Below are 251,667 nucleotides of genomic sequence, written 5' to 3' on the forward strand. Positions count from 1 at the left end.
ACAAGGCCACACCTCTATGAATATATGTATGCATATGTGTGCATGGATACACGTGTATACATATGTACGTGTACATATACATGCATGTATACATATGTATGTCACTATAAAAAGATAAACATACATACTTTTGTTTAAATCATTAGAAAAATAGATGCATCTTTTTTAAGTTTAAAGCAAAGTGTAAAAGAAATGGGAAGAATTATTCACAGCCCTCCTCCCTAAAGTCAACAGCTGCTACCTCTACCACGGTTTCTTCAAGTCTTTGGCCTTCCTTTTTCATTTTATAATTGAGATCATACTTTACAGTTCCATAGAGCAATTCTTTTAAGAGATCAAAGATTAATTGAATGGGAATTTCCAATTAATACAGCAAAATCCTTGGCTGTAAGACAGCTCAGTGAAAGGTGCTTTATTCTAAGCCTGATGATCTGAGTTCAATCCCAAGGACCCACAAGGTGAAATGAGAGACTCAATTCCTGAAAGTTGTTCTCTGACTTCCACACATGTGCCTTGGCATAAGAGTGTCCACATACACATATGCACACATACATACGTACAAGTAACATAAAAAGATTTGAGGGAAATACAAATAACCAAAAGATTTATGTAACCACTATTTTAAAGATTTATTTACTTTTCAATTATGTGTATGTGTGCATGAGTGGGTATGGACATGTACATGGGAGTGTAGGTGCCTCTCAGAGGCCAGATGAATGAGGTTCATAGAGCTGGACTTACAAGCAATTGTGAGATGCTCGGTGGGACATGCTCTTAACCTCTGAGTCATCTCTTTAGCCCCTACAGATATTATTTTAATATGTTATTTCAAGAGGAAAAGGTAAACAACAAATAAACTGAGAGATAAGTTTATTTTTTATTAAAAGTATTTTATGCATGCCAGGCATTGGTGGTGCACGCCTTTAATCCCAGCACTCAGGAGGCAGAGGCAGGTGGATCTCTGTGAGTTTGAAGCCAGAATGGTCTACAGAGAGAGTTCCAGGATAGCCCCCAAAACAATACAGAGAAACCCTGTCTCTAAAAATCACCAAAAAAAAATTATGCAATAAGGTGTTTTGTCTGAATGTGTCTGTGAACTCTACATGTGCAATGCCCTTGGGAGGGCATCAGGTTCCCAGGACTGGAGTTACAATGGTTGTGAAACTACATGTGGGTGCTGGGAACCAAACCTCGGTCTTGTGGAAGAGCAGGCAGTGGTCTTAATGGCCAGAATCAAGTCTGTGCTTGCCATAAATTCTTTCTGTTTTCATTTGCAACAGAGTGAAGACTGGTGTCCATGATGGACCAAAAGATACTGAATAACACTTCTCTCCTTGGCTTGTACATGGTCAGGCTAGTGCTTGAGCAGTCCATGTTATATGGGGCCATTCTGTGGACGTAAGAAACAGGAAATGAACCATTTTTCCCTAAAGCAGTCTGAGTCCTGTTCCACTTTCCTCTTTTGGCCATTTTAGCTTGCTCCACAGGAACCCTCTGGTCTATGGAACTGGGTAGCAAGCCTGGTTTCGCTTTGGTTCTCAGAAACTTATTTGACAAGCCATAGAGTAAAAGACAGTAATTGAATTGTGGAAGACAGGAAGGGAAGGAAAGAAGAGAGGAGACTTTCTGAGATGGCCATACCCTCGGTCAAGTAAACTCTAACACAGCTAATGTGTGTTCAGAACATGCGGCCCTCATGGGTCCTAAACAGATGCCAGGGGAGGCTCCAGCTATAGAGACCCTGATGGTCAGGAGTCGGCTTTGGGGTTTCCCATATTATATGTTTAAAGACCGGGTCTGTGTTTTGACAACTGAACTTGCTAATAGCCAGCTCCGGGAGTTGCTACTTCCAGCTCTGTTTGTTTTAAATAAGGAGATTCCACCACTATGTGAGGGAGCTGCAGATGACTTCCTCCGGCTGGGAGTGCCTGCTTATTTTTCCTACAGCCTGACCAAGCCTATGTGCAGGCTACACTCAAAGCTCGCGTCTGAGAAGGCATCCCGAGGGACTCCTTGATCTGTGTATTTATGTAGGATGTGTGCCTAAGTGGGTGTCAAGTATCAAAACACATAGGTAACCATGGGCAAGAACTTAAATATACCATCTTATACATTTCATTCCTTATTAAATTATCTGAGGAGCCTTTACTGGAAGCATAGGGAGAGATACGCTATTTACCATAAGACCTGTTAAGATTCCTGAAAGATCCCCCTTCCTCCCTTTCAGTGTGTATATATAAATATGGGAATGCTCGTGCGCGCACGCGCGCAAACACACACACACACACACACACACACACACACACACGAGGGAGAAATACACATATACAAAAAGTTCCTAATTATTCAAATTACCCACACTTCTAGGTAGTGGATATGTTTAGTGATGTCTATTATACCTGTAAAACTACCGAGAACCATACTGATTTTTCTGAGGAATCTCCATACTGATTTCCGATGGAGATTCCTCAGAAAAATGGGAATCAGCCTACCACAAGACCCAGCAATTCCACTCTTAGGCATATATCCAAAAGATGCACATTCATACAACAAGGACATCTGTTCCACTATGTTCATAGCAGCATTATTTGTAATAGCCAGAACTTGGAAGCAACCTAGATGCCCCTCAACTGAAGAGTGGATAGAGAAAATGTGGTACATTTATACAATAGAGTACTATTCAGCAAAAAAAAAAAAAAAAAAAAAAAAAACAATGGAATCCTGAAATTTGCAGGCAAATGGATGGCACTAGAAGAAACCATCCTGAGTGAGGTAACCCAGTCACAAAAGAACAAACATGGTATGTACTCTCTCATATATGGATTTTAGACATAGATCTGGGGAGTGCCAGCCTACAGTCCCACTGTCAGAGAGTCTGGGAAACAGAACCTTCATCCAATGACTGATGGAAGCAAAGGCAGACTCCCACAGCTAAACACTGAGCTGAACTCAAGGAACCCAGTGACAGAGAGGGAGGACTGATGAGCAAAGGGGTTAAGACTGGGCTGGTTTAACCCCCAGAAACAGCTGACCTCACAAAGGTTAGCTCTTGAATCCTACACTGATGGCTGGGAATCCAGCATGGGACTGATCCAGACCCCCTGGATGTGGGTGTCAGTGAGCAGGCCTAGGCAATCTATGGGGCCTTGGGTAGTAGATCAGTATTTATCCCTGGCATACAAATGGACTTTGGGTGCCCATCCCACAATGAGAGATACACTCTCACCCTGGACTCTTGGGGGAGGGTCTAAGTCCTGCCCTGGATAAAATGACAGACTATGGAAACCCTCCCTGGTGAAATGAGGTGGTATGGGGGGGGTGTTGGAGGGAGGGCATGGGAGGAAGTGAGGGAAAGGGAGAGGGACCTGGGATTGACCTGTGAAGCAACCTTGTTTTTAATTTAAATTTAAACTTAAAATTAAAAAAAAACAAGAACAAAAAAAAATGGAGAATGAAATAGGCTTACACTAAAAAGCCCTAGATGTTTGTAGTTTTTAAAGGTCTTTTTAAGTTATTTGTTTTTATTTCATGTGCATTTGTGTTTTGCCTGCATATGTGTCTGTATGAGGGTGTCAGATCTCCTGGAACTGAAGTTACAGACAGTTGCTAGCTGCCATGTAGGTGCTGGGAATTGAACCCTGGTCCTCTGGAAGAACAAGTGTTCTTAACCACTGAGCCATTTCTCCAGCCTATTGTTTATATTTTTAATGAAATGATATCAGCTAAAGACTTATCCAGAACATACCTAAGTGTTAAGAGAAGCTTTTTCTTTGCTAGCCGCTTTGGTTTATCTCCCGCCAGTCGCCTGGGCTCTGCCGCTCCAGCCTGGTTCTAGAGCCGCATCAGTCCCAAATAAACACACAAGAGGCTATATTCATTATGAAGCTGTTGGCCTTGCTTTTTTCTTACTGGCTAGCTCTGACTTAAGTATTTACCCCATAATTGTTAATCTAAGTATGTCTCTTACCGGAGAGGTTTCCGAGCTTCCTACCCCAATGGCGGTTACATCTCGACTCCTGTGTTTTCCTCCTTCCCACAATCCTCCTGGACTCCTAGTCCCTCCTATCTAGATTCCCTATTGGCCAGGCAGTCTTTATTGACAAATAACAGGCAAATAACAGGACTTCCCCAACATCTCCTCTTTTCTGTTTAAACAAAAAGAAAGGTCTTAACTTTAACACAGTCAAATTGTATATAACAGAACAGTTATCAAATAAGAACACAGTTACAACATCTTGTCTATTAACATTTAGTAAGATCTAAAGAAAATATCATCTATCTCATTCTTGTGAGTCCAAAGTCTTATATGTAGCTTATCTTTTATCATAACTAAGGAAAACTATAATTATAACTATCTGTCTTCAACTCCATCAAAGACCACAGAAGGATAATATATAATCACTAGGATTGACAGAGACATCTTACTGCCTGGACAGTCACCTGAAGTTCCTCTGTATTATCGGGGCATCCATCTTCAGCCCATAGGCCACAATGTGTCTGGAACACTTCTCAGCAAAGCAGGAAATTTCAAACTGTCCATCTGCATTGGCAGTCTGACAGTCATTTTTCTTTGTCCTGCAGAACGTCTCCTAGACTCTTCCATGAAGCAGGAACCCTGTAAGACTGAGTTCAGTAGTCACTTTTCTGTGGGTCCTGCATGTCCAGATGATACAACAACAGTCAAACAGTCTAGGCAAGAGCAGTTTCTTGCCCAAATGGCTAATATTGCCATGTTGAAAGCAAACTCCATAACAAGTTTCTTCGATGCCCATCTTCCTCTCAGACGTAATTGGTGCTGCCAGGAGCAGACATTTCTCATTGTCAAGAAAAACCCTAAACCATTTTAAATGCCATGTTCTGAAGGTCTTTGAGAGGTTTGAAGACTGTCTATCTCAAATATATTTCTGTATATCTAGAAAACCTAACTTACCTAACTATAAGTTCTATTGTAAGTAACTATCTATAGTCTGTATTCAATTATGCATTATGTTTTAAAAGATAAGTATAAGCACAATACTTAATCAAGAGGAGAAATATACACATCACAAAATTGACCTTGAATTTGTATCAATAAATGAAAAACAATACCCATACCATAATTCCCCTTTTTACCATTAAAAAATATTGGCTGTGATCATTAGCCAATTATAAACAACCCCATTTAAATGAAAACAAAGATTTATAAACAAGATGGGAATTGGGACGTCGTTCATTCCAAACTGCTTCCTGCTGGAAGGGGGCGCTGTTCATACCATGGGGATCATGACAAAACTCAGAAACCTGTATAAGTCCGTATTTTCGGGGTCTGTAAAACTGCATCATCTTAGCTGTTTCAATTGTTGGAACACCTGGTCCACTGCTTCCGGGGGTCTTGGTTGGTCAAACCACAGAAGACTGGAAGGAATTCTCAGCTTTTCATTTTCTGTAGAAACATAAATAAAAACTCCTTTTCCAAGTAACATATTCTTACACTTAAATTTTGAAGTCAAGGCATTTTCAAAAGATATAAGTTGTATTAATTTAGCAGCATTTATAAGCAAGTGTACTTTAGTAGCAATTCCTTCCTGAGCAAGCAAAAAACTGAAAAACACAATAGCGTACAGTATCCAGACTCTCTGTGTATTTTCCATCTTTACGTGGCTTATTTATTTATCTATTATTACTTTATTTATTTTACTTTTATTTATTTTTCTTTGAGACAGGATTTCTCTTTGGAAATCTGCCTGCCTCTGGAGTAAATCTTACCGGCGTGCACCACCACAACGCCGGCTTTTGTATTTATATACCACTTTGTCATTTCATTTTCTCTCTCAATCTCACGTATATTTTTAAGCACACTGTAAACCTTTAAAGGTTTTGTTCATCTAAGTCTGACTTTACTGTAAATCTTTATGTTTTTCTGGCCATGTGTCTTATCTGTAAAACCGCGGCTGTTTTAAACTGCCGTTTCCAAGATGGCGGGCGTAAGCGTGACTCCAGCTTACCGCCTCAGTCCATGCTGACATCCAGCAAAAGCTGCCACTTTCAGCTGTACGTACACCCCTTTTAATTGTTAGCAGAGTCTCTTAAAACAACCTTGCTGGTTTTTTTTTTTTTTTTTTCTTTTTATGCCGAGTCAGGAAGACTCTGGTAAGCAAGCCACGTGAATCTCGGCTTGTTGATAGCAAAACAGAGCACAACTGAGAAAATGCTGCTACCAAAATTCTGTGCTTCTCTCCGTTCTTCTGTTTCTAAAATTCCTTTAAACCTTTTGTTGTTTTGCGTGGAAATTCAATCCCACTCCTGATCACCATTATGTTAAGAGAAGCTTTCCTTGAGAGGAGCCTTCCCGCCCGCCTGGTTCTAGAGCTGCATCAGTCCCAAATAAACACACAAGAGGCTATATTCATTATGAAGCTGTTGGCCTTGCTTTTTTTCTTACTGGCTAGCTCTGACTTAAGTATTTACCCCATAATTGTTAATCTAAGTATGTCTCTTACCGGAGAGGTTTCCGAGCTTCCTACCCCAATGGCGGTTACATCTCGACTCCTGTGTTTTCCTCCTTCCCACAATCCTCCTGGACTCCTAGTCCCTCCTATCTAGATTCCCTATTGGCCAGGCAGTCTTTATTGACAAATAACAGGCAAATAACAGGACTTCCCCAACACCTAAGCTATTTCAAAACACACCATAAAATAAAACAAATTTGTATGTGTGTATAAAATAATGTAATGAGGAAAAGATAGATGGATGATACACAGACATTTAAAAAGTTGTTCAACAACACTGACCATTAAAGAAATGATAACTAAATACATAGTGAGTTACAACTGCATGCTTATAAAATGGTTAAAATAATAATAAATACTAACTCAAGTACTGATGGGAATACATAGCATCTGAAACTTTCATGCAGCAGAAGTATGCATGTAAAATGGTAAAATTCTGGACAATGGTTGAACTCCTTAAAAAGTTAAAATGTCTGCAAATCACATGAGCCAATAATTCCAGCACTAGGGTATGTATCTTACAGAAATAAAAGCTATGTATACACACGTGTGCATGCTTATAGCAGGTCTAGTCATAACCACCCCAGATATGAAACAGCCTAATGCCCTCCAATAGATAACTGAGTAAAGGAATTCTGTTTGGGGATTTTACAGAATGATGAAGGCATTATGGTCAGTCAGGGTTTTGAGGCAGCACCAGAAGAAAATGCTGGTATTTTAAAATCTACTACTTAATTAAGATTCCAAACAATCTGAGGATTTTGTGTCCCCATTTAGAGGAAAGTATAAAGGCTACCAGGAGGAGAACTGATGCTCACGCTAGCCCTACTGTGTGCTAGAGTTCTGTCTCAGCAAGTAAAAAAATGGAGTAGGTGTGAGAAAAGCAGGAGGATGTAAAGGGAAGCCTTCCTGCCAGCCTGTTTCCAGAGCCACATCAGTCCCAAATAAACACACAGGAGGCTATATTAATCATGAAGCTGTTGGCCTTGCTTGTTTCTTACTGGCTAGCTCTGACTTAAGTATTTATCCCATAATTGTTAATCTAAGTATTTCTCTTACCGGAGAGGTTTCCGGGCTTCCTACCCCATGGCGGTTACATCTTGACTCTGTGTTTCTCCTTCCCAGTGTCCTCCTGGACTCCTAGTCCCACCTATCTTGGTTCCCTATTGGCCAACAGTGCTTTATTGACATATACACGGGACTTCCCCCATCAGGAGGAGAGGGAATTACATTACATGAAGCAAGAGAGAGGCCACATGTGGACTTATTGAGGCTGTGCTCACCAGACTTGACTTCAACCCCAGATGATGGAGGGAGAGAGAGAGAGAAAGAGAGAGACAGAGAGACAGACAGAGACAGACAGACAGAGAGAGAGAGAGAGAGAGAGACAGAGAGACAGAGAGACAGAGAGACAGAGAGAGAGACAGAGAGAAACTCACACTATGTTCACTGGGAGACCCAAACACTTTGACTAATATTTTTAAAAATCAACACTTGAAATTGTTCAGTGTTTTTAAAAACTAGTCTTATGCTGGGAGGGTGTATCCCATGTGTAGATGGATGCCAGAGAAGGCAACCTCTTAGCCAGGTAGGCAGCCATCTACCCCAGGCACCCCTGTGGGGTCTACACACCAGGCTGCTGCTTTTACTTCTATGCTAGCTACCCACTGAGGGACATAGCATGGTCCCTCAGGGTTTACCCTCCTGATTAATTGCCACATGTGGAAACTAGTGGTCACTACCACATCTGTGAAATTTCTTTGGCTGCTCATTTCTCTTCTGGCTGAAACTTTGTTTAATTAGCGGCAAGAAAACCATTAGCTGATTAAATGAGAAGACACAAGTAAGTTTACCAGCAGGTGGCAATAGAGGTAATTGGGTCTCCAAAAACATTAAACTTGAATTATTTTCTAAGACAAATTGCACAGATGGGAACTTTCAAAGCTCAACCACTTCCCAAGGTAAACTCCACTTTGTCTTACTCTCATTATGTGAGATAGTATTTTTAAACCATGATGTTTCAGGCAGAAATAAACTCCACCTGTCCCCAGTTCTATAATGGAGCTGTATTCACAACACTTTAGAGAACGGGTCTCACTAAGGCTACCCAGGGGAGCCTTGACTTCATTCTGTAGTTGAAACTAGCCTTCAACTTGTGATCCTCCTGCCTCAGTGTCCCAAATAGCAGAGATACAAGCCTCAATCACCAAAGCCCAGTTTCAGGTTTTTTTTTTTTAATGTGAAAGTCTTTTATTAAAGGTCTTTCCCAACTTTTTCTTTCTTTCTTTCTTTCTTTCTTTCTTTCTTTCTTTCTTTTTTTTAAACTGAGATGCTTATTGTATTTTGTTCCCTAAAAATAGATACTCTAGAAGTTTGCCATTGTGGTGAAAAATTGGAAATAATAATGAAAGTATATATTAGGTAATGTGGTGAAAAGGAGCACAGCTAGGTGAAATAAACTATGCTTACAATTTAGCCTTTTGGCATCACTTAATGAGTGGAGCCCAAACTCTCATTTTAACAAAGATGAAGCAATTTGAAAACTCAAATGTTGAAGGGACACTGTTTCTAAAGGAATTCATCAAACCTTCATTAATTCTTTTCATTGACGAGAAAAACCATAGATTGCAATGGAAAAATTCAAAGTTTTAATTTTCACATAATAATTTGGAAGTCTGGTGGACAGGACCATTTATTCCAAAGCTCATGTACCAAGGTAAACCAAAGCTACGGTTTACAAAAATCCTCACACTGAAACCTACAATCCGCCCACACTTCTTTCTATTCAGTTATCTCTGGTTGCCTGGTCCTGTCTCCTGGGTGAGATCCAAGTCTGTGGCTGGGAAATGGACTAAATGAGAAAAGTTTTTACCCTGTACCTTTGCAGTTTTGGACATAATTGATATGTGAACTCATTTAAACACGAAGTCAGATAAACGAAAAATAATTTATACCTGAAATTTTTAGAAATATAGAAATGATTCAGTCTTTCAGATCATGAAGTAACAGGGATGAGCAGTTTTTAGTTTTTGAATTAGGTATTTCTAAACTTCTGTTCAGTATTAAGAGAGAGATTTGGGGAAACAAAGGGAATGATGAACCCTAGAAGGGAGGAACCTTGGAAAAATGAGAACAAGTTAGTCATCATGTGATTCAATAATGATTTTTTTATTTGAATTTAAATTTGCTTCCAGATGTATTTCTATTCTGATGAGTAACGCTACTAATGTTATGGTGCTCTGTTTTTACACATATATTTATTCTGCGAGGGAAAGAAAGACACACATGTGTATGTCATAGTGTACATGCGGAGGTCAGAGGTCAACACGTAAGTGTTGGTTCCCTTCTGCCACCATGTGGGTTAGGAGAATAAAATTCAGGTCATCAGACTTGGCAGCAAGTGTCTCTACCTGATGAATCACCTAGCTGCCTTTCTTCATTGTGTGTGTGTGTGTGTGTGTGTGTGTGTGTGTGTGTGTGTGTGTGTGTAGGGACAGAATGGAGGTCACTCTAGAATTGCAAGTTCAAGGCCAACCTCACTTAGGTAAGTAGCAAGACATTATTTCAATTAAATAAAGTAAAATAACATAAAATGAAAGAAAGATGGGAATCCTTGCTCCTATCCCAACAACAAAAGTCACTTGATCGCTGTCAATAGACTATGGGTTTTCTCTAGGTGTTCTTTACCAAGCCGAAGGCCCACTCTATCCCTGCTTTGCCCAGGCTAGCCTTGAACCAACTGTGCAGCCCTGGCAGGCCTTGAACGTGTGATCTTCCCGCCTCCACCCCCCAAGTCCATCTGAGCTCACAAGCCTGTGCCCCAAGTCCCGGATGAATGTTTTATTTTGCATTTAATTCATCAGGGAGGTTTTGGTTTTAATGTTTATTCTCTTTGGTGTTCTCTGAGATTCCTGACTGTAGATTTGCATCTAATACTAATTTAAGGAAACTTCCCAGCTATTACAACTTAAAACAGGCCTTTTTTCTTCTCTCTATGGTATTCCCTTTATAGATGTTTATATCTGCTGCAGTTGTCCCTTGGTTCTTGGATAGTCAAGGCTTATCATTTGTTTGGTTGGGTTGGGGGCTTCTTGCTTTTCAGTTTTCTAAAGTTCTGCTGAGCACCCTCAGGCTGGTTTCCTTCTTCATCCCCATCCCTGTTTCTGAGCCTTCGATAACCACCACTTCATTTTTTTATTCCCACCTTTCAGCTTATGTCACCCATTGATTTGTCAATTTTTTCCTCTAGTGTTTTCCCACTGGAGTCCTCAGTGTGGAAACTGCTGCTGTTTTAAACTCCGGATCTACCGATTCTAACAGCTTTGCCATATCTGCAGGTTCTTCTGGTACTTTCTCTGTCTACTCGAGTTGTGCATGTCCCTTGTTTTTTAGCATGCCTTGTAATGTTTCTGCTGTTGTTGAATGATAGGATGTACTGTGTAAAAGCAACTGCAGTCACAGGCCTTTGGTAATGCGGTGGTACGCTGTGGAAGGGACACATCCCATGCATCTGTGAGGAGCCTCCTTCTTAGGTAAATCTGTGGACTGCCAGAGAGCTTCTCCACACAGCACTCTGCAGAGGGGATGGGAAGGGGGGGTAGAGGGTCTGGAGATCGGTGTCCTTCCGGGTTGATTGAGTTCTGGCATTCTTGGGGATTAGACATTGAACATCAAGTGTTTTCGGAGGGTGGGCCATGGTAAGAACAGAATTTCTAAGTTATTTCAGAATCTTTTTTTTCCCCCAATCCCAAACTTGGCTGTGAGAATTTGATATTGCTTCTGAAGGTGAAATTCACACACCACACACACACACACACACACACACACACACACATGCGTGCATGTGCACACGCACAGTACAAGCGCCTCCTTCCTGCTCATCCTGTCTGGGATCCCCCAAGAGTTTTCAGGGCAAACTAGTCAGTGCCTAGCCTCCAGCAACTCATCCCCACAGCTCAGGTTTTCCAACCCTGGCACCGGTCCCCACGTTCATGGCATTCGTTCTGTTAGATCGAGATTCACCATGTCCACTCAGGGGTGTCTCACGTTTGGAAGGCAGTGGTTATGCCACTATCTCAGTTCTCTGCCAGAGCTGAGAAAAACTGCCCATTTCTCATTGTGATCATTTGAAGTGCATAACATTTTGATATGCATGTGCATAATGAAATGATTATTTCAACCAAGTAAATTAGCTTTCCCTCTCCCTTGGGAGATGAGTTCTAAAATCTACTGATTTGGTTTCTCTTCAGATCGCTGTGATAAAAGCACTTGACAAAAGCAACGTATGGGAGAAAGTGTCCTTTCTGGCTCACAGGTCAAGGGACAGTCCATGGTGGGAAAGGCAGCCGGTGCTTGAATCAGCTCGTCTATACAAGTCTACAATCAGGAAGCAAATCCCTTTCTCTGCTTACATAGCTCAGGATCCCATCCAGGGAGTGGTACCGCCCACAGTGGGTGGAACTTGCCACCTTAATTAGCACAATCAAAATCACCCCCCTTCGGGCAGGGCCAGCTGTTAAATATCCAAGTGAGGTTTAATTCTGTCCAGTGACAATTAACACTAACCGTCACATCTACTCTCAGCAAGCTTTCAGTATAGAATGCAACATCTTAACTGCAGTGGTCATGTAGACTGACTCACACCACTGTAAATTTGTATCCTGACATTCCTCTCCTTTACTTCACCCTCGCTGTCTCTGATAACAGCCACTTAACCTTCTTTGGGATGAAGGAGTAACTTCTAAGCTCCTTCCATTTCAGGCTGAAAACTGCACGTTCCATGCTTGTTTGTTTGTTTTTAAATTAGTTTTTATGTTAGTATTTTTAAAATAAGTTTAAAGTTCATAATTAGTTCATCCTTTCAAAACTTATGTTAGGCAAATCAGAATGGCTCTAAAGTGACAGTTGAGACCCTTTTGGCACCTAAAAGCTAAATGGGCTATTCATAACCGCACAGCAGTCTAGAGGCTGAGCAGAGAGAGAGAGAGAGACTGGCTTTGGAAGTCCTGACTCCCAGCCACATGTGAAGACCACACTATCCATTGTATGGCTAACTAATGGCTAAAACACATAAATGTGCAGGGAGAGGGTCACGTGTGGCTGCCAAACTTGACCTCTTGTGTATGATCAGGATCTGAAAGCCAAGACCTTTTGAACACACATCATCCTGAGAGTACAATCCTCAGAGGCTATGCATCAAGAAGCAAAGGTCCAACAGTCTTTGGTGGTCATCAAAGGATCATATGTTGTTCTTGTAAGGCCTTCTCCAGTGTTTATGGGGGTGCATGTGTAGAGGGCATTCTTGGGTGTATCTCAGCATTAATTTTTTTGTTTTTTGTTTGTTTTTTCAAACAGCTGTGACTGTCCTGGAACTCTCTTTGTAGATCAGGCTGGCCTCCAACTCACAGAGAACTGCCTACCTCTGACTCCTAAGTGCTGGGAGCATTGTTATTGATCTTTCTTTTATTAACCTGGGGTTCAATGATGCAGTTAAGCCAGCAGGAAAGTGAAGAGAGCCCCCAGAGACCCTTCTGTCTCCCTCCCAAGCACTAGTGTTATAAGAATATGCACATGCCCAGCTGTCTGAATGGGTTCTGAGGATGGAACTCAGGTTCTTGTGTTTCTTTGGAAAGCACTTCTTGAACAAAGCTATCTCCCCACCCCCCATACTCTTTCTTTCTCCATTGCAGGAAAAGGGAGGAGTGGAAATAGGGTCTCATTCTGTAGCTCAAGCAGGCTCTAAACTTGTGACAATCCTCCTGCCTCAGCCTCATGAATGATAGGATTATAAGCATATATTATCACACCTAGCCCAACTGATTTTTATAAGTTGTCCACAGTAAAATTTGGCACCCACCTCAACAACCTCCATTCCCTTTCTTCTCTATACCCGGGTGTTGGTTCTATTTGTTCTGGTCTTTTCTACCCAGCTCAGCATTCCTTTTGTCCAAGTTAACATTAACAGTTAACTCAACACAGTCAAAAACCACCTGAAAAAGAAGTCTCAGCTAAGTAATTGTCTTTGTCGGGTTGTCCTGTGGGCTTGTCTGTGAGGATTTATCCTGATGATTATTTGATGTAGGAGGCATCAGCCCACTGTGGGCAGCACCATCCTTGGGCAGGTGATCCTGGGCTGTGTTAAAAAGCTAGCTTAGCATGAGTCAGAGATAGAGAGGAAGCAAGCGAGGGCGGATCATTGAACAACCAGAATTTCCCCATGGTTCCTGCTTCAAGTTCCTGCTTGACTTTCCGCTCTGACTACCCCCAGCGGTGGGCTGTGACCTAGAAGTATAAGCCAAATAAATTCTTTCTCCCCTAGGATGTTTTTGGCCAAAGTATTTTGTCACAGCAACAGAAAAGTAACTAGACATCTTTCTTTGTCCTCCTTGTATCTAAATATTTTCATTCCTACCTCTTTTGTGGTTTTTTCCCCTGTGTTGCTTGCAGTGATAAAGTTTCCCTTTGACTTTCTTCAACTTGGAGCGCTGACATCACCCATTTTGTTCTCATTTCTTTCCTGTTTTAGTAATTCTGTTACATACTATCTTGGACTGGTTGGATTGCAAGTTCTTTAAGAATGGGGCTTGTGTTTGGTAGAGTGCCTAGCATTGCTCCAAGTATACAAATGTGGTTCTGTAAATAGCTTGATCAACATTAAAAACATGTCTGACAAAAACAAAACAAAACAAACAAACAGACAAACAAAAATGTCTGACAAAGCACCTGTGATGGTCACCATCTAGAAACCTCCTAGAAGTCACAGGATATCAGGCATATAACATCCTCAGCCTTGCTAAAGTGCTAAAATATGACATTCTCCTTAAAGTCAAAAGAACCATTTTTCTGTTTCTTTCAGGCTCTATCTTCAGCCTCCTTCACTATTAAGCAGATTAATCTCCTTCCAGTCAGCTCTAGCTTCTTGAACTGTCTGTTGTCTCCAGTCTTCCACCTCTATTAGCCACCATGAAACTGCCTCTAGGCTCTACCCACTCACTTGCCCATAGTCCTTACCCCAAGCCTGAACCAACTCTCTCTTATGCACAGAATGACCGAAACTTTAGAAAAATTAAACGAGGACTATACAACATAACTACTGTGACTCAGTAGTATTAAAATTACATGCTTCATAATTAAATTATAAAATAAATTATAAATTCAAATATAAAATATAAATTAAAAAAGAATTCCTTAAATTCAGATCCTTGTTAATTTATGGGCCTGACATATATTAGAGACCTGATACATCAGGGGAACCAAGGGTTCCAACTCCAGCCTACTCAGAAGACTAGAACACTGTCACTTCTGAAAGCCATACTAGCAGAACTTGCTAACCCTGTCAGACGTTATAAAGATGTAAATAGGACCATTATAGCATTAAAATCATGTCATGTGAGAAGCATTAAGAAAATTTCAGTGTGTGCCTTGTGTGGTGTGTGTGTGTATGTGTGTGTGTGTGTGTGTGTGTGTGTGTGTGTGTGTGTGTGTGTAGGTAGTTAGGGATGGAAGGAGAGGGATAACGAGAATTATAACTGCCTTTTAATAGTTGGAAAATCGGCCACGCAGAAGAGGAGATGGGTTCCACATCGACTGTTAATTAGGAACACTTTGGAAAGTGATCCTGCACTGGGTATGAAATTATACTATGACTTTCTCTTCTGGAGGTTCCAAATTGGTCACCAAGAAACCTTCTGTTTTAAGACATCAGAAAATGCTGTTCCAAGTTTCCCTGATTCCAGAGTTTCCAAGCAGACTCTCAGTCATTCCCAGAGAATGACTCTGGCTTATTGCAAAGGTGCAGAGGAGGTTTGGGATAGTCGGAGCCATGTGCTACATGAGAGAATGGGCTTCTCATTCAAGGTCTCATTGTGGGAAGAGAAAGCACCTGACACAGAGGTAAACAAAGCATTCTACTACTAATAGCTCTCTCATCAGATTATGTAAATTTAGTTGAAGCTTTAGCCAAAATACCTGCTGAAAAGATTAATCACATTGATTATTGCTACAATTTCAATACAGGTTGTTCTCCCTGAAGGTTGATGTGTCTTAAACTTGGTCTCTGTAATGGTTATTTTGAGATGAGTTAGACCTTGAAGAGATAACTAGGTCGTCAGCAAGGCAGCTCTCAGAAAGCATTCAGCTTTATGGGATGTGATCATCTGACAAGAAGGATTGGCCCCATCTCATCTCCGGCTCTGTCTAACTATGTGATCATCCCCTCTGTCACTGTGATGTCTCCTACCAAGAGGATCTCTTCAGGGAAGAATAAGATGGCCCAATCTTAGGCCTTCAGTCTCTCAAAGCTATGCAATAAATAAACTTTTTTCTTTATAAAGCACCCTGCCTCAATTATTTTGTTATAGCAATGGAAAGCAGACTAGTATAATTGCCCACCTCATAATGATTTAAGAGATCAGTGTCTTATAAGAAGAAGTGGCTGAGAGCACTGGCTGTTCTTCCAAAGGACCCAGGTTCAATTATCAGTATGCACATGGCAGCTCACAACTGTAACTTGAGTTCCAGAGGATGTGACACCTCCACACCAACACACATAAAATAAAGTTAGAAAAAAAAAATAGCCAATAGATGCTTAAAAAAAAGAAGGAGGACTTCATCATATGGGTTTTCTACGAAGATCATACTCAATTAGGCACCAGGGAAAAAATGCCCAAAGATGGTAGTGTGGGGGCTGGGGTGGCCTGGGGTACTGCCAAAATTAAAGAGTGGTGTAAAGAGAAGCCTTCCCACCAGCCTGGTTCCAGAGCCACATCAGTCCCAAATAAACACACAGGAGGCTATATTAATTATGAAGCTGTTGGCCTTGATTATTTCTTACTGGCTAGCTCTGACTTAAGTATTTATCCCATAATTGTTAATCTAAATATTTCTCTTACCGGAGAACTTTCCGGGCTTCTTATCCCTATGGCAGTTACATCTTGACTCCCCATGTTTCTCCTACCCAGAGTCCTCCTGGACTCCTATTCCCACCTATCTTGCTTCCCTATTGGCCAACAGTGCTTTATTGACATATACACAGGACTTCCCCAACAGAGTGGAAAATGGAGTAAAGCAGAGTTTTGCCTACTTTGCAGTTTAGCCTGAGGCTTTGGTATGGTGCTGAGAATGTTCTAGGAGCTGAAAGAATTTTTCTTCTTCTTCTTCTTCTTTTTTTTTTTTTTTGCCAACACCCAAACTGGGATGTGAGGACTCATCTATAAACTGAAAATAGTTTATTCTATCATAGCTCAGGCTTCCCAGTCTAGGCCAGACTAGACTCTTAGAGCTCAAGCCTGGGTCTCCTTATCCCTCTCTCCAAAAGTGGAGGCAATAGAGAACATTCTGTACTAGTCTTCTCCTGGAGGTCTCCCTATCATTTTCATAATAGTCCAGCCACCTACTCCCAAGTAAATCTTCCCTGTGTAATTTGATTCCACAATATAATTCCAATACAATTCTATAATTTTTCTATTCAGGAGATTCCTGGAACAATTCTGCAAACCATGTCAGCTAGCCATCTCCTCAATATCTAGAACAGTGTTTCTCAACCTTCCTAATGCTGAGACCCTTTAATGCAGTTCCTCATATTGCAGTGACCCCCAAACATAAAATTATTTTAATTGCTACTTCATAGCTGTAATTTTGTTACTGTTATGAACTGAAATGTAAATATTTGTGTTTTCTGATGGTCTTGGGGCGATCCCTATGAAAGGATCATTCAACCCCCAAAGGGTCATGACCTGCAGGTTGAGAGCCACTGCTCTAGAGAATATCCTAACAGGAAGGCAGGTGGGCACTGCATGCCATCAGGTGACACAGAGGATTAAGATGACCTCAAGTCAAGAAAGGCTTCACAGGGTAAGAAGGAAAAAAATAGCCCAAGTTTTGAAGAAACACCAGGACCTAGTTATCCAGCAAGACAGCAAGAGACTTTTAGGTGGGATAAAGAAGTATCCAAGAGGATGGGAAGCCAATGTGCGGCGGAGCCAGGCTGGATGAGCTTATTGCGGGAGGTAGTGCTTCCATGTGGCACCCTTCTAAACCCTCTATCTCCACACCACATCCCTGCTGTGTCCGTGACTGCGAGTCTCCAGGCAGGAACGGCCATCCCCTTGTTAGGCTAGTAAGTTAGGAGTTGTGTGCTTTGATAAGACGGGGCTGTCAAGCAAGTGACAAAACCTCTCATTATTGTTCTGACCCAATGGAGGAAGGCTGCCTGGATAGGAATAGGATTAACTAATACTTAACCAATTCAGTCGTTGGACCAAAATTAGACTCCATCTCTAGCCCCATGTCTACCACTGTCCATGGTTTTCCCACCTCTATGAGGGGCTGTGAGATTGTGGTTTCTTGAATCTTCTTACATGCAGATGAAAGCGGTCCTGGAGATTCCTGTGCTGTGATGGGTTGTCTCAGCAATCAAGTTTCTTCAGGACCTATATGCAATACAAAACAAACAAACAACAACAACAACAACAAAACCACACACACACACACACACACACACACACACACACACACACACACACACAAGAAAACCAACCAAAAACCAAAACCTGTCTCGAAAGTAAAAATAAATTTAAAAAAGTCTACATAAATGAGGGCATGGACATAGTCCTTTAAATTTCCTAATTTTGGAATTTTAACAACTTTCCCTCAGATTGACAGAGTCTGTGAACTCATCAGTGGATAGTTCCCTGAGTAGTTAGGAGAAAGGCAGTCAGTAATCTGAGTACACACTCAAATCCTCAGTGTTTCTCATGCATACCAATCTTAACTGGCAGCGGGACTTCCAGACAGCATTTAAGGTAAAGAGAGAGAGAGAGAGAGAGAGAGAGAGAGAGAGGGAGGGAGGGAGGGAGGGAGGGAGGGAGGGAGGGAGGGAGGGAGGGAGGGAGGGAGGGAGGGAGGGAGAGGGAGAGGGAGAGGGAGAGGGAGAGGGAGAGGGAGAGGGAGAGGGAGAGGGAGAGAGAGAGGCAGAGGAGGTCTAATTAAAATGACCCTCTGTAGCTGTCCTTCTTATTCCAGTGTATATTGTAATACTAAGGAGTGTTGCATTGGGGCAATCAATAGTCAGATGCAGGGAAGTTCTCTGCCCTTGTCTAAGAGCACATTGGACTTAAGACAAAAGGGCACTGGACTTACAGACAAAAGGCTTCCTTCTCCTTCCTTCCCCCAGGGGAAAAGCGTTAGTCACTGAAGACAACTTTGGGTTCTTAGAAGCCTGGAGCTGGCTCCAGAGAACTGTCATTGAAACACCTCCCTAATTAGCCTTTACCGTTATCTGCCTGTTAGAGACCCACACTTATCTAGGGGGCATGCTCACCCCCAGAGGATACAGAAGCCTCACACACACCAATGTTATGTATATTGTTTTACACTGTATATACAAACTGCTTATAACATTTACTTTATAAAACATGCACAGTAAGAGGCTAAAAACAGCAAATAGTGACACAGAATAATCATAACAACACACCATGATAAAAAGTTATTTGGTTGTGGTCTTTCTTTAAAAAGAAGGCATTGGACCAGTTAGATTTTTACATGAGGCTACTGTATTACTTCAATATGAGCACTATGTTGCCTCTGCAGGCTAGTGGCTAATCAAGAGAGCTACTAGATAACTAGTGCACTAGCAGCATATACATACAGAACATGGTGAGACCTAAATTTCAGGAATTGTTCATTCTGAAGCCTTACATTTTTTTAGTGCAGTAATGTGATATCCTGATTAGGTTTCTATTGCCGTGAGGAACACCATAACTGAAAGTAACTTAGGGAGGGAAGGGTTTATAATTCATCTCACATTTCCAGGCAGCAATTCATCACCGAGGGAAGTCAAGGCAGGAACTAGAGGCAAGAGCCTGGAAGCAGTTACAATGCTCCAGCATATGTCTCCAGTAAATTGGAACAATTTTTCAAATATTATAATATAAAACATGTAACTGGTATACTTTACAATCCCACAGGACAAGCAATAATTGAAAGATCTAACCGAACCTTAAAAGAGATGCTTCATAAACAGCCAGGGAAAACAAAGACACCTAAGCATAGGTTACATAATGCTTTACTAACGTTGAATTTTCTTAATGCTGATGAAAAAGGACAAACTGCAGCTGAAAGACACTGGACTACAGAGAAGACTTCTGAACTGAACCAACCGGTGTATTTTAAGGATGTTATGACCTCAGTCTGGAAACCAGGATATGTGTTACGTTGGGGAAGGGGTTATGCTTTTGTTTCCACAGGAGAAGAAAAGGTTTGGGTTCCATCAAAATTAATTAAAATTCGATCAGAACAGAAAACATCTCAGGAGGAGGAAGATAACAGCCCATCTACAAATTCATATTCCACCATGGGTAAAGTGACCTCCTAAAAGGAAAGAGAAGTGTTTTGTTTTTTGTCTTCACAGGTAAACTCAGCAAAGAATACTGGACATATGGATTCCTGTAGAAGAATGAATAGCTACCCTGAGGACCATCAAACAAACAGTAACTCACTGTGTGATATCAAAGTCTAAATCTCTCTATATTGTTTTTTCATAGTACCCTTTTATCTTTATTTCTTCACATACCTCAGTCCCCATTCATTTAACTGAAGCTGGCTTTGGAGTTGGATTGGCTCTCCTACTCTAAACTCAAGCATATTATTTAAATACGATTCAGAATTTCTGTATTATATCAAAGAGCCATTGATATAAGACAGAAGAAATAAAATGAGGGACTGTTATCTGTGGATTTCTTTTTCTGAACAGTCTAATTTCCTCCAGGTTTTCCATCTTCCCTATTGTCACCTCTTCTGTATGCATACATATAAAAGTTAAAATATTTCTTTGTTAACATTAATGTTTGAGTTTTCCAGAGAACAAGGGATTTCCTGACAGCAATCTTCAACTGCTTCAGAAAGAGAATGAGGATCCACTTCCTTGACTTCACCTGATTCGACTGGAGGCATCTGAACTGCCCCACATCATTGACTCCACCTGGCAAGCACTATCCTGAAACTGGCTTGAAACTACATCACTCGACACAACTCCGGACCAAGAAACTGAAATAGCACATCTTCTACAATCTGGACAGAGCTTCAGATGAGAGCTTCAATCAACACTAGAACCCCAGTCAGGAACTTCAATCAAGCATCTCCTGCCATACAGAGACTGTCTGATCTACGGAGATTTTGTTATACTAACATTTTTCTTCTCACAGGTCCCCATGAGATTATCATCGTCCCATCTCAGCAGGAAGTAGTTTTGAGAATTCCACGCCCCCTCTCCCTACTATTAATATTATAAGATAGTTTACACCTGTTAGTGTTAGTTTTCAATTATTTTAGAGTTGGGATTGGAAGGAGGTGTTCATATTTGGGTGTTTCAGATAAGTTTAGGTTTAGATAGAATAGATGTTTGATACATTTTGTTCATGGACACGTTAGTTGTCCTTTTTTAGACTAAAAGGGGAATTGTAGGAGGAAGTCTGTATGCCGCCATTAAACATGTGACTTACTAGAGGCGCATACAGATGAGGTAATAAAAGGGCAGTTTACCACACCGCTAACCACACCCACTTTAGGCAGGACTAAAGACGTATATGGTCAGATGTAAAGACGTATACATACGTAGGTGGTGAACTACGTCACTAGCCAGGCCCACTTTTGGGCATGGCTAGGGGGGCGTTACGGGGGAAGGCATAAAAGACAGCACACAGGAAGTCTCCGTCTTTTTTCCCCCCCCCGGAGTTCGGCTTCCGGTTCGGCAGCGGGAAAACTACTTGGCTCCTCTGGGTTACTTGTTTAGTATCTTGTGAGTAATTTCTACAATAAATACTTAGTTTTACTTTCAGTAAGTGTCGCTTATCGTTACAACGTCATTTGGAGCTACAGTAGCCAAAGACTTAAAGTCCTTCTCCTTTGGCTTGTCACTTTTTCCGAAAGCGTACTGGTTTGGGTTGCCAGTGGCCTATAAATGCTGGATAACAAGCCACCCCTCTAAAAGGAGCTCTTCCCCTGAGCAGCAAGTGCTGAGTGCGTTTAGAAAGTAAACTCCTTTGTTTCTCTTGTGAATGTGCAACTAAGAACTTATGAAAGGGGCTAGAGAGATAGCTCGAGTTGTGACCATTTTTGGTCCTTGAAAAGGACCAGGGTTTGGTTCCCAGTACCCACATGGTGGCTCACAGCTGTATTTAACGCTAGTTCTAGGGGATCTGACACCTTCTTCTGACAACCTTGGGCACCAGGCACACACATCTGGTGCTCATACACACATGCAGGCAAAACACTTAAACATTCACGTGCGCGCGTGCGCGCACGCGCGCGCGCGCACACACACACACACACACACACACATTTTAATCCAAAAAAAGTTTTTTAAAAAATGTATGAAGGTTGTAGAAAATTATTTTTCTTCTGCTATACCCTCTTTCAACAAAAGTGGCATCGTTTAAAGCAAGTTTTCTTTCAGCTTTGTAGGAGATAGAGTTAACTTGAAGGACCATTCTCTAAAGTAAATGATGATTTATTTAAACAGAAATCCTCTCAACAATGAGGCATCCCTGGAAACCAAAACCAAAGAGACCAACAGGAGGGTAGAGACACATTCTTAGCTCAACTAATATCACTTCTCCCTGAGCAGGAAGATGGGCCAGCCAGCTGGTGCCCCACCCCACCGTCCCTCTTCATCACTCCCTCCCTCCTTCTCTCTCCCCCTCCGCCTTTCTCCATCCTCTCCCCACCCTTCCCTATCAAATACCATTGCATTCATGCCAATTAGTCACATAGAGGTCTTGATTCCATGATTCATGGGTGTACTTCCTCCAACTCCATCAAGTACCTAGGCTGAGAGTTAGAAATGCCAGCTGGAGCCTAACACCACCCGGGGCTTCCACCCTGGACAATTCAGCCTCCAGAGAGTGCCTGGCTTTTGTCTTTTGTCTTTCTAAATGTCTGCCTGATCCCAGCCCTGAAACATCACACTTTTCCCACATTTGAAACTCCTCCTGGCTTCAGTGTTCTTTACACAATTTTTGGATGAAGCTTTTGGTCCAGAGACCTTGAAAAAGAAGAAAACGGCAGATTTATGGGAAAGGGTCCTGGAAAATCTCACACAGACACATCTTCACTGCAGCCCTGTGGACCTGCGGGAGAGAGAGCGCCCCAAGGATCAGCCCTGAATTTGTTCCAGCTCCAGGCTCTCAGCCACTCTCTTCCCTCCATTTGGCCCACGTGTTCATCTTTCCATCTCCCTCCCTCCCTCCCCACCCCCCTCTTTATTCGCCTTTTCCATTCCCTTGTCTCATTTTCTCATCCTTTTTGATTACCCACTCCCTCACACTCATATCCCCTCACGGATCATCTTTCTGTTGGAGCCGGTACCGGTGGCCTCTTTCCAAGAGCAGCAGGTTTGAATCAGCTCCAGTTTGAAATGAAGGCAGGAGGTGGGGGTGGAGTGAGGACATCGGGGAGAGCAGAGATCTGATGCCCAGTGTACTGGGAGCACAGCCCTCCCCCAGCCTCCAGCCCGGGTTCCAGGACACACATATTCTCTCTTCGTATCTCTTCCCTCCCAGGCATGTACATGAAAAATCCCCAAAACTCTCCCACAAACAAACAAACAAAAAAATTTCCCACTCCCCCCAACCAGGCAGCTGGTTCCCATTAGATGTTATAAGTCCTATAAATATTCTTTTTTTTTCTCACTTATCTCTTATTATTTTTCCTTTCCCTTTCTCATGTTCCTGCCTCAGGATCCCCTCCTGAGAGTAGGCCTAAATTAAGAAGGAAGGGATTGCCAAGCTTTGAGTGTAGCATCCTGTCATGCCCCAGGCTTCTGGCAGAGCAGAAGCCAGGAATGATGGATGGTGCTGGGCTTGTCCTGTTTGCAGATCTGCACACCCGAGGCTGAAGTGACCCCCTCACCCCCTTACACACCCGAGGCTGAAGTGACCCCCTCACCCCCCCTACACACCCGAGGCTGAAGTGACCCCCTCACTCCCCCCTACACACCCGAGGCTGAAGTGACCCCCCTTCCCCCGCACACACTCAGGACAGCTACAGCGCTGAGCTTGGTCTGAGTTCCCATTTAAGCCTGCTAGGCCCTCACAAGGCAGAGTTGTGCTGAGCACTGGATGCAGTAGATGTCTTCAGTCTGAGGGTCAGCATGCTAGGGTTCAGATCACAGCCCCTTTGTACCCAGCCAACCTGACCTCAGAAGTTACACAACCTTCCTCGTTGGTAAAATTGTGCTGATAACACCTACCTCAAAGGACCCGTCAGGCAGGTGAAATGACGCAAGTGATGAAAAAACAAAACACTTATCTTAAGGTCTGAAGGTGGCACATGCCCACCCCTCCCCTCACCACTCCTTGTAGGGTTTACCATAGAAGAACCCCGCCCTCCAACTGCAGGGCCTCAGATACCATCTAAGCCCTTAACAGAGCGACCAGGGGTGAACTAAGGCCAGAGTACCCAAGGAATCTACAGTGATTTCTTCTTATTCTTCCCTCTCGCCCACTTTAGGATGCAGACGAGGAAAGAATGAATATAAAATCCCTGAATTAGAACACTGTTTACAATGGTTAGAAGTTCTTATAAACCAGGCAACAAGAAGCTATGTCATTTGAGCCCGTGACCCCAGAGCTAGAGTTCTGAGCATCTCATCCTAAGCCCTGGTGGCTAAGAATGCAGCCACTGCTCAGACAGTTTGGGGCTCCAGGTCTTGCCACTCCTCATCCTAGTGGTGGGACTAGGCGGCTGGCCCCACGAGCTTCCCTGCCTCTCCTCTGAGGACAGCAATAGTGCTGACTTCATAGGATTGTTGCAAAGATTGGCTGAGCTGAGGTGGTTAGCTGATTCTCGAGCAACCCAAACAACCCCGGGCAGAATGAGTGCACAGTACAGTACAAGCACATGCCAGCCACCCTCACGTCTCCATACGGGGACTTGTCCAAAATGACCCATGTACTAACAACAGTCTAGCCACTTCAGGGGCTCGGTACTGACTCACCTGGAAGCAGCGACTGGCCTTCCCATGGGATGAACCTTTAGGAGAAAGTGCACTGAGTGGTTGGGGTGTTCTTCTGGGCTTGAGTAATCCACAAATTGCAATACCATGACCTTGCTGTGTCTAGAGCCTTCCTCTTAAAGTGTAGTCCATGACAAGCAACATCAATGACTATCAAATACAGCCCGTCTCCAGCGAGGGCTATGAGTACTCAACCTGTCTTTTGGGCTGAGGGTTTGTGGGGTCTTTGCTTCCAGAGGCAAGTATAATGCCTAATCCCCAAATACACGCTTCACACAGCTGAACTCCCTGAATTGTGTAGACAAAGACCCATCTCAACTAAGAGCACTTTGTTATGTGATTTTCCCCCCATTATTTGTTTTCCATCTCTTTGTCAGCTTTATGCTACTGTAGAGCCAGCTAGAAGTGGTTCAGTGGTGTCCCCAATGTGTGGCATCAGGCAAGTTTCTTAACCTCTCTGAATTACCATTCATTGCTCTATAAAATGGGGCTAACAGCTTTACAGCCCTGTATATATATCACATCTCTCTCAATAGAGTTTAGCCAAGGCAACTCACTTTTATGACTACTTATTCTCTCATTTTGCCACAATCTCATTTCGCTCCCTTTTAGTCTATACTTAGGGCCGTCAGAAAGCAGCTGGTCACCATCATTGCTGTGTCTAACTACCTTCCAGAGACCTGAAAACAGTTAATAAATCAATCTTCCACCGAAACTGGACTTCAGGATAAATAACAATTTCTTTCATCTTCCTCTCAAGGTCCTCTCTGAGAATCTTGATGCTTTTGGCTCTCTCTGGAGCTTGATGGGATGTAGTGCCCAAACATAAATGTAAAGTTTTTATATATACCAGGGCAGCAAATTTTACCATTTAATGCATCTAATGCATGCTCGACACACACACCCACTAATGTCTGCCTTGTTTGTTTGTTTGTCTTAACTTAATTTTACTGGCTTTTTCATATAATGTTTGATAATGAAAATATGAAATAGTGAAGAAAGGTCAGTGTTTGTAACTTGAAATTTAGTTGGTAAACTTTGGTCCATTTGCCAGGGTAGGAGAATGAAAACAAACTACCAGAAGGGACTCTGGAGAAAATTATAGGGAGAAAAACTTTCAAGGGCTCTTTCTGCCCTGGCACCTTCCTTGCTCAGTTCTAGTCTCTGGTGGTGACAGTGCCATTAATGCTCTGTGAGGCTCCTGCTGAGAGGAGTAGGGGTAGGACAGGAAATCGCCACTCAGAAAATAAATGACCTGTCCCAGAGTCTTTTGTTAATGAGTCTAGGGCATAATAAATCAAGGTGACCCAGTCTCAAGAAACACAAGCCTGTTTAAAAAAAAAGTCTGAAGCCCCGAAGCCCAGAGGTGAAGAGGAGGAGAAGCTCTAGAGAGAAGCTATAGGGACACATTGTAAATCACACCCAGGCAAAGCCAGGGCAGATGTGTTCCAGTTTCAACCCCACTCAAGAGACGGAGAATATATGTCTGGAGTTGTGAATGGAAAAGGCTGTCTACACGAGAGGAGAGACAGAAGATGGGGTTCAATGGACACAGCCTGCCCTAGGGTTTCCAGTGCCTGCAGCCTCTTGCTCCAAGTCCCACCAGTATCCTGTTGTCTCTGCTGGGTCTCTGTCAGCTTGGCCTAAGCCTAGGCAGTGGTGTGTGAATGCTTTATTCTTTGGTAGAGGAAACCGGTCTCCTTGTCGAATAAGGGATCCAGCTGCCCCCAGTGAGAAGATATCAGTGGTTAGAGCAGCTGTGGCTCAATGTTAGCTTATCGTGGGAATTGAAACTTTCCTACCGTTAGATTTGACAAGAGAGTTGGGGAGAACTGACAGGAAAAGTCAGAGCCAATAGGTCCACAGTGAGCTTCCTGTGAGACCCGTTTATGCACAGAGGACTTTACAAGCTAATAACCTATTGACATCAGTGTCACTAGTCCTGTTTTGCAAATGAAGAAACCAAGGGGAGGGAAAAAGAGCGACAGTAAACGTCTCTGGTGCTCCTTGGGGTTTGCAAAGTCACAAACACCATTTCACGTGGGACTGCCTGGTCAGAAGGCGAGACACTCTCTCTTACCATAGAAAAGGAAAAGCTGAAAACCCTTCTCCGGGTCACACGGACAACCTGTGCTTCAGGACATCACAGGGCCACTGCGTGGTACACCAAGCACACCTGTGACTGTTAGGACTGCTGGAGCAGGTCAGGTCAACAGCAGCTCTGCCAAGGCAGACCCCATGTGTCCATTCTTCTCCTTGCCTTTTGCTGTTCCGTGTTGTGGTCCTGCTCTATTCACCAAACCTTTCACACTCAGATAGTGACTTCTAGCGGGGGGCCAGAAACAAGCCCTCCCAAGGACGCGGGCTTTCCAGTGAATTCTGACATTAATCTTTATTGTAAAAGTCATCCATGCATTCCCCTAAGTACTGGTGTCAGTGTTACATGTGAAGAAGGTGGAGAGTAGACTATCTTTGCAAGGAAATGACAGGAAGACCTTAGCACCCTCTTCCTCCTCAGATAATTCCTGCCTCTATGAAGTGAACTGAAGCTTGTTCAGCTTCTAGAACTTTCTACCCTGCTACTGTGCAGTGTACCAGCATCTGTGTTAATGGAGCATTGTGGGTGCAACATCCAAGGAAGTGAATACCGTCCTTTTCATTTACTAGTGGGAAGGACTGGGAAAGTGGAGGCAGAAGGGGAAATGTTCTTTTTCAAGAACACCAGACAGATCCTATGATGTAAGATCAGGAGTCGCTACAGAACCTTTAAAGTCCATACTATAGGTCAGGCTGAGGAGGGAGCTCAGTGGGTAAAGCACTTGCTTCGATAGCATAAGGACCTAAGTTCAGATTCCCAGCACCCATGTTAAAAACAAACAACTAGGCATAGTGGTGCACACTTATAATCACGATGCTTGGAGGCAGAGACAGGATGATCTCAGAGCCTTCCTAGCTAGACAGTCTATCCAATCCATGAGCTCAAGGTTCTGTGAAAGAGTGTCTAAATAAATAAATAAGAAAGAAAGTCAAAAGCAATTAGAGGAAGATGTATCTGCCCCTGACCTTTCACCTTTCATGCTCACACATATGAGCACACACATGTGTCTATACATGCATATACCACACACCAAAAATAAGAAATAAACTGTTCTACGTGATGAGAAAATTCTCAAAAGCACAGATCACATTATGTTCTTTTCCATCATGTATTCTATATGCTATGATCAATGCCTGTACAGTATCTTCCACTCTTTCAACACTAGGATTTGCATACATTCTGTTTTTTTACGTGGGTAAAAGCATCCCACATTTTTATCTACTCCCCCAAGAGTAGGACATGTATTCAGTCTTTTTTTAAATTAGCGGGACTGACATAACTTTTCCCCTAAATTCTTCCCTTTGATCACCCGTAGACCAGTGAATGACATGAGTGGGCAGGTCAGGTGACTCCCACTCTGTGTTATGAACTTGCATTTCCAGAAGACCCAACATGTTCAGAACTATGTATATCAGCAGTTTGTGAGCATTCCTGCCTTCCTTCAATCCTTCCACTCAAACTGTAATAATTTTTATTTTGTTTTAATGATTTAAAAATAGTATAGTTTTCCCACTACTATGAAGTTTTTATATTTCCATTTATTTTATCATCAATCCGGCTGTTTTCTACATGTCGAGTAACCTGTGTTTTCTCCCTTGTAAAAACTTACTCATGCCTCTTAGTCTAGTATTTAATGACTTTCCCAAAATATATGAAAGCTTTTGTATTCTAAATTCTTTTATTTTTGTTTTTTGAGACATTTGACATTTGACTGCATGTTTTCAGGCCTCTCTACTACTGTGTTAATTGCCAGACTAGCTCCAACATTAGCAAAATGTGATTTTTAAAATTTTTGTATGATTTACTTATTTTTCAAGTTTGTGTATGTATGTTTGTGTATCACCTTCATGCCTGGTGCCCTCAGAATACAGAAAAAGGCATCAGATCCCCTAGAACTGGAGTTATAGGTGATTGTGAACCATCATGTGAGTTCTGGGAATAGAACCTGGGTCCTCTGGAAAATGAGTTCTTAACCACTGAGTCATTCACTGAATCAGCACAATGTGAGTTTAACTCAGACAATGAACATTTTACTAGTCCATGCAGGCACTGTACCACCTACAGGTACAAGGCACAGTCAGTGTGTGTCCCTAGAATGGAACACTGTTTGCAAGCCAACAAAATGACCAGCTGATACACACAACACTATAGGTAAATCTGAGAAGATCTCATGGTGAGTAAAAGATGTGAGATTGGAAGGAACATAGATGGTGAGCTTCCCCATCTATGAAATGTTGAGGCAGATCTAAAGAAAAAAAATCTAGATTTATGTGAAATGTCCAGACACGTCCACAGACACAACCACAGAGATAAAGAGAAGCTGAGTGACCAAGCAGGTCTCTGAGAAGTTCAGCACTGAGAAGTGTATCACTCATTGTCATCTACCGAGTACTTTGCCTTGGAACTTGAGCAACAGCTCTCCTGCAGGACAGAATTACAGGCTTAGCAATGGCGGCCAAGCAAGTCTTCGCTACTTGCTGGGGTGGCATTCCTCACAGAGCTGGGGTGCACACAGACCTGAATCTGAAGCCCATGTCACTTGCACCTTGCTCTCTGCTTTCACTACTCCACAGACATGTACCTATTATGGGGGTGGGATTAATTAATGAACTAAGATTGGGAAGGGTGTAAGGTTTGCTGTTCTCTTCTAAAGAATTCATTAAAAAGTCCATCTGCAATGAATTTTGCAACCACCATTTGACAAGGCCCCGGAGCCACAGTCACTGTCATCTGTCACTGTCTTGGCCCCCTGCTCTATGTAAGCAAGCCAGAAGTTGGGATGGTGATGTTCTGTTTAGCTCTGGATGTGTGATAGAGAATTCTCTGGGCCCAAGAGAAATGATAGGATGGCGATTTTTCTAAAGCATCAAGAAAAATTTGAAGGGCCACAGAATTCCCTTCCATAACACAAATCCCTCCCATATCCACAAGTCTGCATTAACTGCTCTCCAATAATAATTTTAAAAAGTGTCATAAAGCACTTAAGAAGATACGACCCCACCAGAAACATGATGTCTTTAACAATTGCACTCTTTCTCTTGGCTTTCTTGAGAGCTGTTCCTTCCTCCTTTGAGCCAAATCTATCTGCCCTTTATGGGAAATTGTGAGTTGGCTTGGGTGAGGCAAAAACACACATTCTTCCCTTGGAAGAACAGACTTGCATTCCTGGGAGTAAAATAAATTAAGCCCAGTTTCTCTGTCCATTAATTTTGTGGAATAAACAACCTTCTCCTGGTCTCCAAGAAGCACAGGAGAACAGCACAAATTTCGTTCAAGACCCAGGAGATTGGGGAGGCAGGGTGGGAGAGGATCACTAGCCCATCTAAGAGAACCCTGTGGTCTGGGAGGACTCAGAGGACTGTGAGGAGGCAAGCTGTACCAGTAGATGTTAGTAAGAAATCCACTAATGTTCCATTGCAGATCCACAGAGGTTTGCTGCACAGGGAAGGGGTGGGTGTCACTGCAGAAGAGCAACCACGCAAAGGAAGCCACACAGACCAGACCAGCACTGGCCCAGAAACTCACATTACCATGAGTCTTACATTATGCCCACACCATTTCTTTAGGGGCCCTGGAGGGGCAGGAAGAGAAAGGTGCTGCCCGGTTTCTGATGGTCTCAGTTAAACTGAACTTTCTGGGCTATGCACTGTCACCTCTCCAACCTGAAGGACAGAAGGATAAAACAGAACACTTTCAGCATTGGACTCGTCTCTCTGAAGCCCTTACGCTCTTGGTTGTCATTTGCTGTTCATTTATTTCATTATCCTCTTCTACTTCACTGCAACAACCTTAATGTTTCTATGAGCTATAGTAGAGCGCCCATTTAAACAGCTTCCCAGAAGCCATTGCACCAAGGAACCCACTTACGGCCAATGAGAATCAGCGGGAACTCTCTGCGTGGGGGTTGTTAAATCATACTGCTCCAGCCCTTGCCCACAGCCTCTCTTAGCAGCCATCTCTAGACTTTGAGAAGAAAAGGCTACGTTAGTCTAGCAAGCAGAAATACAGCAGCATCCCACATCCTAGATGAATCCCAGTAAACATTGCCCTACACTCATGCTGGCTGCTACTGCTGCACTTCGTTTGTTTCTTGGTTTGTTTTTCTCTCCAGTGTTGGGGATTAAACCACAGGCCTCGTGCTAGGCAAACACTATCACTGAGCTGTGTCACCCGACATCTTGTTTAAGCCGCGCCTTGTTTGGCCTTTGCTACACACAGTCAGGCATAGCCCTCAACGGATAACAGCCTGAGTTCAATTCAGCTCACATCCCTGAGGATATGCCAGTACTACACTGGGTTTGGGACACGAAGATGAGAATTATAAACCATTACCTTCAAAAGGGCCACGACTTAGTGCATTAGAAAGGGAATCATAAGCAAGCCATTATCGTATGGCTCATATGGCCTTTTAAAAAGATTTATACTACACTTATGGATTTGGTGTGTGTGTGTATGTGTGTGTGTGTGTGTGTGTGTGTGTGTGTGTGTGTGTGTGTGTATGCAGATAACTTTGGGAGGGATTCTAGGAATCAAACTCAGGTCATCAAGCTTGGCAGTGAGTGCCTTTATCCAGCTCATGTTTTCCTGTGAAGGTTTGCTTAAAGTATATTAGGAACACCAGACATGGTGGTTCCCACCTGGAATCCCAACATTAAAAAGGATTGGTAGTTCAAAGCTGGCCTGGGCTACGTAGTAAGTGAAGTCAATGAATGCTGTAGTGAATCCCTATCTCAAAAAAGCAAAATCAAGGTTGGGAATTTGCTCAGTTGCTAGAGTGTTTGCCTGGCATGCAATCATCAGAACTGCTTGAATCTGGTATGGTCATCCAGGCCTGTAATCTTAATGTTCAAAACATGATCAAATAGGATCAACAATTCAGTGTCATCCTCAACTCCATATGGAGTTCAAGGTCAGTCTAAGATACATAAGACTGTCTTTTTAAAAAATGTATTGGGAGCAAATATTCACTAGGAAGCAAATATAAGGCTTAGATGGAATTTATCTCTCTAAGATTCTCACAACTCACACTAATATGTGTGCCTATATGGGTGGATCCTAACAACTCAATATCCTGTGCTCCCATTATCAATAAAGTCTGCCAAGCTGTGAAAATCACAGTTATGTTACCCCCTCCTAAGTGCCACTTTACACTGGTTTATTTTCTCTGGTGAGGTCCAAAGACCTCTGTGTTTCTTAAGTAAATTTCTCAAGCCTTTGTCAATGTCCAATACACAGGCGAAACCCCAAGAAGTCCATGGAAAAATAAACTCCATCTCAAAGAGCAGCTGTAGCAAAGGACAGTCTGGTCTGAAGCACACCCAGAGGGATGCTGAGGCACAGAGTGGCATTTCACCTTACCGCGGTGCCACCTCTGCCTGGCTTCCTCCTTTCTGGGACTCCTTCCCTCTGTCCGTCTGTCTCTCTCTTCATCATTGCCTCTCCTGGGTACTAACTGGTACTCCTGAATTTTCACCCTCTATCTCCTGGTCCCTTATCCAAAGTGAGTGAGGAATGAGGACTTTGGGTTGGGGGGATGGCTCAGTGGGTACATCATTTGTGTTGCTAGCTAGAGGACCTGAGGGCAGAGCCCAGTGCACCCCCCACATATAACTGCTTATTGCAAATGAAGTTTTACAACTTTCACACATTTGCAGCTAGTCGTGTATTCTTTTCTGTTAAATGTTCTTTATTCTTCCTATGGAGCCGGTAGGTTTTTAATGGATAGTCCATGTTCTTTATTTATTAGGGGAATGAACCATTTGTTATGGTTTGTGACGCACGTTTGGGCTAGAGAGATGAAGCAGTAGTTAAGAGGACTTGCTGCTCTTCCATAAGATCTAACCAACTTCAGTTCCCAGCACCCACATCAGAGGCTCAGCTTACAAGCTCCTATAACTCCAGCTATAGGGGAACTCACACCATTGTCTGGTTTCCATGGGTGCCTGTACTTACACAAACACATACACAGGGGTCCACATACTAATACAACCATATACACATACTTCAAAATAAAAACAGATAAAAAAGAATCATTTCCCACATGTCATATATCCTGCACTCTGTACAGTGGAGAGCTTTACCTTACAAAGATGTTAGTTTCTGTATAACCAAATTTATTCATCTTTTTGCCACTGATTTCTAGGTTCAGTTTCCTGCTCAGAGAAGACTCCTGATAGGACAAGAATTTCTCTGTGCCTTCTTAACCATAGATTATATTGAGTTTCATTCAATACGTTTTTTTATGAGTGGTACATGTTAGGGAATGGGAGGATTAAAAATCAGGGCAAACTGGGCTTCATGGTACAGCCCAATCGTCCCAGCACTCAGGAGGTAGAGGCAGTAGAATCAGAAGAGATTACGAGAGCTTGTCTTGAAAAAGAAAAAAAAAGTCAATGCTGATGATGGAAGCAATAAGAATTCAAATTCAAACACTCTGCACTTTGGGTAATCTTGCTAGACAGGAGCACTTGAATTTTTGTTTTTCCATCTCTCTCATTTGTCTCTAGGGAGCCAATGGCTAATGAGCATGCCCAAAGTATTAGAGAGAACATGAAATGCAAGTGCTACCGTGCTTTCAGGACATGTGTGTGTGAACACTTGCACTCCTCTACTTGGACACACCATGACACCATTGATCTACGTAATGTCACTGCTGTCATTCGTCCTCGTGGGTAATAATTGTGTCACTGGAGTTATAACAAAGCCCATAAGCTTGAAAAGGGGAGTAGGGGAAAATAAAAGATGACCCAACAGAAGGAAAGTTACCAGTTGCGATGTAAATTCCTTGAGTGTGTGGGCTCGAGGGTGAGTGAATGAACCAGCTTAGACATATATAAGAAGGCAGCTTGAGTCACTTGTCTCTCCTGTCCTCCCTCACCCTCAGGTACAGACTTTCTGCTTCACGAAGCCCAGCCCCCTCCTTCAAATGAGACCAAGGTTTCAGAGAGGCAGCTATGACAGGAAGAGCTGCCATCCTGCGTGATTGTGACACTTCTGCTAGGCAGAAAGGGAGGGTCCCAAGATGGCAGTGTCTGGGTGCTCAGAATCATCAGTTCAGAGTCCTCAGATCTGCATGAGAGCAGAAAAGCTGGCTAGCCCAAACTTCTCCAGAGTAGCTTGGCTTTCTTCCAAGAAGCCCTATCACACTAATCTAGTGCTCTGTTCTTTTATTTTTTTCTCTCTTTCTCTTTTTAAAAACATGTTGAGGCAATCATGGAGTAGGAGTTAGAATATTGGGGCAGAGTTAGAAGAGCGGGCTGAAATTGAGGCAGCCTCTCTGTGTCTGTCACGATAAAATGGTAGCGGTGTTCTTTTCCTCTCTGTGTCTGTCACGATAAAATGGTAACGGTGTTCTTTTCTAGCTCCCTTCACAGTCATTCAACATTTCAGGCACTGGTTGCTCATACTGGTGAGAGGTGGGAAGCCTTGCTTGTTTCAAGACAGTCGTATCTATGTCGAATTTGTGTAGAGAAAAGAAGGGGTTCATATGAATGGAAAGACTCAGAAGAGTTTATCAGCAGCCCAAGGAAGGATGGATTTAAACTCACAGAAATTCTACAGTTACATCTCTCTGATAACTTGTTGGGATTCAAGCATTTGAAGCCATTTCTACCTGAAATTGTGGTTATAAGACAAATTATTAAAGCCTGCAACTTGAGGCTTGATCACAAGAAGAGACCACAGCCATGAGAGAAACTCCTGTTATTTGTAGACTGAAAGATAAAGGTGGCTCCCAACAGGAAAGGAATGGGTACCTGATGGGGTTGGAGAGATGGCTCAGCAGTTAAGAGCACTGACTGCCTTCCCAAAGAACTCAGGTTTGATTTCTAGCACCCACATAGCAGCTATAACTGTCTGTAACTCCAGGGGACCCAACACCCATATCAAAACACCAATGCACATAAAATATATTTAAAAAAAAGAATGGGTACTTTGTTAAATACTTTTGAAAGGTGCCAGTAATACAGAAGCGAACAAACAAAATCCCTGTTCACAGGATGGCTACATTTGACTGTGGGAGATAGATGGTAAATAAATAAAATGAATTATAAAATGTCTTACCCTTATAACAAAATGATAAACTGGTTAGGTATAGCAATGGTGATAAGTGTAATAGAACTAAAAACAAAATAGAAGAGGGAGGGGGGAAGGGAGGAAGAGAGAGAGAGAAGCTTTAATTAATAAAGAAGAGTACCAGAGAGCACCTTGGTACTACTGATGAGGCATTTGAGCAGAGCTGATATATAAGCAGAGGGAAATTGTGTTAAGTATCAAGGAGAAAAGCACCTAAGCGAAAGACAACACAAGATCAGAGGAAGGAGTGAGCTGTGTGTGAGGTCCCCAAGGAGACCTCTGTGGCTAGAAACTAGGGGGTGAGGAGGTGTGGTAGGAGATAAGCACACAGAGGTTGGAGGTAGGGAAACTTTCACAAGATGGTGACCGTTGGGTCTCACTCATTACCTATGGTTCCTTCCAGGGCTTCTCACCTCTATCTTACCCTAAACCTCTTCCTCCCAGGGGCTGGGCTTCCAAAAACTTCCCTTCCCCCAGTCTGATCCCTATATAACTCATCCATTTCGGCTGCCCTGGCCTCTTGACCTGGCTGCCTCTCTTGCTCTGCCTCCCCCACGCTCCTCTCACGGGCTGGTTTAGTCTGCTGGCCATGTTTAGCCTGGTTCCTCACTCTGACAGCTTTCTCCCTTGTATCTACAATAAAAATCTTCTCCATGCTTTAGGAGTAGTCATGTCCTCCTCCTTTTGTTTCATTTTTTTCATTCAGGAAGGACTGGGGAATTCATTCTGAGCAGAGGGAGAGGCCTCTGGAAGACCCCAGACCTGCCAGGTTAGTGAGGGCCTGGAAAATGCACGCTAATTTTTATCCTTGTGTTTCTCCAGGAAGGTAATTATTTTCTGCCCAGTGAATAGACTGTATGTCTCCAGTCTTCAACCCATTTCAACCAGAAGCTATGTAGCTCCAAGACAGGATTTGAACAAAGTTGCAAATCTTAGACCACTTGAACAAACCTTTCATCACCCGGGGATCCCAGCTGTAGGTGGGAGTTATTTTGGCTCCTTTCTTCAAGTGGATCATATGCACCTGTGTATGGCTGTTGCCCAAGCATTCAGAAACAACTTCTGTCTGCTCTCTTTCCTCCAAATTCTGCATCTCAGCTTCTCATCAACAAGCCTAAAGAAAGACACCTGCTATGCCCATTTTCTTCCATCTGTGACAAAGTAGGGCAGGCCTTCACAAGTTTCTTCCTTATATAGGAAGTGAGACCCCCTCCCGCCACCCCGTTCCCCACACAGCTAAAAAAAAGAGATCTGTCTAGTACATTTATAGGTTCAGTCTACAGAAACCTCACAAGACTCAAATGCATTAGCAGATCTGCACATAGAAGGAAGTCAGGTACTAGGGGCTGATGTCTTTCACAGGTGTTCTTTCTTCAAGCCTTAGACAATGCAGATGGTTTTGTTGCTGTTTGTATTTTATCATAAAGTCCTTAAACCTGCACACACATACCAAAACTGTAATGTTGTCAGAGACCAGTTCCTTAGGAAATGGTGAAATCACATGCTCATATGAGCATGTGTGTGCGTTCAAAGAATATCAAAGTATATGTAAATATTTGGAGATATATCCATCAAAGTAGTAGGATTATGGGTGATTTTCCTTCTTATCTTTACGAATTATTTTAAAATTTAAGTGTGTTTAAAATGCCTTTATGTAACAATAAGCTGGACATGTCAGAAAGCTTCAGTTAGTCCTCCTTTATAACTACAAGATGGGGTCTCATGTGCCCTTCTAGCAATCTCTTTTTGAAACAGAGCATGTAAGCTGGGTGTTGGTGATTGTGCACCCCTTCAATCCCAGTACTCAGAGTCAGAGGAAGCAGAATCTCTGAGTTCGAGTCCAGCCTGATCTACAGACCAAACTCCAAGAGGGTCAGGGCTACACAGAGAAACCTTGTCTCAAAGAGCCTGATAGATAGATGGATGGGTGATAGATAGACAGACAGACAGACAGACAGACAGATAGATAAAATAGAGTGTTTGTGCTTAGCGAATATACATCCATTAATTCCCTGACCTACTGACCAGTTCCCTTCTGTTAACTACCTGAACATGGATTAGAATGGCTTGTATACAAGAACCAAGAATGGAAGCTATTTCAGAGATGGTCTTGCTTAGCTTCTGGCTCAAAGTCTGGTCCTTTTCATCATACTTCTGGCTGGGGCCCATCTAGCTTTTACTTAGCTCTGTCCTAAGATGGGAAACCCAGAGAGTGGAATCAGCAATTGGTAGATTATGGCTTTTATAAGACAGGCTGCCTCATAGAACGGAAGTAACTGTCTGTCTCCATACTAACTCCCACCTCGGATCCCAGCCCTCAGATCTACGGTGCATCAGGGGTGTGGGAGAGGTTGCTCCACAGGTTAAGAGCATTCCTTCCTCTTCCAGAGGATCCAAGTTCAGTTCTCAGAACCCACATCTGCTGGCTCACAACCAATCTAGTGCCAGTGGCTCTGACACCCTTTCCTGGCCTCTTCGGATATCCACACACATGCCCATACCCATACCCAGACATAGATGTCCACTCATACATTTTTAAAAGTAACCTTGGACCAGTGAGATGGCTCAGTTGGTAAAAGTGCCTACTGCCAAGTCTGACAACATGAATTCAATCATTGGAACCCACATAGCATAAATAAAAAACCACCTGACCCCTGCAACTTGTCCTCTGACCTCAACAAGCATGCATGTTCATGCCTTCCTCCACCCTGCTTAGATAGATAGATGTATGCCAAAAACAAAAAGGATTAAAAAAAAATCCCACTCACCTCACTAGGCATGGTGACACATGCCTGTAATCCCGAGCATTTGGGGCTGAAGGCAGGAACATTAGGAGTCTACAGCTATCCATGACTACATAGCAAGTTGGAGACCAGACTGGGCTACATGAGATCCTGTCTCAAAAAACAAACAAGCAAAAGAACCCCTCAGGTAACAAGAAACAAAAGGCAAGTGAGACAGGCATGGCTTTTACAGAGTGGTTTTCATTTTGCTTTAAGTATCTTTTTAAGTTCTCTTCAGCCTTATTGGTTCTTCCTGCTGTGCCTGAGGATTCTTTGTCTCCTAGGCAGAAAGCATTATGAATTCATTCTCCTCCCTCCTTGGCCACATTTTGTCCCTGGCTTTTAATGACCTCCTATATAGATGGCTTTCCCGCATCTGTTTCCATCACCCTTTCTCCTTCCTTTTTCAGAATTTCTTACCTATCCTCTTTCCCTGTTAAGGTCCCTTTAACATGCCAACCCTCTGAATACGTATTGAAGCCTCACCTTGTATACAAGCCCACATAAAAGGGGTACCTAACTATAGACCAACTTTTCTGGATATTCAAAGTGGCTATTCCGATGATTTTTCTTGTCGTAGAAAAATATATAGATTATGAAACTTACCATTTGAAAATGTGTGACTCGGTGGCATTCTATATGTTCATAACATGATGTCATTGGTCCCTAGTTCCTAGAACTTTTCCATCACCTCAAAAGGAAGCTGTATACCTATTAAGCAGTTTCTTCCCTATCTCTTTTCCCCAAGCTCTTAGCCTCGACTAAGCTGTTCTGTTACTATAGATTATAGATTAGTTATTTCTGGGTATTCCCAGTAAACTGAAATCGTAAGAATGTGGCATGTGGGGCCTGGCTTCTTTCACTCAGTATATGCTTTCCAGGTTGGTCTCTGTTGCCATGTGCATCATTACTTCACTCCTTCCTGTGGACGAATAATATTTTACCATATGGACATAGAGCGTTTTGTTTACTCGCCAGCTGATGGACATGTGGATTGCTTCCATCTTTTGGCTATTGTGAGTGATGCTGCTATGAATACTTGTGTACAAATTTTTGTTTGAACATGAATGCCGCTTTTGAAGTATTAATTTTTCCTCCCAAACACAAGCTTGTTTACTTGTGTCTTGCTGGGGGCAGGGGTGGATCTGCCACCACTTTGCTGCTGTCCTAAGCATGGCTTAGACTGCCCATGGCAAACCTCCATCTGTCTGTTCCTTCCACCTTCTGTTTTTCTGAATTAGTGTGTATGTGTGTGTGTGGGGGGGTGCACGAACACATGCGGGCGTGTGCACGTGGCGGGGGGGTTCTCTCTCACCTTGAATAATTTGGAATTCATATCAACAAGTGAATTTCTTCCCTCTTAATAGAGGTGACTCCCCCCCTCCCCATCTCTTTACATAATAAGCACAGTGAATGTGTCCAATTCAGAAAACCCTTGGGCTTCAGTTCCCAGCTTCCCCTAATAAGGCCTCTTTCCAGCCCAGTTCCAGGAAAGCTGGCTGCGGGAGCCCAAGCCAGGAGAGGCCGCCTCAGGCCTCAGCTCATAAAGCCAAGGTGTGTCTGAGCCCCTCAACCCTGTCAGACTTGGATCTTGAGCCTTCACTCCCTGGCTGCTGTCAAGAGTCCCCTGCTTCCTGCCAGAAAGCCTAGGCTGGAGACAGAGAGGTGTCAGATTTCTGTCTGCAGAAGGACGGGGGGGGGGTTCCCAAGCTCCCCGTGGCTTCCCTGTAGCAACCACCGGCATTATCAGCAGTTGGCATCACAAGCAGAAAGCTGTCTTGGTCCCTTCTTCCTTGCCTCCTGTCAGTTGCAGACAGCGGCAGTCCCTGTCTCTGAGGCGTCTCCTCTTTGCCCTGTCCCCTCCTTTGTACACCTCTGCTTTCCAGTTTGGTCTTCTTTGCTCCCGACCCCTTCCCCCGCCCCACCCCCAACTTCCCAGCCCCCCACCCAGGGCTCTCCTGTTCTCTCACAGCCCCTGCCCCCTCCTTTCATCCTCCAAATCTTTTTCTATGGACTCCCTGTCTCTCTGCCTCTCCTCTGAGCTCCTTTCGGGTCTGTTTCCTTTGACACTGCTCCCAGGCTCGATGCCAAGTTTCAGACCCATTAGTGAGGTGCCTTGCTGACTGAAACCCAAATCAAGACTGATCCGGGTACAATTAGCAGCTGCTCGCACCTCATCTGGAAAGCATTAGGCAGCCCTGGGAGTGGAAGGGGGAGACGGGGGAAATATTGATGCCAAACAGAATAGATCTCCTATTTGGAACATGAAAGAAACCTGACCCTGTAGATATATAACTGACAAGAAGATATGAATAGACAAGGCGGAGAGGAAAGATCTTACCTTGGGTATCCCTCAGTGTCTATGCACTGGACAGTGGTGTCTTTGTTCCTGATTGGAGGGGGTAACTGTCAGGCAAGAAAAGGGGTGTGTTGACTTAAAGTGTGATTCAGGGATCCTTTGCTTTCTTGCAGCACCCCTTGTCTTGGTCCTGCTTCCAGAAATGGCACCGAGTTTAAATTGTGAAGGTTAACTCATCAGGACCGGGGAGAATCTCAGACTCTGCATCTAACCAAGCTGATAGCTTTATCACATTTTGGCACGGAGTCTACCGCAATATAGCTTGCTCAAGTTCTCTGCCAATGCCTTCTTCTAGTATTCTGTTCTTTTCCCTTTTAGCAGCCAGAGTTACAAGTGAGGATGCATGATGTCATGAGTTGTTGATGCCTATCTTCCCAACTCAATTCGAGCTGCTGGGTGGGGGATATGTAAAAAAGTAGATGTGTTCTCTTCTGAATTACCAGTCCTAGTGTTGCACATACTAGGTGTCCAATGAATACTTCAGGTAATGCTCTCCTCCTTTTCTTGGCAATATGGGGAATTGAACCTAGGACCTCAATCTTGCTAGGAAAGTGCTCAACCACTAAGCTATACTTCCAGACTACAAATGCTTTTTTTGTCACATTTCAGTGAATTAGCTCAATCCTCAAAGCTCGTCAAAAGTCACTCTTGGGGCCAGTTTTTGTCAACTCTGATGACCTGAGTTTGAACCCCACCCTACTTGGTAGAAGGAGAAAAAAGATGCCCATAGGTTGTCCTATGACTGTAGGATGCATTCCACCATCCCCCTTACCCACACACACAAAGTAAATAAATATTGAAAGCATTTTAGGGGCTGGAGAGATGGATCAGCAGTTAAGAGTACTGACTACTCTTCCAGAGGACCTAGGTTCAAGTTCCAGCACCTACATGGCCGCTTACAACTGTCTGTAACTTCAAGATCTGACACCCCCACACAGACATGCATGCAGGAACAATGTCAATGCACATAAAATAAAAATAAATACAAAAATAATTTTAAAAATACATTAAAAAATAACTCTTTGATGGACAGTAGTGGTATATGCCTCTAATCCCAGCACTTGGGAGGTAGAGGCAGGAAGATCTCTGTGAGTTCGAGGCCAGTCTGGTCTACAGGGTGAGTTCCAGGACAGCCAGGGCTAAACAGAGAAACCCCATCAAAAAACAAAACAACAACAACAACAAAAATAAAATCACTCTTCTTCCAATGGGCCTCCATAGTCTTAATCTAATGCATGTTGGTGCTATTTGATAATTTCATATTTGGCTAAGCCTCACAACTATATCACGAGGAGAAACTTGAAGTTTAGACTGTCAGGTTTCCTCAGCTTCTGAGATTTTGAGTGTTCTTGATGCCCATCTTCCTTTACAACCTCATTTTCATATATTCGCTCATTCCATTAGGTATTTGGTGTTAGTTGATTGAGAGACCTTAGGACAGCCAAGCATTGTTTAGACCTCAACTATAGTGCTCAAGGGATGGCTGGATTTGGGCTTGGATAAAAACCAAGGTTTCATATGTCCCAGTGGTAACCCTTTAATATCATCTAACATATTCAGGAGATGAGAGGCTGAAATATCATGTGGGTGCAAACTCAAGGGCTATGATACTGTGAGGCTTCCAAAGCAGTTGTAAGTTACAGCACTCCAGAGCGCTCACTCTAAGTGGTGGCTATTACCTCATTCCTTTTTCTCAGCTGAGCAGCATGATCACAGTGCCAGGGGTCCCCCACCACAGGGGAGGGGCTGTTGCTCCCCCAAACTAAGAGGACCATCCCTATTGGAAATGCAGAGAACTAGCTCACAGTATTCTGTCATAGACAGAAGAACTTGGTCTTGTGTGAATTCATCAAATACTTAAACTGTTGGGACTGCCTGCAACCTAGCACATCCTTTGGCAGGCACCCCGGCCCCTCATCATCTTAAACCACATGCATATTTTAAGGGATATTTAATCCATAGACTTTTAATTTACTTGCCCTTAAAGCATCAAAAATATTGTTAGGAAAGTCTCGTTTGATGTCTAAGAAACTTTATGAGCATTATTTGGAAATTTTAAAACCTTGCTTTTAGCAGGGAAAACCCAGGAAGTTGGAATTTTTCCAAGCATTTGTTGCCTTTAACACACACAAAAAAATTTGACAGTTTTTCCAGATCTTACTGTCACGGGGCTTGAGGAGTCTAGAGCCAGTGGCCCAGGACTCTGTCTTTTCTACAAGTTGTAAATAGATGCCTCAATCTAACTGGAGTCTGCGGCCCTTAATATAGAGCAATGAGAATGCCTCATACCTACAGGACCCCAAGTGTATTTCACAACCCACACTCCAGAGGTGGATTTCATGTGCATTCTGTGTGCAAAAGCCTAGCTGGGGCCTCAGTATCTTCTCACATCGATGAGAAATGAATCCAACAGGATTAGAGAAAGTGTTAGAAGTGTGGAAGCACCTACCAAAGAAGATTCTGGTGAATAGTGTGAAGATGGAGCTCTCTGGAACAAACTTGTGATGGTTTGGTTGATCTCAGGGAAGGTCAAGAGGCAGGAATTATGGGCTGTCCTACACTGTCTGTTAAAGCCTTTCCCCAGATTGGGAATTCTGATATACACACAAGTGAAGTCAGGAGATAGGTGAGGTATAAAACCAATGCTACTGCATGCATGCACACACATATGCGTGATACTTATACACAAATGACCATATTCAAACAATAAAGCCAGAGAGTGTGAGCAGTAAGGATCAAAGAGAGCCTGTGGTGCTTCTGGCAAACCAAACTCAGGGTGCAGTTGTTGAGTGAAGTATAACTGCAGATTGCATGTGACAGGAATTTGTATCCATGGCTTCTTAGGCCCAGATAATAAGTTCCCCAATTCCAAACATAGGTGCCTGCAGAGTGAGTTGGACGCTAAGAAGACGGGTGTGGGCAGGTAGCAGCGGCTGGTACTGGGAAGCAGAGGTGTGTGCAGGTCAGGGTTCCCAGGCTAACAGGCCTGCCTCCCATTGTCTCCTCTGCTGTGCCACCTTAGAGCTCAGTCTAAAAGGAACAGAATCATGCCCAGTGAATGAGGCTCCCAGGAGTGATAGTCAGCATACATTCACCATCTGTCAGGCATGGCACAGTCACCGTCTCAGAGCACGATGATGGATTTGCTTTGGGTCCCCACCCTCAAAGAGCACATTCTGCCTCAAGAAATCAAGAAACCATCTTCTTTTTTTTTTTTTTTTTTGCCTGCAGTGAGTGGTAACAATGGAAGGAATGATGAAGAAGGGAAAGGATAGAGTCTTCAGACCTAAGTACCCATGGGGAAAGGCCATATCCAGGTCAGATAGAGGGGACACTTGAAAATAACGGGAAGTTTAAAAGGAGAAAGCAGTTGGGTGGGGATACTGAAGTCAGTTTGGGACTTACCTGCTAAGTCTGGTAAGACATCCCTGTAAGAGGACAAGAGAGTGACCTTTGTAGCAGGGGAAAAAAAATGGCTGTCTAGAAAGTTCATACAGCGGCAGCAAAGGGGAGTAGAGAATGAAGCCTGAGCCCTGAGAACTCTTCCCAAAGGGTCATTTTGAGCCAGCAGCAAAGAAAGTGGGGGCAAGGGGCGCTCTCCTGGCATAAAGAGGCTTCAGTCAAAACAAGCACATTGCTGTCTCACTTATTGTCATGGCAAATGCTTCCAGTGTGAAAGCAGAGTAGTCTGCCTGCCCAAAGTGCTGGCCCAGATGTGCATGCTTCAGCGGGTAGTGGAGAATCCACACATGGAAAACTGTTCAAAAATGCCTGACTCCAGCACTTACGCCCTGTGGTGCACATGGAAGGAATTGAGGAGGCAGACAAAGCTACAGAGTCCACTCACACTGGGAGGGATGGTGTCCTGATGCACTTTGGAAACTGAAGAGAACAGTGGTGGGGAACCCTCGCTGGGGTTAAACACAGGCACCTTGAGCATGGACTTGGCTGTTCGTGATACTCTTAGTTTACTAACCCTGTCATGTTCTTCAGGGAGGGCACGGACTACTGCATCTGGCCATCCATAGGTTTTAGAATACTGAAGGAGCTTGAAGGAGCTAAGACAGGGCGGGGCACGGGACACACACACACACACACACACACACAACTACAATTTTAGTTATCAAGTGGAGGAAGAAAAAAAGAGGAAAGGAAATAGAGGAGAGAAGAAGAAGAGAGGGAAAATCTATAGGTCTATAGAGCTATAAGGGTGTGTAGTACATACTGAACCAAGTGTAGGCTGTTGACCTTTGTGATGTCAGGGATGCAGAATACATCCTGCAGAAGACTACCATGTGTATTAAATTGAGAAGAATGCCCAGTACACCTAATAGGGTATTTACTACCCAGTACACATTCATAAATTACCCTATTCCAAATGTCTTTGGGTAGCATAGGTTGAAATTCACTCATCTTACTTTTGAAGTTCTGGTTACCAACCATCAGACTTAGGCTCTCCCTGGAATGCTGTTGGCATGTTTCCTGCCAGATAAGCTGTTTCTCCTCTGCTGTGGACTTGATACAGTTCCATCTGCAGCATTAATTAAACTCAAGAAGAGGATCCCATCTGTGAATGAAGTATTTTTGCTTTAGCCTACACACACTAATTTTAGCCCATTGAAATACTTTTTTCTTTTGACTTACTTTCTCAATTTTGGCTAAGTCCCAGATAGATAAAGGACCTAGATAAGTTCTGATTAGATGAGGCAATGATATTAACAAAAAGTCTCAGTAGTCTATTGATCCTTAGACTCGTGACCATACTCAGTGTTCTACACACAGTGGCACAGTCCATTCTCTCTGTATGGGATAACTATTCAAATCGCTATCTTCTTGCCCAACGTCCCAAACTAATTATCTATAATACCAGTAGTACCAGACCTGGGAGGCTCCAGAGCCCAAGCTTCTAGCCGGTACTGTACTGTGATAGCTTTGTTCCTTCCATGTAATCAAAGGGCTTTGAAATAGCTTCAGGCTTTGGGAAAGGGGGTTGTCTCTTTTGATAAAGTAGGTTAAGAGGATGTAAGAAGAAAAGGAAAGGAGAATAAGAAAGCTATAATTGAGGGAGATCAAAATATCCCACCCTGGGGCAGAGAGGGGGTGGACTAGAGGGATAACTAACACAAAGGATGATTGCAAAGGCCAGAAAGAAACTATTTTATATGCTAAGTATATATTTTATGTTTTTATAAGCTACCTAAATACATATTCATGCCAAAGAATTTAAATGGAGTTAATACAGAAATGATGTTTCTCCCAGAATCTATAGGATGCCAAATAAAAAGCATAATGCCTGGTGTGGGATATCTCCTTTAGAGTTGTTGGTTGGGTGTCTCAGAGGCCTTAAAAGGTCTCTTAAAAGGGTGTTGCAATTTCTCTTGGTTGCCCACGAGTACTTGATGGTAGACCCTATTATTGAAAACACCCCATGCCTTGCTCACAAAGGCATGGGAAAATCAAGTTGGTAGGAACTAGGAAGTTTCCTCCCTGTTGGTTATATAGCATAGTACTGGAAAGTGCTATGCAGGCTGCTGTGGGAGAAGAGTCATTAACAGTCTTACCTAGCTATGTGCCCTGTGAACCATAACAATAACTGCTGTAGCAAGATGTGCTATAGTGGAATGAGTGTTGTGGAAGTAGCCAACCACTTTCTGATTGAATTTAAAGTCTAGCCTATAGGAGGAAATGCCCGACTGACACTGTAAATCTGGTCAACAGCCCATGATTAGGGCACTTATCGGTCCCAGGAGTTAATCTACTGCTATTATTTTGCTAAATGGACATAGTATCAAACTGTTCTCCAGATTTGTGTCTCTGTACCCATAAATTAGTGCAGTTGTCAGTCCTCATCAGAGAGAAGAGTCTCTGTTCATTATATGCAGTTAATGCAGGAACTCACACTGATTAGTGCAGAGTAAGTGTCTATAGAGTACTCATCCACAAAAAAGACATCTATATATCATCCCATTTCCTAAGGTTCAGGGGCCATCATGGTAAGAGAAAGAGAAAAATTCAAGAGCCAGAGTTCAGGGAGGATCTGACCAAAACAGTGTCTTCTGGACACAACAGGTCCAAGGCACTCATAAACTCACAACAGCCATGACTGCTTGCCTAAGGTCAAGGCAGTAGATCTTCCAGCATGGTGGTGGGAGGAGCTTACAAGCCTTGCCCCCTACCTGAGGTACTGTTAACAGTTAATCAGTTTTCTTTAAGTGTATGGCTCCTGGTAGACCAATCGCATGCCAGTGAATGGCGCCACACCCATGGTGAGTTACAGAGGAAAAACAAAGATGTCATGAAGGTAGAGATTGGAAGTGTACCTTCTCCAGCCTGGGCCACCTACTTACGGCCAGCTGTCAAGCCCCTCCCCTGCTAAGCTTGGTCTAAGGCTGGCTATCTCTGCTACTCAAGGCTCGCACTTCACACAAGGTTTCTGTGCCAGTGTTGTGAGTAGATTTGTAGGCTTTATTTTTTTCTTAAATTTCCATTAATCTGTATATTGTAGTTGCAGTTCCTAGACTAAAATTAATGACCTTTTCATGGGGAAAAGGATAAACTTAGATTTTTCCCTGCACAGTCAAAAGAATCCAGTTCTTGGGGCCGGAGAAATGGCTCAGCGGTTAAGAGCACTACTGCTCTTCTGGAGGACCTGGGTTCAATTCTCAGCACCCATGTGGCAGCTCTCAACTGTCTGTAACTCCAGTTACATGGGATCTGGCACCCTCACACAGACATGCATGCAGGCAAAAGGCCAATGGACAGAAAATAAAATTTAAGATAAAAAAAATTGGGATCCAGTTCTTTAAAGACCCCAGGAAGACAGCAGTTGTGGAAACAGCACTGGTTGATACTGTTAGACCCTTCATAAATGTCTGTTGAGGAGACTTTGAGTAGAAAAGACTGTCCCGGCCTGGGCAAGTGTGTTGCAATGGGTTGTGGTGTGAGGGATGTTTGTGGCAACTGTAAACAGGAACTGTTGTGTCCTTATTAGGAATAATCATTTCTCCAGGCAAAGCAGGGACCTTTTTAAACATGCCCTGCTTGTGAATTCCTTTCTCTGCCGAAGACCTAGCCTGTCTTCTCCAGTCCTCTGAGAAGAACTCATTGAAGCTCAGTTCTATGGTTGTTTTTGAGACTGCTGCTTGCCAGGGCCCAAGAAAAGAAAAAGTCGGAGATTCCATGGATCTGCACCCACCTTGATCCCAGCTGCTCACAAGAGCTGTTTATTCCTCAACACAGAGCCTTGTGTCGCCTTTCTCCCTCTAAGGTGGCCTTAAGAGCTGTCCAACAAGCCTGGCAAACTTTTTGCCAAGGCAGAGCACTGAGCAGAAATTCAGGGCGGGATGGTGGGGGGGAATGGATGCCCAGCAGACTGCACTTGGAGCACGAAGCATTCAGCAGAGAGTGGGGGCCAGGGAAAGAGGAGAGGAGTGTCTCAGGTCTCCCGAAGGATGGGTAGAAGAACCCTCAGACCTCAATGCCCAGGCCCACTTTGATCTGCCTCACCTATAAAGAGCTGATTAAATGCAAACTATGACTCAAATAGAATGTTTTGAAAATCTTGCTTTGCCTCTTCCTATATTAGTCTTATTAAGTACCACAGTAAGACTAGCCAAGTACAGTCATGCTTGCTTAATGATAGGCACCCACCTTGAGAAATACATCGTTAAGTGGTTTCATCACTGTGTCAACATCACAGGGGTGTTCACAGAGTCTAGATGTTATGGCCGACTACACACCTAGGCTGCATGGTGAGGGAGGTGGAAGCTGAGAGTTCCAGTCATGGTGGACATCTGGGATGGGAGAGCATCAAGTAGAGCTTCACAGTGATGAGAGGTTGGGAGTGGGTCACCTCAGTGAGTGAAGAAGAGGTCTAGACAAGGGCCTGGAGGACGGAGAAAACAAGCTAGGCAGAGGGAACCACTTCATACTGTGTTGTTTTGTGATCTTCATAACCACATAGTCAAGCAGGTATCCCTAAAGACTTCCCAAAGCACCATACTGAGGCTCACCGCAGTGGGGACTGAAGCATAAGGTTTCTGTCTCTAGATTTTGTTCCCTTGCCTGGCCCATAGCTCACTATTCCAGTATCCACTCACATATCACCTCAAAGACATTCTCACCTCACTCCTGATGGGGCCAGATGGTGTGGTAGTTTGACTATAATTGGCCCCCATAATCTCACAGGGAGTGGCACTATTAGGAGGTGTGACTTTGTTGGAAAGTGAAGTCTGTCACTGTGGGAGCGGCCTTTGAGGTTTCATATGATCAGGAAACCACCCAGTGTCTCAGTCAACTTCCTGTTGCCTGTAAAGTATGTAGCACCCTCAGCTCCAGCACCAAGTCTGCCTGCACACTGCCATGTTCCCTGTCAAGATAATAATGGACTGAACATCCAAAACTGTAAGCAAGCCACCCAATTAAATATTTTCTTTATTTGATTTGCTGTGGTCATGGTATCTCTTCACAGCAATAGAAAACCTAACGAAGACAGATGGCCTTCTGCTGTGAGTCCATATTTCTTCATGTAATTTTATGTCTCAATTGTTTATCTATATGACTTTCTTACCAGCTAAAGCAAAGGTGACTGTGTCTTACTTATTTCCAGTGATGCGAGTCACAATGGGCTTGGTGAAAGTTTACAGAATGAATTCATACATTCCAAAACAATAGACTGGTCCCAGAGACATATCAATCTAGTTCTCTGTGATGTTTGAACTCATAGTTCCCTTAAGTTTGGTTTTTTTTGTAGGGAAGGGGGAGTGATTATTTATAAAATAAATACAGGAGATTAATGGAAGGGCAGCCAAGAGATGCAGGGAGAGGAGTTTGAGAATGGATGGGACAGACCAAATGGCTAGGAATGACTTGAGAAAAGAGTATAAGAGGCACAATATATCCCAATATGCATTTGTTAGAGTTGATCCTTAATTATAAGCTCCTGGGTGTGGGACAAAACTCTAGCTGCCCTCCAAAGAAATCCTGTCTATATTGCTACATGCCCCAACCCCAGATTGAGTAGAGTCTTCACTCTTTGGTCCCCCAAAACTCAACATGCCCCCCACAGCCTTGTTCATCCCCACTCCCAACAGATGTCCATCCCTCCTCCCTACCCCAGATGAGGGAGGCAGCTTCTTCTTAGTTTCCCAGACTAGGAGAAGCCTGTTTTTAGTTAAAGTTTTGGTCACACACAGATGCCTTTTCCATTACTCTTGTTTTCCTTCTTGAAGTGTAACATTTCTAATTAACTCTCCACAGGGGAACCCGCCCTGCTGAAGGGTGGAGGGGAGCATGTGGTCAGGGAAAGGGGGCAAGGTCCCTGGAGACCTGCCCTGGAGAGCCTGCAAGTAACCCCTGGGCAGGCTGTATGTGACAAGAGCTTCCTCCCTTTGGAGAAGGTGACCCTGTGGCCAGTTGGCCGCACATTTGACAGGTCATGTCTGCCATCTCAGTGACTAAGTCTGTGAAGCAGACTGTCCCCTGATCCCTTTATTGATCCTTTAACTCTAACTGCCTCAAGACACTAAACAACCCTAGTCCATCTGTGGGTGGTGGCAGGTAGGCATGAATGGCTTCAGGGACAATTTTCCTTATCAGCGGCCTTTGAAGCTTCCTGACTCAACCCTTGTCAGGACAGCCAAGCCAGGTTTCAGGCAGAAGGGCTCCTCTTTCTTCACATGTCCCTTTTATTGTCCAGCTTTTTAAATTTTGCTTCAAGTCCTGTGAAGATGGAATTTGTCTTGCTCTTAGGATCGTATGTGAACAGTTTAAAAGCAAAGACTGTTGGCATCCATCCCTCCCAGGTCGCCAGTTTTGAGCATACCTCTCTAGTTATCTGCCAGCAAATTCCTGCAGGATGGAAATGAAAACATACACAGGATTTTGTCTTCTTACCCATCCAGGGAGCTGCCTGTGGGATAGAAAGGGTTTAGCATTAAGGTGCTAAGGGACTGGAGCTAACTCAGTCACCAGTCCATGTACACACACACACACACACACACACACACACACACACACACACACACACACTCCACACTCTTCAGACAGGAAATTCAAACTTGCTCCTTAAGAAAAGACATGGGTCCTGAAGGCTAGTCCAAACTTGTCAAAGCAGCAAGTGCCTAAGTTGTGAATGTCAAGTGTCGCTGTTAAGAGTCCTTGGTGTGATTGTTTTTTAAAACATGGACTATTGTAAAGCAGGCCTTGTACTAGGGAGCCTTGCCAACACTCGAAGGTTTGCAGAGATTGCTGCGAAGCAACCCCAGCCAGCCATGCAAGTGGGCTGGGCTCCATCTCTGCCCATTTGGAGCCCCACTTCAGGACTCCTTGACCCTGGGTTTCATGGCTGGAGAATCATCTGATTGGTTCTGGGAAGGCAAAAGGAATTGAAATAGTCCTCTTCCTACCCTTCCCCACCCACCCCCAGCCCTCTTGCTGCAGGAGGAACAAAAGCTATGGGAAAGGGACTGTGGGGATCCGTAGGAGGTCAAGAGCTCTTTACTTTGAAGGGAAGAACTGGAGATTCCTGTCAGATTGGAGGTCCAGAGCACTCTAAGAAGTAAAGAACACAGGCTATTTATAAACCTATGCAAAACAGGCTCGATTATACCTTGAAACCCCCGTGCCCCGCTCCCAGGCACCTGGGTGTAATTATCAGGGTCCCCTCCATCTAGATCAGCATCTGGCTCTAGCTCCCAGCCAAATTCTCCTCACATGTTCATCCAATTTTGGAGATGGACTTAAAGGAGCCAGATGCTGTGGACCCTGGAAATGCATCCTTTTTTTCCTCTTCCTTATTGTACCTCTTCCTTAAGCTTGACCATCAGCGCCTTACCTATTCCTCTGCATAGTTCATCTTAGTAGCTGATTTAAATCGTGAGACAACAGAAAGGCCTGTAGGGGTGATACTAATGTAATTGGTGATGTTCACTACACAGTCCTTGCATGCAGAGTGTAAGAATGGGAACTTTGAAAAGGAAAGAACATGGTCTTTGAGGACCAAACCTGTTAACACTATTTGTCCCCCTCTCTAACATCCTTGTTGAAACTTCATCCCCAGTGCAATAGTATTGGGGAGAGAAGACAGAATCTGAGATGTGAGTCATCAGGGCTCTGCCCTTGTGAATGAATTCAAACTATTTTTAAACAGGCTTACAGAGTGAGCTTTGTCCTCCTGTTCTTCAAGGCCGTGTTTGCATCACAGAGACAAGTCCTCTCCAACAGGAGACAAACCAAGACACGCATTGGCTCATAACTTCCCAGTCTTGGAAGTGGTGACAAACATGTTATCCAGACTTGTCATCTAGAACAACATAAAATGTACCAAGAGGCCTTCCAAATGGAGTGACAGAACCCACCCAAAGGATAATTAAAAATCTCCCTGGGCTTGAGTAGGAAAAGTGTCTCTGAAATGATGCATTTAAGACAGATGAAAAATGAAAAGGAGCCAGGCTCACAAAGTACAGGACACGGTTCTTTGCAGAGGGGGAAACTAGAATAAACGAAGTCCTATTGGCTGGGATGCTGTATTTTACTTAATAGAGAACATATTTCCTATGTTATATTTTTTCCAAAACAATTTTAGCTATAGAGTATTCCATCGTTCTAGTTTGGTTTCTGTTGCTGTGATAAAACATAGACCAAAAACAACTTGGGGAGGAAAGGCTTTATTTCTTCTTACACTTTACAATCCCGTCAAGGGAAACCAGAGCAAGAACTCAAGGCAGGAACCTGGGAGCAGGAACTGAATCCAAGATCTGGAACTGGCTGGCTCCCCCTGGCTTGCTCAAGGAACTTTCTCATACAACCCAGGCCCATCTGCCTGGGGTGGCAATGTCCATGGTGGGACCAGTCTCTACATCAATTAACAACCAAGAAAGCACCCCACAGATGTGGTGAGGCCAATCTGATGGAGGCAATTTCTCAGTTAAAACTCCCCCTTCCCAAGTGTGTGTCAAGTTGACAAAAAACTAATGAGCACATCCATTCTCTAAACATGATTCACTTTGTAAGCAATATCCTTCAGAAACATTTGTTAACTTTCTGCTTTTATAAATAATGACAGCAGAGTTTTATACATAAATCATGATGTATGTATGTGTGTTTGCTTCATATTACATACACACACACACACACACACACACACACACACACACACACACGCGCGCGCGACTTCCTTCAGGAAAAAATTCCAGGAGTGGAACTACTGTTTTGGATTTCAAACCAAATTGCTGTCCACAAAGATGGGCTATACTACTCTTTTATCAACCAAATAAGAAATCTATTCTAAAAAAGAAAAAGTAACTTTCCGGAGGGTATGGTATCATTCGCTTTTAATTCAAGTACTCAGGAGGCAGAGGTAGTCAGATCTCTGAATTTGAGACCAGCCTGGTCTACAGAAAGAGTTCCAGGAGATCCTGGGCTATACAGAGAAAATCTGTCTCAAAACAACAAAGAAAGAAAAGTCCATTCTAACAGCGGTGATCTTTTGAGCAGCATTTTAAAAATGTGAAGTATTAAACCGATTCATGATGTGGAAAATAACTGATTGCTGGGTGGTGGTAGAGCACACCTTTAATCCCAGCACTCTGGAGGCAGAGGCAAGTGGATCTGTGTGAGTTTGAGGCCAGCCTGGTCTATAGAACAAGTTCCAGGATAGCCAGGCCTCGGCAGAGAAACCCTGTCTTGGGAAAACAAAAAATCTGATGTGGAAAAATGAGAAGAAATAAGGTATGTTAGGAAGAGAAATTACTTCAAAATATGTAGACTCAAATATATGCAAGAGTCAGTACAAAAGTACTTATTAAGCCAGTTTACAGTTTGAGGAAAATTATTTGGGAAAAATTGAGATTATCTTCTTACCTTATATTATATACTAACTTACATTTTAGATGGATGAAAAAGCTAAAACTAACAGGGAAACTATCAAAACAAAACAAACACTACATCCCAAGACAGTGTGTTTCTTTGAATCATACGGAAAAGCAGAAAAAAAGACAAGAAAGAAGATGTAAAGGAAAAGATCTATGCGTTTTTAACTTAGCCAAAAGATTTCTCCATGTATGGGGACTGGAGAGATGGCTCAGCAGTTAAGAGTGTTGACTGCTCTTGCAGAGGACTGGACTTCAGTTCCCAGCCACCCTGTCTGGTGGTTCACAGCTGCCTGTGACTCCAGCGGGGGTGGGGAGCTGGGGGGGTCCAACATCTCTGGCCTTTTGCTCATACACAAACACAAACACAAACACACACACACACACACACGCTTACTCACACAGCTAAGAATAATAAAAAAATAAATATTAGAAAACATTTCTCTATATATAATAAACTGTATGCAATCCAGTCTGATATGGACATACACTATAACATATGCATCAAGGACTATTTCAGAAGTTCTGTAAATGTAAATTCATCTTCTAAGAATAAATGGGTGCCACAAATAAATAGTAACAGATAATCTGTTAAGTTCTTATGAGGCATTCTGGGAAATGCATAATTTTTTTTACCTTTCTTCCTTTTCTTTCTTCCTTTTCTTTCTTCTCTTCTCTTCTTCTTCTTCTTCTTCTTCTTCTTCTTCTTCTTCTTCTTCTTCTTCTTCTTCTTCTTCTTCTTCTTCTTCTTCTCCCTTTCCCTCTCCCTTTCTCTTCAGAAAAATCCTACTAATTTTTACTCTAGTCTTTTTGATTATTACATGATGATCATTCTGTTCTAATTAGTGGAGATTGTTTTTAAAAGAGAAAATGACAACAAATATAGTTTTGCACATCTTAGTTGGCTTTCCTTTGAGAGTCTAGAACTGGATAGCAATTGAGACCAAATGCAGTTCAGAATGTCCCCCTCTACCTTATACACAGGTTACCTATCCGGTCAGAGAAGAGGAAGTAGCAGACAGAAAGCAGAAGTGAGGTACAGACATACGGACATGGATGGCTTGGCTGAGCTTTGTGTTTACCTTTTTCATCTTTGAGTGGCTAGCTGTCTATGACTAGAGCTAAACGGCTGTGATTGGCTGAGACTTTGCTCCCTGTGACAAGGGTAGGTTATAGTGTATGTTCATATCAGGTTGAATTGCATACAGTTCATTATGTATGGAGAAATGTTTTCTGTTATTTACTTTTCTATTATTTTTAGCACTCTCTGTCTCTGTCTCTCTCTCTGTGGCGCGCGCGCGCATGTGTGTGTGTGTGTGTGTGTGTGTGTGTGTGTGTGTGTGTGTGTGTGTATGAGTGAAGGTGCCAGCAAAAGCCCAGAGGTGTTGGACCCTCCCCCCACCCCAGCTGGAGTCACAGGCAGCTGTGAACCACCAGACAAGGTGGCTGGGAACTGAAGTCTGGTCCTCTGCAAGAGCAGTCAACACTCTTAACTGATAAACCATCTCTCCAGTCTCCATGCATGAAGAAATCTTTGGCTAAGTTAAAAATGTGTATGAAAACAGTTTCAGTCTGGTGCAGTCAACCAGAGTTGCCCCAGGGTCATGCAGCTATAGGCAAATTGAGTAGAACAGGGTCTCTGGTACACTTGTCATTTTACTCAGGACTCTTAGTCCCTGTCCTCCTTTTGCATTGCTTCCTCAGACATTAGCTGTCCACTAGACAGCCGTCTGCACATACATGACTGTGGAATGGTGCAGCTCACTCCTGCTCTCCGTCCATCATCTCATCTCCTCCTCACCTGATGAGTGTAGCTTCACAGACCCCAGTCCCCTTGAGACACATGGGGAAGCACCATACAGGAGAATAAGATGATTCAACCCTTGAAGAGAGTCATTTGGGGATCCCACCTATTACATTCTTTCAAAGTAAGGCCAATTAAAGATGTCAGTGGGGACTGGAGCTCATATCTGGCCTGAAATTAAAAACAAAGACACCTACAAACATAGTTGTAAACAAAGGGTCAGGCATTACCCTTGTTCACCACCCATGAGCCTCCTATATCTCAGCCCAGCTATTTACCAGTTGGAAACAGCACTCTCTGTAATCTTTATTTACATGGAGGACCTGGTATGGACTTAATCAGGATTGTACCCTGCAAGCTTAAGCTTAAATTCCACTATTTTTGATGGAAGACCCAAACGTAGAACTTTTGGTAGAAACTTCTCCCTTTCCCTTCTCTTCTTTGGAAAGCTGCAGTCTTGCTTATCCTTGGTTAGTCCTGTCTCTGTCATCTGCCTGATCCATAATAAAACCCTTTCATGTATCCCCCTGGATCCCTAAAACCACCCCAGTAACACCCTCTTACTTTCTCCTCTACTGTCTCAGTCATCTCAGAAGAAGGTACCACAGGAACCAGGGACAGAAAATATTATTAGAGCTTGTATCATAATTCCAGGAACTATCTCCATAAAGCTAAAGCAGAAGATTGATATGTTTATCAAGAAAGATAACACTTGTCAACAAAGAGCCCTTTTCAAGCCCTAGGATAAACAGAGGGTGTCTCTGGATTGGCCTCTGGCTTGGTGCCTGGCCAGGGCGTCTGTCCTGCTCCAGAGAGAATAGCCTGCTGACTTCATCCAGCTTCCAGTCCTTCCCCACAAAGGGTGCAGCTCTCAGTCACAGGCTGCTGCTTCCTCTATGTTTCTTTACTTTAAGGAAATACCCAAGGATGATTAAGAGTGTAGAAGGAAATAATTTCTCAGAAGAGATTTGAAAGGCTAGACATGCACAATACGGTTAAACAATGACTAACACTGGCCCATTTAGTTCCTTGCCTATTCCTTTGGGCCATGGCATTGTTTAGACTAGCTTGAGGGCTAAGGGCAAGGGCTGGCTCATCCCCAAGTGGCCCTCACTTCACTATTTGGGGAAGGAGTTCAAACCCTTCATCTACAGCATGTTTAATTGAAAAGGTCTTGAACAGAATCCTTAACCTAACATAGTCTTTTAGTTTCATTACTGGTTAAACAAAGGTAATATTTCCCACCTCTTAGAACAACAGTTCTCAACTTGTGGGTCACAACCACTTTGGGGGTAACATATCAGATATTTACATTATAATTAGTAACAGTTATATTACAGTTATGAAGTAACAACAAAAATAGTTTTTATGGTCTGGGTGAGGGAGGTCACAACATGAGGAACTGTATTAAAGGGCTGCAGCATTAGGAAGGTTGAAAACCACTGGATTAGAACCAGTTTGATGATTGATGATAAGATATTCAATAAATGCTCTTACCATTTTTTAGAATTAAACATTACTTCCCCATCACTATGTTATCCTGATTCCCCTTTCTGTCCCTCTCTTTTCTGAATAATAAAAAAATATCATGCTGGGCGTTGGTGGCTCACACCTTTAATCCCAGCACGTGAGAGGCAGAGGCAGGCGGATCTCTGTGAGTTCAAGGCCAGGCTGGCCTACAGAGCAAGTTCCAGGACAGCTTCCAAAACAATACAGAGAAACCCTGCCTCGAAAAACAAAAACAAAATCACAATAATAAATGTGTGGGTTTTCAAAGAAAGTACCCAAGGAGAGATAACCAAAAACAATAGTCCTGTAGCTTACCTTTCCCAAAACCTAGTCTCACTGGGCCAAACAAACAGTTTTCTGACATTTTCTTCTTGTTGTCCTACTTTGCTAATCACATGCTTAGATTATTTTTTTCTTCTTTTAGATAAAATAGACACGGCAAAAATAAAACTTCAAAAGTGTAAAGAGAACCATCTGTCAGTGTTGTGAACAGTGTTGTTCAGGTCTCCCAATGCTACCTACATTCTGAAATCTGTGCCCACAGGGTGTTGTGATTAGAGGCTGTGAGGAATACTAGGGAAGGCCGTTCTCAGATGAGGGACTCCCTGGAAGAGCAGCCTTGCTGCAAGAACAGCCCATCTGCTTGGGGACCCATCTTGTAGGCTACCTCATCTGCCATTCTCTTACCATCCTTCTTTACTGGTTTTGATAACAGGGTCAGATAGCATGATTTGGACATGCCTTCTATGCTTCTATCCTATGGAATAGTTTGAGAAGAATCAGTTTCCCCTCCCTCTTCCCAGTTCTTCCCCCCAACCTCCCCCTCCCAGGGGTATCAACCGAACATGACATAACAAGTTACAATAAGACCAGGAACAAACCCCCATAATAAGACTGGATGAAGCAACCCAGTAAAAGGAAAGGGGTCCCAAGAGCAGGCAAAGGAGTCACAGACACCCCCTTCTCCACTGTTAAGAATCCCACAAAAACATCAAGTTGACAACCATAACTATTTGCAAAGGAGCTAGTGAAGGCCCACGCACAGTCTCTGTGAACCTTTTTATAAGCCCTGCTCAGTTGATTCTGTGGACTGTGTCCTCCTGGTGTCCTTGATCCCCTTGACTCCTACCATCTTTCTTCCCCTCCCTCTTCTTCAGGGTTCCCCATGCTCTGCCTAGTGTTTGGCTGTGGGTCTCTGCATCGGTCCCATCAGTTGCTGGATGAATCCTCTCTGATGACTCTAGGTTCCAGTCTGAGTACATCAGAGTACCATTAGGAAACACTTTTTTGTTTGTTTGTTTTTTCTAGTAGTGTTTGGTTCTGTCCTAGGTCTCTGGCCTATCCAGCCTCTGGTTCCTGGCCCTTGAGGCAGTGTCAGGCGTGGGCTCCCTCTCATGGCATGGATCTCAAGTTAGACCAGTCATTGGTTGGCCACGTCCACAAGTTCTATGCTACCATTGCCCCAGTACATCCTGCAGACAGGACAGATTGTAGGTCAAAGGTCTTGTAGGTGGGTTGGTGTCCTAGTCCTCAATTCTTGCTTAAAATTTCAGTAAAACCCAGCAATGAAACCCATGCCAGCTTGGGGTTTTCTTTACTGGGAAATTTTTTATTATTTTTCAATGTCATTGCTTTTACTGGCTTATGCTAGCTTCTGTGTCTTCATGGTTCATTTTTGGTAGATAGTACATGTCCATATATTTTTTTACATTTCTTAGATTTAAGTATGCTGGCATATGCCTCTAACCTCAGCATTTAGAAAGTGGAGGCAGGAGGGTTGTGACTTTGAGTTCAGTCTGAGCTACACAATGAAATCTTATTTCAAAACACAACCAATCAAATGAAACCCTCGAGGGCTAAAGTTCTAATTTAGTACCATAACATTTGCTTAGTGTGCATGGGGGTTCCAGCCTCAGCATTGCAGCAAGTTCATTTCTTATAGGTTTTCTAATTTCCTAGCACACAGTTTTTCATAATTGTACCTGGCAAATCTGTGAATTCTCTAGTATCAATTGCAATGTCTTCATTTTCTTTCTTTCTTTCTTCCTTCCTTCCTTCCTTCCTTCCTTCCTTTCTTTCTTTTTTCATCTTCCCCTCCTTCTTCCTCTTTTTTTATGGTTTTTCAAGGCAATGTTTTTCTGTCTGGCTGTTCTGGAACTCCCTTTGCAAACCAGCCTGACCTTAAACTCAACTCCATCTGCCTGTCTCCTGAGTGCTGGAATTAAAGGCATGTGGTAGGCCTGGCTGCAATGTCTCCATTCACACTTCTGATCCTATTCATCTTGGTCTTGTCTCTGTTTTCTTAGTTATTCTAAAACTTGGTTCACATCTTTACCTTCATAAACACTTTTGGTTCTGTTGATCTTTCATACTTTTTTTCCTATTTTGTTTACTTCTGCTTTTGGTCTTTATGTTTCTTTTCTTCTACTAACTCCAGATTTGTCTTGTTTTTCTTTCTTCTAAATCTTTGAGAAGCATCATTTGGTTCTTTATTTGAAATCTACTTTAGGGAGTTCAGTTGGTAAAGTTCTTGCTAAACATGCAGGAAGCCCTGGGTTCCTTACCTAGCACCGTACAAACGAAGCATCGTAGCTCACACCTATCATCTCTGTCTTCACTTGGAACATAGAAGCAGGAAGACCAGCAGTTCAAAGTCATCTTTGGCTGCATAGTAGGGTTTCAGTTTGAGGACATCCTGAGACACATGAGGTCCTGTTTTAAAACTACAATAGCCTACTTTTTTTTTATTTAAATGTAGTCCCTTGTTACTATAAACTTCCCGCTTGGCTGGGTATGGCAGTCCTTATTTATAATCTCAATATTCTGAAGGCTGAAGCTGAAGGATCACAAACTTGAGGCCAGTCTTGGCTGCATTGTGAGATTCTCTCTAAAAAAAATCTGACATAAAACCAGGCATATCTCCTGTCTGTTGATGATAAACCAGGAAAGTAGATTTTGAAACTGTCTCCATTCTGAACAAAAAAAGTCCACTATATTCATCTCATTTTGCTGTTGTTGTTTTATTTTGTTTTGAGACAGGGTCTTTATATAGTCTCAGATATACTACAGTTCACTGTGTACACCAGGCTGGCCTTTTGGACTAAAGGCATGCACCACCACGCCCAATTTAATCTTATGTTCAATTTCAGGGCAGCCTGGGCTAGGTAGTATGATCCTGACAAAGCAACAAAATGAAGAACTTAATTATTAGTATTTTTTAGTATGTTGTATTTCTGTTTTGATTTGTCTGTAGAAGTTTTATAGATTTACTTTTACTTTCTTTGATGACTAACTCATTCAAAAGTATGTTGTTCAGTCTTCAAGTATTTGCATAATTTCTTGTGTTACTGTGTTGAATTTCTTAATAAAATAAAATTTAATCACTAATAAAATTTTAATTTGTTAGCTATTAATATGTTATTAATTATAAACAAGATTTTAAATGTTAATAAATAATTAATGAAATTTATTAATACAATAAAATTATTGTGCTACTAACTTCCAGTTTTATTGCATTGCAGTTAGAAAAGATACAGGACATGACATCAGCCTTTTAAAAAGATTTGTTGTAAGTTAATTTTTTGGAAGATTTTTAAAATTTTCCTTTATGTATTTGAATGTTTTGTCTGCACAAGCACCACATGTATGCATTGTCTGTGGAGGACAGAAAAGTTTGCCATATCCTCTGGAAATCGAGTTATAGAGTCGTGAGATGCTACATGGGTGCTGGGGACCATACTTGAGTCTCTAGGAAAGCAGCAAGTACTCTTAACCCCTGAGCCACTTCTCCAGCCCTTTGATTTTCACAGTATTTGTCTTATACTTTTATCTTGTCAGAAATAAATGAACTACTCTTAGTCACTTTAGGCGTCTGTTTGATTGGGATATAATTTTCCTTGACACAAACCAGAGATATCTGTGAAGAGGGAACCTTAACTGAATAACTGCCTCCATCAAATCGGCTTCTAGGCAAGTCTGTGGGGGAATTTTCTTGACAAATGGTTGATGTGGGAAGGTTCACACCACTGTGGGAAGTGTCACCCCTGAACAAATGGTCCTGGGTTACACAGGAAAGCAAGCTAGGCAAGCCGTGGAAAGCAAGCCAGTTAAGAGTACTTCTCTGTGGTCTCTGTGCCAGTTCCCTTAATGATGGACTGTCATCTGCAAGCTAAAACAAACCTGTCTCTTTCTAAGTTGTTTGGGGTCAGTTTTTAGTGCAACAGAGGCCAAACTAGGACACCAAACCTTAGCCTGCAGCCATCTGTGCCTTTCCTGGTGAGACAGTCTCTTTTGGGCAGAACAGTCTTCGACAATGTTAAACACTGTTTTCCTTTCAGCCAGCTCATATCGCTGAAGTTTGATTATTTTCCATGACTCTTTTGCCTGTCTACTCTTCTACTGGAATCTCTATTTTTCACAGGCTTTCAATGGTTGTTAGCTTTCTTTCATTTCTGGATATAATCCCTGTAAGCATGTTATGTAAGGCCAGTCTCTGGTCATGAACTCCCTTGGTTTCTTGTGTTGGAAGGATTTTCTTTTTCCTTTATTGCTGAAGCACAGGTTTGGTGAATGCAGCAGTTATTTTGTTTCAGGACTTATAATAAGCCATTTTTTCTTCCCAAGCTATATGATTTCTGTTGAGAAAGATGTCATTAACTGTGAGATATCTCATATGCAACCTGGCACCTTTCTCTTACAGTACATTTTTAAAGATTTATTTATTATATTTTATGCACATAAGTGCCTTTCTTGCCCATATGTAGGTGTACCGTGTACACGTCTGATGCCCGTGGAGGTCACAAGAAGGTAACAGGTCCCCCAGAACTAGACATATAGATGGTAGTGGGCAGACATGTGGGTGCTGTGAACCAAGCCAGGGTCCTCTACAAAAGCGACAAGTGCTCTTACAGCCCCTCTTGCAGATTACAGATTGTTTCTTTGTTGTATACTTTTGATAGTCATGAGCCACTACTCCTGTGGAATTGCTGGCTCTTGACAGACGCTGTATGATGGGAAGTCATCATCCTCAGTTGTGTATCGGGCTTCAGGGATCACTCCAAACCCATGCTCAGACAGACCTGATTAAATGCGGTGGATCCCAAAATAAAACTAATAGACAGGAATGTGAGAAAGAGATTTGTAAGGAGGAGGCAGGTAGACAAGGGTAGTGGGGAGATAGAAGTGGGGTGTGTGTGGTCAGCATCTATTATGTATAATGTGTAAAACTGTCATGTAACCAATTTAATTAATTTTCTAAATTGGGAGAAGAGATTGCCTCAAGTCACAGAAGAGATGCTGAAATGTTTGAACATGGTGATCTTGCTAGACTATAGGAATTTTGGGCATTGGGTTGGGTGAATTTTGTATTATGAGATGGCTTCTTATTTTGCATTATGAGATTGCATTATGAGAACAGAAAATTATGATTTGAATGTGAACTGCTTCCCATAGGATCAATTGTTTGAATACTTGGTTCCAAACTGGTGGTGCTGCGTTGGGAGGTTTTGGGGGCCTAGCTGGAGAAAGCAGGTCACTAGGGGACAGGCCTTAAGGAGTACAACCTGCCCTGCGTCTAGCCTGGGATCTTAGCTTCTCTGTCAGTGTCACGTATTAAGCTGCACCACAGTGGATATCAAGAACCTGCCCACCCCAGCCTTCTGCATCAAGATCAACTACAACTCTAAAACCAACCCTTCCTTTCTTAGCTTGTTTCCTCACAACAATGAGAAAAGCAGTTAACACACACTGCTCTGTTGAGATTTGCTCCAGAACCAGATATTACCACTTTTATATACCTTCATAGTAAGCAGCTTTCCCCTAAAAATGTGTTCTGGGGTGTTGTTGTGTAATATTAACTTTATTTACCATGGTGTGGTCTCCCTATTGCTTGTTGGGCTACAACTAATGACCATGAGTTCAATATATACAAAGTCAGAGAGACCCTCTGCCTTTCTTAACAGGAGTAGGGACACTCTAGGAATGTGGTGCAGTCAGCAGCAGGGCTGGGGTAACACTGTATAGTTATTTTTATATTGGCAATAGAGGTCCCTGTTGAGTGATAAAGCTTCCTAAGAATGCTGATGCTAACTCTGCTACTAACAAAGACATTTATCACTAATGGCCACAGCAATTGCAGTGGGCCTGAAGCATTTGTCCTCTGGCTGGTCTGTGGTGTCAACCCACAAACAGAATAGTAAAGGAAGCACCAGGCACCACATCATCCCCCTCCGTGTCACTCATGCTCAGGCTTGATAGCAACGCATGGTCAGTCAAGCTCTGGGACCCTGAAGTAGTGGAATTATGCAAGTGGAGTGTCAGTGGGAACTCTCCTGTGGTAGTGTGCACTGGAGAATGGGACTGAGGCTGCCATCGAGTGCTCATCTCAGCACTTGGCTGTGTGCACCTCTGGGCAGAGACGGGACTGCAAATGAGACGTCTCCCTCCTGCACATACACAGGGGGCCAGGGTGGAAGCTGGAGTAACAGAGTTGTCCAAAGCTGCCTTAGCATGCCCTTGTGAGTGGACCAGCATGAGGAATCACGGTATTCTCTCCTGCTCTGTCAGTAACAGGCGCCTGTGCGGAAGGGTAGCTGAAGGTCTCTTACTGACAGAACAGGGAGGGACACCAGAGCCAAAGACCACGTGTAGCTGGGACAAATGCACTGCTTTCTTTCTCCTTGAAGATGGCATCTTCTCTCTGATCTTCTCTGTATGGTCACATCCATCTCCTACAGTGTGGGCCCTTCATGAAGCCCTCACAATTGATTAGCATAGAATAGACTGAAATTCACTCTTCATGGTCTCAAGACAGCAGCTCCATTGTCCCACAAGTGCAATGATTCCTGCTGTGAGATCTAACACTTGCCTAATTTTCAAGTGACTTTAAAATTTTTTTATTTATTCCCATTCAATGTGTTTGACTGTCTGTATGTATGTGTATCACATGTATGCCTAATGACCACAGAGTCACAAAAAGACATCAGAATCTCTGGAACTAAGGGACAGGTGGTTGTAAGCTACTATGCGGGTTCTGTGAAATGAACCCAGGTCTTCTGCAAGAGCAGCAAGTGCTCTTAACCACTAAGTTGTTTTTCAGCTTCTGATTCTTAAATTTTAAATTATTATTTTAGGTTGTTATTATATTATTATATATTACTCTACTACTATTATGGGTTGGGTTTTTGGGTTTTTGTTTGTTTGCTTGGTTGGTTTTGGCTTTTTGAGACAGGTTTTCTCTGTGTAACAGTCCTGGCTGTCCTGGAACTTGTTCTGTAGACCAGGTTGACCTTGAACTCACTGAGATTCTCCTGCCTCTGCCTCCTAAGTGCTGGGATTAAAGTTGTGTGCCACTACTTCCTGGCTCAAATTTTCATTTTAATTATTTATTTCTGTTTCTTGGGAGCTTCTGTAGTTTTCTGTTCACTATCTGATGTTCCACAGTTTCATTATAGGTTCATGAGGAGCACCTTTATTCATCCACCATAGAAAGTCCTCAGAACCCCAAATGCTGGACACCCAAATGTGAAGGAGAGTCTCTCAAAACATTACTGAACGACTACGTGTGCTTCCTGAGAGGAGAGCCTTACCCTCTCGCCCCATGTCCAAAGGTTGAGGCTGCCATATGTGTGGCTTTTCTGGCTTTGAAGGAGCCTTCTTCTATGGCTACGTTTCTGACTACTGACCAGAGTTTAGTGCTTGGTACACACACACACACACACACACACACACACACACACACACACACACACACATTTGGTGAATAAATGGATGCTATTGTTACCATGCTTGTTTGGGAGAGAAACTTTGAAGTCCTTGGAATCAAATTAGATAAATCCGATAAACTGATTTATGCTAACATGCTAATGGGAAACCCCTGAGACCCAGGCTCCCAGGACCTGGTGATCTTTTGAACTAGAAACCCAACCCCTCTTATCTCTAAAGACCCAGTAGCCAGCCATTACCCTGGCTGGCTGGGGCCCCTAGCTAACTGGAGAAAACAGAGGGGAGAGGGAAAGAAAACAGAGAGAAAGGGGCAGATAGCTCAGGTGGGCTAGTGATGGCAGCTCAAAAAAGCCAATCAGTGACCCTTGGAGGCATGTGTGTTAGAGGATGGGTCTAAAGTCTTCGCCAATATTTATTCACAGCAGATGTGAATAAATATCCAGAATTGCCTTGATCTCTTTATCTCCTCTCCATCAGGTATAGCAATCTTTACTTATTTGAATAATTAGGTCAAACTAGTATAATCTCATGATATAGTCAATAGGCCTAATTAACTAGGACGAAACCAAGAAACATCTCTTGTCCTGCATACATACAGACTTTATGAGTTCAGCATATCTATGTTAACTGGATGTTCTTGGAGGGGAAATAGAAGGTACACACATGTGTATTTACGTGTACGTGCTTAGCCACATGTGTGTGCATCCACATACACTCTGGATATTGTCTTGCAGGGCACTAAGGAGATACTTTTGCTTTTAGCTAATCTTTCTCTTAGTGAGCCAGGAGGTTATAGGATTCTCCCAAGATGCCTTACAACCTCCTCCACAATCACACACAAGCTTACATGTAGTTTTTACACTCACATTTTGAACCCAAAGTCTTCCAGGTAAAAAGCCAGGGAACTAGGGCTCCAAGGATGTCACCTGTGTGTAGTACCAGCAGAGGAAGGGAACTTCTAATTTCAGCTGGTTTTTTTTCTCTGTGGTTTTCTAGGTTTGATTCCATTGTGGGGCCTGGAGCCAGGAGAGGGGTTAGTGAATGTTTCCTTTCAGTGTCATTTCAGAGGATTCCTGACAGAGCCGAAGAGCTGCCTGTTATCACTGCCTGCATACCTGACTTCATCTGTTCTGGCTCACAGACACACATTCCCCGCTGGATTAATCCTGCCTGCATTCACCCTCAGGATGTGGGCCACTGGGAGGGAGGATGCAGGGGGAGCTGGGGAGAAGAGGAAAATAAGGTGAGAAAAAAAAGAAGAAACACCAGAAGGACTTTAGGAAAATCACAGCAAGCTAATCTGCAAGACGAAGGGAAGTACAGCTTGAGCACATAGAAATGAAAAATAAATCTACAATGAGAAGGACCTAGAATGTGAGGCACATTCCATGTCAAAGGAGAGACTCTGAGATGCTAACACTGTCAGAGGAGGTTAATATTTTTTTATTTTTATAGGCTCATTTGTGGACGGCCTCTCCTGAGAAGGTCCCTTGCTATAACCCACTGGAAAGTGTCGTGGGCCCAGGTCCGCCCCCAGTTTCCTCTAAGACAATCTAGGTCACTGAAGGGATCTTCAGACACAACAGTTTCTAAGGTTTTACACTTTAAAAACCACATGTCCACACGAACCCAGTGGGAAAGCACTGCATTGTCCCTCCAGGGGAAAGACAGGACTACTCTCCTGGACCTCACAAATTGCAGTTCATAGACAGTCTCCATGTGAACTGGTAACATCCCCACCCCCCCCCCCACCCACAGGTTCACCAGCACCTCAGCTCTCAGTCTGCCATCTGAGAGGACAGAGACAGAGCCACATGTGTGAGCATCTTTGAGACAAGGATGGCTTCCATTTCCTGTCTGTGGTCCCTCTGCTTGCCGCTCCTGATACTTCCTAGATGCTCAATTTCAATGATCGAGAAGGGCCAGAAGGCAGGAGAAAAATTCCACAAGCAAGAGCTGTAACTCAATAAAGGAAGCTCAGTGAGTTTGTGGTGAGAGGGGAAAAAGCAGAGGAGTCAGGCAGTGGAGCATGCCTTTAAACCCATAACTTGGGAGGCAGAGGCAGGCACTTAACTTTGAGTTCGAGGTCAGCCTGGTCTACAAAGCAAGTTCCAGGACAGTCAGCACTGTTACACAGAGAAACCCCTTCTCGAGAGAAGAAAGAAAGGAAGAAGGAAGGAAGGAAGGAAAGTGGAGGGGATGACAAATAAAATGCACACTGTCTTCACGGCAAAGATATTTGTCCGGAGTGGTGAGGTCAGCACCCCCCTTTCACACAGGTTCCTGGAGTCTCTACCTGATGACATTGTGACTCTGGGCTTCGGGCAGGGCTGAAGCAGGGGCATCTGCATTTTGTATAGCGCTGCCAATCTATTTCGAGGCAGGTAGGCTGCAGACTGCACGTTTGGAAACAGGCAGGCCTGGAGATCTGGAGGGTGGAGGGTCCAGCGGAGGGAGTCTGTGGAAACAGAAATCTGAGTTGGCTCAGAAAACGTTGGAGTCTTTCCAGGCAGGGGCCCCTGCAAGGTTTCTAAGCAGGGTCGTGACAAGGCTAGAGACGTGATGGAAAGCAACTGTTCTCACTGAAGCTCAGGTCATTTTCTCTTCGCTTCTGCCCCATTAGCTATTACTGCTTCAAGGGCCCTGAACAAGACACATTCCATGAAAGCCCGCAGGTTCTGTAGGATCCAGGGCTCCTGTTCCAAGCAGAAAGCGTGGTTCACAGGCTGCCTCCAGGCTTGCAAGGAGAGGATTAATTAGGTAAAAAGGCAGTTGCACATGTAAGTGGGTGCCCACACCCGGGTCTGGCCTGGTGTTTTGGTGCGCTCATTCAGGCGTACAATGCTCTCTTCAGTTCTAAGCACCCCCTCTTTAACAAGCTACAAAGCAAGTTCCAAGCGAGATGCCCAAGTGTTGTGTTTTACACAGACTAATGATCAACGACCTTCTGTTTTTATGGCATGCTCTGGGCTCACATTGCTAACTAAGGATACTATAGAAAAGAAACACACGTCAGTCAAACATCTGACTGCACAACTAAAAAATATGGTTTGGGTTTTTAAAAGAAAAAGGATGGAGGGTTGCTTTACTGAAATTCTTTCTGGAAATTCCTGCTTTGTGAGTTTTTTTTTTAACCATTAAAAATGCCATATGTTTAATTGTACTAGGACAGGAAAGTTAAAGTTAGCACCCACGATGTGTTTTACTTTTCAAGGACCACTTTATGTCAGAAAACACAATGTAACTTGATGTCTTGTTTAAAGCCATACAATTTGAATCCACATGCCAGGCAACTTCTAGCTCCTCCCAAGCTGGGGATGTAGGGCTCTCAGGTCAGTGAGAGTGTGGCTACATTCTCTGCACACTCAACAGGATGCTGAAGGGCAGCTCCAGGGCTCATGTCAAATGCACTTTACCGAGAAAGAGGTAGGTGATTTCAGAGTGAGGCCAGCTCACCACAGCAGACACAGGCTAGAGTGCAGTTCGTGATGGTGTGTCTGTCTTGTTAGAGATGTCAACTCAACACTTGAAGTGTCTCTCAAAACCTTAAAAACAATGTAATGCTACTCTTGAGACTTCAAATATATTAATGCTTATGGACATTCCCCCAGTGGTTTGTTCTCCATCAGACAATTTCAAACGTGCCTTACTTCTGTCTTGCCTCTGATCCCTCTTTTGGCTGCATGGTCGTATCTGTTTTTTCAACTTTGATGTCTCAAATTTAAACTTATGGAAAATTTGCAAATATAGTACATGGGTTCAGACATATTCTTCATCCCCTTTCATCATCTTTAACAATGAAGTCCAGCAAACAAAACTAAAAAAACAAATATTAGGAGCTAAGGAGAAGGTTCATTGGAAATGTGCTTGGTGCGTGTGAGTATGAGGAATTGAGTTCAGATACCTGACACACACACACAAAAGGCAGGTGTGACAAAACACAACTGTGACCTTAGCATGGTTAGTACAGAGGCAGAGACAGGTGGACTCTTGAGCTCTCTAGCTGTCTGGTCTAGACAATTGGTAAACTATATACCCAGTGAGAGATCTAGCCTTAAAAAATAAGATGAACACCTGATGTCAACTTCTGGCCTGCACATGCATGCACACACATATATGCACAACATATATGTTCATACTCATACAACACATGCACAGATATGACCTATAAATACCCACAAATTACAAGCATTACCCTATGTACCATTAAGTGCAGTTTCAACTTTATTTCTACTTTAAGATTCAATCCATGGTGCTATATTGCAGTCAACCATCGTATTTCCTTGCTCTTTTTAGTCTGTGAAAAGTTTCTACATCCTGATAAATCTCTTTACCGATGCAGCAATCCAAATCAGAACAAATCAAACTGAATTAGGAAAAAGCCCACTTTTAATAGATACAGTGCTCCCAGATGGCCTTCCAGCACCTCACCCCCCAGAGGAGACAGGAAAGGTTTCTTGGGGGGGGTGCAATTTAAATACCCCGTGGGAATGGTCTTGAGCATCTCTGGGGGAGGGTTGATTATTTGGCAGGCTTTCTGAGATGCAGCAGGGTTTGGAGCGAGAATTGGGGAGAAGGCTTGGGAGGAATTTCCACCATCCCAGACTCTTTGGGTATACGGGTGCCAGGGGCTGGGGTGAAGCTTCCACCTTAACAGTCTGTAACAGTTTCTTTCCTTGACTTGGCACATTTGAATACCATTGGTCAACCATTCTGTCAACTCATTCAGTGTTGATTGTATAATGTTTTCTATTAGGGAATATGACTACCATAAAAATGATGTTCCCAGTATGTCACCCTGAAGGTACTTAACACCCGTATGTCCTTTCACTAGTGATGTTTTTTATCACTGATTGTTTGGTTAAGTGGTTTCTGTTGGATTTTAGAACATGAAAGGTGATTAAGAAAAAAAATGTTGTGTGGCTAGGGGTGTCACTTACCAGTACAGCACTCGTCTGCTAGGCATAAGGCTCTGGGTCTATTCCTCAGCCCCATAGATAAAAATAATAAAATCTTGAACCAGTACACTATCTTGTGGAGGGGTGTTAGAGAGACGGTTTGGAAGTTGAAAGTACATACTGTTTCTACAGAGGCCTGGAGTTTCACTCCCAGCAGTCATATTGGGTTACTCTCAACCTCCTGTAACTCCAGTTCTAGGGAATGTAATGCCTTTGACCTCTCCTGGAACCCGCACTCATGTACACCCCTCCCACACCCATACATACAATCAAAGATAAAATTGGAAAATATAAATATTTTTAAATGTCTTGGGGATCTCCCCAAGATGATGCTATGAGACTGTTTAATTATCTTATATCTTGACTGTCCTCAAACATCCACATGAATGTTAGCATTTGTCATTGGATCTTGACCTGAAATTTCTAGATTTTTCTCCCGTGTGTGTGTGTGTGTGTGTGTGTGTGTGTGTGTGTGTGTGTGTGTGTATGTGTGTGTGTGTGTTACTGAAGATGAAACCCAGGGCCTTGTGCATGCTAGGCAAACACTGTAGTCCTTGATCTAAAATTTCATTGCTATGGTATTCTAATAACTGTTTTCTTTTTTCTTCCTTTTTTTTTGTAGTTGTTGTTTGAGTCCTGGAACTCGCTCTGTAGACCAGGCTGGCTTTGAACTCACAAAGATCCTCCTGTCTGTGCCTTCCAAGTGCTGGGATTAAAGGCATGAGCCACCCCACTGCCTGCCTATTTTCTATTTCTCTAACTCCTTCTGCATTTGCTATTTGGCTTTACCTCATTCATTAATTTGATCACTTATTTATATCAGAAGGACTTGTGAATAACTATTGTGTTTTATTTGTTATAACCCTAAGGCATGGGAACGCACACCTTTAGTCCCAGCACCCAGGAGGCAGAAGCAAGCATATCTCTGAGTTTGAGGCCATCCTGGTTTGCAGAGCCAGTTCCAGGGTAGGCAGAGTTACATAGGGAAACTCTGTCTTGGCAGGGGTGGGGAGGTCTAACCCGGGACATTTGATATTTATTTTTTGCTCCATCTTCAGTTCAAGGTTGGCTCCTTTGCCTTTTCAGTCCTCTACATTCTTTTTGAGCACTTGCATTTTGACAACACGAAATACTCCTAGGTCACTGTGCAGCAAACACTTGAGAATCTGTCATTCTTTCTACTGCAATACAGATGTGTAGAAACCAAGATTTGGATTCAGCATGTTCTCATCTCTACTAAAATCTCATCTCATTCATTTGCTCTCAGAAGATTTGTGTGAACGTTAGGCATAACCTTGGTTCACATATATCAGTGCTGTAGGTATACACATGCACACACATGTAGGTATATTCTTTGGTAGCAGGAGGATAAATCACAAAAAAAATCTTTTAGCATTTATTCAATACCTCTTATTTACTGAATACTTTGCTGGATGTTTTGTGTGTCTATTTTTACGCTATGAATTCCCAGTGATACCCCAGAGTCTAGTACAACATCAGAATTTAACTCCTTTGTCTAACCCTACCACACACAAAAACACCCACATGAGAAATGGATTTATTAACTACAGCCTAATATTTGTGTACACTTATTACTTTGTGTTCCAGTATCCTTGAGATACTTTTCTAACATGGTTCGGATTAGTTCTTTTTCCTCACACCTCTTTTATGGGTATTCTATTCATCTGAAACATGGTTAGGTCCAATTTCACAATTTTAATACCATTTTGAGTCCCCTGTTATCCTGGTTGATCTATTTTTTAATTTTTATATACAGTGGGGGGTCTCCTTTTGTGGAGTACAGTTTTATGGATTTCTTTACTTGAGATAGCATTTCACTGTGTAGCCCAGGTTGGTTTTGAACTCATAATTATCTGTCCTATGTCTATGCCTGGTTCCTTTCTATAGATTTCGACAAATGCACATTATGCAACTTGAAGTTGTTTTTCTATGTCCATGAAGCTTGATTTTTTTCTTGTTGTACAACGTTAGCCATTCTGTTTATTTTCACAGTGCCTTACAATAATGTTATGAACTGATTAACCCCACAGGAGTAAAGTGTCAGGATCTTCATGTCTCATGTAATCGCTCCCAAGCTGAGGAGCCAGCTGTGTCTATATGACGCCACCACATGAATTTGATCAAATAATTTTTTCCATCACCTAAACAACTGTGCCTGCATGGTCCATTAGACTGGCTTTTCTGACGACCCCTGTGGACACTTGAGACCAAGCAGCTGATGGAGAGAGTGTGGTAGTCCACAGCTGGAAGGGAAAGAATTATTACAAGCTGGCAGCTAGTCAGTTCCTTTCTTTCCTTCCTTCAGCTAACATCTGGATATTACCTATCTCGTTCCAAAAACTAGCCAAGATTTTAGGACAGCAAGGATGTTAACCAGGCCTGAGCATCAAGGGTTTCAAGCTTAGTATAGAAAATGCAGATAGACCAGGTAACTTCCAACTGTGAAATGTAGTGGCCTGGATTAATTAAAGGGTAGTACAGTAAGGGATTTGATAAGACTAAATGCCAGGTGAGAGGTGGCCTCAAGTAATAAGCATCTGTCGCAGCCTGAATGAGTTTGGTGAGCAAGGAAGGCCAGTGGGACTAAGTATTGAGCTAGATTTTGCATGACAGGTATGAGTTTGGTGAAGTCAGTAAAGGTATATCAAACAGAGCACCATATGCCCAATGCCCTGCAGACATAAAAGATCCTGGGGCATTTTGCAGAGGTTGACCAGCAACTGGGATGGATGGGGAACGATTGGAGACCACATGGTGGATTACTGGGACCAGTGCAAAGGATTTAGTGTCTTTGTCATCCTAAAAGCAGATGCTGCAGTCAACGAACAAGTGTAGGGAATATACGATACAGCTAAATTTGCCACTTCTTTTTGTTTGTTTGATCTCCCTTCCTCCTTTTTTCATTCTCTCTTTCTTCCGCTCCTCCTTCCCGTCTTTGTGGTGTTGAGGATTGAGATGTACCCTTTTGAAGGTGTCTCTAACAGGAATGTGGAAAGTCAGGCTGTGTTGGAGGCACATGGGAGGTGAGGAGATGGATCCGGAAACTTTTGTAATTTCCCAAGTAAAAGGTGACAAAAGTCTGTGTCAGGGCAGTTGTAGAAGGGAGTAGGTGCCAGGATTTAGAATGGGGCACTTTGGGGGTTACTGACCACATGGTGTGAACTGTGAAGAAAAAGGCAGCGGGAAGGGTCAGCTTCTCTCTCAGCTAGGCAGCTGTGGGATTAAAATGACTTTTAAAAAAGTGTGTGTGTGTGTGTACATAAGAATGCCAGAGGATGGTTTGCACTAATATCACGCGCGCGCGCACACACACACACACACACACACCTATTTCTTTGAGGCAGAGACTCACTGAACCAGCTCACTATTTTTCCAGCTAAGCTGACAGCCCCAGTGCTGGGGAATGCAAATGCCTATAGCCATGGCAAGCTTCAAAACAGAAGTTTTCAAGTTTCTGGTAGTCAGTCTGTGTTGCTTATTGTGTTGTCTGTGTCACAACCAGGAAATTGCCAAACTTGGTATCTTGGAGCCTTTCTCCTGTGGTTTCTTCTAGAAGTTTAATAGCTTTTGTCTTCAGGTGTTTAACCATTTCAAGATAAATTTTATGATATGGCAGATAACCAGTTTTCTCATTGCCATTTGTTGAATGGCAGTTGATGAGTGATATTAGCATTTCTCCACACTTTCATGTTGACATGTCTGACGAGGATCATTGGGCCATATGTGTGAGGATTTGTTTTGGGCTCTCTACACCCTGATTTTCTATTCATCATTATATGACTCTAGTAACACATACTTACTATTGCTTTGTAGAATGCTTTGAAATCAGAGTGCGCAGCCCAAAGCTTTGGCCTTTCTCAAGATAATTTGGGCTAGTCAGGATCTCCTGGAGATTTTATGGCTTTTAGAATCATTTTATCTATTTCTGTTCAGATTTTGATACAGAATACACTAAATCTGTAGACTTTTTTGGGCCCCAAATATTTTTTAAAGCATACAACTATTCACTAATTTAGGCATGTAAGCCTGGCAAAATCTGAATACAGTTGATGGTGATACCATGTCAATTTATTAAGATACTGGACTATAGTTTGAGTAGTGATTTTGTTGTAGCTAGGAGTGGGTGAAAGGCATATGGAATACTTGTGTATTGTTATTTCTACAATTTATGTGATTTATAATCACTTCAAAAAGTGTTTTTAAAGGCCATACAGCTGAAAGTCATTTCAGACATGCCATTCATATCTAAAACGAAATATGATGGCCATACAACTTTACATATAAGATAAACGAGTCTTAACTTGCTTTAGGTAAGAGATTATATTTTGCTTTTCAAGTTATGATTCACCCGAGGCCCAAGGTATTGGAATCCTTTCAACATTCCAGCCCACACAGCTACATTAGGCTTCCATGGTTGTGACAGGATGCTTGGTTTTATTCATTCTTCATTCATTCATCCATTTGATTTACTGCATATTGTTCAGATGTTGTGTTGAACACTAGATGTACAAATATGAAAAAAGTAGGAATTGGTTTTGGGCTTGCGGGTATTCACTCCAAGAAAGAGACAGAGCCTCTCCCCTCCCACTGTGACCATTACAACTACAATCAATGGTCATAGCAGATTCAACATAAAGGCAAGAAGGATTCCATGTACAATAGGAGAGCTGGAGAGGTGGAGTTGGGAATGGAGGCTCCGGTGAGGCTTCCTAGGGGAGACATTGCCATAGGAAGTCTTAAGTTAGATGGTAGAGCAGAGGAGGCAAAAAGGTTTCTAGGTAGAAAGTGAGCCATCTCGGAGGAAAAGACAGCGTGGGGCTTAGATGAAGTTCAAGGAGACACCAGGGGAGAAGGTTTATGTGGGCAGATTTCGGGAAGTCAGCTAGGTGAGCTGAGCTGAGTCAGATTGGAGCTTGTCCGCTGTATCAGAAAACCTGGAGAAAAGTCAAAGAAAGGAACATGACTGAGCCCATGGTTACCTCTCTCAGATGAATCACAGGAAGGTTTGGAGGGTTCTTAAGGACTAGAGACTTTAAATAAAACACTTAAAAAGAAGAACAATTGGCATTTCTGGAATGTGTAATTCATTTTCTTAGTCCTTCCTTATCCCAAGAAGAGAGCAACAACTTAAACTGGGGCTCTCAAGCCTCAAACAACTTCATTTCCTAGTTCGAAAATTAACTAATATAGGTAAGGAAGAAGGAATGATTTTTCATTCTGAGGGACAGGCTCAGCCAGGAATTAGAGACCTTCTAACCATTGTCTAAAGAGACTGGCCAGCTTCGGTTATGCCAAGGAGAGCAAGAAGCAGGGCTTGGTATCGGTTAAATTCTGCCTGTGAGTGCGGGGAAGGGGGTAGAAAAGTAGGAGAGGGTGGAGTTCTATGGCGCATGGTGGGTTTTCTGTTCCAATGGCTCCCCAGTGCTTTTTGAAGTAGAAAGAAACTAATATGCTTGAAGCGAAACAAGCGAACACACTACCTAAGTCTGCAGCCGTAGCTTTGGCATTTGATTGTGCACTGCTCAGTCCCGGGAACGCGGAGTCTCTCCATGGTTGCATCCCCTCACTATAAACCCGTGAGGGGTGTGTGAGAAACTTCTTCCCCGGTGAATGGCTGACTGAACAAATTTAACGGCGGCTGTTACCCACTGAGTTTGGTATCAATGCTCCGAGGTCCGGTTCTCTTTTGAGTTTTGCTTTCATCTGGAATCTCTCGCCTCTGCCCCCTTTGCTGTTGCTGCCACACAATATTAAACAGCTGGAGTCTGGGCAGCTCCAGAATCCAAGTTTCTCAAGCCTCACACGTGAGGGTGGGGGCGGGGGAGAACAGATGGAGGCACTTGTGGAAGGTTGGGGCTTCATGTGGACTCCGTGGGGGCTGTGCTTGCTTCAGAGAATCTGATATCTTGGAAAAGTGGAACTCAGGGTTAACCGACACATTTTGTTTGTGTGGGGCTTAAGAAGTGTGCAAAATCAAATGTGCGAGGATGTGGGTCGCAAAAAAGGCTTTCACTAACTCCTCTCTTTTCCATTTGTTTAGCGCATACTCAGATTTTCAATAATATAACTACTCCTTATCGCAAGGCTACCAAAGGTTTTGATTAAATAAAGTGTTACATTGGGCATAACATGAGAACTCAATAAAGCATTAGTCACAAATAACTGGTATAGCTATAGCAGATGACACATTTAGAGTTATATCCTAAGAGAGATACTCCATATAAAATATTTCTAACTTTCATAGATGAAGATATGGGGCAATTTGTCTTTGCTCACAAGGCTTAATCGAAGACAAAATTCAAATCTCAATTTCTTTTGTGCCTATGATATGCCCATCTCACTGTATGTCACCCTTCCCTAGGGTACATTTCTCCATAGGCAGCGTTATTGGAATCTGGTGACTACCCCCTTAAAGTCAACAGAACATGTAGCCATAGGATCCCTGAGCTGACAGCCTCAGGCTAGAGATGTCAGCCCTAGTCAGTTCAGCTTGTACGAGGAATCAGTGGCACGGAGCCAGGCTCACCTGTACTTTTGCCTGAACCATGCAATTTAGGCTCTAATTACATGCTGTCATGCACTGCTTGCTAATTGTTGCATAGGTCAACCTTACATGTTCATTCATCATTCCTTACTTTGTCAGACAAGCCGCACAGAGCTTGTCCAGAAGTCCCCGTTTTACCTGGTGTGGAGAGGAAACGAACTCAGTTGATAAAGGGCCATGCTAATGAGCAAGCAAAAGTGGAATTTTGGATTCTAAATTGACGTATCGAGTTGTGCATTTATTTTGAAATGCATTTAGGTGGCATCTGAACAAATAAAAGAAATAAGCAATAAACAAATAAAATAACATTCAACAACAGCCAGAATTTTTAACTAGAGAGTTGAATTCAGAAGTGGTTCATTTCTAATACCGCCTACCAAGGCAAAGCGTTCTATCCAAATGTTAGTTTTGAGAATATGAATGTACACACAACCAGTTTACCACTTACAACTTACTACATGTTACTTGTTAGAACTGGATTGTGGTATCTAGCTTCTAGTCTTAGATCAAACATCAGAACTTAGACGCTGGTGATACATAACTCCTATACTCTTTTTTGTTGTTCTTGCTTGTTTTTGCTTCTCCTGTTATTTATTTATTTTGATTTTTTTTGTTTTTGAGACTGGATTTCTCTGTGTAATAGTCCTGGAACTCACAGACATCTACCAGCCTCTGATTCCTGAGTGCTGGGATTAAAGATGTGTGCTGCCACCACCTGACATTTCTTTTATTTGATTTATTTCTTTTGTTTTATGTACATTGGTGTTTTGATTGCATGTATGTGTGTCAGACCCCCTGGAATTGGAGTTACAGACAATTGTGAGCTGCTGTGTGGATGCTGGGAATTGAACCCAAGTCCTTTGGAAAATCAGCTAGTGCTCTTAACCACTGAGCCATCTCTTCAGTCCCAACTCATGCACTCCTAAGTTGTTAACACTTAGTTACTTTGGTTCTTTGAATGTACTATAATGCGTCTTCTTGGAAACTCCATTAAAGATTCATTAATGGCTTGCCAATTTTCAGGCATCATTAAATGCGCTTTTCTTTTTGGACATGATCTCACCCGGTAGGCCAGTTTGGGTCTAAAACTCTTAATCCCACTACCTCAGCCTCCAGAGTGCTGGAATTAAAAGCATAAGCTACCACATCCAATGTTAATGTATCTTTTAAGGGCTACTTATTAGATTTATTTGTTCTTCTGTTATGTAAGTGTTTTGACTGCATGTATGTTGCACCATCTGTTGCTCAGTGCCCATGGAGGCCAGGCTGGGCATGGGGTGGGTGTATCAAATCCCCAGAACTGGAGTTACAGTTGACTATAAGCTACCACATGGATAGGTTGTGAGCTGTCATATGGATATCGAACCTGGGTCCTCTGGAAGAGAAGCCAGTGCTCATAACCATCTCTCTAGCCCCAACTGTACCATTCTTATTCCAAGAACAGCAGTCTATAACTCATGAAATAACAGGGAGATGAGTACCACACTTTGTTGTTGGAGATCATAGGCAAATTATGTAAGTTTCCTTCTCTGCAAAATGGAGAATGTAATTCTACACAAATAGGCTGTGATGGGGAATCTACACAAAATCCATCCCAGAGACCGGGAGAAGAAAGTGCTCAGGGGTTATTACTATTATCTTATTCTTAGAAGCATGTGGAAAAGATTAAACAAAATAGTAAACATAGGCCAGGCAGTGGTGGTGCATGCTTTTAATGCTGGCATTCAGGAGGCAGAAACAGGAGGATCTCTGTGAGTTTGAAGCCAGCCTGGTCTACAGAGGGAGTTCCAGGACAGCCAAGGTTACACAGAGAAACCTTGTCTCATAAAGTCAAAAATAGAAAAAATATAATAAATACAAGCAGGTTCCATGATGTATTAAGCAATCATTGTTCAACTCTCACACTTGAGTGTCGTCTTCTACGTGTATGCTTGGCAGTTTTTTTTCCTTATGTGGTGAATGCAACCCTCCAAACTGGGTAATTCAGTCAAGCCTCCACTTGGGGCCTTGTGTTTAATGATGTCATTGTTGTTTTTGATTCAAATAGCCAGAGAGTTGGAAGTGGATACTGGCCTCGTGGAGTTCAATGTTAGAATACTGACAAGCAACTGTAGCGTTTAGGTGTTCGCTACCAATTGATGCAAAATTTTTCTTCTAGAAATTTATGTTCAGGAAATAATCAGAATCATGAAGATTTGTGGTAAGATGCTTAGTCAACCGTAAAATAGGAGAACAATGTAAATGAAGGCTCTGAAATGTATAAAAATAGAATGATAAGATACTTTTTGGTGCAATAAGCGCATCAACTGTTGAAATCAAACTTTGAAGAGAATTCAAAATCATGGGGAAAATAATCATGTTAGATTGTTAAATTAAAAAGCACTCAGGAGGCAGAAGCAGGTGGATCTCTGTGAGTTCAAGACCAGCCTGGTCTAAAGAGTGAGCTCCAGAACAGCCAGGGCTACACAGAAAAGCCCTGCCTTGAAAAACCAAAATGAAAACAAATAAACAAACAAAAGCAACAATTTGGGAAGATGTTCAGCTATAGAGAAATCAGTGAAGAAACTGGCTTCTACCTGAATTATCAAGTGCATAAGAAAAAGGGTAATACAAATTTTGAATGGATGTCCCTGACTTACTTTGTCCACTAAACAGATTCTGATTTTTGATTCAATGATATACTGGGTGCAAAATGCATGCTGATGAGAAGCAAAACAAGAAAGAAAAGAAAATGACTAAAACCAAAAACATTCTACTATGTTAGCAATGTTGTCCTCGCATGATAGGTTTACTGTGATAACAACCCTACTGTGTTTTTCTATAGTCTGAATTTTCTTCAGTGCACATATTTCATAACCAGGAAAACAATAAAATCAAGAAAAAAACCAAATGTAATGACGAAAAATATAAAAACAAAGGGAATAAGTAGTAAATTTCCAGTCACCTTTTGCCTATACCATAGTAGTTCTCTCAGCACAAGCTCCTAGGAATTCTTCATGACTAAGGAGTCCTCAGTTTATATGACTGTGGGAGTGTCTGCAGTCCACTGAAAGGAAAGTGGTGTTACTCACTGGACTACTGGTTTATTCTGCACAGCTTAGTGTCAGTGACCAATGTAGACCTGCAGTTCCTGTCTATCCTTCCACTTCCCAGAGGAATAAATTAATAATTTATTACTAAATAGGACCAAATGCTTCCTTCTTGGTAACCATAAAGTCCCCCCAAAGCAGGATGCCAGAGGTAAGTTGCCATTGAAGAACGTATAGCGGAGTGCCTTATTGAACGCACAGTTCATCTAACAGTTATGGCGACTGGTGCACTAAGGCAAGTCTGGGTGGGTTAAGAAACTACAGTCAGAGGCAGGTGTGGTGGTGCCTTTATTTCTAGTATTTAGGAGGCACAGTCAGACAGATCTTTGAGTTCGGAGACCAGCCTGGTCTATAGAGTGAGTTCCAGGACAGTCAGGACTACATGAGGAAACCCTATCTTAAAAAACAAAAACAACAAAGAGAAAGTGAGAAACACACACACACACACACACACTAACAGTTAGAGGAAGGGAGGACAAGCAATATGTTCCAGGCAGAGGGGAGAGAGGAGACACAGTATGTCACAGAAGCTATAAAAATAAACACAATCACATTGATACAAAGATCCATGAAAACAATAAACACATCTGAGGTGCCAGCAGTGGGCCTGGTGCTGCTGACAAAACTAAATCCTCTTCATTAAGCTCTTATATATGTCCTGACTAAATTATAGTGCAGGCCAGTGGGCATGGTGATCAGTCTGCCTGAGGGCGGCACAAGGCATGGGTCCCTCTCCTGGTTAAATAGCGTTGGCAAGAATGAATGCTTTGACTGGGAATGCAAAGACTGTGTAGACCTAAAACCCAAAGTGGAAATAATGGAAAGTCCTAAGAATAATAAGTGGAAGGGGCAGGCGGTGTCTTTGAGGTGTTAAGCCATGATGGGTCATCCATGAAGGGACATGGAAATCTGAGAATGTCAAGCCCTTGTTCGTATTGAATTCCACAAGTGCTAATGGGGGTGGTACCTGGAAAGTGTCTTTGAAAAGCAGAAATCTGAGACTGGAGAAAAGCTAAGTGGTTAAGGGCACTGGCTGCTCTTCCAGAGGACTCAGGTTCAATTCCCAGCACCCACATGGCAACGTACAACTGTCTGTAACTCCAGTTCCAGGAGATCCACTGCCCTCATCTGGCCTCCGGAGACACCAGGCATGCATGTGGTATACAGACAGACATGCAGGCAAGACACCCACACACATGAGAAAAATTACATTGAAAACCTTAAATAAAGCAATTGCCCTGCTTGGCTCTAGAAAAAGGTGGTGTTTGCACAATAATAGAACACTGACTGTCAGCTGATCCATCCATTCATTCCTTTTGAGAAATTCAAGTTCTGTTCCCAGGGTGGTTCTCAGGCATCACTGGCCTTACCGTGCCACAGAAGGACGGTGAGTGGACTGAGGCTGGCATCATCATTGAATGGGGGTGGGGGGATTCAAAGCATAGTCTCCAAGATGGAGGAGTATTAAAAGAGAAGGAAGTGTGCACGTATGTGTGCATGTGTGTGTGTGCATGTGTGTGTGTGTGCATGCGTGTGCGTGTATGTGTGTGGGGGGGGGTGCAGGCGGGAGGCTCAAAGAGGGATTCCAGAACCTTTTCATTGTCTTATTACAAATGTTTCATCCTCATGATCCATTTTGCCCCAGGGAATATGCCCAACTATCTAGGCACGTAGATAAAGTCCGAAGTGCCAGATAAATCGATGCAGAAACTGACTTCTCCTTTAATTAACAGACACAAGAAGAAAGAGTAGTATAAAATGTAGACTCTTTCCCTCCCTCCTCCGGATTCAATTAGAATCATGTGGTGGGCACAAACTTGTTTTTCATCATGAGAACCAAAAACAACAGAAAGCAAAATCATGGCCTAAAAAAAAATTAAGCGACGTTTTTCTGTAACATAGTCCCAAAGTCACTGTCTGCCATTCAGGGAAGATAGCCCCTCTGTTCACCACTCCAAGGTCCTCCTCCCCTCCACCTTGGAAGGCGGCGGCTTTGACAAAAGGCTTACCTCCTGAAGCAAGAGGCCTAAGGAAAACTTACAGAGTCTGCCTCATCCTTAGGTAAGGACTCTTAATTCGGTGTCACCGACTTAACTCACCATTGTGTAAAAGCCTTTTTTGAAATGTGGACCCGAGCAATCAGCAATGTCAGATGGCCTGAAAATTAGAGTAATTCTTGCTCAGACCAGACCTACTGAATCAGAAATTGGAGGCGGAGCCTATCCATCTAGGTTGCAACAATTTGTCCCAAGAAATTCTGCTAGAACGAGTTGGAAAGTTACTGCTGTGGATGTTTGCTGTCCAACCAACACAGAGGTAAAGAGCTAACTCTGTGAACCCCGCCCCTCCTAAGATGATGAATGGAGGTCAAGTCAAGGACCTGGCAAACCCTTCCCGGTCAACCGAGTGAGTCTGAGAAGGCTGCCTTATGGCACTGCCATCATGAGGTTTCTTGTCGTTTGCCTTATTACTCCGTCCCACTTTTTTTGGAGGGGGGACTCCCCCTTCTTATTAATTATGCTTTTGTTTTTACTGGTTTATCTGGTAGTTTTTTTTTTGTTTGTTTTGTTTTTGTTTGTTTGTTTCCCAGAATGAAAGAGACATTGAGAGGTTGGTGGGAGGATAGACTGGCCATAGGAAGGGTAGTGCTGACAAGAGGAAGGGTCCAAGGTGAAGCTAAACAGGGTGGAGGGCGCCCCGCGAGTGGGAGAAAGCACTTTGGGTGTGGGCAGAGAAGCAAGTTGGAAGGACTGAGGGAGTCTAACGCGGCGCAGGGAAAGCAGGCGTTAAGGGAGAAATTGTCCCAGAGTTTGGGGGACCGTGTGTGTGAGTGTGTTTTCCCCCAGTTTCCTTTCCAATACTTTTTCTTTGCTCCCTTTCGCTCCTCCCCCTCCTCCCCGCCTCCTCGGCTCCCCTCCCCTCTTCGAGCGGTAATGGGAGGCTCCTAGGCAGGAGAAGCAAAAGAAGGAATTGTTTGCAAGTTCAGTCATCCAAAAAAGCGTCTTCCATATGGAGGGATTGGGTGCGCTGGGCGCGGCGTCTCCTGCCTGGTCCTCCTGCTGCCGCTGCTGCCACCACGGCTCCCGCTTCCTGCAGCGGGGACCCTGAGCTGGGTTTCGCGGTGTCAGCCCCGGCCGCGCTTACACGCTCTCGCACCTCGTACCCGCCGTGGCCACACAAGCCCTTCTTCCTTCTCGGCCCGCAACTTCTGGGTCCCGGGCTCCTTTGTTGCTCCGACTGCGGCCACTCTCCCGTGGCGTGTGTCCCCGTGTGTCACCACGCTGTGCGAGTGTGTCGGTGCAGCCCGGGGCCGTGTGGCCCTCTCCGCACCACCACGCGGGACCCGGAGCCCCGGTCCCCTCTTCCCAGGATCTGGCTGCAGGAGAGGTGAGTCATGTCACTGAAGTTTGTTTTCTTTTCATAAAAAGTTGTGTTTATTTGTTGGTTTGGGGCTAGGAGGCGTGTGGGAGGCGGCCGCCCGCCCCGTGATGCCGACGGCTCCTGCGAGCAGTGCTGCCGGGCGCGGGCTCCGAGAGCTGGGCTGCGGCTCCCATTGGGGCTCCGAGCGCTGGCTAGGGCCGGCCCGGGAAGGGGCTCCCAGTGTTTAACTGGAATTCAGTTTTAGGGCTCAGTTGCGTTTCCGAGTGTTCTTCTAGAGCTCAGATAGGGTTTGGATCCCTGGGCTGGAGCTCGAGCTCTGAGCTGGAGCTCTGACTGGGGCGCTGAGCTGGGGTCGTGTTTGAGCTCCGATCACTGAGCTGGGACAGAACTGGGGCTCCGAGCGCTCGACTGGCTCCGGCTAGTGTCAGGGCCTGATGCTGCACGAAGTTCCCGGGGCCGCCGCTGGTCGTGCCGGCTCAGGGCCGCCGCGCCTCCCTCTCTAGCTGGGTCTGGATGGTTTCGCTCCCGCGGTTCCCGGAAGCTGCTCCGATGGTAGGAGGGCGCGGACATCTTCCCAAACTTACCCCGAAGGCTGACACTGTGCCCCGGCTGCCCAGCCAGAAGTGGGGAACAAACCTACACTCAAAACCCATTTGCCTCTTTGGAGAAAACGTTACCACCGGCGTTTTGAAAGGAAAATCCTAAATAAGGGACCGAAGGAGACCAAAAGTTAAACTGCCCCCCCCCAAGAATCCTCTTGCCTTTGGATGGTGGATGGGAGATACTGAATTGGTATCCAGAGATTTTTGTGGGGCTGAGGTGTGTGTGTGTGTGTGTGTGTGTGTGTGTGTGTGTGTGTCTGTGTCTGTGTAGTATCCCACTGGAATTGTGTTCTGGGGATTTTGTTTCTGTTAACTATGAGAAGGTGGGGAAGTAGCTGGGTTTGGAAGGGCCTGTCTGTTAGTTTTCCAAGTGGAAAAGCTGTGAGAGGTGCTTGGCAGGCAAACCCGGGGAGCCTATAAAGGAGCCTTGGAGGTGGTTTTGTTGACATGTGGAGATGACCCAGGCCCAGTCCCTTGAGGCAAGCGTTCTGCTCCTCTAGAGATGTGGCAGTTGCGCCTAAGAATATGCAAACCACATACCAGCAATCCCAAACAGGCACTTTCTGGGTGTGGTGAGGTGTTCCGGGCTCCCTTAGCCCTGCTTCATGCAGGCTCCCTTCCCATAAGCTTTTGAGCTGGAGTTACCTCTTGCTGGATTAAGTGACAAGAATATTCTGTTTCAGGCCCGTGTTGCCAGCACATTTGTCACCTAGCTCTTTGTTATACAGAATTTTGTAGGCACAGACCTTTAATGAATGTAACTTTAAAAACTCTTGAATATGTAAACACTTTTGATTTATTCTACCACTGGATGCTAATTGTAAGCAAGTAGCCCAACACCACGACGATTCTCTCTCTCTCTCTCTCTCTCTCTCTCTCTCTCTCTCTCTCTCTCTCTCTCTCTCTCTCTCTCTCTCTGCATATCTTTGGTTTGGTCAGTAAGTCTGTCTCCATTTCCTCAAGAATAGTGTGGAAAACATTAAAGATCCTGTTGGACCAATGTGAGGGGCTGGGATGCCTGTTTCTTGAGCTTTAAAGTGACTCTAGGCAAGAGGCTGGTCATTTTGAGGTGTGTAACAGGTTTCCCAGGAGCACTCTGGGGTCTTATAATTGCTCCTTTTTAATGGTCTCCTAATTGAGACCCAGGAGGTTCCCATGGTAATCATGAAGCACTCTGGGGTCAGCGGGACATAGTTGAGGTGGAAATGGCAGTAGAGTTATGATTTCCCAGCTAGATGAGTCTTTGGATTGAGTTTATGCAAAAAGGAAAAAAAAAGCTATAGGTCTGTCCTTGTGCCTCTGGGCTGACGCTGCCAGCCCTTATGAAGACTGACCATTTGTCCCTTCTGGAGTTGGCTAGAGGCTGCCTATACCTATGAAATCCAAGGACTGAGATGTCTGACACTGCCCCTTTGACCCACTTTTATGATATCTCAGAAGCAAAAACACTGCAAGAGACTGTCACTCAGGGGAAGAGGCCAAATCATGGGCCATTGGAAGTGGATATTGACAGAGTCCAGGATGAGCAAGTTCTTTGACCACAGCTGGGGGGGGGGGGAGAATCTAGGGGAAACCTTGAGAGAACCTGCTTAGTTGCTAGCTGGTTGGCCAGTTCAAGATAAAGGGTGTAATTTATGTCCCTTTCCACCCTCCAAATGGGTCCAGAGATTTTACTGTCTTTGAAGTGTTGTTTTCAGTGGCATGAGATCCCTGCTCTCTTAGAGGCCTCTCTGTGGTTTCCATGGCCTGACATGAATAGGAGATTATTCATGAAGTAATTCTGTTGACTTCCTCAGGGGCTCCTGGGGTTTAAGAAAAGAGGGCAAGAAGTGAGGATCATAGTATTCCAAGGGCCCTAGGGGGTCTGGGTTCAAATATCAGCAGTCACTGATATGCTTAATGACTTAGGGTTTTGTCTCTGTGTCTTTCCAGCAACAGCTGAAGATCCAATGGCATTAGGCAATTACTGTCTAGTATTTTCTAGTCTCTGAATAAGAAAAAGTTAACCAAGCTTCAAAAGATGCCCTTATACATTGGGAGTTTGCTTTCTTTCCTTCACACTCGAAGCTCACTCGCCTTTTAGGGAAGGTAATGAGAATGGGAGAGGGAGGAAGAGAGTGATATGCTTCCATTTTGAAGCATTTACTTTAGCATGCAATTTCTTGTCACTTCTACACTCAGCAAATGTTTACGGTGCATCAGACAGCAGAGTGGCGGCTTCCTTCTCCAGGACAGTCAGTTTTCTTCATCAAAGAGTAGTTCGCCTCAGTTTTTAGTGATTTTGTAAACATCTACTACTACTCACAAAAATGTTTTGGTGATTATCCATAATCCCATTCTATAACCAACTTCTCACTTTTCATTTGTGCACATGTACTTTCTGCTGCTGTGATCAAAGTGAAGGTCACTGTCATCAGACGTCTCTGAAGTGTCTTCAGAATTTGACCAAAGAACGCACATATTTCCTATCACATTGCTGTTGATAGAACACATGGATAAATGAATAACTGTTGGTGGAATAAATCAAATCCTAACTATGCTCTCCCTAACGTGTAATATTTTTATAATGGGTGAGCTTGAATAAGATATTTGGAGTAGGTGAGCTGGCAGAATGGGTTAGTTTTGAATCTAGAAATCCATGCTTACAAAAGCTTTCATTGGGAAGAATTTTGCCTCTTTGGCTCGCTCAGGACTGGGCGAGGTGGGACTCTTCGGGAAGAGACTCCAAGGAGGTCTCAGGTGGTGTTCTGAGCACCTGCCCTGACCCTTCAGGCACACTGCCTCCAGCTGCTGCCCTCATCTGTCCCCGCACCCTTCAGCCTTTGTCACTCTTGTCCCATCCTGTGTGCTCTTTCCTTTACTGTTCTGCCGCCCCCCCTTCCCACTACTGCTGTACTTAACAGTCCCCACTGCCCTCCTGTCACCCACAGGTACTCATCAAGTGCAATGGCTTCAAGATTCAGAGCTCTCATCTTTCCTGGGTGCTCCACCCCACTTTGTGGTGCTAATACCTGCTGATCAGGGTTGACCACAGACAGCTGGCCATTGATTTCTAATGAGTCTATTCCCTGTTTATTCTCCGCCATCGGGGGCACAAAGAACTACTTTATGAATGTTAATAAAAGCGTCCTGCTGGATGCAAAGATAATGGTTTTGTAAAATGATAATCATTGCTTTTTATTGCTCATCAGTTCTAGCAAGGAGGTAGGTAACTGGAAAATTAAAGAGGCCTGTGATCTTAGAAAAAATGTTTTTCTTCTCTTTTCTTATCCATAAAATGGATTAATAAGGGACTTCTGTGGTTTACAGCACCACACTTATAAACAGTAAGGACTTCAGAACTCTGTTTATCCCCATTTTTCACAGGGTGAAACAGCTCTCTTTGTCTTCAGTCTGGAAACAGGCTTCGAGGACTCCATGACCCATGAAGTCTTGTCAACATCCACCTGAGGGAAGCAGGGAAGACGTAGAAGACATAGGTGAGGTTTTTGACTCATTGTGGTCCCCCCATCCCCCTCTGACCTGCTGAGTCAGCTGTTTCTTCATGTTCTGTCACCACCGAGATGCCAGTGTTTCTCCTCCATTAGTTCTGGAAGAGTCCAGCTTTGAGTGGAAGGTAGAGTTCGGGTTGCTCCTAGCAGCTCATACACTCTTGGAGACAAAGCTTGTGGTGGCCATGGGAACCCCCTCTCCCAAGGCAAACCCCGTCAGATATGTTGGAAACAGATCGTTAACCAAGAGATTTGGAATCTAAGCTTGTTGTGGAAAAGTGCTGTGTAGGTTTGGGTGAGGAATGCCAAGTGTTTATGCCTCTGCCAGTGGTATCACAGTGAATGTCTTGTGGGTTGATGTAGCAGGCATTGTTTATCTCACAAAACTCAGAGGGATTCTGCTTCTTACTGTCTTCTAAAATATAGCTAGGGAATAACTTCTCTTTTCTAATGACGAATTTGGCCTTATCTTCAAAGGAGGCCTTTGATGTTTGGGACAAGGATTATTGGGCAGAAAGAAGAAATCATAGAAGGAATGCACATTGAACTCATTGCAGTTGCCAGAGAATATGTTGAGAAAGTAACCGAGAGTGCAGGGTAAGCAGTCCTGATGAAAAATAACTCCAAAGAAGCCAAGCTCTGAGAAGTATGGAAAAGAGCGTTATTCTTCTCAGATGAGTTTGAACGATGTTGGTCATGAGGACGGTGAGGAAGTGTGGCCAGGCTGGAGGCTCCATACCCTCACTGGCCTTTACTACATACATGCTATGCCCCTGATATCATGGCATGAGATTTTCCAGCTTTCTTCAAGAATCTACTTCTAACATTTGCTGGGAAACTCCATAGCATCTGGCAGTCCATTGCTGGCTGGAAGGGAAAAGTATAGCAAACCCTAATGTCAATACATCAGCTAAGAAGTACTTCCTCAACCAGGGGAGACAAAAGCTCAGACTGAGTCAAAGCCAAAGACAGGGCCAGCAGTCTAGCAGTCCAGCAGTCCAGCAGTCCAGCAGTCCAGCAGTCCAGAATGTTCTTTTGCGTATCTGCCGGTATGAATTGTTCCCTAGCTTCTCCCTGAAAATTCTTTTTTTTTCCTCTGTGGGTGATTAAGCATGCTAGAGACATCAGATACCAAAGTCAAAGTATTTCTGTTTGCATTTTTTAGAAGAGATTCTTCTGGGTCTTGGACACATTTCTAAGATCAGTCTCTGGATATTTTTCAGGGGGAAAGGGATAAGTAGATGATTTTGTTCCTCTCTCAACTCCATCAGATTTCTCTTGACTATTAGGCTAATGTCCAGTGTGGTAGTACACATCTTTAATCCCAGCACTAGGGTAGTAGAGATAGGAGAATCAATGTGAGTTTGAGGCCAGTCAGGACTACATACAGAGACCCTGTCTCAAGAGAGAGCGAGTGAGAGAGAGAGTTAGAAACAGAGACAGAGACATGTGCTTGAATTTAGCATTTTGCTATTGGCTGCATTTGTTCCCTTGCATACCTCTGGATATATAAACATCTACAGCAAGTTTAGATGACTCTGAAGTTTGCTGCAGAGTAGCAGGTGAAGAGAGATGTATTTTAAGGGCAACCAAGTCACTGAGCTTCCCAGTTGCTCCCAAACCTCCAGAACTTTCAAGAGATGGAGGTAAAGATGGTTACAGATGGCTGCTCTCTGGAAGACCTCACCCAGAAAAGTAGACATGGACTCCTGAAGAAAGCCCTACCACCACTTTCCCTGGCTCTGCCAATACTTTCCCAGATTGGTCTAAGTCAAGTGGCTCTACTAGTCCAGGTTTACCTAACATTATAATCCCAGCAGGTTTATTAGGTATGGGTCACAGTTAATTGGAGAGGAAAATTGGCGGGTTCTGGGTTTATTGGTTTTCCATGAAAGCAGAGGCTGCCCTTAATTATCTCACAAATCACCTCTCCCACGTGATGCTCTTTCTGAAGCGACTGTCATCTAACAGCAATTATTGTAGCTCTTCCTTCTTCCATAGGTATGCTCAAGGGAGGGCAGTGCGTTAACATGACAGCACAGTACCTCCTTTTGCAAATGCAGCTGCATAAAGTCGTGGCTGTTCACATTTACCTCTGTCATTATGAAAGGATGTTTTGTAGCAGACGGGTATACTTGTATACTCATTTGTTGTCTTACAGCTTGGAGTTAAGAGTCCAGTGTATAGGCAGGTCTGCAACCCTTCCTTCAGACCTTGAGACCCCTGGTGGTCTGCCATCTGGAAGGTCAAGTCAGGCCAGGTGACAACCCAGTCAGGTGATTTTTCCTTCTATAGGCTTCTGTTGCAGACATAGAGGCTGGGACAGCAGCCTGGCTCTCACCCTGCTGGACTGTGGCAACTTGCCAGCTAGTTCCAGTGGGTGGTCTTTGACAATAAAAGAAGGGGGTTGGGGGAGCTTAGCTCTCCTCCCCAAAGGGGAACAACAAGGTGGCTTTCTATAGGTGGGCTTTACATGGGCGGCCAATCCCCTTGTCACAAACACACCACTCAGGTCTTGAATGTGGGAGAAAAGAATTGAGAGGCCTGTCTGAAGGTGGTATTGTATGGCGTTCGGTTTTTGTTCCCCTGATTTTACAAACGAAGCCTTGTGTTGAGGTACAAGTGCATGAGCACACAGGAGCAGCAGGTACCCTTCACGAAACAAGGGCAAGATTTCAATCTCACTTCTCAGAAAAGCAACCCCACACAGCTTCCTAAGTCCACCACTCAGGGAGGCAGCCATGGACAAGGGGCAGGAGAGCAGCCTGTTCAGGGCCAAGAGGCAACGGTGACTGCCTTTGCCTTTTCCAAAGATGGACAGACTTACAGTTGTTTACAGCGCACCTACTGTGTTCCAGACCTGCAGCTCAGCATTACACTATCCATGCAACCCTCCAGCAGCCCCGTGAAGATGGACCTCATCACTGTACTCTGAGGATAAGGCAGCGGAAGCCTAAATGAGTGCAGGCACTTGTTTTAGTCTCTTAACTGGTAAATGGCAGAGCCAAGATTTCATTACAGTCCGCTACCTCCCAAACTCATTTTTAAACAAGTAAAACAGTAGACATGCTCTCCCCCCTTGACTTACAGGAACTATTTCTTTTGTAACTAACTGCGAACTAGGGACAGGTGGGATCCTTTCTGTGACTTGCCTTAAATGCCATTGGTATAAAACTAGAGTCACACCCAGACAAATGCATCAGCACTAGGGATGCCAGGCTCTGCAGCAAAGCGGATGTTGGATTTTGTAGGCAGTGATGAGAGTCACAGCCGCACTGGGTTTCATATCAGAACATGTTTCTTGAGATTTGCCCCTCCCCTGGGACATCGTCTGAATCTCCTGGATCTCAGCTCTGCTGTAGCTGCCAGATGAATCCATTTGCACCTAGGATCTTTGCAAGTCTAATCAAGCAGGTCCTCCATTCCCTCAGTGACTGAGGGGGAGAGCTGTTTGGCTTAGTAGACACTTTGACTGGGCAGGAGAAGTGGCAGCTTGTATAGAAAAATACCCCGGGGAAGGAAGTAGCAGCCTTTACAGACAGGTAACTGACGGGAGACGCTTCCTCGCAGGCAAATATTCAGAAGGCAGCCGGCAGAAAGGACAGGCAGTTACCTGCAGGAGCACTAACACTCCACTCCCTACAGGCTTAGCAGTGTGCTGGAAGTTTTGGTGCAAAGAATATGTAGCTAGATGCTCCTTTTTCCCCATTTATTTTGGTGGGGGAGTAGAGGTGTGAGATCTATGTGTATGTGTGTATAGGTGTTTGTGTGGATGTGGGCATTTGTGTGTCACTGCGTGAGTAGAAAGGGCAGAGGACAACTTTGGGTGCTGGCATTCCCCTTCTGCCTTGTTAAAAGCAGGATATTTTTGTTGTCCTCTGTTATATACTCTAGGCCATGCTACCACACTCAGCGTTACCTGGGCTTTTGTGAACCCAGCTCTGGTTTTTACACTTGTGTGGCGAGCAGTTTGCTTAATGAGCTCCCTCCCTGACACCCATAGTTGTTTAGTATGTTCCCTGTTCTTAAACAAACAGGGGAAGCCTGAAGCCATAATATTCTGGTTGTGGAGAGATACGGTATGCCTGGGTTGACAATACAGCAATGGGATGGAGTGATGGCGTGTTTGTTGTCGCAAAATGCCTCTTTTCCATACTTATATACACAGTGAATTGGCACAGGGGACACAGGTTGAAAACGGTCTCCTGGAAACTGAAAAGCCCAAGCTGTCACATCTGTGCTCACCCACCTTAAGTTCAAAGATAAGAAATTCCAGGGCATTAGCTAGAGGTTGGGCAGGACTCAAGGGGTCTGCCTCTGTGGGTGTATTTGCTTCCCTTTGCAAGATTCTGAATAGAAGGCCATCTGATCAAAGGATCAGAAACTCTCTTGGCTCCTCCCTCTGGGAAAAGGCATTGAAGAGTCTTAGGGTCCACTAGGAATTGGATTGGAAAAGAACCCTTGCAACAGAATTCTAGGTAGCATCTTTCTTTGCAGGAGGAAGGGATGGGTGTCTAGAATATTTATGGGGTGTCTTCTGAACAGGCAGGTCTGCAGACAGTCTCATTAGGAGATGCTATGCTAGGGAAAATACTCTGCAGGAGGTTCAGGAGCTAAGATGTCTATCACCCTGACTCAGGGAAACTAGCCTAGGCTCAACCTGCCTTTGCCAATCTCTTCTGTGCAACCTTGTCCAAGTCACCTGAATAGTGGGCTTCTAGTTTATTTTCTTTTTCTTTTCTTTAGACAGGGTTTCTCTGTGTCGTCCTGGCTTTCCTGGAACTCACTCTGTAGACCAGGTTGGCCTCAAACTCACAGAGATCATCCTGCCTCTGCTTCCTGAGTGCTGGAATTTAAGGCGTGTGTCACCACCTCACGGTCTGGAATCCCAGTTTCTTAAAGCTGTTAAAGGGAAGACAAGGAAATGCACATAGAGCATGTGGAGTGCATCGTGAGCAATTAGTAGGCAGCAGCTTGTGTGTAAAGAGGAATAGAGTAAAAGGACCGTTCTTGGAAGTGCAGAGGATGCCCAGATGAGAGGCTTTGCTGGTGGGATCCCCATTGGCTCCAGGCCTCCTGAGAGGAAAGAAGGAGAGCAGAGAGAAGGAGGAGTACATGCTAGGGCCAGGCCTCATCATCAGTCAGATGCACCTTCACAGCCCTCCCCGCTACTTTTTCTCCAGTGTGGTTCATCTCAGCCTATCCGTTATGCCAGAAATCCTAGCATCATCCTCCACTTGGCTCTTTATCTTCTACTCCACCGTTTTATTTATTTCTTGCCGATTTGCAATGCTGGGGACAGAACCTAGCGCCTCCCATTGAACCACACTGTCAGCCCAATATCCTTCTCTAAGTCGACAGCTTTAAGGCTTTACTTTCAAATGTTTGTAGAATTCTTGACTCTGCTACCTAGTCTTCTGTCAGCAGTTCTAAACTGTGCTGTGGACATCATTTTGTTTTCTTCTGAATTGTGTTATTAAAGCTTGCCTGAGGATTCAGAAAGTAAAGTCAGCCACAAGCTTTAGAGGTCAGGCAATAGTGATACACACCTTTAATCCCAGGACTCAGGATTAAGAGGTAGACAGATCTCTGTTAGTTCAAGGCCACATTGACTGCACAAAATTGATCCAGTCCTAAAAGAAACAGCTCACACAAAGGTGATCTCAGAACCTGGGATCACACACCATTAATCCCAGCACTAGGGAGGTGGAGACAGGAATGATATGGCTGGATGGAGAAAGGAATATAAGGTAGGAGGAGACAGGAACTGAGGATTTTTGCCCCTGAGGATTCATGGAGACAGGATTGCCATTTCGGCTGTGTAGAGATAGGATCTACTGGCTTGGCTGCTTTGCTTCTCTTGTCTTCAGCTTGAAGCTTGAACTCCAATATCTGTCTCTGGGTCTTTTATTTTTCATGATACACTGAACCCTCTCTGTTGTTCCCGGCTCATTCAGAGAAACATGCAAACAATACTACTGTCTCTATGCTTGCTCAGTCTTACCTTACCCAGCCAGCTTGCCCACCTCCACAGCTATACAGGCCTTCCTGGCTCCTCAAGCTCACTGGACAGCCTTCCTGCTCAGGCTTTCTGCCTTGGCTCTCTGTCTGGAAGGCTCTTCCCCATATCCTTCCCTCATGTCATGAGAGTTCCTGATCCCCTGTTACCTCAGCCTGGGACCCTTTATCAAGCAGCACTGCACCATCATTCTCTCTGTTTTCAGACTAATTCATACTTCCTCACTGCTGTGACTTCCTGACATATACTTAATTGCCCATTTGTATAGCGCCTCCTTCTCTGCAACTAGAGAGATCCTAGACTTTGTTTTGTTCATCAGAGCCCTCTGTGTCTAGAATAGAGTCTGGTACTTTCTCTCTGCCTCATTTGCTGGACTCCCTTCAACCTCAAAAGGCATGTAATAAGAGTTTCTAACAACGAGCAGGGCAGTGGTAGCACACACCTTTGATCCCATTACTCAGGAGGCAGAGGCAGGCGAATCTCTGAGTTGGAGGCCAGTCTGGTCTATAGAGTAAGTTCCAGGACAGCCAGTGTTACACCACTGACTTAGAGAGAGAGAGAGAGAGAGAGAGAGAGAGAGAGAGAGAGAGAGAGAGAGAGAGAGAGAGAGAGAGAGCGCTGTGGGCAGGTGTGTGGAAGTTCAAGTCCAAATAAGCATCAGGTGGCAGGCCACAGGACCCTCAGCCTCAGTGGTGTCTGTGCTCAGCCTTGAGAATGGTGGAGTCCTGGAGCTTGTTTTATGGTCATTAAAGAGGAAGCCCAACTAAGGCTCAAAAAGATTCAAAGAAATTGAGAAACTTTTTTTCTGCCAAAAGGCACTTGGTTCCTGCCAGCCTTGAAAACTGGGATTTTCAAGGAGTTCAGGAGCAGAACCCCAGTGTTTTTTAAGGTACTAAGTATTCACTGGAAACATAGTGGTTTTCTAGGGAGTAGATGAGGATAGACTTGACCCCGGGCTCCTCCGACTCCACTCTAGCCCTGGACCACTTTGAAAGGAAAGAAAGGATGTGTGGATGGGAGGTCACACCATCATCTGAAGCAGGCTGACAAGTTTAAAGAGACAGGAGATATATTCAGTAGACAGAGCTCCAAGGCTGAGAACACAAATCTGAATTCAGACCCCAGTTTCCATTCACGTTCTGGCTGAACAGAGAACTGGAACAATGTAGTGTCTTCTCACATTGAAAGCTGCCAGCCAGATGTATCAGATTCAGAACAAAGGAGGATTAAACCTCACCAGGTGCCTTGGGAAGTCAGGTTTTAGGTGGGAAGTTCCATGCCCATGATCCAAATCCATCCACCCCTCCACGGTCTTTCTCCATCCAGCTCACTCTTCAATCTGTAACCTGACCAGTGAACACTTTTGAATGGCTTTGAGCTGCTACTCTGTTGTCCTGACTCCTGCGGAATGCACACTAATGGTATACCTGGCCCACGTTTGCTCCTGAGACTGTAGGAGCTAATGCAATACAATGTGTGCACAGCACTCCTCAGTCAAGCTGCCCTTGCTATAATTACACCCTCTGAGTGGAGCCTCCTGGTTTGTTTTTGACGTCTGGAACTTGTAAGGCTATCACAGTGACTATTGACCATGCAGAAGGAATCTTGGCCCTTGCCTCAGTTTGCCTGGGCAGGCAGAGGAGGTCTGCTGGCATGGGTAAATGTGGGGCCTGTGTTCTTTAAAGCATGCAGTCTTCAATCCCAAGTCACCCTGTGTCTCTTCTCCAAAGCCCTGAGCAAGAACTGGGCACAGTTTTAATAGGTATGCCAAGGGGTATATGTCTACAAGAAGGGACTGCCTTTTCTGAATCAAAAAAAAAAAAAAAAACCAAAAAAGGAATATGTGATCCGACAGAGCATTTGGTTTTTATTCTAATATTTGTGTGTTGGGAGTTTCTTGGAGAATTTGATTATAAATATCCTATGCTGATCCTTTTAAATTTTATCTTTAGTAGAAGGCACAGTGGGGCCGTTCCCAACCTCCTGATGGTCCCCTGTGATCAGAGGTGCAAGGACAGGGTGGGCCCGGCTTCATGTGTGGGTGTTGGTGGAAGCTCTGGTGTGGTCTGAGTCTTCTCCAATATGTTGTCTCCAGAGCAATTGTAGAATTGGGGCTAAGTTCCCAGTTTACTCCCCTACCCCCAGCCCTTCCAGAAAAATCGAACCTCCGGGGCAAGTGGAACAGGGAGGTTCCTTAATAAATAATTAAGTCCTGTATGCTTTGAGAATCAGGAAGTGAAAAGGACACGCATGGCCAATTGAAACGGAATCTTAGGCAGGCAGAACTAATCTTTCCCACACTTGAAATTAACCAAAATGCCAGTGCTAATGTCCCTGGAATGGAAGGGGGAGGCAGAGAGACCTTGATCTCTGTATTTCAGTCAAGAAGAAGACTGTGTCCCCATGGAAGTCCCTGTGGTGGTAGTGGGGGGGGGCTTGCACCTGGCTTCCTTGTGTGAAGGATGCCACCCACTAAAACTCATGATGCCCATTGCGGCCTCACTCTATAGTAACTTGAGATTTCACACTGAGCTGTGACTCCTTACCATGGTGTCCCAGATGAGTCCCAACAACACCACACATGCCTCTTCAAGCAGTCACCACAACGGCCATCAGAGTAGCTTTCATATGACCAGATATTTATTGAGCACTGTGACTCCTTCCCTCAATACACTTACCTCTCAGCTTCTAGAGATTTCCAAATCAAAACAAGACTTCATTGCACACTGCACTGTGACATATGTTTCTCTCTTCAGAAGAGAGCTTGACTCCAGCGACATGCTCTATTAGTTTTTCATGACTGTGACAAAGGGAAGAAAGATTGGGGGTATCGTTTGTTGCTCTGCTTGTTTGTGTATAGGTTTCTGGGTTTTAGATCACGATCAAATGTCTCCATCACTTTGGGCCTGTGACAAGGCAGTGTATCGTGGTGGGGAGTGCATCATGAAGGAATGTTCCTTACTTCATGGCACACCAAAGAGAGAAGGGAAGAGGTGAGGCTTCCCATATCCACTGTAAGGGAACATGTCTAATGACCCAATGTCATCTATGAGGCCCCATCTTCTAAGGTTTGGTCACTTCCCAACAGCTCCACAGACTGTTGTCAAACCTTTAACATATGCGGGGTATGATACAAAACTCAACAGTTGCTTAGATGGCCGCTGTCATCCTCCTCCTCCTCCTCATCGTTCTATCATTAATACTTGGAGCCTCGCCTGATTGGCTGACTTTAAATTATCTACAAGAGCCCATGTTTTGTAACATTTGGCTATTTAGAGAGTTTCATTAATTGACAGTTGGAATTACATCAAACTAAAATATCAAACAAATGTCATAGTAAAGGAAACAACCAACAAAATGAAGAGACAGTCTATGACTGGGAGAGCATAACTAGCACTGGCCACAATAGTTAAGATATGAGGGTGAGTCTAGGTGTCGTCTGTTCGCCTAGGTGTCTATGCATCTAGGTGTCTATGCACCTAGGTGTCTATTCGCAGGTGAACAGGTAGAGAAATGCGGAACATATTTACATAAAGAAGACAGTATTATCCAACTATAATGAAGACTAAAAACCTATCAGCTGCAGCAATAGCAAATGAAGGGTCGGGCTGGCTCTTGGCCTGAGAGATCCAGAAAGTTCCAAGGCTACACACCTTTTCAGTCCAAACCTGTGCATCCCTGTAATCCCAGCCCAGTAGGCTGAGGCAGGATGGTCAGCAATTCCAAGCCATTCTAAGTTACAGAGGAAAACAAAAGCAAAAGAAAAACAAAAATCAGGACAGCTTTTGGGAGGCGTTCCTGTCGCTGTAGAGGTCTGTATTTTCTCAGAATACCTAATCTGAAATATGCCAAAGACATCTATTTTGGAATTGGAATTTTTTGTCTCCTACTCTTCACACAGATTCAGGATTATCAAAATAGAAGTTTTTCTTTGCTTTTACCTTTCTTTCTTTTTTTCTGTTTGTTCTTTTTGAGGCAGGGTTTCTCTGTTTAACTTTTGCTGTTCTAGAATTAGCTCTGTAGACCAGACTGAACTCGAACTCGGAGATTCACCTGCCTCTGCCTCCCTTCTGAGTGCTGGGATAAAAAGAGTACACCATCACCACCTGCAGAAAGTTTTTCTTTTCTTTTCACACCTTACCCCACTGTCATTACCATGCTCCGTGTGAGTGGGACAGAGGTGGATGCCACGAGGTTTCTTAGCCCAAAGCAGATTGTGGTCATCTTCTCACGTCCTGGCCGTGGCAGGGCACTCAGGCTGGATTCACCAGTGATCTGTGCTATGCGTTCAGTCTGTGTCCCTTCTCCAGAAACTGAATTCTGGCTTCAGAGCTCGAATGTCATTCCTGAAGGGCCCAGGATTTAGCTGGTGTTCTGTGCTGAGTGACTTGTGACAAGTTAATTCCAGGAGATAACAGGATTCCCCTGGGTAGGTATAAGCAGGGTGAATCCTCCATGTTTTGAAGATGTAGCAGATAATGGTAATACAGATGGGGTGGCTAGGGGACACTGGGCAGGACTGATGGAGCCTCATGGATTCTTGTGGTTTCTGGAGCAGAGTTGTTTCTCTGGCCCCCAGATTCAAGCATCTAGCTTCAGGCCCTGGAAGTGTTAGGGACCAGGATCTGCTCCCTGTAGGCAGCCAGGCCACTCTGAGCAGCTCTGGGGGCAGGGCTGAATGGGTTGGGCAGTTAAAGTGAACACAGTTGGGTGTTGGAGAGTCAAGGGAGGTCACACTTCAAAGCTATCCGATCCTGACATCTACATAGCATGCAGAGACTTTAGGAAGGGTGTGTTGGCTCCAGCAGCAATCTTCAGGGCCCAGCTTTCAGCAGCCGGCCTGCCCCTCCCCTCTGTATTTGGTGTTTTTCAGTTTAAAGTCCTCCCAGCCTGATCCCCGCCCCCATGCACGCATGATGTGCGCGTGTGTTCACATTTTTATTCTTGGCAGAAGTTAAGACACAAAATGGATTTGGAAGCAGATGAAACCAGTCTGGGTATAAGTTGGGCAGCAGGCAGCTTCATTCCTGGAGTGGGATGGACTCTAATGTGGGGGGGTGGAAGTTGTCTCCTCCTCCTGTGGGGACTGGGAAGGTCTGGGGCTGAAGTGAGGCTGCTAACGTTTTGGGTTGTCAAACTGTGTTCCAGTGGAACCAAAAAGATATGAGACCCTGAGATCCGCTTCTTAGGAATCTGCGAACCCCGTGGATTTCTCCCTTTTGCCTCGGTTAGGGAAATCTCTCTGACTTCTTGGGTCTTGAAGCGCAAGTATTCAGTTTTACGGATGCTTTGGAAACTTATCTTCACTACTGACATCTTCCTTGGTTCCAAGCCTCCATGCTCCCAGCAGGAAGCAAACGGCTCCATTAGGTTCAGAGACTAGCTTGAGGGTCTCCATCTTGACTCCCAGTATAGACGATTTTTGCAGCAGGGCCATCTTCTCAGATATTTATTTCCATGTGAGAAAAGGTAAGTAGGAATCTAAACACATCTGGCAGCGACTGAGAAGTACAGGGCAAGCATGAGGACACGGGTTCGATGCCTAGAATCTCAGTGAAAAATGCCAGACCTGCTGGGTGGGTTCCATGCCCAGAATCTCAGTGAAAAATGCCAGACCTGCTGGGTGGGTTCCATGCCCAGAATCTCAGTGAAAAATGCCAGACCTGCTGGGTATGTGCTTGTAACTTCAGCCCCAGAGAAGCAGAGTCAGGAAGGTTTCTGGGGCTTGCCAGCTCTTCTGTTGAGGCTAATTGGTGGGCGCTAGGCCTATGAAAGACCCCATCATAGGAACAGATGGTATTTTAAGGCTGGCATGAGGTTGTCCTCTGGTCTCAGCATGGACACATGCATCCAAACACACATGCCATAAAGAAGTTCAACCAGGGACTGGAGAGAGAGGGGTTTTCAGAGCACTTCCTGCTCTTCCAAAAACCCAGAGTCCCATTCCCAACCCACTTGTCAGGTGGCTTACAACCAGCCTCCTGTGGTTCCAGCTCCAGGGGACCCAGAACCTTCCTCTGGTCTCTACTGGCACCTATGCACGTGTGTACATATATACATACACATGATAAAATACATAAATCAACTTACAAGATGGGAAAATAATTTTAGTATTAAAATGTAAAAATTTCCTTAAGAAACCATAGTAGCATCATCTTTGTGCAAAACCCTTTTTGTCTCATGCCAAAGTTTTTTCTTTTCTTTTTTTTTTTTAGTTTTTTGAGACAGGGTTTCTCTGTAGCTTTGGAGGCTGTCCTAGAACTCGCTCTGTAGACCAGGCTGGCCTCTGAACTTACAGAAATCCACCTGCCTCTGCCTCCTGAGTGCTGGAATTAAAGGCATGTGCCACCACAACTCGGTGCCAGGACTTTTCTTGCAAACATTTTTCCTAGTCTGTGCTAGAGACTTCCACAGAGGGTTCTCAAAGCTGGCTAGATGATGCAGCCAATAGGCAGAATTCAAAAGCCTGATACCCATGCCCTCCGCAGCCCCATCCTTTGCCTGCGGTGCTGCCTGGCATTGCTGTAGCTGTGAACCATCTGCCTGAGCAAGCTCTGGTCTATAGCATGGGGCTGGGAACACTGTCCACTCCGGGAGTTGTTCAGAGGTATGTTTGAGATGGTTTGTTAATTCAACAGTTAAATAATTGTCTTGGTTGTATGGCAAGATTGGTAAATTCTTTTTATCCTAAATACGCGCTTTAATCATTTACTGCTTATCATGAAAACCCAGTTTATTACATCCACTAAGTCTCAATGACACTCATGTTACAAATCAGTAAGAAATCAGTGATCTGTCACAAAAAGGCAGTAGTTTATTTATTTATTCATTTTTGGAAACAGTGTTTCCACAGAGGCATTGAATTGACTGTGTAGGTGGAAATGACTTTGATCTTATGACCCGCCTGCCTCCTGTCAGTTTATTAAATTACTGTGTGTATTCTGTACACCTAACGTGATTTCCCAGATATCATCTTTTAGTAATCAGCAAGCCTAAATTAAGTTATACTTTTCATTGTATACACAATGTGAATGCAGGCGATGATATAAGAGTCTCAGATACATTACATAGCTGGTTATTGCTGGTGGGAAATTACATGTGATGGTTTTAAGGGCAGTTACATACTCCTTTGTATAATTATGCAAATAAGTCAGCTAAAGGTGATACGGGCTCAGTTTTAGATTCTGTGCACCAAAGGGTAATTTTTGAAGCATTGCTAGTATTAAAAAATATCAGGCATTAAAATGTAGGGTTTTATCAAACCTACTTTGACTATTTCTGATGTTTCAAGTGAAAAACACAAATCTCCTAATCTTCAGACATAATCAATATTAAAATTGTCTCTTGATGTTTTCCTATGATACCCCAAACAACTACATGCCAAACATTCATATGTTTTTGTTTTGTTTTGGTGGTTTTTTTTTTCTAAAATGGGATCTCCAAGAATCTCTTAGGTTAGGTTAGCATGTGCAAAAGTGTGTTTGGAAGAAAAAAATCCTCATCATTAGTGGTACTTTAAGAAAGAATGGCACTCTCAAATAATTCCTGGGCTAGGGGTCATGTAAGTCCAAGCTTGTGGTTACAGACTCAGTATGTACTCTGTTGGTGATTCATGCCGTATAACAGCAAATTAAAGGTTCCAAAATGCCTTCAGTAAAGCAATCTGACTGGATTTTCATACGTAGCATTCCCCTAAATTATTTTTGTTATGAGTCTGTAACATCGTTTCACATTTGGTAAGGTTTCTGATTGTCTTAGGCGACACTCACCAAACTCCTCGACAGCACTGTCCTCCACTGCCCACACTTCTGTAACCTGTGGTACAGGGAAGGGAACAGCTTGTCTGTTTGAGTAATAGACAAATAGCCACTGTGTTCCTGTCATAAGCCATGTCTAACAATGGGCAAGGTGGCAGGGTGTCTGCCTCCAAGACTTTGATGCCACAATGCACCGTTAGTCACAGCCACAAGGGTGGCTGCTCTGCCCTGTACCTGGGAATGGCAGACCCTCTGCCCGGAATCTTCCCTGAAGGTGATAGGCTGGAGACTAGAATTAGCTTGTCCCCTTTGCTCTTCCCATCAACACCTTGCGGCAGCCCCCCCCCCTCCCCGCACTTGCTCATGCATAAACAGTGGCCCCTGGTCCAGCTGTGAGACCCCACTTGTTTATTTTCCCTACATGTGCCAGCCTTGCAGTAAGGCCTCAGTGCTTCACGAGTTGTGGAGAGCTGGCAGGGGTGAGGCGGGGGCTTCCAGCAGAAGGCAGGGACTGACATACTTGACTTACTGGCAGATGGACTGCAGCCTGCTTCACATTTCCACACTGGTATTTATTTAAATTGTAGGCAGTTTAAAAGAGCTTGGTAATTGAGAAAGGAAAGGTTGGAGGTGGGACAAGGGACTCCGTGTGTATGTTCGAGGGGGGTGTGTGTGTCCAGGGAGGTGGTGAAGAAAGTGGGTTTGAATAAGGTCGGAAGAGAAAGTAAACTGTCATGATTCTAAATCATGGCTACCAGTCAGAGCTGCAGCTCCACTGTGTGTGTGTGTGTGTGTGTGTGTGTGTGTGTGTGTGGTGTTCATCTGTCTGTTCATCTGTCTGTCTCTGTCTTTAGGGCAGAGGGCGCACACAAATAGAATATTGGGTGGGTGGGTATTAATGATACTAATGAGAATAATCAAGTTGCAGAATTCGCTGTCCATTACCGAACCTGTAGTTTGTACTTCCTTTGCTTAGAAGCTTTGCTAACACAGCCTGTATTTCCTTCACCATCCCAGGATGAGATAGATCTTATGGTTCCATACCAAACCAGTTCCTCTGCAAGTTCAGGACAAGGGAGAGGAACACCCTCTGTGTCTCTGTCAGTGCTGTAAAGTTCAAGACTGGATGTCTTCTCAGCTCGGCCATTTCACCCTCAGGCTTAGCTCTCCACCTGAGTCTTTCAGGTGTCCTCCAAGCATGCAAAGACTTGTGAGCATCAGGGTGTGAAGGTTGGGGCAGGTTCTACCTGGTATTCGCCTGAATCTCCTTCAGTCTGGTTCTTGGAACCTGAGAGCTTTTTGAGTCATGTGAAAGGTTTCTGTGTGGGCCTGATGCACACAGTTAACCAAGTGATCCCTGTGAGGACAGGGCCTAGGGAATGGCTGCAAGCCACAGTGTGCTGACTCCATTGCCTGACCAACACCAAGTCCACAGCTTTTCAATCTCCCAATCTCCCCAAGTCCTCTGCATGTTTCTAATGACTACAGTTCTCTCCAGCCATAACCTTCATCTTAAGTCATTATTGGCTGGTTCAACAGGGGGCTTTCTAAATACCTAGAAACATATCATGACTACAGATGAGGGTGTGGATAAGAGCATCACCACTGTTGAGCCTTTGCTCTAGCAAACAGGAGAACATAAAGAATTAATTGTGTGAAGAGTTCCACAGAAAAGAAGAGCCAGGAGCCTAACCACTGGCTGGGGAATACCTAGCATGCCTATCAAATGAAAACGAGCTTCCTCAAGCCCTTTCGTTCTCCTCCTCACTTCCTTCCTCATGCGCCCACTCCATCCACTCTAAGCTTGCAGGGAACAGGGGGAGGCCTCCCCACTGGAAAAGGGCTACAGCGATCTGGAACTCAGGAACCAAATCCCTGGGGGAGATAGCAGTAGGAATTCCCCTCGTCCTGTTCCATTTCTGCTTTTGCAGTGGGAGCCCTCTGTTGGGAGTTCACCAGATTGAACTTTGTAGACTATGGGAGCACCTGGGATGTGAGGCTTGCACAGCTTAGCAGACACTGGCTGAGCACCTGCTTACTATGTGTCAAGGAGGAAAGCAAGTTGTGTATGTGGTAAAGATGAGACCCAGGAGAGATCGCCACACTGCCTTCTGTTCCGTCCCAGCCTTTGTCCTGGGACTGTCAGACTCTGACTCTCCTGGAACTGGGTAAGGGATGAATATGGCTGGTAGAAGGAAGGTTTCTTTGGGGATTTATGAAAGCGGCTGTATTTGAGGGCTGACTTTCCAAGCTTGGTGGCGCATGAGTGCATACCCGAACACACATACGCAAACATGCACAGACAATAACATATATTCATATTACTTCCACCATTCTTCTGATGCCTTTGCTGCTCCTGCTTGCTGCCTGCATTTAGCGATTAGTGAAATCCAGTTTACCTTGTGACTCATCTTTCTTGAGGCCATCCGTGCTGCATTTTAATTTGGGCATAACCAAAATATGCAAGAGCACAGGCTTGCCTTGTTTTCCTCCATATCCCCCTCAGGCCTCTAGACTGTGCATGCAGCTTCCTGCAGGTTGGCTGGACTGCACTCAGTCATGCCTGGGACCCACCCCAGGGCCCTACAGTCCTCAACAGGAGCAGCTCATGGGTGCCAGCGGTGGATCGATCTTCTCACTGTGATCAGTAAACAGGCTGCTCTTGCTTTTCTTGCTCTACTCAGCGAGCAAGTCCTGCTGGACTTCTGCATGGTTTGGAGGAAGCACGCTCCTTGAGGTCCCGTGTGTGGCTGAGCACTAGCACGTTGCTAGGAGAATTCCCTGGGATAACAGCACCCTGTGTTCAGGGCCTCTGCAATTTCCTTGGGCTGTTGCAAGTGGAAACTGTATTGGACTTGCTCAGAGCCTGTGTGTAACAGTAGGGTTTGTGATCACACATTCATTCCTTTTCCCTGGGAGATGGGACTTTAAGATTTTGAAGTCTGCTCTAAGTGCAGGTCCAGGAAGGGTTTTCTTTCACCTTTTATTTTTAAAAGCTATCTATCCAGGCTATAAAATAGTAGCCTTTCCTTTGTTGTTTTGTCCACTCTAAGCGTTGGAAATTTTGAAGTTCATGTCATGTGCCTGTTTCCTCTCCAAGGATAACAGTGTTTGAACTGACTGAGTGACGCGTTGTGGAGGATAGTCCTGGCCACCACCGGTATTTGGAAACACACAGATGGGAAGTACCAGGTGTTTTCCTCTGTGTCAGTGCGCCTTTCCCTGTGCTGTGTACATTCACTAAGTGATGTCAGAAGCAAGATCCTTTCTGGATCTGAACAGGTACTGCAGAGAAGCTCCAGTTATGTTTTCCCCTCTGTAAACACCGCCTCAGAATTTCGGGTGCCAAGTGGCCTACTGTTAGGTGGGGATATCTTCTCCATCCCCTAACAAATAGAGACACTTTATGGAGAAATTATGATCATTAATGCCATTATCATCATCAAGAGTGTGCAGCAGGGGTATATGCGGGAGGGGGAAGGATACTAGCATATGTTATAGTAAATGTTGACGAGGTCTGGGTGGAAACTGAGCATTAGAAACTAATGAGGACTTGTCCAAGGATTCCTTCCCTCTACAGACAGGCACACATACACGCACGCACGCACACACGCACAAGAGACAAAGTAGGGCTTTTGTGAGGTTCTGTAAGTCATGCAGAATGCATTGCTCTTTCCACACCATTCACTCCTTGACCTTCAGCTGCATGTGCGAAGAGCAACAATGTCATCCACTGCACAACTGTACACAGCCTGCAAGCAACGAGCAAAAGTCGCACGTTTTTATGTGTCTGGAGTTGTGAAAAATGCAACATGTCTTTGGTCTGAAATGGCATTAGTTGGAAAGCCCACCAGGTGGCAATGCCACTGCATGAAATCAGATCTCCAGTGACTGATTTCAGCAGAAAGTTCATGACCCCTGCTCTCCAAATTGACTGTGTGACTGCCGTGCCAGGCTGCTTTGTGCATGTTATCCCATTAATGCACATTAGTAGCTCATCAAAGTCCTCGGTCTGATTCTCACAGAGAGTAATGCAAGGCTCAAAGAGATTAAATAGCCTAAGGTTATCTTATAGGGCACTTCAAGGGTAGAAACAGTAATGCCCATACCTGAACCTCGGGTGGAATATTCTTTAGTGTTGACCCTGAGTTCCAACATTGTCACCAGTAGAGAAGCTTTTGTCTACAGTACAGATTTAAGATGAGCTCTAAGGTCCTTATGCCATAAACTGTCATGACGGGTTTGGCTAAGGCGTCCACTGGGGACAGGAACTTTCCTGAGTGGTGAGGATGAAAGTGATCGTGGTTATGAAGAACCCAGCACTAGGCTAAGTACACCCTAAGAGCTCAATGTATTTAGCTGACTTTCCCACGTCTCAGTTTTCATCTTTCCTCCCCTCCCCATGCTCTTTTCTTGAACTCCTCAGGCCCGGGCCTGTCTTTCTCTCTCTGACTCAACGTCTTAGCTCCCTGCAAGCCTCTTAACAGCCTGAAGCTAAGGGCACACTTAAGTAGCATAGGTAGGTACCATCCCAGGCCAGACTGTGCCCAGTCCTGCAGCAAGCCTAAAGCTTCCAAGGAGAAGAGATGCAAAGGGCAGTAAAAGAAGCTCCTTGAGGGGTACAACCACAGGACAATCTGCTTGCGTGCCAGCGTGCAGCCTTATTCTCATGGAGCACACAGCCTCCCCAGCACTCAGTTGTGGCCACACTGGCTGGGACCTTTTGATGTTTCTTCTTAAAAAAAAAAACCAAGTCCCTGAATCTCTTTCAATGTTCCTTCTCCTCCACCTCAGACTCCTAACTGGAACTAGCCATTCCACTCAGCAAATGAGGATGGCGTGGGAAGTGTTAAGGAATACTAAGATGCATTTGACACACCCTGGCCTTGAGGAGTTTGTGGTCTATGTCAAGGGCTACCGACACACACCCATCAAAGCTTAAAAACCGCCGGGGTAAGAGGTGCACAAAGCGTTTCCAGGAGATAGAATGAGGGACAGTCGTAGGAGGCCTTATTTAGGGGAAGGAAGAGCACTTGAGGGTGAGTCGTTCCTCTGGGATGAAGTGAAAAGGAAGGATCAGAAGGTAAAAATGCAGTTTTCTGAGATTAGAGCAAATGGGAGGAAGTCACAGAAAGGCCGACTTCAGGCCAAATGTAAAGAACCTGGTAGGGAGGCTGTCCGCAGCCTTGGAACGTCACCTACTCATTCTCAGCTCGGGAAATATCAAAGTGGGTGTGTTCACCGATTTCCTCCTTCTTTCTCTTCTAAAATCTTTTTGAAACTGAACTCAAAAGGTTAAAACATCACTTATAATTCTTTGTATCCAAGTCACCTGATTTTTTTCCTATGGGCCTTACACAGATGCTACTCACTTTCCTTTTACCAAATAGGATCTGCGCTATTTTCTCCTCTTAGAAATAATTATCTTCATGTGGCTACTTGATCCTTATAATTATGATATTAATTGCTAAATTCACACCAGAGTCATCTGAATTATTATGCCTGAACTTCTTACATGAAGCCGCAGAAGACTGAAAAGAACCAAGGGTTCAACCCTGACCCTGAGGTTTACCTTGTGATCATGGATAAGATATTTAATGACCACCCATAAATCCTCAAGGGGCTGATCACACACTGACCTCACAAGATATTGTGGAGTGTCAAAGGGACCTAGGTCTGAGCGTTAGAAAATACCAAAACAGTAACCGCCCTGTTACTATGATCTTGTTTTGTTTTGAGACAGGATCTTACTTAGTAGCTCTGGCTGTCCTAGAACTCACTCTATAGCCGAGGCTAGCCTCCAACTCACAGAAATCAGTCTGCCTCTGCCATCATAGTGCTGGCATTAAAGGAGTGCACCACTTTGCTGGGCTGTTACCGCAATCTGTACCTGTTTGGGTGAGCTAGGTATCCTAGAAGGAAGGTAGGGAGAAGACAGTGCAGACTGGTGGTAGCTCATACTTGTAACCTCAGCACTCAGGAGGCTGAGGCAGGAGGACCACTGGGTTGAAACCAGCCCTGATTATATAAGGAAATGCTAGCTTGAAAAAAAGTTGATGAGAAGAGAGAACCAGGACCAGTCCAATGCAGTGGCCACTTGTCAGCCCGAATAAGCATCATTTGTTGAAATGATAATATTTTGGATATATTGTTAAGCAACATTATTAAATGGGGCCACTGACCCTTCCATACCTAAACATTTCAAGGGAACCATGAAGAGCTTGGAATTGGTCACAGACCTGGCACCCTGGAGAAGTGGTGCCATTGGTTTTAATGAGTATATTAGAAGGGATTGGGCTGGCCAGGAGAAGGGAATAATGGGATTACATTAGGCATTGGTGTCAAAAATGAATAAATATGAAATTCTGCCCACCTACCCATCCATCCTGACAGTCAGGTGTGCAGTCTCAGGGTATGCAACATGTGCTCCATGACGTACCTCTCAGCTGCCCTCCCCTCCACCCTCTAGCTCACTCCCAACCTCCTTAGGTCCAGTGTTTCCAGAAGCCCAGGACCCTTCAGATTAGAGCTCTCTGGGGACCAGCCCCTTTTGAAAGGAAGAAAAGAAGAAAACGGGAAGAAAACCAGAGAGAAAGTGAGAAACGGGAGAATGAAAGCAGCGAAGGGGCAGTGGTGCCTTGGGATACCTCACTGCATCACAATGAATATGGACTCTATTAAGCTCCGTTCTGCCTGTTAGTGTCTCCCGGGGCAACACAGCCCCCATATGGCAAGCATGCAGCAGATTAGGGTAGGCCCCCAGGCCGCATGGAAGGCCAGGGGCTTGACTGGCAGTTGAACCCCCTCCCTCCTCCCCCTTCTCCTCACACTTGACACTGCCTGTGTTTATCTAAAGCAAGGAGGGTGGGGGGGGCGTTGGAAGGTTTTTGTTCCGTTCTAGAGAAGGGGAGGAGGCTGGAGCCGTGTGGGGAGAGGGGAGAGAGGTAGAGGGTGGAGGTAGGGTTGTAGGGAGTGAGGCTGGAGGGAAGGCTTCATACATATTCAGAAGGAACACTGAATGGAGAGAGAGAAATAAAGCAGATGGAATTCGTGTTAAAGAACAGCACAATCACCCTGTTTTGAGCCCTCCAAAAACAAAAAGAGAGAAAGAAAAAGTAAAAGAAAAGAAAAGAAAAGGGAACAGCCTCCTAGGAGCGTAGGAGTTCTTATCCAATTAGCAGGGTTGTCAAATTGAATTTATATGGAATAAGCGTGAGGGGATTGAGATGGGAGTGTGGAAGAAAAAAAGGTGATTTTTCCTTTTCTCGTGTCTGTCGGTCTGTCCGTACACACACACACACACACACACTCAATCTCTTTATAGAAACTCAGCCATCTTTGGTAAGAGGTACAAGTCACAGAGAAGTGAGACTCCCTGATGTCTTCCTCCTCTGCCGGAGGTGGGAACTATTTAGTCCAAAGGGAGTCTTGTCCTTCACTAGGACGGCTGAGGGTCTTCTCCCTGGGAATTCTCTCCAGACCGGTTCCAGGTGCCTTTGCCTTGAAGGTGAGGGTTTTCCACCTGCCTGAGGGGGCAAACAAACTTTATTAGCTAGTTATAGTGGATTCAGAACATGGAGCCCAGGCACACTGCTCTGCCCCAAATGTCACAGGTTATGAATTCCCTGTCTTTGTGTTCATTTCTCGGTGTCCCATCTGTCACTTTTTATTCTTCGTCACCAAAATGGTGTATAAAGGTGAATCTGAGTGATCCCACTGTGGTCCTGAAAGTAGCAACTCACCCAGCATTTATTTCCATCTACCAGAGAAGTAGGGCATAAGTCAGCCACTAATATTTAATCCAGGAACTGACAGTGAGACTCACAAGTCTGGGCAGTATCCAAGATCTATCTGTTTGGTGAAGAGGGTCTATCAGTGGGGACCCTAACCACTCACTCATTCTCTCCTCTGCTTTCTTGTTCTCCCGTAAGTGGATTTTCAGATTATATTATTTAGTTTTAATTAAATTAATTCTCACAAAAGGGTGAGGGAGGGGCTTAAGGAGATGGCTGCACAGAAACTGGTTTGAAGAGAGGGCTGATCATCTAAGTGCATGCAAACAGAAAACATTGGGGCTGACCTTTCGGGTGGCCACGGGAGGAGGTAAAAGCTTTGGTAAGGCAATCACATCCGATGAGAAGTCAACAAAATAATTAGCATTCAAGCAGGCTGTTTGAAAGAGATTACAGCAGTGATCCTACTCCCAAACAAGCCTGTGTCATAAGTTACTAGCTAATGATTATAAAACGATCAGGATTAAGGAGTCATTCAAATATGATTAGACTTACTTTTTTTTAAAGTTCTTTCCTATATGTATTTAACTGGTGAATGAGACATGTATTAGGGATACTTGTCCATAGTATTGTAAGGGAATAAATTAGGAAATGGTGGGAGACCACCATTCCAGAAAAGTCTTTTCGGTGACTGATTGCTTGACACGGCAGCCTTTGCACAGAGGGCTGCTTTCCCACCGCTCAGCTTTGACTTCTAATGGAGATGTCCTCTTCTTCCTGACATGGACACCCATCACGGGCTCATTCAGCAAGTTTTCCCTGAAAACACTCTCATTAACTGTCTTCTATTTGTGACTGACTCCATCACCAGCCAAGCTTTTAGGATAAAGAAGGCTGAGGTTAGCCCATGAGACAAACTCCAGAATTTGAATGGTTAGGAGCAAGAAGGTTTATTTCTTCCAATAGTATACCTTGAGCTGCTTTCTCCCATCTGTGGGCCCTGAAATATGTAACTTACGGTCACCACACCAGAAGAGGCAGACCTGGCTCTCTATCCCATGACTGGCCTAGTCCAGAAGTAACATCATGATCTACTCATTTTACTGACCATCACTAGTCACATGACCTTCAATTAGCTTCGGAGGAGCCTGGGAAATGGAGAAGAGCTCAAGTGTATTTGCTGGGTTCTAGTAAATTTATATCCCAAATTTGACTATAAGTTCCTAAGAAATGAAACCACGTGTTACAGTTAACAATGTCTCTATACTGTCTATATGAGGTAGATTACAGCAACATTTTCCCTCAGTATGTATAATAATACATGTAGATTTTAATAGGTTCACACATAAAATCTGGATAAAGACTAAAGGACAAATATATTAGAAGCTGGCTAACACCTGGCACATTATTTGAGAACATCTGACCATCATAATCATCCCCTATTTGGCAACAGAATGGAGTTAGGCATAGTAGACATGCTTATAACCCCAGTCCTAGGGAAGCTGAGGTATGAGGATCTCAAGTTCAAGGCTAGCCTGATCTACACAAGAGAGAGAGACAGAGACAGGGAGGGAGGGAAGGAGGGAGGAAGAGGTGCTAGAGAAATAGCTTAGTAAATTACTTGTAAGACACAAGAAGGACCCGGGTTTGAACCCCAGGACCCACATTCTAAAAAAAGTTGAGAGTAATGGTGCACATCCACACAGAGTAGAAGACAGATGGATCTCTGGGGCTGCTGGTTAGCCAGACTAGCTTATTTAGGATTTTCAGGTCAGTGAGAGACTCTGCCTAAAAAAATGAATGGCATTTGAAGAACAACACCCAAGATTGTTCTCTGGCTTCTACATATGTATGAACACGAATGCACATGCAACCCCCATCAACACATAAGAGGGAAATGAAATGAAGGGAGGGTGGGAGGAAAAAAAGGAGGGAGGGACTGGAGAGCTCTAGGTAGATGTTTCAGGTATTAATCTAGAACCTCTGACAAATGTAGTCACTAGCCCTGTATGATCACTTAAAGCAAACGTAACACCTAGTTCCGTTGTTATATTAGCCAGATTGCACAACTTGACAGATGGCCAGTTGTCACCTGTTGTTTGGGGTAGCACAACTGTATCTTATAATTTTTATCATAGAGGGCTTGTGTAGTAAACTTTAAGAGGTTATTATGCATTTAGTATGTTTGTGATAAGAATGATGAAAGTTGCCATGGGTCTAGAGAGAAAGCTCCATCTGTAATGTGCCTGCCACACACATGAAGTCCTGAGTCCAGATCTCCAGAACCCATGTATTCTGGACTGGGGGTAGGTTGGTACCCTCCTGTAACTCTAACACTGATGAGACACAGGTGGATCCCCAGAGCTCGTCGACCAATCAGTCTAGGGAATTTGGAGAGTATCTTGCCCATTGAGAGACCTTGTTTAAAAACAGAAAAGATGGAAAGTGATCAGGGAAAGACACCTGTTCTCCGTCTCAGGCCTACGTACACACATGAACACACACACTAAGAAGTAATACATCAACTATGCAAGCACCACACACACACACACACACACACACACACACACACACACACACACACATCACTGCGGCAGATGGCAACACAGGCAATATTATCTTTATGCATAAGGAACCAGATGCTGAAACAGTTATAAACAGTTCTGAACCCTGCAGGGGATGATGCTGGGTACTGAGAGATGAGCACTGGGTTGTGATTCTGAAACGACTTGTAGCTCCAGTCTCCTGGCTTAATTAACTGGGAGATTCAGTTGCCTGGAAACACACGAGATGTTATTCTAAGCCATACTGCATTTTTCTTGAGGCCCTTCCAATTTAAAAAAAGTTTCCTTTTAATTAGGTCTGTGGGTAAAACACAACATTTTAAGTAAAAATAAACTTTTTTACTATATATTTTCAAGGGTGTGTATGTGGTGTTTTGGTAGTTTTTTGGATATTCCCTCTCCTAAATCTCTCTCAATTTGCATTTCATCCCTCCAAGAAATGAATGTTTGTGATTTCCTAATGCCTCCTGTAGCGTGATCTTTTGTATAGGGGTTCTACTCTTTTGAGACCTGGGGCTACCAACACTTGTACCCACTTAACTTCTTGTCTCCACTAAGGGGTGAACAAAGTTTAGCTCTGCTTTCACAGACCACTAGGAATGGGGAATCTTACTCTATAAAATGGGGAGCCTGTCAAAACATGTACCTTGGCAGATGTACTTAATTGTCTAGCCTTTCTCAGCCAGCAAAACAAAAGACTCTGTCAGCTCTCCTTCTTGCCCGTCACTTTGTTCCTAAGGAGTCTCATGTGGTCTGCTTGACTGCCCTCTCCTGTCATCGGTGCAGGCACAGGCCCTGCCGAGGACCTGCCTCTGAGCAGGTGAGGTACAAAGAGGGAGAGAGAGGCCCCCGTGGAGGTTCACTCTCTTCCATGTGCTCAGCCAGCCTCATGAGAAGTAGTGGGACCCGCTGCCTCCTGATCATAGACTCTCTGATGTTTGTAATTTTCTCAAAAAAAAAAGATAAATAAATATTTCAAGGCCACAATTTCTCATGCATTTCTCAACCCCAGAAATGTGTTTTGCTGTTGCTTTTGGGCAGCATCAGCAATGGCTGCCGGGAGTTAATTATTTCAGTAGGAAATTTGAGTGTAAGGAGTGAAGCTGCTCAGACAAACTTTTATGTGGAGATCATCCTTTATAATGGCGAGTTACTAGTCCTCGCGGACGGGAATTCATGGCAAGAATTCATTTTCCTGTTTGTCTGCTTTAGGTATTTTAAAAATGTCTTCTTTTTCTGAGAAAATGAGTAAGAAAATAGGTGGATCCAGACATATTTTTATATTGCCAAGAAAAATAACAGGCCTTGCTGGTGTCTTCCTCCAACATTGAAAATATCTCACGTATTTCACAATGAGGCAAAGTCACACTGCAGTTAGGTTTTCCATCGCAACCCATATATATATATATTATATATATATCCATTATATATTCCTACCATATATAATAGATATATATATGTGTGTGCATATGCGTTTTAAATAAGATTCATTAATACCCATACCTTTGGAATTGTTATGTGATCAAGCATAGTAGGTACCTTAGTATAGGAAGTGTCAGTGAATACCCACAATACACAATATGTGAGGTTCTGGGCTCCGTCCCCAGTACCTTCCAAACCAAACAGACAAAAGTGAAGAATTTAGGGGCTATAGTTCCATGGTAAAGATCATGCCTGTCATGTGCCAAGACCCTGGATTCAATACCTAGCTCTACGAATTAAAAAGAAAATTAAAAGACAAAGTAAAATGTATCTAAGCCAGATATGGTGGCTCATACCAATAAAACCCTGTAAAGTATGGAGAAGTCAAGGCAGAGTGGCTGCTTTAAGTTCAAGACCAGCCTGAGCTGCATAGTAAGCTCCAGGCCAACTTGAGCTGCAGTGTGAGACCCTGTCTCAAAAAAGAGTAACTTGATACTCAGTTTCCCTAGCCAGCCTGAAAAAAAAAAACAAAAAACAAACAATAAAAAAACAAAACACTTCAGTTCCACAAACCTCTTTGTTGTTGCCCTCCTCATAATTCTATGATTACAAAATGAGCTCAGAATTCCTCCGCGAGGTCAGCTAATTCATGCTTCCCCTCTATCTCCCCTCGCACTCCATTACCATGTTCTTTTCTTTTCTCCTTTTTTCCTAAAAAAAAAAAAAAAAAAAAAAAAGAACCAGGAGGGTGGCTGGCTGCAGTAGTGAGGGCTGTTTCCATTTTGAACTGTGTAAATCACCAAGGGTGCAGAAGTGATGGGATCTGTTTGGCCTGTCCTCCTAAAGCAGTGGGGGGCTTGGGCTGAGTTTCCTCAGTAAAACCTTCGTCCATTTTACAACTCAAACACCTCCGTGTGCACCGTGTGCACGCCTAGATGAGAAACAGCCCTTGGCCTACTTGGTCTGCTTGCTCCCTCTTGGCTATTTATTGCCTCATGCTCACATTCCCTCTCCCTTCTCCCTTTCCCCGCTCCCTCCCCCGTCTGTCTTTCCTGGGCTGGGAAGAAAGTTGCTGCCAGTGTCCTTAAGGGGATCGAGAAACTGGGGCATGTCGTGAATGAGCTAGTTCCCTTACAAAAAGAAATCCTGGAACTAGGAACTCAGGCACGGTTCTACTTTAACACATCATCTCATTGGGGAAAAAGTCGATTGAGAACTGAAAAAGCAATGATCTGGAAATTTGAAAGGACCCAGAAAGTAATAATTTTTGGCAAGATGTTTCCTATAACAATCACTGACTGGCCATGTACTTATTCCAACTCTGTTAAAAAACGAACAAACAACAACAACAACAACAACAACAAAACCAAAACCAATGGGTACATATCCCTGATAAGAAAGGTGGGCAAAGACTAGGGCCCTGGAGGCAGCCCGTGGCTTTTAGCCATGGCGTCCAGTTTTACAACGGTGAATAATTATGTTTCTGATGTTCCATTTCTTCACCTGTGAAGTAGAGACAATGGCCCCCCACCTCTTGGGGCTGGTGTGCTGGTGAGAGAACTAGACTTGTGTAGAGCTTGGCTGGTCTCTGGAATAGCAGCGGGCAGGCACTCTCTCACCCTCCTGCTATCTCCAGCATCACGGCATCCAGTGTATGAGCTTTACACGCCCCATGAGTTTCACTTTATGGAGCCCTTTGATTTATTAGATTATGAAAACAGGACCATTTTCTACATGGTGGGAAATTATTGAGGATGTCAGAAGAGGAACCTTTCAAACCTTCCTTCAGACTTTCCTGTCAAACAGAAAATGTCCCTGTGTGCCCTAGGACTATTGAGAGAGTTTGGAGGACCCTGGCAAAGGGTGGCAGTGAACACCAATGGGCAAGAACTCTACCTTGGGACACGCCATGAGCCTCCCTCATTGTGGGTTGGGGCCAAAGGTGTGTGTAGAGGTTACACATTGGGTGGAGCCTATGTGGCCCATACCCAGAGTCAAAGGGCCTCAGGAAAGCAAGGTTTCTAGGCAGATCCTAAGCACAGGGCAAGAAGCTGGGGCAGGGTTGGGTATGAAGGACTGAAATACCCACCTAAGGCACACCTGTGGGCAAAGTGACTGTCTAGGTTCACTAGATTTACCAAACTGGACAACTCTGGGTCAGCAAGAGATCTTGCCTTGGTAAGGGAGGGAGGGAAGGAGGGAGGGAGGGAGGGAGGGAGGGAGGGAGGGAGGGAGGGAGGGAGGGAGGGAGGGAAGAAGGGAAGGAGGGAAGGAGGGAGGGAGGGAACTCTTTGAACAGTGTAACATCAAAAATTGTATAAAGGGCTCTTGGTAATATGCTTGAACACTCTTCTCTCTTGAGAGACTCACACTCATGTCTTGAGTGTGTAACGTTTTCCCCAACTCATCATCTCTCCTGCAATATTCTAATGTCCATGCTTAAATCTATATTAAACCCTTTCTTGTTTCCATGATGACATTACCTCTTGTCACAGGAGGGATCCTGATTAAACACATCCTTCAGATAAGAAATGTCATGAAGAGCCTCTGTGGTCCTCCGGCAGCACAGACATTTTGAACCCTGCTTGCAAGTGTGATAGGGTGGATTGAGGGATGCGCCAAGCCCCAGATATTCTCACCGTGGCCATTCTCCCAATTTCTCTTGCAACAGGGTTACAGAGGACTGCCATAGCTCTACAAGGGTCACACGTGGCTTATGGGACTTTGGCCTGGAACCCTCTGTGACACACCATACTGTGTGGGAAGATGACAACGTGTAGAGGAAAGTCCCCTATGGCTGCACTGGTTGGGCTCCTCTGGGCCGCCACAAGCTGCCTTGCTGATTTGGGTGAGTGTTTCCCTTAGGTTCTCAGCCTGCCCCTCCTGGAAGAATGCTTGGCCTTAATGTCAGATGGGAGTCTGAAGCAGCTTAGTGTACTGAGAGCACTATATCTCTGCTGAGCTCCTGGCCCTCGTATACTTGAGAACACAAGGTGAAAAGTGATCAGGACAATGCGGTATCGGTTACAGTTTTGCATTGTAGTAATTTCAAAGATATCTATTCATAGAAAAAGAGTACCAATAATAGCTGCCCATAGTGTGCATTTATTGTAAGAGCCCAGAGTAGGGCATTTGCATACTCTGTGAGTCTCACGACAATGTTGAGTTAAGCTTTAGTAGCCTCGGTTTACAGAAAGATCAGGATTGCCCGGCTCAGAAGCAGTGTCACTGGATTCGGTCAAGGTCTGAGCCTGACCTTTTCTCTTTATACCGCCAAGTACAAGGGGACTTTCTGGAAACGGTGGGAAAAGAGCAAGAATGGCTGGCTTATTCAAGAGAGCAGCCTGCCTGGGTGCTGGATCCTAGGTGGCTTCTCAAAAGGTGGTGGTGGCAGCGGCTTCTCGGGGAACTCTGCTCATTGTTGCTTGATGCTCTTTTCCCAGGTGAGGTTCCCCAGGTCACTGTCCAGCCCATGTCCACTGTCCAGAAGCTAGGAGGAACTGTGATCCTGGGCTGTGTGGTGGAGCCCCCATGGGTGAATGTAACTTGGCGCTTCAACGGGAAGGAGCTTAATGGCTCGGATGATGCTCTGGGTGTCCTCATCACCCGTGGGACCCTCGTCATTGCTGCGCTCAACAACCACACTGTGGGACGGTACCAATGTGTGGCTCGGATTCCCGCAGGAGCTGTGGCCAGTGTGCCAGCCACAGTGACACTAGCCAGTGAGTCTACTTCTTTGCCACACCTCCCTTTCCAACTCTTTCTTAACCATAGTATTAAAGGGGCCACAACTGCTAAAACTTTTCATAGTCAAGTGGTGGCTACTCAACAGTCTTGGGTTCTGTGGTGTCATGGAGAAGTTTTCCCTCTGAGCAGTGTGATATGTAGAGCATCTACGGGGAGTGAACTGTTCTAGGGACTCAGAATTGGTGTCGCCTCTCGACTTGGCCAGTTGTCTTAGTAGGATACGACAAGCTGTCCTCTGGGCAGCACTCAGTTTTACATCATACCCCTTCATCACGGTGGTTTCAGTCAGGGTTTTTATTGTAGGACTATGGAGAGAGCCTGTGCACTCCAAACATGGCCTCAGCATATTCCTAATGCCTGGGATAAATTATTTAAAATGTATTATTATTAGTAGTAGTAGTAGTGTGTGTGTGTGTGTATGTGTGTGTGTGTGTGTGTGTGTGTGTGTGTGTGTGTGTGTGTGTGTGTGTGTGTTGCCACTGAGTACAGGCGCAGGCCAGAAGATAACTTGTGGGAGCTGGTTATCTTCTTCCACCATGAGGGTCCTAGAGGAATGAACACAGGTTCAGGCTCAATGGTAGGTGCTTTTACCCGCTGAGCCATCTGACCAGACCCTAAATATAAATTCCTGAACAAATGCAAAGGAAACTGCTTAGTAAATGGATAAAGAGAAGAGAAATAAGAAGGAAGTGACACCCACTCACGGTCCTCATTCTTCTCTTTGTCTTTCTTTCTTTCTTTTTAGGGGTTTGCTCATCTTATATTGCTACTCTCAGTGTGAGGTAGTTGATTGAAATCGTTGTCTGTAGGCATTCAGCTTGTCTGTTATTATTACCTTAAAAGAACGTATGTCCTCAGGCCAATATATGGAAGGCAAGGGCTAAGTAGCTTCCAACCTCCCACCCACCCACCACCCACCTGTCCAACACACACACACACACACACACACACACAGACACACACACACTCGTGCATGCACATTTCTGGTGGACTCAGCACTTCCTGCCACATGGTCTTTAGGACTGCTCACATTGTTTTATGCTTGTGAGCGTGAGACATAATTTTCACGAGTTTGAGAATGTATTTTGAGCATTCAATAAAACAAAGTAAGGGTCAAGTGACTTAAGGGTCACATCTGGATGAGGAGCCTCACCCAGGACAGGTAATGCTAGTTGACACTCTTTGTGCCCCACTCAACTCATTGTGTTAGGCCATATGGTGGAGAGGGGGGACATTGTGACACACTGCCTTTATATGTGATTGCCACTAGATGTACAATGTCCTACGCACAGGGCATTTGCTATCTGTTTTTCAGTCCTTGTTCACGAGCCCTTCATGATAATGTCTAATCAAATATGTTCCTGAAGTCAGAAGAACAACCTCAGTGCTCATTCTTGTTATGCCAGGGAACAAAGAATTCTTCCACCTAGGACATTTCCACCTGAAGTGTAGGAACTGTGAAACCTGTCAAGTCATTAGGCATTTGGATATAATCTTTGAGATTTCTAAAACTCATGTTCTCATAACTTAATAGTGTCCCCTTATCCCTGACAAGCTTGTTTCTGGCTTCCCTGACACCATCACCGTTGGCCTCATGGGTAATGGGGTTCTAGGAAGTGAGCTGACCCACATCATAGGTCCAGAGGAGAAAACTTCTGCAGTGTGGGTCTATTGAAGTCACGTGAAATCACTGCGCGTGAGACCTGGAAAGAGTATCAAGGAATAGGGAAACTGATGAACAAAAGAGTAAAGCTCCCCAAGCAACGGAGAAAGGCTCTCTGTGCCTCTGGTCCTGGATTCCTAACAGGATGTCACTGTGGGAGAGTGGAACAGGGCTGCTGGCGGTGCCCTAATTTATAGGAAATATTGAGACGTTTTGCCCTTTCCTACCAGGGATGGGCAAAGAGTGTCTTCCTGAGGGGCCAGGTTGACACTGAACTACATCTGTCCCCACCCCACTCTCCTTCTTGGCAGAAAGAGTACTGTTGAGTCTGAGTGTCAGGTGTCTGGGAGTAAGCTAAGCACCGGGCAAAGTGCAGCTAGGCTTTTTCCTCTGGCGCTTTCTTCAGAGTGGGTAGGGGGATGCTGGAAGGCTTAGAGGAAGAGGTGGGGATAGGTAGGGAGTCATCTCATCACATTAAGAGTGGCTGAGATCACAATCACACTTCTTGGCATCAGACATTTCCCACTTCCTCTGTTACTAATTTTAAAATTAGAACTGCCCTATAGAAAGTTTGGAATAAGTAAAAAGCAATGTAACCCTTAAGTCTGCCAATCTTCACACAGCCATGATTGTCATCTTAGCATATACTTGTCCAGTTTTTATCCACATCCATATATTTATTTTGGTTTTATAATATGGTTGAATAATAAATATTCTATTGTTAACTTTCCCCTTTGTCATTGTACAATAAGCATTTTCCTTTGGCCACATGATGATTTACCTTTTCTCCTTCAGTGAGTATAAAATGCACACAATAAAATGCAAAGGGCACGGCTCCTAATTAGACAACCAATGAGTTTCTGCATATGTGTATATCACATAACCATAGCTCTAACATATTCCATTGTGCACTTAGTTAACTTACGCAACCTCCCTCCAGTAAAATTCTTTTATAGTGGACGGAAGTATTTCCTGTGGCTGGGCAATTCACTCTTTCCCAGTTGTTCATTATTACCAATAAGATGTGCCTTTCAACATCTGTGCCTTGACGGGGCATCTAGAAGAGAGATTCTGTCTGCAAATGGTCAGCATGTGTCCTCAGAAGCTCAAGACACTCTAAAATTGTCCATCCGGGTTGAGGAGCCAGCCCGCGCCTCTTACTGTTTGGAGAAGGAGGAGTTGGAGAAGAAGTGGTTTGGGTTGGACCTCTCTGTTTGATTCAAAGTGTATCTGTGTAAGGAGGTTCAACTTACAGTCTTCGTTTAAAACAAAACCAGACAAACCGTGGCTCCTGCTTTCTTGGGTGCTTGAAGGTCTGTGTGGTTGGAAGAGAGTGGGGCTGCTCTCTTTGAAAGCCAAGAGCTGCTGGCTTGTCATTCAGACATGTATCCAAAGTGAAATGTTTGGGCTGACTGGAAAGGAGAAGTGGGAAAGATGGGCTGAGCGGGTGGGGGTGGGTACCCTACAGAGGATGTAGTTGGGGGGAGAGTGGGGATGCAGCCTTCCAGGCTTCAGGGAGGCATCACTAAGCTGGCAGGAAGGCTGGTGGGGGCCAGAGAAAGGGGTGCTGGTTTTGGGTTAATGCCACCTGGAGGTTTGGCCCAGACTCGGCCGGCCGTTAGATTAAGTTTCTGAGAACACATTCCTGAACAGAACGGGACTGTGTTTTGCTGATTGGCTGGTGTGTAAGGAGACTGCTCTACAGATGGGATTGCCAATGGCACCCTCCGCATTTAGAGTAAGGCAGGGCAGGGGAGTGCCAGTGCACACATGTGTAAACACCACACTCAACATTTAAGGCCTGTTTTGAGACCTTCCTTCATACATTCATCTTCACACAAAGCGAAGTGCTGTTTGGCCTACCTGGCAGCACGCCATCTCCTGGCTTCAGTCTAGAGATCACTAGGAGTTTTTCACGAGAGAACTGAAGATCTGACTTGAGGATTTGGGGGATAAAAAGGCCCCTAGACAACTGTCCTGCCTGCCCAGGACTCTGATACTCCTGTGTTGTATCTGGAGATGAATTTCTTCCTAACCAGGTAGTACCAGCTTCTGGATTTTGGTAAAAATCCTGCCTTGCTGTGTCGGTAGGAACCATTCATTCATTCCCACTGTGCCCTTGTGGAGAATTTTCTTTGTGGTTTAACCTGACCCTGCTTTTTAGTTACACTCTCCCATGGCTACTGTCTCACTTCAGGTCCCATGGTCCAACTCAATATTTGAAATGCTGTTTGAGCTCCTTCCTACCAACTTTTTACTAAGTGGTTACAACTGTGTGTGGCTCAACCAGAAACTCTCCCCCTCTGCTCCAGAATCAGCAGCAGACAGCAGCTAGGGAACTCCAGGCCCCTTCATGGCCCCCAGTTCCACCTGTGAGGCTCTCGGCACACAGCACATCAGGTAATCGTGGTGGCTTTACAGAACAGACATGAGACACGAAGGCCCTTCTCTGTCCTCTACCTCTAGTAATCTGGGACTTAGTGTTCAAGAGAACAAGAGGTCTTAAGTTGAAGCCCAGATAACTGGGATCTGTAGCTTTCTCTAGAGCCTGTGAGTGTGAAGTCCCAGCAGACCACTCAATAGTCCTAGCTGTGGCTTCAGAAGCCAACATTAAAGCTAAGGATCTATTTAGGCAGCTGTCTCTAAGATCTACTTAGACAGGGTCTCTCTACGTAGCCCTGGCTGTCCTAGAACTCTCTCTGTAGACCAGAGATCAGCCTGTCTCTGCCTCCTGAATGCTGGGATTAGTATATACCACCACTGCCTGGCTAGGACCTTTATCTTAATGCAAAGAATAGCTAGTTTTGATTATTTCTCAATCTTTATGGCCCATAAACTCCATTGAGCCCTCACAATGTCCTGGATTTCAGAACCGATGGAGCTGTCCCCCTGAAGACAAGGACTCAGGGACTTCATTGCCCCAGTCCCTTTGTGTTTGTGAGGCTTCTCTGGAGGAGCAGAACTTGTAGACTGAATCTCTGTATATATAGAAAGGGGATTTGTTAGAATGGCCTACAGGTTGTGGTCCAGCTAGTCCAACAATGGCTGTCCACCAAAAGAATGTCCAAGAATTCGGTGGTTCATGAGGCTGAATGTCTCAGCTGGTCTTCAGGTATATGTCAAAATCTTGAAGAAGTAGGCTCTTATGCCGTGAAGGGACTTGCTAGGGAGAGTGGGCACAGGAAGGCAAAGAGAGAGCAAGCTTCCTTCTTCCGTGTCCTTTATATGGGCTGCCTCGCAGAAGGTGGAACCCAGATTAAAGGCGAACCTTCCCACCTCAAAGATCTGGATAAGAGTGGGCCTTCCCACTTCAACTGCTTTAATTAAGAGGCAGACCCTCACAGGTGTGCCCAGACATTTGGTTTTAGTCGATTCCGGAGGTAGACCAGTTGACAACCAAGAATACCCATCACACCCTCCCAGAGGATAAAGACCGAAGCTTCATGCAGTCTCCTTAGATTGGTACCTGTATGTGGGCGGGAGTGGCGTTGGACACATTTGACAATTTTGTTAAGGCTTTTGTTTATAAATTTTAATTTGCTGATATTTTATTTTTAGTATATATACATATATATTATATCTTGATTTTTACTATAAATTCTGTTTTGCATTTCTGCTGTACTTACTAGCCTCTTTAAACCCTTTTCTGGAACAGAGAGGTAGAGAGACTAAAAGAAAAGGAAGTGCATAGGCTAGCCAATCAATCTCCAGAACTTCTTTCATTTCCAACTGTTAGGATGCTCTTCCTAAAACAAATTCTGTTTCCTTGATTCATTATGTAGCCCCTTTGAATTTAGCTTTTTCCTCAACCACTCAGGGCTTACCAACTGCTTAGTCTGTCCTCAAAGGCTTCAGTAAAGCCAAACCAAAGGCAGTGAGTACATCTTGGGAAACTGCAAGCTGGGACGTCCCCAGTTCTGACTTCTTTATTTGAATGTTTTGGAGACCGGTGTCTTAGCAACTGGGATGTGTTTAGAATTTCCAGTATGTCATAGTAATATCTGGTCTCAGTTCTTGAGGGTATCTCTATCTAAAGGAGAAAATGACCTTCCATATGGCAACCCTCTAAGTTGTCCCACAGAGATGTGAACAGATTTTAACTAGAGCTGAGAGTCTAGCAATGATATATTTAAATTTGGGGGTGGGATTACTGAGAAAGACTCAGGAATTGAATCTTGAAGAATGTGCGTGGGTCTTTACATTCCATCCTCAAGCCTTTAACACATGGTGGACAGACGTAGGGACAGTTTCTGAAAAGATAAGGGTTCTTTCACAGTGAACACTATCAAATTACTTTTAGTTTTTAGTTTTCTGCCTATGGCCTGCTTGTATGTCTGCATACCATATGCATGCCTGGTGCCCAAGGAGACCAGAAGAGGGCCTGGGATCCCCTGAAACTAGAATTATAGATGTTTATGTGGGTTCTGGGAACTGAACCTGGGTCCTTTGGAAGAGCACCCAGTGCTCTTAACCACTAAGCCAGCTCTCCAGCCTCCCTCTACTCCCCACTTCTACATCCAAATTCTTAATCTAACTTAAGTTAGTCAAATCAGTTAACTGTCTCTTGTCAGTCCGTGCCATTCTCCACTCAACTTTTCTCACTTTAAAAAAAATCTCTTTACCTTTGGGGAGTATAAATATTGTGATTCAGAAAAAGGTCCTACGAGTTTTTCCTTCAGCTACACCCCCAACTGCCAACACACACCAGTCCCAGCACAAGTTGTACGTGATTCCCAGAGAAAACGAGAAGGGCCATTTGCTCCAAGTTGGAAAATAAGCATCGTGGAGCAGCTTGGCTGACTTGTGGAATCTGTGCATGCCCTCTGCCTTGGGATGAAGGGATGGCAGAGGGGAGAAGAGCTGGGGGAGAAAAGAAAACACAGGTGGCTTCCTGAGCTGCCCCGGAGGGGAAAGCAGCCTGCAGCTGAAGCCAGGCCAGGCCAGCTCCATGGCAGCCAAAGCTTGGAAAGGGAGAACTGGCTTAGTTTGAAATGTAGTGCTTTTAGTGGTAAATGATGTGTTTCACTTGGCCAGGTGAGCAAGAAAAGCACCCAAAGATCCTTAGACCCAGAAGGTGCCAAGGAGCTGAATATGTTAGAAAAAGAATAAAAATGCCTGTAGCTCTAGGTCAAAGTCATAACTAATTTCTTCTATTTTCAGGTAAATAAGGCATGAATTTATCTTATAAGAATTTGCCGATATTTTGGTAGAATGTTCAAATTGTGCCAGTAATTTCTTACAAGCATCTAGACAGACCCATGCTGTGAATTCTATGCAGAGCATCTTACTTATCTGCTGCTAAGTAAGTCAGATAGTAAGCAGATAGCCAGGAGTCCAATTTTACAGTAGCCATTATTTACCAAACTGAGCTCAAGTCTGTGGTGCTTTTACTAAGAACAGTTTTTTTTTTAATTTTTTAAAGATTTATTTTTCTGTGCAAGGGTGTCAGATCCCCTGGAACTGAAGTTATACAGAGAGTTGTGAGCTACCATCTGGATACTGGGAATTGAACCTGAGTCCTCTGGAAGAGAAGCTAGTGCTCGTAACTGTTGAGCCGTTTCTCCAGCCCCCACCCCTCCAAGAACACATTTTCAGAGTCCTGGTGGGACTTTCTTTGGACTGTGAGCTTCCAAATAATGACACAGAGACATCTTGTTAAGTATGAAAGTTGACCTTAGCTTAGGCGTGTTCCCAACTAGCTCTTGTAACTTAAATTGACCCACTTATATTCATCTTCATTCTTCCACGTGGCGTATTACCTCCCTTCCATGCTGTATGTCCCATTTACTCTGAATCTTGCTGGCCAATCCCCATCTGTCTGATTCTCTCTCAGTTCCTCTCTCTTCCCAGAAGTCCTGCCTGTCTTCTCCTGCCTACCTATTGGCCATTCATCTCTTTATTAAACCAATCAGAAGGTGCCTTTGCAGAAACTCGTCTTCGAAGTGTACAAAAAGATTATCCCACAACAGACTCATGACTCCCCCCCCAATTCTTTGTGTACTCATCCACCTATTTACACTTACCCCAAATCATAGGCTCATTGGGTGAGCCAAGAGAAGAGGGGAGGGGGGATGGAGATGAGAGGAGGGCTGACTAGTGTGACTTGAAAGCCCCGGGCCACGGGGTGGAGGGATGCAAGATGGCTTCTGTAAGATGAAAGGAGACAATCCAGTGAGTTGATGAGTCCCTTTGGTATATGTGGAACATTTGTAATTTCCACTTTGATCTTACTTTTAGAATTCCAGAAATTCTGGGATCTGGTGACCAGTTAGAGAACTAGAAAACATATCTGAATTAAAGGACTTTGACTTAACAGTGACAGAAAATATGAGCAAAACAAACAAAACCCAACAATCTGCTAGGCAAACAGCAATTTTTCCTATAAAGAAAATGGTTCTAAGCTGGGCGGTGGTGGCACACACCTTTAATCCCAACACTCGGGAGGTAGAGGCAGGCAGATCTCTGTGAGTTCAAGGCCAACCTGGTCTGCAGAGCAAGTTCCAGGACTGCATAGTGAAACCTTGTCTCAAAAAACAACACAAAAGAGAAACTTTGATGGCTTTAGTTTGTTGGTTGGTTTAAATGAATGATGTGTAAGAAATAAAATTTTGAATCAGTAGATCAGAGTATTCAGTCTGTAGGGATTTCTCTGTTGACCTGGGTCTCAATTCTAGTAAGATGGTAATAGGAATGTAGATTGCGAAGTAATTACTGTAGGTACATCAAAATACAAGGCTTAGATTGTTAACTCTTATTTGCTTACATGTATAAATGTTTTGCCAGCATGTATGTCTGTGCACCATATACATGAAGTACCCATAGAAGCCAGAAGAGAGCACTAGACCCTGACACACATACACACCCCACCACCACCATCAGTGAAAATTACAGATAGATGTGAGCTGCCACGTGGGTGCTAGGAATGGAACCTGGTCCTCTGGAAAAGCAGCCAGTGCTCTTAACCACTGAGCCATTTCTCCAGCCTCATTAACTGTCTTTTTAAAAGATTCTCTCTCTCTCTCTCTCTCTCTCTCTCTCTCTCTCTCTCTCTCTCTCTCTCTCTCTCTCTCTGTGTGTGTGTGTGTGTGTGTGTGTGTGCATGCATGTGTACTAGAAGTTTTGAATTACAGGTGGTTGTGAACCACCCAGTGTGGGGGGTCTGTCCTGAACTTGGGTCCTCTGCAAAAGCAGTAGTCATGCTTAGCCACCAACTTTCTAGCTCCAGATTAAGACAAACAAAGCGAAAACAAAAACAAAAACCCAACTACATTTTAATTAATTATTTTGAGAGTTCAATACAATAAATTTTGATCATGGTCACCTGACTCTCCCGCTCTTCTCAGATCCCTCCTCCACCCCGCCTCCCTATCCAGCCAATTACAAGTTGTCATCTTGCTTCCTCTCCCCCTTCTTCCCTCCTCCTCTCAAACCCCAGTTGTGTTTCCAGCCATTCTTGGGAGTGGGGCCTGCCCTGGAGTGTGGTCAAACTACCAAGGGTCACACAATTAAAGAAAACCGCCTCTCCCTCTCCCAGCCGCCATCAAATCTCAGCTGGTGGTGCAACCCCATATTTTTAACTCTTCCTTCTTACCAATCAAATGGGTAGTCCTAACATACATCCCCATGAAATATATTTAAAATAATTGTGGGCATGGTGGCACACGCCTTTAATCTCGGGACTCCAGAGGCAGGGGCAGTCGGATCTCTGTGCATTCACAGCTTGCTCTACATATTAAGCTCCAGGCCAGTCATGGCTGCATAGTGAGACCCTGTCTCAAATTTAAAAAAAAAAAAAGAAAGGAAAGAAGGAAGGAAGGAAATCAGTAGGAATGTGAGCAAGGCTTGACACACTTCCTTTAAAGCGACTGTCCAGTTCATTTGGAAGCTTTAGGCATGAGACACCCAGCCATTTGTGTCATGATCCAAGTATTAATTAACAGAAGCATAGACTCCCAATTAAGCAAGTGATATGGTTCTTTAGGAAAGCAGCAATCACAAAAAAAAAAAAAAAAAAAAAAGATTAGTTTTTGTGGGCAAAAGTATCCCTTAGTACAAAAAGAGCTAAAGCCTCCACACAGAGCTCTTCGCCCTCTGGAGGGTTTTAAATGTTAAGCGGGCAGTTAGTTCTTCTGCAGTTTTCATGCCTACGTGCTGTTTCCTATGGCTTTCGTGTTTTGTGGTTTTATAGTATGAAAAATCCTGTGATTTCTGTGCTTCCTCTAGACTGAAATGGGTGACTCTCTTACACATTTGTGTTGATTCTGGCAAATCCTAACTCACACACTTGGTCTGATTACTCTGAAGTTGAAGTTGCTGGTCCCAAACTTTTCATAAATAAATATCTTACAGTCTTCATCGTAGTAAATCTCTGCATTGTTTAATGAAAACTAAACAAAAATATTATATAATTAAAATAAGCACAAAAACTGTTCTTTAATGAGGGGATTGTGACAGAAATAGAAAGAATGAAGAAGGAAATTGTGTTAAAAACAGGTTTTAGGGGAAAAAATGGAGGCCAAAAGTAGGTTAAATGAAATGGAGACTGGCAAGATGGCTCAGTGGGTAGCCTCACTTCTGTGCAGGCCTGGCACTTGAATTCAACCCCCAGATCCTACAAGCTAGTAGAAGACAACTCACTCCTAAGGGTTGTCACTATAGCACATATACACACATACTGAATAAAAAAATATGTCAGAAGAGACGGAGCTGTTCCCTGGAAGCTTCAGGGCAAAGCCGGTACTGGAGAGAGCCACAGCCCCCACAGGTGTGGGGGAAGAAAGGAAGACCACAGGAGTCCCTCTGTCCCCAGGACAGCGGTCCTGTCTCTCCAGCCTGGAATTCTATTTACAAGGGCCGCACTGCAGACCTCTGCTCCCTTCCGAGCTGCTTGGCTCCCCTCCTGTTTTCATCCTCCTCTCTCCCTGTGCTGGCCACCAGCCCTGACGAAGGCTGTGCTGGGATCCAGCTCTGCCTCTGATGAGTCCAGACCACCAGGATTCAAATGAATTTTCCCATTGCTAAGTTTATATTTATATTTATATTTGGATGATCAGAGAAGTATGTGTGATGTGGGTTGTTGGCAAGTAAATCTTTTTTTTCCTCTCTCTTTCTTCAATGTATTTTTTCCAAACTATTTCATCGGGTCCAAAAGAAACTGCCGTTCCATGCCCCAGCCCCACCCCCACAGAAGCACGGAAACCAGGTAAATGAGGGCGGCTGCAGATGGCTCATGGGGCATCTGGCTGCCAGACTCAGTGGAGACATGGCTCCATCTTTGACTTGTCTGAGGATTAATCACATTTCATGTTCTCTTATGTCTTTTAAAAATATTTTTAATTGGTTCAAGCCAAAAGAAATTTCTAAAGCCTTGAGCCAGTTTATTGCAAATCATTTAATAACATTGCAAAATAGATTCTTTTTCTTTCTTTCCTTCCTCTCACATGCCTGCCTCTGTCTGCCTTCTCTCTTCTCCTCACCCCCAATTTTCTCTCTCTTGTCTTGACTTTGAGTTTTTTTCTGCCTCTAACTTTTTTTCTGCCTTTAGCTCATTGCCCCCAGCCTCTCCCATCTCTCCTCCATTCTTAGCCCTTCCATCTTTCAAACGTGGGGTGCCCCACCTCAACTGAGGAAAAACAACAAAATAAAGATTTGACAGCTAATCTGTTTGGCAGATGCAAAACTTCCCCCACCCATAGAACCTGTTTTTTTATTTAAGTAAAAGACAGCATAGCTTGCCTTGCTTTCATCAGAAACTGTGTTTGAGAAATTTCATGTCATGTTTCCATGGCTGTCGGGAAAGAGTTTTGTTTGGAGCCAAAATTATTTGTACAATTGGATTGGCAGAGGAAAAAAACCCAAAGAGAGCAAACATATTTATCCACTGCCCTGGTCTGCCAAGTGAGACACAAAGCTGGCTTCTCCGACTTCTTCCCTAAATTGTATGCAATTTGTGGCAGGTAGCCTGGCTTAGGCTGTTGGTGGAAGAAGTCAGGACCATGCTGGGACCATTTTTATGCTGACCTTACCTATCTGCTTCTGTTAGAAGCCGCCTACTGGCCAGGACCTATCCATTTACTTTGCATTTTATGTGGTCCCTGGTTTAATTCTAAGTACTGGGATAGCTGAGTGGCAGCATCCACGACACTTGAAGGGCTGGGATGGTACAGCACTAAATGCCTGCTGTAGAAAACACTGGTTTGGGCCAACCTTGTGAGTTACAGTTGTTTGGCTTTAGTGGTCTGTGTGCCCTAGCTACCCACTGGTAAGTGTTGAGTCATTTCCTAAAATGCTCAGCTTCTGAGAAGCCTGCCCAAGCCATGGTAGCCCCAGTTCCTCTCCAGGTGCCAGGTTCCCTGACCTCATGGACACTATCAACATCAGCATTACTTGGTTCCCTGTCCGTAGCCAATGGCTTTTGTGGTTTTCCACTTGCAAAGTACTTCATGTCAAGGCTAATTCATGGATGAAGCTAAGCTATGGTATCTTAGATGACCGAAGGACTGAATGCAATGTGTGACTCTGTGTCCATCCATAAAGCAGTTTAGGGCTCAGGCAAGGACCACGCTACCAGAGGCCACTTACTGAGGCAATGCGGTGGACCCTCTGCCTTCTTCGCTACCACACCCAAGTCCTTCTATAAGTTGTGAACCAAAGGTTCAGCTAGAGGAAGCACTCAGTACCTTTACTTCCTTGTCCAAAGTGACTGAGGTGCGGGGAAAGACCACGGGGTTAGTCTGTAACCGAGTAGTGGCGCCGTTGGCACAGGCTCTTCCCAAGCTCTCTAACCTCAGCAGTAGACACCATGAGCTGCCACAGAGACAAGTTGAGGCTTGGAGTCTGTGAGAGTTGGGGAACAAAATTAGCAGTGAGTCCAAAAAGTTGCCCATGGCCCTAAGGCTGCTAAGTATCCCAGCAGCTTCGCCAAGTGAGCCCCTTGCAGTGCCCACAACCTGGTGGATCCCATCCAGACCTGAGCAGATAAGTACGGGCTTGTCTTCTGATCTCTGAGAACATGGGATGTGGATAGGACAGGACCCTGTGCGATAAAACGATGACATGGCCAGGACACCACAACTGTTTGGGTCCTGAGTCTAATGCACAAAGATGGGGGTAGGGTGACTCCTCCAGTCCAGCAGAGGCGTCATCTTTTCTACCTGAACAGAACGGGCTTTGGTTTACCAACATGGAGGGGGTGTTCAGGGAGCAGATTGAGTGTAGAACCTCTTGGAAAGTTGGGGTTTGGGGGAACATGGGGCTGAGACCCTAGGCACCCTGTGAACTCTCTGAAAATGAGGTAAGCCTTTAGTTAATTTAACAGTTTGTATTGAGTGTATGTAGGCATATTCCTCCAAGCTTTGCAATTTAACTCATAGTTCTAATTATTATTACTATTATTATTTAGTTTTTTGAGACAGGGTTTCTCTGTGTAGCCCTGGCCATCTTGGAACTCACTCTGTAGACCAGGCTGGCCTCGAACTCACAAAGATCTACCTGCCTCTGCCTCCTGAGCTCTGGGATCAAAGGTGAGTGCCGCCACTACCTGACTTCTTCTGCTTATAATTAAGAGCTTCTTATTAGGGTCAGAAAGTTGGAGAGTAGAAAGCTGTTAAAAGGTTCAGATGGGCTCGGGATAAAATGTACCGAATGTGTTTCCACACGTGCACCTCAGCAACAAGGAGGAACATGCAAATATCTTTCATATGCTTTCTCGTTTTTCCCATGGCCAAGAGAATTTGGGCCTGACATTCCCTTTAAGTGCAAGAAAAAAATGTAGAACACACCATATGGTGTGCGTTTGAAGAAATCCCTGGAGACAGTACATCTGGGCATCTTGCAGAATCAACATGTTGGAATATGCAGCTTCCCTTTGGAATCTGAACTTTTCAGGGGACAGAACCAGGCCAGGCTCCACACAAAGCCCAAAATGCGATGAACTTTCTCATAAAAGAAAGGGTACTGTGGCAGTAAGGCATGTTAGTAACCTCAGAGGTGGCCCCAAAGACCAGGGCTTTTGGCCTGTGGAGATCCCAAAAATGAGTAGTTCCACTGGACAGTTTAACGAAGTGGCTGGAAGAATGTGCGGAGAGAGGATACAGGAGGGTGTGAGAGAAGGTAAAAGATTAAAGCTGAGAAAACATTCCTGCAATGGCTTCTCAAGCACACAGACAACAGGCAAGGACAGGTGTCCTCTCAAGCTGTTTCCCATGAAACTTGACCCACCCTTCCGCCAACAGAGGCCTGTTAACCCCATTTGCAACTGAAGGGCCCTGCCCCTTATTCCCAGTGAGGCATTGTTGAGGGTCAGGAAACTGCTTTGCAGAGCCTTGGCCTGGGAACAGGCTGCTCCCTTCATAGGAAGCCAACTGGATGCCTCTGCATCTGCCTACTGATAGCTGACTAGCGTGTTATTGATCATGGAGTCTCCCCCATTTCTGGCCCCCTTCCTGCTCAAAAACACAAGGAATAGGGGCTCTGATTTTGACATCATTCATCATTCATTACTCTGTCTTTGATCCCTTAGTGAAACCCGAATTTTACCGCAGCAGCCAAACTGGGAGTGATGGAAATGGCAGCTAAGACTTAAGCTTAGGAGGCACAAGGAACGGGCACGGCTGAGACCAAAGTGCTGCTTATTTGTTTTGAAGCCAAGAAGGCTTGCCTGCCAGTCAGTCCTTGTGAGGAGTGGGCTGCCCAGATGGGGTGTCCAGGGCCCTGCCCACACGGGCTGTTGTGCACATGTTGGCATCAGAACAAAGGGAATGTTGGGCTGCCTGGCTGACCAGTGCCCAGCTTCATGCCTCCCCAAATGCAAAGCCTTCTGTTTCTACTCCAGCAGCTGTCAGAGGGTGCAGTGAGAGCCAAGAGGGACTTAAGGAGGCCCTAGTGCTCTAGCATTGGCTTGGTGAGGTGGGTGCCTGGTGGAACAAATACTCCGTGCCTGGATGAGCCTTCAGTTGTAATAGGCAGAAGCCTGGGGCCGTTATGATGGAGACAGCTTTCTGGTGCCAAGCTCCTTTCAGTTACTCACATCTTTCTTGCAAAATGATCTGCGAGGTTTAAGTACATTCTTGCCGCAGGCAGTTTTCCTTGGAATGATGTAAAGGAAGGTGGGGGGGGACAACTCTTGGTGGGGTAGCTTTAGATTTATTAGACCATGGAAGAGAGCGCTCCTCAGTGCCCGGGGAACTTTCCAGGGGCCTCTGAAGTGCAGTTGCTCACAGCTCACTTTGTGGGGAGCTTCCTGACTTGGCAGGTATGAGTCTCTCTACCCTGAAGGAGGATTAGGGCCTCTGCATGTTTCCAGTGAAATGCTTTTAAAGGAGTGGCGTTACCAGTGTTCAGATGGAAACTCATTCATTGTCTTAACCAAGAGGCTCAGCCAGGTCTGGGCTACATAATTTGCAGGCCCCAGTTCAAAACGAGAATGTAGGATCCTTTGTTCAGAAGAGGTTAAGGATTTAGGCTGGCTCCGCAGTTAAGAGCACTGGTTGCCCTTCTGGAGATCAGGGGTTCAATTCCCAGCCCCTGCATAGCAGCTCACACCTGTCTGTAACTCCAGTTCAAGGGGACTGGATGCCCTCTTTCGACGTCCTGGGTACCAGACATTCTTCTTCTGATAACTGCCCTTGGTCACACTTAAAATGCTCACGGAACATTGTCCTTCAGCTCGCAACATACAGCAAGCTTTGTGAGAGAATTTGGGTTCATCGGCCATGCAAACGGGCATCACATTTGGGAAGCTTGGTTCCCATGATATTAATTCATTCACCATCGACTATCAATAGAGGCCAAGACCCAAGTTAGGCTCAGAGGATGTATATGAACAAGTCTCATCCCCTGTCCTTAAAGAGCAAATGGCTTAACGCTGAAATGAAAGGGTTAATGATCTTCTTATATAGATCAACAACAACAACCCACAACCAAATAAACAAACAAACAAAAAACTAACAGTGGGCTTTCTTCCCTAACATGACCTCACTGACACCTTCTAGAAAGTCTATTAAGTAGGCAGCCTCCTTGACCTTGCCAGTAACTTGATCATCAGGTCCTCCTGTGGTGACTATAGTTTCTTTGGGGCAGTTAATTCTCATGTTCTGTGAGAAACCTTATTTCTGCTACCCTGCTTGCCTTTCTGAATGGCCAGTGGAAACAACAGTGCAAACAGGTAGTGTCGGCAGTGAAATTTCAGGAAGCCCAAGGCTTAGAGACGGAGCAGGATTTGGACGGGTCTGCACTCATAGGTTGGGCCTGCACATCTTCTTTGGTACCACACGGAAAAGAGTGTCTGGGTAAAATATTTTAGCCCTTTCTTTGTGCTCTGTTAGCTTTATTCCTTCTCTTAAAATAGCTGTGGCTACAATCCCGGAGACCCAGCTTCCCGCTCAGAGTGTGATTTTGTTGGAGAAATGGTTCAGCTTCTCACCAGCACCAGTGACTTGGCCGGTGCAAAGAGATTTGCTTTTTAGAAACATGAATTGTTTGGGAAATACTCTGCTCTTGCTCCAAATGGGTCTCCATTCTCTCCCAGCTTAGACCCAGTCCTCCCACAAAGCCTACACAGAAGAAAGAAATGGCCATGGGATGCCAGAGTGTGCTGAAACCTTGAGTCAGGATCCTCGGGTTCTCTCGGATTCCACACTGGGGTGCCTCCTGATGTGTCCTAGAGTCCTGAGAGACCCCTCATCACCTAGGGGCATCATTAGGGCACCCACAGAGCCCCTCTTATCACCTATCAGAGAGGATTAGTTATTAGAGACCGTAGCTCCTGGGCAGTAGCATCTTGGCTATGACCATGGTTGGTAATGGAGTCACCTCTCACAGTGAATGTGTGAGAACCTGGGGGGCTATTTTTAATGAAACTGAAGGAAACACCAACATTTCTTTTCATTGTTCTCTTCGGTCTCCTTTCTCAGAACCTTCTGACAGCTGCACTTGGACATTTGTGACCTAGCCATGATCCATATCTAGGATAATTGAGTAGGACCAGCTCACTGTCAGGTCTTAGTGTCACAGAAGAAATTGTTCTGGTCACCTTGTAGCAGGATTCTCTATGCCCCCCAACTTATGTACATAGACACCCCTTGCATTCCGTCCTTATAAACTCTATATACCACCTGAAGCCAAGAAGCGTCTCATCATTCACTTATGATCCAGAGTGAATTTGCAAGCTGCCTATTGTATTTCCAGCACCAGCCTGTCCTGGGATGCCACACCGGCACTCTCTGCCCAGGTCTTACCGAAACTTTCCTTCTCCACAGATCTCCAGGACTTTAAGTTAGATGTGCAGCATGTGATTGAAGTGGACGAGGGGAACACAGCTGTCATTGCCTGCCACCTGCCTGAGAGCCACCCCAAAGCCCAGGTCCGGTACAGTGTCAAACAGGAGTGGCTGGAGGCCTCTAGAGGTAAGGGATGGGCAAGCACCCCAAGGCAATGCCCAGGAGTGCTTGCTGGCCTCTGATGGCTTTCACTTCAGCTGTTGCTGCCTCCCTGAGTCCCCATGATCATGTTGACAGCACCAACTTCACGCTAGCCAGCTGTCCTTTACTCTGACATTTGGCTCTAAAAGATGCCAAGAAGGCAGTTTCCATGATGGAGTTCCTCTGTCCTGTCTTGCAGGCTTTAACTCATCTTGTGGGGCCTTGGGAGGTGTTGCCATGCTACTGCCATTTGATCAGGCACTCAGCACATGGCTGGCTCCAGATGCTCTCTCTTCAAGCCTCTGCCACCAGGCATGTAGAGAAAAGCTGTCTGACAACTCCAGAGCTTCAGCTGTCCCTGGTGGGAGGGAATTTTCCCCCACATGGTCTTTAGGGGGACCTTACAGCTGCCCCCATTTCCTGAGGACTGTGGTAATCTCAGCTCTCGCAGTTTTCTTCTCAGACCATAGTGGACATGATGGCCGGCCTAGGGGAGGCCATAGTTTGGTCCACAGTGCCAACAGAGAGGTTCATTAAGATGAAGTCAGCCACTCCACAACAGACTTACATGTAAGGCCAAGTTGACTTAGCTTTCACTGACCTTGTAACAAAAATGCATACCTTTCATATTATAGACTTTAGGCTTTCTTTGCTTATGAAAGGAATATATGATTGTGATAGAAATATTCGGAGGAAAAAAGAAACTCAGAAAGAACAGAACACTGCTTTTGAAACATAAGCACCCTGGTCCAATCACTCAGAAATCATGGAGAGGTGAGAAGAGATGGCGGGGGTTCTAATCCCAGTTCCTTCGGCAGAGGCTTGACAGCAACCCTGGGCGAGACTCACTCCATCTGGCATTTGCCTAAGCAGCTCGCACCTGGGTGGCCCAGCAGCAGGCAGGCACCAAGCTTGGTGACACCCTGACTCCCAGGAGGGGCCACCAGGACAAAGCTCAGAGCTGACTGATGGCCAGTACTCTGCCTGCCAGGAAACTGAGGGCCACCCCTGTCGCTGGGCTGTCCAGAAGTTGTGAGTCTGCCCCTTGACTAACAAACCTGAACACATGCTTCAGGCCCCACCCACGACACTCTTGGACCAGGAGCAGATGGAGCCCACCAGGCCAGTGATGACTGGATGGGGTTTTGGTGGCTGTCACAGGGAGGGCAATGGCTAGGGGTCAGCACATTCCCCTCCAGTAGAAGAATTTCAATAGTGAGACAGCTTCAAGTGGTGGCTGTGGCACAGATGGGTAAGACGTGCCGAAGTCAATTCCAGAAGCTCATCTTTCCCCCTCTGTGTGGCGTGAGCCTCAATCTTACTAGCACGTCAGCACCACACTCTGCCTTTCTTTTTCTCCCCCACAAGACAGGGTTTCTCTGTGTAGCCCTGGCTGCCCTGAAACGCACTCTGTAGAGCAGGATGGCCTCGAACTCAAGTTCTGCCTACCTCTGCCTCACAGTGTGCTGGGATTAAAGACATGTACCACCACTGCCCTGTTACAGTCTGCTTTTGTAGAAGTGGATCTAAGATATTGATTGACTTCTCAAGATCACGCTGTATCCTGTAGATTCAGAGCTCAAGCCCAGGTTGATGCCCAGCCTTGCCTCCTTTCTCCCTCTCCTAGCTCCCTTGAGAATGTAAGATGATCCTCGCAGACAAACTCTAAGCCCAGGGCATTCAGCCAAGCACTTCAGGAGCCTGTAGATGAGTTAGTTCCCTACGCTGGCAACCTGCCCACACAGTACTAAGTGGAGAATAGTATTTCCGGCGGCTTTGTCTGATTCTCTCTGGGTCTCCTCAACTCTAGGAGACTTTCAGACTGTAAGATTTTGGGCCCAAACTCACCTCATCTTCCTTCTCCCCTAACCTCTCTACAGACAACTACCTGATCATGCCATCAGGGAATCTCCAAATTGTCAATGCCAGCCAGGAGGATGAGGGCATGTACAAGTGTGCCGCTTACAACCCGGTGACACAGGAAGTGAAAACCTCCGGCTCCAGTGACAGGCTGCGCGTGCGCCGTAAGGACCAGTGGCTTGTCAATGGTTGGGTATTGTGGGTAAGGTGCACAGACCAAGTTCAGGGTCGGTGAGCCTAGATGTAGAGCGGTGGTAGCACCCCAGCCTTGGGGCCATCACAGTTCATTGTTGTAGAGTTCAACTCCTTTACCAAGTCACCTTGCAAGATGGGTGGGTTTGCTGGGCGGGAGTGTAGAGCAGTGTCTTCATGCAAGTGACACTCTTGTGGATGGGCTCTGGGCCTGCCTTCTGCTCCTAAACTGTGCCCAGTGTGTGTCTCTGCTGAAAAGCCAAGGAAGCCCCTCAGGCTCCTCCTTGGCGGTGTGAGCACCCTCCCCTCCTCCGAGCGTCATCAAGAACTCCATGACCCGGTGCAGGGCACCACATGTGCTTTTCTCCCAAAGCTAATGGAGCTAAATCATTTTTCTCTTCTTCTCCCTGCTGAGAAAGAGTCTCCCAAACCGTGCTTCAGGGTTTATAAAAACTGGAGCTGCAGATGGCTGGGCTGGCTGGCCCAAAGTGTGAAGTCACGGGGGCAGGCTCTGCAAGGACACCTCTGCCCCCGGGATAGGGGCACACTATCCTTTCTGCCAGTCTGTGCGCTTTCCCCACAACATTAAGAAAGATGGCTGCTTTCCCTATCAAGCACCTGTGTTTGGGGGACTTTGCAGTATGAGAAATGTATAACTTTAAACAGTGACTCCCGCTCACCCTGTTAGGGACATACCCCCTTGGATGCTGAAGTCTAGTTGGTGCCTAATAGACACCTGTCTCTCACTTTGTCCTCAGACTCAGGGTACACTGCCTGAGGGTACAATGCCTGTGCCATTCCGACCTTTTTCCTCTTCGAGTTCTTGTTTCTCTGTAACCACCTATAGTTAATAGGTTAGGTTCTCTGAATGCAGAAGACCTTGACCCGACAAGTGGCATGGCATTAGCTGTTCTGTGAGCATCAGAGGGCTTGTCTCATCTCATGTCCACACTCTCTGGAACCCTTCTGGGACTGGGCCATCAGCAACAGGCTGGAAGAGGTTTAAGTCTTACTGTGTGTCCTGTCCCTCCTCCCCTCCCCAGGGTCCACCGCTGAGGCTGCCCGCATCATTTACCCGCTGGAAGCCCAGACTGTCATTGTCACCAAAGGCCAGAGTCTCATTCTGGAATGTGTGGCCAGTGGGATACCGCCACCTCAAGTCACATGGGCTAAGGATGGGTCCAGTGTCTCTGGCTACAACAAGACTCGCTTCCTGCTGAGCAACTTGCTTATTGACACCACCAGTGAAGAGGACTCCGGCACCTATCGCTGTATGGCCAGCAACGGGGTTGGGGAACCTGGTGCAGCTGTCATTCTCTACAATGTCCAGGTCTTTGGTGAGCATCTCCCTGGACTTTCTCCTCTTTCCTCTGACATCTCTGGCCGTTCTAGAACCACACAACCCAGCTCAGAGAGGGTTATGTTGTGAAAGGCTACAGAGCTGGTAAGGGGGGGAAGCACATTGGAGAGACAGAGGTTCTTAGATCTCAGGGCTAGAGTTCAAATCCTGGTGTGCTCTTTAGTCATCTCGACTCCTCTCATAGAAGAGTCCAACAGTCAAGGAGGAAAAAGCCACCCAAAGGCAGTGTCTTATTCTGGTCTATGTGGTCCTGCGGGTGGAGAAATGCAGCCCCGTCTCCTCATTCTGATCTGTTTTCTCCACAGAGCCCCCTGAGGTCACTGTGGAGTTGTCCCAGCTGGTCATCCCATGGGGCCAGAGTGCAAAGCTCACCTGTGAGGTCCGTGGAAACCCTCCACCCTCAGTGCTATGGCTAAGGAATGCCGTGCCCCTCACCTCCAGCCAGCGCCTCCGACTGTCTCGCAGAGCCCTACGAGTGGTCAGTGTCGGGCCTGAGGACGAGGGCGTGTACCAGTGCATGGCTGAGAATGAAGTTGGGAGTGCCCACGCTGTGGTCCAACTGAGAACTGCACGACCAGGTGAGTTCGTGCAGCCCGGCTGAGCAGGCATGCAATCCCTTTCTCAAATAAAGTCAAACTTAGCAACTTTTAGTTGCAAGCTCAAAATCACACTCACTTATTAATGAATCAAGTGTGCAAATTTTCATTAGTGAACGTGACTTAGTTGATGGGAATTTAAAAAACAGATTAGCTTTCCAACTCTGTGGGCTTCGGTGATTATGTGGAATCAGACTTTAAAAGCAGGGCTTTAGAACAAGGAAAAGTAAGGCCATTGTCTTTTTTTTTTTTTGTATTTTTTATTTAAATTAGAAACAAGCTTGCTTCACATGTCAATCCCAGTTCCCTCTCCCTCCCCTCCTCCACTGCCTACCCTACCCCCCCATCCCCACTCCATTCCCCAGGGAGAGTGAGGCCCTCCATGGGGGAATCTCCAGAGTCTGTCATTTCATTCAGGGCAGGGCCTAGGCCTTCCCCAAGTGTCCAGGCTGAGAGAGCATCCCTCATTGTGAAATGGGCATGCAAAGTCCATTTGTGTGCCAGGTATAAGTAATGATCTACTACCCAAAGCCCACTAGGTTGCCTAGGCCTCCTCACTGACACCCACTTTCAGAAGGTCTGGATCAGTCCCATGCTGGCCTCCCAGCCATCAGTCTGGGGTCCATGAGCTCCCCCTTGTTCAGGTCAGCTGTTTCTGTGGGTTTCTCCAGTCCAGTCTTGATCCCTTTGCTCATCACTCCTCCCTCTCTGTCACTGGGTTCCAGGAGTTCAGTTCAGTGTTAAGCTGTGGGTGTCTGCCTCTGCTTCCATCTGTCACTGGATGGAGGTTCTCCTCCCTGATAAAGAGTTTGACACTACCTTATATGCCATCCTAGGCCTTTCTCTTTAGCTGGAGTCTTTTCAATCATCACTTGACTGGGCACCTATTGTGCTCAGCATGGATCAGGTGACGTGGAGAAGGCAGAACGTAAGAACCCCTCTATTGGAAAAGCTTCCTACAAAGGAGGTGAAGCCATAGAAAGAATTTGAGAGAAAACAGTAATGGGTGATAGAGTGTGGTGTCATTGTAAGGATTCAGGCATTATGCTGGCCTGCCCCTGCCACCTATCAGAAGGCACTCAGGCACTACCCTGGTCAGCCCAGGTGCAAAGGACCCCTTTAAAAGAAAGACCTCCTCCCACTTATTCCCCTGGGGCAGACAGGACTTATCCTGTCTCCCTCTTCTCTCTGTCCTCTCTCTGTCTCTGTGTCTCTTACCTCTTTTCTTGTTCCTCCCCATCCCCCTTGCCCTTTCTAATAAAACTTCTCACTAAGCTCTGTCTGCCTGGCATGTTTGCCTGCCATGGAACTTGCCAAGGTCCCCCTCGTGATTTATCATAACAGTCATCAGGTGCCAGTATCCTCTGGTGGGGGATGGAAGCCAAGTGGGGCTGAGATTGAGGCTGGAAAAGTCAGCGTGGATGGAATTGTTGCCGTGCTGCTGTTGGCTCCTAGGTTCTCAGAGAGCATTCCCAGTTCAATTCATGTCTCCAGTCACCTCAGTGGAGAAGGAAATGACTGTCATTGTGTGTTAGTGTTAAAGTTTCATGGTAAAAGGACATGTCCCCAACCCAACATAGAAAGGAGAACTAAGTTCCTGGTGCCTCTAGAGCAAATTGAGATAATCCATGTATGTTTGTTTGTTCATCACTGTATGGATACCCTAGGGAAACAACTTTAAAGGAGGAAGGGTCTTGGTTTTTTTTTGTTTTTTTTTGGGGGGGGGTTGGCTCATGGTATCAGTCCCTCATGACAAGGAGGCTATGGTGGGAAAAAGCCACTCGCAACCAGGAGACACTGAGACATGACTGCTACACTAACTGGCTTTATATTTTCCACCATTTCATTCCCCTGGACCCCTAGCCTCTAAGATGGCCGTGCCTACGTTAGAGGTGGGTGGGTCTTTTCCATTTGTTAGTCCTCTCAGGAGACACCTTAATCTCTAAACCCAGGGGCTCGCTTTCCCAACCTCCCACGTGCTTCTCAACGAAGCCAAGGAGACAGTCAAGACTGACCATCACATCTGCCGTCTGTGAGCTGCAGGACCTGAGTTCAGTTCCCAGAGCCAACGTCAAGTAACTCCCAACAGTCTGTAACTCTGGTCCGGGTCTCCGGACTCCCTCTTCTGGCCTCCAAAAGCTTTTGCACTCCTGTAGTGAGCGTAAACTCCTACATGTACATAGACACAAATAAAAAATAAATTGTAAAAAGAGTCCAAAGTCTCTTCTGAGACTGAAGACAAACTCTTTGCTACGAGCCACTAGTGAGGAAAGGACCAGCTACATATGCTTTCAGTGCTCAATAGCACAGAGTAAACGCACCCATCTCAAAAAAGATGGAATGGTGTAGAAAGGAGAGACAGGAACAAAACAAGACCAAAGCCCAGCAGGACAAGCCTTAAGTCACACAGCGCCTAATCCAGGACAACATGGATGTGGGCTCGGCTGTCTTGGGCATTTGCAGCCCGCCTGGCCTCCCTTGGGATAGCTCCATACATTACCTGCTGCTTTCCTTGACAAGCATCCCAGTTTTGAGGGTATCTCTAGCTTTCCTGGAACTCTGTTGCATCCCACAGCTGCATACTTCACTGTCTCAAGGGCACCCCACAGGGACTGGGATCTTGCTTTGCATTGCTTGGTCTCTCAAGCCTTCCTTTAAAATCGGGAAGGAAGCTTCTATGACCTCACGACTCCTGTCTTCCACATGTCTACACAACCAGTGCCTTGTGGATGGCACTAAGGGCTTTTGTTTGCTCAAGGAGTAGCCTATCCAATTCGGATAACACCGACAACACAGTGGTCAATGGATGCCAGGTTGGCTAAATGAAGGGGAAACACTTCCCTAAGTGTCCCTGTATGAGCAGGTTGTCCCAGAGTTCTCATCCCAAAGCAAAGTTTTTCAAATGATTTAAAATCTTTACATGTTTTAGGCTGCCCTGAGTGGGGTGTAGCCTGACATGCTCTCAAGATGGCTTTTGCCATCTTGTTGAAAAGTATGTGGCTTCTTGTCAATGGTTCTGGTGACCTTAACCACCCCCATGGCCAAACATATATTTTTCAAATCATTTTCACAGTCCTTCCTGGAACTCTCACTACAGGCCTCATAAAACCAGCTAGCAATAATCATGCCAGGGCCTGGATGCTGAACCACCTTGTAATTTACTCTAGTCTGTCACTTTCAAGCTTAGCTTTCCGAGAAGTCTTTGCCACTGTGTCACATGAAGGCTTCCAGGCCAATTCCTAGCAGACTTCTTATTCTCTCTTGTCTATCTTAAGTCCATCTTGTCCATCATCTTAAGTACGGTCTCTTCCGCCACCCCCATCAGCATCTTGCTCTTCTGGACTTCCACCAGAATCCCATTAACTTCTGCTGACAGCACCCTAGAGCTTTCTTAGTACTCAGATCCATTCTACAAACCCCTCCTGTAAGTCTGACCAAAAGGTGCAAGAACCTTGGGGCAGATTTAGTTGCAGCCCCAATCCCACTTCTTTGGTCCAATGCTCTGTGCTCATCCTCTTTTCCAGCACTGCAACAAACAAGTACTGCAAAGGAGAAAACAGCTCAGAGGGCGGGAGTCAATTGTTTTGGTTCAGGGTTTAGTGCAGAGCTCTTAGCTCTGCTGAGTCTGGGCCCATAGTGAGACAGAACTTCATGTCAGTCTCTGTGGCAGAAACTATATGGCTGATAATAAATGGAGAGGGAGGGAGAGGGGGGAAAGGTAACCTTCAAAAACATGCCACAGTGGCCTACTTCCTCCAGAGAGGCCCCACCTCCCCCAGATTGCACTGTCAACTGAGAAACAATCATTTAACACAGGAGCCTGTAGGGAACATTTGAGGTTTAAACAATCATGTCAGTGCCAATGAGATGGCTCAGCAGGTAAAGGTGCCAAGCCTGACGATCTGAGTTCAAGCCCCAAGGACCCACGTGGACAACCAGCTCCCCAAAGCTGTCCTCTGACTGCCACACTCACTCCACGGCAGACGCACATACACACACACACTAAAATATCCTAAAAATGTAAATATAAACCTCAGCATTACTCAAGTATACATCCTGAAGACACAGGCTGCAGGCTACACAGACGCTGCCTGTCTTCTGCCTCCAAACTACACCAAGAGGCCAGATCCAAGTGGATAGTCTTCCTTTCCTTCTGACAGGACAGGGGCACCAGCCTTCTCTTGTGCAGAGCCTGGTTGTGTGTCGCAGGTGGACTGATGGGGTCTCAGGTCTTCTCTGATTTTCTTCTGTTTTCTCCCTGGCAGGTGATCAGGGCCACTAACACCTTCCTCCTTCCCTTCTCTTTCCTGCTTGGTCCTCAGACACGACCCTGAGACCCGGGAGGGATGCTAAGCCGATTGCCGCCACACCTCCCATGCCACCCTCCAGACCCAGCAGACCTGACCAGATGCTACGGGAGCAACTAGGGCTTGTTAAGCCTCCAACCTCAGTACAGCCTACTTCCCTGAAGTGCCCGGGAGAGGAGCAAGTCACCCCTGCAGAGGCCCCCATCATCCTCAGCTCACCCCGGACCTCCAAGACTGACTCCTATGAGCTGGTCTGGAGACCTCGACATGAGGGCAGCAGCCAGGCACCCATCCTGTACTATGTGGTGAAACATCGTAAGGTATGACCCCTGGCGCTGTACCACCCTCTCCCTGCAAGACTCCTGTTAGTGAGACTGAAGTGAGTCCCTCTGTCTCCTGACCTGAAGTCAGACCCCAGCATACACCACAGCCGTGCCCTTCCATCTCCTCAAATGCCCATCACCGCTCCCGCCTCCTGGAGTGCTAGCGGCAGTACAGACAGGTGATGTCTCAGGGGCCCACACGGAACCTCTGCCTGCGTGGTGTAAGCTTTATGCATCATTGCCCGGACTGCAGTGCCGGCTCCAACTCCAGCGATAACTCACCCCCGCTACATGACTGTCACCATCACAACCCTCCCCACTTGCCCCCATCATAGTTTGGTGATGCTGTTTTGATTTGTTTTCCCACCAAAGCAAGCTGTTTTTTAAACATACCTGCAGGGACTTTAGCAGGGCAAACAGTCTGTCCAGCCAGAAAAACAAATACTAGGAAACAAGCAGGCTGGGAAATGTCCTCTAGTTCTCAGATATTACAGTTTAACCAGCGGGCAGTAGTGTTCCTGGCACATCACGACGTTGAGACCATAGCTATGTCCCCTCAACAGAGGGAATCTGTTGTAGGAGCTGTTAGGGAGAGTCTCTTAGATTGTGGCAGGATGCAGAAACAGAGCTGTGCGGGTCCCGTGGTCCTGGACGCTTTGGTGAGGCCTTCAGGCTGCCATTCTGCTTCCAAGCTATACAAGGAGGACTAGATGAAATTCTTCATAAAATAGCATTTCTGTTTACCACAAATTTGTGCTGTTTATTTCTAATACCATCAGATAGAAAACTGCTGTTTTTTAAATGGATTAGAAATTTTATTACCAGCAGCCTACTCTAAATTCAGAGTTTTTATTCATTTAGTTGGGTTTTTTGTTTGTTTGTTTGTTTTTACTTATAAAAATTTTTGTGTACTTGGAAGAAAATGTAAAATGGAACTGGAAATATTTACCCACTTTTTCCTATTCCAAAAAGCAAATAGGAAACCAAGACTGCAGTGTAGTGTTCTGGGTCTACGCAAACCATGTCCCTACTGCAAACACCACTGGCCTCTCATCTGTCCTTTTCTTTGTCCTGCCCTCCCGGGAGACCTGGGAACCAGAGAAGTCCCCAGAGCCCTCAGAGGGTCAGAAAAATACCTAAGAGGAGCAACACCCTATGCCGCCATGTAGTTTCTCTTGTAGGCATAGGAGACACCACAGTCCACACCTACACCCCGCCGCCTGGAACAGTAAAAGGTGTGAAGAATTTTATAAAAGAAACAGCCTTGTTTAGCCAGCCTATGTTCAGGACAGGGCTAGTCTCCATCTTTATTTTCCTATGTAATTAGACACCTCCCTGTGAGTTGTAGGCTAGGATCCAGTGAGGCCAAACATGGTACCCAAGAGACAAAAAACAGTGTGAGAGTAAGAATAATATTTTTCAGGCCAATAGGTGGCCCTGAAGCTACCTCCCACAACAGGCAGGCAGGCAAAGACCGCACTGGGGTAATCCGGAAATGCCAGGCTGATTCGGCATTCACCCTCCCCATGTGTGTGACAGTGACTAATTACCCTTGCGTTTTTTATTTTCATTTCTGGGTCCCAGTGGAAGTGTGCGGCTGGGCCAGTGCTGGGAGGGCAGAGGGAGGAGGGGGTACAGGGAAGTGACAGTCAGGACAGGGCCCCTGCTGAATCTGGCTTCCATTAGGCACTGCCCTGTGGAACAGTTGGAGCTTTTAGGTGACTTGCCTAGGGGAAAGTATGTCTTGAAAGCCTTTCTTTCTTGTGGAAGTAACATAACTTAATGGTCATCACCCAAGAAAGAATGTTGGAATCAGAAGTCAGCGTTGGCTTGTGGGTTTTTTGTTTGTTTGGTTTTTGGTTTTTGTTTTGTTTTGTGTCTGTGTCCTGTCTTTTGCAGGACATTGGGAATTAGTCAGCTGATTTTCACATCCATGAAGCAAGTTTCACATCCTAGTCCACTGTAGACCCGGGCTACTGTGTTTGGGTTTCCAGCATCACTGGGGATTCTCAGTTTGTGAAAACCTTTCCCCTTGGACCAAATCCTAGAAGCCCTATGTTAATGAGCTTAGAACATCCTCTTGCCTTGAATGGGAGGTTTTGTTCTATTCTGGAATTCTCTGCTTAGGGGTAAGAGCTCTCCCCACCAGCTGTTTGCTGTCTCTATCGGCCCCAGCTTTCCATTCTGGAAAGCTCTCTGAGATGCATGGCACTGGCTGCTCTTAAAAGATGCTGCGTTGTATAAAATCATCTCTCACCATTGCTTCAGATGGCCTCGAGCCCTCTCATAATATTTTTAGAAAGATAGCTATTAGGAATTCATTTATAATCATGAGTAGGCACCCTGTTTTTAAACTTCAAAAGCATGACAGAGAGCAGAAACAGAAAGAATTAAAGTGAGAACTCTCTGAGGGTGACGCTTACAGAAAGGGAGGAGACGAGCAGGTTTATTTGTTGGGAATCTCACCTGTGCCACCAAATTTGACTTCAGAATACCCCCAAGAAATTGCATTCACCTTCTTTTAGGAATGAATGGCTCAGGGCTCAAGAGTGAGAGGGTTTGCTCAGCCAGAACTTGGAGTTTTCTACTCCCAGACTCCTCTTTCTAGAACAGGTAACATTGTAAGCACACTCTTTGGACTCCAGTGAGAGTTTCTGTGCACACTAGCTCTGCAGCCTTGAACAAATTCCTCAGCTCTCTAAGCTTAGGCCCCTTGCTTGAGATGTAGGAACAGAATGAAGACTGGTTGCTGGGACTTGAGGACCGCTGAGGTAGTGTGGTCACGGCGAGAACTCTCTGGTGCCCTGCCCATTGCTACAGCCTTTGTCATCATTCTCCTCAGTGTCTCTTGTTAGACTATGGATGGAAGGACCTGTGTTTGGCTCAGTGTGCAAACAGAGAGAACATTAGATGAGGATGTTGCAGGAGTTGGGGGGAGGGGTGGCCTTAGGGGCAGTTCCCAGCAGTTTCAGCTTGGCTTTCTAGATATCCTTGTCAGCTTCACTCATGGCGTTATTACCTGAGAGACCAGGAGATAGGACCTACAGTGCCCCCAGCCTGGCCCATCGTCCTTCCCTCTTTCTTCCCACATGGGCTCTGACTGAAGTCCTCCTGGACACTAGAGGAGAAGCTGGTCCTTACACCAGTCACCTTCCTCAGCAGGTCACAAATGCCTCTGATGACTGGACCATTTCTGGCATCCCCGCCAACCAACACCACCTCACCCTGACCAGTCTTGATCCCGGAAGCCTATATGAAGTGGAGATGGCAGCCTACAACTGTGCCGGAGAGGGCCAGACAGCCATGGTCACCTTCCGAACAGGTAAGGTCAAACGTTGTGCCTGGCTCAACATTCCAAAGACCTGAGCAAGTTATAGGAGGCCCAGGTGCAAAACCCTGTTGAATTTGTGTAGCTTTTCACCCACAGCTCTACCCTTCTCCAATGGCTGCCTCTGTGAACTTAAATGCCTGGGCTAAAGTGCTTGCTTTTCTTTATGAGACTGATGAGCCACCCCTCTGGCCTCCCACCGTCCCTGTCAAGCACAGGGGGCAATAGCAACACCATAGTAGAGTTGCCCAAAGCTGGGAAAATCACACTTTCAGTACCCTGAAATCATATTTGTATCACCGTGTCAAAGCTCTTGGTAAATTCTTAGCAATAAGGGAGGGTTCGTATCCTCTCTCACTTGCTATTCTTAATTCCTTCTCACCCAGGGCGGCGGCCTAAACCTGAGATCGTGGCCAGCAAGGAGCAGCAGATCCAGAGAGATGACCCTGGTACCAGCCCCCAAAGCAGCAGCCAGCCTGATCATGGCCGCCTCTCCCGTAAGCCCAGCAGCGGTGGTAGGGCAGCCAATGGGCAATGGGGACAAACTTTCGCTTGTTGCTGCATGTTACCCAGGAGGTTAGGATTCCTTAGGCCAGGGATCCCGATGGCATATTCTTAGCATCTCCTTAGTAGCCACAATGAAAAAGTACAGATTGGAGTCTTTCAGAGAAAACACTAGAATTACTGAGTCTGTGGGTCCAGAGAGCGGCAGTTTCCCATCCTCTGGTTTTTTGCAGAAGATTAGAAGAAGGTTTATCTCTGAGTCTTCTCCCACACGAGGGATATGATACAAGCAACAGCAAGCAAAGAACTGTGAAAAGGAACAGGCCCTGTCAGGGTCGGGCTGGGTCTAGTCAGTCCAGAGCAGCATCCCATGGTGTCTGTCTTTCCACATCCCAGCCCCAGAAGCTCCAGACAGACCCACCATCTCCATGGCCTCAGAGACGTCTGTGTACGTGACCTGGATTCCCCGAGGCAATGGAGGCTTCCCCATCCAGTCTTTCCGTGTGGAGTACAAGAAACTAAAAAAAGTGGGAGATTGGATTCTGGCTACCAGTGCCATCCCTCCCTCGAGGCTGTCTGTGGAGATCACAGGCCTGGAGAAAGGTAGGGACATGGCTTCTCTCTTTCTCTTCCTGGTCCTCTCTGCCCTGGGACCCCATGGAAGAGGAAGAACAATGAAGGATCCTTTGGAATCCAGTCCCTCCCTTCATCTCCCCCCTCCCGCCCCACCAGAGTACTCATGGGTATGGGATCTGTGACTCTGCCTCAGCCTCTCCTCCTTCCTCTCTCCATCGAAGGGTTCAGAGACACTTCCTGTGTGGCTTGAGGAGGATGAACATTCTTGTGGGTCCTGTGTGGACATATCTAAGGAAGAGCTGACCAGATCTCCCTGGGCTGGGCCTCGGTGGGCAGTGGGGGTAATCAGCTGTATTTCCCAGGCTCAGGGAGGGTCTCTCTCATAGGCATTTCCTACAAGTTCCGAGTCCGTGCTTTGAACATGCTAGGGGAGAGTGAACCCAGTGCTCCCTCCCGGCCCTACGTGGTGTCAGGATACAGTGGCCGTGTGTACGAGAGGCCTGTGGCAGGCCCTTACATCACCTTCACCGATGCAGTCAACGAGACCACCATTATGCTCAAGTGGATGGTAAGTGGCCTGGCCACCAACACTGTGGGAATTTCCTCGCTCCTACTTGCCTGCAAGTTTGGCTCCCCATTTAGTATACCTGGAGGCCCTCTTGGGGGACCTGGGAGGGTGATGGTAGCTGGAGCTGCTGTTAGCTGTCTTTTGTAACCTGGTTCCCTCTTTCTGTTTTATCCCACCGTCCTTCCTGCCTTTCACCTGATAACATAGGGCATCCCGACATTGTCCAGTGTCCCTTTGTGTTTTCAGAGAAGCTCAGCAGGCACCAAAGTCTTTGAAGAAGTACAATCTGTTTCTGGCTTCTAAAAGCTCCAGGGCCTATCAGCAAAATAAAAATAATGCACGATCTGTGCAGCCTTCTCTAGAGAGCCCGGGGGACTTATTCAGGATGTTTGCCGGGACCCCCAGGAAGTTCAGACCCTGGGGAGAGGATTCCACAGCCTTGACATTTTGCTTTGATGATTGCTCTGAAGCACTGTGAACATGCCTGTTCTCCTTTCCATGCAGTATATCCCAGCCAGTAACAACAACACCCCAATCCATGGCTTTTACATCTACTACCGACCTACAGACAGTGACAATGACAGTGATTACAAGAAGGACATGGTAGAAGGTAGGAAGATGTGTTGCTAAGTGTTTCCTTCGATGGCAAGGGGGTCTGAGTATTGGCAAAGCCTCATTTATGCTCAGTGTCGTTGAGTCATTTGCGACGCTCATGGAGCCATTCGGTTAAGTGATTTAACATGCTTCTTTTTACTAACCACAGTAGAACAGAAATGCAGATGGTCACCAGACAATTCTCTAGTGTCTCTTGTGTTGGTCAGTGGCACTAGCTTAAACAAACAACTTTGACTGACTGTGTGATCAAGGCTAAGCAAACAACATACGTGTCACCATAGTGACTCCCCGTCTCCTCCCCAGGGGACAGGTACTGGCACTCCATCAGCCACCTGCAGCCGGAGACCTCCTATGACATAAAGATGCAGTGTTTCAACGAGGGAGGGGAGAGCGAGTTCAGCAACGTCATGATCTGCGAGACCAAAGGTGATTCTCCCGGGGTCCTCTCCTGACCTGGGAATTCAGAGCCGTGCTTCCACCCACCCTGGTACCTTTCCAAGAAGACCCCTATTGCCCAAGCATCCCAGACCTCATCAGCTGCCACCCTTCCTATTTGCTCATGCTTTATGTTAACATAAGTAGGTTACCATCATGATGGCTTCAAGGACTTGAAAATTAACTGACCCATGAACTCATTAGGACTAGAACCTGTCTTAAGATGAAAATGTTCTATGCACACTGTGTTTCTTGGTATTTGTATTGGTTGGTTTATTTAATTCTGCTGCAGCCTGCAGCCTGGTGAGATGGGAAGGAGATCTGAACCTCAGGAAACTTCTTATATATGCATCTTGGCCAAAGTTATATAGCCAAGATGTGGCAGAACCTGCTTCAGACAATTCCATATAGCTACAAGCCCAGGCTCCTTCTCTGCACTAAAATAGCATTTACCAACCTGCCCCTTGGTGTACCTGAATGTCCTTCAAATGCCTAGCACACTTCAGATTCCTTAATCTGCCCAGAAATAGCAAAGCTATGGGAAGGCTCTCTCACCTGAGTTCCTTCAGGATCTCATGCATTTTAACTGCTTCTTTCAGAGAACGTGACTAACTCTGTCCGTGTTGGACTCACAAACATGTTTGTCGAAATATGTTTCAGGCCACCCCAACAACGCCTTTCACATTAGCTACCAGTGTCATGACCAGTTATGGGCATGATCCAAATAAAGACTATTGAGACCCCCATCTTGGGAGCTTGGCCCCACTTCCCATATCCGTTCATTTTTCTATTGGTTATAAAGAAAATGACAGAGAAACAGACACTGATGTGAGTTGTGTCTTCAATTGCAGCTCGGAAAATTTCTGGTCAGCCTGGTCGGCCCCCTCCCTTAACTCTGGCCCCACCCCAGCCTCCACCCCTAGAGACGATGGAGCGGCCGGTGGGCACTGGGGCCATGGTGGCTCGTGCCAGTGACCTGCCCTATCTGATTGTGGGCGTTGTTCTGGGCTCTATCGTCCTCATCATCGTCACCTTCATCCCCTTCTGCCTGTGGAGGGCCTGGTCGAAACAGAGTGAGTACCACACTTCAGCACAAACGGGAAGGAGCTCAAGGAGGGAGAAGTTCTCTCAGCCCAACAGGCAGGCCAGTGCCAAGGCAGGACCAGATGGTCCGGTTCTACCTCCCCGACAGCTCAAGCTACCGGGTGACCCCAGAGGTCCCACAGAAACAGTTAATATCTGAGGCAAGCCCTTCCCTCCTGACATGCAAAGCTCTATCAAGAGCAAGTGTCCTTTTATACCTCCAGTCTTGGTATCTATCTGCTCCATCTTGTTCTAGTGTCTGAAGCTGTTTCTGGAACAGATGTTCGTACTCAAACCGCCCCCACCTCTTCCCATTCTGTCCAGGGGCTGCCTTGAGCTTTCCCTTCCTCCTGGGCTAACCCGACTTGCCCACTAATAGTCCCAGCTGACCCCCACCCCCTGCACAATGGCCCTTTTCACTCATCGTCACTCCCTAAGCCCTTGCTCCATTCTCTCTCTGTCTTTCTCACTTAAAGAAATGGGTGATTGGAAGACTTAGAAAAAGCATTCTCAAGCTCCTGAACAGTCGCCTCCCTGCCTATATCCTCTGACGTGAGTGTGAGGTTTTTTTCCAACTCTAGGAGGCTAAGTATACCTCTGCCTTCTGTTTTTCCAGAACATACGACAGATCTGGGTTTTCCTCGAAGTGCCCTCTTGTCTTCCTCCTGCCAATACACGATGGTACCATTGGGAGGACTTCCGGGTCACCAAGCCAATGGGCAGCCCTACCTCAATGGCATCAATGGGAGGGCCTGTGCCAGTCAACTGCATGGAAGCAGGGCATGCTCTGCAGCTGTAGTGGGCTGCCCAGGCAGGAAAGCTCCGCAGCACTGCCCAGGGGAGCTTGCACAGGTAATGGGCTCGTGAGTGTGGGCCCAGGTGCACATAGGGAGGGACAATGAGCTACCTCTTGAACATTCTCCCTGTTCATCCAGGGATGCTGGGCTGGGTTCCCTGTGGCCAACCACAGATCACCTTGCCCAAGGTGAACACTGGGAAGTTCCTTGGACTCCTGGCATGACCTTTCATTATTCTTTCCTTCAAGCAGCAGGAAGAAGACACCAACAGCCCACTGAGGCAAACCATGGTTGGCAATGGATATGATCCCCAAAGCCAGCAGGTTGCCAGGTAACCAGGCCCTTCCTATCCCTGCATTTAGTCCCAAGTCCCAGAGCCTCCCATTCTCTTTAGCTCCTCATGTCCAAAGTCTGTCCCTCGGAATTGAGCAGTGCTTCCTGCAAGGATCCCCAAGTTTGCATTTGTGGTCTGTGCAGCTCTTATCCCATGAGCAAGTGCTGTGGGCACAGCTATGAGGCCCTGCCTACTTTTATCCCATGGGCAAGTGCCATGTGCACAATTGCTCTCTTCCTGCTTGGGGCTTCAGTTGTTTCTCAACATCTGTTGCTGGCTGGCTCACCAAAACCTTTGAGGTATAACCAATTTTGTTTGCAGGCCCCTAAACAACCAGTTTGACACCTCCACCAATAAAAGTAAACTATCACTGGCTGAATTAAGCGTGGCACCTCCTGATGTTCCCTGGGGAACGGTGTGTGCTCTCAGCTCTGACCTGCGCTGATACCTTTAGCCCTGCCTTACCCATCCCATCTGGTCTTGCACAATGCAGAGGTCCCAAGTCTAGCTCGGAGGAAGGCTCTTTCTTGTACACACTGCCTGATGACTCAACTCACCAGCTGCTCCAACCTCAAGATTGCTGTCATCTCCAGAAGCAACCTGTCACCACATGCCAGACAGCAATGAGGAGGGCACCTGAGTGTCCTGGTCCCGAAGCTTCGTGGGATCCTCCATATCACTCAGGTCAGCCAGGGGCAACAAGGAGAAATTATCTGATGGGGTCACCCATTATCCAGTAATGGATTTGAGGAGAAGGGACAACTGTCTTCAAGGAAGCATTTGGGAATTGGGAATCAATGGTCACTTTCCTTTGCTACTAAAGACCTGGAGTGCCATGGGGACTTGTCCGGTCAGTCTGATTCCACTGTCATTGTGGTCATCAAAGGCTGAGAAGAAAAGCATTCTGTATTCCAAAGGAAGAAGCCAGATTGGCATCTCCATTTCAGATTCAGGGCCATTGGTAGATTCTGCCTGTCATCCCACAGAGGCCTCTCTAATCCCTTGCTCTGTTGAGTCATGTCTTAATTAGGAGCACGTCTCCTCAATCATCAGGGAGGCATGTTTGTACACATGGCATTCTTGCAACCAGTGTGCTGCTATAGAACCTGTTCTTCTGGGGCCACCCCCTCCCCCATCCACGGACCCCTCTGTACCATACTTCAAGCCAATCTGCTAGGATTTGGTTGGGGACACTTGGTACTCCAGAGGGTTAGCTGGTGGCTCTTAGCTTCCAGAGTGTGCATGTGAAGTCTATGACAATCCTGGACCATCTCTAGGACATTAAATTTGAAAAGACTGTCAGCTCCCAGAGCCAGACTAACCATCATGAAAACAAAAGTGACCAGGGTGACCAGAGTGACCAGTGTGGCCAGTCACAGATAGAGATTAGCTCAAGACTGTTTGGTCAGTCTGGATTTTAATGCTGACTTTTTTCTCTCCACAGGGCCCCGGTGCTGTTTGGGCCTTGTACCAGTTGAAGAAGTAGACAGTTTTGACTCCTGCCAAGTGAATGGAGGAGACTGGTGTCCCCAGCACCTGGCCTACACAGGACAAGAACTTGGGGTGCTACTCTCTCCCAGCCCATCAGTTCATGTTTCCTTTGAAACACCACCTCCCACAATTTAGGCTAAAGCCAATATCCCAGAAAGACTATATATTGTTTTTGTTTTCAAAGAGACAGAGAAAATTGGTATTTATTTTTCTATTATAGCCATATTTATATATTTATGCACTTGTAAATAAATGTATATGTGTTTCTATAGTTCTGGAGAGACAGGGAATCCTCCCCTTTATGGTACAATGAGGGAAACAAGTAGCAAGATAACCGAGTCCAGTAGAAACGATTAGCACAGGTTGGAAGGCTTCAGATGGCCCATGGAACCTGCAGCTGCCTGGGGCTGCAGGAGGCCCTCGGGCAAGGTGGCAGGACCCTAAGCTAACGGTTCATGAAGAGCACACATGAGGCAAACAGCAAAGGCCATGCTGCTACAGACTGGAGCCACCCAGAAGCCACTCGGACTTGGTGGCACAGGACACATCTCCAAGATGCTATGAGAAAAGCCCCAGATGTGTACAGCACTCTAAGCATTAACGACCATCCAGAGTCAATAATCTGTGGCAACATATCTCTGTAAAAACAAACACTGTAACTTCTAAATAAATGTTTAGTCTTCTCTGTAACCTTCAACTTAGTCATGCATGAGTCAGCGTTTTCTTTAGACGTTGGGAGTCCTGTTTTGGAGTACCAGGAGAAAATAACCACTGATGATGATGACGATCTCTATCCCATCAAGTGATGAAATCTGGAAACAGTAGCAGATGTTTTGCATGTTTTTGTATTTTTAAACAATGAACATTGTGTTTGGATTCATGTAAAATGACATTTATAACTGTTTACTCCAAGGGGCAATATATAGACAAGAGAAGCAGGTTCACTACTCTCTTACTAGACTGGAGGTGCATGTCTGCCTATTGCAGGAATGAAGCTAATCCTTCTTATGTAGGGGTGTGTGTGTGTGTGTGTGTGTGTGTGTGTAAACTTAAAATCTTTATGTGTGGAACTGGACCTAGGGGTGTGTCTGTGTGTAAAAGACCAAATATTGCCTGCAAAACACCAATTAGATTAGTGCTATGCTACATATGAACATGTGGTCCCTAATAGATTCCCTTCCCTTCATTCTTTTTTTTTTTTTTTTTTAGTTTTTCGAAACAGGGTTTCTCTGTATTGTTTTGGAGGCTTCCTGGAACTCTCTCTGTAGACCAAGCTGGCCTCAAACTCACAGAGATCCACCTGGCTCTGCCTCCCGAGTGCTGGGATTAAAGGGGTGTGCCACCAACGCCCAGCCCCTTCCCTTCATTCTAAAGTTACCATTGCCGGAGGAGTTGACTCATTTCAAACCAGCATTTATTTAGTGTTCAACTAAAAGACCATCCATAGGTAGACAGGTGTGTATGTGTGTGTGTGTGTGTGTGTGTGTGTGTGTGTGCGTGTGTGCGCGTGTGTGTGTGTGTGCGCGTGTGTGCAGTGTGTGTGTGTGTGCATGGTGTGTGCGTGTGTGCGTGCGTGGTGTGTGTGTGTGTGTGAGTGTGTGTGTGTGTGCATGGTGTGTGTGTGTGCATGGTGTGTGTGTGTGTGTGCGTGCGTGCGCGTGTGTGTGTGTGTGTGTGTGTGTGTGCATGGTGTGTGTGTGTGTGTACTTAGAACCTCCGGTGTGTGGAGTGGAACTGGATCTAAAAATGGAAACTGAGAATTTAATAAATAGAAGCCTGGGAAACGCCGTCAGTCTGATTGTTTGGGATGAGTACACCATCTGCTGGCCAGAAGAAGTACTGATGCAGACAAAGAACCCTTCGCAGTCCCTGCAGGAGAGTGGGCAGAGCTACTGTTCGCAGTCTTGGCTAATCCAGCTCCAGTTTGAACTGTAGTTCACCTCAGACTTCTGTAAGCTTACTTTTTAAAAACCTCATTTTGCTTTTACTTCTTTGTGATCTAAACTAATTGTCAAAGTGGGTTCTGGTGAACTCTAAAAGCAACATATGGCAACCTGCTTCTTTCACCCATCCCTTTAGACTGGCAGGAGTTCCTCAGCTTCCTAGGATCCTGATTATCACATTTCCAGAGCCTAACCACAGACACCAAGATGATCTGCTACCAGATTCTTGAGCTGCACAAACCTTCTCACCTCTGGGTGCGATGATACATTTGGAGCCTGTCCTGGAACTCACTCTGTAGGCCAGGCTGGCCTCGAACTCACAGAACTCTGCCTGCCTCTATCTCCCGAGATGCTGGGATTAAAGGCGTGTGCCACCACTGCCTGGCTAAAGCTAAGTGTTGAGGCAGATTTTTACACATTAAAAAACAATGAATGCTATGGTTAGCACTTTTTTGTTTTAATTAATAAAGACACATAGTTGAGTGCAGAGATCAGGTTGCTTCTAGCTAATCCATATGTGTGAAGCAATAGCTTCTGGGTAGCCTTGTCCTTTTACAACAGCAGTAGAACTCCAGAGGCAGAATGATGTCATGTCTTGCTTGTACACACAGAGACTACCCTGTCCAATGTGAACCACAAGGAACCGACTGGTAAGTAATTTATCCTTTCAAATGAAATGGTACTAACCACCAGCTTACTGGAGTAGACAGTGAGCATGTAGGTAGACACATGGATGTGTTAGAATTATATTAGAAAACCAGGAATGAGAACTTTCAACCCTCATGTAGGCACCCTAAAAAGAAGGACCCCTGACACTCTGATGTCAGCTGGCTTTGCCCAGTTACCTGGGCTCCCAGAAAGTGTGCCAGGGGCTATTGACATAAAAAGCATCCTAGAGGCTCTTATTGTAGAGGCAGTTCATTCTAGATGACTGCCATTGGTCCATCTGGACCCAGGCCTGCGTCTTGCACCAAAATTTGACATTTCTGATTCGAGAGCAATGGTTCTCAACCTTCCTAAGACTGCGGCCCTTTAATACAGTTCCTCATGTTGTGGTGACCCCCACCCATAAATATTATTCTCATTGCTATTTCATAACTGTAATTTTGCTACTGTTATAAACTGTAATATAAACTGTAATATAACTGTATTTTTGGAGATAGAGGTTTGCCAGAGGGGTCACGACCCACAGGTTAAGAACCACTGTGCTAGGGGTCAGAACCCAAAGTTGCTACCAGATAGCTTACTGGGCTGGATCACTTGGCTTGGTTCATCTGGGCTTGGCTTCCAACTGGCCTCTACATCTAACCACCTACGGTGGCTCTCTGCATCTGTATCATCTCCCTTGCTGCCTGTGGGGAGGCCCCTCGGAACTCTGTGGCCTCTGACTTCCTTGGAGCCATCTGTAGGCATCACTGTATGAAATGTAACCTGTGATCTGAGGGCTAATATCAGTACGGAAGAGTATCCTCAAAGTCTACAAATGTCAACAGCCAGCTAGGGAGCAAAATTGAGACTAGTAGGTAAACTGCAGCCCATAGAACTGATGCACCTTGTGAATATATTACCATTCAACACATAGTGACCCTGTGGAAAGGCACAGATGTGTCTGTCTACAATGCTGGCCTTTGTGCTCACAGATGTGCAGGAGAGAAACTGGGAAAGGCTCTCCAGTACAGCCCCTACCATCAGGGGTTTATAGTACGGGTGCAAACAATATACCCGGGAGTCCAAAATGTCACTCCTGGAAAGACACCACGTGACGGGGAGATCATTCTGCAAGGGTTGCAGCCACCAATTTCAATCAACCCTTTGTAAGCCTGAAAGTACACTATTAAGTTTAAAATGTCACACATAGTCAAAAGTGGCTGCTAGTGTTAGTCCTTCAGAGATGAAAATCTATTTCCTCCCTTCCTCATTTGGATCCAAGTCAGTAATGGTTCAGGGGAACCCTGGCAGAAGGCACAGGCCACAGGAAAGCTAGAGGGGAGTTAGGTAGAATCCTGCTGGAGTTGCAAAGAGCCTAGAGAAAAGTTTCCCTAACTTATTTTGGAAACCGTGAACCGCAGAATTGAGGAGTTTGCAGAATCAGTGGGTGACTCAGGAAACCACCTCTGCCAACCCAAAAGAGTTGTTTTGCTGCATCTGTCTGCATTTCCTCAATCCTGAGCCCTCCAATAACTGCTTTATGAAGTCAACAATAACAACGTTCACATTTGCATTTCTTATTCTAAGTTATTATTGGCAAGATAGTTTGTCTTTTTCTCTTAGGTCCTTTCACAGACTGCTTAACACAAACAGTTTATTTTCTAGAGATCCAAGGACTAGGAAAAGGAAGTTCTCTCACCGATCGATGAATAATAGTTTCTTTTGCCAATGGCTAAATAATCAGAATACCAGAAAAACATATGTCTCGGAGAACACACTATATAACAGCTGCTTTCTTAAATTACGAGATTCAACCTTCTTCATATTCAACTTAGGATGAAAACATCTAACCTGTCTTAGCACAGCCATAATTACACATCAAATGTTATAGTTATCTCTAACGTGGAGAGATGTAGTTAATTCACATGTGACAAGGTGCTATTTTATGCTCTTGCTACGGTTCACTTTAAAGTAAGGATTGTTGTGGGTGACGGGATGTAGACCTGGTGAGTTCTGCCAGAACTCAGGGTGGGAAATGAGGAGACAGCGAACTTAGGCATCCATGGACTTCATTTCGTTCTCTTGTGTGGATGCGATGGGCGGGAGGATGAGCCCTCCTTTCTTCCTCAGAAGGGCAATCTCCTCCTTCAAGGCCAAGATCTTCTCCGACTGGGCCTGGACCAGCTGGGCGATCTTCCGGCCTGCCAGTATGTCTGCCTTCCGAGGGCCCTGGAAGGCATTCCCCTGTTTGGGGGGAAAAATACCTCTCTTATAGTCCATTTAAACACTGACTGCCTCTTCAGGAGACTTTTACTTCTCTGCTAAAATCTCACCCTTAGTTGTGTGCTTTTGGACAACTTTTAAAATGCAACCCTGCTTCGGAAGTACTTGACGCTAACTTAGCAGTCCTGCATGACCTGGAGAGCTCTTCACAGGGACTGAGGCTAGACACAAAGAAGGAATAAAGGGACCCAAGATGGGAGAGGAGCCCGTCACACTGCAGTCTAATTGAAGCCTCTCCCCAGCTGAAACTCAAGAATTCTAGTGCAGTTAAAATCTGTTGTGAAGGCTGCCTGGGTAGGGAAACATTCCTTTTATAGATATTGCAAATAAAAATGTTAAAATAGAAATGAACTATGCATAAAGTGGAAACACCTACGACTGTAAGGCATGGCCTTTCTCCTCACTAGCTGAGAGCATGTGATTTTCTGTAATCTTACATTTTGAACAAGTTCCCAGCTGGTGTAGATGCTGTTCCTCAGGGGACCATAATTTGAAAACACCTGGTTTAAATTATTTCCAGGATGCTTGAAGAAAATGGCAAGCAAGGCAGACTATGATGCTTTTGCAGACCTTATAGAAGGTGCTGGGTTACTAGAGGACAAGGCTTGGTCTGGTGAACATTAAATAAGTGTTACCCATCATATACTTTGTAGTAAGTATGTTCTTAGGTTCAATATGGATTCCATAATGACAAGTTGAAACACTCAAAAAATAGCAAGCATTTCATCAGGTGACATGTGTGGTTCTGCAGTTCAAGATGCCTACTTCCTGTCAAGTCAAATAAACATACTGAAAATGGACCTTGACACCAACCAATTTCAGGGAGCACATTGGTATCACTGTTTATGCTTAAATAACCTAACCTAGCCAACATCAAGGTAAAGCCTACAGATGAGTACTCATATGAGTTCATGGTACATAAGAGGCATTTGATAAAGTTAGTGTCCCCCCGCCCCCCCGTCATTCCCCAACCCCCCAGGAAGCCACTCTAACATGGCTAGCTAGTATTGAGTCAGTATCCAATGATAGATGGCCTGGAAGTGGTTCAGGCTCAAGGTCTGTTTAAACGCCAGCACTCTGTAAGATGTTGGATTCTGCAAAGGGCCAGGTAGGAAGGCACATACCTGCTGGTTCTGGAGTGTGTTCAACCTGGAGTCGAGTTTCTTCTTCTCAATGCACAGATTATTCATCTGGTGCAGCTTTTTGGTGTGCTCTTTCGTCTTCATCATCAGTTCCCACCGCATTTGGGCAATCTTCTCCTACCGGGGAAGAAGAGTGGGAAACGGACAACATGGATAGGAGAGGAAATAAAGAAAAGTAAGTGTCCAGTTCAATTAAAACCACCGCTGGGGACATAGCTCTACTGTAGAGTGTTTGCCAAGCATATATCAGGCCTTGGGTTCAATACTTAGGGCTAGAAAAAAATTAAATTTAAAACCAATCATGCAAAGGGAGCACTATGTGTACATGAAGCCAGTACGAACATGTAAGCAGAAACAACTACATAGAGTCTGGTTTGGCTAAAGAGAACTGCAAAACACTTGGGGCCATGCCTAATGACTTGAGTTCCATCACCAGGGTCCACTTGGTGGAAGGAGAGAGCTGACCCCTGCAAGTTGACTTCCACAAATGCACTATGATGCTGGTATAAGCACACACAAATAACTATGTAAGTGTAATCTAGTAATTGTGCTGGGGATTGAACCCAGGACCCTGCATAGGCTAAGCAAGTACTGTCATCACTGAGCTACAACCCCAATCCCTAAATGTGTTTTCTAGTTCCCAAATTCAAATAGTAGGCCAAAGTTATTAAGAAGAGCAACAGGATTCCCAGAGAACAGTGGTGCATGTCCGAAACTGTGAGAGCATACCCAATTTAATGCAGCCTACGTTGTATACCCAACCTAGGCTCTAAATAATTCTATTTCTGTCTCTGAAGACGCTCTAGGAAGAAGTAAGCCAGGAGCTGGACAGTGGTGGTGCATGCCTTTAGTCCCAGCACTCAGGAGGCAGGGTCAGGCAGATCTCTGAGAGTTCGAGGCCAGCCTGGTCTGCAGAGTGAGTTCCAGAACAGCCAGGGCTACCGAGAGAGAGAGAGAGAGAGAGAGAGAGAGAGAGAGAGATGCCCTTGGGTGCTGCTCAGACAGTTCACAGGAGCCACTTGAGCCTCACCAAAGAAGACGGCCCCTTCCCTCTCACCTCCCACATCCTTAGTTCCTTTGCATTCGACAGCTCCTTTCGAAGTTTTTTGATCTTCAGTTCCTCAAGTGTCATGTTCACAGAAAGTGTCTGCAGGGCTTCCAGGTTGATCACTCGGCCAAACTTGCTGATCATCAGATCACGGACTGTTTCTTCCATTTCTGAAAGACCATCACTGTCTCAGTCTCCAACCATTAGCACATGAGCAGAGCAGACACAAGAACATGCCAAGGAACAGTTTGTGCAAGACCATGAAGATTTTTGCTACCAAGAGATTGCCCCCTGTGGATGTTCGCCTGCTGCTTCCGTAGAATTCCAGGTCACGGACAGCCTTCTTCATCTTCAGAACCTGGTGTAAAATGGACTCATGTTTCCCTGAGTGACTTGTGCCTCCTCAACTACTGGTGGGTTCCCACTAGATTATTAAGTGATCTGACTCTTCTAATTGATATGTATGGAATCTAATGTTAAGAACAGAGCAGGCGCTTTGTAGAACTTCCCATCTCGCTCCATGCAAACATCACAGTTAGTCCTTGAGCTCGTCTCAAGACACACCTGGTCTGCTCTGCCCCCACCCTTTGCCACGCCCCTCTCCTCCCCACACAGCTTCTCCTTTGCTCCACTCCACATCTGATCTCGGGAAAATCTAAATGAAAGTCTTTCCCAAAGGCCATATAAGATACAATAGCTTTGACCTGACAAAGGTTAACTTTTCAATCCCAGGCATCAGCCTGGGAATCCAGCATGGGACTGATCAAGACCCCCTGAATGTGGGTGTCAGTGAGGAGGCCTAGGTAATCTATTGAGCCTTGGGCATTAGATCAGTACTCATCCCGAGTATACACACAGACTTTGGACTCCCACCCAACAATGTGAGATGCACTCTTGGGGGAGGGTCTAGGCCCTGCCCTGGATGAAATGACAGACTATGGACACCCCCATGGAGGGCCTCACCCTCCCTGGGGAAATGAGGAGATAATGGGGGGCTGGGGGGCATGGGAGGAGGGGAGGGAAAGGGAGAGGGACCTGGAACTGACTTGTGAAGCAACCTTGTTTCTAATCTAAATTTAAACTTAAAACAAACAAACAAAAAAGACCCCAGACTTAAAGCACATAAAAAAGATACAATAACTTTACAGGGCTCCAAAGTAGCAGAGTAGCTAGGAATACATATAGAAATGTATATTGTTTATTTTTTTTTTAGGAAATGGAATGCTGAACACACAATTGACAATAGTGGTTCTCCCTGGGTAAGGGAAAACAAGAGACTGCGCCTCTCACAGGCAGGTGCTATAATACTGGCATCATTGAGTTGGGAGGTACATTTATTGGATTCGTTTTGTTTTGATACTCAATAACTTATACATAAATTCCACATATCAAACATTATAAAAAGTATTTTAAAAAGATGATTATCACCGGGCATGGTGGTGCACACCTTTAATCCCAGCACTCAGGAGGCAGAGACAGGCGGATCTCTGTGAGTTCAAGGCCAGCTTGAACCATGAGTTCCAGGACTGCTAGGGCTGTTAGACAGAGAAACCCTGTCTTGAAAATATGCCCCCAAAGATGATTATCTTCCTATTATGCATATTACATCTTAGTTCTAGGTAGATTGCCAACACAATGTAGCATTAATAATAAGATGGAACTAAAATGATACTGTTTTTAAAACCCTGACAAAAATTATATGCATTATCATATATAACATGCCATTATGAAATGTGACTTGTAGAAGGGTCAAACTAAGGAATTCAGATACTTTACTTCACAAGTTCACCCCCCCACTCTGCCTTGACGCGCGCGCGCGTGTGTGTGTGTGTGTGTGTGTGTGTATCTAGAGCACTTAAACTCTGTTCTCTTTTTAATGATTTATCTTTATTTTATGTGCATTGGTGTTTTGCTGCATGTATGCCTGTGTGACAGTGTCAGAGCCCCTGGAATGGGAGTTACACACAGTTGTGAGCTGCCATGTGGGTGCTGGGAAATGAGCCCAGATCCTCTGGAAGAGCAGTCAGTGTTTTTAACCTCTCAACCATCTCTCCAGCCCCTAAAATCTATTCTCTTGGCAATTTTAAGGAATGCAATCCATTGCTGTTAACTAGTGGTCATGTGGTTGATGAAAGAATACTCTAGAACCATTTCTCTTATTTCCCTGAATTTTTGTGGCACTGAACACACATCCTCCCACCCCTCCTCCCATCCCACACAACAGGCCGCTACTAACCATCAAACTCTATTATATGCTTCTGAGTTTTATTTATGTGGTTTGTGGCAGGGCCTCATTATGTAGCCCAGGTTGCCATCAAGTTTGTGGCAGTTTCCTGAAAACTGAGGGGACAGGTGTGTGCCATCACTCCTGATTAGTTCAGCATTTTTTATAAACTGCTTATTAGTGAAATCATATGGTGCTTTATTCTTCAGGGCCTGGCTTATTTTGCTTAGCACGATGCCCTCCAGATTAATCTATACAGTTGTAAAATGGCGGTGTCTGGTCTTTTTTAAAGGCTACTAGTTTTTGTTGATTGGTAGCACATTTTCCTTGTCCACTCATCTGCTGATGGAACTCAGGGGTTCACCCCATATTTTGGCTCTTGTAAATGCTGATGCACTGAGCACAAATGTGCAGGCAGTTGTTTGACATACTGATTTCATTTCTCTTGAATATTCATCTCATAGCATAGAGGGATTGTTGGATCAAAACTTATTATTATTTTTGTTGTTTTCAAAAGAAGGTCTCACTGTGTAGCCCTTATTGTCCCAGAACTCACTATGTAGATCAGGCTAGCCTTGAACTCACAGAGATCTGTCTGCCTCTGCCTCCTGAGTGCTGGCATTACTACTCCCAGCCAAAATTGATCCTCAAGGAAAGGGTTTCTTAAAAAGTCACATGAAAAGTGCCCATCATAGATAGATTCACCATATTAAGATTTAAAATAACCCCTTTTCACTTTAACATGAAGTTTTTAAAAAAGTTGAACCAATGAGAACACACAATGAACTAAAATCTTTAGAATTCCCTAAAATCAATAAAAAAGCAAATGAAAAATGAGCAGAGGATTTAACAGGCATCACAGAAAGGAACATAAGAATGGGGGGAGGGAGAGGGAGCTGGGATGGACATGTGAAGCAGAGCCTCCCCTCCTGGCAGGAGCCAAGCACCCCAGATACCTGGCCTTCTCTTCCACCAATGGGACCAGGGAACCAGGTAAACCAGGCCCTACATCCGGGCCTGCTTTCCAGTGCCTGGGGACTGCTACAGAGCCTCCCCTCCTGGCGGGAGACCCCCCAAATATCTGGCCTTCTCTTCCACCAACGGGACCAGGGGACCAGGTAAACCAGGCCATGTATCCAGGCCTGCCTTGCAGTGCCTGGGGACTGCCGCAGAGCCTCCCTTCCTGACAGGAGCCATGCACCCCAGATTCCTGGTCTTCTCTTCCACCAATAGGACCAGGGGACCAGTGCCTGCAAACCTCCAGTGAAAGCCTACCCACCCCAGATTCCTGGTCTTCTTCTCCACCCACGGGACCAGGACTAGGGACCAGGAAGAGGAGAATTACCAGAGTATTGGACTTGCTTGCACCCACCAAAAGGGAACTCTGTTCCCCTAACCACCAGACCAGTAAGGGGCTCTTTCTGCACCCACAAGAAGAAGAGATGGGAAAGAGACAATACAAAATCACACAACAGAAAAACAAATATGACACTGCCAGATTCTAGAGACTCCACACAAGCAAGACTCCAACTTTCCAATGCAAATGGAGAAGAGAATGACCTTAAAAACAACTTCATGAAAATGACAGAGGCGCTAAAGGAGGATATAGGAAAATCCCTCAAAGAAATGGATGAAAAAAACAAACCAAAAATGCAAGAAATGGAAGAAAAAGCAAACCAAAACCTGCAAGAAACGGAAGAAAAAAACAAACCAAAAAATACAACAAATGGAAGAAAAAATTTCAAAAAATGCATCAAATGGACAAAAAGACAAAGCAAAAATTGCAAGAAACAATTCAAACAGTGCAAGGGTTGAAAACTGAAATAGAGACAATTAAAAAATATACACAATCTGAAGGAAGGCTGGAAATAGAAAACCTGGGCAAACGGTCAGGTACAACAGATGCAACCATAACCAACAGAAAACAAAAATGGAAGAGAGAATCTCAGGTGTTGAAGATACACTAGAGGAAACTGATTCATCAACCAAAGAAAATCTTAAGTCCAACAAATCCCTAACACAGAACATCCAGGAAATATGGGATGCCATGAAAAGACCAAACCTAAGAATTATAGGTATAGAAGAAGGTGAAGAAAACCACCTCAAAGGGGAAAAATCATAGCCTACAGAACACCAAATAGAGTGGACCACAAAAAAGTCCCCTCACCACATAATAATCAAGACCCCAAATATACAGAATAAAGAAATTATATTAAGAACAGCTAAGGAAAAAGGCCAAGTAACATATAAAGGCAAACCTATCAGAATTACACCTGACTTCTCCATGGAGATCTGAAAGCCAGAAGGTCCTAGATAGATATTCTACCAACACTAAGAGATCATGGATGCCAGACCAGACTACTATACCCAACATAGCTTTCAATCACTATAGATGGAGAAAACAAGATATTCTATCACAAAACTAGATTCAAGCAATACATATCCACTAACCCAGCCCTACAGAAAGTTCTGGAAGGAAAACTCCAACCCAAGGAAGTTAACTACAACCAGAAAAACATAGGCATTAGATAATCCTACCTTACCAACAGCCAAAAGAAAAAAGGGGTGGGATTCCACACATAATTCCACCACCACCAACCATTCCAAATCAAAGAAGAATGAGCAATCAATGGTCATTAATATCCCTCAATATTAATGGTCTTAACTCACCCATAAAAAGACACAGACTAGCAGAATGGTTTCGAAAACAGAACCCATCCTTCTGCTGCATACAAGGAACACACCTCACCCTCAAAGACAGACATTACCTCAGAGTTAAAGGTTGGGAAAAGATTTTCCAATCAAATGGACCCAAGAAACAAGCAGGGGTTAGCAATCCTAATATCTAACAAGTTAGACTTTAAAATAAAATCAATCAAAAGACATCAAGGAGGTCATTATATACTCATCACAGGAGAAATCCACCAAGATGAAGTTTCAATTCTGAACATCTATGCCCCAAATACAAAGATATCTATGTTCATAAAAGAAACAATACTAAAACTCAGATAGCATATAAAGCCCCACACACTTATAGAGGGAGACTTCAACACCCCACTCTCACCACTAGACAGTATTTCCAGGCAGAAACTTAGCAAAGAGGCAAAGAGGCTACTAGAAGTTATGACCCAATTGGGATTAACAGACATCTATAGAACATTCCATCCAAATAAAAAAGAACATACCTTCTTCTCAGCACCACATGGAACCTTCTCAAAAATCGACCACATACTTGGCAACATATCAAACCTCAACAGGTACAAAAGAATTGGAATAGCTCCATGCATCTTATCACACCACCATGCGTTAAAATTAGAATTCAACAACAACATAAATTGCAGAAACCCTACAAACTCATGGAAATTGAAAAATGCACAATTGCACCATTCCTGGGTCAAAGAACAAATAAAAAAGAAATTAAAGACTTCCTAGAATTCAATGAGAATGAAGGCACAACATACCAAACCTATGGGACACTTTGAAAGCAGTGCTACAAGGGAAGTTCATAGCACTAAGTGCCCACATGAAGAAACTGGAGAATAGTTATACTAGAGAATTAACAGCACAGCTGAAAGCTCTAGAACACAAAGAAGCAAACTCACCCAGGAGGAGTAGATGCCAGGACATAATCAAACTGAGGGCTGAAATCAATAAAGTAGAAACTAGGAAAACAATACAAAGAATCAATGCAACGAAGAGTTGGTTCTTTGAGAAAATCAACAAGATAGACAAACCATTGTCCCAAACTTACCAAACAGCAGAGTGTGAACATGCAAATTAACAAAATCAGAAACGAAAAGGGGGACATAACAATGGACTCTGAGGAAATTCAGAGAATCATCAGGTCATACTTTGAAAACCTGTACCCCACAAAATTCTAAAATTTAAAGGAAATGGACAATTTTATGGATAGCTATCACTTGCCAAAATTAAATCAAGAACAGATAAGCAATTTAAATAGACATATAACCCCTATGGAAATAGAAGCAGTCATCAAAAGTCTCCCAACCAAAAAAAGCCCAGGTCCAGATGGCCTCAGTACAGAATTCTACCAGAAATTCAAAGAACAGCTTATACCAATTCTCCTCAAAGTATTCCACGCAATAGAAGCAGAAGGGTCTTTGCCAAACTCTTTCTACAAGGCTTCAATAACCTTGATATCCAAGCCACACAAAGACACAACTAAGAAAGAGAACTTCAAACCAATATCCTTCATGAACATTGATGCAAAACTACTCAATAAAATATTGGCAAATCGGATCCAAGAACGTATCAAAACAATCATTCACCACAATAAAGTAGATTTCATCCTGGGGATGCAGGGATGGTTCAACATATGAAAATCCATCAATGTAATCCACCATATAAACAAGCTGAGAAACAAAAATCACATGATCATCTCACTAGATGCAGAAAAAGCCTTTGACAAAATCCAACACCCCTTCATTATAAAGGTCTTGGAGAGATCTGGGATAACAGGAACATACCTAAACATAATAAAAGTTATGTACAGCAAACCAACAGCCAAAATCAAACTAAATGGACAGAAACTCAAGGCGATTCCACCAAAATCAGGAACAAGACAAGGGTGTCCACTCTAGCCATACCTTTTCAATATTGTCCTTGAAGTTCTAGCTAGTGCAATATGATAACAAAAGGAGATCAAGAGGATACAAATTGAAAAGGAAGAGGTCAAACTTTCACTATTTGCAGATGATATGATAGTTTACATAAGTGATACAAAAAACTCTACTAGGGAACTCCTACAGCTGATAAATACTTTCAGCAAAGTGGCAGGATACAAGATTAACTCAAGAAATTCAGTAGCTCTACTATATACAGACGATAAAAGGGCTGAGAAAGAAATCAGAGAAACATCACCCTTTACAATAGCCACAAACAACATAAAATACCTGGGGGTAACGCTAACTAAACAAGTGAAAGAACTGTACAACAAGAACTTTGAGTCTTTAAAGAAGGAAATTACAGAAGACACCAGAAAATGGAAAGATCTCCTATGCTCTTGGATAGGTAGGAGCAACATAAAAAAAATGGCAATCCTGCCAAAAGCAATCCATAGATTCAATGCAATCCCCATTAAAATACCGGCAAAATTCTTCACAGACCTTGAAATAGCAATAATCAATTTTGTTTGGAAAAACAAAAGACCCAGGATAGCCAAAACAACCTTACTCAACAAAGCAACATCTGGAGGCAACACCATCCCTGACTTCAAGCTCTATTATAGAGCTGTAGTCTTGAAAACAGCTTGGTATTGGCACAAAAGTAGACAGGCAGACCAATGGAATCGAATTGAACACCCTGATATTAACCCACACATGTACGAGCATCTGATGGGAGGCTGTGGGAGAAGGGGAAGGAAAGGGATAGGGACCTGGGATTGACATGTGAAGCAACCTTGTTTCTAATTTAAATTTAAAAATAAAAAAATTTTAAAAAGAGGTGACTGAAGAAGTAAATATGCTAATATTCATACAATGGGATAGGACACTATCAGCTAAACAGAGTAAATTACCTAAAACAATGTGAATAGTAAAACATGGTCACGAAAAGTCTACCACAGACTCTGAGTTCCGTCACAGAAGCATGCTGGGTAGCTTTCCATATTGTGTGAGAATACACTGGCATGTGTACATCTGTACGGGGTTGTCTGCCCTGGAGGAGAAGCACACAGTACCAGAAAGAGGAGAGGATTGGCTGTATCTGAGGCATGGTTTTAGGTCCAGCAGAGATGATCACATTATTCTATCTCTTCTTATACACAAAGAGAAAGAGACTGCATGCCAACATCTTTTCCCTTTCAAATAGGAAGTGAAGGGTGTTTAGTTTCCTCTCAATGACACTGGGTTACTGTTTTCCAAGCTGGGAAGCCAGTCACCTGTTAGTTCCCTTTTCTCCCAGCGAGGATTACTAGCGGTCCACGGCTAAGCTACTTACTTTGGATGGTTTTCGCCATCTCTCTCTTCTCCCGGATGAGTATCTTCCGCCTCTCCCTGCATTCTTTGTTAAGTTTTTGCTGCTTGGCATTTTCCTCCTGGAGCTGTATGATTCGCTCTTGTAGCCGTCCCAGGGAGTGGTTAGAGAAGACCAAGGTTCCAGAAAGGTCATTAGGAACCTCCCCAAATACCACATATTCTATCTACAAAAACAAAGCAAAACAAAGAGAAATCAGAACCAAAGCAGACAGAGGCCAGACTGCTGCTTAAAATCCCTCACGCTGGGGCTTCTCTCTTTCTCACCCCTGGTGACAGTGACTGGGTGAACAGAAAGTTGCCATCAGAGAATAAACCACATTGGGTCTCTTTGAGGACAACAAAGTTTCTGGAACAGATCTTGCCTGATATCCACTTAGTAACAACGGGTTACTAAGGATGACATAATAAACTGTTTCCCAGAGCTCAGCCTGTTTGAGCCAGGTCACAAAAAATACCAATAAACTGATTTTTGGAGCATTTCTTGTCTCTTAAGAGTGGTCTCTTCTCTTAACATGGCAAGAATCTACAGCAAACTGTTCTCTTCTCATTGATATGAATTTCTACAGTTTAATGTAGATGGAAAATTTTTTCAAAGAGTATTTGCGTCTTGTCCTGGCCTCCCTTATTAATGGCATTAAGATAAGCCTCCCTTCCGCTCATTGACCCACAGCTGACTAAAGATGGATGGACAGTGACCTGTGTGTGAGACCCAACATCTCAACCTCCAGCCGTCTCGTTCTTATATCGTTTCTCCAGAATTGAGACAACTAGATAGGTGAAGTAGCTATGGGCCAACAAAGCATGGGTGTTTTGGTGGTTTTCTTCAGTTAGCATTCTGAATAGGTAGGAAGGGTTAGGGATGTCATTCTGCAGGCAGGCAGAATCCTCCCACTGAGTGACATGTACAGCACTGGTGAGCCTCGCATCTGTCTGGAAAAGTTTAGGTGTGCCCCAGTGATGCTGGGTCACCTGGTGGAGTTTGAGAGGGATGACAACCAGCAGTTCGTTCAGTCTCTGCTGCTTCTCTCGCTGATAGGCTTCCAGGGCCTCTTCGGCCGCATTCAGATTTGCTGCCACAACTTTGACCTGAACAAGGCAATGTGAGAGATACTGACACGATTCAGTAACAGTTTATACAGTCAAGGTGGCAAAAGAAGGCACAGTAGGAGGAAGCCCAATGGGCACAGGGCGTGTTTGGGGAACCATGACCCAGGGCCTGAGTCTATGCTGCAGCCCAGAAATGTGCATTATTTGCTTTCTGCCAGGTTAGGATGCATATTCCCCATTGAGTCATCCCTGAGTCCATGAATTGTAAAAGCTTTATAAATAAGAGGTCAAAAAATGTCTCCCTCTCTCTTCTTTTATTTTCTGTATGAAGAGCAGCATGATACCTTTGTCAGAATGGTAGAAGACTTTTGTTGTTGTTGTTGTTGTTGTTGTTGTTGTTATAATGACCCAAAGAAATTTAATAAAAAAGTGTTTTAGTGTATGAAGCTACAGTATCCCCAAAGCATAGTCATCATCTCCTAAGAACCAAACAGTGTTCCTGAACATTTTCATTTTCAAAAAAATCCAGTAAAAAATCTAAATGTGAAAAAAGTTGAGTGACATTGTTCTAAACAAGATTACCTAAGAGATAAAGTCAAAAGAAAAGGGGAGGGCAATAAAGTTCTAGAAGCTTAGCTTTAGGACCTCCAACACACAATGCAAAGGCCCCAGGAGACAGAGTCCAGAGAGAAAACCAGAGTTTCTATTCCTACTTAGCTTCACCTCATTTCTAAGAATGCTTCATAACCAATATCCGAAATCAACATTTCCTCAGTGTTACTTATAAATCCACACACATTTATTATGTAATATGTGCTATGGTATCTATTGCTCGTAGAATTATGTCATCAAAAAATTTAAAAGACAAATGAATGACATAAAGGAAAAGCAAGCATCCAAAGAGCAATGGTCCTGCCATACTACAGACCTGTGGTCTGGAGGGGAAGCTGGATCCACGTTTCTTCTCTGAGAAGCCTTGGCGATGCCATGCCTATGATAGAGGAGGGTAGGTGGCATGATAGAAGACAAGTAGGGAGACCCCATACCTTTTTGGACAATGTATCGTACTCTTTTTTCAGGTTGTCAACAATTTTCTTTTCTTCAACTAAGGCTTCCTCTATGTCTAGCCTTCTCTCTCGAAGTTGGAGGGCCAGTTCGAAAAGGCTTGCATCACAGTCTGAAAAGAGAGTTAGAATAAGAAAGTGGCCCTGTTTGACAGGGAATGTGGTGGAACTAGGAACATGGAGCTTGAAGACTCATAATCAAAATCAACTATTCACAGACCTACCTTAGGCCCTGCAAGGGAGGAATTATTTTCCTGGTTTTAAAAATGAAGTGTGTGTGTGTGTGTGTGTGTGTGTGTGTGTGTGTGTGTGTGTATGTGTATGTGTATGTGTAAAATACAAGCTGGCATCTACCTATACAATTAGTTTGTTGCAAACTCATAATATCTTTGAACCAGCAGTTGGTTACCACAGATTAATTTGTTACTAATAAAAACCTATCGAAGGATTGGATAATAATCCTCCCAAAGGCCAGGCGTTTTTGGTGCACGCCTTTAATCCCAGCACTAGGGAGGCAGAGGCAGGCAGATCTCTGTGAGTTCTACAGAGTGAGTTCCAGGACAGCCTCCAAAACAATACAGAGAAACCATGCCTCGAAAAACCAATAAATAAATAAATAAATAAATAAATAAATAAATAAATAAATCCTCCCAAAGGACTGGAAGCTTTACTTCCTGCATTTGAACTCATTCTTTTCTTAAATTTCATTACCAGAGAGCTGATAAATAGGAAGGGACCACCTTGGCATTGCTAGCCACTACACAGAGAGCATGTGGCTCTGCCTAACTTACTTGTTGGGCAGATGGAGTCATCAAAAACCTCGTCTTCTGATCCGGATTCGTCTTCATCACTCTCGAGGCTGGACTCCTCTTCACTGGATTCCTCACTCTCTTCGTCCTCATCTAAGGAGAGAAGAGGACCTTATCAGCAGAGCACATAACTACAGCACCAAATGCAGGGTATCCCAATAGTCCATTACTAGGGAGCAGACAGTGTGATGAGCTTGATACCATTAAAGATGCAGAACTCTCTGTCCTCAGCTTGCTGAATCCAGTCACAGCAAGAAGGCTGTTAAACTGGCTTTGAGAACCCTCACCCTTGCCAGCCGACAAAAATCCTCAAATCTCCCCTTCCCCTAACAGCTTGTCCCTCTGGCCTGCCTTTAGTAAAAAGTCTGATTTTAGCAAAGAATTACCCTGCTCATTAGTGGTTTTCTATCCATTGGCAGCTCATTTGCTCCTCTGCTATAGGTTATCATCTATTCTTGCATTCAGAGTTGAAGTCTGTATTTTTCCTACCTCAAAACCCTATTTTGGCAACCACCTGGGTAGTCTGAATAATTGTTCTTTAGCAAGGATCATGAGTAACTTTTCATTATTACGTCCTAGCATCTTTATAAAATGTATGCATGCCTGAAAAGTAAAATGTATCATCCCCAAGATTTGTTCTTAAAATACCTTGGGAACATCTATGAGCCACATACCACCAATGTGCAATTGTGGTCTTATGAAACTTCAAATTCGACATAAGAGATGGACCTCATACTTTTGAATTTTACTTATTCATTCGTTCATTTTTTTGTTTGTTTGTTTGCTTGCTTATTTGATACAGGATTTCTCTGTGTAGTCCTGGCTGTTCTAGAACTCGCTCTGTGGACTGGGATGGCTGCGAGCTCACAAAGAGTGAGCCTGCCTCTGCCTCCCGAGTGCTGGAATTAAAGGCATACACCACCACTGCCTGGCTTATTCATTTCTTTTTATCCAGAGCCTTCTATATGCTAGGCAAGCACTATACCACTAAGCTTTAACTCTAACCCTCTTTTAATTTAAGTTTTATTATAATGAATTTTTTTGCAACAGGGAATTGATAAATTTCATAGGCTGGCCTTGAACTCACATAACCCAAGTAGATTTGTACCTGTTTTAACTTTCTGAGTAGCCAGAATTACAAGCCTGTATCTCTATTCCAGGCTTTTTGTGCATTTCTAACATTTAAAACCTCTATGAAAATTATTTTAAGTACCTTCTACTCTCATATAAAATGAATCAGAAACATTTTAATGTTAGGTATCTTTATATAGACTATTTTCTGAAAAAGAACTAGACCCACTTTCCCCTATTTCTCCCAGTAAATATGGCTAAGCATTTTGCATTAGACATAAGATTCTGAGAAACAGAAGAAGCAAACCAACAGTGTACCTTGGTACCTGAAAATCAATACTGTGGTGAGTTCCCTGGGTCTTTCTTTGCTTCATACACGTCAAGACTTAGAGATGAATGAGCTGGCAAACTGGACACACCAACAGATGTAGAAAGGTTCAACAAATAATTACCCTCACTTGCCAAAAGACTAGACAAAGGGCAGCCTAACAAGCAAAAGCTTTCAGATAACACCACTCCAACCAACTACTAAAGAAAACTATGGTCCCACCTCCAAACATACCATCAAAGGCCAAAGCAGGAGGACTGTAATGAAGCCTCTCAGTGTTCATCTTGGATGGTATCAAGGGAAGACAGAGTAGGGGATTTGGAACATTCATCACTGCTAGCTAATCAACAACTCTCTCATTGCTTCTAACACCAAGGTAGCTGCAAAGATCACTGGGTTTTGGCTGGGTGTGGTGGCACATGCTTGTAATCCCTGCATTTTGGAGGCAGAGGCAGGCGGAGTTCAAGTTCCAGCCTGGTCTATATAGTTGTAAGGTCCAGAACAGTCAGGGCTGCACAGAGAAATTCTGTACCAAAACACCCAATTAAACAACAACAACAACAACAACAACAACAACAACAAAAACCCATAGGTAGCCTGCACCTCTCCCTCTTGCAGTACCAAGAAGATCCCTAGATGGGAGTCAGAGCTTTTAATACTGGTCATGGGGTGCCAAGTCTATCTCCACCATGTTGTTAGTAGAGACTGTGTGTGAAAACAGAACTCATTCCCATACATAGCAGTACCAAGGAGGTCCCACTTCTATTTAGTGACAATGAAGACTGAATGGTATATTTCTACTTTAATAATACAAACAACAGAAGACCCCAAAGGACAACCTATTCTATGGCAGACACAGGAGGGAAGTCTGAGGACATACTTCTCAGATGGCATCACCACAATAGCAGTGGGGAGGATAGCATGATGGTTGCTGACACCATACCTATTCAGGTCTTCTACATCAATGGTAACCACACTTTGTCAGATTGCATAGGACTAGTAAGAGATTCTCCTAGAGAGTGTATTAGTTTCTTTTCCATTGCTGTGATAAAATGCCCTGACAAAAATAATTTAAGGGAGAAAGGGCTCATTTGGTTCACAATTCTATGATGCAGTCTATCATGGCAGGGAAGTAAAGGAGTAATAGCTTGAGAAAATTAGTCATGTTTATTAAGCCCATGGTGAAGAGCAGAAAGCAATGAGTTAATGCATATATCCCTGTGCTCATCTCATTTCTCCACTGCTATACAGTTCAGAATCCCCTTATAGGGAATGGTGCCACCCACAATGGGCAGGTCTTCCCATCTCAGTTAACATAATCAAGATAAGTCTCCATAGACCCGCCTAATCTAGACAATCCTTCCCTGAAAACACCTTCCCAGGTGACTCTAGATTGAGTCAAGTTGACAATTAAAACTAACCATTGCCTAGGGGAGGCTGTGATTCTAGCCTCTGCCTCTCCCTGTGAAGTATCTAGATATCCATCAGTGTACCATCAGAGACAAGAATTGTAGACTCTTCACCATAATCAGAGCAACCAGCATCAGCATCACTGTCAGTTAGGGATTTGTGATGGTTAGTTAATCTTCATTATCAACTTGAGTGGATTTGAACCCACTATACCTCTGGAAGTGCCTGCATATGTCTCCAGAGAGGTTTAACTGAGGAAGACTCACCTGAATGTGGGCAGCATCCCATGGGCTGGGGTCCCAGGCTGAACAAAAAAGAAGAGACAGAGACCAATTCCCTCTGTGTATGTGTCTCTCTCTCTGCCTGTCTCTCTGTCTCTCTGTCTCTGTCTCTGTCTGTCTGACTGTCTCTGTCTCTGTCTCTATGTCTCTGTGTCTCTGTATCTGTGTCTCTGTATCTGTGTCTGTCTGTCTCTGTCTCTCTCTCTCTCTCTTTATCTCTCTCTGTCTCTCTCTCTCCCCCTGTGGACATGATGTGACTTTCCTACCTCACAATCCTACTGTGTTGTCTTCCCTGCCATTATGTACTGTGTTTGCCAAATAAACTATTTATTCCTTAAGTTTTGTTATATATTATATCACAGTAAGAAGAAAAGAACAAAACCGGACAGAGGGTCAACAGTGTCCATGGAAATTCTCACTACCTCATGAGGTACTGCTCCTACCATACATGAATAACATAGAGGGCACCCCACATGCTCTGATGTTTATATGTACAATGAGATTTTATCTTACTCCTATAGAATGATATGTATATTCATATACATATACACATACTAGTAAAGATGTAGACACAAAGAAATGCATATACACCATTCACAGGAATGTACATTAGCACAGACACTTGGGGGGGTAGACCTGTAATTACCTTCTTCAAAAACTACAAATAAAACCATCATATGACCCAGTATTCTACTCCTGGGTATATACACAAAGAAAATGAGGTCAGCATACAAAAGTGTCTGTGGACTCATGTTTATTGTGTCACTATTTACTATTGCCAAGATACAGAATCAGTCTGTCAACAGACAAACAGATAAAAAAGAAAGAGGGTATTTATGTACAATGGAGTGCTATTACTCAGTCAAAAAGAATGGAATCTTGTCATTTGGAAAAACAGCGGGGCCGGGGGGAGTGTAGCAAGTGGACATGTTGCATTAAAATAAACCAGACACAGAAAAACAAGTGTCATGTGCTTTCTGTCATATATGAGAATTGTAAAGAGGGGAAAAAAGGCCTGTGAGTAGGACTACTGAGAACTGGGAAAACACCCAGGGAGGGCGAAAGATGTAGATGAGAGGTAAAAGCACCAGTGCACAGTCTATGTGTTTATGGAAAGAGTGCAATAAATCAATAAGTCAATTTGTACAATTGACATGTGTTAATGATTATCCTAAAATGTGTTGGGTTATATTACCATGCCCCACAGTTACTAAATGATAACAAGGAAACGGTGAACAACCTTACAATCAAGAACTTTGCTAGAAAAACACGATGATTTCTTAAGAAAACGGTGCTCACTACCCAAGCTCATCTAATATAAAACAAGAGTCAGCATCTTCCAGAAAACCAAAGATGAGGAAAGACTCCCTAATCCACAGCATTGATGAGAACTCAATTCTGGTCCTTGGTCAGAAGCTGGATGTTCATTTTCTGTAGGTAAAGTGATAGTTCCATAAATACACCCCCCCCCCAATTTCAGTCCATCCCCTAGATGATTTTAGGGTTTCCATTCTTGAGTGGGAAAAGTAATCTTGGAGGCCACTAAGGATGGACATAAGGACCCTGCTGTGGTCCATTAACGGGAAGCTATTTCCTCCTAGTCAAAACAATGGAGTACCTCTAACCCCAGGCAGAGATAAAAGATGCTGATGTGTTCCAAACATTAGAACATTATACACTGTGGGGTCTGTCAATCACCTGGCTAAGAATCCGTCTACCCTGGAAAGTTGATTTAGCTATAGCCATGCTAAGGTGATGGGAGAAATAATTATTCCTTTAATGAGGTAATGTACCTTCCTCCTCAGAAATCCTGCCCCTATGCACGTTTGCAGGACTCCTATTGCATAGCACTGTGGCCACCCTGACTAAACTTTTACCTTTTTCTTCTCTTTTTCTTTCAGATACTGGTCAAGGCTCAGCCATGATTTCCTAGACACTCCAGGCTTTCTCTTCTTTTTTATTTTCTGAAGACCCCAGCCGCCTTCTACATGCAGTAGTTTGTCTGCCTTGTGGCTGCTTGCAGACCTCCAGCCCTGAACTTCCCTGCTTCCTTAAGGGCTATGTGGTGGTTTGAAAGAAAATGGCCCCCAAGTGGAGTGACACTATTAGGAGGTGTGGCTTTATTGGAGGAAGTGTATCTCTGTGGGCATGAGTTTTTAGGTCTCTTATGCTCAAGCTACACCCAGTGACACAGTTCAATTCCTGTTGTCTTTAGATAAAGATGTAGAACTCTTAGCTCCTTCTCTGGCCCCATGGCTGCCTGGGCACCACTGTGTCTTACTATGATGGCAATGGACCAAGCTACTCAATTACAGGTTTTCTGAAACTATAAGCTACCCAATTAAATGTTGTCCTTTATAAGAGTTGCCATGGTCATGGTATCTCTTCACAGCAATAGAGACCCAAACTAAGGTAGGTTATATGTCTTTTCCTTGTCTCTCTCCCTTCCAGAAACCTCTGCGATTTACAGATTACTTAAACTGATTTTTCTCTCAAACTCTTAACAAAATTGTCCACAAGTTTCCTTCACTAAATACTGTTATTAATGAGGCTAAGAATCCCTAGACAGAAATTCCCCCAGTCATGTGGGACAAGCATTACCTTAATATTTAAATTAGACAAGAGGAAGGAAGAAAAGCTAGAGAGGGGAGAGAAGGAAGAAAAGGAAAAAGGAGGGAGGGAGAGAAGATGGGAGGGAAGGGAGGGGAGGAAGCTAGAACTACTGACCAATGGCCCACATGAATATTACATTAGCACACTTCACATTGTTATGACAGAAACCTGAGGCTTAGCAATGCATAAAGAAAAGTTTGCTATTTAGCTCACAAATTCAGAAGCTAGAAATCCAAGATTGGCAACACCATATGTCGGGCTTCTGATGAAGGGCTTCCAGTGGATGTTGTAATGGTGGAAGCTCATGGGGGAGGGATCACATGACTGAATCGACAGGCACCCTGAGGAAGGGGCTATCCTTGCTATGTTAATACAACCTATTTAATCCTTCTATGAAGGAAGGAGGGGTGAGAACTATGTTAATTCCTTCCAAAGGCAGCACCCTCCCCCACTCACCTAAGCATCTTGCATTAAGTCCTAACAAGCTTCTAGTTGAGGGACACATTGTTAGTTTCCTCAGTAGCAGCCTGCCTCTGCCACCAAAGCAGTTAAGTTATGTCATCACCTGTCACCAGGTGCCTTTCCACCCTATGAGACATGTGCGCCTCTTAAAAGTGCCTGCCACGACAGCTGGCTCTCTTGCCTCTTGCTCCTCTCTTGCTTCTCTCACCTTTCTTGTCTCTTGCTCCTCTTCCCTGTTCTGTCTGTCTGTCTGTCTGTCTGTCTGTCTGTCTGTCTGTCTGTCTGCCTGCCTGCCTGCCTGCCTGCCTGCCTGCCTCTTTCATGTCCCTACTCCAACATGTCCTTTCACTCCCCATCCCACCTCCCCCAACAAACCTTTTGCACTAACGCTGTTGTGCATGGTGTGGTTGCTTAGTGGCAAACTTTGGCAGGGCCCACTAAAAGGTACCCACATTGCCTACCCATTTTTTATCCTTTCACACATTCAAACCATAAGCATACTACAACAAACACAAAGGGAAAGGCTTCTTTTTAAAAACATAGCAAATAAAATCCAGCAGTATACAAGATAATTTTATACTCTACTGACGATGGTTTATTTCAAGGGAGAAGTCTTGTTCAATAATCGACAATCACTTGATGAACTCTCCCATGATACTTGGTGAAAGGGGGAAACAGCCATATAGTCATCAACCATTGCAGAAAAATACTGGACATAATCCAGTACCCACTCATGATGAGAATTCACAAAACAGAGGAAGCCCCTCAGGTTACTCCAGCAGGTGACAAGATACTTAATGGCATAAAACTTGATGCTTTCCCTATAAGGCCGAAAACACAGCAGAGACCTCAGCCTGCCCCTCCATTTCAGTCTAATTCTGGATGTTTAATCCATGCACAGGACAAAGGACAGAAATAGGCAAATATGGATATAGACCAGAAGTAGAGTGGTTCATGTTTACAGATGAAATTATTTCTACCCAGAAATTCCCAAACAATCTACCCAAACCCAAAACATGAGGCAAACATGTACCAATCATATGCCACCAGCTGGTAGTGGCGGCACCCAGCTTTAATCAAAGCTACAGAGAAAGTTCCAGGACAGCCAGGGCTATAAAGAGAAACCCTGTCTTGAAAAACCAAAAGAAGAAAATAACAACAACAACAAATAAACAAAACTATCATACTTGTGTATGCTAACAATAATCACGGAAACACTAAAAGCAAAAGTATAATTTACTTATGATCACCCCAAAAAGGAAACTACATAGGTATAAACCTAACAAAACAGAAGCAGGAGCTATGTGCTGGAATGTAACATTCGGATTAAGAGGCAAACATGCAGGGTCTGTCCAGAGACATGTGAAACTAAATTGATAAATTGGTTTAACACAACTGTGGTAAAAATACCAACAAGATTTATTTGTAGATGTAAACAACGTTATTCTAAAATATGGAAATATTAAAGACCTAGAATAGCTAAAGTGGTTTTGAAATATAATACCAGAGTGGAAGAAACTGGTCTACTTTATTTCAAGAAGGGTCACTGTAACAAAATAGAAAACCCAGAGACACATGCACGGAGGTCCAGACAACTGTGACACACACAGTTCAAACGGTCAAAAAAATTCAAAGGAATGCCACAACCTTCTCAACAAAAGCTGCATATGCAAATGTTACCAATGAGGGTGTATCAGGCAAAGGACTAGTCTCCAGAACATAGGGAACTCTCAAAACTCAATGCCAAGACAGCAAAACAATCTTACTCAAATATGTACAAAAGATAAGGAGAGGTGTTTCACCAAAGACAGCAAACTATCCTGTATTAATTCATACCAAACACATGTGCACGCACGCGCGAGCACACACACACACACACACCACAGATGCACTAACACTCCAGGTGTTCAAACCCAATGTAACACTGCTCTTTGGTTCCTACAGCTCATCTACACTGCCTGTGTGTAGTTGGTGAAGGCAGCACTAGTCAGAGAGCCCAGTCACTTCTCTTTTTGGTGTCAGTGAGAAGAAATGGACTAGCACTTGAGGGAGGAACCAACCAGCATCGCCTTCAACTTCCTTTTTCTTTGCCCGCTTGATCTTCTTCTTCAGGACCTTCATGAGGAAGTTTGCAAACTTATTATTTTCTCCAAGCGCTGACTGGAACCCGGCATAGAGAGCCTTTTCCTGCTCCTGGAGCTTGGTGATCTCATTCTTTTTCTCTTCCATCTCCTTCAGAGTCTCATTTATCTTCCACTATGGGAAGGGGGGGGGGAAGAACATAGGGCATTTAACACTTCTAATGAGCTGGCTTTGGAGGGCAATGCACTTTCCAGTGCAAAACTAGTCCAAAGACATTTTTAAGCTTCTTAATAGAAATTTACATTTCTGATGTTTATAGAACTGTTTGATTAAATTTACATTGATTCAAAACATAATTCAAGTTCTGTATCTGCCAAATATTCACTTAAAAATCCAAATTAAAAAAACTAAAATTTTGGTTTTTTGACTCAGGGTGTCTCTGTGTAACAGCCCTGGCTACCCTGGACCTTGCACTAGAGACCAGGCTGGCCTCAAACACAGAGATCCACTTGTCTCTGCCTTACAAGTGCTGGGATTAAAGGTATGCATTGTAGGATGTCTTTCTGAATACTGTGAATATGTGTTGCTCTCACTGGTTGATAAATAAAGCTGTTTTGGCCTATGGCAATGCAGGGTAGAGTCTGGTGGGAATTCAAGCAGAGATATAGGAGAAGACAGGCAGAATCTTGGAGATGCCAGCCAGCCGCCAAAGAAGCAAGACATACACAATATGAGGTAACAAGCCACAAACCATGTGGCAAAGCATAGATAAGAAATATGGGTTAATTTAAATGTAAGAGCTAGTTAGTAATAAGCCTGAGCCATCAGCCAAGCATTTACAGCTGGATTCCTGAAGGACCATCACAGAAGATTGACCAGCATCTCCAGCTCAATTCTAGAAGGCTTGCCCACTGATATGACCAGTATTTCTGACCAGACATGAGCCTCAAAAAGGACTGCCAAGAGTGAAGACAGCATTTGAAATCGGACCTGGAACTAAAACCAGCACTTGAGACCTGCCTAGACCCAGGGCTCTGACAGGCATCTGGAAGTCCCAGAAGGACTGCCAAGGAAGGGGAAGCTGTAGGCAGAAATTAGACCCTATGCCCCCACAGGAGACGGAGAAGAAAAGAAGGGGGAGGTGGAGGAGAAGGAGGTGAAGGGGGAAAAAAAGAAGGAGGAGGAGGAAGAGGAAGGAAGGAAGAAGGAAGAAGGACAACAACTAGAGGAGAAGGAATAAAACTAGTTGGGAGGATCTGGGAGGCTGAAAGGAGGGAGCCATATGTTGGAAACTGTTAGGATACATGTGGGCAAGTGTGAAATTATCAATGAATAAATAGAAAGTTCATATAAAAAATCTATATCATTTACAGAAAAGTTGTTGTAACTGAAGATAACTATATTAAGCAAAATAAGCCAGTATAAAAAAGGCAAATATGTTTTCTCTCATATGTGGTTCCTAGATTTTGTGTATGTTCATATGTGTGTAAGGACACATGTATTCACACATGTGTAGAAACTAGAGATGGATGTTGTGTCTTTTTTAATCATTCTCTATCTTATTATACATTACTGTTTTATGCATCTCTCTCTCACGTGTGTGTGTGTGTGTGTCTTTGTGTGTGTGTGTGTGTGTACACATATACCACAGTGCGTGTGTGGTCAAAAAACAACTTTTGAGAGTTGGTTCTCTCCTTGCATATGTTAAAGGACTGAACTCAGGTCATCAGGCTTGCTGGCAAGTGCCTTTACCCACCAAGGTATCTTTCTAGCCTTCTCTGTCTTATTTTTCAGAGACGGCATGTCTCATTGAACCCAAAGCTTGTCAATTTGGCTAGATTGGCTGACCTATGATAAGATCCAGATACTCTCCTTTCTTGACCTCCTCGGATTTGGATTACAGACATGGGCTGCTGTGCCTAGGCTTTTACATGGGTCCCCAGGTCTGTGTGGTAAGGACTTTAGTCACCCTCCCTAATTTAAGGGAGCAGCCAGCCAGGGTTCAGCCTGTCTTACTTGCATGTCTTGTTCCTCTTTGTCTAAGGAATTAACACTCTCTTGAAGAATATTTTCCTGTTTTTCAAAATTCTTGAGGAGAAGCATTTCTTGAAATAACGTGACATGGTGTAGGTCAGATAGTTTCATCTTGGTGTCTAGCTTCAGCTTCCGGTGTCTCAAAAGGTGGAGTTCTGCATCAAACGTGACAGTCAGTTCTTTGATCTGAGACAGAAAAAAAGATTTGAGGATGTATAAGTTAAAATGTAAATTGTCTTTTTCAAACTATCCAACTGCACTAATGTCTCTATAATATTTTTCCATTAAGCAATTACTTTGAATAAAGATATAATTATGTGCTCATTATAAACTCACTTATAAGTGGCATTAAATCTGTATAGTTTAGTGGTGGGAATTCTGTAACTATAGTTCTCTCAGCCATGCCATCAACATTGACTAAGCCATTGTTCAGTGACACCCTTTATGTCTGTGTCCTCTTTATCTACCCCATTTTCAATGTTTTCTCACAGTAATTCTAACCCTTCTTATACATTTTGAAAAATATTCAAAAATATAGAATGGAAGATTGGTGCCTAAACCAATTGTCATCAGAGGGGTAGAGGGACCCACAGCCTAATACTGGACAGAGCCAGGAGCACCCTGCAGAAGATGGGGAGGAATGATTGTAGGGTTCAGACAGGTAGAGGACACCATGAAAACACAACCCACAGAATCAACTAAGCAGGACTCACAGGGACTCACAGAGACTCACAGGTCACAACAAACATGGACCCTGTATGTGTCTGAGCTAGGTCCTCTGCATATACCTTATGATTGTATATCTTAGTCTTCTGGTGAGACTCCTAACAATGGGAGGGGCTGTCTCTGACTCTTTTGCCTGTGCTTGGGACCCTTTTCCTCTTCCTGGGATACCATATCCAGACACAGTATGGGGGTTTGTGCCCAGACATGTTGTATCTTTTTAGACCATGTTTGGTGGCCATCCCTGGGAGGCCTGCTCTTTTTTTATCTATTTAATTTTTTAGAAGGGAAACAGAGGAGGAGTTGAAAGGCAGAACTGGGAGGAGTGCAGGGAGAGAAAATTGCAGTCAGAATGTAATGTATGAGAAAAGAATAAAAGTTGAAGGAAGCAGAATGGAAGGTATTTTTACAGAGATAAATATAATCATAGAGTCACAAAAAGCTGTTCAGTCATCACATTTCACAAGTGAAGAAATGAGGTTAAAGGGGATTTCCCTGTAATCAAGGCTACTCACTACAGAGGTAGGATCGAAATCCAAGTCCCAGTTCCTGAGCTGGACCTTACTCTATCTACTCTGGCCAAGGTGACTGTAAGTCCTCATGTGTGCTCTGACTGGGCACATCTCAGAGTTTGTGAAGAGCCTAAGAGGGGGCCCTGAGGGTTGATGCCCCTGAAGAAACTCACACAGTGGGAAGGGGGAAACCACTGAATGTTATCTGTTACAAGAAGTCTTGGCTGTCAAAACTTAATGTATGTGAAGTTCCCTACTACACAGTAATGGACAGGGTGAGGTCTCTGGGTTTGTGGTGGTGAAATTAGTAGAGAATTTTAGAGTGCTAAAATACAGAAATTGGCCCAAAACAAGGAAAAAATAATCAAACTTTTAAGTAAGTGAGGTTATAGAGTATATATTTTGGCTTCCCTTAACTTCTCTGGAGGCAGAAGGACAATGGGTCTCCAGGTCTATAAGGGTTATGCCTATTCTGTTAGCTCTCATAGCTGAGGTTTGAAAGTTTTATGGATAATAGAGAGGGTTTTTCTTGAGCATTGTTGTGTTTCCTCTACCTGGATAGCGTGTCTCTGCATGTGGTATGGCCAACAAACATTTGTTTTATTGCTAAAACAATAAATTAGTGCGATTATAACAAAGCTTGTGAATGAACATCTACTACTATATGTCTGGCATGCACTGTGTCTAGGCATCCCCAGGAAACAGAAGAGATGTAGCCCTTATCTGAACAACTGTTCCATCAACTTTGTAAGGCAAAACTAACACATGTGTAGCATCAGGGAAGACAAGTGTAAGACATAAAGAGCTGACTGCTTGTGACGGAGTTCACAAACAAGAACAGGGTGTGTGCAGAAGATGCTGGAGAGGGTAAGGACTGCTCTGTGCTTCGAAGGATGGCCCAGTCCTGGAAGGCAGTTATTGCAGTGACAAGGAAGCCGTAAAGGACAAAGCTCTGATATGAAATGGTGGTGAGAGGAGAGCCCAGGAGGCAGGGATAGTGGGAGGGTCAGCTTGCATGGAGTAGAAATGATGATGAAGAAGGCTGGGAAGCTGTAGGGGGCACTGTTGCTGGGTGGAGCTGAAAACTGCTGAGGAAGGGCCTCCTATAGGTCTGGTAGCAGGAAGCTCTCTATCTAAGAAAGGTTCTCTTCAGTAGTTCAACTGTGTTCCATACTCCTGGTTCTGGCTTTCCAGAAGCAGACAGGCAGACAGGCAGGAAGGCAGGCAGACAGACAGACAGAAGCAGGCAGGCAGGAAGGCAGATAGACAGAAGCAGGCAGACAGACAGACAGACAGACAGACAGACAGGCAGGAAGGCAGGCAGACAGACAGGCAGGCAGACAGGCAGGAAGGCAGGCAGACAGACAGACAGACAGGCAGATAGAAGCAGGCAGGCAGGCAGGCAGGCAGACAGACAGACAGACAGACAGACAGAAGCAGGCAGGCAGACAGGCAGGCAGGCAGACAGACAGACAGACAGGCAGGAAGGCAGGCAGACAGACAGACAGGCAGGCAGGCAGGCAGGCAGACAGACAGACAGACAGACGCAGGCAGGCAGACAGACAGGCTGGCAGGCAGACAGGCAGACAGGCAGATAGGCAGACAGAAGCAGGCAGGCAGGCAGGCAGACAGGCAGATAGGCAGACAGAAGCAGGCAGGCAGGCAGACAGGCAGGCAGACAGACAGACAGGCAGAAGCAGGCAGACAGACAGGCTGGCAGGCAGAGAGGATGGTGTGAAAGCAGAGGTCCCCGCCCTTTAAGTGCATTATATTTGTCTCCTCAGGACTGGTCCTCCAGTTCCCTTTACCATGACTTCACTTAGTTGCAAGTGTCTTCTAATGTGTTGACCTGTAGGAAAAAGATACAAAGCTCCAACATTCTACAGAGAGCACAAAGATTTGTTAGGGGACTAACGATGGGAGAAAACCAAGCCATCAGTGAATAATGAGCTAGTCAGCATTTGGGGTAAGGTTAATGTCAAGAACTTTGAAATCAATCAATCATAAACCAGACTGAATTCTCCCACTACTCATTCTTTTGGTTTTAAGTAGAGGGATGGTTTCGCCTCCTCTTACCCTGCTGCACAAATATTGCTGCATGTACAAATGTTTGACCTCATCTCTCTTCATGATCTCCAGCTCCACGTCACTCGGCTCTGCCTTTTCAAACTCTGATGACTTAGGAAGATCCATGATGTATCCTGATGCCTTGGATGACCTAGACAGGGAGTCTCGCGTTGTCAAATCTCCTTCCTTTCCATAAGACTGTTTGAGGAACCCTAACGCTCCTCCGCCCGCGCTACCAGATCCAGTCTGTTTGCTATCTTCCCTGTCACCCTGGCGTTTCTTTTGCTTTCTCTTAAATCTCAAGAGTGTTTCCTCATCGTATTGAAATCTCCTTTCTGGGACTTCTTCCGGATATATCTGCGGAATTTGAGGAATGGGTATGTGCTTGGACGAGGGGATGGACAACTGAATGTTCTTCAGTTCTTGTACCAGGCACTGGATTTCCTCAATGACAGCCAGCTTAAGATCTCGAAGGGAAAGGATGCACTTGTTCATGTACCTCTTCTTTCCATGGGCCTGAAATGAGGGAGAGAAAGGAAGCAATATCACCACTACCTCATGAAGGGCAGTCTGGATGTCATTTACCCTTTATCTTTGGACTGGTGGGCCTAGGGAACCGTGGACATCTCTGCCCAGTGTTCCATTTTGCTTTCCTCTAGCTTTCATGTGTCATCCATTAAGACTGGAAGCCAGTTTGGATGTGACCTCTGAATTCCTTTCACTTTCTTCCATTTGCCCCCTTCTGCTGGTTTGCAAGGCTGAGTTTTCTGTCCTGTTCTGTCCTGTTCTGCTATGGGAGGGAGGCCATTAACTAACTGCATTTCCTAGAGGGAGATTTGGATTTTTTTTTTTTACTTAGATTCAGCATGGCTGCCCACCTAGAACCTAACTACATGTCACCCTGTATTCACGATGTAGTTCAGTCATGTTTACTGTAACTCTTTTGTGGCCATGATCTGAAACATCAGTGCACAGCACACCATGAGATCCTTCTGTGATTCTCTCTCCACTGATCTGAGAGCCAAAGCATACCTGCACAAGTACTACATCCATCCATGGCTTGCCCATTACCACCTCTGTCAAAAGTATCGCCCAGCACCTAAGAGCTCAGCAACCCCTGGACCTGCTAACCACACTAAGCATTACTTTGCATGAAATATAGTGTTTTTAAATGAGACCAAAAGCACTTTGCAAGGTAATCTTATAAAAACTTACTTATAAATTTACTATGAAGAACCTACATGTTACTAAAACAAGATCAAGGTATTTACCTACTTGAGAACAAGGCTTTAAAGGATTAAGATTTAAAGGAAAAGTCAGCATTGGCTATGTTTGGACCCACCTATGAAGTCCCTAGAAGGTTGAAGATGAGACTATGTGAACAAACCTAACCACTCTAATGGCTACACAGCCCATTTCTTTGGGGAGCCCTGTGACAGTCCTCACTGTCAACTAGACACAATCTAGAATCATCTGGACAGAGCCTCAGTGTTGGATTGTCTACATGAGGTTGGCCTATGGGCATGTCTGTAGGGGTTGTCTTACTTATATTCATTGGTGTGAGAAGAAGCTCACAGTGCATGACACCATTTCTTGATACCTGAGCTGTGAGCAGGTTTCAGTAGCTCTTTTTAAATTTTTAAATTTAAATTAGAAACAAGGTTGTTTCACATGTCAATCCCAGCTCCCTCTCCCCCCCCCTCCACCACCCCTCCAGCCACCTCCCAGCCCTCCCCCCCATCCCCATTCCTTTCCTCAGGGAGGGTGAGGCCCTCCACAGGGGATCTCCAGAGTCTGTCATTTCGTTCAGGGCAGGGCCAAGGCCCTTCCCCAAGAATCCGGGCTGAGAGAGCATCCCTCACTGTGGGATGGGAACCCAAAGTCCATTTGTATGCCAGGGATAAGTACTGATCAATACCCAAGACCCCATAGATTGCCTGGGCCTCCTCACTGATACCCACATTCAGAGGGTCTGGATCAGTCCCATGCTGGCCTCTCAGCCATCAGTCTGAAGTCCAAGAGCTCCCTCTTGTTCAGGTCAGCTGTTTCTCTGGGTTTCACCAGCCTAGTCTGTATGAGTAGATCTTAACTGTTGACGTACTGTGATTGGCTGTTCTAAGTCCCACTGCCTTGACTTCCCTGCCATGATGGACTGTAGCCTGGATTAAGGGTGAAATAAACCCCCTGCCACTCAAGTTGCTTTTTGCCAGGACAACATCATTATAGCAACAGAAATGAAAGTGAGACAAGCCCTCTTTCTTTCTGGTTCTACAAACAAGGAACAGATTGGAACTGCCTTAGTAACAAACTCTTCTTGTTGCTGTAATGAAATAATCTGACAAAAACAATTACAGAGAAAAAAGGTATGTGTTTTTTCAAGGTTTGCATTGTTTCATAGCTAGGAAGTCTTGGTGGCAGGAGTTAGTCATGTTGTATCCACAGCCAGGAAGGGGGAAACAATGAGAGCTTGATATCAGTCAGCTAGATTTTTCTTTTTAATACAATCTGGAACCCAAACCCAGGGAATGGTGCCACCCATTATTTGAATGGGTTTTCTCACATTGGTTAATCAAGATAATCACAGGCCCAAGGCTAATCTAATCTAAACAACCCCTCACATATGCCCCTAGAAGCTTGTTTCCTACTGATTCCAGATCTCATCAGCTTGAAAATCAACACTATTACAGCTGAAGGGATGGATATGTGATTTTTAAAAACCCACTTAAATTCTTCAATGATCTTAAATTGACCATAACAATAATTACTCATTGATTCTGAGATTCCATTAACTATATAAGGTTATTATATTGTATTACTTGATATTAATACCCCTTCACAAGTGAGATAATTCAGACTTAAAGAGATTTCTTCGACCAGCAATTCAGAAATAGTTTCCATCCCCCTTATGTGCAGAACAGTATGCTCTGCGATGCTGTATGCTACTGTTTTATTGCAGTACATCTCAGTATGATATAGCTAAGTTTATTCTTGATGCCACAGATGCCTATTTTTATGGAGACTGAATTTCGGGCCAAGTAGTCTGGGTTAAAGTTGTTGCCTGACATATGTGAGGCCCTGAGTTTGACTTCCAGCACTGCAATTTTTTTTTTAAAAATGAGGAAAGGAAGAATGAAGGAGAGAGATAAATTCTGGCTTAGATGACTAGTAAGTTACAGTGGCTTAAAATATAGATTATGAGATATGAAAATATAGGCAATAGCTAGTTAAGCAACTTCAGATGGATTTAGACTAAAAATTGTGGCCAGGTGGTGGTGGCTCACATGTTTAATCCCTGCACTTGGGAGGCAGAGACAGGCAAATCTCATCTCTGGGAGTTCGAGGCCAGTCTGGTCCACAGAGTGAGTTCCAGGACAGCCAGAACTATTACACAGAGAAACTCTGTCTCAGGGAAAAAAAGTGGTCAAGGGACAGGAAAGGTGGATCAGCAGCTAAGATCATTTGCTACACATGCACTATGCCCAGGTTCAGTCCCTAGAACCTACATGGGGGATCACAGACACCTTCTGGCTCCCACAGGCACTAGGCACACACACATAAAAATAAATTAATTTTTTAAAAAGAGGGCACAAAGATCTCTTTAAAAATTTGTGTGGTCAGGGCTGAAGAGATGGTTCAGCAGTTCAGAGCACGAGCAGCTCCTACAGAGAATCCAGGTTTAGTTCCCAGCACCCAAATGGCAGCTCACAACCATCTGTCACTCAAGTTTCAGAGGATCCAATGCCCTCATTTGGGTCTGTGGGCATCATGCATTCACCTGATATACAGACATAAATGCAGGTAATGCACCCTTACACATAAATAATAAATAAATACTACTAAGTAACCTTAGGCAGAAAAATAGCTAGAAAAATAATCTAAATTATCACTAATAAGATGTCTGAAATGTTGACCAGAAGGATGAAGCTATGGTCTATGATCCTTCATTTGTGAATATTAGCTAGTATGCCGAGATATCTATACCATTGGCATAAATAACATCTTTTGTGAAAAAGAAAATGACAAATCTTCTTCAGTATACTTTATCTCCATTTCTCAGAAATAGTTAAAACATTCAAGGGCTGGAGAGATGGCTCAGAGGTTAAGAGCACTGGTTGTTTTTCCAGAGGTCCTGAGTTCAATTCCCAACAACCACATGGTGGCTCATAAACCATGTGTAATGAGATTTGGTGCCCTCTTCTGGAGTGCAAGCATGTGCAGGCAGAACACTATATATATATATATACATATATACATATATATATAATAAATAAAAACAAGTAAATAATCTTTTTTTAAAGAATTCAAATATGCTATCAAAAGATATAGAACTGGTACATTTGTCAGTGTGACACCCTGAACTGTGTAGTCTGTACAACACAGTAGATGGCCAACTAGTTAATCCTCCTTAAAAAAAAAAAGTAGCTTGATACTTTCTGAGCCTTTAGGTATGAAGAATCAATCACCTTTTGGTTTAAATGGTGCCTGAGAAGTTAGAATCCCTCAGAAAGGAAGAAATGAGTGAGGAAGGAAAAACATTTAATAAGAAAAATGAGATCAGTCATACTTAAAAAACTCGAGAGGAACGTGTTAACTGGTATTTAGTTTCTGACAAAAGATGGAAGTACTGTAAAGAAAAGATTAGATGGTGATTTTCTTCCTAACTGTCTAGTGGTATCTGACATCCAGGAAACAAATCTACCAAGGATTTCACTGAATTTCAGAAGTTCAATGTACAAGAAACAGTACAGTACCCCCCAAATGTATTAAGCCATATAATTAATGTGAAGGCTGGTTCTGCCATGTGAGCTGATACACTCACAGACAAATCTCCTGTCCAATCTGGGTCCCTGTCTCATCATTTATAAAAAAGGATATACTCTAGACTCCTATAAAAATCATTTTCATCTCTAAATTTCAATGTTTATATACATTTCTGGATCAATGAGATAAGTGGGTGTTGAGCAAACTCTAGATAACACCAGGGCGTTTTCATGGTCATGGAGTCTGAGGGGTAAGTACCATTGAGTCAAGGTGGCCCAGTTCCTCTTCCTTCTTGGCAGCATTTATCCTCATGTGCTCGGGTATCTTGTAGTCCGGGGCTGTCTTCAGATTGAAATCCCCCATGTATGTTTGAGCTTCTCTGATAGCCTGAACATCTTTGGGATCTTCATAGTCATCATCGGGTTTGCTCTTGTAACTATCAGAAAAATGGACAACTTAAGACATAAATGTAATGAACTGTCAGACAGAATGTAGCACCACAACCTAGTTTCAACATATCTAACACAATTACTTTCTATGATAATGATAAATTAAGTAAGAAATCTAGTCCAAAATCTAAGTTTTAAGATCTCAAACCTTTGAAAACCAAGAAGAAATTATCAAAATGAAACATCAATGATGGAAAAAGTCCCAAGGGATCATAGAAATATTTTATATTGAATGACAGTGAGAATATATGAAAACTTATTAAACATGATTAAGTTTATACCTATTAGGGAATTTAGACTTGACAGGCTTATGCTAGGAAAGGAGAAAGGCATGAAATCAAAGCTGGCACACTCACTTTACATTGTAAGAAGGAAGAAAAACCCGATTAACCCTTAAAAAAAAGAAGGGAATCATTTTTAAAGTCAGCAATGCAGGAAGTGGGCAAACTTTTTAATACCTGTGAGCAAAAGTTAGTTTTTTGAAAACGTTAATAAGATTGGTAGATAATAGGCTAGAATGGCCAAGAAAACTAAGTTAGCAGCTGAACCAAATTCCCATGAACTACAGTCAGTGACTGAAGCAAACACCAGAGAAGCCACCCCATAGTGACAAGCTAGGTGAAATGCTTCAGTTCTTTGAAAGACACAGACTGAAAAACACTGATGCAAGAGGAAATTTAAAAATCTGAAAAGCACTATCAGAATAGTTTGAATTTGTGTTTGAAGTCATCTTCCAGAAACACTACAAAATCAGGAGGGATACTCGTGGCTTATATCAAATGTATAGGAAAACTGCAATGGCGAGCATACCCAAACACCTTCAGAAAGTAGAGTAGAAGCAAACACCTCTCAGCTGTTTTGTGAAATCCATATTCCTTCCATAGACATCACATAGGAGAACATGCATGTGTGCACGTGCATACACACACACATAGTTCAAAACTTTCAGTGACATAAACATAAAAGTTCTCAAAAATATTAGCAAATGAAACCGAGCGCATTTTATGGCATGATATACTAGGATCAGAGGCTTTAGCTAAGAATTCTGTTTTAGTTTAACATGAGAAATCAATCAATCCAATCCAAATATTAATAAACAAAAGAAAGAACATGATCATCTCAATGTACATATTAAAATCATTTTTATTTACACTAGAGTTATTATGGTATTTTAATTTTCACACAAGAAAACTTTTCCTACTTTAAAAAAAAAGGGGCGTTTTACTAGGTCAGAAGGACAGTTAAGTGGGTAAAGGTACTTGTCACCATGGCTGGCAGCCCAAGTTCAGGCCCAGATTCCACATGGCAGTAGAAGATAACAAACCCCTGCAGTTGTCCTCTGACCTCCACACAGTAAATGAATGAATGTAAAAAGGGTGTTATAAAAATGAAATTTTATGCCGGGCGTTGGTGGCTCACACCTTTAATCCCAGTACTCGGGAGGCAGAGGCAGGCGGATCTCTGTGAGTTCAAGGTCAGCCTGGTCTACAGAGCTAGTTCCAAAACAATACAGAGAAACCCTGTCTCGAAAAAAAAAAAAAAAAAGAAAAGAAAGAAATTTTATAAAATTCAATACCCATTCTTGATTTTTAAAGCTTAAAATAAGCCAGGTGTGCAGACCCTAGCCTGAAATCTCAACCCTGATACCAGCCTGGGTCACATAGTGAAACATCATCTTAAGACTAAATGAATGAATGAAAAATCTAGGAATGAGAAAGAATTTATTCAAGTGAATGAATAATTGAACTCAAAATCATGAAAGGAAGATATAATTCTCCATAATATTGTAAATAAATGTCTATTTTCATAGTTTTAGGCAACACAGTATAGCATGTTCCCGGCAATAAAATGAACAAAAATAAGGAATAAAAAGCAAATATATTAGAAAGGTAGAGTCAATCTTTATTGAAGACCGATGTCAGCCAGATGGCAGAACAGAAAGTCCTTGGCTCAGTAACACTGTGTAAGGACATTGATACAGCAATAATTCAGTTTCCATCTTCGAGAAACCCTTCTGATAGTCAGAGGCTGCTACCCTGCGGGCAGATATGGAACTGGTGTCAGTGAAGACAAGACAGTGACAAAGGACACCTCACCAGAGTCAGTCTCCAGGCCCAAGAGTGAGAGCCCAGCTTTCAGCTCCCTTCAGGGTAGGAAAGGGATGAGTCTGCACCAGAGTTCACAGCTTTGCGGGGGCTCCACAGAGGAAGGCTTTCTCTAAGCCTGGAGGCCTTCATGGGCTAAACTGAACAATCAGAGGTGTTGGAAGAGTAGGGTGGCAACTCGGGCTGTGGAAGAAGACGTTCTCCCCTTGCCTAGCACATACTCAACGGGTGAAAAAAATTCCAGCTCCCAGGATCTCCTTGGAGAGGGGTGAAGTGAGCTGTGTTCTCCAGAACCTCCCTCTCTTGCCAGCTTTGGATCTCAGAATGACAGAGCAGGAAGAGGTAGGGGAGAGGAGAGGGGAGGGGAGGGGAGAGGAGGGGAGGGGAGGGGAGAGGAGAGGAGAGGAGAGGAGAGGAGAGGAGAGGAGAGGAGAGGAGAGGAGAGGGGAGGAGACAGGAGGGGAGAGGAGAGGGGAGGAGACAGGAGAGGAGAGAGAGAGAGAGAGAGAGAGAGAGAGAGAGAGAGAGAGAGAGAGAGAGAGAGAGAGAGAGAGAGAGAGAGAGAGAGAGAGAGAGAGAGAGAGAGAGAGAAGTTCAGGGAATTCCCTACCACACTAACCTACTATATAAGAAATGCCAAATGGAGAGCTTCAAATTGAAATGGAAGAATGATGAAAAGAAACATAATGGCACAAAGCATGGAATGTACTTGTAATGGTAAATATATATAGATTTTAGTATTATAGAATGTATGTGTTAGTACTACTGTAATGATGAATAAGTAATTTATAAATTTCACTATAAAAATTGAAGGTGACTCTCAAAAATAACAACAGCTTAAAGTGTTAAAGATAAATACTATTCAAATAGATTTAAATGGCTACAATAATAATCAAAACTATGGGAGGACTTAAGAGTAAATTTTTAGGTGGCTGAAGAGATGGTTATGAGTGCCTGCCACACGATCGCAAGTGGAAGAGTTCATATCCCAGCACCCATGTGACCAGGCTGGTGTCCCACTAATGCCTATGACTCCAGTTCCAAGGGATTCAACACTCTCTTCTAGGCTCCACAAGCACACAGGCATGTGCACTCACAGATATACACATCTAAATAAGTAAAAAAAAAAAGTAGAGCTTTCATATGAAGTTGAACTTAACTTGTGACATGAAAATTGACTGAATTATCCAGTTCAAAAATGGGCAAAAATTTGAAGAGATGATTCTCCTCAGAAGACACACAAATACCCAATGGGTATGTTTTAAAAAAGCAACGAAATCACCAGGTGTGGAGGTTCACACCTTTAATCCAAACAATCAGGAGGCAGAGGCAGGTGGATCTCTGTGAGTTTGAGGCCAGCCTGGTCTGCATAGTGAGTTCCAAGACAACCAGGGTAGAGAAACTGTCTCAAAAAAATAATAACAACAAAGTTCAACATTACTAGTCACTGGGAAAATACAAATACAAACCACAGCAAGATGTTCATTTCATATCCTTCAGGGTTATTATGATCAAAACACCAAAAAGCAAAAACACTGGAGAAGTGAAGAAAAACGAGAATTCTTGTGTATTATTAGCTTAATGAAAGAATGGTACTACCATTATAGAACACAGATGAAAAGTCCCTCAAGAAATGAAAACTGCAAGGGCCTGGGCAGTCCATGGGGCCCCTGGCAGTGGAGCCAGTATTTAATCCCTCGTACACAAATGGTCTTTGGGAGCCCATTCCCTATGGAGGGATACTTTCTCAGCCTGGATACACTGGGGCAGGGGGCTAGGACCTGCCCCAAATGATGTGACAGACTTTGATGATTCCCCCATTGGAGGGCTTACTCTCCCTGGTGAGTGGATGGGGGTAGGATGGGGGGTTGGTGGGAGGAATGGAAGGACCAGAGGGAAAGGGAACTAGGATTGGTATGTAAACTAAGAATGCTTTTAATTTAAATAAAAATGGATAAAAAAAGAAATGAAAACTACAACTATTATATGACTCACCAACCTGATATCTGGGTATGATTGACATCACATTCTCTATGATATTGGGACACAAAAATTTATTAATCTTTAAAAGACATTCTGACTATATTAACAAAATAGACTTTTTGAAGCAGAAACTACAGATTGTAAGAATGCCAACAAAATGCTCCCATGACCACTTCAGAGCGAAGTTACATTTGTGGACCGTGTATTAGAAGTGTAAGAGAATAGTGTTAAACATAACTCACAGCTCATCCCACTCCTTTTTACGCTGCAGAATCTTAAGTTGGGCCCGTTCAGCTTTCTGTATTAGTTTCTTTGTTTTCTCAACTTGATTTCCCACCATAATTTCACTTAGGGTTCTAGGCCGGGTTTTCTTCCCTTTTTCTATTATTGACTCTTCTTGTATGCTAGCACTTCCACCTGTACAAAGAATCACGTTTTCAGTACTTCTGAGAAAGAAAAACAACTCTCAGCTGTCGTTTTCAACTATACACACAAAAAAATATCAAAAGAGCAAATACGGAAGCAACTTATGAACTCAACCCCCAAGCATAGATGCTGCTTGACCTTTGACCCAGGGTCACATCCTGATAAAGCCACTGTAAATTGAAAGTGGCTGATTTGCATTTATTATATCCAGCCCACATAGTATCATACTTTAACCATGCCCAGAATACCTGCATTACCTTACACAACAGTCAAAGCCTAGTCTACAGTAAGATGTTGAGTATCTCATGTAATTCTTTGTTTGTTTGTTTGTTTTTTGTTTTATTTTTGTTTGTTTTTTATGAGACAGGGTTTCTCTGTATTGTTTTGGAGGCTATCGGTCCAGCCCGGCCTCGAACTCACAGAGATCCTCCTGCCTCTGCCTCCCGAGTGCTGGGATTAAAGGCGTGCGCCACCACTGCCCGGCTCTCATGTAATTCTTAAAATATCGTACCGACAGTGGAAAATAGAATGGCTGGGTGGGTATACTTTCACACCATTACAGAGGTGAAAAATGCTCAAGTTGAGCAATCATTAAGTTGTCTACTGTTCCTACCGTGAAAAGTCAGAATAGAGATCTGAGTCACAAATATTTCTCTTAAGCGTTTTTATTTAAAAAGTTGGCAAGATAACCGTACAACTCCCAAGAGGGGTGAAAGACTGTGAGGGTCAGAGATCAGGGAGGTTGCCATGAGGCTGTTTCTCCTAAGAGTGTCGGAAGCTACACACGGCCATAGAGTCTCCCCTAAGCAGGCCGAACAAGAACAGCAACAATAGACATGCTAAGTGAGTGGAGAAGAACCACAAGCCTTCAAGCCTACACAGGAACTACAGGCAGCTAAGGAGTGCTGAGAGTGGGAGAGACCGTCTTCCCCAGGGAAGAGCTCACCAGTTGGTTAGTCAGTACCAAATGACTAGCCCTGGAAGCATACATACAAATAACCTTACAGGGACTGAGGAAGTTGCACTTGGGCATATATGAGCATATACACACATACATGTGCACACATACATATATGTATGTAATAACTGATGAAAAAGGAGGCCACAAGTTTGAAAGCAAACAAGGAGGGGTGTGTGGGAGGGTTTGGGAGAGGAAAGGGATGGGAGAAATGATGTAATTATAATCTCAACAATAAAAGAAATTTAAAAATATGATTACAACAAAATATCCTTGCATTTTAATTTTTTTAAATATTAAATGTCAGCTGAGTAAACTTCAGAGTCGAATAAAAAAAAACTGGCAAAATTAAACCAATGTCAGCTACTTACAGATTGGCAAAAGTAATGATGGACCACTGGCAGATTGAGAAACCTGAAGAGTGGTGTCCGTGATACTGCATTAGGGACAGGGAACTAAGTGAGTCTTAATTTAACATAAAATGTGAAGCATGACTGAGTAAAATGCTCTGTGGCTAATTAAGCAAACGAAGTTCTTTTTATTCAGGAGGACATGTTCTGTAGGACAGCCCCATATCCAAACACATATGGGCAACACTAAAATGGACTTAATACATTATTTTTAAGACATGACTGGGTGAGGGATCATAGTTCATTATAGTCATGTATGAAATTCTCAAGAATAAAAGAAAAAATTAAAAATTAGTCAGAAGCACTTAAAATGAGAACTATAATTTTAAAAACAATTGGCTTTACTAATGAATAAGTATCTAATGAAGAATTACTCTCCATGTTCAACACACATGTAGATTACATTAAAATAAATATAATTCAGGTGTGCTGTAATGGCACACATCTATAATCCCTGCACTTGGGAGGGGGGCAGAAGGGACAGGTGCCCAAGGCTAGCCTCAGCTACGAGTGAGTTTGAGGCCAGTCCGAGTTACAAAATATCTTGTCTCAAAAAATAGAAATTTTAACCGTGCTATAAATACACACTGAATTTTTTCATTCTAAAAAGAAGAATGAAATTATGCTGTTTGCAAAAAAAAAATGGATGTAACTATGTTAAGTGAATTAAGTCAGTGTCAGACAGATAAACACGGTATTTTCCTCCCCGGCACCGTTAGCCTTCTGCAGGAAACAGGCTACCTAGATTGGGTAGCGGGAGGCAAACACGTGCTATTTTCCCACCTGTATTCTGTTTAAACTATGTTTATGGGGAAAAAAACAGCTTGAAAGACAGTGCTTTAGCTCTACATTTTTGGGGGGTGGGAACCAGGACTATGGGGGAAGGAGGACAGACTCTAGGGAAAGTCTACATTTGAGGCTCCTTGGGTATCTGAAACAAGAAAGCTGTGGCATCGGATGCCCTCAACCGGTGGTCAGAGTAACACCACCAGCATGGGTTTACTTTAGCCGCACGTACCCAATAGCACCCAATAACACAAACAAGTACTGCGCATTGGAGGAGGGCTCCTGCAGCTAGTCTTAGCCGTGTCCCAGAACCCTGACTTGCAAGATTACATATTGCAAGGTAGAAGATCAAGGAAGAGTGAAGACAAATTGAGCTCCAGTCACCAATGCAGGGTCAAAGTCCCTTTCTATGAAAAGTCAAGTCTATTTCGAAATCTTCGCGACATGGATTTAAAGCCTCTTGCCATCCAGACACCCACTTGTATCTTTTAGGCTCTCCTTCCTTCCAGGGCCTTCCTTTTCAAACCTCTCCATTTTGCTCGCTCTTCTCTCCGACTGACTTGGTCGTTTTGATTTGGAATACTTAGAGGGCTTCACCAGTCTATAGGATGCTATCTGGTGGTCACTCTGGATGGCATACACCACAACAGTATCACTTTCCAGTGGATCACGAAATCTGAAAAAAAAATAGAATGGGTATTTGCAATAGTTATTATTTTGATCATTTTGTCATGATCACATATTACACCAGTACGTTTACGCAGTGCTCAAGATTTAACCTTATCTATGCCATTTAGGGTGCTATGAAAGTTGGACTGGACTTGATTAAAGTACAATTAAAAAGTACTTCTAGTGAAAGGACTAGACATCCCATCATTAGTCAATACAACATCAAATTTTGCTAATATATTGGCAAATAAAAATTTATAGGTAGGTTCCAGATCATAACAAATTGAATATCTGTAACGACTGCCATATGCATTCTGGATAACAAGTTATATGCATTATGTAGGAATTAACTGAGTAGGAATATATAAATTCTGCATTGAGATATTTCAAACACATTTTGTTTTCTTAAATTCTATGGTGTGTGTGTGCTCATACACACATGCTAATGGGATTTGTTTGTACACAGTAACTATGAAGTGAGCAGACTATGGGAAGCGGAAGATAAGGGTAGTTCTCAAATGCTTGTCAACAGAAGGACTGAATTTTGAGGCCGGAGAATTGCTAAAAATACTTGTTACTCTTGCAGAGACCTGGAGTTGGGCTCTCAACACCCGTGTTAGGCAACTCACAAACTCTCATAGTTATCAACTGCATGGGTTCCAATGCCCTCCACACACACACACACTATTGAAACTAAAATAAATCTACAACAAGAAGAAAGACATACATGAACATTATTATGGATAATCTTAGACATAAATGCATGAGAGAAGCTAGGTACAAAAAACATCATACTTAGTACTGCATTTATATGGAGTTCACAGATAAAATTGATCTATGGCAATAAAGATTCCTTATCAGAGAAAAGGAATCACCTGAAAGGAGCCATGAGGGACCTGGAGTGATACAAATGCTCCCTATCTCAATGGGAATCACACACACACACACACACACACACACACACACACACACACTAGTGTATGGTAAAGAAAGTATTAGGCTGTTCAATTGTTCAATTAAGATGCATGCTCTTTACTATGAATGAAATTTCAATAAAAAGCAAAAGAGCTGTTTCTTCTGGGAAGTTGAGCTGGCACATGGAGGTGATCACACAGGACTGTGCTATCTTTCTATCTGTTACTCTAAGTCTTCTAACCATGTTTGATTTCTAACTTTAAAACATGTATGTCTTCATGTTCATGGTTTGATTTGCCACAAAACAAACACTTTGTCAAAGTAGAAACTATGTAGTCATGTAAATTTAAAAAATATAATTGTCACCCAAATTCCCAATATGTGACTCAAAGGAGTGAGCCTTCAGTCCAGGAAGATCCAGGCACCACAGTAGGGCTGCTTGGGTGTCGACTCGCTCGATGGGTACTTCGGAAGATGTTCACCTGGGCACTTAGCAGGCATCTCTTCAAGAGGGTGCTTCGTAAAAGCTTACCTTTGCGGAAAGACATACCTGTTCTGGAGCTTCTTCAGGCCCAGCTCATACTTCTGTTTCTCCCAAGCTAATTCCGTCTCCACTTCCTGAATTTTAGAAATTGTTTTCTTATTGATTTCAGCATGAATTCTGGCATCAATATTGAAATCCTGCAGAGAAGTTGATTTGGTTATTGAAAAGGTTATTTTGTTTTTAAATTACTGTGTGTGTGTGAGTGTGTGTGTGTTTGTGTGTGTGTGTGCGTGTGTACAAGTACCTATGTGTGCCTGTGGAAGCCAGGGGTCATTCCACAAAGTTATCCACTTTATTTCTTGAGACAGTCTCTCGCTGGGACCTGGAGATTGTCAGTGAGGCTAGGCTGACTAGCCAGCAAGCCCCGAGTGTGTCAGCCTCTGTCCACCAAGTGCTGGCATTATAAGCTTGCTCCACCATGCCTGTTTTTTTATGAGACTAGTGGGGCTTGAACTCAGATTCTCATATTGACTAAGACATCTCTTTAGCCCTTTGATTAGACTCTTAACAACCATTCTAACACACAATTAATCACTGAACTGAACCCAAGGAACCCAGTGACAGAGAGAGAGGAGTGATGAGCAAATTGGCAAAGAATGGGCTGGCAAAACCAGCAGAGACAGCTGATCTGAACAGGGGAGAGCTCTTGGACCCCAGACCGACAGTGGGGGGGGGCCAGCATGGGACTGATCTGGACCCCCCAAATGTGAGTGTCAGTGAGAAGGCCTGGGCAACCTATGGGGCCCTGAGCTGTGGATCAGTGTCTATCCCTGGAATACAAACAGTCTTCGTGTGCCTATAGCACAAAGAGGGATGCTCTCTCAGCCTGGACTCTTAGGGGAGTGCCTGGACCCTACCCAGAGTGAAATGACAGACTCTAGATATCCCCTATGTGGAAGGATTTGGCAATAGGGTGGGAGGGTGGGGGGAAAGGGGAGTGCGGGAGGAGGGGAGGGAGAGGGAACTGGGATTGACATGTAAAACAAGCTATTTAAAATTAAAATAAAAAATGGTAAAAAACAACCATTCTGTTTAGGAAATAGTTGAAAATGAAGTAAAAGGTGCTAGAGAGATTGCTCGGTGGTTAAGAGCACTGGCTACTCTGGCAGAGAACCCGGGTTTGGTTCCCAGCACCCACATTTTGACTCATAAGCATCTGTAACTCCAGTTCTAAGGAGCTGAAACCCTCTTATGGCCTCCATGGACACTAGGCATGCACATGATGCTCATGTGTATATACAATAAAACTTCTGATGCATGAAAAAAAAGCATAGCCCAATCATTAGCAGGTACATTGAGTCTTACAGTAAATTCACAAAAGAAATAATGAATATAAAATTGGCTTGAACACTTCTGTGACTGCCCTTGTAAGTACAGTTATACTATTGGCTTTTAGATGCTTTGTGACTCAGCCCAGGCACTATTTTCCCATAGAGCTGATGAATTATTAAAAATGAAATGATGAAATCAAACTCTACATGTCCCTTCCCAAAAGATAAGTCAAATTCCAACCTGTGTTTTTATTTTATCATATTACTGAATACAAAAAAAAAGATACATCACAGAGCTAACCAAGTCCAGCAATCAACTTTGTGTTGCAGAGGTTCATTGACTTCCATCCTAACTGTGGCAAGTTTATAGCCTTTGAGGGGATGCAAATACATTGAATGGGCAGGTAAAAGAAAATTTAATGATGATGTCCTAATTTCTTTCCTGTCTCTTTGACAAACACCACCACAACAACAACAAAAACTTGGGGGAGGATCAGGATTATTTGGCTTATACTTCCAGGTCACAGGTGTTTAGTTAGGGCAGGAACTCAAGCAGGAGGCAAAGCAGGAGCAACAGGGGAATGCTGATTACTACAGGCTCTCTGTCTCACACTCATCCAGCTTTCTCATATATCCTAAGGTCACCTGCTTAGGGATGGCGGTGCCTGGCTACAGTGGGCTGGGTTCTCTTACATCAAGCTACATCAAGACAATGCCTCTGACACACACAGCACAACCCAGTCTGATCTGGGAAATTCCTCAATTGAAACTCCCTCAGATAACTCTAGGCTGTGCTAAGTTGACAATGGAAGCTAGCAAGGACAAAGGATTTCTCTGCATTCATTGTTGTCAACAAAACAGTCGTCCTAATCCAGAAATAACATCAATCAAGTAAAAAACGACTCTTTAGACTCACTGTCCGTTGAAACTGCATATGCACCGGTAATTCTTTATTCATTGCTAACAATTTCCAAAACTCATTCCTCAAAGCTTTGATTTGTTCTCTCTTTGAAGCTTTTATTTCTTCTACTTCCTTCATTAACTTGTCGTACTCCCTTTTCCTTCTGGCATTCTCAATACTGAAAGCAAAAATGTAACACGACGATCTCAGCAACAGAAATGGAGTAAGAGACAATTAGTACTCAACAACTTGGAAGTGCATTTGCCTTGATCAGCTGATGCAAAGTGTCAGTTTGCTAAAATCCCAGGCCTGATCAGTAGTTATCAAAATGTTTCATACCTGTAGGCTTTGGGATCTTCAATGTCTTCTGGAATGGGCTCTGATTCAATCCCAAACTGTAGGGAGAGGCAAAACATCAGCTTACAACAACTGTGGTTAGGTCACCTTCACAAAACCTGCACAAGGCCAAGTCAGTCAAAATTCCATCATGGATGGAGGAGGAGTCCCCAAGGCCTCACCCTTGGCAGAAGAGCCACTGGCAATGTCTGGCTGCTGAGGGATGGAGAATGACTCTCCTTTGTGGACTTGGTGGATGGTAGGTTGCCCATGCCCCAGTGGATGGCCCCGCATCAATGTAGAAACGGGGCAGCACTAGGTGTATTTAGGGGTTGAATTAATAACAATATTTGTTTTAAAAGGACATGACATGGGAAGGGGGATGGAGCGGAGGACAATGGAGGAGTTTCAGGGAGGTGATAGTGAGTGGATATGAAGAGAAGACATCATACAAGGGCATGAAGTTTTCAAAGAATAAACTTCAATTTTTCAAAAAGAACTCCCAAAATGATGTGTTCTAGGTGTACGAATAAACTGGAAATAAAATGGTCTTCTCAGGAAACAAAGCCTGATTACAAATCATATCTTACTGTTGACTGGATAGAGCAGTTTAGGCTTGTTTCTTGCTTTCTAAAGCAAACATAAATCTTTAGGAGGTAACAGTAACATGCCCAGAATCAAAGTAACTCTTGGAGTTTTTCACATGAAGTGTGTAGGGCTCAATAAAAGAAAAACAACTAGGTGTGCACACAGGACAAGATTTTATTTTTAAAAAATCGAAGAGAGACCAATGAAACAGAATGACAAGAGATATCAACCACAATATGTTAAAAAAAAGTTGAAGGCACTATTGAAAATTTTAGAGGTCTATCAAAGTACATTAAGAAGTAAATAATGGGAAAAGAAAATATAAACCTGAGGAATATTGCCTATTTTGAAGAGAAAAAGAAATGTTGGCTAAGAAAGTGCTTGATAAAGAAAACCTAATGCAGTATGGAGCTTATAACTTTAATAATAATAATGATTCAATACCATTAATATTTGATACAGAAGCAACAGAAAGTCAGAATTATAGCACTGTAGGAATACTATATTATAAGGTATAGGTTACAAATATTATGGATTATTGCCAATAAGATTACATTATAAAGTTAATATGTCTAAATTATTCTAAATGCTTAAAGACTTTAATACCACATCATTTCGTTATTTTAAAGTCAGCTATTATTATTAGTTAATTAATTGTTTAACTGTTTACATACCCTGGGAGATGGTATTTTGGCTTTCATTTCTTTCTGGACCATAAATTGAGAAAAAATGTTGAAGACAAAAATATTACCATCTGCCCCAGCAGTCACCAAGTATTTGTCATCAAAACTAACAGAGACGTTTGTAATACATCCGTAATCATTGTCGTGCACACTGAAATGCCAGTAGTCCTGCAAACTGGTCAGGGAGGGGTCACTCTGATTGAGGATATACACTCGAATTGCTCCATTTCTCATTCCACAGAACATCATAGTCTGGTTAGAACTATGAAGGAAAAAAAGGGTAAAGGATTATTCTCATAAGCTGGAAAATAACCTGTAGGGAGCACAGAAAGCCCTGAATGAGTGAGGTTCTGAGACGATGTGTGTTTTGGCAGGGGCATGGCCTGTTGAGGACTACAAGGCCAACTGACCCATGGGAAAATTGGCAAAGCCCTTATTCACACTGGCCAGGCTCAATATGAATGACAAAGCTTTCCTTGGGGTTTGAGGATGAGTGTGTATGGAGAGCTGATCAGTGTGTTCAAAAAACTAATACTGTGGCTTTCTTCCCCAGGTGTTTACAGCTGGAGAATGCTGGCCAATAGAGACCTCCTACCAACGTGAGCTGAGCCCTATTCTTGTCTTATACCTAATAAACGTGCTGACATCCCAAGTTTGCTGGGTAGTGGTAGCATTAGAGAACCTCACCGGACCCCATTTTCACTGTATGTATATGTGTCTGTCCTTTCTTCATTCCCTTACCATCCCCTGCTGGGGTTCTAAGACTGAAGTCAGACAAGACAGCGCATATTTAGATAATTAGTTAGTTGGTGAAGGTCAGAGGACAACTAGTGGGAGTTGGTTTTCTCTTTACAAATGTGGGTTCCAAGGACTGGAAAAAATATATAAGGAGGGAGAGTCAATCTGAAATTTGGAGCTAGTATCCAGGCCTTGAAACAATGACTGGCATTTGTGCTCAGTTCTTGATTATTAAATGGAGAACAGTCCAATTTATGGTTGCTTCAGAATCACTGTAAACCTGGTCCTTTGTTAGCTTACCACGAAATCACATCTTTCTACATAAAGGAAGACAGATCCATGTGATAAACAGAAACTGTGATATAACACCCAGCACAAAACCTGCAGAGTTTGAATACAATTTCAAGACAAGGGCTAGCTTTAACTCTATTTGCTCATTTGATTAACTTAAGTAGGTACCATGTGTGTTTCCCTTCATGTTGAATAGATCTTTAAAAAGTGACATTTCCATTTATGATGGCTCCTGTTGTCTGCTTGAAAGGATCTAGTATCTTCGGTGAGATGGTCTTCAGGGAATGCCTGAGAGGGTTTATCTCGATTACTTTAATGGCTGAGGGGAAAACTCAATTTAATTGTGGGTTGGATCATTGCCATGGCAGGGGATTCTGGAGTGTATGAAGAAAGTAGGCTGAACACAAGTTTGTATACAGGGCTCTTTGCTGACCCGAGGCATAATGTGATCCTACCATCTAACATCCCAGCCATGATGGACTGTACCTTGGATGTGACCTAAAGCAGACCCATTCTCCTGAGGTGTTTTGTCTGGGTGCTTTATTACAGCAGTGGGGGAAAAAAACAAGACATCCAGGATCCACAAAGACACAGACACTTTTCTAAAGTTCTCTTCACCTGAAAGTGAATTTTTGGATGGGGTTGTCCTCTGTGTCCTCCAGAAAGCGGAAATCAAATGGTTCATCTGCCTGTTTTTGGAAATCACTGCCTCTGACAAATGGGGGAAACTGACAGTGATATAGAAAACCAGAATCATAGCTGCCCTGGAAGACAGAAAGCGCAAAGGTTGTACACAGCCAATTCCCTGAGGGGTTTCAGATCATTTCAAATTTAGAACACAAAACGATGCTGTAACGTGGCCTCTGCTACAGGATTTGGATGGTTAAAGGCAGATATTATTTCTGTAAGTGTCCCATTGCCCACTAATATGCAATTATATAATTATGATTATGATTAGTTTCTACTCAGAAGTCAGCACAGGAGAGATTTCATCTCTGAAATTTTATGACTTGAAGTTATATTCTGCATAAACAGTATTTTAAAACAATAGGCTTTGTAGATCATTGTTCTTAGAATTACTTTTCAATTTGGGGTAACTTTAAACACTATTAATTTTCTAAGAAAGGCAATTTAGGGAAAAATACATCTCACTACATAAGGAGAAGACTACTAAGAATTTGTTGCAGCGACATAGTTCTAACCTGTTTTCTTTCTCTATGCGGATGGGACCCTTAATACAGAAAGTGAACTAAATGTTCTGGACATCAACGTATGAGATAAATGAGTAAATAACAGGGAAAAATTAACAAAATGATCAGCCTGAAAAATAAGGAAACTACGTTTTCACTCTGGTCAGTGGCAGACTGGATTGCATCAGCTACCCTTGCCCACTGGGGATAAGCAGAAAAAAAAATAACACACATTGAAAGCATTGGGAGCCACTCAAGCTGCAAGACCTAAAGTGGAGAGAAGCACAAGAGTAAGCCAGGCACGCAGTGCTGTTTTTCTGCCTAAAGAGATCAAGTGGGAGATCAGAGGCAAAGAAGCTGGACAGATCTACCTATGGCTCCTTGGGCATATTGCAAGCCAGCTCTTTCCATTCCAAAGAGAAGGGGGCATTGTAAGTACACTTTCCACTGGACTCCATTAGAACCTAGAGTGCCATTGGCATAGGGGTGAAAGGGAAGCGTGGGGGCGGTGGGGGACTGTTGTTAATTTGTTACGTAGTCAAGTTGTCAAACTGCTTTCTAGATATTTGTTTACACCCAGAGATTTGAACTACTTTCTACTTTGCTCAGAGAAGCTGTCTTTTGCAATGGGTAGTAGGTGTGCTCCAGTAATTATGTGTGTTCGGCTGTGGACAATTCATCTGTAGCCACCTCCTCTAGATCCAAGGCTCAGGGAACATTGAGGAAGAGGGGGCAGAGACAAAGTAAGAGCTGGCAGATAGGAAGGAGAGTTGGGAAAATTTGACTTCTGGGTGTGACATCAGCTCACAGCAACTGTGCTTAGGTCACATACACAAAACCTGCACAAGACCAAGCCAGTCAAGATTCCACCATGGATGGATGAAGGGTCCCCAAGGCCTCCCCCTTAGCAGAGGAGCTATGGTAAAGTCTGGCTGCTGAGGGTGGAGAGTGACTCTCCGTTGTGGACTTGTTAATGGTAGGTTGCCCATGGCACACATCCATGTGCAAATGGGCAGCACTAGAGGGATTTATTAGTAACAATATTTGTTTTAAAATGGCATGACAAGGGAAGGGAGATGGGGTGGGAGGCATCCTACTGTGGCCTTTGACTGGTGGTGTAGAATGTCTTTTCATGTGTTCCTTGGACATTTGTACTTTTTTCCTTAGGAGAATAATCCAAAACCTTTCTCCTATGTTTGAAATGGACTTAGCAGGAGTTGCTACTAACTTTTAATTCTCATTGTGTTTACTTTCTGTTAAGTTGCTCTATCAAATTTTTATTTTATAAAGTTTTTATTTGTATTTCTACAATTTATATGTGCATGTGGGAGTATCTGCAAGAATGTATTCCCCATGTGTGCAGATACCTGAGGAAGTCAGTTTACTCACATACCTAGAACATATCATTCCAGGTTTTCTGTTTAAAAAGTATACTCTGTTCATATCCATTTCTCCATTTGTGTGTGTGTGTGTGTGTGTGTGTGTGTGTGTGTGTGTGTGTGTGTGTGTGTGTGTAAGACATTCTGGAAGCCAAGAGGAAGTGGGAATGCAACTTTGTGGTAGAGAGTATACCCAGCACCACAAGGTAATAATGGTGGCCATGGTGCTGTGTTGGAAGCCAAGAGAAGAAAGCAAACGCATTTTAAAGAGGAGAAAGAGTCAACAGGTGAACATGTCAGATGCACAGAGAAGTGACCACTAAGCCTGACAATGGAGAAGTCACTGGATAAATAAAGAAATGATGATAAAACCCCAATTGGAACAGTGCAGGAGAGCTCAAAAACCACAGGACCTTTGTGTGCTGATGGTAAGAATTGAATTTTAAAAGACAAGAGGTAATGATACATGTTAAGTAGTTTGTTTCAGAAGTAAAATCATGTGGGGGAGCAGTGGGAGGAGAGGTAGAAGGGATAACTTTGATTGGAATGTAAAATGAAATTAAAAAATAAATTTAATTAAAAATAAAAGAACGAAAGCCCCCCCCCAAAAAAAGTCACATAGAGCATGAGAGAAAAGGAATAGACCCAAGAGGCCTTCTGGAACACTGCTGCCCTGGGCAAGCTGCCAAACAACACCCGCCAACTATAGCAGGCAAAGCAGAGCACAGATAGATCTCTGCAGAGTGCTAGAGATGGGAAAAGATGGGGAAATTCCATCTGACTCCCTTTATTTTCTCTGCGAAATGTGTCTAGAGAGACAGGCAAGTTGCAAAATGTGTGCGGTGAGAGGAAGCTGAAATAATTTGTAAAGTAAACACAACTGGGCAGTAGAATTGACCAACAATGTGAGTCCTGATATAAGGACTAGAGTCATGATTTCCTAATGAAGCCAGCTTTTCTAAGGCTTGGCTACAGGTAGAGTCAGTACGTGACTGGATCAAACAAGGTGAACGCTACCTTTGTGATCTGTGCTTTACCTCATGATAGGGCTTAGAGTCTAAGAGTATGGACTATGGATCCCGATTGTAAGCGGTGCTCACTTTGTATTACTTAACTGAAGTTGGGGGTGTCAGTTAAGAGCTCCACGCCTAGACTTCAAGAGACTAGGACCAAGTATGAACTAGTAATAATCTTCCCATATATTTTTAAGCCAGTTACTTTGAGAGGGGGGGAAATATGAGTGTGTGTGTGTGTGTGTGTGTATACATTCAAAAGTGAAAACTGTAACATCTATAATGAAGAAAATCTTACTTTGCAATATATTGAGAAAATGTTTCATGGTAAGACTATATGGTATGTAAGTGGAGGACACATAAGCTTCCATACACATCATGACTCATTCTTGCATTAATCTTTGTAACAACCATTATTCTTCCTTATTTTGATTGGAGTGGAATGAGACCACTTGAAAACACAGACTCCTAGTCTCTCATAGGCCACACAGCATAGGTGTTAGCGGGGTGACACTGCCATAAAAGCTGTTGTTTTCAAACAAACAACAACAAGAAAAACCAGAGGTGGAGGACCTCTTTGCCGTTTGACTATTTACTCTTGAATTTCCCCCCACTTTGGTACTCCTGAGCAGGTGAGTTTAGAGTTCAGATGCGAAAGGTAGACATATTTAAAAGAGATGCTAAGATTATAGAAAAAAAACTGTAACTTATATTAAAACTCAAAGCTATAGCAATAGTTAAAAATTAAATTCTCAGGCCGGGCGCATGCCTTTAATCCCAGCACTCGGGAGGCAGAGGCAGGCAGATCTTTGTGAGTTCGAGGCCGGGTTGGTCCGACAGCCTCCAAAACAATACAGAGAAACCCTGTCTTGTAAAACCAAAAAAAAAAAAATTTAAATTCTCAACACACATAAGGACGAATGTGGTGAAAGATAGTGACTATTAACTGAACCCAACAGGTGGTGAAAAAAAGTCTTGAATTTTTACTCACCAATGACACCCAGAACCTCCCTGGCCCCGAGTAAAAGCCACAGAGGATGGGAGAGGGGGTTGGTGGGATGAAGATCTCAGGCAGTGGCTCCTCTTCCTCTTCTTCCTCTTCGCCGCTCTCCTCCTCCAGGGACTCCTCTTCTCCAAATGCTTCACTCTCCTCCGCTAGCCTCCTCCTCCGTGCCTCCTTCTCCTTCTCCCTCAGCTCCTTCTGCCTTTCTCTCCTCTCGATTTCCATTAATCTCTTATTAAAAAGATAACAGGCATTTTAAAAATGTATTACTCTGTGACTGAGCATGACAGAAATTGTGGAAGGAAGAAGGAAGCTGTGGTTTCTAGAAACATCTACAGCTTGGAAATAACACTATTTACACAAAGCTACCCTTAGGGATATATTTTTATTAAAATCCAAATCTTTGTGATGAGCATCATTTCTTCTTAATGTCTTGATACCCATTTTTAAAAAATCATTTTGGCCATTCTTCCTTTAAGAGAAGGAAAGTGCTGTGTTTTCTCAAAGCTTGTCACTGTCAACCCAGGAACCATGTGGACTAAAGTAGGCAATGAGGAAACTTGTGATGTAGGCACTCAATCTCGACAACTGTCCAATGTAGACCCCCCAACACTGGTAGCCCCACCTCCTATTTACCCCTCAGAACTAGCTTCCCAGTTTACATGCTTTCTTCACACCAATCCTCTCTTCACCAAGCATCACAGTGGCTCAAACTGCTGTAGCTTGGTTGTCATCTAAAGAGACCTTCACTCTGGTCCTGTTCCATCTGCTACAAACTGCATGTGGCCATTTCACTGGCCATTCTTCCCCTCCTGAAAATGCTGAGAACTGTCCAAATAGTGGCTTCCTGGGGTTCTCCCAGCATTGTTTCCTCTCTCTTCCTGTCATTCTCTCAAACTTCTTCCCATCCTCTGAATTGACTGTCACTTCCAGATTGAGCCTGATTATCACTTCCAGTTAGCCATGTTTAACCCCCTCATCCCGTCATCAGTAACATCGCTCCCTCCACATCCTGAAGTCCTTTCTTTGTACTTGGGCTCTAGTTATCTATCCATGACGGCCTACCACCACAGTTAGTGGCCTCCTGCTACAGTTGCCACCTTCCTCCTAGTGTATAAACTCCTTCAGTCCAGGATCTGTTTTACTTTGTTTCACTTGTATTCTCCCAGAATCTCATAGAGAGTATTATGTATTCAAATGAAAGAAAATAAGGTAGACAATGTTTCAAGACTATTTTATACCAGAATCTTAGACTTGATACTTGAGAAATGGAAGCATCTGAGAAGCATGTCTTTGATTTCATAGGAGACAACATCATGATCATCAACATTCTTAAAGGTTGGGCTCGACGATTCAAGAATATAACCATTCTCACAGAGAGTCATTAAGGTGCTCTCAGGCTAGAAAAGAAACATTATGCATATCATTTACATGGAGGCATATTTTTACAAGTTCAAAAAATAACAAGCCAGGGAAAAATATAGTGATCTTTTAAAAAGACAATACCCCTACTGTAGTTATTAGCAATGATCCTAGTTACTAATGATTATCATATCATTAGGATTAATTATTAGCATTTAATTTTTAATCACTAACCTAATTACTAAAGTTAGATTTATATTTGTTTCCTTTAATGTTACCATAACTTATTTCCTTAGCCCAATACATGGTTGTGAAATCTGTTAGCTTAAAGACAGAAAGTTCTAATTAGAAATACTGAGGAAGTCTGTGGTGCCAACGACTTCTCGGCCTTCACAATCCATCCTCTGTCTTCCTAAGTTGATTTAAATGTAGATGCTCTCAAAATCTTTCTTTCCAGTTCTCTCCTTTCCCCCTAAGTGTGCTTCCAGAAGTCTTAAATAGTGACTTCTACTCACCTAAAATGGATCCCAGATTTATCTATCTACTATAGAATTTTCTTTTGCCCCAAACCACATCTGGAAAATCCCTATCTTGGTATAATTTGCTATTTATCTACCATATACTCAGAATTCTGTAACATGCTAAAAATGGAATTGGTAAAAAAAAAAAACCTGCTATTCTCACCCCCATTATGGCATTTGACTCCAAAGGGAGAGCCGGTCAGTGATCAATTCACACAGATTAATATAAGCTGCAATTGCAAAAGTCCTGGTAAGAGACCACAAGAACTTCCCGGTTGTGCATGATTTCCTGAGAAAGTGGCATCCAGCTTGAAGGAGTAGATGAATAAAATATAAGATGAATTGAGGTGTGTGTGAGCACTGTGTTTAAAGAGGAGACATTTTGGCAAATGTCCTGTGGCACATTTGAGCTTTAGGACAACAGCGAGCTCGGAACGCATTACCTAGAGCAAAATCACAGGAGGAAGGAGAGACCAGGCAAGGCATTAAGGGATTTAACACCAGTTGACTGGCTGCAAGGACTGACCAGATGCAAGAGCTGGGAGCAGAAACGTTGGAGGAGGAAGATGTTTCAAAAGAGAAGGAAAGGTCAACGGGGTCAAAGGATGCTGCAGTATCAAGTAAGGTAAGAATCAAATATCAGGTGGGTATTAGCAGTTCCTTCAGAAGAGCTGCCTGGTGGAATACGGGAACCAAACGGCAGGCAGGAGCCACAGAAGGACAGAGTTGGTGTGGAAGGCAATGTGTCCTGGGGATAGTCAGTCCTCCTAAGAGCTGATGAGAAGGAAGACAGGAGGGGCAATAACTGTAGAAGAACAGATCAGTCAGTGTATTTACTTTCTGTTAAGTGGTAGAGACTACTGCTGAAATTACCCAGTGAGCAGCAGGTAAGGGTAAATTCATATGCCAGGAAAGTGAAAAAAATAATGTAAAAAACTGAAGAAAAGCATGAGGGAGTCTACTCCAAAGGACGAGAGGCAGAATGGCCACTAAGTAGGAAGTGCAGCAGCTGCTCTATTGTAAAAGGAAGATGAGGAGGGAGACAGAAGCAGGAGAAACTCCATCTGGTAGTGAGAAGGCCCTGGCCTCTCTGGGAAGTGGTGCTGAGGGCAAGAGTGGGAGGCATGGAGCTTTGAGGTTTCAAGGTAGCCATCTTGTGTAGGAGAAGACACTGGTAAGAGTCATCAAAAGAACTGAGGAGAACTCATTTAAATCCCTATATTCTGGAGTAGGTAGTGATCCTCCTTGACATAAGATTATGCAGAATGTGGATCCTATCCCAGTGGGAACCAATGCACCCCAGCATTCTAGTCTCCTTCTCCACCCACAGAACTAGGTAAATGGGGGCCTGTTTCCTGGTGGCCTTCCTGTGCCTGGGGACTGCCACCACAAATCCCATTCTGGCAGGAGCCAACACATCTGAGCATCCTAGTCCATTACTCGACCCATGGTACCCGTAAGAGGAGAGCTACGAGAGTATTGGACTTGCTTGCACCCAATGGAAGGGAACCCTGGTCCCCTACCCACCAGGAGAGGAAGAGGCTCTTTCTGCACCCACTGGAAGAAGGGATGGCAAGGAGACAATAGAAAAACACACTTAACAACAGAAAAACAAATATGACACTGCCAGAGTCTAGAGACTCTACACCACCAGTAAGACTCAAACATTCAGATGCAAATGAAGCAGAAGAGAATGACCTTAAAAACAACTTCATGAAAATGATAGAGGCCCTCAAAGAGAATATAAGAAAGTCCCTTAAGAAATGGAAGAAAAAACAAATGAAAAATGCAAGAAATGGAGGAAAAGACACAGCAAAAATTGCAAGAAACAATTCAAACAGTGCAAGGGTTAAAAGCTGAAATAAAGACAATAAAAAAACATATTCTGAAGAATGCTGGAAATAAAAAATCTGGGCAAACAGTCAGGTACTACAGATGCAAACATAACCAACAGAATACAAGAGATAAAAGAGAGAATCTCAGGTGTTGAAGATTCACTAGGAGAAATAGATTCATCAACCAAAGAAAATCTTAAGTTCAACAAATCCCTAACACAAAATATCCAGGAAATATGCGACACTGTGAAAAGATCAAACTTGAGAATAATAAGTATAGAAGAAGGTGAAGAAACCCAGCTCAAAGGGGCAGAAAACATATTCAACAAAACCCTAGAAGAAAACTTTCCTAACCTAAAGAAAGACATGCCAATGAAGATACAAGAAGGTTACAGAACACTAAATAGAGTGGACCACAAAAACGACCCCTGGCCACATAATAATTAAGACCCCAAACATACAGAATAAAGAAAGAATATTAAGAGCAGCTAAGGAAAAAGGTCAAGTAACATATAAAAGCAAACCTATCAGAATTACACCTGACTTCTCCATGGAATTTCTGAAAGTCAGAAGGTCCTGGATAGATAGATACTCTACCAAAACTAAGAGACCACAGATGCCAGCCCAGACTACTATGCCAAGCAAAGCTTTCAATCACTATAGATGGAGAATACAAGATATTCCATGACAAAACCAGATTTAAATAATACATATCCATTAACCCATCCCTACAGAAAGTTCTGGAAGGAAAATTCCAACCCAAGGAATTTAACTCCAACCAGCAAAACATAGGCAATAGATAATCCCACTTTACCAACAGGCAAAAGAAAAAAGGAGTGAAAATCCACCTACAATTCCACTACCACCAACCATTCCAAAACAAACAAGAATGAGCCCATAAAAAGACACAGGCTAAAAGAATGGATTCAAAGAGAGAATGCATTCCCCTGCTGAATCAAACCTCAGCTTCAGACAGATGTTACCCACACACATATGAAAACCTGATCTTTGACAAAGAAGCTAAAATTATACATTGGAAAAAAGAAAGCATCTTCAGCAAATGGTGCTGGCATAACTGGATGCTGGCATGTAGAAGACTGAAGATAGATCCATATCTATCGCCATGCACAAAACTTAAGTCCAAATGGATCAAAGACTTCAACATAAATCCAGCCACACTACACTTCTTAGAAGAGAAAGTGGGAGGCACCATTGAACGAATTGGTACTGGAGACTGCTTCTGAACATAACGCCAGTAGCACAGACACTGAGACCGAGAATTAACAAATGGGACCTCCTGAAACTGAGAAGCTTCTGTAAGGCACAGGACACAGTCAACAAGACAAAATGGCAGCCCACAGAATGGGAAAAGATATTCACCAACCCCACATCTGACAGAGGGCTAATCTCCAAAGTCTACAAAGAACTCAACAAGCAAGTCTCCAAAACACCAAAGGATGCAATTAAATAGTGGGGTACAGAACTAAATAGAGAATTCTCAATAGAGAAGTCTAAAATGGCTGAGAGACACTTGAGAAAGTGTTCAACATCCTTAGCCATGTGGGAAATGCAAATCAAAACAGAATGGCTAAACTAAAAAACAACCGGACAGTTTATGCTGGAGAGGATGTGGGGAGAGGGGAACACTCCTCCACTGCTGGTGGGAGAGCAAACTCGTACAGCCGCTTTGGATATCAGTATGGTGGTTCCTCAGGAAAATGGGAATCAGTCTACCACAAGACCCAGCAATTCCAATCTTAGGCACATACCCAAAAGATGCACATTCATACAACAAGGGTGTCTATCCCTCTATGTTCATAGCAGCATTATTTGTAATAGCCAGAACCTGGAAGCAACCTAGGTGTCCCTCAACTGAAGAGTGGATAGAGAAAATGCGGTACATTTACACAATGGAGTACTACTAAGCAGAAAAAAAGCAATGGAATCTTAAAATTCTCAGGCAAATAGATGGCACTAGAAGAAACCATCCTGAGTGAGGTAACCTAGTCACAAAAAGACAAACATGGTATGTATTCACTGATATATGGATTTTAGACATGGATCAGGGGAGTTCTAGCCTGTCTGGGAAACAGGGAGGATCCTAAGAGAGATATTCATGGTACCTCAGAGAAGGGGAATGGGGCAAGATCTCCTGAGAGGTTTGGGAGCATGGGGGAGGGGAGAGGGAGCTGGAAAAAAGAGGGGGGAGTAAAGGAGGGAAGAGGAGGACATGGTGGAGCAGGAAGGTTGAGTCGGGGGAAGAATAGAGGAGAGCAGGATGAAAGATACCATACTAGAGAGAGTCATTACAGGTTTGAGAAGAGATCTGGCACTAGTGAGATTTCCAGAGATCTACAAGGATGACACAAACTGGCAATCTAAGCAATAGTGAAGAGGCTACCTTAAATGCCCTTCCCTGATAGTGAGCTTGGCAACTACCTTATATGCCATCCTGGAACCTCTATCCAGTGGCTGATGGAAGCAGAGGCAGACACCCACAGCTAAACATTGAACTGAACTCCTGGGACCCATTGACAGAAAGGGAGGAGCGATGAGCAAAGGGGTCAGGACCAGGCTGGAGAAACCCACAGAAACAGCTGACTTGAACAAGGGGGAGCTCTTGGACCCCAGACTGATGGCTGAGAGGCCAGCATATGACTGATCCAGACCCCCTGATTGTGGGTGTCAGTGAGGAGGCCTAGGCAATCCATAGGGCCTTGGGTAGTAGATCAATATTTATCCCTGGCATACAAATGGACTTTGGATGTCCATCCCACATTGAGGGATGCTCTCTCAGCCTAGACACATGGGGGAGGACCTAGGCCCTGCACTGGATCAAATGACAGACTCTGGAGATCCCCCATGGAGGGCCTCACCCTCCCTGGAGAGTGGAGTAGGGATTGGGGGCTGGGGGGCTAGGGGGGTGCAGAGGAGGAGGGGAGGGAGAGGGAGCTGGGATTGACATGTAAAACAACCTTGTTTCTAATTTAAATAAAAAATAAAAAAGGATTATCTCCTGAAGCCTTCCTATGACACTGGTGACAAATTAGGCAATTAGTTGGGGCAACTGGGGGATAGGTTTTTTTCTTCCAAATAGGAATGAAGAAAACACAGCCCAAATGAGCAGGGGCAGGAGCAGGGCTCTATCTCCAAGACACTGGAATTTAGTCTTAGGACAAAAACTAATGACTTACATGACTGACTGGGGACCACGTCAGCTGACAAACAGGCCCAGGAGTAGTAAAGTAACCAATCGGCGTGTAATCTTTTTCCACATCAAAAAAGAAGACAGTATTATCTTTACTCTGGAAAAAAAAAGCAGGCACACCCAGCATATATTACTATGACATCAAGCTCATAGAGCCATAGAGCGCAAAGATTTGTTATCATATAGTCTATCTAATTTATTCTTATAGACCCAATGGTCATATATGATTTCAAATATTTGATTCATTTTCCCAAGCGTTTCAGTTCATACTTCTACAAATGTGATTAATATATATATATATATTTCTCTCTATATATGAATACATATGTGTGTATATGTATATTTATTTAATTCCTGAAATAATTCCACACTGCATCTGTCCATCTCTCTCTTCCTATAGATTACAGAGTTGTTTCCTTTATCTGAGGCAGTCTTTTGTTATGACTTACATCTAGTGAGGTACAAAGGATGAAAGCAGAGTCTGCTACATGCTACATAAGAGCTCTCTCACTGAACTTTATAAAGCTCACCAAAGGCAGGCCTTAAAAACTAGTGATTATAAGTAATTCAGCCAATGCGACTCCCAGCTGAAATTTTTTGCTTATTTAAAATAAGCATTAAAACTTTAACTTATAAGACTATTCTTATGTATTATAATACAGACTGCACTGAAAAAATAAGAATTCAAAATGTGAGTTAATTTTGGTCAACAAGGCACAATGGAGTAGGTGAACTCCCAAGGGAAGCTAGGCGTGGAACTCCAGTAAGCAATGAGAGACAGCCTCTCACACTTACCCCAGTGGCTAGGATCTCCCCATCACGTTCATAAGCTAAAGCAGTGACTTCAGCAGTGTGGGGTTTGAAGACATGTTTCAAATGTAATTCAGCGTCTAAGTTTTTCTTCCGTCCTGCAAAAAGCGTAAGTCCTTTTGGATCATAAAGTTCGAGGATCCGGACAACACCATCTTGGAATCCTATGATAATCTGTGCTGCAGAGAAGCTCACCTTGGGAAACAATCAAGTGTGGGGGGCCTGGATTTAGTTAAGAAAGTCTCAGTCCGCACACACACAATAAGTCCACATCTTGTTTCCATTTGGGTTACTTAGCACTGGCTTCCCTTTTCAACTTTTGATTCCATGTTATGGAAACGTCCATCAATTCCAGGGCATTTATCTATTATGACCACAAGCAGGGTAGTCTATGGCAATTCAAGCTTCCAATGAGCAAACACTAACACCGTGCCTGCCTCCTGTGTAAGAGGCATCTGTCACCAGCAGTTCAGGGTGAACACAAATAGATTGAACATCCCCCATTAGCATGTAGATGAGTATAAATACAAGCTAACATAGGTGCCAAAGCACAGAAACATAGCCACTTGGGGCATTTATCACATAAAGTCAACCTAGATTGAGGACCTCCCTAAGGCAAAAGTGGTGGAGCTGAGATATCTGACAGGCGCTTGCTCAAGAACTAACTAGACACAAGAAGACAGAACAAGAACCCGCTAGACTGGACACAGCCAGTGCAAAGGCCCAGTGTCAGGAGAAGGTGGAACTCAAGGAAAATTCAGCCTGATGATAGCAGACTAGCGTGAAGAAGCCATGTTACCATAAGAACTGAAGGTAAAGACCAGGGACACCAGGACACAGAATATTTTACAGGATACACTGAAAGCAGTCTTTATCCACACGATAATGGAAAGTCAGACCTGTGGCATGCCTGAACCATTTTCTCTGTGATTTCATCCCCAAACAATGTCACTTCACAAATAGTCCCACGATGTTTAAAAAGCATGGTTGCATGGACAGAAGCTGTCTCAAGTTCAGTTGCATGGTTACTTTGCAAAACAGAGCTATTGCTATGCCATAGGTGGCATAAAAATAGATTTTCATTTAAAAAACGAACCTTTAACTGTGAAATCATGAGAGAATGTCTGCAATTTTCTAGGCAAAAGAAATCAACTTGAAATATTTATACTTCTAAAATTCTGAGCTAGGAAATAACTACATCTTTACAAAGTATCTCTGATACAGTACATTTTCCAGTATTTCTGGTAGCAGTTGATTCAAACAACAGACTTACTGTTAGGGGTACCCAAATAAGGGCAGTACCTCCTTGTTTGAATTTCATTTGAACCAAAGGAGTTTTGCTAGCAAAATCATAGATACGAACAGAACCTACAGGGGAAAAAAAAGAAACAGTTTCAAAAGAAACAAATTATAAACACACTATTTCTTTAAACAATCTTGGCCCATGTTTTACATAGTAAATATTACAGGATTAAATGCCATAACTCAGATCAACTGATAGCCTAGCAGCCTTTTAAATTTGTATTTATTTTTTTCTTTTTAATTGTTTTGAAATGAACACTGATAGCAACAGATTTCCTTGGGGGCATACTCATGCATACTTAGTTTTAGTTGCTTGATCCACATCACAGACATCATCTGCTGTCCTCCATCTCATAGGCCATCCCCACTGTCTCCACCGATCCCCGGCATCTGTCCCTTCACTTCCACATCACATGTGTTCTGTTATGCTCTCCATCCCTTCCCTTAGGGCCTCTTTTTCTCCTACCCGTGGGCCCTCTGATAGTTTGGTAAGAGGCACGAGTTGTGGTTAACCAACAAAAAGTGGTCCTTTGCACAGTCTACAAGATTATAAATACCAAAAGTCAAGAGAAAAGAAAGGACATGTCTATGGTTACTAAAAATGAGTAGCATTTTCATAATTTATAATTACGTCTTTATTCTAATCTCTAATTGTGTCTGCTGCTGTCTGTGCACTTCCCATTCCAAAATTCATCTTGCTTGTATTCAGCGGGTTTCTTTTTTGGAAGAATATTCAAATACTTTTATTAGCACATATTTTAAATTTACATACAAACAAAGCCAGATATATTTTCACTAAGAACTCCCATTTCCAAGACTACAGTGATGGCTGACAGTGAGGTGTCTGCCATACAAACATGATGACTTTAACTGGGATTCCCAGCATCCATGAAAAAAAAAAAAACAGGCATGGTGGAACATGCCTGTAACTCTAGATCTGGGAAGGCAGAGACAGGAGAATCCCTGGAGCTTATTGGTTGGCTAGTCTAACCATTTGGTGAACTCAAGGTTCAGTAAGAGACCCTGTTTCAAAACATAGTTGGAGAGCAACAGAGGAAGACAAGAGAGGTCACCCTCTGGCTACCACATACACACACACCAGAACACATGTACATATACATGAACATGCATGTACAACACACACATACACCCACTCAGGCTTGGAGGGTAGTTCATATTTACAGTCCAAGGAAGTTGTGGCCATGAGATAAGTGAGAGGAGAAACAGCCAAGGCTTCAATGGCTCCAGAGTGGAAAGAGAAGAGGCATTCTGGGTCCTGGGTCTGTGAACAAAGAGCATACCAAATATCACAAACAGAGAAATAGAAAAGTAAAGTTAACTTTAAAGAAATGTAAATGGAATCTTGTAGCATAATGTGTCATGTTACTCTAAGAGTAACATGGATTAGAAAGAACACTGGACTTGGGCATTAGGAAAACCAGATAGAGTCATGGCTCTGAAGTTAATGACTAATTTTACACAGATCCCATCAAATGCCGCCTCCCAGGTCTTCCTGCCTGCTCAGCTGAGCAGCTGTAAGGATCACATGAGGTATTATAAATGAAGACTCCATGTGTTTAGTAAATGTGCAAAGAATAATTGTATAGTCTCTTTTTTATTTGATAGAAACAATGATCTAATGTGGAGAAAGATAAATAAGATTTCTTTAAAAAAATCAAAGAATTCATACTACAACATTTAGGATAAAATAAGGAAAACAGGCACTTACAATATTTGAAAAGCTAAGGTCAAGCTTCCATATGGCTCCACTGGCATCCTAAAAAAATAAACAGCTAATAATATTTTATCATTTTGTTCACCAAATTTAAATTATTCCTGTGATTCATTAAAATGAAGATCAACAATAACATTTAGTGCTTACATATATTATAAAGTATGATTGAAATATATTTAAAATATCTTCCATATAAGATTATAAACATATAATCACATAATGCTGTAACTTGGAGTATTCTAGTCCAAACAATCAATTATTATGTCCTGGTACAGTTAAAAAGCCAAAACAGAAGACTGTAACTTACCTGAGCCAACCAAAAGTTATTTCCAGTTTCATTCATCTTTATCATTGAGAAGAGGTTGACATTCTTGTCTACTTGAAGTTCATTAATAGGCTCTATCTCCAACAATCCAGTATCGTCTATAATGTCAGCAGTATCTATTGTCTCAAAGTCCCAAATCTTATAAAAGCAATAAGAAAGTATTTTATCACACAGCAACAATGACCCTACTAGACACCAGAGGCTAACTAATAAAAACGTGTCAGGTATGAGTGACTTCTTTTGGAATTGTTGGCCAGTGAGGTTCAAGGACCACCAAACATTACAGGCTATTGCCATTGCTCTTGATTACCCTCCAAAATTTGATGGTGAGACCTTGTTGCTGAAGATACTGTATGCTTGAGTCATATAACACAACGGGTACAGGCCTGGGAGCTTCAGCCCTACTGATTAGCTTTCATAGTGCTAGAAAGTGCTATACATGCTCCTGGAGGAGAAAAGCAATCCTCAGTCATACCCAGCTACGAACCCTGAGAGCTACAGCAATGACTGGCTCAGGAAGACATGTGTAGTGACATCTTGTTTATGCTCTAACAAATAAAGCTTGCTTGAAGATCAGAGGGCAAAGCTAGACACTAGTTAACCATAGAGGTCTGTACAGACAGACAGGAAGTAACATGGCTGGGTAGAGAGAGGAAATGATAAGATGGGAGGAAACAGGAACTCACTCTCTTTTTGACTGGGAAGTTGAGTAGGTAAGGTGGCTATGGTTTGCTCCTTTGTCTCTCTGATCTCTCATCTTTTTTCCCTATATCTGACTCCAGACTTTTATTATTAAGACCTGTTAGAACTCATGCTTCAGATATGTCCATTGGTGCAGAAGTGGCATATGCATCATTGGGGCAACCAACTTTCACACTCCACAAGATGACACCATTATCTGGCTAAGAATCTATGGCTAGAAAAGTTACAGACTCTATGAGAGAACCAACTACAATTATGCAGTTAAATAGACATAGTATTAAACCGACTCCCAATGACTTATTCTTATACCCAGAGAGCAGAGAGCAATGTGTCTCTCAACCCTTGTCTGAAATTCTTTTCCTTTTTTTTGTTTTGGTTTTACAAGACAGGGTTTCTCTGTATTGTTTTGAAGGCTGTCAGTCCAGCCTGGCCTCTTTTTCTTTTGATTAACATGGTGGCTAACACAGTAACCTACAACTGGCCAAGGTATAGAGATTTAGAAACTGTACAAAGCTTATCTCTAAATAGAACATATTATACCCATATTTCCCCTCCACAAAAGGTTCAGGGATCATTTCAGAAGATGAGGCAGAAAGAGAGTGAGAGTCTGGAGTGGTGTGTGACTATAAGGAAACATTATCTCCTAGGCAGAAGAGCAGCTACACACAGGAATTCACAGCAATTGTGACAACATGTACAAAACCTATGCAAGCCCTAGCCAGACCCAATTCCAACATGGAGAGGGGTGTTAGACACACAATTCCACCCCAAACCATGGAGCTATTGGCAGTTGTTAGCTTCTGGGAGAGGGAGAGAAAGTTTCCTCTAAGAGTACAGACCCCGGTAAGTTGACCACCCTTCCAGTGGAAGCCCCATACGTTCAAGAATATATGGACAGCGCAAATTGGTCTTGAGGAATTTAAGAGCTGGATGGCCCCAGAAAATCCTGTACCAAGAGAACAAGGCAAATCACAAGAGTACAGGTTTGTTAAGAACAGTGGTGTTCACAGAAGGTGCCATGCAGAGTAAATGGGAGACATAGGACAGAACAGCAACTCGGGAGATTTAGATTCTGAAGCAATCTTCTTGCTTCCTCCAGGCTTTCGATAGGACATCTTTCCCAGTGAAATCATTGAGTGTCCTAGGACAAGGACTTGGGAAAGGGCTGAATATTGCAAGCCCCACCGACACATCTCTGAGACTATTTCCAGTCAACATTCTCACCACCAGCTTGGTGATTCACACCTTTAATCCCAGCTCTCAGAAAGCAGAGGCAGAAGAAAGTTTCAATGGCAGCCTGATTTATAAAGCGAGTTCCAGGCTAGTAAGGGCTACGTAGTGAAACCCTGTTTGAAAGAAAAATAGTTCAGCATTTTCATCCCTTAGAAAATGCCCGCCCACAGTGGGCATTTTGAAAGGATGCATGCCCATTGTTTATCTGGTGCTAACATGAGCTTTCATTTTCTGAAGCTCATTTGTCAACACCTGAAATGTAAGAACAAGAGATCCCTTCATAATATTTCCGTTAATTTTGATAAGAATGTGGATATTAATCATGTGAGAAACATTATTTAAAATGAGTTGGTCTTGGAAATAAGTGACCATTGGCCCCTCCATGAGGCAGCCTAGGTGATCCGCAAGTCTTCAGGGGAGTACTGTAGCCTTACCCTAACACATCCATCTGAGCCAGCAGTAATAACTTCTCCCTCATCCAGCATTATCTGGTTAATGGGGCCCTGGTGACAAGACTTCATGCCAGTTCGACAGAGCTCCACCTTGATGAGGCTGCCTTCCCAAAGCAGCAGGTTGCCCCACTCCGATCCTGAGAGTACCTGGTGGGTGTGAAGACAGAAATGTGTATAAAATTTAAATACATGGACCTCAAATGGGTAAGAGTTGCTTTTAGATTTTTTTCACTATAAAGCTTGAGTATGGAAGTAAAGAAAACACAGAAATAAAAACCCAGCACTACAGATTCAACCTCCAATTACATATGGGTGTGTTTCCTTCCTTCTATAACCCTGTGACAAGGATGCATGTTAGTGGCAATTTGTTCACAAATACTCATAGTAGATTTCTTTATATACCTCTCAAGGGTGAGATTCTGGAGTGAAATGACAGGTTCAAAGATGGACACTTAAAGTCTTTCCCAAATGAGACTCTATTTCTAAGTGCAGAGCATCTGCTAAGTTGTAGGTCACTACTGAGCTGAGCAGATTATAGCTCAGTTTCAAACAAGGAAAACTTTTGGGACTGTACCCAAATTAATTTGTCTAATTCAATAGTTCCCAAAGAGCGTGCTATAAAATGCTGGTTCTCAGAATGCTTAATGAGTGCAATAATAAGTAATATTTAATAGTGTATGGGCTTTGTGTCAGCATTACCTGAATACTGTATTTATACTGGTATCTAACGCTCAAAGCCACACGCACTAGGTACATGTATCGGCAACACCATATGCAGTTGGGCACGTGGGTGCTTTATTTTCCTAGCTATAGCTTTGTTCTCACTTTCACAAAGGAATAATGTGAGCCAGTGATGACTCTGACTATTATCTCACTGTTTTACACAAGAAAAAAAAAAACTGGAGAAAACTCAGGTACAAACACTTAACCCACTTGCCCCCTTAGTTCCGGAGGAACCCAGAGTCTGACATTGTCTCTCAAGCAGGAGGTCAAGGAAACTCGCAAACATGTATCTTTTCTCTGGGATTCCTGTGCACCTTTGACTAGGAGAGTCTTATTAGTGTGGACCAATGCACAGTGGGCAACTCTTTCCTTCTCATCTGCGGGAGCTGATGACTTTAGCTCAGTCTTTCTCACTGATTTTATCCTGCTCGCCTATGTGACCAGTTATTAGGCCTCAGCTCACACTTGCTTTTTTGTGAATGTTTTCTTTGACAAATAGCAATTGTGCACATTTATGTAGTGCAGTGTGATAACTTGATCCATGTATACAATGTCTGATAGTCAAGTCAGGGTCATTAGCATTTCCCTCTCCTTCAGCATTCAGCATGTGTTTGTGCTAGGAAACTTTGAATGCCTGTCTCTAGTTCTTCACTAAATGTTCAAGAGATGGTTGTGAATCAGACACCAACTGCAAACATTCATTGTCCAAGCTCCCTCTGTCCCCCTCCCCCTTGCTAACCTCCAGGGACCACGGAGGCTTGTATCTCAACCTGTATGAAAATAACTGTTCAATGATTAAAGCCACCTACAGTGACAAAAACTTACAAAGCATTCTTTTCTGAAACATCAGTCACTTCCAGCTTTCTTTTCCATTGGTCCTCAGAGCAGGATGCCCCTGCCCCCATCAGCCCTTTTATTTATGATTGTAATAGCTTCCTTCCTAGTTCATCATTTGATTCCAGATTTCCCTCCTGACAACCTACCTGGAACTTTGTGACCACATGTATCGACTGCTTCTCCCATTTCTAACATTGTTCTTTCAATACAGCCTGCTAGGCTATTAGATTCCACCACACACACACACACACACACACACACACACACACACACACACACCAAGACCCAAACATCCTTCTCAACTTAAAGTGTCCACTCTTCCCTAGCATGTCTTAGTCTGATCCACTCTCTAAATACCTGGTATTCATTCCTTACCCTGAATACTTCCTTCTATGGCTTTAGCATTCAAAATGGCTACATTTCCCTTACCTCTTACAAACTTTACTGGACTTTCAGAGACACAGGTCACATCACACTTTAAAGAAAGGTTATCCTGATGCTTACTTTAACAATCGATCAGAGTTTGAAGACAGACTCATTTAAGATTGCTTTATAGATTTGGGGCTACAATTTAACCAGCACCTAAAGCTTCTTGTCAGGTGATGGAGGTGAGTGGTACATATGTATGTGCCTGTGTGCATGCAAATACTTGTGGAGGCCAGAGGTCAACACCAGCATCTTCCTTCCCACCTTATTATTATTGTGATTCTGCCATAGTCACTCGCTAATTCTGCTAGACTGGCTAGCCCAGGGACTTTTATTTCCTCCTGTACACTGTACTTTTAATTGGCACTACTGCATCACTTAGATGACCAGATCATTTGGTTTCTTAAAGTAATATTTGTGTGCTGGCATGTTCTTATAAGAGAAGTGATTGCAAGTATCACAGTGTAACTCATTCTAATAGGAGGTCCAATAAGATATTAAAGGAGAATCATTTTAGGCAAAAAGCTCATAAAATCTGTAAGAGCAAGATAAAAGTGAACTAATAATGTCATAAAATCAGCTGACAAATTGTTTTACAATTATACAATATTGCAGATATCTCTGTAAAATGATTCCACCTTCCTGTTGACCTGTTATCATTGGCAGTCCTAGAACATGCGGTTGATCTCCAGGTAACCATGCTTTCATTCCTACACAGTCGAATTACTGAGGAGCCGCAGTCACACTCACTTTCCCGTCCGGAAACTCAGTGTAACCCTCTATGTCACTAGTGGATGTTTTGCCAAATCGCCCCAGTGATCCTTGCAGCTTAAGACCAGTGAATGTAAAGGCCATCTCCCAGAACCTGCCGACAAGAGAGGAGAAGGTCAGATGCACCGGTCAGTGTGGCTTCCTTTTATTCCATCGGACCCCAAATCATATTTCATAAGCACCCGTAACTTCATTGGTTTATCTAACATGGAGTGTCCCTGTCAGACAACATAGACTAGTTGTTGGAGGGGAAACTCATTTGTCTTTGCAAGACCTGAGTTTTGAGTTGTGCTGTTTGCTACCGCAGTTACCACTCATGAGTGAGAATTTCCACCAGTTTGAAAGTAATTGATGCTGCTGCTGAATGAGAGTAAGATGGATAGAGGCGGTCTATATTACTCCATCCAGGAAGCAGAACAAAGGTGGTGTGGGATTTGGAGCCACAGAGTTGGGATCAGGGGTAGACACTGCTTGTGGGGAATGGCTGTGAGAATTCTTGTTCCACCATGAAGATGGAGGTGCTGCTACACATAAGAACCTCATAGGGATGCAGTTCTTTTATCTATGTTGGTTTTGGAGACTAATCCCCTATATCAAATTTTAAAAAGTACAATAAAAGGGGAGGGGAGGGAGAAAAGGTGAACTATTGGTTAATTTGAAAGTGAACACATGCTGGACATGGTGGTGGTGCACACCTTTAATCCCAGCAGTCAGGAGGCAGAGGCAGGTAGATCTCTACAAGTTTGAGGCCAGCCTGGTCTATAGAGTTCAGGACAGCCAAAGATACACAGAGAAACCCTGTCCCATGAAAGGAAGAAAAGAAAGAAAGAAAGGAGGGAGGGAACATATAAGAAGCTAGAGCGATGACTCAATGACTTAGCAGTCCAAAAGCATTCCCTGCTCTTCCAGAGAAAGAGCTGGGTTTGGTTCCCAGCACATACATGGCAGCTCACAACCACCTATAATCCCAGTTCAGGGGATACAAGGGCCTCTTCAGGCATCCACATATACTACACACATGTGGTACACTTACATGCACATAGGCAAAACATTTATAAACGAGTGTACTGGCAGGTTTTTCATGTCAACTTGACACAAGCCAGAGTCATCAGAGAGGAAGGAGCCTCCGTTGAGGAAATGCCTCCATGATATCCAGCTGAAAGGCATTTTCTCATTTAGTGATCAATGGCAGAGGGCCCAGTTTATGGTGGGTGGTGCCATCGCTGGGCTAGTGGTTCTGGGTTCTATAAGAAAGCAGGTTAAGCAAGCTGTGGGAAGCAAGCTAGTAAGCTAAGTGGCCCCCCTCCATGGATTCTGCATCAATTCCTACATCCAGGTTCCAGTCCTGCTTGACTTTCTGTCCTGACTTTCTTCAGTGATAAACTACAATGTAGAAATGAAAGTCAAACACACCCTTTTCTCCCCAACTTGTTTTTTTGGTCATGATATTTTGCTGCAGCAATAAAAACTTTAACTAAGACAACATAAAATAAAATGAATATGTGAAAAATATATGTGAAATCTCCTAATTTTAAAAACAATTCTTTGGGGTTTTTGCATGTTTGTTTTTCAAGACAGGGTTTCTCTGTGTAAACTTGGCTATAGCAAAAAATAGCCCCAAGCCTTTGTTCATCTTTGAAGCTATCTTTACACTACCCATTGCTTTCTTTGTTGGGCACCAGACTTACTTGATGTGGCCTGATCCTGATGTGGTTAGCTGTTCATCATCTTCAGGATTGAAAGTGACCTTAAAAACATCCTGAGAGAACGCTTTCGTCCTCAGTGTAGGCTGCTCTTCTATCCAGTTCCAGATGGTTATCGTGTAATCAGGGTGACTCCCAACAGAGGCCAGCAAGGTCCCTTCACTGTTAAAGTCTACATAAGCATACGCCTTCTCTGTCCCATCTGCAAGGATGAATGGGAGTCTGATAAATAAGAGAGAAAGCTGAGTCCACGGGGGACACACCTGTCATTCCAGCACTGAAGGCTCTGGCTGGAAAATAACTAGATCAAGCCTACCCTGTGCTTCAAATCTTCTGTCACAAAACAAAAACAGAGAGGGAAGAGGAAGAAGAGGAGAGTGCCTTTGTGATCTGTGTTAATGTAAAAATGTCCAAGAATCTATACTGGGGAGATGGTCCAATAGGTGAAGTGCCCAACGTGCAAGCATGGGTCCCCAAGTTCAGATCCCAGCACCCAGGTTCGGGTGTCATTCCAATGGTAGAAGGTGAAGGGGGCGAGGTGACAGAGATGGCTCCCTGGCCAGCCAACCTAGAAGAAATGGCAAGTTCCAGGTGCAGTGAAGGCTTCTATTTCAAAAATAAGATAGAGAGCAATAGAGGAAAATGCTTGACATCAACCCCTGGCCTCCACAAATGCAAGAGCAGACTTCACACACGCTGCATGTGGGGGTGTGCATACACATAAACCTCCTAAAAGAGTAGTTCTAAAATATTTCATCACACTTGGTGTGGTGGTTTGAAAGAAAATGGTCCCCAAAGGGTGTGACACTATTAGGAGATGTGGCCTTGTTGAAGGAAGTGTGTCACTGTGGGACAGGCTTTGAGACCTCTTTTCTCAAGCTTCCCTTACTGTGACAGTCAGTTGACCTCCCATTGCCTGCAAGACATAGCACCCTCACCTCTGGCACCACATCTGCCTGCCCGTTGCCATGCTCCCCTTCAAGATCACAGTGGACTGAACCTCTGAAACTGTAAGTGACCCACCCTCGATTTAGTGTTTTCTTTATAAATAGAGTCTCTGCGGTCATGGTGTCTCCTAACAGCAATAAAAACCTAACTGAGACTCTTGGCTTCCGAATGGATTGTAAGATTAAAAAAGGGAAGTAAAGAAATCATAATCATATTTTCCCAAAGAAAACCATATTGTGTGTATTTCATCTTGTGGAAGAAAGAGAACCAAGCACAGAGAACAGACAGAATTCAATCTATAATAGTATTTAGGTACAAAACTTTTGACTCACCAAGATAGGATAGATAATAAGGTAATTTCTTCAAAATTGCCAGATACAAATGGGCAGGACATTATAAATGTAATTCTTTTTTTCCTTTTTTAAACTTAAATTAGTAACAAGCTTGTTTCACATATCAATCCCAGTTCCCTCTCCCTCCCCTCCTCCCCTGCCCCAACCCCGTATCTCATTCCCTTTCTGCTTCCCAGGGTAAGTGAGGCCATCCATGGGGTATCTTCAAAGTCTGTCATATCATTTGGAACAGGGCCTAGGCCCTCCTCAGTGTGTTTAGGCTGAGAGAGTATCCATCTATGTGGAATAGGGATAAATACTGATCCACTGCCAGAGGCCCCACAGATTGCCTAGGCCTGCTAACTGACACCCACATTCAGGGGGTCTGGATCAGTCCTATGTTGGTTTCCCAGCTATCAGTCTGAGGTCCATGAGCTCCCTCTTGTTCGGGTCAGCTGTTTCTGTGACTTCTCCAGCCTGGTCTTGGCCCCTTTGCTCATCACTCCTCCCTCTCTGCAACTGGATTCCAGGAGTTTAGCTGTGGGTGTCTGCTTCTGCTTCTATCAGCTACTGGATGAAGGCTCTAGGATGGCATATAAAGTAGTCATCAGTATTATTATTGGGAAAGGGCATTTAAGGTAGCCTCTCCACTATTGCTTAGATTGTTAGTTGGGGGTCATTGTTGTAGATCTTTGAACATTTCCCTAGTGCCAGATTTCTCTTTAAAGCTATAATGGCTCCCTCTATTATGGTATCTTTTCTTTCTCTCCTCTATTCTACCAACTCAATCTTCCTACTCCCTCGTGTCCTCTTCTTCCCTCCTCTTCTCCCCTTCTCTTTCTCCTAACTCCCTCTTCCCTCCCACGATGCTCCCAATTTTTTCAGGATATCTTGTCCCTTTTCTCCTCTGGGGGTCCATGTATGTTTCTCTTAGGGTCCTCTATGTTTCCTAGTTTCTCTGGCAGTGTGGACTGTAGGCTGATAATCCTTTGCTCTATGTCAAAAATCCATATATGAGTGAGTACATACCATGCTTGGTTTTTTTTGTTACTAGTTTACCTCATTCAGGATGGTTTCTTTTAGTTCCATCCATTTGCCTGAGAATTTCAAGATTCCATTGCTTTTTTCCCACTGAGTAGTACTCCATTATGCAAATGTACCATATTTTCTCCATCCACTCTTCAGTTGAGGGGCATCTAGGTTGTTTCTAGGTTCTAGCTATTATAAATAATGCTGCTATGAACATAGTTGAACAGATGTCCTTGTTGTATGAATGTGCATCTTTTGACTATATGCTTAAGAGTGGAATTGCTGTATCTTGTAGTATACTGGTTCACATTTTCCTGAGGAACTGCCATACAGCAAAGTGGCTGTACTAGTTGGCACTCCCGTCAGCAATGGAGGAGTGTTCCCCTTTCTTCACACCCTCTCCAGCATAAACTGTCCTTGGTGTTTTTTATTTTAGCCATCTGACAGGAGTAAGATGGTATCTGAGAGTTGTTTTGATTTGCATTCCCCTGATGGCTAGGGATGTTGAGCACTTTCTTAAATGCATGGCAGTAGTTATGGATCCATCTGCAGTCTTTACATGGCAGCGACCAGTTATGCCAGCACCATTTGTTGAAGATGCTTTCTTTATTCCATTGTACAATTTTAGCTTCTTTGTCAAAGATCAGATGTTCGTACATGTGTGGATTAATACCCGGGTTTTCAATTCGATTCCATTGGTCTACCTGTCTATTTTGGTGCCAATACCAAGCTGCTTTCAGGACTATAGCTCTATAATAGAGCTTGAAGTCAGGGATGGCGATGCCTCCAGAAGTTCCTTTATTGTACAGGGTTGTTTTGGCTATCCTGGGTCTTTTGTTTTTCCATATAAAATTTAATATTATTCTTTCAAGGTTTGTGAAGAATTGTGTTGGGATTTTGATGGGGATTGCACTGAATCTGTAGATTGCTTTTGGTAAGATTGCCATTTTTACTTAGTTGATCCTATCTATCCAAGAGCATGGGAGATCTTTCCATTTCCTGATATCTTCTTTAATTTCTTTCTTAAAATACTCAAAGTTTTGGTTGTACAAGCCTTTCACTTGTTTGGTTAGTGTTACCCCCAAGATATTTTATGTTGTTTGTGGCTACTATAAAGGGTGATGTTTCTCTGATTAGAAAATTAGTCCAAATGGATCAGGCCTCAACATAAATCCAGTCACACTGAACCTCTTAGAAAAGAAAATTGGAAGTACCCTTGAATGAATTGGTACAGGAGATCACTTCCTGAGCATAACACTAGTAGCACAGACACTGAGATTGAGAATTAATAAATGGGATCTCCTGAAACTGAGAAGCTTCTGTAAGGCAAAGGACACAGTCAACGAGACAAAATAGCAGCCCACAGAATGGGAAAAGATATTCGCTAACCCCACATCTGACAGAGGGCTGATTTCCAAAATATACAAAGAACTCAAGAAGCTAATCACCAAAACACCAAATAATCCAACTAAAAAGTGGGGTACAAAACTAAATAGAGAATTCTCAATAGAGGAATCTAAAATGACTGAAAGACATGCTTAGCCATCAGGGGAATGCAAATCAAAACAACTCTGAGATACCATCTTACTCCTGTCAGAATGGCTAAAATAAAAAACACCAAGGACAGTCTGTGCTGGAGAGGATGTGGAAAAAGGATAACACTCCTCCATTGCTGGTGGGAGTGCCAACTCGAAGTACAGTCACTTTGCTATTGATTTAATAGGAAACAAGGAGGACCCTAAGAGAGGGGAAAGGGACAAGAACTCTTGGGGGGGGGGTAGGAAAAAGAGAAGGGGAGAAGAGGAGGAGGGAGGAGGAAAACAAGGTGGATCAGAAAGACTGAGTCAGGGGAGGAATAGAGGAGAGCAAGAAAAGAGATACCTTAATAGAGGGAGCCAGTATAGGTTTAAAGGGAAATGTTCAGAGATCCACAAAGATGATCCCAACTAAGAATCTAGGTAGTAGTGCAGAGGCAGGTCCACCCATAATGAGATTGATAACTACCTTAATTGTCATCCTAGAGTCTGCATCCAGTACTGATGGAAGCAGAAGTAGACACCCACAGCTAAGCACTGAGCCATACTCCTGGAATCCAGTTGTTGAGAGGGAGGGGGAATGAGCAAACCAGTCAAGACCATGCTGGAGAAACCTACAGAGACAACTCACCTGACCTAGTGAAAGCACATGGACCCCAGTTGGAAAGCTGCAGAACCAGCATTGGACAAATCTAAGCCCTCTGAATGTGGGTGTCAGTTAGGAGGCCTGCACAGTCTATGGGATCTCTAACAGAGGAGCCAGTATTTATCCCTAGTGCACAAATGGGCTTTGGGAGCCCATTCCCTATGGAGGGATACTATTTCAGCCCAGATACACATAGGAGGGCCTAGACCCTCCCCCAAATGATGTGACAGACTTTGATGGTCCCCCATGGAAGGCCTCACTAACCTTGGGGAGTGGCTAGGGAAGGGCTGCAAGGGTTGGTGCAGGGAGGATGGGAGGCAGAGGGAACAGGAGGATTGATATGCAAAATAAGACTGTTTCTAAATTTCAAAGAATTATTAGAAAAATAAAACTAACTCCCGAAATCAATTACAGAGAAAACAGAACCAGTGCTAAGATAACAGATGGTTAATGTTACATGTCACCTTCACTAGTTTGCAATAGCCAGTTATTCAATTAAACAGGTTAATGTTACATGTCACCATGTCACCTTCACTAGTTTGTAATAGTCAGTTATTCAACTAAACAGCAGTGCACATGCTGTTGTACAGGCAACACCAACATGACTGGTATTTCTGATCAGGTAACTTGATGGATTGTACCCTTGAAGATCTAGGGGGACTTTATTCAATCAGTGGAAAGGTTTTGAAGAAGAAGACATTCTTCCTGGAGACTGCCCATGAAGTCCTTCCCAGGGATCTCCAGCCTGTGGGACTGACCCACAATTTTCAGACTTACTAGCCTCAACAGCTATAAGCCAATTTCATCCAATAGATTTCCTTCCCACCTCTTGTTTTTGTTTCTCTGCTGAACCTTGGCTAACTCAGCCTTCTTCCTGGTGTTGTTAACCGTCATGTGGAATGTTCTACAGATCCCCATGGACTCACCTCTCAAGATTCTGTAGGGTCTCAGAGAAGGATAGTCATAGATGATAATATTTGGAAAACTTCCTTTTTCAGCAACTGTGAAGTAAGTTTTATCTGGATGAACCTATAAAAACATAATCTCACTAAAATATTAAAAGGAAATTTTCACATTGATAATCCTATCCATGTAGTAGTTAGTGGCTATTATCATATAAATGATTAATTAGACTGTACTTCAATCTAAAACTTAAAAAATGCACATCTGATAAACACTTAGTGGATATGATTTGAACTGAAAACTAAAAGAAAGAAAAATGAAGGCAGGCTTTTATTAAGGCAATCAATTTTAATGCTACAAGTACTAAATTCATAGTGAGACTGAAAGCTTAAATATTTAGTGTGTGCCAGAATCTCTTGACAAAAACCACGGATCTCAAGCCCCCCACCCAGAGCTTCTGAATTCACATATTTTTAACAAGTGCTATGCTGCTGCTGGCCTGAAGGCTGTGTGAGAAGAGCTAAGCAGGGCCAGGTGCCAAACCCCTGTGTAAGTCACTCTGAATTGTGTTCAGAAACAGTTACTACCTCAAAGTGGGCTTATGATAGACAGAATGTATTTGCCTAGCCGTCCTGAAAAGTTGTAAATCCAGACAATGTCTACCAAAGGCCTTTGTGTGCATCATTCCATGGTAGAAGCTGGGAGGGCTAAAGTGGTCGTGTTACAATAAATTCCCACCATAGCCTTTGAGAGCAGCATAGATATGTGGACATGGTCTCTGGGCAGTGGTGTTTGCTCTGCATCTGGGTTGGGGGTGGATAAAGTTTCACCCCTTGTAAAACTCTATTAAAGATTTCTCAAAGTAGCCCTCATTCCATCCTCATGTGATACTTTCTGTTCAGGGAAAGAGAGAGCAAAGCCCTTTGTTAGGGACAGACAAAGCAGATATCAGGCAGGAACAGAGACAAAGATTCAGACTCATACAGCAGGTTACAAATAGACCAGTGACCATAGCTACAGAGAAAGGGAAGACACAGGGAGAGAAGCATGGAGAATCCAAATTTGGGCTAACTCTTGGTCAAACTCCTCCAAGAGGAAGCACTTATATTTTTAATTCAACATCATGATTATTTACTTTCAGCTACTGAAAAACATGTGCATATATATACATAATATATACACATATGTATATATACACATGACATTACTTTCTCGTCAGGAAGCTAAGGCAGGAGGATACCAAGTCTAAAGCCAGTCTGGGTTATATTCTGACTTCAAGGCCAGCCTGGGCTATATATTGACGCCAAGGCCAGTTTAGGTTACACATCAAAACCCTATCATAACAAGAAAGAAAGAGAAAGAAGAAAAGAAAAGGGCTTAGAATAAGTATGGCTGTGTATCTCATGTGACCCCCAGAACACACTGCACGCCACTGGTGCCTAATTGCCACTGTGGCATCCACAGAAAAACTAAGATAGGTATCGCCTCCCCATCAAGGTCACTAAATGTTAGCATACCCCAATGGCACCAATTCCTTGACCACTGCTACTTTGCAGGTACATTTGATCCTTGGTTTTAAAATCCAGCAAGACCAGTTGGTTCCCAGCAATGTACAAAATGGTACTGCTGTCCAGAAGTTGTAGGTTAGCTCGTTTTTTGCAGTCATAGCCAAAAGAATGTCTGAGGTTAGGCTGCTAAGGAAAATAAGTGAAACAAAATAGCCATCTAGGAATAGGAGGGGTGATTAAAACAATGGAATCTCTTTTTAAAATCCATATTCTTCTATTAACAATAAAGATTTGAAATCAATGTTGATGAATTGTACTCTGATACTTGGAATTTTTCTATGGATCACAAACACGATTTTATTTTTAAAGTAAGTAAAAATACTCATACAGCGATTTAGTTTCTACTTTATTTTTTAGAAGAAACACTGAGATTTGAGAATAAGCAGGTAGTCTTTATAAATAGGTATTATTTTCCTCTTGGAGTATCACAGAAACAGAACCACACTATTAATGTGGAACCAAGTCCACATCTTCTTCAAGTTTGTTGAATTCATAGTAAAAAAAAGTATTTTTATTATTATTCATATGGTGTGTGTATGTATATGTGTTTTTCTCTTCTTCTACCTAGAGTTCCAGGGACTGAACTCAGGTCACCAGGCTTGTGTGGCAAGTGTCTTTACTCACTGATCCATCCACTGAAAATATTTTATAGGCCTCTTCATTGATGTTGAAAGGAACTTAAAATTCTGGCCTGTTGGAGCTGCTGGATGGTTTATTGGGTGGAGGCACTTGCTGCCAAGACGGATGGCCTGATTCATATCCCTTGAACTAAAATAGTGGAGGAAAGGACAGTCTCCTGAAAGGTGTCCTCTGACATCTGTGTACATGTCCTGACATACATAGGAACACACACACACACACACACACACACACACACACACACAATAAATGTAAAGCGAAATTTTTTAAATTTGGGGAATTATCTGGGGAAATCCAATACAAATTTTGATAACATACCGACTGTACTAAGTTCTAATTAAAACAATATAAACAAGTTATTTCAATCAACTAATACATGATACACAAAAATATAATTTTCCAAGGTTTTTGACAACATTGCTGTATAAGCAAATGTATGTATGTATATTTTTGTGTTTATGTCATAAAGTTTTGTTTATTCAAAATAGAAATTTAAAAAACATCTAGGTTACATAACAAACTTATAATTGACATTATTAGTACATTTAAGCTCAAATTAAAAGAACACAAGACACAAAATAACAAAGAAACTAAATAAGAGCAATCTATGGAAACATTTAGAATCTATGGAAATATTTAGAATTGCTTAAGCAGACAGATTCTTTATAAGAGCTTGTTGTTCAACACCAAAATTTAAGGACCAAGGGAAGAACATCTTGGAACTTGCTTGGAAATAATTGATTTTAGAGGATCCACTTATTTGTAAGAAAATGTATCATGTCCAAAAGACAGAAAGGAAAAACTAAAGAGGAAAGTCCGAATTGGAAGTTAATTTGGGGCAAATTAGCTTAGTCACACCTAGAATTGAACCAGAGTCAGTCACACCTAGGATTGAACTCAAGTTAGTCACATGTAGGATTGAACCCCAGTTAGTTAGTCACACCCAGGATTGAACCCAGTTAGTCACACCTAGTATTGAACCCCAATTTCAGAGCAGTATCCAGTAAGCATGTACCCCATCTCCAAACTACAACTTTCCTAAAAGGCCAGTGAGTGTGGGTCATGTGGTGGCAGCCACTGTTTGTGTGAAGGCAAGCTGAAGTCACCATGGAAATTGTCCTCTAATTACCTTACAGACCTAACACACTGACAACAAACAACACACTCTTGTTAGTCCCCTCCATGTTTACCTGCCTTCACAAACCCACCCAAACTTGCTATGTCAAGGACCTATTTGCTCAGAATTGACTCCGATAAGTCCTCTGATGCATGATAGGAAAGTATCAGCCTTGACAATGGCCTCATCAATGCTTTTAGATAAGAAAGCAATGATGTCACTATACAGGCATTGGCCAAGAAAGGTCAGCCTGGGACAAGAAGAACATGGCAGTGAGAAGCTCCACAGACTCCTTCAAATCACATCTCATGAACTGCCTGGTCCATCTGTGCAAAAGGCATCCTCAAAATAGTCTTGCTGCCTATGGCCAGCAACAAGCTAAAAGTTTAGTCTAATTAAAATCCCCTGCTCTCCCACCCTACACCTACCACCCTACCCACCCCTTCCCTCCAACCTCCCTACCCCCCACCCTCCCTGCACTTTTTCAGTTTCCTAAGACAAAGGCTGATAAACTTTTTCTTTGTAAGGCAAGTAAATACCTTAGCCCTTCTAGACCAAATGTTCTTGATCACAACTACTTAAGCAGCCATAGACAGAGTGTAATTGGGTGTGTCTGTGCTGCAATAAAACTATTTACACAAACAAAATATGGCTGGAGGCCATATTTGTTCCAGGGGCTGTTGTTGGTAGATTGAAATGAAACCCTCCCAAATTATAAATGTATAGCTGGAGTGGATACTCAAGGGTAAGAAAATCCAGTGGGATCTTTGAATCTGGAGTCACATAGGGTATGGAAACAAGCTCCTCGTAATTGTAGAAGAAGGTCTCCGATATCTTCTTTACAATCTCCTCTTCCTCTTCCGTAATTTCAGGAGGAGGCTCCTGGGCTACTAAAACATAAAGATACTTTAGCTAAGAAGAGGATCGGTTGAACCTTAAAACTGTCTTTCACAACGTGCTGTGTTGGCTGTCTTAGCAGTAAGAACAAGCACTGGCCTGAACAGTGTTTCATGCTGCCAAACTTAGAAGAAGAAGCAACAGGTTGTGCACGTCTAGAAGATGCTGAGTTCTGCCCATGCTTTCCACAGGGAGACTTGGGGAACTCTCAACTAATCTGGGCACAGCACTCTCTTCGCCACTTTATTCCCATATCAAGCACAAGGCTGCCCGACATGGTCCTCACAAATAGAATGTAGCTAAACTACCAGCTAAACTACCCTACCATGGTATGTGTGTTTCTTTTCTTTCTGTTTATAACACATGTCCACATCCTGCAGATTTTCTGTTTCTTAGATATATAAATAGCTGTTTAGTTTGTCTAAGCAACTTGCCTTTAAAACAGTGACAATTACTGAGAGAAAGCTAATCACACTTACAACTAGTCATCTGAATAAACTCTTGAAATGAAGTTGAACTTGGTTCCCCATATCCGAAGTCCAAGTCATCATCAAAATATGATTCTTCTTCGTCAGTATATAGGTCATCTGTGGTGTCTTCTGGGGCTTCTTTTGTACATATTAAACACAATTTGTTTTAGTAATTTCACAAAACTCTAGTTAAATGTTGTTATTCCCAAAGGAACTAAAACCTCTTGTTTATTGATGCCTTAAAGGTAATGAATTTTCATATTCCAAATTTCATAGAATTCCTTTATTTGATCAGTCTTAAACTTGTACAAAACCCAAAAGCCTTTTCTGTGAGTTCATCTCTGCTTCCACTTCATTTTTATTTGATGTCTCTTTTGACATACTAACAAGAAAGGATAAACAGCGAGCCAGATGAATGCTGGCACACTGCTATCATAACTCCAACTAACGTCTATCTGCTATGGTGGAGAGCCCTAATGCTATTTAAGAGTAACCGCTAAAAATGATCATTTCTCTCTGAAGTAAAATGAAAATGAATAAGCTAAAATAGGCTTCTGAGTAAACTAATGAAGGAGAATCAAGAACAAAAGTGAATTCAGGTATAAGGCAACATTCAGTCCAAGTCCAAACATGGGCATGCTTAAAATACACAGTGTCAATCACATGAAAGACTGGATTGGGGGACTTTCAGAAGAACAAGGAAGAACAGCAAGTGCACCCCAAAGTACCTAGTAGGTCTGAGATGAAGCTGAAAGACTAGAGACAAGGTTCAAGACTAATACAAACTAGAGCAAAAGTCTGGGCCAAGTCAATTAGCTGGGCCACATGGCAGAATTCCATAGGATGCATGCATTGGGATGGAAAAAGGTAACTGGATAGGCCAAAGACTCAGCTGTGCTCATGGAGGCTCTAAGAAGTACTCCCTACAAACCCTCCAGCTCTTTCCTGTGACTGGAGCAACCAAAAATTACTTCCTCACATCTCCCATTTGTAGCCTATGAAATCCTCTGTATCTCACCCAATTGAATTCCCAAATAACTCATTTACATGGGTTAAAAGAAGCTAAAGAGATGGCTTGGTAGTTGAGAACACTGGCTGTTCTTCTAGAGGACCAGGGTTTGATTCCCAGCACCCACATAGTAGCTCACAATTGTAACTGGAACTCCAGTTCCAAGGGATTCAATACCCTCTTCTGGCCTATACAGGAACAGTACCTATGTGGTGCAGACATGCATGCAGGCAAGGAGTCACAGACATAAGATAAAAATAAAAATAGAAAGCAGAGGCTCTGAAAGGTGTAATTTTTTCTCCAATGTCAAACATATCCACGTGGTCGACTCAGGGCTTAAACCCAAACCCCCGTTCTCTTTCCATTATGCTGTACCCAAAAGTCCACTAAAGACACAGATCTCATGGAAGAAATCAAGAGTGGATATTCACGGGCAGATTGCTCTTAACCTAGACAGCTGTCATTTCTTTCCCTGTTCTAAGACAGGGTCTAACGTAGCCCAGTGGATCTCAAGGGGACAGCTGCTGAGGTTGAAAAGGAGCCTGAAGTCCTGATCCTCCAGCTCCCACATCTGGACTGGCTGGGATTACACTTCAATCTTAGGCAATGCTAGGGGTCAAACCCAAGTTCTCTGGTATGCTAGGCCACACCAGAGCTAAATCAAGAGAGACAATCTAGGAGCTGGAGGTATAATTAATTAATTAATTAAAATGAAAGCATAGGTTATACAGAGGGCACCCTTTCAAAATGATCTTACCTAAATTTGATAACAAAAAAGTGTATATTAGCATCCCTACATACGTTTTGAATCAGATCTAGAAGACTGCCTGCCATCACTCCTTGACCCTGATCTTCCCTCATCAGTGTCCTGGTCATCTGGCTCCTTCATTCTTCTGTAAGTACAAAATCAGAGAGAAAGACGTCATGCCAGAACACAGAAATTAACAGACCTTTGCCCACCATGAATTCCGCAAGCACCAAAGCCCGGTGTGCTGGCCCTCCTGTGTACATTGTATCCAAGATAACATCCAGCGGGAGTCTGTGACCTACATCAGATACCTCAATGAGAGAGGAAACAGTGGTCACAGGCTTCCTTTCTCCAGGCATACTTGGTGCTCTGGTTTTCCACAGTGAAACACAATGCCCAAGCCAACTTACCTCCAAATGCATCCCCCTACTAAAAGTAACACTCTGAAAACCTTCTTTTGGTCGATATTTTTTTGTCTCCTTTCTTCCTTCCTGTTATCGATCAGATTACTGCTCTGTTGCTTTTCAAATCTACTACTTTCTGAGCACACCTACTTTGTCTCAAGTCTTATACAAGGCACTAAATTACCAAGGTACAGGGGAATAAAATATGAGTGGTCTTGGACTTTAGCTTATTGTTTAGAAACATAGGCAGTAAGTGGAAATACAATGAGTGCTACCAGAAATGAAAATGAAAGATTGAGGTACTCTGGGAATGTGCAACAAGAAAGTTCAGTTGTGTTTGAGGCTTAGGGAAGGGGCGTTTGAGACAGAAATGATGACGACGGCTTGGCACAGGCTGGGAAAAAAAAACAAAAAACAAAAACATGTGAGAACTGAAGCTAGCCTACTATTAGGAGCAGGAGCTGTGTATTAGTTTACACATTGCTGGGACAAAACACAAGCAACTTCAGGAATGATGGCTTGATTCCTGCTTACAGCTCGAGGATGCAGTCCATCATGGCAGAAAGTCACTGCAGCAGGAGAGACTTGGAAGAGATCACACTGCAGCCACTGCCCGGAAGCAGAGGACTTGAGTTCTTTCTGTTGAGTCTATGATCCCATCCCATGGAATGGTGCCATCCACACTGAGGTGGGTCTTCCCACCTCAGCAAACCTGATACAGAAAACCCCTTGCCTGACATGTCCGAAAGTTTGTTTCCTGGAGACTCTAAGTGCTGTCAAGTTGGACCATCAGGATTAACTATTTCAAGTGGGGGACGCATATGAGGAGGAGGCAGATTGCTGAATCACATGGGAGTTTCATGTTCTCTGGGGATAGCCATACTTTTCTCCTCAATGGCTGTAGGACTATACATTCTAATCATATTAGCAGTCCCCCTTCCTCCATACCCTTCCCAGCTTTTTTGTTTTGATTTTTTCTAATAACCTTTCTAACTGGGGAAAGATAATAATAGAGAATTTCTTTGTAAAAAATAAAATAAAATAAACATCCAAGGTGTTGGAAGGAAAGTCAACCTGTTCTCTAAGCTGTCGTGATGCAGTTTCCAAGCTGGTGAAACAAGGTAGTTTGCTTCCAGGTGGCACTTGCATTCCAGGGCACATGGCTTTCTGGGACTCCAGTTGAGTGGTGTGTGTACCTCCCAGGGACCTGAAGCACAGCTGTCTATTCTGCTCTGACCTAAAGGCTCATGAGGTCACTTTTTACATGCTGCCTTTCTTTTCCTACATATATTTTTAAAATGCTGTAACTCACATGTGGTGGTTGGTTTCACTAGCAATACTACAGCTCTTCTTTAACACCAGTGAAATTCAGTATGATCAGAAGGCAGGCAAGCTTCCATGAACCAGTCCCAGGAATTCAATAGGCTAAGGGAGGAATATTTCCTGAGCCCAACAATTCAAGGTCAGTTTTTGCCACACAATGAGAGCCATCTCTAAACAATAGGATCAAAGGATAACTTAATATAGATAGTTCTCACACCTACTGGGTTACAGGGAGGGAGCCCAGGTCATATATCTTGTGTTGTCCATCTGGTGGCCATCTGTTTTCACCTGCTGAGCCATCTCACTGGTTCAGAAAGTTTTACTAGTGTAGCATCCTCTCTAGTAAAGGGAACACATTAACATCTGGTCCAGAAGTAGTCTAAGGTGTTGACAGGTTGGGAATACAGACTTCTGATTCAGTCTAACTGGGTTTGAGTTGGGAAATGTTAAGCATTTAATATCTCTGTACTCCATATTCCCATCTTAGAAATGTGGTACCTACATCATAGACCTGAATCAGTACAGTAATCTAGCGAGAGAAGCAGCAAAGCTCTGAGGACTGTATGTGGCTCCAGGGGAAGGCCATACATCTGAGAGCATGTGAACAGCATCGATTGGACTCAGTGGGTTTAAAAATAAAATAAGAAGACAACAAAGAGATGGGTGAGTAGGGAGATAGAGATGGACCTGGGAAGGGTTGGGAGAAGGGGGAAGATGATCAAAATATGTTCTATGAAATTCTGAAAGGATAGTCCATGGCACATAGCCATGGGGTATGTAAATAGTTGAGAGTATTAATATTAAATATGGTATCAAATAAGTGAAGATGGGGCATTTTAAGACATGGCCAATCATCTCCCATCCAAACAGTTCGGCTAAGATGTGGCATGTCCTGTTAGTGATCAGCTCTAGATCTTAGTACATTTAAAATTAAGCTCAAATCTCTCTCTCCAGCTTGGATCCATTTGGCCTTTGTTCTTTCTTTTGAGAACACAAAGAACAAAAGTGGCAGCCATTCAAATAAGTACAGGTTGCTCTGGGTTTTCCTCGGATACCCTTTCTCAGATGAAGCACTCCAATTCTTCCAAATATTCCTCAATGGCATAATTTGAACTTTTTTCAAAATTATGATCATTAAATAAATAAACTGGTGGTGGTGTGTGCCTTTAACACCAGCACTTGGGACAGAGGCAGGCAGATCTCTGTGAGTTCAAGGCCAGCCTGATCTACAAAGCAAGTTCCAGGATAGTCAGAGCTGTTACACAGAAACATCCTGTCTTGGAAAAAAATTAAATAAATACATTCCAATGTGTCAGCTCTATCCACTTAAAAATTTTACCTTCCTAGATTTTTTTAACCTTCCTTTCTAGACACCTGTCAGAAGTGAGGAATCATTGGTTCGCCTGATCATCTGACTGGCTGGAGACATTCACAGCCTTCCTCTAAGGCAACCAAAGGTTTCATCTTTGCAGGAACAAACAGAATTATCATATGTTGACTCCTCTAAGTCAGTGTATAACAATGAGAATGACCATTCCTTATTTGTGTGTTATCTACCACATCCTACTTAATAAACTGGCAGTAGAGACTAATTATGGGTTTGGGAATCTGTTTGCAGAATGATAGCTAAGTCTCCCTTTATTAGATCCAAGCTTATTGATTCAGCCTATAGCCAGTTCTTTTGACCAACTCATTAATTAGACTGTGCAGTTCTGAGTTAGCCCTAAGAAAATGTAAAGAAAGCAGCAGTTCTTGATGATGTAGAGGACTGTGTTCCTAAAGGGTTAGCTGGAAGCTAGACACAGGGCTCCAATAAGGTAACATTGCTCAGATTCATTCACCAGAGTCCAGGACCAAGTCTTCACTCTCCAGTCTCAAACACTCAATCTCTGCAGTGTGCTAGAGCTGCTCATAGTAAATGACCAGTAACTGATGGAGAAAAGCAACTCAGTTTTGACTTCACATTGTGAAATATAACAATAGTTTGTGGTGGTTATTTTTTGTTTGTTTGTTTGCTTATTGCTTTGGTTCTTATTTGATGCCAAGCACAGTTCTAAAACTGTCTACACGCGTTATCTCACCTGTTTTTAATACATGAGGCAGATACCATTATCATAATTTTGCAAGTGAGAAGGAAGGGCAGTTAGTCATTGAATCCTTTCCTGTCGCCCATCTCATGCAATCCATTTCCAAGACCTGTTACCAGGTGTGCAGCTATGAAGATTTGACTTCACCCTCCCCTAGCCCCATCGCTGGTGTAGCTGACTTGCTGCTCCATCACCACCGACAGCCGCATACAGCTTCTTTGTTTTGTATCCCATTTTATCTGTAACTTTTTCCTGGTGGGGGCTGGAGAGGAGACATTGCCCAGCAATTAAAAGAGCACTGGCTGTTATTCCAGAGTACCAGGGTTCGATTCCCAGCACCCATGTGGCTGCTCACAATGTCAGTCCCAGGAATCTAATGACCTCCATAAGCACTGTGTACACGTGGTACATGAACATATATTCAGACAGAGACTCATACATATAAAATAGAAATAAATAAAACTAAAAGATGTAACCTTTTGTTACATTTATAGTGTGTGTGTGTGTGTGTGTGTGTGTGTGTGTGTGTGTGTTGTGGAGGTCACAAGACAACTCTGTGGAAATTGGTTCTCTCCTTCCATCATGAGGGGGCACCAGGGACGGGACTCAGGTCAGGCTTGGTGACAGGTGCCTTAACCCACTGAGCCATCATGCTGGCCTTCTAATCCCTTCTGTCCCTGACAGAGCTCTCAGTGTGCCACTCTGGGTTAAAGCACTGCGTGAGTGATTCTGTTGCCATCACAGGAGACTGCAAGAGTTCTTGTACAAACACTCAGCATGGCATAAAGGCCCTTCGTTGTGGGGTTCTAGATCACCGCATCGTCTAACACCCCACTCTGTTCCTACTCCTCCTTTTCTCGAGTGTCTTACTAGGTAGGCAAGAAAGACAACTCACAGTTAAGCTAACAGCACACTCGCTCCCTACCCCCTTTGCTTATTACCAGCATTTAGTTACACTCGCTCTACACTGATCAGCTGGCCTGCATTGGCCTCCAGTCCTATTAGGAACTCCAGTAGGTAAGCACAGCCGGCTTTTCCTTTCCTTTTTTTTTTTTCCTTTTTTTTTTTTTTTGAGATAAGGAAACTAGTGCAGAGGGCTACCCTTAACAAGATCGCAGGTAAGGGTGGGTAGGGGTGGCTTTCTTGACCCCAGGCACATTCCCAGCAGGCTCTCCTCTTCCCTCCGTGGGATCTAACTCCTCTCCGGCTGCCTGGCTGCCTCTTGCTCCGCATTGCCAGCTCCTTGCTGGCAGGAGCTGTGTACTTTTCTTACCTGCCGAGGTTGCTTCAAATGTTTGCGCTGAACTGCCAAAGAAGGACCAGGAAAGTGTTCCAGGGAAACTGGACCACACCAGTTCCACCTAGGAGAAGTTCAGGCAGGGTTCACTGCTCTCTGGGAAGCTACCAGATTCAAGGGGGACAGCCCAGCTGCTGGCGCCCACTTACCAGAGGTGTTCACCCCCGCAGCTGGTTTCCAGTCACACCTGCCCAAGGACTCCGTTTACTGCGGTTGCCACAGCAACGTCACTCAACCAGACTAGCGCTGTGGGGGGGAGGGGACCAACAGGCTATTAAGCGCATGCGCTTAAAATGCCCCAGGGCTTTTCCTAAACAGAGGTGTTGCCCGTAGAGTCCTGTCTACCCTGGGGAGGCTACTTCAACCCACCTCTCTAGGAAACAGAAGCCCAGTCTTCCAACAGTTTATGACCCAAATGACTGAACACTTTCAAAGGTACCTGGCCAAATTTCCAAAACGACCACAGGGTCCTGAGCCAACTACTTGCCAATTAAAATCAAAACTTTAAGTGGGGGTTGTTTTAGTGAGGGAAGGCAGCTTGCCAGCTGCATCCATATCGAAACCAAGGGGCGAGGAGCGTTTTCTAAAGCTACACATCTGTCAGCTTTGAAAGAGTACATAAGGTTTTATGCTGTGAAGCTCAACCCTCAGGGATTTTTTTTTTAAATCTGCAATGCATGTATCAGACAAAGAAGTTGTGTACAAAATATATAAAGAGCCCCTGCGTTTAATAAAAAAGCAAATAATCTAACAAAAATTTAATAAAAACTTCCGAAGTTTCTTTATGAAAGGACGCAAATACCAATGAACAGACCCCAGCAAATGACGCATCACCATCATGGGTGAAAACAGAAATTAAGATATCATAACTCAGTCACAGAAAAAGGGAAAGGGCTGATCGAATATTGAGTAAGGTTAGGAGTAACAAGAGAATATACATGTTGCTAGTGAGGGTGTAAAATGGGATGTCAGAAAGTCACAACAATTTCTTAAAATGAAAACACATTATCATGTAAAGCAGCAATTCCATTTCTAGTTTTTTTGTATCTCAGAAAAATAAAATATTTGCTCCTCCTTCATTGTTGGCTTATCTATAACAGCTTAAAGCTGGAAATAAAACCAGGCGTTTTGGTACCAGGACACCAAGTGCAGAAACTATGACATAGTCATACAATCAAATACTAATAAGCAATAAAAGGTTTATCTATTGACACACATAATATGGATCAGTCTCAAAATCATGCAGAATGTGAGAAGCCAAAATAAGGGTATGTTCTGAATGACTCTATTTATATGAAATTCTAAAATAACCTTTGGTGATAGGAGCCAATCCTGTAGTGTTTTCTGCTGGCGTACAGGGAGGATGACTAACAATGATCACATAGGTCAGCTGGATTGGTACAACTGTCCTGTGCCTTCATACATATCCTAAGAACGATTAACGTCTACAAATTCTGCTGTACATAAACTGTATGTTAATTACAGCATTTAAAGGGGGGAAAAGTAACCCACATAATTTTAAAATCCAGATACAGTTTTCAAAGAGGTAAAGCTAATTTTAACATTAAGATTGGAGAGGAGCCATTGACTCATGAGAAAAGGGTGCCAGGATTCTAACAGGGCAATATTTTAAGTTGTAGTCTAACATATACTCTTTTGACATCTTTTGATAAAACATTAATTGCTTGGCCTCTACTTAAGGGCAAATATTATTCTCTATTATCTTCCCCTTTGGTACAGAGACAATGCTCTGGGGTCAGACAGGGAACATGGAGCCATGGTGCTAGCTGCAGTCCTACATGACGCCATTCACAAGGTCTGACCTCAGAGGATGCATATCTCTCAGCAGCATGCCTTCAAGTCCACATCCCACCAAGCATGGCTGTGCAGGAAGCCTCACTCACCTTCATGCAGGAACATGTTTCCTACCCGAGACTCATTGTCATTGCCAGTCATATAGCTAATTGAGGCATCACTCTATTCTCTCCTTTGTCTCCTAGGATTCTAGATTTACTAAAGCACCTACACCCCACCCCCAATTTCCTTACAGTTTAGAGACTTCTAGGGAAGGTTTGTCTTCACTAACAAAAAGGAAATCGACACCGTCGACACCACTATTTGCAGCTCTGGGGCTATATGAGCTGGACTGCAACCAGGAGAGAGACCCACGTAAGTTGAAACTGTGGAGGGCCTAGAAGCCTGGGTTCATGACAGTATGGGTAAGGCACAGTACCATATTTGGACAGTTTATTTCCAGAATCTTTGTTCTAATAAATAGGGGTGCTAGTTAGGAGCATTCCAGGGTATAGCAGGCTCTCAGGGAGGACCTAGATACATAGCAAAGATTGTCCTCAAAGCATATAGGAAAATACAAAAAGCAAGTGGATAACTCCAAAAATCAACTCTGTTCTAAGGCGGGTCCTATGTACAATTCCAACTCAAAGGATCAGATGAAAACAAAGAGGTCTAAAATATCGACAGAATTATGTTTTCATGATTTAACTTGTTAAAAGTTTCTTCCACTCATTCATGTATGTGTACACATGTGTGTGAGTACACAACATTAAGAGGAATAAAAATCTGAAATGTTTAAATTGAGAATAATGGCTTTTAAGGTTTAAATGTGTGTGGGGGAGAACTAAAGCTAGAAAACATAAAGGAAAATATGTATCAAAGAATGTACTCATGGGTGAACAGTGCTGTTCCAGAAGGCATGGGCTATTAAATGCAAATCTCAGTGCTAGCACAGGATAACCTCTACAAGATACTGGCCAGGTAAGTGATAGTGGCTTCCCCTCAAAACACACGCTATTTATTCTATGCCATTGCTTGAGCACCATAACTAGATGGTGAGAGCATATTGCTGAAGACTCATGTTTAAGTGAAAGTGCTCAGAACCATCTATGTCGACCTCACCGCTCCGTCCCAGGCTCAGGGAGCGTCACAGGAGAGGGGCAGCAGTGGTGAAATGTCCACTTCTAGATATTACATGGTTATTGTGCACATCAACTCACAGCGGCTGTGGTTACCCATACACGATCAAGCTAGACAGAATTCCAGCAGAGACAGGAAGAGGCCCTGAGGCCCCACTCTCGGGGGAGGAGCTATGGACAGTTGCTGTTCCTGGGGAAAGGAGACTAACTTTCATTTGGGAATGGTAAGTTGCCCATGCCCCAAAAGACAGCCTCACACTTATGTACATATGGGCAGTATTAACTGGCTCAGGTTAATAACAAAATAAACATGAAGCAGGGAGGAAGATAGGATGAAAGGCACTAGGGAGAATTGGAGGGAGATAGTGATGGATGGGTAAGATCAAAATACATTGTATAAATGTATAAAAATTGCTAAGAATGTATATATATGTGTATACATATACATATTATATACATAATATATATCATATGTATTATACACATACATATATACATGTCGGAGAGATTGCTAAGTGGGTAAAGCATCTACCATGCAAGTATGAGGAATGGAGTTCAGACTCCCAGCATTCACATAGTTGCTAGGTAACATGTTGGCTCACCTGTAATCTTAGTGTGCAGGAGCGATGAAGACAAGGAAACCCAGGGGCAAACGGCTGGCTGGACTAGCTTAATTGGTGAGGTCCAAGCTCAGCATCAGTATCGATGATGAAAACCAATCAAGAATGACATCCGACTTCAGCCTCTGGGCCTTCACAGGAACACGGACATGTGCATTTACACCTGGCACGCAAACGCACACTCAAACATATAAGAACATTCCTACACACATAGAAAAAAAAGACTACATTTACAGGGAAACAGGTGACTTAAATTTTCAATGAAGGGGTATCACCAAAATGGCTTTATCTCAGCCAAAGGCTGGATTTAAGTAACAGGTTGTAAAATATACAAAACAAGTAGAAGGCCAAACCCCACTCTCCGGTGTGCCCAGCTTCAGGTGAGTTTCGGTCCTCCTGGGACTCCTCCCCTGTCCATCACCCACTCCCTCAATCTCCTGGGGGCTTCTCCTGGCATCTAGAGGACCCGCCCACACAGGAAAAGACATCAGTCCTTCCAGACCCTACCTCCAGTGTGCCCAACTTCAGGTGAGCTTGGGTCCTCTTAGGGACCCCTTCCCCACCCATCGCCCACTCCCACAATCTTCCGGAGGCTGCTCCAGGCATTGAGAGGACCTGCTCACACAGGACACACATAAGCTCTTCCAGACCCCACCCTCCAGCGTGCCGATTCAGCTTCAGGGAAGAAAGAGACCAGTAGAGACAGAAAGACCCCACCTACACCCACTGGAAGAAGAGATGGGAAGAAGACAGACTAAGAACTCACTCAGCAATAGAAAGACCAACATGACTCCACTAGAATCTAGAGACCCCATGCCAGCAAGACCTGAAAAGCACAACATAGATGAAGCAGAAGAGCCAGATCTTAAAAATTATTTTATGAAGATGATAGAGAACCTCAAAGAGGAAACGAGGAAATCCCTTAAAGAAATAGAAGAAAAAACAAAGAATACATGAAATGGAGGAAAAGACGAACCAAAAAATTCAAGAAATAAACAAATCTCTTAAAGAATCTAATGAGTACCAAGAAAAAACAACCAAACAAATGAAGGAAACAACTCAAACAGTTGAAGGATTGAAAGCTGAAATAGAAACAATAAAGAAAACACAGAATGAGGGGATGCTGGAAATAGAAAAGCTGGGTAAACGATCAGGAACTACAGATGCAAGTATTACCAATAGAATACAAAAGATGGAAGAGAGAATCTTAGGTGTTGAAGACTCATTAGAGGATATACTGTCATCAACCAAAGAAACTCTCAAATCCAACAAATACCTAACACAAACCATCCAGGAAATATGGGACACGGTGAAGAACCTAAACCTGAGAATAACAGGTATAGAAGAAGGCAAAGAAATGCAGCTCAAAGGTACAGAAAACATATTGAACAAAATCATACAAGAGAACTTCCCTAACCTAAAGAAGGATATGCCTATGAAAATAAAAGAATCTTACAGAACACCAAATAGGCTAGACCAGAAAAAGAAGCCACCTCGCCACATAATAATCAAAACATAAAACCTACAGAATAAAGAGAAAATATTAAGAGCAGCTAAGAAAAAGACCAAGTAACATATAAAGCAGACCTATCCAAATTACATCCGACTTCTCAATGGAAACTATGAAAGCCAGAAGATCCTAGACAGATGTCCTACAAACGCTAAGGGAACAAGGATGCCAGCCCAGAATACTATATCCAGCAAAGCTTTCAATTACCATAGATGGAGAAAACAAAATATTCCATGACAAAGCCAGATTTAAATAGTACATATCCACGAATCCAGTCCTACAGAAAGTGCTGGAAGGAAAACCTAGACCCAAGGAAGATAACTACACTCATAAAGACATAGGCAATAGATAAACCCACTTTACCAAACACCAAAAGAAAAAGGGAGGAAAACCTACACACAAAAGCACCACTACCAATAAATAAAAAGCAAACAAGAATCATCAATCAATGGTCATTAATATCCCTCAATGTCAACAGTCTCAACTTGCCTATAAAAAGACACAAACTAGCAGAATGGATATGAAGACAGAACCCATCCTTCTGCTGCATGCAAGAAACAAATCTCAACGTCAAAGACAGACGTTACCTCAGAGTAAGGGGTTAGGAAATGATTTTCCAATCAAACAGACCCAAGAAACAAGCTGGTGTAGCAATCCTAATATCTAACAAATTAGACTTCAAATTAAAATCAATCAAAAGAGATGAAAAAGGACATTTCACATTCATCAAAGGAAAAGTCCATCAAGATGAAATCCCAATTCTGAACTTCTATGCCCCAAATGCAAAGGGATCCACATTGGTGGAAAGAAATATTACTAAACCTCAAATCGCACATAAAATTTCACACACTGGTAGTAGGAGACTTCAACACTCCACTCTCACCACTAGACAGGACCTCAAGACAGAAACTTAACAAAGAAACAAAAGGACTAGTAGAAGTTATGACCCAACTGGGCTTAACAGACATCTATAGAACATTCCATCCAAACACAAAGGGATATACCATCTTCTTGGCACCACATGAAACATTCTCTGAAACTGATCACATAATCGGAAACATAGCAAACCTCCACAGATACAAAAAAAAATTGGAATAGGCCCCTATATCTTATCAGACCACCATGCATTAAAATTAGAATTCAACAATAACACAAATCGCAGAAACCCTACAAACTCATGGAAATTGAACAATGCACAATTGTACCATCCCTGGGTAAAGGAAGAAATAAAAAAAGAAATTAAAGACTTCCTGGAATTAAATGAGAATGAAGATACAACATACCCAAACTTATGGGACATTCTGAAAACAGTGCTGAGAGGAAAGTTCATAGCACTAAGTGCCCACATGAAGAAACTGGAGAACCATCACACTAGAGAATTAATAGCACAACTGAATGCTCTAGAACAAAAAGAAGCAAACTCACTCAGGAGGAGTAGATGCCAAGAAATAATCAAATTGAGGACTGAAATCAATCAAGTAGAAATCAGGAAAACATAGCAAAAAAAAATCAATGAAACAAAGAGTTGGTTCTTTGAGAAAATCAGTAAGACAGACAAACCTTTGTACAAACTAACCAAAAGGCAGAGAGAGAGATCACGCTCATTAACAAAATCAGAAATGAAATGGGGGACATAACAACGGACACTGAGGAAATCCAGAGAATCATCAGGACATAATTTGAAAACCTGCACTCCACAAAATTCAAAAATTTAAAAGAAATGGACAATTTCCTGGATAGATATCACGTGCCAAAACTAAATCAAGAACAGATAAACAATCTAAACAAACCTATAACCCTTAATGAAATAGAAGCAGTCATCAAAAGTCTCCCAACCAAAAAAAGCCCAGGCCCAGACGGCTTCAGTGCAGAATTCTACCAGAAATTCAAAGAAGAGCTAATTCCAATACTCCTCAAAGTGTTCCACATAATAGAAGCAGGAGGCTCATTGCCACTCTTTTTATCAGGTTACAATTACCTTGGGTCCTAAGCCACACAAAGATACAACTAAGAAAGAGAACTAAAGACCAATTTCCCTCATGAACATCAATGCAAAAATACTCAATAAAATACTAGCAAATCGAATCCAAGAACACATCAGAAAACTCATCCACCATGATCAAGTAGGCTTCATCCCAGGGATGCAGGGATGGTCCAACATAGGAAAATCTATCAATGTAATCCACCATATAAACAAACTGCAAAAGAAAAAAAAACACATGATTATCTCACTAGATGCTGAAGAAGTCTTTGACAAAATTCAACACCCCTTCATGATAAAGGCCCTAGAGAGATCAGGGATAACAGGAACATACCTGAACACAATAAAAGCAATATACAGTAAACCAACAGCTAACATCAAACTAAATGGAGAGAAACTCAACACAATTCCTCTAAAATCAGGAGCAAGACAAGGCTGTCCACTCTCTCCATATCTCTTCAATATTGTACTTGAACTTTTAGCTAGAGCAATGAGACAACAAAGGAGATCAAGGGGATACAAATAGGAAAACAAGAAGTCAAACTTTCACTATTTGCAGATGATATGATAGTTTACGTAAGTGACCTGAAAAACTCTGCAAGGGAACTTCTAGAGCAGATAAACACCTTCAGCAAAGTGGCAGGATACAAGGTTAACTCAAAAAAATCTTTAGCCCTACTATATACAGATGATAAAGTGTCTGAAAAAGAAATCAGAGAAACATCCCCCTTTACAATAGCCATAAACAGCATCAAATATCTTGGGATAACATTAACCAAAGAAGTGAAAGACCTGTATATCAATAACTTTGAGTCTCTAAAGAAAGAAATCAAAGAGGATACCAGAAAATGGAAAGATCTCCCATGTTCTTGGATTGGTAGGATCAACATAGTAAAAATGGCAATCTTGCCAAAAGCAATCTACAGATTCAATACAATCCCTATCAAACTACCAGCACAATTCTTCACAGACCTTGAAAGAACAATAATCAACTTTATATGGAAAAACAAAAGATCCAGGATAACCAAAAAAACCCTATACAATAAAGGAACTTCAGGAGGCATCACCATCCCTAACTTCAAGCTCTATTATAGAGCTATAGTCCGGAAAACAGCTTGGTTTGGCACAAAAATAGACAGGTAAACCAATGGAATTGAAAACCCTGATTTTAACCCACACCTATGAACACTTGTTTTGTTTTTAAATTTTTTTAAGTTTAAATTTAGATTAGAAACATGGTTAGTTCACAAGTCAGTTCCAGGTCCCTCTCCCTTTCCCTCCCCTCCTCCTGTGCCCTCCCCCCAACTCCCCCATTATCCCCTCATTTCCCCAGGGAGGGTGAGGCCCTTCATGGGGGTGTCCATAGACTGTCATTTCATCCAGGGCAAGGCCTAGACCCTCCCCCCCAAGAGTTCAGGGTGAGAGTTCATCTCACATTGTTGGATGTGAGTCCAAAGTCCATGTGTATACTCGTGATGAATACTGATCTACTGCCCAAGGCTCAATAGATTACCTAGGCCTCCTCACTGACACCCCCATTCAGGGGGTCTTGATCAGTCACATGTTGGATTCCCAGGCATCAGCCTGGGATTCAAGAGTTAACCCTTGTCAGGTCAGCTGTTTCTGGGGTTAAACCAGCCCAGTCTTAACTCCTTTGGTCATCAGTCCTCCCTCTGTTACCGGCTTTCTTGAGTTCAGCTCAGTACTTAACCATGGGAGTCTGCCTCTGCTTCCATCAGCCACTGAATGAAGGTTCTGTTTCCCAGACTCTCTGGCCATGGGATTGTAGGCTGGCATTCCCCAGATCTATGTCTAAATTCCATATATGAGAGAGTACATGCCATGTTTCTCTTTTTGTGACTGTGTTACCTCACTCAGGATGGTTTCTTCTAGTGTCATCCATTTGCCTGCAAATCTCAGGATTCCATTGTTTTTTTCTGCTGAATAGTACTCCATTGTGTAAATGTACCACATTTTCTCTATCCACTCTTCGGTTGAGGGCCATCTAGGTTGCTTCCAAGTTCTGGCTATTACAAATAATGCTGCTATGAACATAGTAGAACAGACATCCTTCTTGTATGAATGGGCATCTTTTGGATATATGCCTAAGAGTGGAGTTACTAAAATCAAAAACACCAATGACAGTTTATGCTGGAGAGGATGTGGAGAGAGGGGAACACTCCTCCACTGTTGGTGGGAGTCCAACTCATACAACCACTTTGGAAATCAGTATGGAGATTTCTCAGGAAAAATGGGAATCAATCTACCACAAGACCCAGCAATTCCACTCTTAGGCATATATCCAAAAGATGAAAATTCATCCAACAAGGACATCTGTTATAGTATGTTCATAGCAGCATTATTTGTAACAGCCAGAACCTGGAAGCAACCTAGATGCCCCTCAACTAAAGAGTGGATAGAGAAAATGTGGTACCTTTACACAATGGAGTACTACTCAGTGGAAAAAAACAACAACAATGGAATCTTGAAATTTGCAGGCAAATGGATGACACTAGAAGAAACCATCCTGAGTGAGGTAACCTAGTCACAAAAAGACAAGCATGGTATGTACTCACTGATATATGGATTTTAGACATAGATCAGGGGGAGTGTCAGTCTGCAATTCCACTGACAGAAAGTCTGGGACACAGGAAAGAATCTAAGAGAGATATTCATGGTAACCCAGAGAAGAGGAATGAATGAGGCAAGATCTCCTGAACAAATTGGGAACACAGCAGGGGTGGGGTGGGGGGGATGAGCTGGGAAGAAGAGAGGGGGAGAAGAGGAGAGTCATGGGGGAACAGGAAGGTTGAGTGGGGGGGGTAGAATAGGGGGAGAACAGGGTGAGAAATACCATAATAGAGGGAGTCATAGGTTAGAAGAGATATTTGGCACCAGTGAGACCTCTAGCGATCTACAAGGATGACACCAATGGGCAAGCTATGCAATAGTGGACAGACTACCCTAAATGCCCATTTGTGATAATAAACTTGACTATTACCTTATATGCCATCCTAGAACCTTCGTCCAGTGACTGATGGAAACAGAGGCAGACACCCACAACTAAACACTGAATTGAACCCCTGGAACCCAGTGACAGAGAGAATGGAGTGATAAGCAAATGGGCAAAGAATGGGCTGGCAAAACCAGCAGAGACAGCTGATCTGAACAAGGGGGAGCTCTTGGACTGAGGGGGAGCTCTTGGACCCCGGACCGACAGCTGGGAAGGTCAGCATGAGACTGATCCGGACCCCCTGAGTGTGAGAGTTGGTGAGGAGGCCTGGGCAACCTGTGGGGCCCTGGGCAGTGGGTCAGTGTTTGTCCCTGGCATACAGATGGACTTCATGTGTCCATAACACAAAGAGGGATACTCTTTCAGCCTGAACTCTTAGGGGAGGGCCTGGACCCTGCCCTGAGCGAGGTGACAGACTCTGGATATCCCCTGTGTGGAAGGAGTTGGGAATGGGGTGGGAGACTGGGAGGGATGGTAGGGGGGTGTGGGAGGAGAGAAGAGAGAGGGAGCTGGGATTGACATGTGAAGCAAGCTCTTTACTAAAAAAAAAAAAATGTAATAAATTTTTTTCTTAAAAAAAAAAGTAAAAGAAATTAGCAAAAAAATAAAACAAATAGACTTCATACAAATTCATCAGTGCTAGAAGAAAATAATTTTACTTCTTGCTACAACTTAGAAGCCTAGGAGAAAGCAGCACAGGGAGATTCCTAGAACATGGTTCTCAACTGCAGAGTGAAGGAAAGGGCGGTCTGGGGACTCAGGGCAGTTACAGTGTGATGCTCTCTCCCAACCCCAACTCACTGAAGTTGGAAATTCCCATCACAGTATGGCAAACATCATTGAAATAAACTGGAAACAGAAACCAACACTGAGAACCAGTCAGTTCATCCAAGAAAATCCATTTTGGGTGATTTAGGGCAAGGAAAATTGTGAACAATTTTTATGTTTCTTTTTCTAACATTATCATTAAATCAACGTACTACAATTAGAAACTTGAACATTACGGTTGATATTATTTATTAGGTACATGATC

General features: G+C 43.6%; 2 protein-coding genes across 9 annotated transcripts; one reads left to right on the plus strand and one right to left on the minus strand.

Moving 5' to 3' along the window:
- The first annotated feature begins 81,277 nt into the window (after nt 1–81,277).
- On the plus strand, nt 81,278–151,184 carry Boc (BOC cell adhesion associated, oncogene regulated). Of its 5 annotated transcripts, none has more exons than XM_040750779.1 (20): nt 81,278–81,714; nt 85,677–85,789; nt 113,968–114,144; nt 114,740–115,018; nt 131,964–132,110; nt 134,006–134,149; nt 135,221–135,514; nt 135,843–136,115; nt 140,456–140,760; nt 143,923–144,085; nt 144,478–144,588; nt 144,992–145,198; nt 145,558–145,739; nt 146,244–146,349; nt 146,658–146,780; nt 147,641–147,862; nt 148,489–148,724; nt 148,918–149,000; nt 149,497–149,687; nt 150,448–151,184. In XM_040750779.1, the coding sequence occupies exons 3-20, from the start codon at nt 114,063–114,065 to the stop codon at nt 150,627–150,629; spliced, it is 3,330 nt and encodes a 1,109-aa protein (XP_040606713.1). In that variant the 5' UTR covers nt 81,278–81,714; nt 85,677–85,789; nt 113,968–114,062; the 3' UTR covers nt 150,630–151,184. The 5 variants fall into 5 exon arrangements, with proteins under 5 accessions (XP_040606713.1, XP_040606716.1, XP_040606714.1 ...); XM_040750782.1 differs by having other exon boundaries at nt 143,926–144,085; XM_040750781.1 differs by having other exon boundaries at nt 81,281–81,714; nt 148,921–149,000.
- A 1,689-nt stretch (nt 151,185–152,873) lies between these two features.
- On the minus strand, nt 152,874–240,812 carry Cfap44 (cilia and flagella associated protein 44). 4 transcript variants are annotated; one of them, XM_040750786.1, is made up of 36 exons: nt 240,727–240,768; nt 240,554–240,641; nt 235,520–235,611; nt 233,719–233,847; nt 233,082–233,232; nt 230,536–230,698; nt 229,042–229,144; nt 223,611–223,827; nt 221,902–222,016; nt 219,148–219,312; nt 216,761–216,916; nt 216,448–216,495; nt 215,901–216,000; nt 214,690–214,784; nt 213,402–213,611; nt 212,593–212,703; nt 206,922–207,080; nt 205,669–205,911; nt 201,714–201,859; nt 200,058–200,328; nt 198,799–198,854; nt 198,475–198,637; nt 196,294–196,424; nt 194,639–194,835; nt 191,822–191,996; nt 187,301–187,478; nt 182,291–182,797; nt 178,962–179,165; nt 176,924–177,119; nt 168,681–168,791; nt 167,872–168,002; nt 166,748–166,864; nt 165,741–165,942; nt 157,568–157,728; nt 156,493–156,627; nt 152,874–155,329 (listed from the first exon to the last, which is right to left on the minus strand). In XM_040750786.1, exons 3-36 carry the CDS (start codon nt 235,605–235,607, stop codon nt 155,138–155,140), a joined length of 5,526 nt encoding a protein of 1,841 aa, XP_040606720.1. In that variant the 5' UTR covers nt 235,608–235,611; nt 240,554–240,641; nt 240,727–240,768; the 3' UTR covers nt 152,874–155,137. The 4 variants fall into 4 exon arrangements, with proteins under 4 accessions (XP_040606720.1, XP_040606721.1, XP_021085560.1 ...); XM_040750787.1 differs by lacking the exon at nt 240,554–240,641 and having other exon boundaries at nt 233,082–233,229; nt 240,727–240,812; XM_021229901.2 differs by lacking the exon at nt 240,554–240,641 and having other exon boundaries at nt 240,727–240,812.
- Between the last annotated feature and the right edge of the window lie 10,855 nt (nt 240,813–251,667).

The sequence above is a fragment of the Mesocricetus auratus genome, unplaced genomic scaffold (assembly GCF_017639785.1).
Source record: "Mesocricetus auratus isolate SY011 unplaced genomic scaffold, BCM_Maur_2.0 Super-Scaffold_100008, whole genome shotgun sequence".
Classification (NCBI taxonomy): domain Eukaryota; kingdom Metazoa; phylum Chordata; class Mammalia; order Rodentia; family Cricetidae; genus Mesocricetus; species Mesocricetus auratus.

What these genes read in the sequence shown, in the direction of transcription:
- Boc (XM_040750779.1), top strand. Translation starts at nt 114,063, where the DNA reads ATGACAACGTGTAGAGGAAAGTCCCCTATGGCTGCACTGGTTGGGCTC. An exon ending in ATGTGGTGAAACATCGTAAG is followed by an intron (nt 140,761 to 143,922) that starts GTATGACCCCTG and finishes CACCTTCCTCAG; the next exon opens with CAGGTCACAAATGCCTCTGA. An exon ending in TGATCATGGCCGCCTCTCCC is followed by an intron (nt 144,589 to 144,991) that starts GTAAGCCCAGCA and finishes TCCACATCCCAG; the next exon opens with CCCCAGAAGCTCCAGACAGA.
- Cfap44 (XM_021229901.2), bottom strand. Translation starts at nt 235,607, where the DNA reads ATGAAGGAGCCAGATGACCAGGACACTGATGAGGGAAGATCAGGGTCA. An exon ending in ATAACTTTTGGTTGGCTCAG is followed by an intron (nt 216,496 to 216,760) that starts GTAAGTTACAGT and finishes TTATTTTTTTAG; the next exon opens with GATGCCAGTGGAGCCATATG. An exon ending in GGAGGTTCTGGGTGTCATTG is followed by an intron (nt 201,860 to 205,668) that starts GTGAGTAAAAAT and finishes TCTGTCTTCCAG; the next exon opens with GGCAGCTATGATTCTGGTTT.